Source organism: Amphibalanus amphitrite, unplaced genomic scaffold (genome assembly GCF_019059575.1).
Source record: "Amphibalanus amphitrite isolate SeventyFive unplaced genomic scaffold, NRLGWU_Aamphi_draft 000239F_arrow, whole genome shotgun sequence".
NCBI lineage: Eukaryota > Metazoa > Arthropoda > Thecostraca > Balanomorpha > Balanidae > Amphibalanus > Amphibalanus amphitrite.
The window spans coordinates 440,390-660,830 of NW_024881734.1; the positions used below are offsets into that span (position 1 = coordinate 440,390).

A 220,441-nucleotide genomic window follows, 5' to 3' on the forward strand; every position below is an offset into this window, starting at 1 on the left:
CACCCCCGGCGAGCCTGAGTCAGCCAGTCGGTCGGGCCAAACCCCACAGAAACATCGGCTACGCTACATGCCGCTACATGACTGCCTAACTTCTCCCGCTCGGCGCTCGCCCCGTGCGCTCCGTGCCGAGCTGCCGCAGCGGCCCCGTGCGCCGGCCGTTGGAGCCGCAACAGGTAGCGGCAGCGTGCGCCGCGCGAGCGCCGCGTCGTCGTCGGCGCGGCGGCGCTCCTATTTCGGGCGGGGGCGGGGGCGGCGCGGCGAGGCGCCGGCCGGCCGAGGCGCCAGATGTGGCCAAGATCGACGCACATGGTGGGCACCCGCCGCTCCCCTGCGAACGGACGCCGCTTCCAGCGGGCCCGCCGCCAGTGCGTGCTGCGAGGGGGTCGCGTGAGGGGTGGCTGCCGCTCCAGTGGCCCAGAGGGACGGCGGACCGTGAGGCGCCCACCGGTGAACTGTGCTAGTTTGGTGGCACGCTATACCCGCCAGTCGGTGCACCTGTGAGTCGCTGACGCGCTGCCGCACCCCGTGCAGTCGGGTCTCGTGGGACAGTGCGGTCGGAGGGTCCTGTGGTGTCTGACGATCGCCAGTGTGACGTGTTGGCGATGGCGGTTTCCGGCGGGCCGGGGCCCCGGTGGTCGGCTGTGTCTCCACGACTTCACTGGCTCTGCTGGCTGGCCGTGAGTCTGCTCGGAGTCACCTCACAGCGCATCTACAGAGAGGACCAGCTGGGTGAGTGATGGGCTTAATTGCTTCCGGAAGCTACTTTGCAGTCGAGAAGCAGCTACGCTTCTTTTCTGCTGTCGGATAGAGTTACTTTCGACATGACGATTGACGGGATCTGATATCCGTATTTTATCTCGTCCCGGGCAGGCCCTCTTTGCGTATGAACTATGACTTTAGCGTAACCCAGCTAAGAAAATCTTAAAGAGCTAGTTATTGTGACACATTTAGTGAATCTTACTTGCTGTGCCATTTCCGGAATCGCTTCATCCGGGAGAAGGTTTCACCAACTGATACTTCATGTTCGTGTAACTAATTTGCCCTTCATAAACTGAATGGTTAATGGTTTGAATATTTCCGGATGTAAATTCTCCCTGTGTGGTGTCATGTTTGCAGGGGTTGTGACTCATATTCAAAAGAAATGACTGGTCAGATTTACGCTGCAAAAGCCGTGTAGCATCATCTCGCTCAGTCCCTTCTGTGAAGTTCAGCTGAGGGGGTGAAATGCCTCAGGAAGCTTTTAGTGCACAACGACATAATACCTAACGAACAAGCGATTATCACAGTTTGTTTTACGCTGAATGATTTCGCTTTAAACGTTTAAGGACTTGGTGATCTCAGTGTTCCTAAAAGCTTTCACTCAAGCTGTCTTTCACTATTTGCGTGTCCTTAAATCCCATCACACGCATCCGTGAGAAGGCACTTGTCCATCTATCAGCACCGGTGGGATGTTTACACCGTCCTGTAGAGCCGATGGAGCGGCTCGCGCGCGCAGCTGCGTTTTTGGCGCCGGGGTCGGTTTGGGATGGATCACCGGCCGGTGGCGGTGTGGGGGTTCAAGGGCGCCCGGAGCGGGTCGGATGTTTGCTCAAACACCGCGGTGCCACTCTGCACACCGCTCCCCGATGGGAGGCCCAGTCGAGGAGCCGTCGATCATGTGCTTAGGGAAACAGAGCAGCCATGCTGAGGTTCACAAATAGCTGCACCATAATTAAATGAGCTAATTGATGCCAGTTATGACGTCTTACCGCCGCAGCACCCAGAAATGGGCAATTCAAAAATGAAGCTTTCTTTGATATCTGAAAGCTAGAACGCTAAGCCATGCTGACGCGGTTGACGTTCAATTATGGAATGGGATTATGTCTTTGTTCTGCTCCGAATGTTTGATATGTGAGCGGTGGAATGGAAAGACCCTACGACCCAGACGAGACGAAAAGTCTTCCGAGGTGAATTTTAAGGGGCAGGTATTTCCCGACGCTGTTTAATGTAAAATCCTGGTTGATATTTAAAGATAACTCTTCTGAGATACGAAATAAACACGGTAAAATATCATTACTGAGACTCGAGTACACTGCAGGCATTGATATAGCAAAGCCAAGACCTCTTTTATATCAGGGTATGTTCCTGGAGTTCAATTAAGGCCGATGGATTGCACTGCACGTGCCTGTCTCGAAACTGGTACACCATTTCCGACACGCGCCCCAAGGAGCCAGGTATATTTCGGGCGTCCGTCGTTATGTTCCAAGCAGCACATTTCAGCACTGATTTCTTTGATGTTTTCCCAGAACCGACAAACTACGTAATCCTCCGTTTTTCGCGCCGGGCTTCGGTGTGCGTTACCAAGAATTCCCTCGGAGGAGGTGAGCTCTGCACTCTGCTCATTCCCCAGAGAGCTGGAAACTGTGGCGTGCAGAAGTGTGTGGGAGTCCGGAGTGAGCAGAACGGGACTCGGGAGTGTGTGGGAGGAGTTAGCAGACTGGGACGGGATGAGAGCACAGGTGAATGTCTGAGGCAGTTCAGTGGGTCCTCATTACACCCAATATGCCAGCTCGATGCGTGCCGTGAGCCGTAACAAAGGACCGATCGCCGACCAAAGCTGCAGTCCCGACCTCTCCGTTCCGCCGTCGGGGTCAGGTCACCTCGGGCACCTCTAAGAAAACCAAATACCTTTCGGTCTGCATACCGCGGGATTATAGCGGGAAATCACCCAGAACTTAACTACCGACTCGGGCCAGGGTGCCAGCTGGCCGAACTCCGCGGCGCCCCGGCGCAGCGGGGGCAGCGGGGCTGCGGGGCAGCGGGGGCGGCGGGGGCGGCTCTCCCTCCAGCCTCCTTGGTCCTATTAGTCATCACCCTCGGCGGCCTGCCCTCGGTGCACGACTGCACGCTGTCTGGTGATGCGGCATTCGGTGACGCACAGCCATTGTGTGTGCGCCGCTGGAGCTCATCAGATGGGGCCGCTGCCATCGGGCGCTTATCTACGCCCGAGGGAGAGATTCCGTGACAGAGGCTGGCCGCACTCCAAACCGCAGAGCCCCTGTGATGCGCGCTGCACGTATACCCCCGTTCCCCACCCTCAGCTTTGTACGCAAACTCACGCGTCAGGTTCGTTGTGTAACATACATACTCACGCTTCGTTGTATGCTTGTTTGTGGAGTCTGTTTGATGCAGCGCGCGGGTGCCGGGCCGCCGGACAGTGCGGCGTTCTGCCGATCAGCTGTTGGTGCTCCTGGCAGACAGGTGTTCGGCCTCCTCCGTGTGAAAGGGGCAGTGTCAGTACCGGCCGCCACTCACGGCTCGTGTTCAGCTGCACCTGTGGCACTGCACCCGTTCACAGACGGCGCACCTGTTAGCAAACAGTGCGTCGTCAGCGAGCAGCAGACCACTGAAAAGGGCTTCGGTTATAAAAATAACATTATTTTTTTTTAGGTTCCTATATGGTTCGAGCTTTTATTTTTTCATGCATAATTTAATTGTTATAAGCTTGTATAAACAAAGATTATAAAACATTATTACTGCATATGGATAAGATGAACTACGGCGGAAATGCACCAACGAATTCTTTTGTTACCTCTTTGAAAGCATTGACGCAGAGTAGGCATTCTTTATTGTTGATTCTAGTCGTAAAATTTAAGGCGTTTATAGGTAGGATGCATTTTATACCTACTTAATATAAGGAGCATAAATTAAAATGCGAAAATCTTAAATAGAAAGGAGCAATAGATATGCCTTTCGCCAACATTGGTAATGCAGTATTGCACCTGCACCGAGTGCTGCACTCGTATACAAAATACCTAAGCACGTTCATTATTTGGCCTCTACCGCGCAGGTAACCACAGGTGGTTTATTTTGGGCGTTGATTCCGAGTCAGTTTCAATGCTGCTGTATGGACTTTGATGGGCACAATTTGAAGCAATTGCACTCCGTCATTTACACTTTTTTATTTTGCGAACTGCGTATGTATTCATCTAAGCATACCTATGGGTATCTAGGTATCATAGGCTAGGCATATGTAACTACGTAGTACGTCTCATCCTCGGATTTCACGTCCAACTTACGTCAAAGAATATAGAATGAGAAGCAAACAGCCAGGAACTGTTGCCCTCTACCTTGACCTCATGACATTCTCGCATCGTCGCTCGTCTTCAGTCCGTGAATCGATGTGCATGGGCGAAAAATCGGTTGTTATCATTTCAAATATGGGTCCTATCTATCCCGTTTGTTATACTGATGGCTTCATTTGCTGGAAATACGATCGACGGTTCAAAAACGCAGCCTTACGGAAGAGCTTCAAAGTTCCCACGGCTATTTTCACAGCCAATACTGTAAGTGAACTCTGGATCTGGTGTCTGCGACGTCGAGGGTGTTTCGATGAAGCTCGTCGCTTGGCCTAGTTCGGGCGACATCGACCAGTAGCTGAACCAGGGAGACGTTTTAACTGAGCGAGCTAGCCCGGCGGGGAGCGGCATCAGCCGAGAGCTCTGTTCCAAACGACCCAGAATGCCTACAGATACCGGGATATTTCGCTCACTTCACTTATCATAAGTTCTCCACTTTCCAAAGCCTTCTGTCCATGCAGTACCCATTCTGTAGCCGATATCTGCCTGTGGCCCTAGATTTAAACATGTTTTCTTTTTTCGTTTTCCTTCTTCCGCTCTCTCCCCCCAACTCTTTCCTTCCCTCCCTCTCCCCCTCTCTCTCTCTCTCTCACTCTCTCTCCTATGTATCCACACGCACTCACGTTTACATTCTTTTATCCACAGTCCTATTTAATAAAACATTTTTGCCATCATTTTCTCTGCCTTCTGAATTGTGTCCAGTATTCTTTTTTTTCTGTTCGCTCCGCCGCTGGTCCACCGTCGTCCTTCACTCGCCTGTGAGCGAGAGTGGGTGCCACTTCAGGTGGTCCGTCGGGCCCTCTCCCATGGTGCTGCACTGCTGGCCCCTGCCCTGCTGTGGGGACGCTGCTGGTCGCTGCTGGTGTTGCTGCCTACCTCACAGTCACCTGAAGGCCGCTCGTCAGCTGGCCTGCGTTACCTGACAGGAGCAGCCTGAGAGAGAGGGACGGAGGGAGAGAGGAGCTCTGGCGCACTTGGCACCGCTCGCCGCGCCTCAGTTTGGCCTGTTGCGAAGCCGTCAGGGGACGGAGCTTCCAAATGGCTCGGAGAAAACGGTGTCACCGCGCCAAAGGTCCCAGAACAAACGTGATTCACGTACTACTGGAAATGTTAATGCGCGAGACTGAAATTCCCTGGAACCGTCCGCGACAGTGTAGCATTCTTGTCACTAGATGGCACTGGCGTCTGACGCCTGAAGTTATGCTGTGCCGTATAGCTCAGGAAGGTGGCTCTCGCGCTTCCACCGTGTGACGAGAGGGACTTGGACATTCCATCTTTACTTATGTCACTCTGTACTGTATCCTGAATCTTTTTGCAACGATCTTCATGCTCATCGCTCAGTCACCATCATACTCGTACATGCTCGTACATATTCGTTTTGAAGTGCTCTTGTCGGTATTGTGATTCAGCCAATCGACCTCTGTGTCGTGTTCCTAGCGCTGCTGCCGGTAATATGGTCTTATAGTCATTCCTCATCTCTATCCTCCATGTTCTGTGTTTCAGTGCTGCTGCCGGTATTGTTGAGCTTATTTCCCCATCTCTAACCCACATGTTCCCCCTGTTCCAGTGCTGCTGTCGATATTGTGACCTTAGTTCCCCATCTCTAACCCCATGTTTCCCCTGGCTCAGCTGACGGCTCTACTGTCGATGTTGTGACCTTAGTTCCCCATCTCTAACCCCCTGTTTCCCCTGTTCCAGCGCTGCTGTCGGGTACGCTGCGCACGTTCCAGGTGGCTTCCTGTGACGGCGAGCTGCTGCGACTCGAGTGTCCGGCCGGCACCACCGTCTCCATCCAGCTGGTGCAGTACGGCCGACTGGCCACCAACCCGACACTGTGCGGATCGGCGGCCGACATGCGCCGCTTCAACTACACCGATTGCATGGACAGGAGCGCGCTCAAGGTGAGCCAGGGGATGGCGACGCCGGTTTACGGGGTTTAACGGGGGTGTAGTGGTAAACGGGGGGGGGGGGGGGCGAGCTATCAGTAGGTATAGGTCAAATGTAAGATTGATGTAGGATCATATGTGTATAGTTGTGTGCGAAAACTCTTAAGTTTATATATCGTGTCAAATTTATGACCCGTGAGCTGCCATAAAGGGAGTTTTTCGGCGAACCTTTTCGTTGCTGATTAAACAAATAACTTTAAGTAAATGTTTATATAACCGCCTAACCTTTATTTACGGCATCGCGCTGGTCGTGTGTCAGAGCTGCGATGTCTCCGGTGTGACAGTCGCTGCGAGACTCCGTTATGACAGCTGCCGATTGTCATATGACAGTCAATTTTGAGACTGCGACAGCTACCATGTGATAGCCGCTGCGAGGCTGTGTTAACTGCTGTGTGACAGTGGCTGTGAGACTGTCAGTTGTGACAGCCGTCATATGACAGTCTCTGCCAGAGTGTGACAGTCCCCATGTGACAGGTGGTGATTGACGCCTGCGTCGGGAAGCGCCAGTGTCAGCTGCGTACCTCTGCTGCCCTGTTCGGGGTCGACCCGTGCCCGGGTATCAGCAAATTCGTCGAAGTTGCCTACAAATGCCGACCGAGTGAGTACTGCCGCTGTGCTACCTCAACAGTTCCTCTCACATCCCATCGACACGAGTTTTCTGTGTTTTCAGTTACGGTCATTTATCGTGCTCTAACACTCGCCTGTGTTGATATGTCGTGTCTCGCACATCCGGCCACCGGCAGTAGAACATGTTTTTGTAAAGTCCGTCGGCTCGTGGGAACTAGCAGTGCCGATCCACAGGAAGCTGCTGTTTGCATTTTACACATTCACTCCGTCGGGAACCATCTGAAGTTACAAAAGAAAAATAAACGGTGAATAAATAGGAGATGCATCATATCCACTTTAACCCAACGAGCGTGCTTCTGCTTTGGAGTTGAAAGGGTAGCGAAATCCATATCCACTGATATTCTTGTTGATTTGGCGCATTAGGAAGTTGAATTTTCTATATCGTTACAATGCCCACCAGGGCATATACCTGCACATTGAGATCGTACTATTGGTGTTGACAGTTATTATCTTATATGCTATTGGTCTCATGATGAGGATTCTATGGACTATGGTGACTAGTAGTTTGGATCAGACATGTGCATGGATCCGGGAAAATCGATCTGGGATCTGATCCCACGGATCCTGATCTCGGATCCGACGGGATCATAGATCCAGCTCTGTAATTTATCGAGAGATCCGTAGGGATTACAGATCCGAGTCTCATTTTTTGCCTGAGATCCAGTGAGATCATAGATCCTCACTTATTTTTGTCAACACATATATCCCAAAAAAGCACTTGTTTCAACTCACAAACGTTCTGTTTTAGTGATTTTATGTGATCGCACGTCATAATCCATAGTTTTGTGTCACTTATTGGCATAGAAACCCTTTAAAGCATGGTATCAAATGAATGTGGTGCATGGTGGGATCCACTCAGAACATAGATCCATGTTCTTAATTTATCGTCAGATCATATGATATCATAAATCCAAGATATATTTTTCACGCCGGATCCGGTGGGATCATATATCCCAATCTGTACTTTGCTTCGAGATCCACTGAGATCATAGATTCATCACTCGGACCCATGCCCATGTCTGGTTTGGATGTGCTTACTTTTGATTGGATGTGTCAAAAATAAGTGAACGTGTTAAAATGCGAGAATTTCCTTCCATTGCCCGTTTCAACTCGTTCTTCGCTTCGTAAGAATAGTCCTGCAATTAAGCTGGACTCATTTTCTGGCGAAGTTCTTCGATTTCCAGGACCAAAAGAGACGAAAGTTAAAGCTCTTCAGATGCCGTTAGATGACGTATTTCCGATGTTGCGGGTAGTTAACGACAGCTTAAGCCTTGTAATCCCTTTGATTCCGCTGTCGATCTTGGACACCGACATTCCATTTGGTCTCGAGGAGCGGCCATTTTAGTGAGAGCCGGCACATGCTCTAGCCATCTAGGACGTCCGATCTTGGCTAATATCGCAATCCTAGCAATGGACACAGCCCACTAGCTCCGCAGCGAAAGATCGAGCGCCACCAGACAACGCGATGGGGATCGGTTTCAGCCTAGTCGGTATTTGATCTACGTGATAAGGTACGAAATCCGAGCTTGATAAGACTTGAATGAATTTGATACGTGATAAATTCCATGCAGGGATATACATTATACCATATAAATGCTAGGCGTGCATGTATGTAGGCAATTAGGCGTAGGTGTGCAGTTAATGGTGAATATTTACGGAATTTTGGTATTCCAACCAAACCATCATCGCGTGGGTTCGTCTCAGTCGAGCGGAAAAAGCTGGGCACCCCGTCCGGGCCGCCTAATGAGCTGTTATTTTTAGCGCTTCCGGATGGCGGCATCTGCCCGCACTCACACGCGCCTAAACGGTGACGGGTGCGCAGCGCAAAACACGCCGTTAGGTGACACGGGGACTGCGGAGTGCGCCGGGCAGCGGCGGCATCGACGCTCCAAATGGCCTCGGCTTTGACGGCTTAATTCGCGGGATTCAAACGGGATGTGTGCCCATATCCTGTGCTTAGTATTGTTGGTGCTTTTATGGTGCTGGCGCAATATTCGAGCACACTTGTTTTGAATCTGATATTGTGTTACGTAATTTTCTCCCGGTGACAAATCCATTATTTTATAAGACAAAAGGTTTATTACTCTTGCCATTTCAGGAGTTTGTTATGATTATTGCTGAAATGTGAGTTTTTTTGTTGAACCCGATTACTTATAGACTTCCGTTTATCAATGAAAGAAATACTTTGATGACGAAATCGCATTTTGAATAGCTTTGCAATGTGCCACGAGACACGATTCTGAGCCTATGTGTGACGCCACACGCCATGTTTCTCCGCAGCCGAGTTCCGGACAAAGGTGGTGTGTCAGGGCCAGCGGCGACCCATCTACTGCGACCAGCACCGAGTGGCCATCTACTCGGCCTCGTTCGGCACCGAACGGCGGGGATCTGTCCACTGCCCCCAGCCGCCGGGCGTGAGGCTTACTGGTGAGAACAAATGAAACACTACACACACCCACACACAGAGACACACTATAGACACTACAGAGACACTACAGCACTACACATAATAGCATTGTCCACTGCCCCCAGCCGCCTGGCGTGAGGCTTACTGGTGAGAACAAGTGAAACACTACACACACACTCACACACAGGGACGCACTATAGTTACCAGCACTATACATAATAGCACTGTCCACTGCCCCCAGCCGGCTGGCGTGAGGCTTACTGGTGAGAACAAATGAAACACCACACACACACTCACACACAGAGACACACTATAGACACTACAGAGACACTACAGCACTACACATAACAGCATTGTCCACTGCCCCCAGCCGCCTGGCGTGAGGCTTACGGGTGAGAACAAATGAAACACTACACACACACTCACACACAGAGACACACTATAGTTACCGCACTACACATCATTGTCCACTGCCCCCAGCCGCCGGGCGTGAGGCTTACTGGTGAGAACAAATGAAACACTACACACACACTCACACACAGGGACGCACTATAGACACTACACAGACACTACAGCACTACACATAACAGCATTGTCCACTGCCCCCAGCCGCCGGGCGTGAGGCTTACGGGTGAGAACAAATGAAATACTACTCGTACACACACACACACACACAGACACACTATAGACGCTACAGAGACACTACAGCACTACACATAACAGCACTGTCCACTGCCCCCAGCCGCCGGGCGTGAGGCTTACGGGTGAGAACAAATGAAATACTACTCGTACACACACACACACACAGACACACTATAGACACTACAGAGACACTACAGCACTACACATAACAGCACTGTCCACTGCCCCCAGCCGCCGGGCGTGAGGCTTACTGGTGAGAAGAAATGAAACACTACACACACTCACACACAGAGACACACTATAGTTACACAGCACTACACATAACAGCACCGTCCACTGCCCCCAGCCGCCGGGCGTGAGGCTTACTGGTGAGAACAAATGAAACACTACACACACACACACTCACACACAGAGACACACTATAGACACATCACTACACATAACAGCACTGTCCACTGCCCCCAGCCGCCGGGCGTGAGGCTTACTGGTGAGAACAAATGAAACACTACACACACACTCACACACAGAGACACACTATAGTTACAGCACTACACATAATAACATTGTCCACTGCCCCCAGCCGCCGGGCGTGAGGCTTACTGGTGAGAACAAATGAAACACTACACACACTCACACACAGAGACACACTATAGTTACAGCACTACACATAATAACATTGTCCACTGCCCCCAGCCGCCTGGCGTGAGGCTTACGGGTGAGAACAAATGAAACACTACACACACACTCACACACAGAGACACACTATAGTTACAGCACTACACATAATAACATTGTCCACTGCCCCCAGCCGCCTGGCGTGAGGCTTACTGGTGAGAACAAATGAAACACTACACACACACTCACACACAGAGACACACTATAGACACTACAGAGACACTACAGCACTACACATAACAGCATTGTCCACTGCCCCCAGCCGCCTGGCGTGAGGCTTACGGGTGAGAACAAATGAAACACTACACACACACTCACACACAGAGACACACTATAGTTACCGCACTACACATCATTGTCCACTGCCCCCAGCCGCCGGGCGTGAGGCTTACTGGTGAGAACAAATGAAACACTACACACACACTCACACACAGGGACGCACTATAGACACTACACAGACACTACAGCACTACACATAACAGCATTGTCCACTGCCCCCAGCCGCCGGGCGTGAGGCTTACGGGTGAGAACAAATGAAATACTACTCGTACACACACACACACACAGACACACTATAGACACTACAGAGACACTACAGCACTACACATAACAGCACTGTCCACTACCCCCAGCCGCCGGGCGTGAGGCTTACGGGTGAGAACAAATGAAATACAACTCGTACACACACACACACACAGACACACTATAGACACTACAGAGACACTACAGCACTACACATAACAGCACTGTCCACTGCCCCCAGCCGCCGGGCGTGAGGCTTACTGGTGAGAACAAATGAAACACTACACACACTCACACACAGAGACACACTATAGTTACAGCACTACACATAACAGCACCGTCCACTGCCCCCAGCCGCCGGGCGTGAGGCTTACTGGTGAGAACAAATGAAACACTACACACACACACTCACACACAGAGACACACTATAGACACAGCACTACACATAACAGCACTGTCCACTGCCCCCAGCCGCCGGGCGTGAGGCTTACTGGTGAGAACAAATGAAACACTACACACACACACTCACACACAGAGACACACTACAGTTACAGCACTACACATAACAGCACCGTCCACTGCCCCCAGCCGCCGGGCGTGAGGCTTACTGGTGAGAACAAATGAAACACTACACACACACACTCACACACAGAGACACACTATAGACACAGCACTACACATAACAGCACTGTCCACTGCCCCCAGCCGCCGGGCGTGAGGCTTACTGGTGAGAACAAATGAAACACTACACACACACACACACACACAGAGAGAGACACACTATAGTTACAGCACTACACATAACAGCACTGTCCACTGTCTGCAGCCGCCTGGCGTGTGGCTTACTGGTGAGAACCGGGTAGAATAGAACTACGGCAATGTAACTCAGCACAGCACAGTCCAAGGCAACGATTCGACAGGGGATGACACGGCACATAACACAACACAGAACACAGCACAGTACGCACGGTACAGGACAATTCATTACGTCGACAGTTTCCAGCAAGAACAGAACATCCTAAGTGTCTAATTTTTTGAAATTGATATTTTTATTCCATTCGACTCAGCTCGTCGAGCTCTGAGTCGAATGGTATAATAATCTCAATTAAAAAAAATGACACTTAGGATGTTCTTGCTGGGAACTGTCGACGCATACGGTACACTGCGCAATCATGCATAGCCGATAAAGCATTACATGACCTTGCATTTAACTACTGAAACTTGTGTGAACACTGAACAGCCATCAATTGACTTGCGAACATGTGGCTACGTTGGAAAGCGAAGTGTGCACTGTGCACCTGCCTATCGATCTCAAGTCTCAGAACGTTTGGCTTATTGCTGGGAACTGGTGTGTCACTGCGATCATAAGCGTCTGAAGAAACTTCTATATAACTCTCGAGGAGTACCTTTAGCATATTTTTATAGTTCAATGTGTCGCTTGCAGCTCTTGTGGTTGAGTCCGATGCTTATCACAAAATGAGTTAATCGGAACTTATCTGTCCGGTAACCCCGCACTCTTGCGGTTAACCGCACAATCTGGTTAACCTCACATGAATGCGATGAATCTGATTGTTTCTCATTTTCAGATTGTCACTCGAGTCTGACCTCTGAGAAGATGATCAGCTGGTGCCAGGGGAAGCCGAGCTGTGAGCTGTCGGCTGACCCGGAGCTGTTCACACGCTCCTGTCCGCCCGACCATAACATGTACCTCACCACAAAATATACCTGCGGTAAGTACCCGAGTCCCGACCACAACATGTACCTCACCACGAAATACACCTGCGGTAAGTATCCGAGTCCCGACCACAACATGTACCTCACCACAAAATACACCTGCGGTAAGTCCCGATTCGATCCCGATCGGGTTAGATCGCCCAGCGGGTTAGCGGACGGAAGTAGAGTGTGAGAAACCGAGGACGAATGCGGCACGCAATGTGTCTTTGAGTTTGTATGCCCACAAGGCGCAACGGACGTACCGTTTGTTAGTTCGATGCTCCGGCTACTTTGATTTTATTATTTTAGACGAACGAATAAGCACGACTCTGAACATCGCATTTATGTAACGTTCATATCGGTTTCTGTTTGACTTTACAGTTCCTAAGGAGATATTGAAGGAGCGATACGCCTCACAAGTGGATGAAGATTACCAACAAAATATGACCGAGGCGCCCTCTGCTGAGCTGGAGGATCCCGTCGAACCGTCCGAGATGGAGGCGCGCGACGTGCCATCTGTCGACGAAAGTAAGTACTAGTGGTGTGTGATCCTGCCACCGTGCACCGACGAACCGTGCCCGGTGTCACGAACTTCCTGCACATGGCCCTTGAGACCAGGTGACCAGACCACTTCGATATTTGAACTTGTTTTTTTACAAACATCACGCGCTTTCTAGATAGCGTTCTCCGTCGCGCGCGACGAGGAATGCTTTCGAATTTCGGCGATAAATTGTATGTAAAGATAAGACAAAAAATGAATCCATTTATATTTTATTTTAACTATAGGTACACATCGTATGCATTTTATATTTATATTGATTTTCCATTTACCTGAGTAACTAGTCCAACACTGAATGTGCGCGTGTCCTGCCCTGTGTGAACTCTGTCCTTCCGACGCTGGACATACAATTATCATGGAAGGATGGATGATGCGAGCACATCAGGCAGTCGGTGTAATGGCCCGCCAGCGGGCGCCTCGCTCGTTGGGTGGGTGGCGCTACACACTGGCAATATTGCTCCTTGGCATGTGTTGGTACGATTGCCAGACCCGTTTCGCAGGACGAAAGTTGTCGCTGTGCACATAAACATGAGCGGTCAACTGTGATCAACGACACGCACTTGAAACATTTATTTATTTATTTTAATATTAAAAACTGTATACCTTTATTGACCAAAGACCTTATTACACTTCTGAGACACACAGCTCATCGCTTTACTTAGCACCAACCTACTTTGTTGGCAGTTCGAGATTGCTCATTGCGTCATAGTTCATTACAATTAGAAAAGACAACTGGATAATGGCCACAACTTAAAGGTTTCAGCTTAAGTATGCAACTATTTTCTTCATGTCGGTCCCCAGTGTTGCTTAGTTGCGAAGGAGCTGTTCCCACTCTCCACTAACCCGAAAGCCACGGAAGACTCGTCCGCAGAAATATCAACTTATAATCTTTCAACATTTATGTGACGGTTACGCCCTTGCTCGTCTTGTTTCGATTCCTCCGTCACCAAACAAATGATGTTGGGTTCACGGTGCTTTGTTGGTTGAAACTTAAGTTTGCATGTATCTGGTGATCCCGGCAATATCTGCGTGCACTGTAAAGTGCAACATGAAATAACCAATTAAATTAAACTATCGCAATCCATTCAATTCAATCGCAAGACTACTGTGCTTCCCATGCTTGGAGTGCCTGTAGCGTAAATGAATGGGCCGACGTTAAAGGGACCCTCCCACCTTAACATTAGTTTTGAGTTGAGATAGCCAAATTGGTGGCCATGGCCTGCAAATACCGGTTTGGGCACTCACAACATCGAGAAATGCTTTAATTCGAAGATATGGAATTTCAAACTTGCAGTTTTCGGATTCTAAGGGGCTAATGCATTGGTATGCCCCCTTAGAATTTGTGACGTCAGCGGAGATCTAACGGTTTTTAAATCTTAGACTAAAACCATCGTTAACACGTGGTGGTATACGCTGCTTTGCGCGCAACGTCTGCCGCACTTTAAGGCTGCCAAATTATTGCTTCCAAATAAAGTCGCTAGTAACAGGGAGATCCCAAAAAGTAAACAAAAGTAAAAGCCTAATATCTTGAAAACCAGTGAATATTTTTCGGTGAAATTTGGTAGAAATTCGTTTTCGCTCTTTCTGAACCAAGGGACATCACTTTCATGCCAATTCATTAACTTTTTTGAAGGTGGGAGGGTCCCTTTAAAATCATATTTAGATATTCATCAAGCAAACTATCAAACTTTAACGACTGTTTGCTAACGAACTTTTTCAAACGACCTCCCCTTACATCGCTTACCGAGGCCGCTCGAACGTACTGTACACAGTGGCACAGACAGTTGGATGGTCGGGGCAGCTGCAACATTGAACCGCTGATTGGTGGCCTGTGTTTGCCGGCCTGCCGCTCACCAATAATGGTCGCGTAATTGGCCTCATTGTCGACCAGGGCCGCCGGGTGCGCGTCAGTCCAGGGAGGCCGCCCACGACAGGTGAACGACCATTCAGCCGGCCACTGTGATTGGTGGCGGACTGTGACAAAACCGGCGCGACCGGCAGGCGAGCGCCAGACAAAGGCGGCGTACTAGGCGCTGACTCCTGGAACAGCCCGTGTTGCGCTATAGTTCACGGTTGTTTAGACGAACAATACTCAATAGTGAGTAAAGGTAAAAAAGATTAATGATCTGAGCTGCTATTGATTGGTGGATACTGCGGCGCTGTTTTCTGACCGCCCCACCGCGGCTCTGCTTCTCTGTAGTGTTCTCTACTGTTCATAGATGGCGTTGCTAGTTGACGCCTGAATCTATGCTGTGCCGCAATACGCAAATATGCGAATGACATCACCAGTCACCACGCAGTGATGAATGGCAAAGAGTGGTGATCTGATGTCAATATTTCATTTAGATAATTGTCCAGCGTCTGAATGCGGTGCGTTAAAATTTATCGCTAATGCCAATCGAGCCTTGTTCCGATGGTTTATTTGTTCATAGCGACGCTAAAGTGATGTCGGTGCAGACGGTGTTGTCGATACAATTTGGTCTCGGGAGATGGCACGGAGCTCTCTTCTCTGAGGCAGATGTATTTCATAGCGTGTTAATCAGCTCGCCTGCCTCTGTCCTCAACCGCACATTACGCTACAGGCTTCACCATCCAACAGCGGTCGTATTCTCGGATGACACGAATGACCTCCCAAACGACTTACATAACTTTTTTAACATTCCACCATCCTCCGAACGACGTGCGTCTCTATCATGCCACAGTCCTCCAAACAATGTGCGTCGCCATATGAACATGTCACTGTCCTCCAAACAGCGTGCGTTGCTATATGAACATAACGGGCCAATCGAGTGGCGGCCGGCGGCCGCGCCTTCTGATCGCAGCCCAGTAATGGATTGTCGCCGCTCCAATGCACGCGTAGTCATATTTTATGACTGGGCGTCATTGTGAATGTGCTGGGACTGGTGGGGACTGGGCAGGGGTGACAGAGAGGTGGGCCAATCTGTGGCATGGTGGTGGTGGTGGTGGGGGCAAAGTAATGGCGTGATCGGTGACGTTGGGCTGGGGTCATCTATACCGAACTGCGACCCATACGTCTCTGCATATGTAAACCCGTGTTTACTGAAGGTGAATCGACATACTCAAAAGTGAAGAAAATTACATTGTATTTAGCTTTAGATTACATTTTAACAGAGCCAGGAGCGCAACCTCACTCCTAGAGCTCTCGATACCAGACTCCCCGCCCAAGTCAGCCGAACACCTGCCGTGATCAGCTGATGGGCGAAAACATAGTGCACCATGAGATGCTCCGATCGCGGCATCCGCTATATAAAACATTATACTAATTGGTCAGTAAAGCCGAGAGCATGAGTAAGAGTGTTTACCATTCTAATAATATGCCGTACATAATAAACACATTTTAATTGCAGTATCTAGGACAGCTTCGAGTTCATACCTGTAGCAACAATTGAATAGCAGACGATCACGCGCAAAACCGTTGAATTAAATTCCTGTCCAGACATCATATGGTCACCGGGCTCCTCTCGCCGGTGAAACAGATAAACTTTAATCGGCGCAAAGCTTGCCGATTACACTTCTCCCTCCTTTGAATGAAAGGCGTGCACTTACATCTAGAAACACTCATTGACACATGCGATAACATCAGCAGTTGCAGCACGCGCCACACGACACCATAACACCGTGGTCGCTAAATGATGCCTGGCAGCATCCGGCTGACGTGGACTGGCAGTCAGCAACAACGAAAAACACAAACACGTCATCGCGCAGCATCGCTCACTTATCAACTAGCTAGCTGAACAGGTATGGCTAACCGTCAATGATGGCAATGGGTACCCTGGGTCCCATCCCAAACACAGGCTAACCAGACCATGCTATTTACATCCCATGCCATGATGCTCTGAACAGGCTGCTAGAGGGCTCCTACTCAAACTGAGTTTAATGACATTGACATGTCAATCAGAAACGTCCCCAGGGATTGACCGAATCTAGCTCGAAGCGCACACTCTCTTTCCATAAAGAGTTAAACAAATCTGTCGCACTCCGGCGCCAGGAGCCAACCGATTGCCTGCTGAGCTAGTTAAAAGGAAAATCAGGGCGACTGATTTTACGTTAATTTGAGCGCACCTCTTACCTCTTGCCTTTTGAAGCATTCATGTTAATCAGGCTACCTACAAGCCTGGAACAAAGCGATCAGGCGGTCGAGTCCGTCGCTCGGACCGTCTGGCTGGCACCGGCGGCGGTACCTCAGACCTCGGGGGTACCGGTCGACACTCGGGTGTCGGCACCGCCATCTGGTCTGTGCCGGACGATTGCTCCTCAATCGCCGGCTCCTTACCTTGCACAGCTGTGCCGGTGATGGGCAATCGTGCCCAGGCTGTGACACCAGCCGGGTCATCCGCTGACCCACTGTCCACGGAGACCGACTCTATCTCTGCTGGCGGCGTGGTCTGAGCGCGTGTCACCGGTGACGCAGCATCAGCACCAGCCCCATCCTGACTCTCAGTGACCTCTGGCTCAGGTGGGGTAACTATCGGCTCAGTTCGCGGCTTCAAACGATTATGGTGAACCAGTAATGTTTTCCTGGAGCCCGTGACCCTGATACGATAGTTCAAGTCCCCTACCTTTGCTACAATCACCGCAGCCTTCCACGGTCTCACAAACTTGTAATATTGTCCCTTAGGAACCACAGCTTTGTGCAAAAATACCAAATCTCCCTCTTTGTAGTCAAGCTCATTCATTCGTTTTTCGTAGAAACGTTTGTTTTTCCCATGTGAAGCGTCAGATACCTGTAGCGCATGCTTGTGTGCAATTCTCAAAGACTCGCGTAGCTTATCTACATATTCAGTGACGGTCTGAGATTTGCTCGCGACTGGAACCTGGAGCTCAGCCTCCACAGGCAGGCGCGGCTCTTTACCGAACATGAGAAAATACGGACTGTAGCCCAGCGCACTGTGCTCGAGCGATCTGTACCCCAGCATCAACAATGGGAGGTGCTCGTCCCACTGATCGTGATTGGCGTCGAGATACTTCGAAAGCATGTCGAGCAGAGTCCTCATCATCCTCTCGACCTTACCGTCACCCTCTGGATGATAGGCACTTATCTTTGTTTTCTCGATGCCGAAAAGACGACACATCTCGGCAATCACCTGACCCGTGAAATTGGCGGCACAATCTGAATGGAGCTTCCTCGGGCACCCGTACCTGGAAAAGAATTCGCTTACCAGAGTGGACGCTACTGTGGTGGCCGTCATATCCTTCAGCGGGAACACCTCACACCAGCGAGTGAAGTGATCGATCACCACCAACAAATGCTTATGACCACTCGGCGTCACTGGTAGGTTAGTCAGAAAATCGATCGCTACCGTCTCGAACGGCTCGGAAGCATGCAGTTCACCCAGCGCGGCTCTCGGTCTCGGCACCGGCTGACTTCTGGATGAACACCGCTCACAGCGCTTGCAGAACTCCTTGACGTCTGACAACATCCCTACCCAGAAGAAGCGTCGGGTCACTGCTGCGTGTAGCCTGTCCGGTCCGGGGTGACCGGCGGTCGGGCCGCTGTGCAGTGACGTCAGCACACCGGTCACGAGAGATCGCGGAATCACCAGCTGCAGCTGAAACTCATCTCTCGCCCTCCTGCGGTACTTTCGGTACAGGACACCGTCAAGAAGGGTCAGTCGGGACCACTGTCTCAGCAGGGGACGCAAGGACCTGTCGACACTGCGGCGATGTGGACGCTGTCCCGAAGAAAGATGCTTCACGATCTCTGAAATTGTTGCGTCCTTACCTTGCTCGTCTTTCATGAAACTGGTGGACCACAGATTCGCATTGATCTGATGGCACCGCGCTTCCTCAGTCTGCACGCCTGCGTCAGCTGTGCTCTCGGGGCGCCGGCTCAGACCATCAGCTGCTGTATTAGTGGCCCCCGGGCGATAAGAAATATCAAATTGATAATTCCCCAAAACTTCAAACCACCTGGCTAGCATGCCGGTTGGGTTCTTAAAGTTCAATAACCACTGCAGACTACTATGATCAGTACGTAGTTGAAATCTCGCTCCCTGAAGGTAGTGGTTAAAATGTTGCACAAAATGAACACACGCTAATAACTCACGCTTCGTGGTAGAGTAATTTCTCTGTGACTTTGACAGCGTCTGGCTGCCGTAAGCGACTGGACGCTCGACACCATTCTGCACCTGCAGCAAAACGGCTCCCATACACTCTCCACTGGCGTCCGTCTCCAAAATGAATGGACCTGCCTCTGAATCAAAACGCGGAAACGCAAGCACTGGTGACTCGCATAAGGCCTTCTTCAATGAATCAAAAGCAATTTGAGCGCTGTCTGACCATTCAAACTTTTGATCCTTAATCGTGAGGCGGAACAGCGGCGCTGCAATATCCGCAAAGTTCTTAATGTACCGTCTAAAGTACGAAGCTAGCCCAAGAAAACTGGACATCCCCTTGGCTGATCTGGGCACAGGCCAGTCACGCACCTTCTCCACCTTGACAGGATCGGCCTTGATACCCTCCCCTGACACTTCATGTCCCAGATAGGTGACCTTTTTCCGGAAAAACTGACACTTTTTCAAGTTCAAAGTCAGCCCTGCATCCATGAGACGACTCAAAACACAATCCAGTGACTCCAGAACACTCTGAAAGGTTGACCCGTGCACAATGATGTCGTCAAAGTAACTCACACATTTTTCCGGTGCAATATCCCCTAACACTATGTTCAGCAGACGAGCACAGCTCGCTGGCGCTCCTGCGAGACCAAAACAAACCCGTGTGTACTGCAGACACGAGAAAGGTGTCACGATCGTTGCCTTTTCTCTGTCCTCCGGTGCAATTGACATCTGATGGTAAGCCGAGTTCATATCAAGGGTACAAAATAGCGACGATCCCGACAGCGCATCTAACGTGTCATCAATTCTGGCTATCGGATAGGCGGGGACTCGCGACACAGAATTCAATCGACGCAAATCGGCTACTATTCTCGCCGACCCGTCCTTCTTACGAACCACGCAAATTGGTGACGCCCACGTGCCCTCTGACTCCTCTAAGATCCCCTGTCTGACTAACTCGTCTAGCTGAGCCTTCACCTCCTCTTTGAGGTGCGGCGGAATTCTGCGTGGGGCCTGTCTGATCGGAGGGCTGTCACCCGTATCGATACGGTGCTCCACCAGAGTGGTGTGGCCCACGTGACCATCGAACATTGACTCGTACTTTTTAAGGACGCGAAAAAGGGCAGCTCTCTGTGATGACGTTATATCTACTCCCTCTAAGTTCACTAATTCTTCCAAGTTCACAGACTCTTTAAGCTCAGACTCTTTTACTTTAGGCTCCTCTGAAAACCCTACCTCTAACTGAGCCAGCTCAGCGTGCTTGGGTACAGTAACAAAACGATCAGAGTTGTTTCGCAATACTAATGGAACGCTCGTGCCAGACACTTCCACTATGCTCCTCACAACCTCTAATCCCGGTTTATCCCAAGAAGGTTCAATCAGAGCAGAACCCCTGTAGTCACAATTGTGAGAAAATCCACGAACCACCGTCTCACTACCGGGTGGAACGGTAATATCTTTGCCCAGAACCACGGTTCCTACAGTCACTGCCTCCGCTGAAACAGATCGAACTGCCTCCGACGGCACAAAGCTCAGGCATTTCCGCTGCAGATCTATTACACACGGTTGCACGTGCTGAAGGAAATCAATGCCAAACAGGCAGGGCACATCAATCACATCTGACACATAAAAGGGAACAGTCTTTTGTACGCGACCTATCTGAACGGAAAGGACAGTTCTCCCTAGGAGAGGCAACTGTTCCTGCGCGGCCGTCCGCGCCCGTGTCGCTGTCATACTCAAAGTGGCGTTCGGTAAAGCATCAAACACTGCCTTATTAATGATACTTATCGTTGAACCCGTATCCAACAAACAGTTACACTCAACCCCACAGATCCTAGCCGGGAAGGTCATATCTGGGTTGAGCTGTACGCTGTCACCAGCATCACTTACTGTTCGGGTGTTGCCGCGGGACCCGGCCTCGGGCTTTGACCTGGGCCCCGGTCGGCGTTTCCCGGCGGATCTTGGCACACGGCTGCCAGGTGTCCCTTCTTACCACACGAGTGGCAGGTGCTATCACGAAAACGGCATCGGGACCGCACGTGATCAGCACCACCACAGGCCCAGCAGGCGCGCGCCGGCGCCTCGTTTGCCCGGGACGGCTGCGACCCGCGGCGCCGTCCGGTCCGCTCGGGGCGTCCGGGGCCGTCCAGACGCCGCTCGAGCTGCTCGATGCGATCGAGTATCAGGCGCAACATCGGCGCCTGCACCTCTACCTGACGCACTGACGCGCTTCGCAGCACCTCAGCGCTGCGGATATTGCTCACCTTTTGCACGGCGGCTGGGAAATCAGTAATTCCCGCCATCACAATCTCTGAGCGATATTTCTCGGGGACGGCTGACAGAAAGTAGTTAAAAAGTAGACCATCGGTCGGCTGATCTGGGAAGGAGCGCCTTACCAGAGACTTAAACCGCACAAGGAACTCGTCCAGAGACTCGGCGGGGTCATACTTTAACTCGGTCAGACGAATGTGCGCGTCGATTGTGGTCCCCACTGTGAACGTTTCCCGCAAACCATTGAAAACGCTGTCCAGGGATCCCTTCTGACTCGAGCTCAGAGCATCATAAGCATCCCGTGCAATGCCTTCTAGGGTCAGTGGCAGAAAAGAAAGCTGCTGTCCCTCATCCCAGCCCTGAAGCCGACCAAACGTTTGAAAATCCTCACGGAAACGGGACAATGAGCCCTTCCCACCGAAACGGGGTGCCGGTACAATAAAAGAACTCATTTTAAATTCCTGTTTAGGTACCACATTAACTGGTTAGCCAAACCTGACCTAGCTTTACAGTGAACTCCAACACCATTTCCACTGCGTATTCACTTTGATTTTTTCGCACATTGCTCTGACACCACTACTGAATTGTTCATTGTCAAACACTCAAAACACAGTTCACCGACCCCGAAATCCCAGTTCCCCAGGCACAGTACCGTGAGTGCAGTGAAGGCCAGTCCTCTCCATCCGGTGCCTTGCCTGCTGCTCCTCGAATCAGCTGACGCGGTCCCGTGCAGCGCCAACGGGCCGCAGTGCTGGGCAGAGCTCCGAGCCGAGTCGCGGTGGGCGATACGGCCGGCTGGTGCCGATCACCAGCAGCGAGGAGGTCGGACGCCAATCGCTATGGCGGTGCCGACTCGTCACTCGCTCACCACTCGCGCACCAAATCACTGAACACTGCACACGGAACTCGCAGGCCGCAGCAGCGCGACGGCTGGGCCGAGATCACCGCAGGCCACTGCGCACTGATCGCTGTCTCTCAGCCTCCTCACGGACGTCACCTCCATCACAGCTGAGACTGCAGGTAACCGGTACCACGAAGATTGAAGAAGCAGGGAAACAGCGCAGCTTGAGACTAGGCTCCTCTTGCTTCGATAGCCCTTGGCTGATCGATCTCCATGACGGCTCGTAACTGGTCCATCTTGCGATAAACTTGATGAAATGTGTTGCAGCAACGGCGCTCAGTAGTCAGTCGACACTTGCAAAGCCAAGTGGACCGAGGATCAGTCGACCGTAGCACAGCTCAAGAAGCGGAGCTCGGTGCTAGCGGGAACAGACGGCACTGCTGGACAGTCGCCGTGCAGCGGCCAACATGTCGCAGTCTTCAGTCGGGACAAAAGGCGACGTCGACCGACCTTACCGGCTAACTGACAACTCGTCAGAGTGTTGCAGAGCCGGAAAACCAACAGCAGACATCTTGTACTGGCGATAGCTGCTCCGAAGATTTCAAACAGTCAGTTGAAAACTTGATTTCTTGAGGCCGCGAAAACCGAGGACGTCGGTTCGGGCTCCAATCTTCATTTCGACTAAGTCGATCCCACCGCTGCCACCAAATGTAAACCCGTGTTTACTGAAGGTGAATCGACATACTCAAAAGTGAAGAAAATTACATTGTATTTAGCTTTAGATTACATTTTAACAGAGCCAGGAGCGCAACCTCACTCCTAGAGCTCTCGATACCAGACTCCCCGCCCAAGTCAGCCGAACACCTGCCGTGATCAGCTGATGGGCGAAAACATAGTGCACCATGAGATGCTCCGATCGCGGCATCCGCTATATAAAACATTATACTAATTGGTCAGTAAAGCCGAGAGCATGAGTAAGAGTGTTTACCATTCTAATAATATGCCGTACATAATAAACACATTTTAATTGCAGTATCTAGGACAGCTTCGAGTTCATACCTGTAGCAACAATTGAATAGCAGACGATCACGCGCAAAACCGTTGAATTAAATTCCTGTCCAGACATCATATGGTCACCGGGCTCCTCTCGCCGGTGAAACAGATAAACTTTAATCGGCGCAAAGCTTGCCGATTACACATATGTGTGCACGGGTAGGCAGCGAATGCGTGCGCGAGTGGAAATTGTGAATGTGTTTTTGTTTTGTATGTAGACTTTGTTTGTGTTTGTAGGACTATATCTGTGTTGTATGTATTAATGCGTGTTAGTATTGTATGCCGATTTTTTGTCGATGTTTTTGTTGTTGTGTTGCATGAGTGCTCACTGCATGGCTTGCATCGCTTCTGTGCGTCTCTAATAAGGTTTTGTGTATGCTTCATCATCTGAAAACATTTCAATTTATTGTGTGCTATAATGAGGTGCCACTGGGTGTTGAGTTACTGCTCAGATATCGATTGACCCCCGCCAGCAGCCTAGCTGGCCTTAATGAGACCACTTATAAGTTTTCGTGGCGACCAACCAGGTGTGAATAGAGCCCCAAACTGGCCAATTATTCTCCGTTGTCAAGAAACGGGGTCGCCACATTGTAGCATATTAAAGGGACCCTCCCACCTTCAAAAAAGTTAATGAATTGGCATGAAAGTGATGTCGCCCGGTTCAGAAAGAGCAAAAACGAATATCTACCAAATTTCATCGAAAAATATTCACCGGTTTTCAAGATATTAGACTTTTACTTTTGTTTACTTTTTGGGATCTCCGCTGTTCCTAGCGACTTTATTTGAAAGTGCGGCATTTGTTGCGCGCAAAGCAGCATATACCACCGCGTGCTACAAAACGTTTTAGTCAAACATTTAACGGACGTTCGAAAGCCTGATGACGTCATCAGACTCCCGTAATGGTTAAGAGATAGGGACCACGCTGGTCCCACCCTGCAAGTAAAGGGAAGAAATTTCTTGAACACCATAAAGCTGCGGGGGTTGCGACCAGGATAAATGGTGGTTTCTGAGCCTGGCCGCAAACTTGGCTATCTCAACTCAAAACTAATGTTAAGGTGGGAGGGTCCCTTTAATGGGACAGCTATCGGATCTCTTCTGCTGAGCCGAGATTTATGAACTTGTGTCATGGTATGGTGTCCATTAATTAGGCTATCACGAAATCGAGACAGCTCTAACCTACTTCGTTATGAGGGCGCCACCGGTGTGTCAGGACAGGTGTTCAGCTAGACCATCTTCTAGCCACGCTTGGTATGGTGCTGATCACTGACCATGCTGTATGTATATTATATAGCCGCCTCCTGAGCATGTTGCGGTCCGTTTCTCCACTCAAGCCTATCTGCTCTGATACCGGCCGCTGTGTGTTTAAGACGGCCAATAGCGGCTGATCCTGCACCTAACGTCTCCGCTATGTGTTTCAGACGGTCAGGAGCGGCTGATTCTGTACCTGACGCTCCTCGTCTCCCTGCTCTAATGACTCCCCCTTTGACACCTGCCGCTGTGTGTTTCAGACGGCCAGGAGCGGCTGATCCTGTACCTCACGCTCGGGGTCACCGTCTGCCTGCTGCTCGGCCTAGGGTTCCTGGTCGGCCGGCTCTGTATGCGGCGAAAGGCCAAGGACGCTGGCTCGGAGCCTGCCCCGCCCGGGTTCACCGGCTTCCAGCGGCCGGACAGTGAGCTGGACCTGTCCATGGGTCGCAGCACGGTCGGCTCGGGACACATCACACCACCGCCGCACGCCACCGTCAGCTTCCAGCCTACTCTGCCGTCCGACCCTTCCCGGTACCATGTACCGTGCCGGGAGAGGGAGAGGCACTCCCCTGTCACCTACCGAACAGCGCCGAGCGACAACTACAGCACGGCCTACTTCGGCGCCGGCACAGGGGGCTATCGAGAGAACCTTATCGGAGAGCACTCTTCGGCGGGAAGTCTGCACAGAGGCGCCGGCGACAGTGTGCGCGGTCGCGACCCGGTCTACGGCAGGTTCAACCGACCGCTGGTGCCGGGACCCGGCGACGAGCTGCGCAGTGCAGCGAGCAGCGACAGCGGAGACAGGCAGGCTGCGAGCCCATTTGAAACCCTAAAACGGTTGGATGCGTTGGAGCGGCGGAGGCCGTGCCAGGCGGGCTCAGACTCGTCATACGGGTACAGTTAGCTGCGCCGCGGGGCTCAGTCCTAGCCTCACCGCGCAAATAGACGGTCAGAGTGGGGCGGTCAGAGCGTGACCTGAGACGGCCAGGGCGGCTAGAGACGGTCATAGTGAGATTCTGTGACTGAAGCCGCGTGGCGCAGTCACTGGAACACCAGTGAGAGATAGTTGAACTGGCACCAATGGACGCACTTAGTATTGGGTCATGGGTGTCATTTTTGTGCTTTTGAATCGGTCATGCTGGTGACAAAGTGACAGATTCACGACGTCGTTTAGTACATGGCGTTATTGTGAAGGTGTGCGAAGCTGTGCCATCTCGTGAAACTAGTGACGTGTTGAGGTAGTTCACTGAACTAGTATGTAGATCGTCACAGAGCCAAGTTAGGTCGAGCTGACAGTGACCAGAACTACTTATAACTCGAAAGATGGGTTCGCTATTCAAGAAAATAACGACCATGTCTTTTGACGAAGAGTGTCTGAGGCTTTGTGGCTTGAGCCAGCCCGGCCTTAACTGTGTTGTACATGTCATGTCGGTATTGTATGACTCGTGCGTGTATATGTGAAATGAACTGTATGCATCATTGCATCCTCAGTTCGACCCACCTACCTGCAGAGCTATATATTGTGGCGTGATGCGTGTGGTGTATATCCGAGACTTGCTCTGGTGTGTTTGAGACAGGGAGGTGTCTTTAGCTCAAACGTATAAACGTTTAGACATGAGCGGCGTGACGCCTCCGTCCACTGGTTTCAATCAGGGTCCTCTACATAAATGAATTAGGTTGCAAATTATTCATCCGTTACTAATGAAAATTTTAGAGCATTTCTGTCTTCATCTAAAAATACGATATGAACGATGCATATGTAACTTATCGTGCTTGTATGTGTTTGAATCACAAAGTGAACACTGTTTTAATCGTATCTGTAGTCTGGTTTGCGTTGGTAGCCAACCGGCTCGCCGAATTCCTCGACGCTGGCGTTTAATTCACTCTTCGCAGAAGAGCGCTGTTAAATGACACAGGCCACCAGGTGAGTCGAGCACTGTCCTGATGAATTGGCAGCCCTGTGACGTCGTAATGGCGCCGCTGGCTGTGTGACGTCACGGCCAGGTGACTGCACCGTCTCACTGGCCAACGCAGGGCCCATGGCGAGGGCCGCGGTGTGTCGCATTAGGCACTTGTGTTCTGAGAGCGTCTCAGATTCGGCAGATTACCTTGACATACGTCACACAACTGTGTAAAAGGTTATACGAGTTTGGGTAAAATTGTATAAAAAAGTGTTGGTGCCATCAAAACGAAAATATGAAACCGTGTGAATGCTCGTTCTACCTGTTTGTTGAAATTGGCTTTGTTGAATGATTCGATGATGTTCGGTAGAGCGTTAGCGATGCCTGCTACGTTTAAGGGGATGAACGCAAACGCAACATTTTCGGTGGACTCCGGACAAAATATCAGTGACTGTACAAATGGGTCGAGTATGAATCGGCACCAGGTGAATGGCGTTGCTTGTGTGAACTGTTGACTGATGTAAGTACATGGCGCGTTTCATTGTTAACTGCTGAGTGAAATTGTACGGAATATGAACGTGTCCAATGGAATGCATTTTACAACTAAAGGGTTTATAAGGTGATGAAATGATGACGCATTTATTCTTCCAATCAACTGAGCTTTTAACATGTCGTTGCACTAGCCTATTGCTTGCTTAAGTGACCCTACCAATACCTACACATCTATCTCCATTTGATTCATATTTTAAATTTCATCGCTCGATATCCCATTCGATTTGCTTCCTGCAATTTCACTGTTTGTCCTCGCCGAACGACGTTTCGGCGCGGCTGTGGGCCATATTGAAGGTAAACATTGATGAGGGCACCGGCCGCGTGTCGTCCTCCAAAGTGCCGTGTCGCCGCCGACGTGAGGTGTCGACCATTGATCGCTGGCGGTCGATCTGCGCCCGTCTCTACGGCAGTCACTCTGGGCTGCCGCCGTCGTTCGGCTGATGGCGTTATCTATTAAAACGAACAACCGCCGGCCCGACACTTACATGTACGTGCATTCAGGTACCTCTTCCAGGATTCATATGTTTGGCCGAGCTGATGGATAAAATGTTATTAGAAGATAACTGCTGGAGGTCACCACTGAAATAGGATATCTGTTATGCATTTTCCAAATGATATTTCAAAGTAATGCGTGCGTTCAGGGATCATAGAATTAACGTCTCTATAATAAGCGCATATGTAAGTTTTACCGCTCCATTAATTGCTTTGGAAATGATTGATCCTTTGCAGCCTAAGGACAGTCTATGTTCCTGTTTGCAACGATTCCTTCGTACGAGATGGAAGAGCAATGTCTCTCTGCCAGCCACCACCATATAACCAACTGCCGTTTATTTCTGAATAAACCATAAGCGATCACGGATCTCCGAGAAGTCATAGGATACAATGAAGTTATTGTCATTGTCCCACGGCTCACGCAGCATACCGCATAATATTGGAACACAATATTTTTATACAAAACCAATAGTGTGAGCAACGCACCAGACACTAATTGAGGCTGCTGATTCATAGGAACTCTAACAAGCAAAAGCTGGGGAATCATTAGTATTTTTCCACAAATTAGCCATCATATATCGTCATTAGCCTCTGACGGAGGAACATATTTAGCCAACTAACAACACCGCAAAACCTACGGTCTACTCAACAACGCTTGCAGTACACCGGTCGACACTACACATTATCAATGTCAAGCTTCAGAAGGCATAAATATATTGCACGATGCACATCCTACACACTACCCATGTGTGCCGCTAAATAATCACACTTTATATATTCGGACATACAGTTGTTAGTAGCTGATCGTTAGTGAGCTACCACTCATAAAGTATTATATTATTGCTGATAATACGGAGACTTCCCTGAGTCAACAAAATGTGTGCATTGCATCGATCTATCTGGCATGTGTCCTCAATCATGTTTTCCATTTACTCACGTCAGCCCTCCTCACTTCCTCAGCCCTTCTCGCCCTTTACATGTAAGCCCACCGAGCTGTCATTGCTCTGCGGTGCAAAATCTGCTGGACGGTGGTTGTGCGGACATACGAACGTAACAACGTCGCTCACGCCACTATATTATATCACAGACACCCATAACTGGTCCTTGGCTTTGCTGTTCTCCGTGCTCATTCTCCCTGTTTCTTTCTCTCTCGGCTCTCTCTCTCTCTATCTTTCTCTCTCTCTTTCTCTCTCTCTCTCTCTCTCTCTTTCTCTCTCTCTCTTTCTCTCTCTCTCTCCCTCCCTCTCTCTCTCTCTCTCTCTCTCTCTCTCTCTCCTTCTTTGCTCTGAGTCTGCTCCCAGACCGGACCAGGCTTCAGACCTGGAAACGTTGCGCACACTGGCTCTTACCGCTATAGCTGGCACAACTCCAGACAAGAGGTATTCGATTGTTTTTGCTCCTGCCCCTAAGGAATGGGCTACACTTCCAGTGCGCTGGAGCCGTGGAGCGCAAGAACGTAAGAGCATATCTATCACTGCAGCGGGGGCTCGCTTTTTACTGAGGTTGAAAGTAAAACACCGCTCACTCCCACTGCTGGGGACGCGGCACTCTGTCATGTCACCATACGTTCACCCTGAGCACCTCGGCATCTGAGCGCCCTCTTTGTGACGCCCCTCCATTCGCTTGGCGCTCCGGTCCGTGCTGCTCTCCGTGTCGCTCTGGTTTCTCCCCGTGTCGCTCTGGTTTCTCTCCGTGCCGCTCTGTTTTCGCTCCGTGCCGTTCCTGCTCGTCGCGGCGCGTCTCCTCCACCTCGTCCAGCACTGTGCGGATGCGGCTCTCGATGCTCCGTGCGTCTCGGGAGGGCGCCGAGCCGGCGCTGGCGGTGCGTCTCCGACTCCTCCAGCTGCTCCAGCTACCGTCCAGACGGATGGTCTCCACGGAGGAGCGGCGCCTGCCGGGCGGCGGCGGCAGCAGCGGCGGCCCCCAGCCGCCCCCGCCGCCGCCGCCGCCGCCCGGCGCCTCATGTCATGGAGGCGGGCGCGGCGGCGGCGGCGGGGGCGGCGGAGGCAGCGGTTTGCCGGAGTCTCCCCGGGACTCGGGCACCGGGCTGAGTGGATGTGTGGACGTGAGGGACACCGGCCCGCTGCCCGCCGATGCCGCCGTACTCCATACTCTGAAACAACAGACACGGATGTTAGGACGGTGCGGCTCGGGCGCCGCGGGGCGCGGATATTCGGGTCAGTCACGACGGACAGTCGTCACGGACAGTCTGATCAGTCATCGCAGATAGTCAGGTCAGTTGCCAGTTGCCACGAACAACCGCCAACAGTCGCCGTTTGGTTACATACGGCGTTATGTAGCAAGCCAAAGTAAATTGAAACCATAATAACGCATACAAAACACAACAATCGCGATACAAATTTTATTCCTTCGCGAGGATGATAGTCAATAGTCATTAGTCATGTCATCATGTCGTTACACCGAGCGCGAGCCAGCTCGACGCTGCGCAACCGTATGTCTGCTGTCAGATCCTCCGTTGGCTGTGTTAGCGGACTGTTCCGCAGCGCACACCTGCCTTGCGGCACAGTCTATCTACCTCATAGTTTTGCGCCGCTCAGCCAATACAGAGACAGATGGCCCGGGCCGGTTTGTAGTGGATGTGACAAGTTTTTTGCAAGTAAAGGACTCAAAACGTGGAGATAACTTTTCAATACTCATTGTATGCAACGTTTGTAAGTTCTTTTTCACTCAAACACTGTCCACTGCAAGGAAAGTCCCTTCAATCTATCCTGTCCACGAATCATCCACTGTTTGCTTTGAGATCGTCTATGCTTCAACTAATTGATTTTTAGTCGTATTGACGTCAGAAGCCATTCAAGACGCATTAACCCGCGCACTAGATCGTTCGCCCAGCCCACTGCATGACTATCGACCTGGGGCATTGATTGAACGGCTATGCCGCATACACGATCTGAGTCAGCGTAAGTCTACTGCAGCTTATGCGGGCATTATTCAGAAGGCTCGGGACGGGGTGGCGCAGTCTGGGAACAGTCTGGTGAAGTCTGCGCAGTCTGGAGACCCGGGCAGGGCAGTCTAGGACTGAAACAGACATCAGGGAGCTGACACCATGTCCGGCTGAGCTGATACGGTGGATGCAATTCAATATGGATGGCGGACGGGCGCTGTAACGATTCTGACGTCCTTTAGTCAGAAGGCTGGTTCAATAGGTCGCTAGGATACATTCATGAATTAATTATGAGCTTAGTATGTTTTAAAACGAGGCATTGCTTCGTACTGACATTGTCTTGGAAGAGAGAGAGAGAGAGAGAGAGAGAGAGAGAGAGAGAGAGAGAGAGAGAGAGAGAGAGAGAGAGAGAGAGTGAGAGAGAGTGCGAGAGAGAGAGAGAGAGAGAGAGAGAGAGAGAGAGAGAGAGAGAGAGAGAGAGAGAGAGAGAGAGAGAGAGAGAGAGAGAGAGAGAGAGAGAGAGAGAGAGAGAGAGAGAGAGAGAGAGAGAGAGAGAGAATGAGTTACAAACTCCTAGTCCAGCTAAACTAGGTAGGTAAATCACAATCCACCAAGGTAAAAGTAGGGCATTGTTTGCCAACCATTTGTTCAAAACGAAACTGTAAAGGCAATTTTGCTTAGGTAGTGTTCGACGTTCGTGTTAGTTAGGTAATATAATATTGATGTAATCAGTTCCGCGTTGTCGATTATGTTTGTCCATTGTCTCTATTTAGGTCAGCGCCAAACACACACGTTACGCACTGACCCACATCGTAACTACATATTGATCGTCTCAGCATTTACGCTTTACACTGTCTCTCCTACCTTGATGTACAGTGGATCTAGTAAGGATCTCCAGACGAAACTAGATGGCGTTGAGCCTCAGTCGAGTCCATGTGAGATTCAAGGAGAGGTCACTACCGAGCTGAGCCCGATGGGGAGGGGGGGGGAGGGTGGCGAGGTCACGGTGCGGGTGACCTGTCAAACAGCCCCGGCGCGGTGGGGCACTGCCGCAGGCAAATGGCGCACTCCAGCGTTGTTCCATATCGCGGTGGTGGGCCGGGCGGCCGGTTAGCTTGGCAGTTGGCTGCTTGGAAGGAAAGGATAATGAGGCATGGGTTTGCTGTGGCCGGTTTATCTACTGTCAACTATGATGAACCCAAAGTAATGCAAATGTGATTTTGGTAATGCAGCTGGCAATGCAATGCTAGCGAATGCTCCGGGCGACCAGTATACTGGTATAGCTATATAGCTATAGCTACATATAAGGATTAATATTATTTATGTCTCCTGAAATTTTCATTGAATATAATTCAAGCGATCGTATCGTTCGCCAGTTTTTTGACCGGCTGGCGTTTCTTGCGTAGAGCGCCCTTTGGCAAATAATTATCACGCAGGTGATTTTTTTTACTGGTAAGAAGGCCTTTAAGGTCAAATCAAGTCGCTAAGAGAAGATGAGGAAAAGTTGACGAATGTCACATTTTTGTGCATGAAGTCTCGTGTTAAAAAAGCTTTAAGTTAATAGGTACACGTGTAAGCTAAAAACAATCAGATCAGTTAAAAAAAAAATATTTGACCCGAAATTAGCCTCTGTTTTGTATGACCATGATTGCGTGTAAGACACCGGTCCAACAGGGTTCAACCCGGCCCAACCTGGTTCGGCAATCGGCTCCCCTTTTTTTAATATTAAATTTGGCCCGAACCTTTTGAATGAAAGGAATCACAAGGACAGAGTTCCCGCTAAGCTGAGCTTGTTGCGTTGTCCCTGCTCTCTACCCTCCGATCAAACAATTCCTGGTCTATGGCAGAATTAGAGTCCAAATTTTAACGTGCGCACCTAGCCGCGCACGGCCGGTCCCCTTACTGACTTCGCCTGGCAGCGGCCTGCCACCAACCACAACCATACCCGTCAGGAGGCTCGAAAATGTCAAACACACGTCGCGTTTCGAACCCGGACTTTTGCAACCGGGACGTGCGCTCTCACCACATGACACATGGAGTCCAGCGCTCTACCAACCGAGCTACCGGGACGGACATTTACCTTGTGGTTTCGCCTCGTGACATTGACAGACGTCAGACACTTTGGCCGAACTCTAGACGAAACACTGAGCAAGCTGCGCGGGACGATAGGTGGGGCATTCCACGTCAAATCAAACACTGAAATCCGTCATCCCCTTCGATTTTTCTGAAAATTTGTAGGCAGACTGGGCATGGTTCAAAACTGAGTTACGTATAATATTTTCAAAATTTGATAACGTATCGCTGAGATATAGGTCATCGAATATAGCGAAAAATGCCACACATCGATTTTTTAAATGGCTATAACTCTGGTTCCTTTTCTGGTATCAAAATGATATTAACAGGGTCTTATAGGCAATTGATAAGGCTTTGATTTTTAATTATAAAATTAAATTGAAGTGACCTTGAAATGCATTTGACCTTGAATTAAAACAGAAAAATTTAAATAGCAAAAAACACGTCACCTTCGATTTGGGTAATTTTTACATATTATGTCCGTCACAATGTTCCTAACCATCTGTGAAAAAATTGGAGTGGGCCATTCATAACTTTCGCGGCAAACGCCGTTTTCATGCATCAACATCACGCAACCGCGCGTGACCTTGAAAGACAGAGTCAAGACATGCTTACTTGTGTACACTTTCTGACATGAATGATTGCTGATTAGTGATATCCCAAACTCTGCGAGAATGGAAATGCATAGTCATCGTAGTCAAGCATTCACGTTCCATAGTAAAAGTGTCTTAGGCAAACGGTATTTTGCGGTGAATTTTGAGCCGTGTGGAAATGCATCATGAAGTAAATTCAACGAAAACATTATCGCGCAACGATATCTTCACGTCTTTTGATCTCCACTTAACGAAAGAACATACATTTTTTAGTATGTATGGGGAATTTCTAGTTAATCCAATGATAAATATGGCAGTTAGAGGCCTGCTAAGAGTAACATGTCGCCGGCTGAGGCGGGCTCGGCCGATGCGGGTAACGCAGCAATCACAATTTTGTGTTTACACGTTCATATTTCAATTGTTTACCAACCGATTTTCAAAAAAATTTCACCATAAGATTGCCTGTATATTTCTTAGTCTTCTCACAAAGTTTGACGCGAATCGAACGTAATCAGCGGTAGGGAGCGCGATGTAAAGACGGAACCGTTCCGTTCCGTCCCGGCACAGTCTACAATTCAGGCGGCGCGTAGCGGTCGTCGCCGGCTGCCGAGCCGCCGCGTTGCTGCGGCGACAGGATGTTCACTTTACACCGCTATAACTAGAACAGTTGTGAACCGATTTTCTTATTGCTTGCACGATGAGATGTCCAATTCAATTCTTGACAGGTAGCCATAATTAATTTCACATTAATCTTATGAGATATTGGCGAAAAACAGGAGGGGTGGGCGAAATTCGTTCTTCCCCCTCCACTGCGCGTGCTAACATACGTTTGCATATGTGCAATTTTCTTCAAAACTTATGAATGGCCCACTCTAGTTTTTTCACAGGTTGTTAAGAATATGGTAGGCAATAAAATATATGAAAATGAGCCAAATCGAAGGTGACGTGTTTTTTGCTATTTCAATATTTGTGCTTAAGAACAGAGTTAAGCAAATTTCAAGGTCATATGTTTAAGTAGGTGCAATTCTAAACAAATGCTTAAGAAATTACCTAAACAGTAAGGTTTATTTCATTCAAATCAAACAAGTACAACCAAAGTTATGGTCGTTCAAAAATATAAAGATGCAACATTTTGTAAAAATTTGATGCCCTATATTTAGAAGACCTGTGGTCAGAATGTGCAAAAAACATCAATGTAATGTCCGGGGCCACACAGGAACTCGCTCACAAATTTATAATGAAATCGGTGATGGTAAGGTGCAAAACAGCCGATTTTTGTTCGATTTGACGTGGAATGCCCCAGGTGCTCGTAGGCCGTAGCGTTGAGGTTGGGTAACCTGTGAGGCGTGAGCTGAATGCGATGTCGTGAGTTCGAGCCCCACTCCCGGGTCTGGTTTTATCTCGACACGAACCAAACCTTTCCTTCTACTGCAACACAGATAAGCACGATAACATCTTTCCCGAATATCTTTCCCCAATATCCTCTCAAAAAGTCAAAATTATCGCTTATAAATGTTAAGCAAAGTTTCATTTTTAAGAAAATAGTTTTAGACATTTTTCTGGAGCCATTTCAAATCTTTTTTTCTTTTCTGATTCTTTTCGACCAGATAAAACCCGCCAAACTGATCGTGCCAAATGAAAAATATCTAACTCAAATAACAGTTTAGAACAGCCTCATCATGCATCATGAAAAGCATCATGCAACTATCGACTGAATAGTTGCATGCTATGAATGCGTCCTAGATTTCAATTACCTATCATTGTTCAACATTTTGGCTGGAACTGACGCTGCCTCTGGCTTGCCCGTTTGTTTGAGATAATGATTCCCTTCAGTCGCATTCTTGCTGGTTCCACATGAACAGGATACCACCATACCGGAGTGAACGCACCCGCAACCATCATCCCCTCCCCTCAGCCTCGGCGCAGTGGCGGGCGGCCCACCCCCGGCGCTACGCACGCCCCATGCGCCGTGATACTGCGTCACTCCCCCTCCCTCCTTCCCCCACAATGACCGGTGACCTCACTTCCCTCGGGATTTGGACTCGCCCTACCTCGACCGTAGCGCCACGTGGTGGCTCTGGAGATGTTAAATAGACCCACTGTACAATGTGCATGTCTACCTGATGGCGTACGCGTAGTGCAATAAATAATGTCATTTAGACTGAGGGTCTCACGCAGCACATAAACATCTATAGTCTGACAAACAGAGCGCCTGAATCACTCTGAACGTGATTTGATCACTGCAAATGTTCGGAGAAAACTTGTGTGAAAAGCCGCAAGAAAAAGTTCTCGGATAATACAACTGATAAAAGTTCCCGGATACACTGAAGTGTATAAATGCAATAAGATATTTGAATATAAATGTAATATAAATGCACGTGCATCAACGGCGCGGTGGTTGGGCTCAGGTTGGGCTTAAAATCCGTTCTTTCCTAAGTTTGTCAGACTACATGTAATACTAATGTTTTAAAGAACCTATCACCGTTTTAAGACTTGTCGATATCTTCATTTCCTTGAATTGGCAGTGAATGACGCTGGACACATGATCGTCATGCATACCACTCCTTTGACTGCCTAAATCATTCACCCCCCTGTGTGTAAGATAGCGAGCGCTGGAATTAAAAGACACTTGAAGGACGCATGTACTCGGCCCGTTAGTCCGACGCATGTTTGGACATTGGACAGGGTAGTGCGGAAAAGCTAACAGCCGACTTGCTACAAGGGTTCATATTTACTGCAGTGGTATGGTCGAGCTCTGCTCTGGAGCACCTTTCAACTGCCTGGCTTCCTAGCACACGCATAATTTACTTTACAGAAAGGACTTACAAGCGTATGAGCATAGATCAGTCAATCAGTATACAATCTAGTCTGGTCTGAATTTATTGATATTACCTAATAGGATTTATAATCTGGCAGGACAATCTGAAAGGCACGAGTTGATAGCGCGAAGCGATGACTGTTCGCCTGTTCTTGGAGATATGATGAAAATGACCAAGGGGATTAGGTATTGAGGTCCTTATGTGCTAGAGAGTCCGAACTGCAGTTCTTGTGATATGGTTAAGGCATATGCTGCCGTTCGGATTTCCGACCCGGGTCGGCAACGTACCCAGAACCATTGGATTTCTTACATAAGTCGTGCAGGCCTGGTTCCACGTTACGTGGTTATATTCAACTTCAATGCTTTCCAACTTCAAGATCTCGTCTATGGATATATCGAGCAAGTTTTCCCTTCTGTCTTGGCCTTCCAGAGCTGCTGGTGTTGCTGGATGGAGATGGCCAAGTGGCTGTACCATCACGACGTATAGTTTAGCAAGATCGTGTTTCAAGGTTTACCTAGACAGTTCAGCTGTGCAATTTGTAATTGCATCCGGATGTAATTTATGTGCAGTTGTACCGAGCCATAACTGTCTTTGCTAATTAGCATTTGACTGGACTATTCCTCATGCATTATGAGTGTTGAACCACCAAGGTCGCCTGAACCCGATGACCCGAAGACCTTGTCGGGGTGCCGTGAGAAGAGAGCTATAACGACACCATTGCTCATCTGATCCTGAGCACTAGGTGTTTCGCTGACACCTTACTTATACACCTGATGGTCAGGTGGATGGCTGACCTGATTACTGCTGTAAACTCGTGTATTTCTGAGCTCCCAGTGCGTGTGTACCGAGCAATCGAGCTCCCTTTTCCTTAATCGAATGAATAATGACGGCTTACACTTCGAGCCATTGTAGGTATGACCTAACTTGCATAAGCAATCCCTTGAGATGTGCTTAAAATCAACCAAGAGGTCATTAGCGTTACCTCAGCGCCCCGTTCGTTTTGTTTGACGACCGGTCTGTTCCGTTTCCGTTGGCCATTCCCCAGTAACAGGGAGCCATTCGAGGCCAGCACCGCCGCGCCGTGCAGGGGGGCACTCCACGGAAACGCTCAAACAAATCACGCCCGTGACCCGGTGCCACGTGCACGGAGGTCGGTCGACACCGCAGGGGTTCACCCACACCTGTGATCGTCGGCCGAGCCGCCAACAGTCGGGCCCCGGCCCACCGGCCACTCAGTAATCTGAATGTTCAATGAGGACAGGCGATGGCCGCCGGCCATGCGATGGCGTGGCAGGGAGTCATACACGCATGACGACCAGCCAAGCAGTTTGCAAGGTCAGCTGTAAGCAGTGGGGCGCGGAGCGCAACGGTTGGGTATACAATGGGTGGAGGGGGAGACACGCGCAGGCCGCAGGGAGAGACAGGGGACAGGGAGCAGGGAGGGAAGAGGCAAGGAGAGAGAGAGAGAGAGAGAGAGAGAGAGAGAGAGAGAGAGAGAGAGAGAGAGAGAGAGAGAGAGAGAGAGAGAGAGAGAGAGAGAGAGAGAGAGAGAGAGAGAGAGAGAGAGAGAGAGAGGAGAGAGAGAGAGAGAGAGAGAGAGAGAGAGAGAGAGAGAGAGAGAGAGAGACAACGGATTTTGAACGTGTGCCTGTGTGTGCCTTTGAAGTTTTGGAAACAAAGTTACTGTTGTTTTCGAAATGACGCTTTAATGAATGACGCTTTCTTTTATTGGATTTATAAAACTGGATGCTTACATGGATCCAACAAAAAATAAATAAATAACAAGCTAACTGGACAAAGTTACCTATTGCTTTAACGTCACTACTCATTTCAAAAGCTTTTGTCAGCCATGAAAATGTCTGCAGTTCAAAATTTTGATCGGTTGAGTCACCCAAAACAGAATACAGATTGCATGTACATATTTACCCGTCTTTTGTACTGAAAGACTCCAACGGAATTAAATTAATTCACCTGTTCCCCTTTCCTGCGCGACCCCAATGTGGGGTTCTTTGTTGTCCTCCACTGACCAGTGACCGTGTCTGTGTAAATAGCTGTAATACGCAGGGGTCGATTGGTCGCGTGTCGCCCTGTGTGGGTGCTGAAGGCCGGCATTCGATCTTTGTGTGTGTGTGTCTCTGTGTGTGTGCCGCCTGCCGAGGGCCGGCGCTCGGTCCTTGTGTGTATGTTGCCTGCTCGAGGGCCTGCCCCCGGTCCTTGTGTGGGTGCTGACTGGTGCGGCGCCCCGTTCGTGTGGGTGCGCGTGTTGCCCGGAGTGACGCGCGCGCCGCGTGCTGGGAGTGCGGTCCACACTCCCGGCGCCGTTCTGTAGTGTGTCATTAGCGACCGTAATGGTGATGACCGGGAGTCGGGTGGTGTCAAACGCAGCTGACACAGTGACAAGGTCACGGCGCTCTGTTTGTCACCTGAGACAGCGCAATGGAGACATGGCGTGTCGAGTGTCTGCGGACTCACGGAAGCCTGCACTCTGCATTGTCACAAAGTCAGCTTTCTTGACGAGCTCCATGCACTGAATAAGTACAGGGTGACACAAAAAAAACGGTCATCACCAAATTTCGAATAACTTCGGAAGTTTTATTCAGATCATCACCAAACTTCGGCCACTTAAGGTCACACCTATGTAGCATACATCCACCAAGTTTCAAGTCTTCACTACGAATACTTTTAGTACAGTGTGTGTTTTACTGATGCCCCACAATGTGCTCCAGGTGAGCGCCACGGCGCTGCGGGGCGTAGGCACACTTGCATCCGGCGGGCAAAGTTGTCGATAACCCGATGGCTGTGCACTTTACAGAGTGCAATGGCCTCCGGAGACAGTGCTCAGGGGGTGTGCTACCCCTGAAATGTTATTCTTATCGGGTTATCGGCAACTTTGCCCGCCGGATGCAGGTGTGCCTACGCCCTGCAGCGCCGGGGCGCTCACCTGGAGCACATTGTGGAGCGTCCGTAAAACACACACTGTACTAAAAGTATTCGTAGTGAAGACTTGAAACTTGGTGGATGTCTGCTACATAGGTGTGACCTAAAGTGGCCGAAGTTTGGTGATGATCTGAATAAAACTTCCGAAGTTATTCGAATTTTGGTGATGACCGCTTTTTTTGTGTCACCCTGTATGACGGAAATGAATGCGTGAATGTGTGTTCCTTGTTTGGTACATCTCATCAGATATAGGGCCTAGGGGAACATTAATTAAAGTTGACACTTGTTGACCACTAGACCACTTGAAGCTAATTAAGCCTGTCTATCTATCGCTCGAGTTTCAGCTGAGTTGCTATCCTAGAAGTTAGGTACCAGCAACTCCTTGAAGACCAGGCGGGTTTTGCAGACGTGTTCATACTCACAAATTTAAGGGAAATGTGTTTCGCCCTTTCAACCTGACTGCACTGTTGTGTTTGGACTGTATGACCAGAGAAGTTTCGTCTCACTCTTGATGCCAAAATGCTTATGGTGCGATACATTGCGGGTCTCGAAACTTCTGCAACCCTACAGTTTAACGTTTAGTTTTGACCCCGCCCTGGATTGCATACGAGCAAGTAACTCCTGTCACCTGACACCTCCACACTTAACCTATATTTCACAGGAATGGCCCCTGCTTCAGCATCCACCGTTTTGAGCGGTTTGCTTTGTTTACCGAAGTTTACGAAATGTGTCGTCCCCTTGAACCCCGAAGGCTGTAAAAACTTGTAAACGGTCTTTATCATTTAGATACTCGTAGTTCCAAAACTAGAGCGAAGAAGTAGCTCATCATAGCAGGTCTTTGTATGTATGTATGTACACCAGTAAATGCTGGGAATATTTTCCTCGGTAGCTGTATCAAAGGTGACCTTGCATAAAGTTGACCACGGTCTTCAAACGAACCAATAAATTTTAATGAAATTTTCAGGGCAGCTGCCCCCGCAGATTATCTACTACGAAACACCCTCAGCTAAGAATATAATTATTTTTCTTGCACGTGGCACGTGCACGTGTTTTAGGCCCATAGGCTTCAACATTAGGTGGATTTTCGGCATCGCATTTCTCGCAGACGGGTGCTTGCAATGCGATGGGCTTCTGTGCTGGGTGGCCGCCCCGGCATCTACCATGAGCCCGGAGCCGGTGGCGCCGTTCCCTCATTCGTCGCCCAAAGTTTTGTGGTTCGGTCAGAACGGACGATGAGGGTACCCATAGTAACGCATCAGCTGCATACAACTTTTCACCCCTTGCACTGAGTCAATGATAAACGTTGTTCGGTGAGGAATAATTGTTGGTATTTTAACAGTCAACAGGAAGTAGCGCGATATTTAGGTAAACGTTGGATAATGATTCATTAAAAATGAATGCGTCTATTGTCGTTGAATTTCAGTGCAGAATAAATAGTCGTAAATAACAACATATCATAAAATGAAAAAAACTCCTTTGGGTGCGTCTTTTTCTCTATCCTAGTCACAATTTGCTGTCGCAACTTCCATGCAGCATGCAAATATAATACGCAAAACAACGGAGCAGTATGATTTGTTTAGAAATCACTAATTAAATATAAACATCACTGCCCTTAGATGATAAACTGCTGACAATTTGCGATTTTTTCAATGCGAATAATTCTTGCTTCGTTCCTTTGCAGATTCATGGTGAATTGCCACAAGCTAGGTCGTCAGTTGATTGTTTACATAGTTAAACATCTATCAATTTACGAGCGTAGAGGAATGACCATTTATAAAACGCTCGATTTCAGTTGTTTATACTCGTAAACAAATATTTTCCTGTGATGAGAAACCTATGACCTGTCAACTTTGTCTTGAATGTAGGGTTGTGGTTCTATACCTATAGGTGCTGACACCTTACAGTTATCTATAGAATAACACACAAAGCTTTGCATGCATGGCGGCATTGCTAATTGCTATTCATCAAAATCGAATTTTTCTGTGCGTGGAAGGTGCAGTCAACCGGTTAGGAAGGCTAAAGCCTAAAAGGGATCTAATAGCAATTGATGACGCTACTCAACGCAAATAAATCAATAGCTTGGGCCCTAATAATTCGGCATCAGTTATAGGGGAGAGCGGGGCCAGTTGAAACACGGGGTCAGATGAAACATGGCTTTATTTTCAACAATATGCAACATATGGCGTTGCCGACACCACTGCGCATCTGCGCTCGACCACTTCCTTTGTCAACGGCGTTTGGTCGGCAAACGGACTGTAATTTTGATTTGACATTTGTTTTTGTGTTTTTGAGGGGCGTTTGGGAGAAATCGTTTTTATGAATATTTTGTGATATCTCATATACCTTTGTTTGCTGAAAGAAGAACTCCTGGCTCCGGAATAACACCTTATCTGGCCCTTCATTCAGCATGATGCCGTCCCTCCAGCTCGTTTGACATGTGCTTTACGGCGCGTGCGAGATGGCGGGAGCGGATGGGGTCAATTGAAACGCTTCTCTGAGGGTCAGTTGAAACAGGGCCACAGGCCGTTTCAATGGACCCCGGTGACCTTTGCAATGGTTATTGTTCAGGGTCTGTAAACATCAAAGGAAATAGTCCACCTTTGAAATGAGCTTTTAAACTGAAATAGTAGTTAAATAGAGCTCAATTTTTGACCACTTTTTCTCCAGCTTTTTGCTTAAAGGCACACTATAGCCTGAGATATTTCTCATTTTTCTCATCCGCCCATTTTACCATAGTCTATGTACTTTATGTCACCTATTATGAGGAACTTTGCACTTTTAGCTTTCCAACGACGTATTGAATGTAGCATTTGGAAAAGTAAACCGGACAAAATATCTCCTTAAGAAAGTGGCCTTAAAGAGGAAAACATCCCATTGTTAAGGATAGGTGCAATTGACCCCATGGGCTGGTTCAATTGACCCTCGCATCGGGGTCATTTGAAACGGGCGTAGAGCTGTTTTATAAGCATGCGTTTGGCAGCAATATATGTTTGAAACATAATTTTACATATCTTAAAATAAAGCCAAAAGAGCATATTTTTTCATGGCATTGTGCATTTTTCGATATGACAACTAGATCTCGCTGTGCATGTCAATATATAAAGAGTGGTTCAACTGGCCCCGCTCTCCCCTACTGCCGAATTTGGGCGGGTGTAGAACTGAAGCGGACCCATCCAATGAGCAGACGCGGTCGATTGCTGCAGCGTTTTAGTTTTATTAGGTGGATCCGTTTCGAGGCTTGTGCAGGTTCAGCTCGATTAAATGCATTACTATTTTTATCGCCTGGCGAACCGTGCGGATCACTAAAAAGTAAAACGCAACGCAATGTGGCTACATAAGTTTTTGAATAATAGGATCTATGGCTGTCGGGGCGAATCCTCGGTGTTCATTGAAATTATTTTAGTCTTCCTCCCCCGTTCCCATGTTCTCATCTCTTTCTTTATCTTTTAATCTACCTCGACTATCTGTCAGTCAGCTGTCTGTCCATTTGCCTGTCTGTCTGTCTGTCTGTCTCCTCCGACTCTCCCGTCGACCTCACCTCTGCGTTGTAGGTTTGATCGCCTGTACGAGGCCGACTTTCCGCCGTTTCCAGACCGCCGGCCTCATCTGCAGCAGGCAGACGGTGAGTGCGCCGAGCAGGATCGCTCCTGCCGGCGTGCCCAGACCGCCGAGCAGCAGCCGACCCGCCTCTCCGGCGCGGAAATCGGTCACCGCCAGACTGGTGTTGGTGCGGCTCACGTAGCAGGGGAACGTGCTGCCCGGCCGGGCGTAGCGCAGCTCGAACGCCGAACAGTTGACCCGCGGAGGGTAGCCGCACGTCTTTACATTCACCTGGAGCACGGCCCAGTGCGGCCCAGGCCGCCTCGGCCAACTCGTAAGTCACATACACGTGCACACACTGGTACAGCTCACTGGTGCAGCCCTCGCGACACGAGCTCCACGAGCAGTTGGAGAGCGTACTGTAGCGTTCGACGCGCTCGGTGCGGCACGCGGCCGCCACCGGCGCGAAGTCGGCGCGCAGCGTGGCCACGGCCGGGTCCACCACGAGCGGCACCAGAAACAAGCAGCGTCATGGCGCCGCCCATGACGAAGCAGGGCGGCCAGCCAGAGCACGGCGCCGCGCAGCCGCTGGCTGAGCGGCGTACGGGGCCGCGTGGCCTGCTGCCGCTGCTGGCGCAGAAGGTGCGACACGTTCACGGTCGGGGAGACGGCGCCGGCCGGCGGCGGCGGCTGCGGCGGCGGGCTGGCCGGCGACACCCCGCGCGCGCCGTCCGGTAACACCACAGCCGCCCTGGCGGCCGCCATCGCGCGGCGGCGGCGGAGGCGTCCGCTGCCGGCGGCCACCGAGCGCCGAGTGGTGACGCCAGCGGCGGCGGCGGCGGCGGTGGCGGCCACAGCGCGACACCTGCCGGGCCAACCTGATCAAATATGCACAGGAGCGGCGGCCGGTCGCCATCCAACACATCGATTGTCGTGCTGCGCCGCAGCGGGGCCAGCTGCGTGTGTCCGACCGGCGACGGAGGGCAACGGGTCGCAGCACATCTATCAGCGGGGCTAGCAGGACGGAAAGCCGCCGCGCGGGCTTAGCAGGGCAGGTCACAGCGGCACACTTTAGTATCAGCGGGGCTGACAGAAAGGAAAGTCGCCGTATACGGGATTAGCGGAGAACGTTAAGCTCACGGGTCCCAGCGGCAGTCATCAGCGGGACTACCAGAACGGAAAGCGTGTGCGCTGAGTGGCCATATCGATTTAGCGGGACAGGCGAGTCAGGTCGTAAGGCTGGGAGTGATTAGTCTCTCAGGACTTTAAGCCGGATTGACCCAGTGTGTATTAGGCCATGGCCTAATACCGTCAGACGGACAGAATGCAAAAGACGAGCTCTATTTTGGACTTTTTTTGCGACGACGTGTTAACATTTATGATACTTGCCTGTTTCGCGGATATCATATGTGTCGATCATGTCATTCAACGTTTTTGCACGGTGCAGTATTTATTAAAAGCGTATAAAATATAACTGTCGGTATGAAAGAAACAATGCCACATGATTGTAACACTATAATAGCACCGATGAAGGTGACACTGACGACTAGCCGACATATTGGTATACATGTCATGTATACCACGTACGTAGAACGCCTTACTAAAGTAAACAATACATATTAGCATTCTCCAGTAGCCATGGGTAGCTACCTGGAGTTCATTCCAAAATCCAAAATGTCTAAAATCGAACAGTAGCTCGTAACGAAGTTATTAAAGTTAACTGCTATGATCAACTTATTCTTAAATTTCTGCCAGTGGGATCGTACCAAGGCCGGCCTGACGTCGCATATATAACACTCGGAACGATCTCCCATACCCTGCATTTTGCACCGTGCCAGAGAACCCGGGCGTCATCCCGGACCGACCAGGTCAGGTCAGGTCAAGCTGGGTCAGCTCAATAAAGCCAGACGCAGCAGACGTGGCCGGCGGTCGGACAGAAGGCGTTCGGATGGCGCGGAGCCCCGCCGCAGCTTGCCGCAGTGGTGCACTCGCCGCCGAAGGTGCCGCACTCCAGCGCGTGGCTGGTGTATTCTGCCGGAGCGACATTTGATCGGTCAGAGGAAATTGATGGCTGATACGTGTTTACAACTTATGACGGCTACTGAGGTCAAACTGCTACTGGGATGACAGCAGACCTGTCACCGAGTGACTGACAGCAGTTGCAGTTAGTTACAGAGACATTTACCTACTGTTTTACTTTTAACTGGCAGTGACACTTAAACTGTGACAATATAATGTAATTTTAACATACCACTTGAGCTTTAAGTGCAGTGCTCTGAATTCTTTGACGAGCGACAAGGGTAGACTCAGAAGATTGGAGATAAGGAAAAGAGAGACTCAATACTGGAGGAATGAAGACATATTATAAGGAGACTGTGACCGGGGAAGGTCACGGGAGAGGGAGGACCGGGTGCACCTGTGCGATGGTAAGCCCGCTCACCCAGGAAGCAGCAGTCTCGGCCGGTTCCACAGAGGCCCGGCACGGGCCGCTGCCAGTCGGGACAGCCCCCAGTGGGCAGGCACTGGCCGCCGGCGCCGACACACCCCTCCTGGCCGAGAGGCGCTGTGGACACGGGACAGTTCAGCTGTAGAGGGCGTGCAATGTTGCACCGGGGCTGGACCCTGCACACTGCACAGGACATAGTAATGGACTTTGTAGCTACCTGCAGCATTTAAAAATCGCTATGAATATGAAATGAACGGTAAATCAGGGGTCAAATTAGATATTGGCAACTACAGTGCGTAAACAGACACGACAAAAACAAATAACAACTTTGCAATTGGAATGCTTAAATCCAAATGCAGTAGCGTTTACTTACGTGCAGCAGCGGCCAGCGCGCCCGGAGCTCCCACCACCAACAGAGTGAGCGCGGCAGCAGCCACCGTGGAGAGCATGGCGTCTTCTCGTGGATGCTAATGTAAGTACCGGTCAGCGGTATAGTCCGACACTCGGCTGTCTCCGAACACAACTGTGTGTGTCGCCGGCACCTTTATACAGTCACTACCTGCGTGACAGCTGTGCCAAGTTGTGACGTCATCGATCGTGAGGGATGCGGGTCTGCGAGGGATAACGATATGATAAAAAGGTAGCTCGCTGACGGGCCAACCTCACCGGTTGAATGGCCTCCACCAATGGAGCTCGTCGGCAGAGGGTGTGAACGGCGCGGGCGGTGTCAAACAGCCCCTGCAGTTCAGATCAATGACCTCAACCGAGCCCGCATCGATACACACAGAGACACATGCGTGTTAATGACATGCAGTAGGGTAGGACGCTATATTTTAACGGCGTAATGTATACATAATCGGTTACAATGGCGAACTAAGTAGCTTAGCTCGACACATAACAGAGGTGCACCAATGCAAAGGTAACGAATACCTAATGCTAACATAATGTAACGAACCATAGACCCGGGAACAGGGGGGGGGGGCAGCGGGGGCGCTTGCCCCCCCCCCCAACTTGAGAGCCGAGGGGGCGGCGCCCCCTCAACATTGTGGCAGCGAGAAAAGATCTTTCCTCCCTTTTCCGGACTTTTTTCCTTCTTGTTTCCTTCATACATCTACGCATCGACACATGGCATTTTCCTTGCCATCTGAATGGTTTCTGCTGATACAGTAGGTATCGATTTGACAACATCTGCTATTGACTATTGTCATCCCGCTTTGATTTGGGCTTGATCGTGGCCATAAGTTTGGCAGGCCAGATTTTATACTGCACCAGCTTGAATCAACTTTGAGAAATACATAACGTACAACGGTGGTAAAATCGTTGCTATTATAGGTATAACACAGTTTACCCGCTCCGGATGTGATGGAGGGGTGTGGGGCAATGAGTGCAATGACGTGGCGCTCTCGGAGGGCCGGTATGGGATTAAAGCTCAGCGACACTAAGGGCTTGTGTGGTGCCTTCGGTTATCGGTAGCACCCCCAGAATCACCGGCGTAGGGCCCCCAGAGCCGCCGGTAAGGGGCCTTTAGAGGCACTGGTGTGGGGCCGCCATGCAGGTGCCGGTGTGGGCGCTCAGAGGCGCTAGTGTGATTCTCTCAGAGGCGCCGATGAGGGTCCTTACAAGTTACAGGCGTTGCTGTGGATCCTCATAGACGCTGGTGTGGGGCCGTTACAGACGGGTGTGGGGCCTTTAGTGGTGGATCCTCATAGACGCTGGTGTGGGGCCGTTACAGACGGGTGTGGGGCCTTTAGTGCTGCTGACGCGAACTCTCTACAAGCCGGCAGGGAGTCTCAGTGACTGGCAAGGGGACCTTACGCCGGCAGAAGAAGTCCTGTGGGGTCCTTAGAGACAGGCCCTCATAGGCGCCGACGAGGGCCCCACAGATGCCGTTATGGGGCCCTCAGAAAATTAAGTGTGGGACCATCACAGGCGGGAAATGCCCCTAGAACTGGCACCTCATAGGCCGGTAAGACCTCTCAGAGGCCAGTAATGGGCCTTTGGAGATCACTGAGGTGTCCTTAAAAGCCGCAAGAGGCCCTCAGACGCCGGCGTCGGACCCTTATGGAGATCTTAGTGTGGCTATTTAGGGTCCATGAGGTGCTCTGACGAGCCCCATGGGGCCCTTCTGAGTAGAAATATGGCCATCGTTAACCTTCAGCGGTCAAATGGCGCCGCAGGGCCCCTCAGACCCGAGGGTCCCCTTTATCCCGATGGGGGGGGGGGGGTAAGTGTCCCCTTAGACCCCTAGCTTCGCCACTGTTTCAATATGCATCATGTAAGGTATTTTAGGCTCGCCCCCCCAACTTGAAAATCGTTCCCGGGTCCCTGTAACGAACTGCGCATAAGCAAGGCAACAGCAATAAAACGCATAGCAAATGACTCCGTTTCCGTAGCTTGTGTTCATCATGCAGGCTGAATGTAACTGAGAACTGATCAGTAGACATAATCGAAGAAATGAAACAACAAAAACTTTTACTTCGTCATAATAGTACACAACAGGCCAGATACGAGTATAATCTTAGTACAATTACAAATACCATGTTCTATGATCTCTGTGTTGTCTATAGTTACTTGCCAGATTTCTCTTCTCAGCTGCAGCGAAAGACCTCAGCGCCTTTGGCAACGAGCGAAACAGTAAAATGGAAACGCAATGATGGTCTGGACGTATATAGTCCAACTCCTTGGTCCAACCTCCAGATTTACGAAGTTCACCCTGGCCACTGCCTTGGACTTCCTCCTCCAGCATGTAAGGCACCCCGCTCCGTTTTCAAAGGCAATGGCGAGAAGACGTGAGCTCACCAGCAGTCGCTGAACGTCCCCTGTCTTCTCTACAGCGGTATATCCGCCAGAGAGACGAGTATCTTGTCGAGAACTGAGCAGCGCGTCGTGGCATACACCGGCTGGAAGCAGAGCGGACAGGCCTCTGACTGTCGTCGCCGACTCTCCACACTGACACACGCCTCACAAAACGTGTGAGAGCAGCTCAGAGTGACGGGACGTTTGAACACGCCTTTGCAGACGACACACTTCATGCACTCCAGCTGTGTGCTGAAGAGCTTCTTGAATCGAGCCAGATCTCGGACATGTTGTTCTTGCTCTTCGAGCAACTGCTTGACTTGAAGTTTGAGCTTCTCCTTGCATGTTCTGGGCTCCTGTTGCAGAGAGCTAGCACTCGTATAATAGTGCCCTGGGTCGGTGTCCCCCTCTCCCTGGCGCTCGATCTGCCTCTCTATGTGCTGAAGCCGCTCTCGGCGTTTTTGGCGCTCCTGTTCACGCTGGACCTTCCGAAGCCGAAACTGCTGCAGATATTCGATCAGTTTCTGCTCATCTGAGAGCCCATCGGACTGCTCCTTCCGGACTCTGGCGTCCACTGCCGCTCCCAGCTCTCCACAGTGTTCTGCTTCAGCAGTACTGCCGCCTCCCGCATACTCAGCGGCAGCCATGTTCCGGGCGGCAAACTGGGCCAGCGCCTCGGCCTCCGTGCAGCCAAAAAACGCCAGCACACGCTGGTTGTGCGGATCGCACAAGTTGTGCCTTTTGTAGCAACGTTCCCCGTACCAGCAATTCCCTTTAATGTACGAAGGACACGCATGCAGTCGACGGCAGCGCCCTTCACATCCACCTGGATTGCGCCAAAAGTCGCGACAAATAGTAAGCCGAAGAGGCCACTCGGTCAGAACCTCGGCCAGTGTCTGCACCACCAAGGAGGCGGGCTCGTTGGCCATGTCGGCCTCTCGGAGCACCTTGAGGTTGTGCTCTCCATCGGTGACGCTGTGGCTCAGCTCACACTCGTCCTCCGTGCACCTACCGAGCACATATGGGTAGCACAGGTGTAACCGGCGGCATCCGCTGGACGCACACTCGTTCGCGTTGTATGTGTAGCACAAGTTGATACGCACCCCGCGCATTTTGCGCTGCATGCTGGTTAACACCAGATCGAGATCATCCTTGCCCTTAAAACCCAAGTTCTCAAGGGTCATGATATTTCTGGGTGTTTCCAAAGTGTGCGACCGGGAGCACTCCTTGTTTAAGCATTCCCTGATGAGAAAGTAATAGCACAAGTGCAAATCTTCACAACTTTCTCGGGAACATCCACATTTTTTGTTGTAATTTCTGCAGAGCAATGGGAGAGGCCTTCGGTGATTTTTCCCAGTGTCGGTTGACATCTTCGATGATCTGGAACACAAAGAGAATTATTAAATGACCTTAAGGTTCTGCTACTGTACGTAAATGTCATGGATCCTGCCTCTGTAGGTATACACTGCGCGCTTCGATTTCCTGTGCTTCACGCGTAAGGGTGTGAAAATGTTATCTTCGAAATGAAAAAGTGTCGAACACGAAATATCTCACATATATTCTTTTCCATTTCTTTCGTCAATTATACAATGAGCCAAAGGCTATTACTTGCTTATCTTTTATCGTTTAGTTCGTTTTATTAATTATTTGCTATGGATGACAGGCCCATTTCGGGGGTAGGTATGTGTAACCAGTAAAGGTAGATTTGTAGTTATTATATTAGGGGAGACCGGGAGAAGTGGAAAATTATTTTGACGTCAACTTTGAAAAATCGTAAAAGATAGAATATTTAAGATTTAAGTAAATTGATTGCATTTACTGGTGAACGGTTTATTTCTACTTCATGTTTTACTGTTTTTATGCGTGTTTGTTCACGTGTTACTTCTCAAAGTTAAATTTTAGGGAAGGTTGACAATGGGGTGAACTGGGACACGTCCAGGAAAAGTGGGACAAATGATGGGGAGAACTGGGACTGGTCAAGAAATGTGATTTAAATGGAATACAATTAAAATTTGATCACCCATCACACAGAAGAAGGTGTTTTAAAAATTGACACTTAAAGAAATCACCTCGATTATCATTTTTGAACTACACTGACGGCACTGAGTATCTTGGACAATTTTCCCATGCATTTGCATACAGGAGAACTGGGACAAGGTTTAGGCACGTTGTCCCAGTTCTCCCCAAGTCGTCATTCTTGTTTCAACTGCTCTCCCACACAAAAAGTATAGGTACATAAAAATGTTTCTGCATAATTAAGATGACTTCACTGACATCCAAAGGTGAACGGCCTGAACATTTCACATCGGTGAATAAACGGCAAATTGAATTAGAGTATGTACAATGCCAAAAAACACATTTTAGACCCCAACTCAATATCTCAGAGACAGGCAACCGGAAAAGGAAACCGCTTGGTTGTGACGCGCCCCGACTAAATTCATGAGAAAATATGCAAAGACAAAATTGTTTGTCCAATCGGTCACCCAGATATTGAAGGTGTCCCACTTCTCCCCCGCCCCAATTATCCCCACTCTCCCCTATATCTATATCTATCTATATTATATATATATATATATATATATATATATATATATATATATATATATATATATATATATATATATATATATATATATATATATATATATATATATATATATATATATATATATATATATATATATATATATATATAAAATTATATATATATATCAGGGCTGGAAAAAGTGTTTCGGTGGTTGTCGTCCAGAGGAAAACGGGCTTATTTGGTTGTCAACTCAAGATGTCTAACCTGCGCCCGCTGAGGGTCCTTGATTTCCACGCCCTGCTCGGGAGGGGGGGGGAGGGTCAAACACCCCGCCCTTTTAACTCGGATCCTGGGTCACGTAGTGACAAGCAGTACCTAAACGGCATTCGAAAGAACGTCCAAAATAAGGGCGAAAATATGACATTCGTTTTATAGGCTAAGTCAAAGGTCAGGTCACCGGAGGTCATGAAAGATATTGCCTTTCAATTTTTTTTTTTTTTAACACCGGCGCACAACTCGGGAACCAACTATATAGAGCTGTACAGCGCCGCGGTAAAGATTAGACAGCCCTTTTGACCCTTTCGGTGACCCTTCGACGGTGCCACTGGTCGACTTCCACTCACCTTTGAACAAAACGTGCTCAAGTTGGTACACTTCAGTCGTGCAGACGCCACGTACCCTGCGTGCGAATATATTATAATTCCGCTCCTTTTTGATAGCGCAGGGCGATCAGCCGTCAGGCTCAATTGTCCGACGATCCGTGTTCCTCGACCTCTGAAGTCCTGAGCCTCCATATCCTCGTGGGCATGACATGGCGTGCCCTCCCCTCGGCCTCACCAAAACATTACCGGCACTGACACGGTCCCACTCAAGATGTCCCGCCGCGGACCTACCCCCAGGCGCCACCGGGGTGGGTTTTGACGTCACAAAAGGAGCCCCGGCGGATTAGAGGGGACGCTAACTGGCCGCCGGCCGGGGGCGGCGCTGAAGGGTGCGGGCAGGGGCCGGCCGAGTCCTGGAATGTACTAGATTTGCCAGACACGTGTTGCCAGCGGACAACCACGGCGACCACTTGGCATGCCATTGGTCGTCTTTATGAGGGTCGCCGATCGGCCGTCTGAACGATGGTCGAACGACGCAGTATATACTAAATAGCTACGGGGAGTTGGAATATGTCTGTAGCTACCAGGAAATTTTCCACTGGGATGCCGCCGCGTACGGGAGGTAACGGACTCGAGAACTGCGAGTCAATGTGATGGGGAGGGACAGAGAATAGTTTGCGTGGGCAGAGGCGATTGGGTTGGGTGGGCAGAGGCGGATGGATTGCGCGCTTCTAACCGCACTAAGCGGGAGGTCTTAATCAGTTCAGGCGCGGCGCATGGTCGCCATAAGATCGTCTTCTCGGTTGTCGTCGACAACGACAAAACGATACAATTTTTCACCCCTGATATATATATATATATATATAATTATATATATATATATATATATATATATATATATATATATATATATATATATATATATATATATATATATATATATCCCACGCATTTAGGTATGTAGGTACAGTTGACTACAGAATGATGTTCCACTCCTTAGAGGCTATCAGTTGGCTGGACCGCTAAGCTTGCGAAGGTGCTGAGCCTTGGGCCCACTTTGAACTCAGCCCGTGTGATGCGGCACAGCCTACCACTCCAGGCAACTGTTCGCTCGTGAAAAGTGGAACGTCTTACGTCGTCGTCGTGTACGTCTACGATCGCTGCCTTAGGACGTGCAATCCGCCCAGCGCACTGACAGTTACCTTCAGGTGCAGGTTGATCAATGATCATCATAAATAATTTTTCGCGAAAAGTTAAGATAAAACAAATTGGCAATTGACTCTCAATATTTAACTTTTTTCTCGTGTCAGGTCAGGGGTATAAAAGGTGGAAAACACACCTTATAAGAGCATGCCGACTGCATGTCCTATACACTCTAAACTGAAACGGTTTTCTGCAGCAGTTAGCTGGTCTATCTTGATCTAGTATCTATAATATTCGCGAGTCGCGACTGACCTGAGGCGCTGACCTGCTGACACGCTGATCGATCTGACCCCTGATGGCTTGCTAAGGCGACACACTGCACAGAAGACCAAGAAACGTCGCGGTCACGAAGTCGGCTGCTGCTCTGTTGAGTCTGACGACTGACGCTCAGCGTCCCTGGACCCGGAATCAGACACGGCCGGCGCTGGCACCGGGACGGGATTTCCCCACCTTCCGGGCCCCGCGGCCGGCGCTCACCCCACTGCGACCATAGGCTGACCGGGCGTAACGCTACTGCGCAGTTCACTAGACTGTGAGCACGTCCGAGCACGTCCGAGAGCATTCTCAATTCTGTGACCGTCAGAATGTAGTGAGGGCATTGGAATGGGCATTTAAAACTGATGTGATGTCAGCTGGATTTGATATGATCATCCAGTCATTCACATAAAGTTTTTTTCCAGCTCTCAAAGCGCACGACTATTCATTACCACGAGGATCATAGGATCTCGTATTTACCAACCGTCATTGCTAGACATTTTATTTCGGAACTTATTAACACTCGTGATGTACGTAAAATGCCTAGTAATTTCAATAACCTACAACATAGGTATGAGCCACGCCCCTGGCTTGGAAATTGGAATCATAGCTGTACATACAATAGGTACACATTGTACATATGTCTGCTGTCTGTATATTTTAACCACACTCCCTATCTCTCTCTCTCTCTCTCTCTCTCTCTCTCTCTCTCTCTCTCTCTCTCTCTCTCTCTCTCTCTCTCTCTCTCTCTCTCTCTCTCTCTCTCTCTCTCTCTCTCTCTCTCTCTCTCTCTCTCTCTCCCTCTCTCTCTCTCCCTCTCTCTCTCTCTCTTCTCTCTCTCTCTTTCTCTCTTTCCCTCTTTCTCTCTTTCTCCTCTCTCTCTCTCTCTCTCTCTCTCTCTCTCTCTCTCTCTCTCTCTCTCTCCCTTTGTCAGCCTCAGCTCTCACCTTCCCTAGCTCCGGTCCGTCTGCCGGGGGGCCTCTGAATCTGACTTCAGCAGGGACAGTGGCTCCTCTGCGGTGTGTGTTTGGGCGCCAGCGGCAGCGACCCCTCCGCGGTGCCCCGGACGTCTGCAGGGGGCCTGACGGGGTGACCCAAGGTGACCGTTCCCGTACCCGTTCCACCCGGCCTGCTCAGCTGACGGACGCGATACCACACTTCCTTCGCCGGGCGCCTGACGAGTCAGCAGTTTTGGAACCGTCCATGCAGCGCCCCCGCGCGGGGGAGGGGGGGGGGCTGCACTTCCGCACCGCTCGCATCTCGTTCCTTCTCAGTTCTTGTCCCATCCCGTCTGGTCTCGTTTCGTTCCGTCCCGTCTCGTTTAGCGTCACGTTCCACTGTGTTCATATCCATCCTGTTTCATGTCCCATCCTCTTACGGATCGTCTCGTTCGGTTCCTTTACGTTCCATTCCCTCGTTGCGGTATCGCTCTTTGTCGCTATTCCGACTCGCCTCGTTTCGTCCCATTTCGTCCAGTCTGTTTTCCCTTCCCTTAACCGCCCCAGTCCATACCATTCAATTTCGTCTTGTCTCGGTTCAACCCGTTCTTCCCTGCTCCAATTATGCTACCGCGTTCAATCAGCGCTCAGTCCGTGGCATGTGGGCGTGTCGTTGAATTTACGGTCTCAGCTGGGAGGCTCGACTATGGGGCTTCCAACAGACCTCGTGACACCCGGTAGCCGGGTCATGAGGCTCGTTTTAGTGCTCGCGATGTATTGCAGCTTTGGTCTGCATAAATGCGGACGTAAAGTTATCAGCAATGGTTGCTTTCAGTGCTTCTAAGCGGTTATCTTTTTTTTTTTTTTTGCTCACACAGCTCGACAACGTACCGTGGCTGGATGGATGGAGCACGTGTTGCTCGGCTCGCATGACATCCAAAAAGATAATTTTTCGACTGACCGATCTTTAAACCCTCAACTCAGTTTGTGGTTCTTTTGACTATTGTGCTGACACATGTTTAAAGTGACCAGCCCACCTTAACATTAGTTTTGAGTTGAGATAGCCAAAATGGGGTCCCTGGCCTGGCTAGCAATTACCGGTTTCTCACAACATCGAAAAATGCCTCAAATCGAAAATATCTAATTTCAAAGTTGCAGCACTTTGATTCAAATATCTTGTAAACCGGTGAATATTTGTCGGTGAAATTTGGTAGATATTCGTTTTCGCTCTTTCTGAACCGAGCAACATCACTTTCATGCCGATTCATTAACTTTTTTAAAGGTGGGAGGGCCCCTTTAAGCTCATACAAAACGTGTATTTTGCATATAGCCGCGTTCTTCCAAACGTATATTTTCCAACATCTTACACACACACAACGATCGGCCGCGAGAAGCGATGTGTTACACAACAATGTGCAGGTGCATATTATACGTACAGCTAGGGCCAGCCTGGCCTTTTGACACCTGATTAAACAGCCCTTGGGTGCACGATTCCGCCAATTAGGCTACACTGTTCGAGTATGTATAATTATATGCAATTAAACGTTCGCTGCAGCACATGCAAGCACTGTGCTTACTGCTTGGACACAGCACATGCCTAATAGGCTCACTGCTTAGTCACGTTCTGTCTCCACCAGTCCCTCTACATATGTAGTTTGAGTCTCCCATTCTTTCAGTCTGCAGTCAGTCTCCGCAATCAGCTTTGACCCACATATGCTACAGTTGAGACAACTTTGTCGATAGACGAGAGAAACAGTGAGTAAACACGTCGAAAGACCACAGCATCACAAATTTCAGACTCTTTAGCGCTCCATCAACACCATCGAAGGTCAGCATGGAGGTCAGGCTAGAAATATAATGCATGAATAGAACAGGCAACGAACGTATCCTTTCCTTCAACAACGAACAAACCAAACCGACAGAGACTGACTAGCCACAAGACGCATAACATGCTGTTTGGTATATAATTTCTCCAGTTTTGTTTCCAAACATTTTCAATACTGATAACATGGATCCACAAATAGCTACCGGTATTGTGGATTTACACCAAAGTCCGAAGATACGACTTTGGTATCTTATGTGCGTCACATCACAGCTCACGAGTGGCTCGGTGCAGCGACAATGAAAGCCATGTTACGAGATTCCCAAGTTGCCGGCAGTTGGCAGGACCGGCAGACTCGAGAGGGCGCCACCCTTCGTGGGCCGTATGAGGGACCAAGCTGTAGATTATAGGTGTATAAACAACATTTCAGCATCGCTCAGAGGAACGGCACACTCCTGCACTCCAGCACAATTGCAATGCTGCCCACAAAAGATATAGGTAATCAACAATGAGAAGTAGAACAGCAATGAGACTACTTCCTTTCAAAATACGCGTAGGTACGGTCATAGCAGTACGACCATTTGAATAATACATCTACCGTACACACAACAGAAATCCATCAGAATTCTAAAAATGTTCTTAATTCTCGAACATCTACCAGCTAAAATATGTCGCAGAGAGACTACAGCACGCAACAAGCACATTCCTACCTCTAATTGGGAGCTATGGACCGCCGAGGGGCTGGGGTACGTATGTACCACTCTGGTGTGGAAGAGGAAGAGAGAGAGAGAAAAAGAGAGAGGGGGAAAGGAGGGGGAGAGAGAGAGAGAGAGAGAGAGAGAGAGAGAGAGAGAGAGAGAGAGAGAGAGAGAGAGAGAGAGAGAGAGAGAGAGAGAGAGGAACAGAGAGGAACAGACAGACACAGCACAGCTGAAAGCCAGTCACCGTCTCCTTTCCGGCACTACTTTTTCCACTCCATTGAGTCCATACCCTAAGGGCTGGAGTGCCGTCCGGCCGTCCGACAGCTCAGCAGATCCTCAGACACCCAGCGCCCCTTCCTGCCGAGGCCCTGGGGCCGGTCAGTGCCGGGACGAGTCCGGCTCCTCCTGGGGTACTGCGCGCCGACGGGCGTCCTTCGCCCACTGCTGCTCCTCGCCCGACGCGAACAGCAGGTACTGCACGCCGTGGAACACGAACAGGCCCGAGGTGACGAAAAAGATGATCCTCCATTGCGACACCGTGTTCTGGAGGCCGAAAGAGTATCCGGGGAGAGTTAGATTGTGATGCCAACGTTCCTTGTGATAAATATCCCAATTCCCACATGGTCCAGTATGAATCGTAATGAGGCAGTTACCGACGCACAGTTGATGAACAAATTATTGTACTTGAAACGTGCTATGATCCACCCATAAATCAGTTCACTAATCGCACGATAGATGGCGCCAGTAGTGTGCGCCTGCAGTTATGCTGCACCGCAGTGCTCGAAAAGGACGACCGATTATACAACGGCCTTACCAGTGCGCGGAAACGCTCCCAGAAACTGAGTGCACAGCCCAATGAGCTAGACTAATCCACGACTCATGGAAGAAAAAGAGTACTTAGGTCAAAATGCTGCATGGGAAAGATCGATTGCCCTAATTGCATGCAAGTGGTATAGGTGTGCAAGCAAACGGATGAGTGGCGTTTGATGAATCAGCGGCTCCCGCGCCTGTCACACTATTTGTTTGTTCTGCAATTACCGGTGCACCTGACTCACCTCCTCGTGAATGAGAGCGCCGACGAAGCTGGGCACCAGCATCCCCGGCACGGTGGCAGCAGTGTTGGTGATGGCCATCAGAGTACCTGCGAGCCAGTTAGAGAGAAATGAGAATAATCCTCAGATAAAACGACGCCAACTTATCTATGATGTAACAGGCGCCTCCCCAGGTGATGTTTCAAAGTCATACACTCGCTGCCAAAGCCTTAGTGCGATATTTGTCACTTTTGACGCGGCTGTTGATGTTTATCAGATATGTCTAGGCAGTTGGTATAAATACTGCCCATGTAAAGCAATGTTTTTTGGCCGGCAGTAATAGCACACACTAAATTATCGCCACTAAGCACTCAGGCTCCGTATAAAAATCTCACCATTCGGCTTATCCCGGAAATTCATTAGACTGTCTTTTCAGGGATGCTTGCATCATTCGCCGTTTAGGTATATTTCTTAATTCCTAGATAATCAGCCACCCTGGCAGCTGACACCGATCCGCAACGCAATCAACTCAAGATGACCTCATCCGCACTGACGGAGCCGGATATGAAATTTCAGCGCGGCACTCCGTCTGTGCATCGCCTGCCCATTTCTCGGTGCGTCGCACGCCAGTCGAGGCCGGTGTTTACCGAGCGGCGCCAACCACCGGCTGCCAGAACACCGATCAATGGCACCGTTCTCTCTCTGCAGGTCTCAGGGTCGATAGGTGCAGGTGGGTGGTGACTACAGCACTCTGGAACGCTGCGCCAGCCCTACAGCTTTTTATGTAGTCGCGCGGCAGCCAGTGGCGTCGTGCCCGGGTGATGAAAATAGACGATCCGCAAAGACGCCGTGATCCGAGATTGGGCGGCGTATTTTTTTGTCGACAATAGAATGCATCAATAGAATTTTAGAAGTTTGGGTATCGGTATCAGTATTGGCCCCTTGAGCCATTTCTACGTGTCTGAGACAGCTGGTGCCCGACGGCCTGTCCCCTCGGTCACAGCGATCTCCCGAAGTTGTAATGTCTCTTCATGGCATTGGTCTTGGCATGGCCTGATGACCTACGAAGGCTCCCATATCTCCTTCTCCCGGTGCTAAAAGTAACCTGTTAACTTGCGAACTCTCCCGATGCTGTAAGGTCCCACCGTAACTTAGCCCTCCCCCCGGCCCCCCAATATTTCACTCATTCAAATATTTCCCTACCGATGCTGTATACGTAAAGGCCGCCCCACACTGGAACTCGCATGCGGGTTGCGAGTTCGCGGGTTTTGAGTTTGCGGGCATAATACTGATTCATAGAGTGATAGACCGCTCCCTTACGGTAACTTCATGAATGCAGTGAAGCCGGTACACCTTCAGAAACTTACATATAGTCGCAATACCAGCACAACGAACCAAAATTCGACTCCAACGAAAAACCCGCAAACCTCGCAGAACTCGCAGACCTCGCAGCGAGGAAAATCGAAAGTTGACTCAAAATCAACTCTTGGAATGCGATGCAAGGTCGCTCGCAAGCTAAAAATATGCAGACTCGCTTGTTAGACGGTAGTGTGGGTCACTCAGCTCAGATTGTATCATTTGATTTTAAAGAAACCCGAAAATCCAAAAACTCGCAACCCGCATGCGAGGTCCAGTGTGGGGCGGCCTTAAGGCCCCCAGCGCCCCAGCACCACCCAGCCCGCTGACCTGCAAAGGCTCTCATACATCTCTATCCTGAGTTGTAATGTCCCACTGCCCACTTAGGCTGCCGACCTGCGATGGCTCTCATATCCCTCGCTCCCGATTCTGAACAGTCCCACCGTCCTCCTAGCCCCCATATTTCCCTACCGATGCTGTAGTGTAAGGTCCCACTAAGGTGTAAGGTCCCTATGCCTGCTGGCCTGCGAAGGCTCTCATATCTTTCTCTCTCCCGAACCCCGATTCTACAAGGCGCCCCCAGTCCGCTGACCTGCGAAGGCGGGCGCTATGGAGATGTGGTTGGAGAGGAAGCCGCTGTACATGGAGCCGATGGCGCCAGTGGCGATGGTCAGAAGGAACACGGCCAGCGCCGTCTGACAGCCCACGTACGTCACCACGGCCAGACACAGCGCCGGCACAAACGCCGCTGAAATCAGAGACGTCATTACACAGTGCCGGTACGAACGCCGTTGAAATCAGAGACTTCATTTCACAGCGCCAACCCAATCGTTAAAACCAGGCCGAAGTGATCGTCAATTTTGGCCATCGACCATGGCTTGCGATTCATCAAGCATTTAAAACGATGCACCAGTCAAAATAAATATTTCATTAGACATTTGAAATTGACTTCTCAAGTACTATTCAGGAGGCATTTCGTCTGAGCTCTAAGCTCGTTTGGCTCTATGAAAGCCCTGACGCTGTTTATCCTGTAGGTAAGCCTGGCTGGCGGCCTAAGAGGTGACAAGCGATTAGACACTTTATATTTATAGACGGTATTTCGTCACTGCAGCGTGATCGTTGGCAAGCCCTAAACATAGCATTGGCGTTTCTTGATTCGCAGTCGTTGGTTACGGTTTACCTCATGCTTGAATCAAAAACAAAGACGAGCTTTAAGTCCTTGCAATTGGTTTATTGCTAAACAAGTGAAACGTTGATTTTTTCAAAGCAAAATATTTAATAGCGAGACTCGTTCAAAAGCTGTGCATCTGCAGATCCGCACATGGTGATCTTTTTATTTGGGTACGAATTTCTTTGCATCGCCATATGATATCGACTCAGTGCGTCTCGCGCCGCCCTTGCTCCTCACACCTCTGCCACTCACCGATGCTGGTAGCGATCTTGGTGCTGGTGGTCCTCGTGATGATGCCCTTGGAGCCGAGGTGGTCGAGCACGTTACCCAGGATGATGGAGTAGATCCACATAACCAGGAAGGGCACCGACGACAGCACGGCGTTCGAGGCGATGTCGAAGCCCAGGATGGTCGACATGTATGTCGGCAGCTCCGTCAGGATCATATACCTGTCGAACAGTAATCGATGCCTTACCATGCCTTACTTTTTGCCAACCCCGACTTATTTAGTCATTGCAAAAGGAACCCATTTGTGCGTAGGGATAACTCAGTCTCAGACAGATATCGTTATATGAGTATCTTTGGATTACAAATAACATAGCAAAATGAATCGTGACATGGCTTCAAAAACATGCGCACTTACCAGCCGAAGTTGCTTCCGGTGTGTGAGATCATGATTGCCCAGAAGGGCAGCGATTTAATTATCTCCCTCCATGGCAGCGGAGGACTCTGTCACAGCGGAGGACAAAAACAGCGGGTCAGCGCGACGGTCAGCCCGTTGACATTTTCCCCCTATGATCGATTGTTATTTGTGGTAGAGCCAAGGTGATGTATTGTTAATTGTTATGTCTTATCTGTACTTCATAGGCGACGGAACGGGGGGGGGGGCACCGGGCACCGTGCCCCCCTTTGATTTGGGCATTTTAACATTAGACCTATGGGCGTTGCATGGAAAGAAGGGGACCAAAAGTCGGCAGTGCCCCCTCCTCTTTAATTAAAGGTGTTCCCTTCCGCCGCCACTGCTGTACTTAGCATACAAAGTGCTTTTAATGTAACTGCTATCAATTTATAAATATCGCACAACTGGCAGTCAATAATTCGTTATATCAATCGGTATTTAAAAATTTAAAACTAAACAAGTTCCGTTGCTCGAGGAATCATCAGGCTGAATTGTCCTCATTCGCTCGTGCTCGCAAACCTTCAAACCCCGTACTCACAGGTCCGTGCGAGTCTCCTCTGTCCTGGTTGATGAGCGCCGTTTCCGTGTCTGATATCCAGGGGTGTTTCTCGGGCGAGTCGTACACGAAGACGAACCACAGCACGACAAAGATGAGCGACAGTCCTCCCTGGACGTAGAACACCTCCTCCCAGCCGAGCACGGCAGCGAGCAGACCGGTGAACGACACGGAGATGACCGTGCCCAGAGACATACCTGTCGGAGGGAGGGGGGTGGTACAGCAAGTCAGCGCGGAACGGGAGGGGGAGCGTGTCACGTAATGATATAAACTCACTGCACTGTCACTGCGCAGCATTCGATCCCTACATTGATGAGGTTGTTTAGTATGAGGAGGGTACTGTTTTCACGACTATACAATATACATGATCTAGATAACGAGGTCTTGGGCAAAAGATGCAGGCGTAGAGATCCGTACAGCGCTGAACCACCGATAAAATGCATGACATTTTCAGAGCGAAGAGTTTGCAACTTGTGACCCGTAGAGTGCTGAACAGGTGCTCTTGTTTTCAGTGTAATCAATTTGGCACTGGTTTTCCAGCAATAACAGAAACCGCCGCGATCCAATGGAAAAAAATTAATTGAAGAGTCATGACTGATGTATGTAAATCGCCGTCTCGGCGATGCCCTCCGTTCGGCATGGAGGAATAGGTAGACTTTCCACAGGTGGTAGCATTAAGACTTTGAGACAAATTTTACCGAGTGAAATAATAAACAACACTCAGCTTTTATCTTGCAAGGTACGTCGGGCCAGACTGTTAAGTGTTACATGCCCACTGTTTGCTTGAGTAAATATACAGCCATGTATCACATGCTTAACATCAAACAGCCCTCTTAAGCGCGTAATTGTTGGCTCTTTGTGAGTAGTCCTGGTTAGTGGTAGCTCGTGTTGCTATGGCGGATCGAGCCAGTTGTCAGCTGACTGCAAGAGATGACAGTCAATGGATGGCTAACGTCGGCCAACAGCTGATAAATAGGAAAACGGTGAAAACAGATAGACTGATAAGACCAGGGATCTTGCAGGGGCGAAGAAGAGCGGTGAGAACTAAGTACGGAGGTGGGGAAGTAAGTGGAAATTAAGGAGGGCGCTGGCTGGTAAGACCGTCACTCCGGCGGAGTATATTACGATTTAGTTCGGCGTTGTCAATAAATCAAACTCTACCAGCTATTCTCTACCAGTTATTCTGGCGAGGGGAGCCTAAATATATAGTGCTGGGGTTCAGACAGGTGTGAGGGAGTCCGGCCCACGGCTGTTCCGCCAGCAGTGATGGACCTGGGAGCCGGGCGACCGCAGCCGATCGGAGCCAATCCAAACACCATCGGGCCGGCCGGCAGACAGCCGTCGACAGCGTCTGATGGGGTCGCTGACACGGGTCAGCCAGGCAGTCAGGTGGCAAGGGTCAGCTGCGGCACTCAGGTGTCACGAGGTGATGACATGGGTCTCGGGTCAGCCAGGCAGTCAGGTGGCACGAGGTGATGACACGGGCCAGCTGCAGGCATTCGGGTCACATGGGGTCAGCTTGGCAGTCGGGTGACACGGGGTGATGACAAGGGTTAGCTGGACAGTCAGGTGGCAAGGGTCAGCTGGGTAGTCGGGTGGAGTTGATGACACGGGTCAGCTGGTAGTCAGGAGGTCACGACACCGACACGCATCAGTTGGCCAGTCACGGGTTCACGACACGTGTCAGCTGGCAGTCACGGGGTGAGACATGGGGTGGCAGCTCGGTGTCACGGGTAGCAATGTGGCATCCTGAACACTTGAACAGGCTTTCTCAGGTGTCAGTCGATGGTTGTGGAATGAAAGGGGTCGGGGACGATTTCATGCTGTCGGAAAATAGCGTCGCCTACCTGCGTAAACGAGCGACGAGATCCGACTCCGCTCATTGACTGGGGACCATTTGGAGAGCAGGACGTGAGTCGCCGGCAGAGTCACTCCCTGTGAACAGTGGCAGACGATAAGTAGGAACGTGATATAAAACAATGCCAATTTGAAGAAAAAATGCCGTCTCACATGTGGTAAGTCCAACAATTTTTACTAAACATAACGTCTTAAGAAAAAAAAATGTTAAAAGGTCAACTTGATAGTGCACTTGTCAAAACAGTCAAATGCGCCTGTATCGAGTCATGGTCACTCATATTGCCATCTACAATACAAGTCACAGACCACCCCAAACCGCCATCCACCGCTCTACTCACTCCGACCATGCCCTGGAGGATGCGGATGGCGAGCAGGTATCCCCAGCCGAGCCAGGCGGCCGGCGGGGTCAGCAGCGCCAGCAACACGTTCAGGAACACCGAGACGCCGAACGTCCACTTGGCGGAGAGCAGCTCGGCCAGCCGGCCACCCAGCACCTGGGTCACCAGGTAGCCGTAAAAGTAGGAGCCCAGTAGCACACCCTGGATGATGGCGTCCCACGTGAACGGGCCCTGGCGGGAGAGAAAAACGGGTCAGGTGGAGCGAGAGATCGAGGTAGGAGAGAGTGAGGTCGGCTTCGTGAATCATGGTGAGAAAATGCTGATGCAGTCTGACAAATTTTGTGTTATAATCATAAATCAGTCAACAGATTGAATCCAAAATAAAGCTTATCGATAATAAGGCACGACTAAAAACTTAGCGTGCCTGATACCATAGACAGAAAAAGTAAATAAAACGCTATCGGTATTGTTATACAGCGCACATAATCGTAACGTCGCATAATTCTCAAGGCACCGCTCTCAGCGCGCACTCACGTCCACCAGGTTGGAGCCGGCCTCTGTGTCGTTGTGGCCTGGCTCGGCGCATTCGCTGGCGGCCGAGTGGGCCGAACTGGCGTGTCCCGAGGCGTTGCCGGCAGCGCGCACCGCCGTGTGGTTGATCATGGTGACGATACAGACGTGGAAGTTGACCTTGAGGCCGTAGGTGATGGACATGCCGATACAGCCGAGCACGGCAAACACGTACCGCTGCGCCACATGACCTGCAGAGGAGAGGTCAGGGTAATGACTAATGTCACTTTCAGGGAAATAGCTGGGCTCATAGCTTGCCTCTCTGATGTGGCACATGACCTGGGGACAAGAAGTCAGGGTAGCGTCAATGGGCTGGAAAGCGGCGGGGTACATGATCTGGGAGAGGAGAGGAGGTCAAGGTAAGGACGATGAACTGCAGATCTGCCGGGTATATGACCTGCCGTTTTGCTGCGCCACACATGAGCTATAGGGGAGGAGAGGTCAGGCAAGGTCACTGGGAGTAGCTGCGGCACATGGCGTTCTGCTGTGGCACATGCTCTAGGAGAGGAGAGGTCACGGAGAGGTCAGTGGGCTAGGGATCTTTACTTATCGAGGCGGGATCTTATGTCAGCGCTGATCTACAAAACGGCTATAGGAATAGTAACTAGACTCTGCAACGTGGCACATGAAGATCGAAGTTTATACCAAAATGACCCGAACGAATATTGACCGAAGGAATTCCATCCTCCCGGAAGGCGATTTCAGCACGTGTGCCGATCGCACCTTTCAGCTCATGAATCACAATGTCCGGGTGCACGTCTCACGGGACAGGCAGCTGAATGTAACACTAGCCGCAGCCATCCGGCATGTTCCATTGATTTCCGCTGGTACGATTCCACGGGTGATCCACGGACGATCCACGGACGGCCCACGGACGACAGCCTACCGCACGATCCGCGGGGCACGGACAGACGACTGTACCGTGGCTGTGTAACCAACCGCTTTGCGTGACCATCGCACTATTTCTCACTGTATTTACGGGGCAGCAAAGGTATGCGTCCGTTGACTCCTGGCTGCCAGCGGAGCTGACAGCCAGGTGGCAGCTGTCAGGTGACTGGGTGAAGGTCGCCAATAACTGTCACTAAGTGACAGACAGTAGATTGAATCGTCAGCCGACAACTAATGAGATGTTTTAGCGTCTTGTGTATGGCGGCGAGGCGTACCGATATGGCCTGCTTTACCAACATGCGCAGACGATGCTATACCTACACCATGCACTGTGCGCGCAAGCATCAATATACCTAAATAAATTTACTGATTTTAGGGTTTGTCTCAAGGGGACAACAAAATAGATAAATGTTTCTTTTCCACTTAACCCTCGCCGTCACAGGGGGGGGGGGGGTGATGCAACCTCCCCCCAAAGGTTTTTCGCGAATAACTCGCGTAAAAAGCGGCCGATCGCGACGAAACTTTCAGTATCCTCGCACTGATCAATTTTACACCTACCCTGAAAATTTCATGATCCTGACCCAAAAGACCTTTGACCTGTGACCTCTTTTCCGAGACCATGTTTGGCCGGAATCACGATTCGGCGTATGTCGGCTCGCATTAGCCGCGCGTTTGCAGTCTTCGTGGTTTCAAGCATTCAAGCATTCAAACATGTTGGTCCCATGCATTAGGGTGGGTGCAAAAGGTCACTTGAAGCTCAGGTCAGGTCACTGACCTTTGATGACCTCGGTTAAATTTTTCGAGTTTTACATGCTTCTAGGCTAGTTTTTGGAGCTTAATTCGAATTTAGCAACTATTTGAACATTTACAAAATATTTTTGGTGCCTTCGTAACATGTTACGAAGCGGTCAGAGGCGAATGGCAGCTGACACGTAGGTACTACGAATACCCGACAGGACTCCTGTTGGTTGACCTGACCTGAGCTGACGCAACCTGGCCTAAATGCATGAAGACATCATCTGTGATCAAAACTAGCATGATATTCGTCATCAGCACCCCGAAAAAAAACCTATAACAGCCGCACTTTTTGACAGACCAACAGGTCCCGATTTCCCCGACTTTTGGGTCATTGACCTGACCTGGAAGGTCAACCAATGACCTAGGACCTTGAAGCTGGGTATCATCGGTTTCCTCTCGTCACGGGCAACACACTTGCTTTTCCGTGAAGCTCTACATAGCTCGATCAGGGGCCAAACGGCAAGTGGGGAGGGGTCCAACGGAGGGGGTTAACCCTCGCATGTGTGCGGCGTTTGCCAGCTTCTAATGTGTAGGGGGGGGGTTCGGTTGGACCCCCCTTGCCGTTTGGCCCCTGATCGAGCTAGAGCTTCGCGGAAAAAACGAGCGTGTTGCCCGTGACGAGAGGAAGCCGATGATCCCCAATTTTAAGGTCCTAGGTCATTGGTTGACCTTCCAGGTCAGGTCAATGACCCAAAGTCGGGAAAATCGGGACCTGTTAGAAAGTCGTACCCAGCCAGCCTTCCCAAATGGGGCCCATATGGGCTGAAAGTGGGGCATCTGGGCTTAAGTGGGCATGGGCTACATGTGGGCTATTATCTGGGCTAAATCTGGGTCCCATATGGGCTGAGCCCCAGCAAACATGCCCACATGGGTCCCATATGGGGTGAACATGGGCCAGATGGGCCCACGTGGGACATGGGCTACAGATGGGCTACCCACATGGGCCCCATATGGGATAAAAATGGGCCAGGTGGGCAAAACGCATGTGGGCTGGAGATGGGCATCCCATGTGGGTCCCATATGGGGTGAACATGGGCCAGATGGGCCCACGTGGGACATGGGCTACAGATGGGCTACCCATATGGGCCCCATAGGGGATAAAAATGCCAAACGCATGTGGGCTGGAGATGGGCATCCCATGTGGGTCCCATATGGGGTGAACATGGGCCAGATGGGCTCACGTGGGACATGGGCTACAGATGGGCAACCCATATGGGCCCCATATGGGATAAAAATGGGCCAGGTGGGCCAAACGCATGTGGGCTGGAGATGGGCATTGGGCATCCCATGTGGGTCCCATATGGATCACCCATGTAGGCCCCATTTAAGTTACTCCAAGAGCATAAAAGCAAAAAAGGTGACTGTTGTTCATGTGAATTTTGGACTCCAAGTACATCAAGTTCATACATGATGCCATATGGGGTCAATGTAGGCTGGCCCATATGGGTCCCTGATGTGGGGGCCGCGTGGGTCTCATATGGGGCCTACGTGGGCTTGCCCATATGGGTCCCATGTGTCACCCACTGCTATTCCCATGTGGGGCCCATATGGAAGAGGTGGGGGGCCATGTGGGCCCCATATGGGAACCATGTGGGCATGTTTGCTGGGATATGGACATTTCCTTTACTACAAAATGTTGGTATCTGACCCGGCACCTATCTGGGCTGGATGCGGGCAGCATGTGGGCAAACTGGGCACCAACAAGCTGGGCACACCCATCCGGGGCCCACATGGGGCCCTGTCACCGTTAGCCGTTAAAAAATATGAAACTTAATGCCGCAAATGCACTTTCGAAATCAATGTTTATTTTGGTACAGGCTTGATCCACTTCGCTTCTTGATCGAAATGAAAAACACCGTTCCAAAAGTCGCACATTGCGGCTAACGAGAGAAAATAAACTAAGAAATAAGTTGAAACATAAAGATAAACCTTTCTTGAATGTCACTTTGACACTTGTTAATCAGTGAATGCATCGTCCTTGGCTTTGCATATTTACTTTCACTGTTTCAGAATGAGCTATAATAATGACCCCGTTTCAATCAGTTTCTCATCCAAAAGCCCCCTTTTCCTTAATTTTCTAAGCACAAAAATATGACAACAATTTCGTTGCTAGGCAACAAACGCACAGTACCCCCCGGTCGCGACATCCTCCCCCACCAGTGTTCACAAGGGGGAACACGAAACATGTCACTCGCGATACAGGCCACACGTTCCTGACACCCCTCGGTGTCTTTCACTCTGCACTTAACGACCACACCGTGTCAGCTCTGAGCACTAACGGCCCATGCCGATTCTGTCACGGCTCGCGTTGACCTTACGCAGGTCACAAATGTGGGTGCTAGCCACGCGGATCATTATCAATGTCTTCGAACACAGAACGTACCCCCTCCATCAAGATCAACATTACTTTCACGGTTCGTCTCACATGAGCATCACATATTGGGCCAGTTGGCCGTGCACCCCGTCGCACGGATTCTCCGATGATTCCGATTTAGAGGCTTAGTTGAGACTCTCCAAGAGACACAACTTCGTTGTCGGGCGAACATACGTCCCACTCTTTGTCTTCACTTCCGCTGATCTGACTCCTCCGTCAGAGCCTGGGTAGACTCTTGTGATGCGTCCCAATTCCCAGTATCCTCTAGGACTCTGACTGTTGACGACCAAAACTACGTCGTCTATCTGCAGATTCTTCTTCTCTGTCTTCCATTTCTGTCTGTTTATCAGCGTAGGAAGGTACTCCTTGAGCCACCTTTTCCACAGATGTTCAGCGAGGATCTGTACTTGTTGCCATCTCCTCCGTCCAACAACATCAGCATCAGCATCATTGAATACCCCTGGCGGTAGTCCTTCTCTTCCATCAGATGAGCCCAACAAGAAGTGGTTGGGCGTAAGAGGTTCGGGGTCTTGAGGATCACTGCTAATGTAGGTCAGAGGACGGCCGTTGATCATGAATTCGACCTCCGCTAGGGTCGTCTGAAGAACGTCCTCCGAGACGCATTTGTTTCCTAGAACCACTTTGAGGGAGCGCTTCACCGAGGCGATCAGACGCTCCCATGCACCGCCCATATGCGGGGCGGCTGGCGGGATGAACACCCACTGGATGTTTCTCTGACTCAAAGCATCGGATATCTGTGCCTGATTCCAATGTTCGATGGCTTCTCGCAGTTCTCTTTCGCCTCCGACTAGATTAGTGCCATTGTCCGAGTAGATAGTTCGAGGTCTACCTCTTCGTGCGATAAAGCGGCGCAGTGCCATGATGAAGCTACTGGTGTCCATCAAAGCAGCTAGCTCCAAATGGATGGCCCGAGTGGCGAGACATGTGATCAGCAGCACATATCTCTTTTCTGTCTTTCGAAACTTCTTCACCGTCAGAGGTCCGAAAAAGTCGAGTCCGACTGTGCTGAACGGACGTCTCATGTCTAGACGGGCCTCTGGCAAGTCTGCCATCCTGGGTGGCTGAGGCGAGGCGCGGCGGTTACGGCAGAATGCACACTTCCACAGGTGCTTCTTCACAGCTGACCGCATCCGTTGCACCCAGTACTTCGATCTCAGCTCACAAAGTGTTCTTTCCAATCCCCAATGCATGACTCGCTGATGTGCATCGACAATGACCAGTCTGGTGATCTCACTCTTGGCGTCAAGAATGACGGGGTGTTTCGTGTACTCGTCTAACGAAGTCTTGCTCAGGCGCCCACCAACTCTCATGAGGCCGTGTTGATCTCGGAATGGAGACAGGTGGTCGAGACTAGCTTGTTTCATGCAGGTTTCTTGATCGTCCTTTATTATGCTGATTTCAGCCGCATCAATTTCTGCGCTGCGTAGTGGACCATCAATGACTTCTGTGCCAGCAACCTTGCTCTTCACGTTGCTGATGAATCGCCTTATCCATGCGACAATGCGTCTGTAACGAGTCCATGAAGAGAACTGTGGTGTCGCGAGCTGCTCCCCCCCTGCCCCGGGGCCTGGCGACGCCAGTTGCTCCCCCCCTGCCCGGGGGCCTGGCGACGCCATTGGCGGCGCCGGCGCGCAGACGCGGGGTTCGAGAGCAGTCGGCCGCCGGCCCGCGCGGAGCGCGGTTGTGGTAGTAGCGATCGGTGTTTGACGCTCTAGGAAGTCTAACGCAATGCGGCTTTGGTTGTGAATAAAGAGCTCACGTTATAACATCCTGGCGACGAGGATCAGATCAAGGTGAAGCCTTGGAGCTGTGATTGCGAGTGATGGCGAAACGGGCCAGTGATCAGTGCGCGGTGGTCAGCGAGGGCGGACAGGCCACGGACGGTGAGGGCGCAAACGTTGCTTAGTACGAATGCTTAGTGCTTAGTATTGCTTAGTATTTTTATTTTCGCGCTGCTGCTGGTAGTGTGCCTGTCGCGCGGCGGCCGTTGTCCTGGCAGGGTTTCCCATGTGATCGCCGAAATTCGTGGCGGCCATGATGCCTCGGCAGTGTGGTGTGCGTGGCGCATGCGTCGGCGTCCTGCACGCTGATTGGTCGGCCGGGGGTGACGCGCAGCTGTGGTAGCGCGTGTGATTGGCCGATCGGTGCGGCGGAGAGGGCCTCAATGCGGTTTGAGGCGCCCGGTCCCCGAAGCGGGCAATTTCGGCGGGAAGCTGGCGCGCGGCCGGGCGGTGTGGGGCGAGTGCGCATGCGCGCGCGGTGACGTGCGTGTGACGTCACTACCACGTGACGCCCCCGTCGAGAAAAGCGCGGGAAACCGCAGCTGCAGCGCCAAGTACAGGCGCAGGGCGGCGCGGTGAGCGGTGACCGGTCGGCGTGAGCGGTGGCCGACCGGCGTGTGCGGTGACCGACCGGCGTGTGCGGTGACCGGCCGGTGTGAGCGGTGACCGGCCGGTGTGAGCGGTGACGCCCGGCTGCGGGCCGACCGGTGGAGCGGCTGCGGGCCGCCGGTGGAGCGGCTGCGGGCCGACGGTGGAGCGGCCGCGGGCCGACGGTGGAGCGGCTGCGGGCCGACGGTGGAGCGGCGGCGAGCCGACCGGAGAAACGACGTGCTGGTGAGAGGGCGGCGGCACGATGGATCCAACGGGGATGCAGATAGTGTCTGCGGTGCCGTACCGTCCAGGCACGGACTTTGAAAAGTGGCTCCGGGCATTGGAGCGGTATATGATCGCTGTTGACATTCAAGGGCCTGCGAGACGGTGTGCAGTCCTGTTGCACCTGGTGGGCCCGGACCTCGCCGATGTCAGCGATTCACTGCCTGAGGAGGACGCCGAGAGACAGGGAGAAGACGAGTTTGCTCGCCTGAAAAGGAAGCTAACACGGTATCTGGTGCCGAAGAATAATGTGGTGGCGGAAAGAGGAAAGTTTCAAGGGATGAAAATGGAGCAGGAAGAGAGTCTGGAGGAGTTCCTGGGCAGACTACGGACGCAAATCCTGCGCTGCGGCTACGAGCCGGCGCAGGTGGACCGTGAGTTGAGAGACCGATGCGTCCTGGGCAGCCGAGGTGAGCTACAGAGGAAGCTGGTCCGGGAGGCGGCGCTAAAGGGTGACGACCTCTCTCTGGAGGACGTCCGGCGGACGGCACGGGCGCACAGGGACGTGATGGATCTGACGACGCGGCTGTCAGGGGCGCCGGCGCCGGCCGAGACGGACGGGGAGGCAGTTCACCTGGTGCGACGCCCGCAGCGGACGGAGAGGGTCAGGCCGACCGAGCCCCCGGGGCCAGGCACGTGCTTCCGCTGTGGCGGCCGGGGCCACTGGCGGCGCCACTGTCCCAGCGCGCAGTCGCGGCAGGCCGGCGCGCGGCCCCGGCAGGACGGTGCGCAGCCGCGGCAGGACAGCGGGCAGCCACGGCAGGACAGCGGGCAGCCGCGGCAGGCCGGCGCGCGGCCATGGCGGGCCGGCGCGCCGCGCTGCTATCGGTGCGGAGAGCGTGGGCATCTGCAGCGTGACTGCGGCAAACAGCGAACTGGCGTGAAGCTGGTTCAGGACGGCGACCAGGCTGACTGGCGAGTCAGCGCCGTGCAGCCTGCCGCAGCTGAGTGGGCGACGGTCAGGGTGAACGGCCAGGAGTTCACCATGCTGATCGACACTGGCTCACCGGTGACTATAATCAGCGCGGAGACTCACATCCCCGGTCTGACGCTGCGGCCGAGTGAGCTGCACCTCACGTCATTCACCGGCCAGCAAATCCGTCTGCGAGGCGAGGCCGACGTCAACGTGGAGACGGACGGCCGAGCGACACGGCTGCGACTCGTCGTGTCCGACATGGGCTCTCACCGACCTCTCATGGGACGAGAGTGGATCAAGGCGCTGAGGACGGCGTCGGGTCTGGAGACGCTGAACGTGTGCCCGGTGGCGACTCAGCCGACGCTGAAGGAGGTGATGGACAAACACCGTGAGGTGTTCAAAGAAGAACTGGGCAGAATCCCGGTGAAGGTGGCGCTCAGACTGAAGGAAGGCGCCAAACCGGTCTATCGACGCGCCAGACCGGTGCCGTTTGCGCTACAGCAAGATATCGAGCGGGAGCTCGACAAGTGGCTGGATCAAGGGATCGCCGAGAAGGTGCCTCCTGGACACTTCTCCGGATGGGGTACGCCGCTCGTACCCATCCCCAAGAAGGACGGCGTGCGGCTGTGCGCGGACTATCGGATCACGGTGAACCCGCAGCTGCAGCCTCTGAAGTATCCGATGCGCACGCCGGAGGAGCTATTCGCCAGCATACGAGGGAAAAAGTTCTGCAAGCTGGACTGCAGGAACGCCTATCTCCAGTGTGAGCTGGACGAAGAGAGCCGAGAGATGACCACCGTGACCACACACCGTGGTGCGATGCGGATGAACCGTCTCCCGTACGGGATCAGCACCTGTGGAGCGCAGTTCCAGGCGATCATGGACCAGGTGCTGGATGGTCTTCCAGGAGTCGTCTGTTACCTGGACGACGTGCTGATCGGCGCCGACAGTGACCGTGAGCTGATGGACAGGCTGGACCGGGTGCTGGAGCGGCTGAAGGACAACGGCGTCCGCCTCAAGAAAGAGAAGTGCCAGTTCGGAGTCCGAGAAGTGGTGTATCTCGGTTGGCGACTGTCTGAGGCGGGTCTGCGCCCGGTGCAAGAGAAGACGGCGGCCGTCACAGCAGCACCCGACCCTCGGAACGTGCAGGAGCTGCGATCTCTGATCGGGTCAGTCAGCTATTATCAGCGGCTGCTGCCCAACCTGTCTACCGTGCTAGCGCCGCTCTACGCGCTACTGAAGACGGGCGTCAAATGGGCATGGACGGCGGAGTGCGCCGCGGCAGTGCGCCGTGTGAAGGACATGCTGTCCACGGCGCCGGTCCTGATGCGGTACGACCCCGTGCTGCCGCTGCGGCTCGTCACGGACGCCAGTGCGACAGGAGTCGGAGCGGCTCTGATGCAAGTGACGCCCGAGGGGCTCGAGAGGCCGGTACAGTACGCCTCCCGAACGCTCACTCCGACGGAGAGGAAGTACGCCCAAGTGGAGAGGGAAGCCGCAGCCGTCTCGTTCGGAGTGCGGCGGTTCCACCAGTTCCTGTTTGGTCGGCCGTTCACCCTGGTGGTCGACAACAGGACGCTCTCCAGGATCCTAAACCCGGACCGTGAGCTGCCATCTCTGGCGGCGGCTCGCATGCAAAGGTATGCGCTGCAGCTCGCGGCGTATCAGTACAAGATCGAGCTGCGCCGGACGGAGGACATGAGGCTGGCGGACACGATGTCCCGTCTGTCGGTGCCGGACGAGGCGGAGAACCGGCTGTCGGCAGAAGAGGAGGCGGCGTACGGCGGAGGCGGCGTAATGTTCATCGCCGAGCAGGGGCCGTGTCTGACCGCGCAGCAGATAGCAGTGGCCACGCGCCGAGACCCGGCGCTCGCCCGCGCTCTGGCGGCGGTGCGATCGGGCTGGCCGGCGGTGGTGGACCCGGACCTGGCTCCCTTCAAGAATCGCCGAGAGGAGCTGACGACTGAGGCCGACTGTCTGCTCTGGGGCGGCCGAGTCGTCATCCCGAGCAGCCTGCGCGACACCGTCAAGCGGGAGCTGCATGAGGGTCACTTCGGCTGCACTCGCATGAAGCAGCTGGCGAGGCGCTTTGTGTGGTGGCCGGGACTCGATGCTGAGCTGGAGGCGCTGGCTCGCGGGTGTCAGGCGTGCGTCTCAAAGCGAGCTGAGCCGCCGCAGGCGACACGGCACCCGTGGGAGCCGACGGACGGCCCGTGGCAGCGGGTGCATGCCGATTTTGCCGGACCTCTGAAGGGCACCTGGTTCCTGGTGATGGTGGATAGTTTCTCCAAGTGGGCTGAAATGATCCCAATGAAGACGACCACGTCCGAGCGGACCGTAGCGGTGATGAGGACGGTTTTTGCTCGTCTCGGACTACCACTGGTGCTGGTAACGGACAATGGCCCACAGTTCACGAGCCAGGAATTCGCCCAGTTCGCCAGCTCTAACGGGATCCGACATGTCAGAGTGGCGCCCCATCACCCATCGTCTAATGGGATGGCGGAGCGAGCGGTCGGCTCGCTAAAAAACTCACTGAAGGCGACTCTGGCAGCAGACGACAGCGGAGGCATGGAACTGGCGCTCGCCCGAGTTCTGATGGCGTACAGAGTGACGCCCCACGCCGCGACCGCACGGACTCCCGCTGAGATGCTGTTCGGGCGGAACCTCCGCACTCGTATGAACCTCATGGTTCCGAGCGCCGAGACAGCTCTGCAGGCGGCTCGGGACCGGCAGCGTGAGACGGCCGGCGGACGGAGCAGGGAATTCGCCGTGGGAGCTACAGTGTGGGCCCGCTCGTACGACGGTCGTCAGAAGTGGGTCCGCGGCACGGTGGTCGCCCGCCCCGGTCCCGTGTCGTATGAAGTGGACGTGGGACACGTGATCTGGTCGCGCCACGTTGACCAGCTGTTGGCGGCGGCGGCGGACCCAGGGAACAGCGCCGGCGGTGACGTCAGAGCGGCCACCGGCGGTAGTGTCCGAGCGGCGACCAGTGGTGACGTCAGAGCGACGACCGGCGGTGACGTCAGAGCGACGACCGGTGGTGACGTCAGAGCGACGACCGGCGGTGACGTCAGAGCGACGACCGGCGGTGACGTCAGAGCGACGACCGGCGGTGACGTCAGAGCGACGACCGGCGGTGACGTCAGAGCGACGACCGGCGGTGACCGGGCTGGTGGCGCCGGCGGCAGCGCCGGGCGCCCTGTCGGAGACGATCGCGCCAATGGCCTCGGTGACGGCAGCCGCGCCGGCGTCGCCGGTCAGGCCTGTGACCGGGGAGCAGTCGGCCTCGGCCGTGCCGGTGATCTCGGCGGCGGCGGGGATGCCGGTGACCCCGGTGGCTACGGCCGTGCTGGTGACCCCGGCGGCGGCGGTAGTGCCGGTGACCTCAGCGGCGGCGGTGATGCCGTCAGCAGCGGCGGTAGTGCCGGTGACCTCGGCGGCGGCGGTGATACCGGTGACCTCAGCGGCTACAGTCACACCGGCGGTGGCGGTGACGGCGGCGGCAGGGGCGGCGGGGACACTGAGGGCCCCTCGCAACGCCGTTCCGCTCGGCGCCGGAGGTGCCCGAGGCGACTGATCGCCGAGGTTTAAAATGTGTTTGTTTCCACGTTCCGACGCGTAATGTGTTTGTTTCCACGTTCCGACGCGTAATGTGTTTGTTTCCACGTTCCGGTTTAAAATGTGTTCCGTTTTAAGGGCGGCAGGTTAAAGTGAATGTGTTCCGTTTTAAGGGCGGCAGGGTGTGGTGTCGCGAGCTGCTCCCCCCCTGCCCCGGGGCCTGGCGACGCCAGTTGCTCCCCCCCTGCCCGGGGGCCTGGCGACGCCATTGGCGGCGCCGGCGCGCAGACGCGGGGTTCGAGAGCAGTCGGCCGCCGGCCCGCGCGGAGCGCGGTTGTGGTAGTAGCGATCGGTGTTTGACGCTCTAGGAAGTCTAACGCAATGCGGCTTTGGTTGTGAATAAAGAGCTCACGTTATAACAAGAACCGCGCCGGGTCTATGAGCTGGGACAGTAGAGAAGTGATCTCTTCTTTTGGTGAACTAGCATGACTTGTCGCACAGATGGCTGCTGACCTCTTGACTTCTACACAGTCTGGACTGATGTCTCCTACGTCTTCTTGTGGTGGCCAGTGCTCTTCTTTGCTTTCTAGAAACGCTGGGCCTAGCCACCACTCTTGCTGGTTTTTCAACTCTGACAGAGACTTTCCTCTTGAGCAGAGATCTGCCGGATTTTCTGAGCCTGGCACGAAGCGCCACTGATCTGGGCTTGTCGTGTCGTGAATCTCAGATACACGATTCGCCACAAATGTGTGGTATCGCCGACTTTCGTTCTTCAAAAACTGCAGCACCACTTGACTGTCTGTCCAGAAGACGATTCGCTTGAAGTTGTAGTTCATTTCCCTTTTGATAAGACTGGCTACTCTTGTTGACATGACGGCACCTTGCAGCTCAAGTCGGACTATCGACAGCTGTCGCAGAGGTGCGAGCCTAGTGCGAGCCATCACAAAGCGACTGTGATAGTAGCCGCTGGACAATACTCTGATGTATGCTACGGTACCGAACGCTAATTCGGAGGCGTCGCTGAACATGTGCAGCTCGTACTGAGCGTCAACTTCTTGTTCCGGCGCGCCATACCACCGTGGAACACATGCGTCCTCAACATGCTGAAGCTCTTCTTGCCAGCGTCTCCAGATATGTAGGGTTTCTCCTGTGATTCCTTCATCCCAGCCTAGCTTTCTTTCCCAGAGACTCTGGATCAGTTTCTTCGCCACTAGTGTGTAGGGCGCCACGATCCCTAAAGGATCAAACATAGACGCGACTTGCTTCAGGATTCCTCTCTTCGTCGGCGGCACCGCGACTACGCTACACTTGACGGCCAGGTAGTCGTCCTGCGGGGTCCATTTGCATCCTAAAACGCTGCAGTACGACTTGCCCGACGAGTCTATCTTCAAGACAGCTCTTTCATCAACCGGGACTTCAGCCAGCACCCTCTCCTCATTGCTCATCCACTTCGTGAGGCAAAACCCTCCTTTGGCGAGGATGCTGGAGACTTCTCTTTTCATATTGAGTGCAGCTTCACTGGAACATTCTGACTTGACGAAGTCATCCATGTAAAAGCTGGTCTGAACCGCTTTCTTGGCTGCTGTGGACTCTTCTGTGCCAGTGCAGCCGTCTTCTGCCGCTCTCTGTAGTACAAAATTTGCGATCGCTGGGCTGCACTTCGCGCCAAATATTGCTACTTGCATTTGGTACATATCAGGCTGTCGTGTGGTGTCAAGGTTTCGCCACCAGAAACTTAATGCTGGCTGGTCTTCCTGGCGAATCCTGATCTGGTGGAACATCTTCTTGATGTCTGCTACCATGGCAGTCTGTTCCTCTCTGAAGCGGAGCAAAATTCCAACCAGATTCTGCAGCATGTCCGGTCCCTTCATCAGCTCACTGTTCAGGGACACTCCCAGGTGTGTCGCTGCAGCATCAAAGACTACCCTCAGCTTGGGTTTATTGGGGTTTACTACCGCGTGATGTGGTAGAAGCCAGCGCTTTTTCAAACGCTGATCGGCTTCTTCTTGAGACAGCTTGCGTGCGTGCCCCGCTTCAACATAAGCTTGGAGCTCGGCTTCATACGCCTTAGCCTTTTCCGGGTTACGTAACAAGCCTTTCTCAAGGCTCTGAAGTCTTCTCATGGCTGATGCTCTGTTGTCAGGCATTCTCTGATCTTTGCCTTTCCAAAGAAGTCCTGCTTCGTATCGGTCTCCGCATTTCTTCACTGATGTATCTAGGAGACGCAATGCCCGCAGGTCTTCTGCTGAAGCTTCCCCTTTGAGCTCAACTTTCGTGCCAAATGAATCAGTCTTCCACCACTCTTCGACACACTCTCCGAGATGCCTGTCTTCTGTGTCCGCACGGTGGATGAACATCACCTCTCTGGTTTGAGGTGGGACGAAACCAGCGATCGTGCCGGTCAACGTCCAGCCAAATGCCGTGCGCACCGCCACCGGTTCTCCTGCTCGTCCAACTTTGGCTTCGCGTTGAAGAACGGCTTCAAGGACATTAGCGCCTAGAAGCACCTCCACTGTTCCCTGTGAGCAGTCAGGTATGTTTATGCCTTGTAGATGCTTCCAGTCATCTTTCAATCGTTTAGGAATGTGCTGTGCTCGGACGTTTACTCGCGGCACAGAGAACGCTTCAGGAACAAGGATCTTGCGGTCAACATCTTGACCTTCGCACAAAGGACTCAGAGTCAGCTGGACCCTTTCAGACCTCTTGGTACTTCCTCGTCCTTCAACATTTTCGATGCATAGCGACTGCGCTTCGCCTGAAATCTTCACATCTCTGATGATTGCTTCCGAGCATAAGCTGGTCTGAGATCCTGGATCTAGCAGGGCCAGCGTGTCTCTAAATCTTCCATCTTGGCCGTGCACTCGAACGGGAACTATCTGGAGAAGCGTCATTCCCTCTGCTGGTCGGTTTCCCGTTACTGCGGCTATGACTCTCTGGTCACCACCGTGAGGCCTTACACGGTGACTGCCGTGCAGCATCTTGTGGTGTTTCATCCTGCACCCGTCTATTCCACACTTCTTAGAAAAGACACAATTTCTGCTCATGTGGCCTTTCTTTAAGCAGATGAAGCACATTCCTGAGCTGAACACTAGCTCAGCTCGGCCATTGGCGTCTCGCGCTCTGAATGCTTCGCAGTCCTTCAAATGATGCTTCCCGCTGCAACACACACAAGTGTCAGAATCGAGTGAGGCTGTAGTGTTTGTAGCCAGTGTCGCCAGTGTCTTTTCTTTTGTCTTTTGATGTTGTGCTCCAGTTGCTGGTCTGGACTGCCAGGCGCGTTTTTTGACTTGATCAGTGTCTTGAATTGTCACGGCAGTGAGCTTCTGAGAGATCCTCACTTGTTTTGTGAGCCACTGGTCGAAGTTGATCAATGTAGCTCGGGCCGGCTCCATTCCAACGACGTGTGCGCTCCAAACGCGCTTCATTTCTTGCGGCAACTTCTCCACTATTCTACGCAGGTTTTCTGTGCTTTGAAGGTCTCCTTCGTACTTCAGGTTCTGAAGAACTGTTACGGCAGAGTGAACAGCTGAGTGAAACCGTTCCAATCCTTGCAGATCTAGATCTGCTGGCGACGGGCATGCAAAGATAGCCTTCATTTTCGCCTGCACAATGTCCTCTTGTCTGCCAAAGCGGTTTTCTAGCGCGTGCAGCGCTTCTTCATAGAGAGTCCCTTCGTAGAGCATCCCACTGATCAGCTGCTGCGCCGGACCCGTTACTGCGTTTTGTAGATGCGCCATTTTTTCAGTGGAGTTTAAGGTTGCTTGATCGTGCACCAATGTTCGGAAGAGCGCGAACCATCTTGGCCACTCTCCCGGACTACCACTGAAGTTTGGCAGCGTGATTCTTGGGAGACTTCTTGCGAACAGAGATTCAGATTGCGTTGGGCTTGGCACAGGACGGGCGCTGGACGGCAGAATAGGCACATGCACTTCAGGGCTGTCATCTTCAGACTCCTTTTCAGCTGGGGAATCGCCTTCGGTTTGAGCTCCTTGCTCTTCAACTGCGGATGCCTCACCATCAAAATCCTTTCTGCGGTCCCAGCTGAGCTCACTCTCAGCAGCTGCGGTAAGGCGCGCTTCTAGCCTGGCTAACTCTTCGGCATCTTTAGCGGCTTGAAGCTCATTTTTTCTTCGCAACTCTTGTTCTTCCCTTTCTCTCAGGTGTCGCCGCTCCAGAAGCTTACGTTCCTTTTCTTTCACTTGAAAAGCAATGTCAGCGCTTCGAGCAGCTAACGAGCTGCTGGACTGGTGAGACTGAATTGAGCCCGACACTATAGATGGTGTTTCACCTTGTCTGGATTTCAAATATTCTCGTATGCATTGATATGCTTCGTCGTGTTGCTGCTCTGCAACCTTCATGTAATCGACCGCTTCTTGAACAAGTGCTTCATCTTCTGCTATTGCTTCTTTGAGCTCTTCGTTCACTTCTTCTAAAGACTCAAGTGCAGCGTCCAGCTCCTTAAGCATGTCGACCAGCTGCGTCCTAGAGCCTCTATTTTCAATCATTACTAGGGCTCGTCTTCTTACTCTGGTGAGATTTGACAGCATCCTCCCACGCTTCCTTTTGAAATCAGATGCTGACATGATTGGTGCAAATAAATCAGTGTATCTTAATCAAAGTTGATAACTTGAATTCAGACGCTACATTGGTTTGCATCATGCTACTTTATATCTGAGCAGCTTCTCTTAAACTTATGCTGTGCAGTTCATCTTAGAGTTTTGCAAACATTTTGGAACTGTCACCGTTAGCCGTTAAAAAATATGAAACTTAATGCCGCAAATGCACTTTCGAAATCAATGTTTATTTTGGTACAGGCTTGATCCACTTCGCTCCTTGATCGAAATGAAAAACACCGTTCCAAAAGTCGCACATTGCGGCTAACGAGAGAAAATAAACTAAGAAATAAGTTGAAACATAAAGATAAACCTTTCTTGAATGTCACTTTGACACTTGTTAATCAGTGAATGCATCGTCCTTGGCTTTGCATATTTACTTTCACTGTTTCAGAATGAGCTATAATAATGACCCCGTTTCAATCAGTTTCTCATCCAAAAGCCCCCTTTTCCTTAATTTTCTAAGCACAAAAATATGACAACAATTTCGTTGCTAGGCAACAAACGCACAGTACCCCCCGGTCGCGACAGGCCCAAATGGGCAAACTTTACTACACTTTGTTAACTGACCCGACACCTATCTGGGCTGGATGCGGGCAGCATGTGGGCAGACTGGGCACCAACAAGCTGGGCACACCCATCCGGGGCCCACATGGGGCCCAAATGGGCAAACCTTACTACAAAACTTTGTTAACTGACCCGACACCTATCTGGGCTGGATGCGGGCAGCATGTGGGCAGACTGGGCACCAACAAACTGGGCAGTCACCCATCCGGGGCCCACGTGGGGCCCAAATGGGCAAACCCCAGCCAGCATGCCCATGTGGGCCCCACATGGGCAGTTGATGGGCATGGTGGGCTAGGTGGGCCATGGGCTAGAGATGGGCAAATATGTGGGCTGCATGTGGGCCCCACATGGGCTGCCCACATATTTTTTGGCAGGCATAATGCTTGATAATGAGATTGCTTGCACACGTACGAGGGCATATCCAGGAATTTTGGGGAACACAGGCATTCACGCGGTGTTCCTGTATGGTGGGCTTAACATGGGCACTGCGTGGGCAGCCCATGTAGTGGGGTGTAGGTGACTGGATGTGGGCAGCCCATTATTTATTTTTTCACTGTCCAATGTGTATGATATTACAAGAAAAAAGAACTCGCTGTTTAGTCTCATGCCTCCAAAATACACTTCGACGTCGTGAGGAAGTCGCATAGTTGATGTTTGTGAGACCAGCTACGGCTGATATTGGACAGTCAATGTTGTGATTGTGTCGTATGGTTGTGTCGCCTGAGCCCGCCCCTGCGCGGGCGACCCGCCGGCGGAGCTCGGCCCACCGGACGGGGCCTGGGGCCGCCTCTGCACCGCCCGGGGCGGTGACCGGCCGACCGGCTGGCGGGGCTGCGGCGTCTGGGCGGGCCAGTTGGCGTTGAGACTCTGAGTGGTGTGCGTGTCCAATAAAGCCTTAATTCGGGCGGAACCGACACATGGCGCGGTCGGTATTAGCTCGAACCCGCCCATAGTGAGTACAAAGTGCGATTAACGAAAGTGAAAGGAAGCAGGAATGCGTAGCCGTGGCGGCCGCGCCGCAACCACGACCGCGTTCGAGTCTCTTCGGAGAGGCGCGCCCGCAGCGACGCCAGCTTGAGCTGTATCGCTAGTTGGTCGAGTCGCAGCTGTGACATCAGGACGTAGTCGTCCCATCTCTCCTTCCAGAGGTAGAAGGCGTCACTGCGGTCGGTGGAGATGTCCAGTCGGTCAGGCCGGATCGGCTGCAGGCTCGTCATACCACAGCGATTACGAAGGACTGTTCTAGAAGCCCTCCACGCCAGCCACCTGGGGAAGGAGAAAACGAAGGCCCGCGCAAGACAGATCGTCTACTGGCCCGGGATCTACCGGGATGTGGAAAATGTCACCCGCTGCTGTACCAGCTGCCAGGGAGATCTACCCGCTCAGCAGCAAGAGACCATGATGAGGAGACCGCCAGCGGAAAGGCCGTTCGAACTACACATCGACTTTGCCGATCACGCCGGCAGGAAGTACCTCGTGGCAGTGGACAGATACTCCGGGTGGCTGTTTGTCGCCGACCTCGGTGTAAGCGCCCCCGCTTACACCGGTCCGAAGGACGATAGCAGGCGTCATGACGAGCGCACTCGCTACGCGACTTAGCGTAAATGGACGGCACGGGAAAAGGGCTTTCGGCGGTACCCGGCTTTTTGATGTCGTGTTCAGTAAGTAATGGTTTTATCTCTTTATTTAATTGCCCAACTCCCTTGGACACCTGGTAGCGGATGTCAGAATAACAGCAGCACTCCCATTCATATGTTATTTCATGTGTCGTCAATTACTGTCCGATTAGCGAATTCCAAGCAGCCGACTTATAAAGCACTAATGTCCTTTGTGTCCATCATAATCGGTCTAAATCGGACCTTGTATGTTTATTCTGCATCAGATTATTTCCTGCAAAAAAAATATCTTAAGTTCATTTCTCAATTAATTCAAGTCAAATCAGATGATGTTACTTTTAATGCAGGTAATACAGAATCATGGTAGAACACAGCACGGGCAATACACAATTCGCTTATGTGTCTGCACCTTTTACATTGCTGGTGCTTATTTTACAGGAGCCGTGCGGCGGAACGGGCTTACCCAGGACACCAACAACGGCCAGCTGGAGGTGGCGCCACGAAAGTGGTTTACGGGTGCCAGGAACCGCGACGGAGGCCGCCAGGAGAGGACACTAGCTGGAGTTTAAAGGGACCCTCCCACCTTCAAAAAAGTTAATGAATTGGCATGAAAGTGATGTCGCTCGGTTCAGAAAGAGCAAAAATGAATACCGTAAACCGGGGTGAGTTGATATGGGGTGGTGAGTTGATATAAATTGCTCGAAAAATGTTAAAATGTGTGCTGCTCATCCATTTGTAAACCAATTTTTAGTTTTATTTTTCTGTGAAGTGAAGCAACCAATAAGTGATGCATATAGCTGAGAAAGGCATGCATGTGGTGCAGTGCCTTCTTAACACATTACTTTTTCCAAAGTCCTTTTTTTCTTCTGATTTTGAAACTAAGGAAAAGTCCCCACCCTACAGCAAAGACGGTGGATATTCATGAAACAACATGCACTGGGAAAGAAACTACCATCAATTTACTGTTGATCCCAGGTAGTTTTGGGTTTCACCTATAACAACGCTTTTTTATAATTTTAAGAAAAGTGACAGGTGGTGAGTTGATATGCCACCAGGTGGTGAGTTGATATGCATGATAAAAGCTGATACCAGGCTGGTAGGCATGCAAATTAGCATGAAATATGGGTCTGCAGGTAAGACAAAGTCAATTAGACCAACTCTTCTCCTTTTCTTTCCCCACATCATTCCATCAACCCCAAAAGCTTTAGTTTTTTTTCTGAATGCTTGAGACGAGGCCTGTTAGTATCACTGATGTTAGTTGTCGGACTTTCGTCCCCGTCTTGAGTTGAGATGTTAGTTTCACAACGTTTCAGCCAGTAGCTTCTCCGGCCGTAGTCAAGCCTGCCTCGATAGTGGAGTGGTTACAACCGTGGACCATCACCGGGGAAACCCGAGTTCGATTCCCGCTGACTACAGGAGCTTTCGAACTGTTTGACGCGTACGGCGCAACGCCACCAACATCCAGGTCCTTGAGGGTCAAAGAACACCTGACGAGTGACGACGGCCGGAGAGTAACTGGCCGAAACGTTATGAAACTGAATCTCAACTCAAGACGGGGACGAAGGTCCGACAACTAACATCAGTAACCCCAAAGTTTTTTTTTCTGTGGACATACCTAACATGCAAAAGGCACAGCACAGCTCCCTGTCAAGTCTCAAGATGGCTCCCTACAAGCTACAAAGGAACACTATGGAACACCTATATTAAATACAGATTAAAAAAACTGTTATATTTATTCGTAGTTTCGAAAATGACAGAACTGTCATTTCTGTATGGCTAACAGCGCGGGAATTCTGATCTCGTGAAACTGATTAGTTTTCCTGCTTGGCAGTTGCCAACCGAGAATGAGAGGCAAAATGAAATGGAACAAACAATATAAAGAAATTGACTGGTGTTTAGCCCTCGCCCGTATTCGTGTTTTGCCAGCGTTTAACGTATGGGGGGGGGGGGGGGTCCGTTGGAATCCCATCGTCGTTTGGCCCCTGGTGGAGCTAGAGCTTCGCGGAAAAAATGAGCGTGTTGCCCGAGACGCGAGGAAGCCGATGATAACCAACTTGGTCATTGGTTAACCTTCCAGGCCAGGTCAATTACCCAGAAGTCGGGAAAATAGGGGGTTATTTGAAGTTCGTAAAGCGAGTTTATTATTTTTTGGCTGTTGCTGATCGCGAATGTCATGTTAGTTTTGCTCACAGATGTCTTCGTACATTTAGGCCAGGTCAGGTCAGGTCAGGTCAACCAGTAGGTGTCCTGCCGGCTATCCATAGGGAGTGTCAAGTGTCAGCTACCACTGACGGTGTCGTAACATGTTACGAAGGCACTAAAACTACTTCATAAATGATCAAATGCATGTTAAATTCGAAATCGGCCCGAAAAAAACTACCCTAGAAACATGTAAAACTCCAAAAAGTGAACTGAGGTCACCAAAGGTCAATGACCTGACCTGACCTTCAGGTGACCTTGACAGTTGACACCCAAAATACTGCGTGGGACCAACATCATTTACATGTTTGGACGTTACAATCACAAAAAGACTGGAAATGCGCGGATAATGTGAGCCGACTACGCCAAATCGCGATTCCGGCCAAGCATGGTCTCGAGAATCAGGTCACAAGTCAAAAACCATTTGAGTCAGAGTCATGAAATCTTTAGAACATGTGTAAAATTGATAAACTCGAGAGGTACTGAAAGTTTCGTCGTGATCGGCCGCTTTTTGCGCGAGTTATGTGCGAAAAGCCGAGGTGGTCCGTTCGCCCGCCTATAAGTGCGAGGGTTAATTTTGGCTTTTGATGCCGAATTCTGTTTTATGTCGCTTAGAATACAGTCCGAATTAGATTCGCTTCACTTCACTTCATTAATATTTTGTTGACTACCAGTCAACAAAAGCTCAGAAGTATATGTATTCTTTCATTTCAATCCATTATTTCTGTCAGAGGCATATCAACCTTGACCCGCAACTGACAATGTGTTTTAATTACAAGAAAATACACTTGTAATTCCAAAATATATTGCCAGTTTTGATACCGTTGGCTTCAGGACACGTGACTAGCCAAGTTCAGAATGTTCTAAGTAAAACTAAGTATCATAAAGCGAAAAAATGATGCTGCTAAAATCAAGCCATTTTGATCGCGCTGTGTTGGACATGATTGCGTTTTCATGAATGTGAGGTCTGCTGCCAAACTACTAGCATTTTTCTAATGGTTTCTTTCAGGATGTGTTCTCTCATCCTTTTTTTAAACACTGGCATTTTATCAACTCACCTCTGAGCTTCTTTAGCCGAGAAATTTTGAAAAATCCAAAATCATATCAACTCACCCCCTGTGGGGTGGTGAGTTGATATGAACTTTGGCGTTTTAAAAAAGGGGCTTAATATATACATTTTTTATTCATTTTTGCTGATTGCCTCCCCAAGGCATGTGCCATGAAACTGGCACAAAAAGAATTCCGTAAATGAATGTGGCTTTTAACGAAATCTAGAATAACCTCAAAATCCATATCAACTCACCCCGGTTTACGGTATCTACCAAATTTCATCGAAAAATATTCACCGGTTTTCAAGATATTAGACTTTTACTTTTGTTTACTTTTTGGGATCTCCGCTGTTCCTAGCGACTTTATTTGAAAGTGCGGCATTTGTTGCGCGCAAAGCAGCATATATGTACTATTGGTCTCAAGATAAGGGTCCAGGCAGCCTGTAGGTTTGATGCGGTGAATACCCTCACCCTCGCCACAGCTGGAGTGGGGGTTGGGGAGGGGGTGCGTTCGGCCCGAGTCTGACAGCGGGGTCGCTCGCCGCAGTGTGGTGTTCAGCGGTGCAGTCGGAATCAGGCGTAATTATGCCGGCGGCGGTAACCGGTCGAAGGGCGGAGGGCCTTGCTCAGTCGCGTCTCGAGACGATTTACCGAGCAGGGTGTCAGCGATAGATGGGAGGGGGTGTGGTCAGGGCGCTGTTTGATCACCAAATCAGCATGCTGTCAGTTTGCTGGCGTTTCTCATCTTCTCATTGGTCATTGATGAACCACACGTGGTGTGTGCGATTGACCAATGAGAGACTGAGACGCCTGTAACTGGCTTCCATATATTGGAAAACCGACAGCAAGCGGAAAAAACGACAGTGCATGGGGCGCACTAGTTTTAAAGCTCACTCCGCAAAAGCATACATAACTTCCCATGGTTGAGGTTGACGGGTGTTACCTACCCCAGACTTCTTGCGATTGCTCTCAACAAGGCAACCATAGAAAGCTGAAAATAGCACACCTGACTTGATTCAAGCCGATTCTCTGGTGACACCAACGACCAATTACATTTTCAATTCTCGTCGAGTCACTGACCTTTGACGTCATAAAAGACTTCACTCGGTCCTAAAATATTGCGGCTTGGCAACTCCGTCATTGCTAGGTCAACTTCTGCAGATAAATAAAATTCACAGGACTTCATATTCTTCCGAGACCTTGCAACTTTTCTGACTCGTTATTTTCTATAAAGTTCACGTTAATCTAGGTCAATGACGTGACCTCACCATCGTAATTCAACAAGGAACGGGACATATTAAAAGTTATTTTGATGATAGAAAATGATTTAAGACTGTCGTTTGCACATGGAGTCGTGCTCGTATCGCTTCACTCCGTGCAAGATAGATGCTCAACTTTTGCGTTTTGAACCATGTGCAACGTCATAAACGACATTACATAGATATTGGAGCTTTTTTGTCATTAACTACCGTTCCAACTGAAATACGGGGTGATTATATATTAAACCGCGAATAGGTAGAACAAATCTTTTAAACGTCAAGCCGTTAGGCGAGACGTTTAAAATATTTTTTCCACCTACGAGCGGTTTAATAATTTCATCCCGTACCGCCGATATCTTTCGGGTGCTTAATGGTAAATAATTCATTTTATATAACAATACGACATATTTCAGATCAGACGAAATGTCTACTAGACGTTTAACAGTTTGTTAATCGTCTAGACGTTTAACAAATCAGTTACACGACACTTTCTCTCTTTACACGTAAAGCAAGTGTAAACGCTGTCTACGGTGTGGGATAACCGCATTTAAACATCCACGCGCTATCCCCTAAATTACAGGGTAATCAATAAAAGATGACATAAAGTCAGTCCTGCCAGAGGCATAAGACATAATGCATAAGCAGCTCACCGTTGGAATGATAAATCTTAGACATTTTACATCGCACAAACAGAAATCAGTTGTGTCGCTCGATGAAAGCTTGCTTCTCCGTGCAGCAGACCTCGGCCAAGACCTTCGCTCCGTGCACATCCTTGTATGGAATCAACTTTTGTGTATTCTTCGGCGAAGGAGCCTGTATTATTCTTGCGGGTGCTTGCTGTAGCGCGAGCCACTTCTCGTCACTCAATATCACCCTTTCGAACCATTCGTCCGCTTCACTGAGCCGTGAGCCAAAAGGTGCACGCTTCCAGCCTCGACACCATGCTGTCAGGGTAGATGACGGTCATTAGGATCGGGCGATAATGTTTCCAGTTTAGTTTCATATTGTGGAGGATTGTCCATCTTAGAGATGTCAATCGAATACCAACTTTTTTGGCATACCGATACCAAACCGATACCAACTTGGTATTTGGCGTTTCGAGGCTAACACATTTGGTATTTTGTTGGTAGGTATTGTGAGTCCTCGCTAATGTAAAAGAGACTGTGACTTTGGTAAAAAGTTGGTATTTCCCTGATATTCCCAAGTCGGTTCGGTTTCGGTATTTTCCCACGGTTCCTGTTGGTATTTGGTTTGGAATCGGTATCACAACTTTCTGTAACTGACATCATTAGTCCATATATTTAAAAATGCCTTCCCAGGGTTTCTTAATCCATTGCGAACGTGAATACTGGACAGATTATTAAAGAATCGCTAGACTCTCATCACCTTCGAGCAACTGAACAAGATCCCAGCACCCCTGGTCACTCTGCAGTCTGGATTTTTCCTGCTTGGACTTCACCGTTTAACCTCAAGCAACTCAAGTTGCGGAGCGAACTCAAGAGTCCAAGACCCTTGATGAACTGAACGCTGCCGTGTGTCGTCGAAGGCCTCGTCTGCACGATGGCCGGCGATCATTTGGGGCTCCAGCGGGGGCTTACTATTCGCTAATGAACACCCTGCACCTGTGCACGTGACCTGACCTCAGAGGTCACATGTTGCTCTGACGCTTCTTTAACTTGATTGTGAATCGCTGGGTGTTGTTTTTGTTTGCAAGGCGTTTAGCTTAATTATGGGTGAAACGGCGGCGGGGTCCAGCACCCCCCCCCCCACTCTAGACCCCTCTCGGTATTCAGAAAGCCGATAGGTCCGACGACTGACGAGGAATAACGGATACAACGACAACGAGACACGTGCACTCTTGAAATATGTCTGTTCCGTGTGGATTTGATTTTTGAGAACGTTAGCCTTGTCTTGTCTATAAGCTGAAATCGCCAATCAGTCTTATGCATTACCTAGCTGCGTCGCTTCGAGTCCCATCGGTGGGAATGGCTTCTATACTCTACACTATTCGTGCTTTCTTGGAATGATATCACGTTCTATAGAAGTATGAAGCGAACACATAGCGAACGGGGCGAGAGTAACACTTTACATATTGTTTACTGGTTAACCCTACCGAAGCTTTAACAATGCAGTTTTTGAAATGAACTGTTCAAAAGTTGTTCAGCGCAATAAATTAAATCATATGAAACAACTTAGGAAATTAAAAGTTATGAAGGTTGAAATATGCAATCGTTAAGATAATGGTATAAATAGTGATAAATGACGTTGTCGGCGGTATGCCGATCATGACAACATTAATTGCTACGTCCTAAACAAACTGCCACGTCTTGCAGTCATAAGGTGAAACTGCAATGCAGAATGATGTGAGCTACATGGTCCGGCATAAGTTTTATCCTCTAAAAAAATGTTCTCTCTAAGTTGCTACATTGGGGACAGCGATTCTCTTTAGAGTTCAGTTTATTTCCCACGAACAGGAACTTACATACGAACGCAAATTTGCATGCTGGTAACTAGGTTGTGCAGTAAATACGGCTGGATTTTTTTATCATGCCCGTTTGAGCTGTAACGACAAGGCGCCGAGGCTGGCCGCCGGCTTCTGTTTGTCCAGGTCCTGCTGGACGATAGCCTGAAGTTCGTCGATCAGGATGAGGTCCGAATGGCAGCCGGCTAGCATCTCTTTCCTTCAGAAGTCTGACACGTTCAATTCGCACCAGTGTTTGCCACGGGCCGCAAAATCCCAGCCCAGCCCAGCCCAGGCCCATGGGTTCACAGCCCGGCCCAGCCCGAGCCCATTCATGGTAAAAGTGTCAAAGCCCAGCCCGGCCCAGCCCGTCAAAAATGAACGGATTTAAAAGCTATTGAAGACACATAGGTATCCAAATGTAGCAAAAAACAATCATTTGCGAGCAGCATGCACAATGGACATTGCATGCGTGCTTTATTAACTCGTTTTTGAGTATTACACACTGCACAGTAATAAGCTATGTATAACCTGACTATGTAACCCCTGACTCCACTTAACATTTTTTGGCCCAGCCCATCCACAGCCCATCGATCCTTCATATTTTAGGGCCCAGCCCAGCCCGTAGCCCAGCCCAGCCCATGGCCCATTGGGCTGGCCCGGCCCATGGCGAACACTGATTCGCACCACCGATAGGCCTTGGCAGAGCGATGAGCTGGCGCGCCGTCCTGATTGAAAATGCATGCCAACATGTCATTGACCATGCGTTGGCTTAGTATTGGGCCGAAGGTAGGTAATGAGCCTCGGAGAGCTCTTCCAATAGCGTCTCACGGTCCTGTTTGGAGATGTGATAGCGCTTCAGCGCGAGCCGCTTGGCCAATTTTGTCGCTAACTACTGGCCCCTCTTCCCGGCCGCCTTTTTCAATGCGATTTTTGTAACGTTTGAAATGGTAGGCGCACGCCGGCAAACTGGAACGATCAGCAACTCTGCCAGCAGCCGTATGCGTATACCAACAACACCGGACTGTGCAGACAGTTCGCCCATAATTAAGACTTGCAAACAAAAACAACAGGCAGATGTCCCAACCAATCAGCTATGACACGCTGTGCCATTTCGGCCTGGAGCATGCCGACTGTCTGGTTCAGCTCCCTTGATAAAAATTTCAGACCTTCATGTAGCGACGCAGCCGTTCAGGTGGACAATCTCTGTGAAACTGGCCGTAGCTCGGTGATCCGTGACCCGAGGTTCGTTCGTCACCTCATGTTCTGCGGCCAAGGACCGTGCAATGCAGGAGTGCAGCCTAAATCGTCATCCCTCAGGTGTAGACACGATTAGGAACCGGAAAGTGTTGTCATAGGTAGTGGACATAATAACTTTTGTGGAACCCTGTAGTGTCGTCCTCATGTAGTGTCTTTCATTGTCACCGGGGCGCTGCATGGAGTTAAAATGGCGAGCGGCCCTCCCGCCGGAATGGTGAGCGTCCTTCTCTGTCAAACGCGGCGCTAGTTTCCGCCTAAGCTCCGCTGGCCCGCCCAACTGCTATGCCATGCGGCACAGTCTACAAGTACAGGTGACCGGTCGCGAGATCGGAGCTCCGTAGCACCGAGCGAGTGTGGCGGAGGTGGGGGTATTCACCGCATCAAACCTACAGGTCGCCTGGACCCTTATCTTGAGACCAATAGTACCACCGCGTGCTGCCAAACGTTTTAGTAAAAGATTTAAAAATCGTTAGATCTCCGCTGACGTCACAAATTCTAAGGGGGCATACTAATGCATTAGCCCCTTAGAATCCGAAAACTGCAAGTTTGAAATTCCATATCTCCGAATTAAAGCATTTTTCGATGTTGTGAATGCCCAAACCGGTATTTTCAGGCCATGGCCACCAATTTGGCTATCTCAACTCAAAACTAATGTTAAGTGGGATGGTCCCTTTAAGCGGAGGAGCAGATGAGAGAAGAAGTCTAGAGATGAACAGAAGAGAGGAGAGAGTTTAAACAGCATTTTTGTGTTTATCGATAATATAAATATTGATCACTGACAGTTTGTTTTGTTGCGGTGGCGAACGTTCAGCAATGATCAGGGGGAGTGATTGAAATAGCAGACATCGATTATATTATAATCATATTGAAATTAATTGTAGGTTCTGGTGGGAACTAAGATGGGCTTTGGTGAATATTTATTGATTAATACAAACGATGCTAGGGAGGTGAGCCAGCATGGGGCCCACCTAGGGCCCACATCTGCTGGCCCACGTGGACCCCATATGATACCCACCTTGAGCCCATGTGGGCCAGCCCAGGTGGGCCACATATGGTGCCCATCTTGAGCCCAGGTGGGCCCCATATGGTACCCACCTTGAGCCCACGTGGGCCAGCCCAGGTGGGCCCTACCATTTACCCAGGGACAAATTTATGTGGGCCCCACATGGGCTGCCCACATGGGTTCCACCAAGTGGCCCACGTGGGCCCCATGTGGGGCCAAGGTAATAATGTTGGCTGGGTATGGGTCCCAGCTGGGTCCCATTTCGAACTCACATGGGCTCCAGGTGGGATTTTTCGCTTATACCCATTTGGGTCCCGGCTGGGAAAGCCCATATGGGACCCGGCTGGGCCCCATATGGGTCCCATTTCGAACCCACATGAGCCCCATGTGGGATTTTTCGCTTATACCCATGTGGGTCCCGGCTGGGAAAGCCCATGTGGGACCCATATGTGCCCCGGCTGGGCCCCATATGGGGCCATCTGGGCTGCCCATATGAGACCCAGTTGGACGCCCATGACAAACACATCTGGGCCCCAAGTGGGCAGCCCAGATGGGCCCCAGTTTGCTGCCCACTTGGGGCCCATATGGGCCCCATTTGGGAAGGCTGGCTGGGGTAAAGTGTGGCTGCTAAGGGGTTTTTCGGGGTGCTGATCACGAATATCGTGTTAGTTTTGATCACAGATGATGTCTTGAAGCATTTAGACCAGGTCGGGTCAGGTCAGGTCAGGTCAACCAGTAGGCGTCGTGACGGGTATTCGTGTCAACCGCCTCTGACAGCTTCGTAACATGTTACGAAGTCACCAAAACTACTTCGTAAATGTTCAAATGGTTGCTAAATTCGAGCTCAGCTCCAAAAACTAGCCTAGAAACATGTCAAACTCGAAAAAGTGACCCGAGGTCACCCGAGGTCACCAAAGGTCAATGACCTGACCTGACCTTCAGGTGACCTTGACACACACGGGAGTAACATCAAATCACATGTTTGAACGTTTCAAACCACGAAAAGCTTGCAAACACGCGGCTAGTGCGAGCCGACATACGCGAAATCGCGATTCCGGGCAAACATGGTCTCGGAAAAGAGGTCACAGGTCAAAGGTCATTTGGGTCAGGGTCATGAAATTTTCAGGGTGGGTGTAAAATTGATCAATGCGAGGGTACTGAGAGTTTCGTCGCGATCGGCCGCTTTTTACGCGAGTTATTCGCGAAAAACCATGGGGGGGTCCATCCGACCCCCCCCCCCCTACACATGCGAGGGTTAATACGGGCGTCGGGCGACGATGGTTAACATCACAATCACACTCTGTAAGTGGCGATGTGATATCATGGCATATCCCTAAGTCCAAACACGTCCAGCTATCACGGTGATGTCGTGGATTTGAAAGTCAAGGATATAAATCACGCTACATTAACGTCTGTCGTTGGATTATTTCCGGATTGCGACATTCAGTTGTGTTCGGAAAAAGAACGTCGCTGTCTGTCGATGGATTCAACAGCGACGTCATTTGTCGTCGTCGGTGATGACCGCTGGCTGAAGGCTGCTGTCGTGCCCCACCGACACGCTGACCCCTGACCCACCGACCCCCCCCCCCCCCGATATCACGAGCCAGTGTCGTGACTCTGGCGCCTGTTCGTCCGTCGCTCGCCATCCATTCTGTATTGGAAGGGAGCCCAGTTGCATATAGCCGGGGAAAGCGGTCGTCGCTGTTTTTTTTTCTCAGCGTACACAATGACAATGTATCGTACTGGCCCCCATGGGAGGATGGGTGACTGACGAAGAATCCTTCCAGTGACGCCGTTATGTGCTTAGTGAAACGTATACCTCACGGATTCTGTCGCAATGGTTTATGAAAAAAGTCATTTGTTATCTCTGACGAAACCGTCTAAGTGACGTCCTTTCCATTAAAACCAAAGAAGCTATATGCACTTTTAAAAGTGAACTGGTAGGTATAAGTGTTATTTCTAGCGAAGACAAGACCGCTTGGGTCGCAAAGCCCTTATCGAGCAAATCACTGCAAGTGAAGAATGCTCTGCATAGACGGATAACATTCAGTTTCATCGCCATAACCAATGAAGACGCGGACAAACACTCCAGAACAAACTAACGATGCATGGCGCAAGACCGAATAAGCTGGCGCGTGGGGAAGGCATTCTCACACACTAAAAAACTGTTACACAAAAAGTATGCTTATTGCTTTTAAAATGATCATCCCACCTTAACATAAGTTTTAACCCTATTCCTGGCGGGGGGGGGGGGGGCCTCAGGAGCCCCCCCCCCCTGAGGTTTTTTGGTTATTTCTCCCAAACGCGTTGAGCTAGGAAGCTCAAATTTTCTGACTTTTCCTAAAAGGCTTCTACGCAACATGTCTGAAAATTTTTAGTTGATCTGACCTCAGGTCAGGTCACCAGAGGCGGTTTGGTGACCCTACCTCAGAAAAGTTTGCAATCACGCCAGAGCTAGAGTTTTTGACCGAACAATTTCTTCTCTTCAGGCTTTAGTTAGGGTACCAGTATGTGCAATTTGTATATCTCAGAATTTTGATATCGGTGACCTAAGGTCAGGTCAGTTTCGCGACCTCCCCATTATAAGTCAATGGGGGAAAAATCAACTCCCTGTTTTTACCACTAAAACGGGTCAGAATGGCCCCATATACCATACATGACTTTATATACGATCAACCTTGACTACCTTGAGGTCTGTTTTGCTGTTGGGAAGCTGTGAGGTCATGTGACGTCATCAAAGGTCACCAAAGGTTTTTGGCCAATAACTCCGTACAGGAACAAGATACAGACGCGTGGATGGTCTCATTGTGTTCAGCTCGTCAAGACGCATCGAATGATATACATGATGACCTCGAGGTCACGTGACCTGAGGTCAACCTTTGACCTTGACCTTTCGAGGTCAACATATATATATCATTCGATGCGGATTGACGAGAGGATCACGATGATGCCCTTAGTTTGTTCCTATCTTGACTAATTCGAAAGTTATTCGAGAAAAACTCTCTCCATATCTAGCGCCGCCATTTTGACTTTTTCGACCCCTGTGACGTCATCTTTGACCTGACCTGAAAATGACCTTAGTAAAAATTGTAGATCTTGACCGTGCGTATCCGATGCCGTTTACCGTTTGTCGCTGCGATGTGTAGTTTTTGAGATCTGAGGGGGGGGGCCGAATCGGCCCCCCCGCCAGTTTCTTGTCCCGGCGGAGCCCGCCAGGTGAGATATCCAAATTGGGGTTCCTGGTTTGTAATTACTGGTTTGGGCACTTAAACATCGAGAAATGCTTTGATTCGGAGATATTCAATTTCAAACTCTGCATTTTTTTATTCTGAGGGGCTAATGCATTTGAATATCTCTTAGACTTTGTGACGTTAGCGAGTATCCGTAGTCCTTTTCATAGTAGGTGTCAACCACCACTGACAGCTTCTTGACATATTAAGAAGGCACCAAAAAATTACTTCGTAAATGCTGAAATGGTTGCCAAATTCAAAATCAGCTAAAAAAATACCCTATGTCGAACTCCAAAAAGTTGATCAAGGTCATCAAAGCTCAATGACCTGACCTGACCTTCACGTGACCTAAGCACCAACCATAATGCATGAGACCAACATCAATTCACGTGTCTGAACGTTTAAAACAACAACAAGACTGCAAATGCGCCGATAATGCGAGCCGACATACGCCGAATCCCGATTCCGGCAAAACACGGTCTCGAGAAATAGGTCACAGCTAGGTCAAAGGTCATTTGGGTCAGGTAGGGTCATGATATTTTAAGAGAAAATTTAATTTAGGTAAGAGAAAAAATAAGAAAATTTTAAGTTGTTTATCTCGAGGTCGAGGGCACTGGAATTTTCGTTGCGCTCGGCCGCTTTTTGCGCGAGCTATTCCCCAGAAACCGAGGGGGTTCGTTCAACCCTTCCCCAATAAATGCGAGGGATAACAATGCTAATTCTTTTGAAGATCCAAGCAACCACAAATGGCTTGCAAAACAATTCATCTCCTTTCGACTAAACCTAGACTATCGACACGGACACCTAATGACACCCGTCATGCACCGCAGCGTGTGACCGTAATACGGTACCTATAATTTATGCTGCAATCGTCATGTCATTTTAGTTTGAATGAGATTTAGGCTACGTTAGTGAATTAGTGAATTGAACCAAATGAGCAGCTTACATGTGACTTGCGGTTCATTGGCATAAAAGAACAATTAAATTTATAGAACACCGATAATAATAGCTGATATAATGAATATTATTGAATGCGTCTGAGGTAAAATATCCTGAAACCGTTTGCATACAATGCCTACCAATCAAGGTCCCTCACGCACCGAATATCGATCACCGTGTATCGACTGATCACAGAGTCCGGTCCGGTCGGGCGCCGGGTCACTCACGTTTGGTCGGCGCGGCGTCGGCACCACTCGCTACAGTCGGCGAGTACTTGCCCTTCTTGCCCATGAGGCCGTCGGCCTCGGCGGGCACCTCTCCGTTCTCCATGTGTGTCTCGGCACGGACCGCGGTTCACTGTGTGACCGTCTCCGTCTCCGGCAGCGGCGGCGGCGCCGGCGGCGGAGTCCGTGTCAGAGGACGGCACAAGGTGACCGGCGTGCCGCGCGGACGGTCGCCGAGCGCGCAGCCCCCGGCCGCCCTCGCCATCGCCCCGGGGCACGGCCGACATCGATCGACCGGCGGCGGCGCCGTGCCGACGGCCGACCCTCTGCCAGCTCGACCTGCATCCTCCGGCCAAGACGACACGTCAGTCTCGGCCGAACCACGGTTGAAGCGAGACGAGATTTGAACACCGGCGCCGCTGCCCAGGCCCGCCGCGTGATTCGCACGTGCGCCGCGCCGGCCGTCGGACTCGATGCGTCGGCGCCGACGGCTCGACGCGTCGCTGATGCAACACGTGTCGATCCGACGCAGGCGCACGGCTCATGGCCGGCCGACGGTCGTGATCCGGCTGCAGACCGGATGTGTTGGAGGAGGGGGGGGGGGGGGGGCGGGCCGGACCGACGGACGTGAAAAATGGACGCAACAGAAATCAAAGGCATCGGAAAAAGCTAGATAAAAGATAGGAGCTTATGGGATCTGGATATCACTTATTTGTACCACCTTAACTTCACTTATAAAAGTGTAGGCAAACGGAATCTCTTGTGTAATCCACACAGTACATACATGAGGCCACATATTGACTGAGCTTTTGAGTTTGAACTCCAGAGCTCGGGTACAATGCCCCAAGCCCGCGGTATCCGTATCCGTATGTTCGGTGCACGGTGATGGCAATGAGCATTGCAGTAGTGCCGAGTCCGTCCGCCGTCTCACTGGAAGTTAGACTGTACCGCAGCGCACCGGCCACAGCCGCGCAACACATTACAGACGGTACTGGTAGGTATGCTGCGCCGCAATACACATCGAGTCGATGTGCTTGGCGGCGAGTCCGCACTTAAACCCGCGACGCTGGGGGGGGGGGGGGGTCCCTGTGTTTTTCGCAGATAACTCAGAAACGGCTGCGAATATCGACTCGCCGTTTTCAGTACCTCTCCGGGCATCAATTTCACACAACTCCTGAAAAAAGAAAACGATGTCTGCGCATGTGTTCGAAAAGAAGGATTAGATGTCTGCGCTTCAGCATGGAATTGCCACTGATCGAAATAAAGTTTCCACATGTAGCACGCAGGTGACGGGCTGAAAATAATCAAAATTGATCTTGGTTCGGCACGGCGACCAAAATGCATTTCTTGTTACAAGAGATTGCGAAAAACGACCATCATTCCGTCTCGAATCCCGTTTTAAAATCGATCATCTCTTTTCCAGATGCTCATCCAGCTACATACATTGTCTTCAGAGAATCGCATCTGGTTCGATCCGATTGCCTTCTCTTGAAGCGATTGCAGCCCATGTTGCCATGACGACATAATCATGTTCATGACGGAGTTTCGTGGCGACTGGAACGACGGCACTTCTCGAAGCTGCGACGTCACTTCTCACTTTTATAGGGACGGTGGCGGCGGCCAGCGGCTGGTGAGGTGAGAACACGCAATAATGACTTGATAATGACGAAATAACGGACCAGTCCGCGGAGAGGTATTACGTGGCGCAGTCAGAACAGTATCAACAACTGGTTAGCCAGGATGGGCGTCTCTTTTCACAGGAACATGGGATGGTGCATACAACATTAAATGCAATTTTTCTGTCGCTGCGACGAAGTAACTAATAACTTCTGGGGTTAGGTTCTCTTTCATTTTTAGCGATCCATTTTATAAAAGCGTACCATTCACTTAAAGGGACACTCCCACCTTAACATTAGTTTTGAGTTGAGATAGCCAAATTGGTGGCCATGGCCTGCAAATACCGGTTTGGGCACTCACAACATCGACAAATGCTTTAATTCGGAGATATGGAATTTCAAACTTGCAGTTTTCGGATTCTAAGGGGCTAGTGCATTGGTATGCCCCCTTAGAATTTGTGACGTCAGCGGAGATCTAACGATTTTTAAATCTTTTACTAAAACGTTTTGTAGCACGCGGTGGTATATGCTGCTTTGCGCGCAACAAATGCCGCACTTTCAAATAAAGTCGCTAGGAACAGCGGAGATCCCAAAAAGTAAACAAAAGTAAAAGTCTAATATCTTGAAAACCGGTGAATATTTTTCGATGAAATTTGGTAGATATTCGTTTTCGCTCTTTCTGAACCGAGCGACATCACTTTCGTGCCAATTCATTAACTTTTTTGAAGGTGGGAGGGTCCCTTAAATGATAAACGGTTATACATTTAAAGATAAACTGTCACAACAAAACCATACATTTTATGAATTATAACACCTTCTTACCTACTTTTCAATCTCAAATGTTGCACGCATATTGCCGTGCAGCTCAATGTTCCAGTGCTGTCTGTCAGTCCCTCCCCGTGCCATGCCTACTAGTGACTAATCAATAAACCTCCAAATCCAGCGCCGAAACTACAGCGCACAGGTTATATAAGAGCGGACTCGCCGCCAAGCACACAGACTCGGTGTGTATTGCGGCGCAGCATACCCACCGCCGCGCCGGTGTAATGTGTAACGCGGCTGTGGAGTGCGGACGGTGCGCTGCGGTACAGTCTACCTTCCAGTCAGTCGGCGGTCGGTCGGCACTTCCGCGGTACTTACTTCTGCTGATTACAATTTTAACTCATTATAACGGATTACCTATACAATACCTGATTACCTGTACATACATCGCTGATCGCGATCATAGAAGGAAACGTACTGTAGAAGTAAGGGAGTTCACGTTATTTTTTTTTTTCTCAATAAGATTGTTTACAGTGGTTGGTAGTTTTTCAATGTTAACTCGGCGATATAAACATCTCGACGATATAAACCCGGTTCAACTCAAATCGATCTCACAATAACTTGATAAAAGCCGTTTTCACGACGGGCTATCCGGCGAATGCACCCGATTTGACCTAATCTGCACCTAATTTCTTTTACAGCAAATATCTTCATTAGTATGAATTTTTTTCAGTGTTTTAATCGATGATGCTCTCTGATAATATGACAATGAGGCCACTAGCGTTGGCCTCATTGGGTCGGAAGAGCATTTGTGCTCTTTTATTGACACAATTTACAATAATCTTGTACCAAATTACGTCTCACCAATCGCATTCACGGTTATCCGTTTACGTCACGCAATTTAACACCAATGGAGATCCCATTATAATCGTCGAGGGCTAGATAAAGATTTGCAACCTAAGCATGCCCGTTCTCTACGTGGGGGAAATACTTCGCTAGCAATGAACCGATAATGAAGATATTGAAGTGGATGTTCACATCGTCATCTTATTAAAAGTCACCACAAAATTCAAATGATCCCACGTAAAAATCAACCGTACCTTTTTGCACCATGCCACCACTCGGAAAATTGTCATAACAGATGTCCTTTGAACATCTCATTCCAACTGCGTTCTTCTTACATTGACATGGGCCTATACACCGTTACGATACATAGTACCGTGATCTTACTGATTTAGTATTTTGCTTCCGTACTCCGATACCTCATCATTCCGATTCCGATTGCACATGACGTCTTCTCGCGCCTCCTTTTCCCCACAGACGGTATGGACTAGATAAATTTATTCGGCATCTGCTCACAAGTGCCAACTGGGCTCGGTGCAGTGCAACACAATACAACAGCAATCAGCAACAATTGGTCCACGATTCCCTTCCGTTTCTCTCTGTGTTAGCGATGTGGCCGACCGTCCCCGGTCCGCCGCTTCGCGGACATCGGAGCTCCGACACGGTTATAATCTCTCTCGCTCCCAGTTCTGGGGGCAAAAGTCCAGCTCTGGGCTCACTCTTTGCTCGGCACGATATCGGGCTATGCCCGCAGTGTTCACACATTCATCCAATAATCATATAATCATGCTCTGGAGTACCGTTTAAACTGGGCGTAGGTCACCGTTCCCACCCACCGAGTCCACTCTGTTCAGTTCACTCCACACTCACAGATACACAGACGCCGCCACCGGTATACGCTGAGTGGACCACTGACCGGCCTCACTCCATATCACTATTCAGCGCTGTGAGCGAGCCACTTGAGCGCCGACACTTGTGAGCACAGAATCTCTGCCATAGAGGGGTATCTGAGCGGGACGGTTGGGCACGGAGTGGCCGCCCGGGAGGGCACTGGAGGGCGCAGCTGGGAGAAAGGAGCGGCCGCGCCGAGCGCTACCAGCGGCCGAGGGCGCCGCTAGAACAGCTTCAGACGGTGGACGGCGATGGCAGCCAGCGCACACGCCACGCCGGCCACGAGCAGCTTCACCGGGAACGACTGGCGACGACGGGAGAGGGAGTCAGAACGACTGTGTACAGCCAGCATACCGCACTGGGTGGGGAGACAAGGACTGTAGAACATGAAACACAGGACACCAGCAGCTTCACCGGGAACGACTGGCGACGACGAGGGAGAGAAAAGAGGGTCAGAACGGTTGTACACAGACCATCTGCACATTGTTGGGGAGATACAGGCGGTAAACATCTAACAGATTTACCGGGAACGATTGGCGAAGACGGGAGAGAGACAGAGGGTCAGAACGACTGTAGACTGTCACAACATCTGCGTATTGGTGGGGAGACGAGACACACAGTTAAACATCCAGCAGCTCCACCGGGGACGATAGGTGACGGCGGGGAGAGTCAGAAGGGCTGTAGGTACACATAACATCTGCGCATTGGTGGGGAAACACAGACGGTAGAACATACGGCAGCTCCACCGGGAGTGATTGGTGACGACAGGCAGAGACAGAGGGTCAGAACGTATAACTAGTGGTAGGGAGAAACAGGAGACACATGGGACACAGAGAGACAAGAAAGACAAAAAATGATTCGATGCATACCATCAAGTGTCAGAATACCGTCACACTCTGTATACAGTCAGAACATTCACGTAAGGTGGGGTACGACAAGCCGTAAAACAAAATACAGGTAAACAGCAGCACTAGGTATGGGGAGAACCTGATGGAAGGGGGAGGACATTAAAAGGGAGTCGTACATCATCGGTACCAACTAGATTAGCCGCGTTGTCGCCATCATGTTCCGACCAATTAACTCGGTTCAGACTCACGCGGAAAGATGAGTTATAAGGTTGATCGAATGCAGCCGCACATGGCTTTCTACAAATATAATGAAGGTCAAACTTGATGTGACGGTGCGGGTTAATTCAGATATTAAACTATCTGTGACCTGATACAATCGAACTGGACTATTTCAGTGATGGGTAAGAACACTCTGATGGACTAATTGTGTTTAAAGGCTGAGCCAAAGGCTTTGCGACATTTATTTTCTCGGAGATAAATGAAACATGATACTAATGAGACTAATGAGAACAAAATTTCAGTAAACAAATTTTCGATACGTATCATCAGCACATGGCAAACTCAAATGTTTATCGCATTGAAATTTTGAGGCACCAAGAGTCTGTGAGGACTCTGTAACTGTATGTATTTTTAGGCTTGCATCTATTTTTGGACGAGATCACTGATAAAATATTCGAGCTTACGCAGAACCGTACAGGGTGTCTCAAAAGTTCGTTGACAGGTACCAGTCATGCTTTTTTTTGTCAATAATTCTAAATCAACAATTAATTAACGGTCGAAATTTTGCATGGGCATTCGTAACAACCTTCCTCAAGCAGCCTCATTGTTTTCAAGCGCATTCGACCCTTCATGCGCTTACAAAAAGGGTTCATCTCTGACCATGGGTCAGGCATGAAAATGGAGGTCGCAAAATCGGGTCGACTGAGAAACTCTCTATTTCAGAAGTAATGGGAATGGTTAAGTAGGAAATGACCCATGGCAAACTGTCGGCGAGGATGAGTACAACATGATGATCATCTAATAAAAACGGCGGCTAAAATTTTTGAAGGACAAAACCATGCGAGACTAACAGCGTTTTGAACGACCCTCGCACGGCAGCAGACTCGTGCTCCGGAAAGCAGCTGAAAATGAAGTCATAACTATTGAAAACTGACAAGAAGCTCACAGACAGAGGTTAACCAGTTTCAAAAATTGCAGGTCACCGTAAAATAAAGACAAAGTATCATTTGAAATTGTTTATAATATCTATAACGCTAAATTTTGGGGAAAAATAACACGAAAATCATCAATGCCAAGGACAACTGACGAACTGACCCTCCAAAAGTGTCAATTAATGTAAATTTTTATCCTACGAAGTTTCAAGAGGCAGATCTGGAGCGAATAGCTTCCTTTTAGACACAAAATCCCGACAAAACCGCACGATGGACAGGTTTTGGCCGTTTACAAAGCAGAACCTCTTCTGAAGAAAACACTCCGCAACTCAACGAAGGTATTGTCATGGGGAATGATGAGCGTTTGGGAATTGCAAAATTTGCACAACGTGTCTAAGAATCAGATGGCCGACACATTCTTCTATGATATGCTGCGAAAAATTCGCCCATGGCGCTTCCCATTTGTTCAGGAAGGGGGTTGTTTTGAAAAGGAAAATGGTGCTTGTGAGGTCGGCGCCAGTCATTCATGAAGGAGTTTGCGCCAGAGAAGACCTACAAAATGCTCACGGATGGTGTCGATGCAAGCTGTCGGCTTTCAGGGAGAAGCGGATGTTGCCGGGGAGCTCGTCAAACCTAAATCTGACGCAGAAACTGGAGGGGATTCCCCTACAAGAGCTTGAAAGCTGGTTACCTTTTATCAGCCTCCGGCAGCTGACGGAGCGACGAAAATCGGTATGGACATATATTTTTGGAGATACAGCAAATAGTTTGATTTCCAACCTTCCGAATCAGTTGTCAAAGCATGCATATTTGTCTAGTGTGCACACAGACACCAAAACCTGAGATTTTTGGCCGGTTTTTATATGCTTTATGGGCGTGGGAAATGTGTCAACGAACTTTTGAGACACCCTGTACATCACCATAAGCTCCAATGTCATGGAGTGTCATGGTGCAGATCTCTTCAAAAGTGCTGATACCATGAAGTCAGAGGTGAAGTTAAAAAAAAACTTTTTGTCAACTTCTTAATTTCAAGCTTGACATAAGGGGCCACAAGTATATATGCAGCAAAATATGCCAGCAGAGGAATGACATCAGGAGACAGGAGTGCGAATCATAACGTCTGAAATTAGGCCTAGCCGACGATTTAATCATTTGTTAGCGTTTAGGCTACATTAATTTGGCTACGTTTTTATGCTTTTGTCCACAGCCAACAAAACACTGTATCCAACAGCAGAATGGTATTCACGAATCTGCTGCTGGTAGACGGATATCCGCCGTTCCCAAATAGCGGCAAATGACGTGAACTAAAAGTTAGCCCTCACTGTGCCCGAGCTCATTTCAGCCCTTTCTTGCGCTATACAGAAGCGAAATAAAGCCTTTTATCGTGTTTTTGTTCACGTCTAAGGACGAAAGGTAAATTCAGTCTTTTTTGCGATGTAAATCAAATTATGGACTAAATTCGGATAGAAAAAGGCTTAACCCGCGCCCTGATGGGGGGGGGGGCCATTTTGGCCCCCCCTGTGGTTTTTCTTAAATAGCTAGAAAACGGCGGCGCGCAGCGCCGCCAAATTTTGGGTACCTTACCGGACATCAATTTGACACCTTCACACAAAATTTCAAGTCACAGGTCACCTCAGGTCAGGAGTTATTGAGGTCAAACTGAGGTCATGTTCGAGTAAAAATGAGCAAAAAACATGACATCTTGAAACGCTCACCAATTCTACAGTTCACAAGCAATTTTAAAGTTCTTTATGTGGTTGTGTAGAGAAAAGACGGCGCTACAAAACTGCTATCTCGGATTTTTGAAATTTTTGGATTTTGACCCCCAAAAATGAAAAAAATGATTTTTTTAGGCTCTCAAAAAATTTCCAAAATTTTTTCGAATTTCGAAAAAACCGGAATATATGTGATAGTCCCTGCGCTCTTCGATATACATACCCAATTTTAGATCGATACCTCTTTTTTTGGCCAAGTTATAGCGAAAAAACTGTTAAAAATTGATGACGTCAAATTTTTGAACTCAATTTTTAGCAATTCTAGACCTCGTAGCGCAAAACGGAGACCACCATTGAACTCCCCGTGACGAGCTGCATCGAATCGATACCCATTTTATGCAAAAATATCAACTTTGAAATTTGACCTAATTTGACCTGACCTTGACCTGACCTTGACCTGACCTTGACCAAAACGTGACCTAAGCTGGCCCTAAAGTCTGTCTGACCCACATAATCGCATTTGTCATGTAAAATGGACCACAAAACATGTATCACACGACACTTTCATATTGTGACCCCCCAGTGACCTGACCTCTGTGACCTGACCTGGTATCAGTGACCTCAAATAGCAAAATATGTGTTTGAAGAACATTTCCCCATCGATGATTTTCAATGAAATGCATTTTACACGATTTTACAACGCATTTCTTGAAATGCCTGTAAACGGTGAAAATTCGACCTTTGACCTGACCTGTGACGTCATCGGTTTGACCGAGGTCAATGAAATTGGGTCACAAGGTAGTTCCCTGTTGGGGCTATCCAACACCGTTTACCGCTTGTCGCTATGTTGCGTGGTTCTCGAGATCTGAGGGGGGGCCAAAATGCCCCCCCCCCCCCATCAGACCGCGTTGCTCGGCAGACCCCATCTGGGCGCGGGTTAAATAAGTATGCGCATAAGTATGGGCTTAAAGTGGGCTTTTGTTTCATACCAGTAGCAGCAAAAAAAAACGTTTTTTTACACCAGCTTCATGGTTTGAATTGAAGCTTTCTCATCTCGTGAAAAAAAAAACATGCTAGACTTTACCGACAATCATATTGCTTCTGACAATATGAAGTTTCCTTTCCAGCAAAGGGTAGAAGGACCGAAGCATGCAGACTGCAGAACCTGACACCACGATTGCACCTAGCGTTGCAAAACTCATGTGAGATCATGAGAGTCATTAAAATGCCTCGGGCGCCTGGCCACGAGGGCGTTGCAACATGGATGGAAAGCGGACCAACACATGACATGAAGTCAGTCACCCTTTGAACGTCGTCCAACCGATTGTTTTTACAGACTAAAGGCGGCGTGGCTGAACTTTCGCAACCCGAAGAATGTGTCGAGATTAAGTAGGGGTGTTTTGGCAGATAAACAAAATAAATGGATCGTCCGACTTAATAAATCGACAAGTAAGTATTCATTTTTAAAGCCACGCGCGTAACCAACGGGCTGCAAAATTCGAAAAAAATCACTTGCGAATGCGGAAGCAAAAAAAAAAATGTATCCATTTTCCCAACCAAGTCAACTGTAAAATTTCTTGTGTAATTTGAAGCGGAACGATTGTTGAGTCTGATGACCCCCAGCGGCTACGACTTATGAAAGGCGAGTGGGGGACCATTGGCAAGTCTCCCGAATAAAACCGGAAACCCTAGCCTATTTCCAGCAATATTTACCCATCCTCATACAAGAGACGTCCAGACCCCCAAATACCGAGCGGAGCGTTCAACCCGTTGGTTTTAGTTACCTAATTTCTGCCGGGTGGTGAGACCAGCACTGTCAATAAACAACCCAATGGTGCAGCCCATGCACTCTGCAAGATGCGACACGGTCTCATCATCCTACCAGCCACGTGTCTCCATGACACGGAAACTGGGACGGGCGTGATGCAACCGGTACGACTCCGGCCCATTTAAACACAGCAGACACCGCGTCAAATGACGTCATTGAGTAAACAGCTCGAAAGGGGCAGTATACAAATGACGTCACGGCTCGGCCGGGCAGTCCGCCAGGTGCTCCACACGTGGATTGGGAGCAGGTGGGGCGGGGTCCTGTCACCCAGGGGGTGGGGGGGGGGGGGCTTATCTCTCAGCCCGTCGGCCGGTGGGGAGGGCCCGCCCGGGCTGCTATCGCCCCATATCTAGCCGCCGTGGCATAAATCCTATCAGCTAAAATCGATAACTGATCGACCGATAACGACATCTCGCCAGCTCCGTCGGAGACCGCTCCGCGCCGGGAGAGGGAACGTCCGGGACCGTACCTTGGACGGAAGCCAGGATAAGGAGGCTACCTTTGTGGCCTGCGCCGACGCCGGACGTTCCTCGGCCGGAGGCAGGCCCAGCATCTTGCGGTACATGCTCTTCTGCTCCTCGGCCTGTTTTCGCTGAACGCCCTGTGAGAGCGGAGGGAGCGGGGCTCAGTCGACAGCGGCGGAACGGGAGGAAAGGCAGAAAGGCAGTGGCGTAAAATATTAAGCTTCGAGATCAAATGCGTCCGCAGCACAGCTGGATGCGGCAGGAGCAATCCACTGAACCTTTTACGGTATGTGCATCGTACAGAAGTTCGCGTACAATCCAAAAATTATATCATGAAAATGTTGTTTTTTCCACCCTTCTCAAGAACCACACCATCTAAACAACCGAACGTGCGCACATCCTATTCCGTAACTGATGTTCCTCGGCCTCCCAGCAAACATCAACCTTCTCACCCATCGCCCTACCCCGTCCGCAGTACGCACCAGCACGCGGTTGAGCTCAGCCTGCACGGTGCGGTTGTCGGGGCTGTGTTTGAGCGCCTCTCGCAGCGTCTCGGCCGCGTCCGCCACCTGGTTCTGTGCCATCAGCACCTTGCCCTTCCTGAACAGCGCCTTAACGTTGTTGGGCTGGCAGGTCAGCACCAGCTGGAGGGAGCGCAGAGCCGCGTCGTACGCCTCGAGCTTCATCTGGGCGGCTGCCATGTTGTTGTGCACCTTGAGCCGCTCCTCGAAGAGCAGGTGCACGTCGTCCGGTAGACCCTGCGGAGGGTCAGGTCAGGTCAGGTCAGGTCAGGTCAGGTCAGGCCAGGGAGGTTAGGTCACGGCCGCTGGGACTACGCCTCTGAGTCATATCGATTCATATCAGTGTGAATAGGAGTCTAAATTCCAACGGCCGACGACGGGCAGTCGGCAATGAATTATCCTAATAAAAAGTGGCGCCATGTGGCCAAAAATGAAACGGCGCGGTCGGGCCACATTGAGTTCGTCGGTCGGGCAGCGGACGGTCATTTGCTGGATCGAGTCCGACTGGAAACCGACTAAAACCGGCGCAATCCGGTTAAGTGCTTAGTATAACACTTCGCTTGTCGGTCCGAAATGGGTAACGGAAAACACAAACGGCCCAAGTGAAATACGACGGCAATATTGCTGGTGAATAACCATGTCACCATACTATCTTGTTAGATACCCCGTCGTCTCACTATCAGTAATGGGCTGTTTGTTCGCCGATAGCCGTCGATAACGACGTAGCGTCAGCTGACACACAGTGAGAAGAGCTAATGGCTGATGCTGCGACTACACATTATAAATTACACAACAGAAATTACACTGCACCCAGCCAGAGTAACTATCACCAAAACTATTGAAATGCGATTACCCAGAGGCAATTCACGGTGGAGCCGGTGGGTAGCATTAAACAAAACCAACCGCTCCTTGTTCCGGAGTTCCTTGTAAAATTCGGGTTCATTTGGATCACTTCAGTACGGCAATGAATACCCCACTTAAATAGTACCGTCAGACTATTTATACCTTACGAACCAAAGTTTCTTTTTACATCGCAGCCAAACATAAGAAATATCAAGTACTTTTAAAACCTATTCAATCAAGCTGGATCATCCCCTGGCACCTTCCGCTTAGCCATACACATTACAGCCAACCCAGCACTAGATCGATAAGCGCCGGAAACCGGCGGCAGTATGGCTTATCGACGTATCGACGCGGCGGAACGCTCCAGAACAGACTCCGAGCCGGCTCGCCCAGTCGATGGCGGCGCCGTACCGCCCGCACACACCCGGGGAACGTACCGTGAATTCATCAGACTCGTTGTCGAAAAAGTCCAGCGCCCGTCGGTAGCACTGGATGGCGTGGTTGAAGTCCTCACGCTTGAACCACCAGTTGCCGCGGTCTCGCTTCTGACTCCTGAGAAGAGAGGGGTTGTTGGATTATAAAGCAACAGTGACAGTGAGGAAATTGTAACATGGTGGCAGGGGGCATGCACCATCAGACCATGGAGAGTAATTCCACAAGCCCGCAGTGTAATACATACACCAAAGCTTGCAAATTTGTGTCTGCAACTCTGCGAGATGGCGCTTCTATTCGTTCCCAATGCGTGGTGCCTGGGATGGTCGGGAGCCACTGACCCGATCATCCCACCCGAGCCCGCCACTGACCCGACCTTTCCCCTCCCCCGAGTCCCTTACTGACCCGATCTCGAGGCGCTGCTCGGCGCTCATCTCCTCATACTTGGGCTCCGGCTGGACGCTCTCCAGCTGTACAGTGAAGATCAGGTTCGTGTTGGGCGGCACAGAGTCGTCCAGACCCTTCTCGCCGTACGCGAACCTGAGAGAAGAACGTCCCTGGTTAGAGGACAGCAGGGGCAACGAGACGTTAGGGTGGGGGAGGGGAATGAAATATGATTCGGGATCAGCTATTAGCTTGAGCGTCCGTTGACCTTTTGGGCTCAAAAAACGAATATGCATGTGAAACTGGTTGGGTGTACAAAATATCCTGGATCTACAAAAGAGTGATGCAGATTCATCACAAACGGTATCGCGTAGATAAACAAGCGGCGATCTGTCCTCTGTCTAGCCTTTTGGGCTGGGATCCTGCCAGTGCGGACTATCCCATTCTTATCAGACGTCAGGCGTCTAACCAGGCGTTTATCAAGAGGATAGCAAACAATGGTGCCAGTCAACAAGATATCCTCCACCAACCCCTTGTCAAGCGCACCAGACCCTGCCAGCTGATAATTATCAGACCAGTAGAACTGAAACAATTACTAAACTTCTTAAAACATTACTCAGTTACTCTAGTCAGTACATTCTTACTTCCTGGTCATGATCTTCCACTAACTCTCGACGACGAGCGCCCCTGCCCTCTTCACCATCTCGCCTCCTCCGTTGCCGCTGTCCCGTCCCTTTCCAGACACTGACCCACCTGGCGTCCATGTAGACCTCGGCCGTCTCCGCCGCCCCCTCCCCTCAATGACACCCACCTGGCGTCCATGTAGACCTCGGCCGTCTCTCCGGGTTGCATCAGGCCCACGGCCATGTCCAGACCGGTGATCACCTCTCCGTCTCCCAGGCCGAACGTCAGACGCTCGGGCAGACCGCTCACCGGCCGCCCGTCCTCAAAGTGGGCAGAGAGGTGCACGGAGGCCAGCTGACTGCGCTGCGGCCGGTCGGAGCGGTCACCGCGGCCAGCGGTCAGCACCTGTGGAGGAGAGGAGTCAGTCAGCGCGGTCAACTCACAGAGAGGTCGGTCAGAGGTGTCACCCCTGCCGGGGTACAGCACCTGCCAAGGATAAGTCGGTCGGACCCACGGCTCCGAGTGGCAAGCAAGGAGGGGGTCCGGGAATGTATATACATACACAAAATACACAACATTATAACCACCTGCGATAACCGCGACGATTCACCGATACATTGTAGATCCAAGAGCATCCCTATTCCCTACTGCTTTTATGTTAACCAAACCCCGATACGCACCTTCTTTTTCAGCTGTCCGTTGCCGACGATGTCGAGCCAGCCGTCGTCGTCGGTGTCCGGGTCCTGGCGCCGGTTATCCAGCGAGCGCTGCAGGCTGGCCTCCTGCTTGGCCTTCTCCAGCGTGTCGGAGACCACCGAGCGCGCCAGCTTCTCGACGTCGGCCATCTCGGGGCCGCGCCGCTCGGCCATCGACGCCGGCGCCGACGACTGCCGCTCCGGCTCCGGCTCCGTGTCACAGCCGGAGTCGTCCTGGCCGGAATCGGCCGGAGGTGCCGCGGGGGGTTCAGCAGGGGGCGCGGCCGGAGGTTCGGCAGGAGCTTCACCAGGAGCTTCAGCAGGAGCTTTAGCGGGCGGGGCTACGGCAGCTGGAGGAGACGCAGCATCGGCAGATTGCGAGGAATCAGACTTCTCTGAAGGCACAGATGAAAGCTTGGCAGGGGTTGGGGAATCTGTGGGCTCAGAAGATGGCTTATCTTGAGCGGCCTTGCAGGGAGAATCAACTGAACCATTGGCTGCTGAGGTGTCTGAATTCGGCTGGGGCTCAAAAGAACCACCAGAAGGCAGATCAGGCTTTTCTTGCAGCTGAGCATGCTCTGCCTTATCTCCTGCCATGTGACTAGCCAGTGACACAGGCACTGGCTCCACTTCAGATGCCACAGGCTTTGTGTCTTTTTCAGCGGACTGTGTGGGTGCATCTCCAGAAGACTGCACTGCTGACTCAGGCGTGGATGCAGTGCTCAGGCCATCCTGGAGTGGTGAAGGTGAACTGTTGGCCTGCACAGCATCCCCTGCAGTTTGTGCCTCAGACATGACTGTAAAAGCTGTCCTTTCCTGAAAAAGTGTAATCAATTATAATCGGCTTATATTGTTTGTTTATTGGGGTTCAGAGCATGCCAACTACTAAGGTCATTTTGTGCCCATCAGCTTGTAATCAGCTCGTAAAAATATGTATACTCTGGAGATAAGTACATGGGAGAGAAAAGCGAAATGCTGAGCATGAGCCACTACAGATAGGTCCATATCAATAAAGGAAGTCAAATCACCAGGTCCCAGATCCTATCCAAGTCAGTGCCCAGTTCAAGTAGCATAAAATAGATACCCAACCCCTATCCAAGCCACTGGCAGATTCAGAAGAAATCTTTGGATGTTGGTGTTGGGAAAGCATACCCACTACAGGCTAACCAAAATAAATATTCAGAGCACCCCTTAGCTCTTGCTTCTTGGGACTTCAACCAGTCTTGAATTGGAGCAAAAGCCTAAAATATGAATGCACATAACTCATGGCATAAACACAAGAGAGAGAGCCCCAGAAACTGACTTTATCTAAGCCCTAGCCATTAAAAGACTGAAATAGTAAGACAAATTGAGTCTGACAAAACTAGGAACTGGGAAAGAACAAAGAGTTAAAATGCCTAGATCACTCTGCTCTTTGATCACATGAAATGCAGGTAGGTACAGGTCTCATGGGTTTTAGCAGTTGGTTTTGCCCCTAAGTATGAAAGTTAGCAAATTTCTGGCTATATATTTCAAAGCTTGCGATTCATTTGTTTTGTGCACATGCCTGCTATACTCCCCTACAATGGCCTCATTGTATACCTATCAACTAGTTTCTGAGATGTAGCAAAAAATGTAAAAAGGCAAAACCTACTGCTTAAACCGGTACCTACCTATCACTATGGATTGGGGGAAACTGAGAAAAGTAGCAAGAGCAAAAGCTCTTGGTCAGAAATTTCTCAGATATTTATGCGGCAATATAAAATGTGCATGATTCAACAGCTGCTTACACTCTGTTCTTAGGCTCATCAGACTTAAATGAACCTGAGGCTATGGTTACACCAACAGTAAAATAGCGGCCTGCCACAATTTTTTGCCGAGAGACAGCTTCACATTCAGAGCGTTAACAGTAAAGCCCTATCTACTTAGCTGCCCATCACATTTATGCTCTGTGTGTGAAGCAGGGCTGTCTCATCCCTATCTCCATAACGTGTCGTGTGCGACCAATGACGTCACGGCATTGCGGCGTTCTGATTGGGCGGCAGCTCCGAATCGCCCGACTGGTGGTCCCCGCTCGACAAGAGCACGTGCGCCGACTATAGGCATTTGTAGTGGCATTGACGGCAGAAAAAGTGAGCTAATGCAGAGCTCTGAATATACTTGAATAGTGTCTAAGCCGTTAGTAATACGTAAAAACGTCAGATAGGTTTCTTGTTCGTCTTGATTTGAGCTTTTATATGATATGATTTTTACCTTAGTGGTGAGTCTGGCAGCTATGTGGGAGAGCCCTAAAGTTGGGTCATTTTCCATAGGATTGCATTACAGCCGTCCGACGCTTCGTACCTGTGACGTCACGGAAATCGCTGCTTTGGCCTAATGAGCATACCTTCTATATAGGGCCTTGTGTGTGAAGCAGTCTTTGGACAAAAATTCCGGCAGGTGGCTATTTTACAGTTAGTAAAAGTGGCCTCTCCATCAAAGGGATCTCAGCGAGAGGCGACCTAAGACGGCGTCACGGCGTTTTCGCTATCAAGAATGGTATCAATTGTTCCAGATAAGCAAAGAAATGTTGAGATGAGGACAGCAGTAGCACAGGAGCTGATATAACCCTATTTGTAAATGTATTGTGTAATTTTCTTAGAATTTGTTACCTTTTTACTCGGACAATTCACTGCACCGTCGCGGCTAATTTTAGGCAATAGTTGTCGATAGTGCGTCATATTTGTGAAGCTTCAACAAAACACCGTCGGAAGATGTTTTTACAAATGTACTGCAATGTTCTTGTACTAGGGATTTTTTACTAAGACTTTTGAAAATATCTCAATAAGATAAGGAAATACCACCAGACGTAAAGCCCCGTAAAGAAACAGACAACCGAATTCCGAGCAAATAAAAAATTGATGAAAAGGACGTTTATCTTGTTCCATGCTGGGGATATTTGGGAAGTGGGAACCTGCAATAACAAAACATCAGTCCGTCAAAAACAGCTTCTTTGGAGATATTTTCCGTAGGTTTGGGTGAAAGTCTGTATATCTATGGGTGAAAGTAAAAAACTGGCATTAAAAGTCTCTAGTATCTCCCAAGCTCGTTGACGTTTGAAAAAGAAGCTGAAGTGTTGACAACCCCTCTACACCACAGATGTGCGTTGTGTCTCGTGTGTTGGTGGGTGGTCGTGGTGAATGGACGCATGTTTGCTGGCTTTTTAGAAGGGGGCGATCATTTTAACATTTTTGATCTATTTTGAGATTCTCTGTTTCATTTTGCTGAATTCAGTTTCCATTTAACCCTCACAAACTACACACAAAGCACAGCAATTGAATTGATATTGCCAACCACCATGTCCATTACAAATGCCTTTTTTCACCATTGCTTGTGATCAAGTATTATTTACTTTATTGGGCTTATATTGCCTCAAAGGAAGGTACCAACTACAGTCATATACCTACGGACATAACCACAGAGGTATGCTAATTGCTATGTTAAGATGTATGTATAAGCCTTTGTGTTGAAATGAAATAGGTACCAATGAAGTAAAGTAATTCATATGCAATTCATATGCATTCATATTAAATCATATACAATGCATTATGCAATATGCATTCTATCATTTTCTCCCAGCTGCCAGAAATTAAATAACAATTTACATTATTTCCTCATTGAAGTTTCCAGAGTGCTGTTCGTGGGCCCTGTATGAGATGTGGCTGCAGTTGGTGCAGTTGGAGGTGCGGCTTTCCACTGCCTCCCTCCATCATCATTCAGCCATTCAATGAATACCACACAGTGACTGTTTTCCTCAGCCAGGACCAGCCACGCAGGGACTGTCAATTACACATGCCCACCCATCCCTTACCCCCACTCCTGCTGCGCATACCGCACTCAGCAGTTTCTGGTGCCTGAGGCATGAACAGCCCTCAGAAATCAAAATAAAACAAGGCAGTGGCATGACTAAGCCTAGCCTTAGCAATTTATTGCTGAGTGTTGATGATCTTTTGGCTTTATCAATTTGTTGTTAGTAATTTGAGCACACCCAGGTTTTGTTGTGGCATTGGGGTGAAAATTGTTGTAGTGCCATCTGTTGAATGCCATACTGCAGGGTGGCCAGCAATTCTCGGTCAGTCACAATGCATCTGGCCCCAGTGATTGGTGGTCTAGCTGGGCATGGTCCTGTTTGTATTCCCTGGCCCAGTCCAGAACTCCAGATTTGTCCCAGTCCCCATCCCAGCCCACTGACTGCTGGTCACCTATCCTAGCTAGCTGGTCTGGTTGGTCCCAGCATGCCGAGTGCCTGGTTTTTAGTTGGTGGCTCACTGTTTACTCTGGAGAGCCAGTTTAGTTGGTAATTGTGGCTAGCTGTTTGGTATGTTCATTTGGGAGACTCTGTCTCAGTCTCAGTATCATTTATTGTATGCATCAGTGTTAGAAATGTGTAAAATACACACTGTTTGGGTGAAGAGTTACTCTTTAACAGAACAAGTAGCAAGCAAATACCTATAGGCCAGAAGATGTGTGCTGTGTGGTTTTGTTTCCAATGCTCATTTATCAATTCTTTTCTTTGCTCTTTCAGATACCCACATCATTAATTGCAATCTGCCAGGAGATATCACCCCCGTCGAGAGTGCCTCGTGCGAAAGTGACTGTGGTGCGCGCTCAGGCAGACAGTGGCCGCAGCGGTGATGCAGTGATCCTCCCCTCGCCTCCGTCGTGCCTCCGCCATGCCCGGTGTGGTCAGTGTGGAGGAGTTTGCGCACGAGACGCGCGAGGATGTCACCTCGCCGACGACGTCCACGTTTGTCACCAAGATCCCCCAGTTCCGGCAGAGCATCGCCTGTCTGGAGGAGGTATGTATGATAAACAGGATGGACCGTACCACGAGCGGAGTGATTCGTAACGAACGGGATGGACCGTATGACCGAAGGGCTAGCCGAGGAAAAGGAGATTCAAAACTGCTCCCGAAGTCGGCCGCTGATGATGTTTTTAGGTGCAAACGTCTCTAAAATTGTATTTGTCTCGATTGTTTCCTTTCTTACGTCTTGTATTGACGTGATTTTGATATCATGTTTCATATGATATATATTCTATTAGAAATTATAAAAAGAAAAAGCCGTAAGACACACTTGTTACGGACGTTGAAAGCGATGCCTGTTATCGTAATGCCATGTATTTATCTTCCATCTGACGCAGTGACTGAAATTAGCGCAATATCCTGTAAACCACAGGTTTAAGTCGGTGTCCGCTCTGCCGGTGACTTCATTTCATGTACTTGGTATCCGAGATAATGTTATCTGCCTTGTCATCTGACGCCATTGCAGTTTGCACCATGTCGCTTTGAGCAGAGCTCTGATGAGTGACACATTTTTCAGATGCTTGATCACGACAGAGACAGTTTGAACAAGATGCGCAAAGCTGTCAAGGCCATCTCGAATAGCGGAAATGGTGAGTGCCGAGCGGGGATCGGGGTATCGGCCGAGAGCGGGATAGGGGCACAACGGGGTCACGCTTGTGCATGTGTCGTGAGGACGTCTGTGTGTTTTGCTATCGGCACTGCTGATGAATGCGCGTTTATGTGTGCGATCCACTTGCCAAGATTACACTTGCTACATCCGGAACAAGATTGTGCTCGTCGAACACTCGAAAAGCGGTCCCGATCTTATCCTAATCGCCAAAATAATGAGAACACTTTTATCCATATCATTTTCCTCCGGACGCTGTAACTATATTTTTAATGTGTTCGTTTCGCCCAAAGCAGAATAATTCAGCGGCTGCATGTAAGATGATGATTAGTGTGATCAGGACAAGCATAGCTGCTCTGTGATGGTACCTTATGGTGGCACTCTTGTTGCTATGGTGGCTCTCATATAACCTTAGGCATCCTTACGGATGCAGAATGCGATATTGCCTCCCGCCTGCCCGTCCTTCCCGAGCAGTAGCTAGGCTGGCTGAGTCCCAGTACGCAGACTATCGGACCGTGGTCACCGGCACGGCACTGCCTGCGGTCTCCTCAGCTGTCCTATCTGACGACTTCCGGACCGCGCCGGTCGGTTCCGTACCCACCGAGCTCACTTTCTTATCGGGGAGACTGCGGGAAGTCTGACGGATGGGAGAGCCAGACGGGGGTATCGCCGGTAGGGGGGGGGGAGGGACTCCGGTATCTGTGTCACGCGAGGACTGTCCGGCCGACCACTGACCAGTGTCAGACCCTCAGGATAGGCCATTGTCTTATTTCGCCACATATGGAGATGACCTCAGGATAGGTCCTCATATTCCCCCCCCCCCCCCCCGATAGAGCTGCGGGAAGTGCTGCTCAGTCTAGTCTATGGTATCTAAAATACTGGCTAGGTGACTGAACTGAGGGTGAGGTGCCTTCATAATCCAGGGTTTTCCTAGCGCGGAAACACCTTACCACAAGTGTGTCATGTTGTTAAGCAGCGCACAAGACTGGTGACAATATTTCGTTTGTTCTGTTCCACATGACGTCAGCGGGCGGTGTAACTTCCAAAGGGCATTGCTATGTCTATTGAGAGCGAAATGACACATCGACATCCTATACGCGATACGTTGGCACGATACCGAGGACACATTCGTGAATTGCCTTCAGAGATCGACACTTGTGAGCGGCTTGTTTATTGGAGTGTGACTGTACCTACTTCAGGTGTTTGCGTTGTATGAGCCCCTTCGTTTTTTCTTTGTCGGTTTTACGCTGTCTTCCTGTTGACCGATCCATCTGTTTGCTTAATTATTGCATTAGGAATTACACCTGATAGGAAAGGGATACGCCTGAACCGAATAAGTATGGCACCTTCTCTTTGAATCGCCTTTCGACCAAAATTAATGTTTCCTAGACCGATCAGTGGATACTATCGATTTAATTAAGCATAATCGGAAATGCATAATCGTTAGTGCCTCAAAATTTTTACCTGTTTAGATTTGGCTAGAAAGTGACTTCCAGTATACAACAAAAGTCCCGCTTTCATCCTTACTTTTGGGGACAATTATACACTTCTAATTGCTTCCAGACTGGGCAGCTTGAGTGCTCACAAAGATAACCGCATTTGAAGTTGTGTATTATTATCGGAGTTTTTTCCAATTACCTCGGCCATCTTGGCGGTATTGTCAAAGGGATAAGGAGCCCGCCACACTAGAGTCCCTAACAATCCAGCAATCCATCTCATACGCTCTCATTCCACAAGGGTCCATCCGCGTGCCGTAGGTCGACGGCGCCTGACTCCGCACGCAGTCTCAGCCTCTGTACGCACTACGCAGTCTCAGTTCGTGGCTGGTGTCTCTAATGCCGGCCGGGTGGGCGGTGGAGCGTGACCATCAACCGGGCCGTGACGGGACGCGCGCACACCGCGCACTGCGACCGCGCCCGGGCGGGCCATGTGTGCCGTGTACGGTCCCGGAGTCCTCGCGCATAGCGCTCGGGCCGTGGTGTGTCGTCCGTCCGTTATTTTCCGTCCATCCGTGTTTCCTATTTTTTTTTGTCCGTGTATATGTTGTATATGTTGTTGCCCGATATGTCGCGAGCTTCGTTTCCCTTGCCAGCGTGCTGGTGCAGTTTCCCGTGATGGTTCTCCACGTTCCTGTTGCATGTTTTCACCTATTCCATTTTCGCTCCCTTGTTGCGGCCCTTGTATTATTCCACACCCGTGCCGTGGCTGCGTATAATTCGTGATGTCAATCCGCTTTATGTCTCCATGCATATCTCGTCGCTGTTCATTCTGTGTAGTGCATCCGTGAAGCCCGTGTCGCTAATCCAAGCTAATCTCCGTGTTTCATTTTCTGTCAATCCGTGCCGTGTTTCCGTGTAGCCCATGCCTTGCTGCTTATCCATGCAGCGTCCCCGTGTGTAGGCCCTCGGTCCCGTGCCGCGGCTGGTCGCCCAGGAAGCCCTGTCCGGCCGTGACGTGGCATTGCCGGCCGACTTGAAGCGGACCGCGAGAGAGGAAGTGGGGGAGGGGATTTCTTCACGTGCGCTGAGGAGGGTCTGTGGCAGGGATAGGACGACGGACGTCCATCTTGTCCGCTGCGAACCGGAGATCAAATCGCCGGAATGACTTTTGAGCCAGCCGGCTTCTGACATGTACCGAGATATTTAGTCTTTTCTTGACCAGTTTGAGTATAGAAACGTCATAATGTGAAGAAATATAATCCAAACGGACGTTAACATGCATTTCTGGTTGGTGTGACACCGAACTGTAGCACGAATTAGTTCTATCTTTGTGTGCGCATATATACAGTATACACCTCTCACGCTTTTTTTGCGGCGCGTGGTGAGCTGGTAACGACCGAGTTTCCCAAGAACTTAAACACAGTTTTCCAGTTGCGCCCGCTTAAGTCACCTTACATCCAACACACCTGGGTCCGCCAGATCTGACCGGAACCATCACAGACTCGCACGATGCTTACAATTCTGCATCGAGGCGCAGTGGCTCAGTTCCAGCGGGATTGCAATTTCCTGAAAATCACCCCGCTCCCAAAGTGATATTTGCAGAGAGAAAACACTGTGACGTGTGCTGTGTGTACCCTGGGCTGATCTACGATTCACCGTACCGCCCAGCTCTTCTATTAGCCCCAGGGTCGTTGTTAGGATTTATACGGGCGCGCCATGCGGCACCTCTCTGTTGTGTGACACGACTCGGCGAGCGCGTCCTTGCGGCGCTCTGACCGTGACCTGACACCGGCGGCCGTGTCCGTGTGTGTGTGGTTCCGGCTTTATGCGGGCCGTCGGGCTCTAGTGCGGAGTCAGGGATTGGTGCTGGTGGTGTTCTAGGCTAAGCGTTGGTGCAGGGGATGGGGAATGGGGATTCGTGCTGGTAGCGCCATGGGCTCGTTGTTGATACTGTTAGGGGATCGGCAATCATCGGTCCGCTGTTTCCTGCACATAGCACCAATTCATATCCCTCGGCAATCGTAACCAAGCCCTTGGGTTTCGGTTCTGGATAATACCAGATACTCCCGTGCTTTTTTCTTCCGTCCTGTGGTTTTCGATCTCATGGCTCAAATATCTCATCTGACACTCGTCGTTTGGCGTCTCGGCCTCGAGGCTCGACGAGTCGGCTGGAGGACCGGGGGCGGGGATAGGTGAGCGGGCCCGTCGCCGTGAGCGTGCCTTCCGGTCATTATAAAGTCCCGCCGAGCGTCAGCGAGTGGGCGTGGTCGCTGATGACGAGGGGCGTGGTCAGTGATGACAGGTCGGCCGAGACACCGGAGGAGTCGAGGGGAGAGGCGGGGATCCACGAGACGCGGTGTCACTGTGCCACCGGGTGAATCGCGTGCTAAAGCACTTGTAAACCCAAAAATCGGCGTCAATATGGCGGTTTCTAATTTCGGCGAACAAGTGGAGTGCTACTGGAAATTTAAAGATAGCTAGGACGAAGACGCAACTAACGTCCTACCTTAACACTTTGGCTGCTTCTTACAAAGTCGCTTCAATGTTTACAATGAAACATTAGTTACTCAGGAGGTGGACAGAGGCAGAGCTTACTTTCCCTGATGTGTCATGTAATCCATTTCCGTTTCATTTCTCTTGTTATCATCCATGCACCGCACTTCCATTCGTCCTTCACGGCCACTCACGGCTCGTGGGGAGCCTGTCGGTCTGCTCCGCCACCGATCGTGCGATCGATCCGCCCGGCCGGCCACCGCGGCCGGTCCGTGAGCCGCCCGGCCGGCCGCCTTCGTGGCCGGCCTCCGTGACGGACGGCCGTGACGCGCCCCGGAGCGTGACGGCACACGCCCGCCGTCACGCGCGCGGCGCCGCCCCTCAGCGCTCATCGCTGACAGGGTGGTTATGGCGGCGGTCTTCAGACTGTTTGATGAAAGCTTTGTTGGACGATGTTTAGCGAGTTAAATTGAAAAAATGAGCACAATTTAAGCGCGCTTAGCTGAGTGGACAATGGACATCGTGATCAACTGTATAGATGCTCTTTTGTTACGATCTACATGTAATGGCCAGTACCAAAGAAATCTGGCCATGTTTCAATGATGCACTACTACTGATGGCAGCCCTAACCATCATCTGCCTAAAGTCAAGTGTGGGTACGGTCGCCAGACTTAGGTCACGCCCCGAAATGTGACTGCGTGTGACGGATGCCGATCTCCTCCGTCCTGTCCACTTCACCCTGAAACTTCCAGTTCATATATCGAGTTACAGCGTATACCTATATGGCTTCTGTAATTGACACCCTGTTACAAAGCCTTGACACAAGCCCTTGACACCCGGTGACACCATGTTCCCGCCGGCAGCGCACCACGACAACGAGATGTTTCTGGCCAAGCAGCTGGAGCGTCTGGCCTCCAACCGGGACGAGTGTCCCGAGTTGAGTGCCGCCTTCCAGCGGTTCTCGGCCGTCACTCAGGAGCTCTGCGCCCTCATGCGTACTCTGGTGCGTTTAGCACCCTTTTCCCAGGAGGGGAGCGCCGGGGAGGGGGACTCACCAGCTGGCGACAGAATTCGGAGAGTAGGAGGGTTAGATGGGGTCGTAGCCGTTTACAGTGTCGTTGTCAAGAGCAGACGTTTTATGAGATAGATGTGATGAGATTTGTCGCAGTTGGATGAGTAATGCGGGTGGCGGAATATGTAATTTTGCTGGGGATGGCCGGCGGATGTCGGCTCTTCTCGTTTTGTTTGTTAAAGTTGATAAGCAAGAGACGCTACTCTGCCGCTACTGACGCAGTGGATGACGCGGTTTCAGACTCAGAACCTCAACAATACGGTACTGTTTCCGCTGGACAATCTCATGAAGGGAGACCTGAAAGGAGGAAAAGGTGATCTCAAGAGGCCGTTCGACAAAGCCTGGAAGGATTACGAAAACAAGTTTCTGAAGATTGAGAAGGAAAAACACCGACAGGTAGGTGCGGCCATATGTTGTGACGATAACGCCCAGACGGCGAGGCGTGCTGCGGACGTTGACCTTTTGTGCGGGTAATTTCAATCGACTGATATCTTCATTAGGTTTTTGACTTTGTTAACGCCCGACGTTTGACCAATAATCGTTCACTGTTTGTCGCACATCGCTGGTACCGTCCCTGGTTTCCGTTTAAAATCCACTTCTATCATCTTCGCAATAATAACTAGGTGACAAGAACCATTACCCATATTCAGCGACAAACAGATCCCCTGTCCGAGCCCATCTGACCCAGCCCGCTCGCTCTAGCGTGGGGCTCCACCGTCCTTAACCGTCCTACCCTCGCCCCACCCCCAGGCGAAGGAGGCGGGTCTGATCCGCAGCGGCGAGCTCTCGGCCGCCGAGCTGGCAGACGTTATGGAGGCCGAACGGAAAATGTTCCAGCTGCAGATGTGTGAGGTCAGTGGGCAGTGGCGCCACCGAGTCAGGGTCTGGAAGCCCCAACGAGGCAGGGTATCCCATCTCAACAGACAGATCGCCTTCCGTGTCCCTTCAGAGCGTTTCCTTGTCACTGTCAGCTGAACAGACGGAAGAATCGGTGTCACTTTGGAGAGTGTTCCCCGTCTACCCAGCTGACCTAGCCCATGTGGCCCTTCTTTGCCCACATCGTCAGCCTGGTAGCGAGCTCTGAGCGGACAGGGAAGTTTGTAAGGTGTTTTACGTTTCGTACTGAGCAATGCGCAGTATGCGCTGAAAGATGAAGCGGCCGGCAGCTGGTGGCGCCGGATCGAATGTCACTGGATTGGGCTGAGCGTGGCTGAGCGTAATGACGACTAGATGATGAGTACGAGGTATCAATTAGGGTGGCGCTTAATGAGGGGATATACTTGTCTTACTGGGAGTTTTCGCTTGGGCTTAGCCGATGGCTCGGCATGCGGAATACGTGTGACATGTAGTTGTATTATTTGAACTAAAAGCGCTGATTCAGCTTGGCTTCAACCTGTAGACATCGGATGAGTTTAATGCTAACAAACTTTGTACCGTTGCTCAGTTCTAATGTTAGTCGGTTTGGATCTTCCCTGTAGATACACTGTTGCACTGTCCGTGTTTGCTGTGTTGACAGTACCTGATCAAAGTGAACGAGATTAAAACGAAGAAGGGCGTGGACCTGCTGCAGCACCTGGTGGATTTCCACCATGCCCAGGATAAGTGAGTTACTGGTCGAACCTGCGTGGTGCGTCTTGCTTCGTATTGTGGCGTACTACGTCCCACGAGGGTCACATGGGTGTGGGGATCACCGTGAAGTGATATTCATTATTCGCATTTTCGCTTCAGGTAACTTTAATTTTAATATGACACAATAGACACACTTTTACTAGTTGTCACATATCCGAAAATATGAAGCCACATGATGTTTCATCGATAATCACTTACACACCCTTAACACACGTTCTCTGCGAGTGTGTAGCAGTTTCACTGCTAGTGGGGTGTGTCTTATTACAGATAATCACATCCACTTCTGTCGTGTATGCTATGACCTCACTCCCCACCTCCCCCACAGTTATTTCCGTGACGGCCTGAAGCGCGTGGAGCAGTTCGGTCTGTACGTCCAGGAGCTGCAGACGCAGCTACAGGCGGTGCGGTCCGAACAGGAGGCCGACCGGCGTCAGCTGCTCGAGGTGCGCACCCTGCTGCAGCAGTCGCACCACCACCTCGACGCCAAGGAGGTACGCAGCGACACCGAGTTGTTGACAGTGGGGTGACGATGGGATGGACGGAGCAGTGGGGATGTATCGTCACACACCGAGGCTGTGAGACGAATAATTGTAATTGTATCCTCCCGTCAGAACGTCGGGAGGGGTGTATATGGATTGCGAAGCGATGGTCACTTGTGATTGTGTTTAGGTTCAGGTGTTAGTGTTGGCTGACTGAAGTGAAGTAACTGCCATAGACAGACTGTGTGATTGAAAGAATAATAAGCTGCATCGTGGAGTAATGCATAAACCCGGCTGTGCCACGGTCTTGTGATCGGTGAACCGTTATTACTTTCTATCCAGCCCCAGCTAATTCAGTGCATGTCATCTGTTGCAGCCGGTCAGCACGTCACCCGGGTACTCTCTACACAGGCCGCAGGGCGACAAGGCTCACGGCTTCACCCGCCGCGGCTGGCTCAAAAAGAAATCGGACGGTGAGACAATCATCCAGACCGCCGTGCAGTGAATCGGCGGCTGTAATCAGTTGTGTGTGAATGATTTCTCTAGGGAATGAGAATGTGACTTAAATTTTACATGTTACCGATGGAAATCTTGCATTTTTTCTAACTTCATCTCGTTTTGTACCAAACGAGGCGCCTAAGATTAACGACTGACTTTATTCGCTTGTTGAACGGGTCGACAGGGCGGCAAGTCACGAACAGGGTCATTCAGGAATCGATGAGAGCGAGACAGCCTGTGCACCAGCACCCGTTGACCACCCTCCTCCTCTGCGGCAGGTGTGCGCAAGGTGTGGCAGAAGCGGCGCAGCGAGGTGCGTGATGGCTACCTGTACATCTGCCACTCCGACGAGACCAAGCCGCCGACTACCTTCAACCTGCTCACCTGCCACGTCAAGCCAGTGACCGACGACCCGCGCGCCTTCGACCTGATCTCGTGTGAGTGGCCAGAGTGGGGCGGGGCGTGGAAACGTTCGCTGGTTTGGTGGTTGTAACGGGTATAAGAGGAAATGGGAGGGATGGTTGAGACTTGAGACTCTCCGGATGCTGATTCTGATTTCCTGTATGGGATATGTAGATGAACTATAGACGGAGTGATTTGTTATTATTTTTCAACGATTAAGACCTTTGGTTTTGCTTTTTGATTGATGGTCATATTTATTATTTTGATTATGCTTATGATGCCATTACCTGTGAAAAGCATGTTTTTGCTGGCACTTCAAGCGCAATATTACTGCTCTACCAGTGCGACATTTGACTGACCGTGTCCCTCCGTTCGCCGCCAGTTAACCGTACGTACCACCTGCAAGCCGAGGACGAGGCGGACCGGGTGGCCTGGATGTCGGTGCTGATGAACTGCAAGGAGGGGGCGCTGCAGAAGGTGTTTGACGACACCGGACGGCCTACCGACGAGGTAAGGAACACGGCGCAACGTGGACGTGCGTGTTAGGATCAGGGATGCGGAGCCGGAGCCGGAGTCGGAGCCGGAGCCGCCGGAGCCGGCATATTTTGCCCGGAGCCGGAGCCGGAGCCGGAGCCGTGAAACAATATAGCCCGGAGCCGGAGCCGGAGCCGGAGCCGCCAAAAAAGGGGGCGACTCCGGCTCCTTTTTATTTTTTGAAGAGGAAAAAAATAATTGACCTAGTTCGGTTTGACAGTACAAGGCAGTAAAACATATGGTACTTTACTTACGTCATGGGACATCAAGTGAATGAAAAAAGCCGAATATCCCCAGTATCCCACTGTACGCAATCAACTTCTTGTCTGCTCCTCCCCCCCCCCCCACGTCTACTGCATCCCCGGAACATGAGGACCGGTCATCAGGTGACGGCCATTGTTTTCAAGCCAGTGCAGTGGACTGCGACTCCCAGCACCGTCTCTTCCCCTCCCCCCACCCCAACCCCCCCCCACTCCCACCCCCCGCGTCGACTGCGTTTCCAATGCCATCGCTTCCTAGTCCTTTGTTCTGCCAGTTCTCTCCGAGGTGCGTTTGCGCGGGGACGCGGTGAGCCGGTCATGGCAAAGTGTAACGCGTATAACCAATCCAATTTTTCTTCCACCCGTATTTAATTGATTGCATAGAGGATGTACTGAGTCGGAGCCGGAGCCGCCGGAGCCGGAGCCGCCGGAGCCGGACCATTTTACTCGGAGCCGGAGCCGGAGCCGGAGCCGCCACAACATTTCACCCGGAGCCGGAGCCGGAGCCGGAGCCGATTTTTTTCTCCGGAGCCGGAGCCGGAGCCGGAGCCGTCTGAAATTTCCACGGCTCCGCATCCCTGGTTAGGATACATGGCACGACCGACAGGTTTCACAATTGGGACGAGAATCGGCGCCTAGGCGCTGGATGGTAGACTTATTGTCAGAGTGTCAGGGATAGGTTGGACAAGGGCCAAGGCGCATACGTTTTGGTTTATTTGATGAAATCTGAACTTCCTTGATTAATACAAATGACTTTGTGAAAAGAGCTAGGACCGACGGATATGTAAATATCGCTGTGACCGTCTGATGTTTGTGAGCTGCGACGGTGCTACGACGTATAACTGAGTGACCAATGTGTACTGTGGCCGTCTGATGTGTATGTGCCTGTAACCGTCACCAGGTGAGCCAAGGCCTGCGGGAGCTGCAGCAATCCATAATCAGCGCCGTGCTCCGACTGCCGGGAAACGACTGCTGCTGCGACTGCGGCTCGCAGAACGGTGAGTCGGGAGGGCCGGAACTGGGACGTGGGGGGTGGGGGTGGGGTGGGAGTGGTTAAGACAGAAGATTGGGGCTGGGGGATCAACAGGGGCCTCTGTTGGAGGGATTGGGTGGAGCTGGTCGACGGATAGACAAAAATAAGACTGAGGGTTTTTGGATCAATGGGTTGAGTGCACGCATGGGGTGGGTCTGGGTAGGCTGGGTTGATTCTGGGGCTGTTGGACGTAGCCTGGTGTGGGTGTACAGCTCCATTGGCGTTGACCGCGGTTCGCTGTGCAGTACGATTGCACTGATACGTGTCGCTGATTGGCACTGAATCACCTCAGTTTATGGTTTGGCAATCAGTCTCAAAGTCTGATTGTACGGAGAGGAAGAAACAGACGTCCTCGCCGCGAGGTCATGTTCTGCAGCTGTGTCACCGACTCTCACAGTCACCGACTGTGATGATATGCACAGTGTATATCATCATAACGATGGGGAACGCCATAACCTGCCGTTTCATGACCTGTGATCAGTGTTGACTCCCTATGACATCCCGTACCGTGTCGTGCTTTTCGTAACGTCATCCCTCTCCGGCAGACGTGACGTGGCTGTCGACCAATTTTGGCATCCTGGTTTGTATCGAGTGTTCGGGGATTCACCGTGACCTGGGCGTGCACATCTCCCGTATCCAGTCGCTGACGCTCGACCACGTCGGTACTAGCCAGGTGAGTGTGCGCGGTTAGATACCGTGTCCGGTGGCTATGCTGGAGAGGCAATATCATAGTATTGCTCGTAATGAGGGTACGGGATGACAATATCCGTGTACTTGGCAATATAGTGGCACAATTATGATGGTACGGTACCATCAGACCTGAGTGGACGACCGTATGACGTGAGCTGAATTGGTGTTAGGTTTCTTTGGAGTGGACGCAATTACCCGTAAATATGCAAACAATATTGCTATAATATCGGTTCGCTAGTACACTAGTATGCCCAGGTAGAGTTGCTCTCTAGCTTGTACTTCATATACGCAACAACAAAAACCATCGTATTACTTTTCTAAACTTGCAATCCTTACAGTAATCGTATTGCCTGTTTCCGTGCAATATCGTTCCCCTCACACACTAGCTGGCATTTCTCAGTTGGCTAGCTGTTTGTCGGCTGGAATCGATTTGTCTAGACTGCGCCAGCCCTCCGTCCCGACCTCACCGACCTCGCCCGCTGTGTTTCAGCTGCTGCTGGCGCGGGTCATGTCCAACAACGGCTTCAACGACGTCATGGAGGCGCGCCTGGACCCGGCCAAGAAACTCAAACAGACGGCCACCATGTGAGTGGCCGCTGACCTGGGTCATGATATGATGTGGGGAAGGACAAGAACGGCTGCGTTTAATGATCGCCGAGCCTCGTATCGAAGTATCGCGGTGTTTAGACAGAACCGTCATGACACAGTGTCAAGCACTTGTCCTATTTACGGGTGGAATCATGAGTTTCTCATTACGGAGCGAGCGAAGCGAGTCCGTAGTCTTTCCTTAGATTAACGGAAATTTATTACGGAGCGAGCGAAGCGAGCGGAGTCTTACGTAGAATAACGGAAATTTCTGAGTATGAGCGGCCGGCCGGCCGGCCGGCCGTGCGGACGCTTTTGCGAGGCTTATATCTCAGCAACCACTTGACCGATTTACACGCGGTAATTTTTGTAGGGTAGCTTCATTCCTTCTACCAAGTATTGGACTATTCCCGATGCATGTGGGTGACCCCTTATGCACGTGCCACGTGCAAAACGAAGAGGTGTCACTTTTGTAATTGTTGCAATATCTCGGTAACTACTTGGCCGATTGCGCTGAAACTTGGCATGTAGGTAGGCACCCACTAGGCACTGCATATCCATGTGCCAGAGTTGGGGTGCTGCTGCACGTGCGCACGTGCAGGGGTCGTTTCCAGATCTCGAGAACGGCTGGACCGATGGCGCTCAAATTTGGTACACGGTTAGGGACCAGTTAGTAGGGTGCCGTGCACAAGTCAGCTGGGACCGTCAGTTGGGACCCATTTAGCACGTGCGCACGTGCAGGGTGCCGCTTCCAGATCTCGAGAACGGCTGGGCCGATTGTGCTCAAATTTGGCACATCGCTAGAAACCGGTCAGTAGGGTGCCGTGCACAAGTCAGTTGGAGGTACCCCCTCGAAATTTCGCACGTGCAAGACTCACCCCCTCGCTCGCTCCGTTAGTCGCCCCAAAAGGCGCTATACTGGTGAGTATGAGCGGCCGGCCGGCCGGCCGTGCGGACGCTTTTGCGAGGCTTATATCTCAGCAACCACTTGACCATGCAGTAATTGTAATTGACCATGCATTACATGCAGTAATTTTTGTAGGGTAGCTTCATTCCTTCTACCAAGTATTGGACTATTCCCGATGCATGTGGGTGACCCCTTATGCACGTGCCACGTGCAAAACGAAGAGGTGTCACTTTTGTAATTGTTGCAATATCTGGGTAACTACTTGGCTGATTGTGCTGAAAGTTGGCATGTAGGAAGGCATCTACTAGGCACTGCATATCCATGTGCCAGAGTTGGGGTGCTGCTGCACGTGCGCACGTGCAGGGGTCGTTTCCAGATCTCGAGAACGGCTCGACTGATTGCGCTCAAATTTGGTACACAGTTAGGGACCGGTTAGTAGGGTGCCATGCACAAGTCAGTTGGGACCCATTTTGCACGTGCGCACGTGCAGGGTGCCGCTTCCAGATCTCGAGAACGGCTGGGCCGATTGTGCCCAAATTTGGCCCATCGCTAGTGACCGGTTAGTAGGGTGCCGTGCACAAGTCAGTTGGAGGTACCCCATCGAAATTTCGCACGTGCAAGGCCCACCCTCTCGCTCGCTCCGTTACTCGCCCCAAATTAAGGCGTTATACTGGTTTATTCCGACTCTAAATAGTTTTGATAAACTCGTAAGTTCGCCCGTCTGCCAGGACGTCTCCACCGTAACTTAACAGTGCCAACAAACAGCACACGCACGACTCGCCTCCCATTTGCCACCTCACAAGCTTAAGCGCCATCGACTCACCACCTCCCTCTCCGTTCCGCTGCAGGGAGGATCGTTACTCTTTCATCCGAGCCAAGTACGTGGAGCGCCGGTTCGCGTTGCACTCGACCAACGACCCTTACGAGCTGCTGCAGGACGTCGAGCTGGCCGTCAGCACGCGGCACCTGTACCAGCTGCTGGCGGCCTTCGCCGAGGGCGCTGACCTGACCGCTCCCATCACCGGCAGTCAGCTGCGCGAGACGGCGCTCCACCTGGCCGTCAGACAGGTACGACAGGGAACTAAAAAAGGTACGGTAGCCAGCACTCCAGGGAGAGAAAACGCTTTGCGTAGCAGACGGTTCCGTCAATGATCAATGTGTGTCAGGGTGTTTTTCAGGTTAGGATACCGTGCCCGTACCGGACACTCTCGCTTGTGTGCGTAGGCCCGTCCGTAAGGTGTACACTGTCAAGCATAGTATAGCTGGCCCCGTCTGCAGCTCCCTCACCACCCCTGTGTGATTTGTCTGACATGTTCCTCGCCGTCTGTCCGGCAGGAGGTGGACGGCAGCTCTCTACACATGGTCGACTTCCTCGTACAAAACTCGGACTCGGTCAACACACAGACTGCGGAGGGCAACACGGCGCTACACTACTGCGCCATCTACAACCGGCCAGAGTGTATGAAACTGCTGCTGAGGGCCGGCGCCGACCCGCGCCAGGTCAACAACAACGGCAAAACGCCGCGGGATATCGCCGGCGAGCGCGGCTACGCACTCTGCAAGGAACTGGTGAGCGTGCCGGGAGGCAGGGAGGGGCCAGGTAGAGCGATGGGCTCAGTTAGGGAAGGGATGCGTCCTCTGCAGAGAGCTTGTGAGAATGGCGGGAGTCTGATCAGGGCCAGGGAGAATTGAGTGTTCTAGTTTGCCGGGAGGTGATAAGCTTGGATTGATGGCGGGGAGAAGACGTGTGTCTTTTGCTTAGGGATGATGAGCGTGGCGGGAGGCAAGGCGTGGCGGGCGAAGGCGAGGACGCCGTGCTGCCACCGTGGCCCTGACTAATGTGTGGATCTCCGACGCTGATCTGGCCTTTGCACTGAACTGAGAGTTCTATCCTGACCCCTTCCCTGCGTTTTTGTCAAACTCTATGGCATATTCTGACCTCGTTACTGTGTTCGTCCCCAGCTGGAGCACGCGCTGGCCGGCAAGAAGTCTGTGTTTGAGAACGTTAGTGTCGACAGTTGGAACCTGAGCAACTACGACGACGGCAGCACCGACTTCTCCGACGACGAGACCACCGTCGTGGAGGACAGGGACAGGCACCAGGTAGGGTGACAGGGACAGGCACCAGGTAGGGTGATGGGGGCAGATACCAGATAGGGAGACAGGGTAAGGCACCAGGTAGAGTAGCAGGGACAGATACCAGATAGGGAGGCAGGGACAGACACCAGGTGGGTGACTGCCGACTGGGACAGGCTTCAGGTAGGGTAACGGGGACAGGGATCAGGTAGGGTGACTGAGACAGGCACCAGGTAGGGAGACAGGGACAGGCACCAGGTAGGGTGACGGGAACAGGCACCAGGTAGGGTAACAGGGTCAGGCACCAGGTAGGGAGACGGGGACAGATGCCAGGTAGGGTAACAGGGACGGGCACTAGGTAGGGAGTCCAGCCGCAGAATTGGCTCTTGGCTGGTGGCCTGCTTGCACTTTTTTGGAATGGTTACGTCATGCTTGTCAGTTATTGACTAACCACTACGGCTCGTCCATTACCACTGTTAGTAGGTCTGTCTGTCATCTCACCTGTGTCTGTTCGGTCTGTCCGCCAGATTCGTTCGTCGACAGACAGTCTGCGCTCCAGTCCCAGCACGTCCCGGCGGACGGACGCTGCCCGCCGGCCGGCGCACTCCAAACGGCCGAGGCCCGGTGAGTGAAGTGGATATTCTGAGAGAGTGGACGCCCTTGTCTGGCCAGTCTAATATGCGTTAACCGCCGTCAACAGCTGCGATTGCAGATCATGGACATTCGGAATGCGGATATGGATTCCCGGCTTAACAGTGATTGCGGTGCACACAAACATATGGTATGCGAATGCCAGACGTCTGTCCCTATACTCCACATACCAGCTTACCCCTCTTCTGACGTGCCCTGTTACCCCCAGTGGGTGGTGTGCGGCCGATCGGCGGCCTGCAGCGGCCGCGCGCGCCACCTCCGCCGGCCCCTGCGGGTGCGCCAGCCGCCGGCGGCCCGCTGCGGCTCGCCAACGGCCGCTCCACGGAGAGCCTGTGCAGCGTGGTGTCCGAGACAGGCGAGGTGGGCCGGCCGCGCCGGCAGCGGGCCGAGTCGTACCGGCCCGTGCGCCGCTGCTGCGCCATGTATGACTGCGACGCCGATAATGACGACGAGCTCACCTTCTCCGAAGGCGAGGTGAGTACTGGAGGGAAGGGAGGGGAGCTGAGACCAAGGTGATAGTAGAGTGACGGAATGGACGCAACGAAAAGCAATGGAAGATCCGTCGGACAGAGGGTAGCTGTAGCAGCCTGACAAGGGTATCCTCATTTTCTAACCTTTTTTTTAGCTGTGCATTCAGCTGTGATCAGTGTCTTGTTACTTCCTCCCCCTTCCCTGCTGACAATCGTTGCCAGTACGCCCTCAACTAATCGTCAATTTTCGGATGTTTTCAGTTACAATTTGTCGTCTTACGCGCTTCCGCGTCCCCGCTGACGGTCTATCCCGGTCCTCCCCTCAGATAATCGTCATTCTGGCTGAGAGCACCAGTGACGAGGACTGGATGGAGGGCTGTATCGAGTCGGAGCCGCACCGGCGCGGCATGTTCCCCATGTCGTTCGTCTACATGCTCAATGACTGACCCAGGGAGATCCCGGCCGGCGCCGGCACGCACGGCCGCCGGCGCGTGGCGCTGGCCGCCGCCCGCGAGCGGCTCCGGCGCGCCAGTCTGCGAGACGCGCCGTATTTGTAGTGGCGCGGTGAGCGGTCGGCGGGTCCGGCTGTCTGCGGGCGGTGACGCTTGTCTGACCAGCGGCTGATCTACGTGTCTGTCCTGTGTGACCTACCCGGCCGTGGATCACCGCTGCCGCGCGCCGGCCGAGCCGCCCGAGTTGTTACGATACGATGATGATATTTCCACAGTCTCGGCCGCGCGCCCGGTGTGACTGGGACCTGTTTGTACCTTTGGCTGGCCGTGCGTGGGCGAGCGCTGATGTCTGTATCCCTCCAGTTCCTGCTGTATTTCTGTGTACGTGTGGGCCGGCCGCGTATCGGCGGTGAGTGGCGGGACCCTACGCCTCCCTCCTCTGCCCGTTTTTCATCGTGTTGTGTCTGCATGTTCTGTGTCGGCGAGCCACGCCTGACTGTCTGCCCACCCTGCCTCAGCCGTGCGCCGACCGCTCGCCCGCATCGCCAGCCCAGTGTTTCATGTGCATGCTTATTTATTCTTACACGGCCGTCGGGCGGGTGATCACACCGCCCGCCGACGGCTGATTTACGCGTCCATCGGCTTTACGCTGCCGATTACGGCACCGATTGTTGCGTCGGTCCGCTGCGGCGGGCCGCACTGATCTGAATGTAGAAATATAGATAAGATGGCTGACGGGCCCACGTCCCGCTGCCAGCCGCGCGAAGCGTCCATATTACAAACTTACCCTCCGATGGACAAATAGGTCGTTGGGCACGAGCGGCCCGCATGCAAGCGGGCATAGACCCAATCGTACGGCTAATTGTGGCTCGATGTATGCGATTTATTGTGTGCGATCGCGAGTGTCGACGACGCCAGTCTTGTCTTTGTTACTTTTGCTGCTGCGAGCCTGTGTGGTGCGGCGCATGAAATTCCAGATACTGTGCGAGTCGGCGTGTTTAAGTCAAGACATAATATAGTATCGAGGTCCGACGTCTTTTATTTTGTGTGATCTCTCGTTCATACGCCCGGGCGGAGTGGGTGTGCTGTCACCGACACCGTACGTCCTACACGTCACCCAGGTGTCAGATGGTAGGCCCGGTTCGCCGAGCATGAATGAATGGCTGAATGCACTTTAAATTCAATATAACAGCATAAGTCTAGTCAACTCCAACCCGTGATAACTGATAACATGTGTAGGCTGAGCTAACGCATATACATAACCCCAAATTATAAATTGGTAGTGCTGAGCAAAAGGCAAGTGGCGCTTTTGCTACATTTAAAGTGCATCATTCTATTCTATTTTATCAAAGTATGCCAGTTGCATAGCAACCACATGCTGAGAGCGCAATTGAATCGGCTGTTGCTAGGTGACGCGCTTTGTACATGCTCTTCTTGAACAGATGTGAGCTGTTTTCTGCAAGGATCTCGAGCCATGTGGCTGATGGGGCTGATGATAGCCTTGGGCTGATGTAAACTTGGATGTAAATTTGTAATCATATCAATATCCTGTCGCATGTAAATTGCGGAGTTTGGAGTTATGTTATTGGGCTTTTTGAGGACATTGATATCTTTAGTATATATTATAGTTATTTTAATGATTTTGATTGTATTTTTTTTGGATTGACAGAGTTATAGAGCCAGAACTCGGCGCTGGCTTTGTGCGTGGCTTGTTGAGCTGTGCCTGTGTGACTGTTATTCCAAGTGTGAATAACATGTTTTGAGGCTAGTGGTGCGTTCGGAGAGCATGGAATATTCTGATTCACCGTTCCCGGGAATATTTCCCGTGCCATGTTCGTAGGCTTATCCCAGTCTGCAAAACATGGCAGGGAGCTTGACAAGATTTTCGGGGCAGACAAAATCCTGCCCCGAATCAGAATGCTGAGTCCAGGGGCAGCCCAATTCCTGCCCCTAATGATGCAAATGATGTAACGATATAATGATGTAGGAAGCAGTGAGAAGCTGAGAAAATCACTTCTGTGTCAATTTTTTAACTTCTGCACCAGATTTTCCTGTTTCTGCCCCAATCTTCCTGAAACCTGCCCCTATTTCTGCCCCAACCTGTGGTGTCTGCCCCGACGAGATCTCGTCGAAGCCTGCCACGTTTTGCAGACTGGGGCTTATCTCTGAATGGCCAATCTCCGGCAAATGGGAATATTCCGTGCGTATGGAATATTCCACGGATTCCATGTGGAATGTGCCACTCCAAATGTACCATAGCTTTACCAGCATAAAAGTGACCCATTGTGAATATGCATTGGCTTCTAGCCCTGACTTTTGCCAGCAATGTGAAACAAATAACAGTTGCTCTGAAAAATGAAGTCATCCGGACTGACCAACGCCTGATGGCTGCAAAAGTTTTCACATTGCTGGTCATTTTTTCCACATGGCTGGTTAAACTTGTGACTTGTGAGAGGCCATAGACATAAGAATACGAGCAGTTAACTGTTTTGGCTGGTGAAAAATGTGCACATTCATTTTTGTTATAGGTGCACACTAAATCATCCTATTTCTGAGCAAAGTTGCACAATGCACATGGTAGTGTTCCTACAGCTAACAGCAGTGCTGGAAATGAGGCCGCTTTCTGGTCCCGGCGTTTTATTCTCCTCGCGGGTTAATCCCGTCCAGCGTTTAGCCTTTCGGGACCCACTCAGGGTCGTGGTTGTTTTCGCCGCTCGCCCTAGTCGAGATGCAAAGTTAATAGTCACACGAAGCTTATTTAGGGCCAGCCAAACCAGTCTAGTCTGGAGTTACTGTTAAATGTATGCATATAGATGAAAGTAAAAGGTTTTGTAGAATCGATTAATTTCGAAGTCGTACAGGGTGATTCAGAAAAGTGTCCCACATTTGTTTTCTGAATTACTTAAAAACTTGGTAACGCAGACACATGTTTATTGCATCAAAAGAAGCAGCATTTCATGGAGATTTGTTTGGAAGCAGCCAGCATGGCATAACGTGACAGGTGCAGTCAGTGGAGCACGTGCTCCAGATGGCGTCCATTTCGCGACAGGCACAGATCAGCCCTGTGCTTGACTTCTGCTACCACTCGGGCGCAGGTGGCAAGAGGAATCCCGCGGACTTCACGCCCGATGGCAGCCTTTAGATCTGAGAGGTTTTGGGGGCTGCCTTGGTAGACGCGGCTCTTCAGATACCCCCAGAGGTAGAAGTCGAGCGGCGTTAGATCCGGGGAGTGCGCCGGCCAGGGGTGCGCCGTTTTCCGGCTGATCACGCGGGCACAGAAGTGCGTCTCCAGCCACTCGAGGGCGATGTTGGAGGTGTGAGGCGTCGCACCGTCCTGCTGGAACCAGAAGAAGTTTAGCTGTGTCTGGTGTTGAGCTTGTAAGCGTTTCCAGAAGCGATTGAGCGTTGTTGTGTAGGTACCGCTCTTTGGTGATGGTGGCTGTCGATCCGTCTTGGTTCTGGAACCAAATGGGTCCGATGATGCCTTTGGCGCTGAAAGCGCACCACGCCGTGACCTTTTGGCTGTGGAGTGGCTTTTCCATCACGATATCAGGTCGCTCAGCGGCCCAAATCCTGCAGTTCTGGGTGTTCACGTAGCCATCAAGGTGAAAGTGCGCTTCATCACTGAACCAAATGTTCTCCAGAAAGGCTGGATCGGATGTGCACTTTTCAGAAAACCATCTGGCAAAGCTAGACCGCTGCTCTTGATCGCTTGATGTCAACTTGTGATGAATAGTAACTTTATAGGGCGTAAGTCCAAGGTCCTTTCTAGCGATTCGCCACACAGAGCTGTAGCTACCGTTGACCTCTTGTGCGAGCTTTCGCAGTGATTTTGAGGGGTCGTCGTTGATAGCCGCCTTGACTTTTGCGATGAATTCTGAAGTTCTAGCAGAAGACTTTCTTCCACTCCGACCCTTGTTTAGGTTTCCGACCGATCCCTCTCTCAGGAGCTGTTCACAGAGTCGAAGTATTGTCTTTCTATCTGGAGTTTTCCTTGTTTGAAAATGGGCCCGAAATTTCCGTTGCGTTAAGACGATTGATTTGGTCTCCCAGTAAAACTGCACGACCTTTGCTTTTTGTTCCTTACTCAAAGGTGACATGATTAACAGTGTTCTCACCTACTTCAAATAAATTTGTACTTGATGTACTTGATGTACTTGATGTACTTGATGTTCAGGTAAAGAGGACTAATAAGCCCTGTTGGTCCTGCTCTTGACTTTATAAGTGAACCCAACTGGTCCACTCTCGTGCCATAACTTTACTGGCTTGTAGTTGAGTACAGTGAGCTGTTTGTTTGAATTTCGTCAAACCTATTCTTAAATTGGTGTACATTTTGAGAGTCTACCAAGGATTGTGACAGGGCATTCCAACTGTTGACCGTCCTGCTTGAGAAAAAGTGCTGTCTGGTTGCTAGTCTTGCCCTTGGTTTCTTCACTTTATGACTATGGCCGCGGGTTCGTGTATCTGTAGTCATCTGGAAGAAGTGTTCGACTCTCACCCGTTCCATTCCTTTCATAATTTTGAACACCTGTATCATATCCCCCCGGTACCGCCGATGACTCAATGACGGAATATTTAGCGCACGCAGTCTTTCTTCATACGACAGATGTTTCACCTCAGTAACCAGGCGGGTTGCCCTTCTTTGCACTTTCTCTATTTTTGCTTTGTCGGTTTCATATATAGGGCCCCAGATCACATTTCCGTATTCTAGGAGCGGCCGCACCAATGTTTTATATAGTGGCAAAATCATTGTTTTATTTCTGGCTGAAAATGCCTTTTTTATCAACCCCAGAACTTGATTGGCCTTCTTCGCCACTTTTGCGGTGTGAGAGTGAAATTTCAATTCTTTGTCCATTATAACACCCAGATCCTTTTCTTCTTCCGTAACAGCCATGGCTGATTGTCCTAGCGTATAAGGTTGCAACTCCTTTTGCTTACCAAGATGCATGATTTTACATTTTTTCTCATTGAAATGAAGTTGCCACTTCTCGGACCATTCTTTGACCTTGTTTAAGTCAGCCTGCATTGCATCATGATCGGTGTCAGAGTTAACACGTCGGTATATCTTTGTGTCATCTGCGTAGATCTTCACATTTGAATCTAGTTCTTCTGGTAAGTCATTTATAAACAACACAAAAAGTACCGGACCCAGTACCGAGCCTTGGGGAATCCCACTTAAGATAGTACACCAAGATGATTTCTTATCATTCACCACAACTCGTTGCCTTCTATCAGTCAAAAAATTCTCAATCCACTTCAGTAAATCTCCCTTGATGCCATAAGCTTTGAGTTTGTTGAGCAGTCTCTTATGAGGGACACAATCAAATGCTTTACGAAAATCCATGTAGGCTACGTCGACTGCTACTCCTTCATCCAACAATAGTGTCCATTCTTCCAAAGTTTCCATAAGCTGTGTTGTACATGACCTCCCTGGGACAAAGCCATGTTGGTTGTCACAAAACAAATTATTAATCATCATGTGGTCTATGATATTACTTTTCACGAATCCCTCTAGGATCTTGCAGGGGACCGATGTCAGACTAATCGGTCGATAATTACTTGGAGCACTTTTGTCTCCACCTTTATGAATGGCTGTAACATGTCCAATTTTCCAGGCCTTTGGCACTCTACCCGATGCTAGCGACTTGTTATAGATAATGGTAAGGGGTACAGCGATTTCATCAGCAGTTTCTTTTAAGAACCTTGGGTGAAGTCCGTCAGGTCCCGAGGACTTTGTTATATCAAGTTGCTGAAGTTTGATTTTTACTTGTTCCTGAGTCACATTGAAAGAGCATAGCTCCTCTTGGGTTCTTGTTTCCAGTTCTGGAACAAAAGTACAGTCTTCTGCTGTAAACACAGTTCCAAAATAGTTATTGAGTACTTCTGCCTTGTCCTCATCTTCTACTGCTCTTTTGCCATCTGGGGTGAGTATATCTCCAATGGGTATTCTCGCCTTTACCCTCGACTTCACGTATTTCCAGAAAGTTTTCACATCACTCTTTATATTCTTGGCTATACCCTCTTCAAAGCGCCTGCGTAGTTTCCTGGTTTCCTTTCTTAATTTGTTACTGATTCTAGAATATCTAGCACCATCAATGTCATTATTACTTGCCTTCCACTTCAGCCACAAACGAAACTTTTGAGACCTGAGCCTCAGTACTTCATTATTCATGTACAGTTGATTGGGCTTTTCTTTTGTCCTCTGCCTTGGAATGGTGTCTTGGATGATAGCAGTCATCGTGTTGTTGAAGAAGTCACAAGCATGATCTGCTGACATTTCTTCCATCTGCTCTTCCCAAGCAATATTCATGATTTTTCCCTAGCCATGTCATAACGTCCTTTGTGGAAATTGAGTCTGCATTCTTTGGTTCTCTTTGTAAACAAGTGATTCACTTTAAACTTGATGCAACAATGATCACTTTTCCCCAAACCAGGACAATAATCCAAGCAGCTTACTGTGTCCTCCTCTGTTGTTATTATCAGATCTAATATGCTTGGGTCATTTCCGACTCTATATCGTGTTGGTTCCTTCACATGTTGTATCATGAAATTGTCTTCCATGCAATCAAGAAGGTCTTGTGAAAGACTTGTAGCACCAGGTAAAACTGCAGATGCTTCCCAATCTATTTTTCCGATATTTATATCGCCCATGATCACAACCTGACTGAACGTCGTTGCTGATGCAGCCTCCTTCAGCAACTCAAACAATGCCTGTGAATTTTGGTAGGATGAGTTGGGGCTACGATATACACAGCCCAATAACACATTGCGTTGCTTAGCAGTGCTAACACTGATCCAAAGCTGCTCAGCAAAAGCTGTCTTCATTTTCATCTCTGTTATGTGAAGACTTTTAGCAATATACATTAGAATTCCTCTCTTCCCACTGCTGCCAAGATTATCTGCTTCAAATTCGAAGTTAGAAATCATGAAGTATCCGCTGATATTCAACAAACTTTCAAACATTGGTTGAAATTGAGCCTTCGGGATGGCTTCAGTAATAACAACTATATCAACACTTTCCTGATTGAGCAGTGAACATAACTCGTCTTTTTTTGTTAGGGAATTGATCAGCATTTGTATACAATACTTGCAATGCCCTACTCAGCATCTTAGAACTGCTAGCATCTTGACAGTCAGCCCCATTGTACTCTCTGGTTGCTAGTCAATTTCTGTTTGTTCGCTGTCTGGGGACGACCTTCCCTCTGTGTCCTGTGAATCACCACATCATCACCCTTCTGCCTTCTCTCCTTGAGCTCTTCCCTCAGCTTGCATTGATTTACATTGCACGTGCTTACTTTCACAGCAAACAAAACTTGTTTTTGTCGTACCATGCGCTTTGAATTTGAAAAGGAAATTTGGGACACTTTTTTGAATCATCCATATTCAGAGGCCCCAAATAAACTTCGTGCGACTATCAACTTTGCATCTCGAATGGGCCGAGCGGCGAAAACAACCGCGGCTCTGAGAGGGTCCCGAAAGGCTAAGCGCTAGACGGGGCGAACTCACCCGGAGAATAAAACGCCGGGACCAAGGCGCCGGGACCAGAAAGCGGCCTCATTTCCAGCACTGTCCTACAGCCCAACCATTACTGTTATTTCTGGATGCCATGAACATAGTTAGGTCAGGCTGGGCTCTGGCTAACTCTGTTGTGTCTCTCATTACTGTCTTGGCTGGATAGAGCCATATATTTATATGCTATGCTAATAATACAAAACCTGCTATAGTTCGTTTTTTTCAAAAGGACTCTGGCTCCAAGTATGTTTTTCGAAAAAGCACGCGTTTTAGCGAGCAAAACGAGCAAAAACTGAACTTGAGAAACTCGAACGTCGCCTTATTTTAACATGTGAATTATTCCCGATAATTTCCATCCGTGCGTTTTGGAGCCAGATATGAATTGAGAACAGTGGTGACGTCATGCTGTTGAACTTTTTTTGCAATGAAGCGTATAACTATCATGGACGAAACCGCTTACTCGATGATAACCTCGGCAACAGTGAAAAACGAAGTTTTTCCCAAATTCGTCGAAACCCTGTCCCATCGTACGGACATTGATTGCCCGCTGCCACCAGTGACGTCATCATAGTATACTAATTTTTCAAGACACAATTTCCAGGTACTTACCGTGCACAATTTGAAATCGAATATTTTTTCGGTAAGAAATTCTTGGCCAGACGCTGAAGCTGCTAAAACTCACGTGAGAGCTTCGATAAGGAACTTGGAGCCAGCGTCCTTAAAAAAAAAAACGAACTATAGCACCCTAGGGCTTGGGCAAGGCTATATAACCCGGCTTGGGCCCTGGGGCCAGCTCCCTACACACAAAATCACACTTGCTGAGATCCTGCTTGCAGTCTGCTCTAAAAAATGGATCGATATTGCCATGCTTGGCTATCTTTCCTTACAAAAGTTAGGCCCAGGGACTCAGGGTCCACTCGGTCCAGTGTCTTTTTTGATGACTGATTAGATAGTGTACCTATATTGTGCCTTTTTTACAGATCTATGTGACTATTCAGACAATACAATACAATACAATACACTATTCAGACTTGGTAAAGGCCAAAATAATTGTTTGCTAATGATCTGACCAGAATGATGGAGTTCACAAGAAAAGTGTCTGATGTTCTGGCATGCTCCTTCAGCAGCTGGTACCCGCTTTTTGAAAAAGTCACCACCAAAAGGTAAGAGATCAGACAGTGTCCTCACATATTATTGCCTGTGTGTGTTTTTTGCAGCATCAAGCATGTGTTGAAAAATGTCAGTAGAGGTGGCCATGGGGTTACCCAACTGAGGAGATTTCATGCTCCTTTGCTGTGTTCCCCCTTCACTCAGTGTGCAGGCTCCATTGCCAGCTGAGTTGGCTGTTGGCTAGTGGAGCTGAGGCAATGTCACACAGTCCATCTGCTCTCAGTGTGTGCATATCGTTGCATTCCACATTGTCAAGGTGGAGGTGGCTGAGTTGATGTCACATTCCTTTGCTGTTCTCCTCCACTCAGTGTGTGGGTCCCGGTGCCGGCCGAAGTGGCCGCCTATATCCGGAGCGGCGGTACGGTGGTCTCCAGCGAGGCGACGACGGCCGACACCAACACGGATGACGAGGAGGACTCGGTCGACTGGGAGGCCGCCGAGGAGGGCGCCGACGAACTGCAGGTGGGCACGGGATGGAAAGGTGGTCCCAGGAAGGGCGCCGACGAACTGTAATTTATACCTAGGTGGGCACAAGGCTGGGAGGAGGTGGGCTCGGGAGGGGAGGAGATTGGCACAGGAGGGAATCTGCCCCGGCGGGAGGGGGATGATGGATTGAGTCATGGGGACTTAAAAGATGAACGGTCTACACAAATTGATGCTGGTCTGTCAGGTAGCCCTTTATTGTTTTGATGTGCTTGCTGCAATTATACAAAACTTATCATTTGTGACCAACGCAATCGCTAGTCAGCGTTAAGCTTACATTTGATCATGTTTCCCTGTGTTGTTTCAATACCCCTATATGAAAATCACAATTCTAATTACCCACCGCCACTCCTCCGACCGTCAGCGCCCTGAGTTCGCGCCGTTCGACGCCGAGCTGCGCGCGGCCGTGGCGGCCGTGGGCGGCGCGGCGTTCGTCAAGCTCAACTGGTCGGCGCCGGCCGACGTACGCTGGCTGTCGGTGGGCCGTGCGCTGCGCTGTCAGAGTCCAGAGGACGTGCACCTGCTGCTGCGCAGCTCTGGCCGACTGCAGCGCGACCTGTGCACGCCGTTTGAGGTGAGGGGATTGCTTCCAAGTCCAGAGTGCATGCTGTGTTGTGTATTTCTGGAATGTAAATCGGTTGGGATGGGGCAGTCATGGTTAGACCTGGGAATGCGACATTCGACAGGTGATGACAGCGGAGAAGTGAAAGGTGATTTAATGGGCAGCGACGACTAACCATTGTGTGATCGTGCTGCTGGTTCGAGATAATCTCAGTGGCATGCTAATTCCACGCACGAGCTGCTCAGTGACGTTTCCTGCCCTCGCTCCCTACTGACCGTCTCTCTCTATCTCTCTCTCTCTCTCGTCATGTTACCCCTGTGCAGGGCTGTGCGGACGCCGGCGCCGCCTCTGCCGACCTGCACCTGGTGGTGCGCCGCTGGGAGGACATCAACCCCGCCGCAGAGTTCCGCTGCTTCGTCGTCGAGGGACACCTCATCGGTATGTACTGAACCCGACAGACGGTAGCCTGAACTGTGATACCTTATTGGCGTCAGTGATTAACGTCTGACAGCTAAGCGGTTTGAGCATATGAATTTATTGTTTCTTAATACGTATCGGCATTTTAAGGGCGAAATTTTCAGACTTAAGGCCCGGCTACACTATGCGTTTTCTGCGTGCGTTTTTTTTGCGAGTTTGCGTGTTTTGCGTAATATCGTTCTAAAAAAAAGTGATTATTAATAAAACTTCTTAAATAGTTATATAAAACTTAATAGAACGTTTACATTAATTACAAGTTTATATGAAAAACATATAACAAAAACGTAATGTCGTTTTTTTCTAGAACGATATTCCGCAAATCACGCAAACTCGCAAAAAACGCACGCGGAAAGCGCATAGTCTAGCCAGGCCTTTACCCTTATGTTGCTGCATTACTTTTGCGAACATAAAACGTTATATGTTTGTTGTCGTTGTTTCAGCGATATCACAGCGTGAAATCAGTCAGTATTTCCCGCACTTGGAGCGGGACTCGTCCAGCATCATCACAGACATCACCAGCTTTTTCAAAGAGAAAATCCAGGCCAAGTTCCCCCTGCAGAACTGTGAGTACCTTCGTGTGACATAATATGTATTTTTATTTGGCTATTTTTCACCTTAGTATTAACAAATTTTGAGAGTCCCTGGCCCCTGAAGAACTAATGATTTACCTATCACTGTTGATACCAACTTTATGCATTATCTTGTTGTTTACCCAGCTGCTGCATGCCTTATATATCCACGTACTAATTTAGCGGACGTTGTCGCGCCACTCCCTCCGTTTCTCCGTTCCAGACGTGTTTGATGTGTACCGGTCGACGAAGGACCACGTGCGACTGGTGGACTTTAGCCCTCTGGCGCCGCCCACCGACCCGGCCCTCTTCACGTGGGGCCAGCTCACCGGAAAACACTGCCTCAGGTATGGTCTGACACCAATCGGAACGAGAAAGACACACACAATTAGTGTATTTGTGTTCGTGAATAGTTCCTGCTGCCCGGTGCGGAGTGTTACGTCACGAAGCGCAGAGTTCGAGCGGTTGTTTGCTGCTACGTTCTCCTATAGTCCAGCAGCCCCAGAGACTGGCCGATCCCGGCGAACACTCACGACAGCTTATTTGTTAGTCTTCCACCCTAACCTAGATGTAACCTTATGTTGCTCGATATGTCCTCTCGAGACGGTGCCAAGAGCAGCTGTGCCTTATCGTGACCTCGCCCTGACCTGGCTGTGATCCTGCCTTTTCACGCGCCCAGGTGCGAGTCCGCCCCGTCGCCGGGCAGTCCGCTGTGCGTGGGCTGTGCGTCGGCCGGTGGCGCGCTGCCCGTGTTCCAGTACATCGCCGGGGCGGACAGCATCCAGCGGGCGCCGTACGCCGACGCCGAGCTGCCCTACGACGTGCACCACCTGGCGGAGAGCGGCGGAACGGCGGCCATTCTGCAACTCCTGCAGAAGGTACGGATCTTCATAACTGCGGGGGGTAGGGGTGAGGGTATTTTACAGCTCCTACGGAAGGTACGGGCATCTGGTGGGGGTCGGATTTACTGTGGCATCACACAGCTCCTACAAGATGTGCGGACATCTGGTCACTGGTGTGTTTGGGGGGGGGGAGGGGAGGAGAGAAGGTACTGCAGCCATCATGCAGCTCGTGCAAAAGGTATGGTGGAGGCTTGTATACAGCCTTAGTGGAGGCCAACCTGCTACAGCCACACAGCATCTGCAGAATTAACCTCGCTCTCGGATTTTGCAACATTTGGTATTTTGCCGCGTTATCTTGCCCTAAGCACTAAGCAGTTTACCTAGAGGGAACATTTGACGGGGCTCTCACGGGGCTTATTTGATACGAAATAAGTTAATTACTGGGTTTTGAAGACTGACGATGACGATTTTTCCATTCTTCTTGTTATTTAGAGTGGGTACTTGATCAGACGCATAGCTCTTGAGTCTTGGCTCGGTTGGTGAGTTCAGTAGTTATGTGCATTGTTTGTTGTGCTAGTCTGCTGGCTGTCATGTGCACTACTGTGGTTCCGGATGACCCACCCACTAACCGCTGCCTGCTCTGCTGTTCGGCAGAGTCAGAACCTGGGCAAGTCCGACCAGAGCACTGATGACGAGGACGGCTGACGGCGCCACCGCGGCTGTACTGTGACAGCTGCTACCGGCTGACGGACCGCGACTGGCGGGGTGAGGCTGACGCCCCCCCCCCCCCCCAACTCTCCGGGGTTGTTGCAGCTGTGACTGAGAATTCTGGCAACAACAGCTCTACGCTTTGGGCGATTGTGGTGCAGGTGATCGGTGCAGTCATGTGACGGTCAATGTGGGATAACACGGGTACTTTAGATTTACTGAAGAATCGTTTTGGTTTGTTGATGTGCTTCATCAGGAGCTTGTTGATTAACCGCAGGTTGTTTGAAAAGACAAACACTATTCGTTAGAATTGTGTTTTTCTATTGAAAAACAACCGGAGCGGTCCTTCTCCGGGCTATGTTTTGCAAGTCTGGCAGCGAATTGGGGCAACTTGGTAACCGCAGGTTGTTTGAAAAGACAAACACTATTCGTTAGAATTGTGTTTTTCTATTGAAAAACAACCGGAGCGGTCCGTCTCCGGGCTATGTTTTGCAAGTAACCGCAGGTTGTTTGAAAAGACAAACACTATTCGTTACAAAATTATATGATACGATTTTGTTTAAACTTTCAGGACTTGTTGAGAAACGACCATAGAACATGTTGTTATGCTTCTTTAAGCTGTGCAAATTCGTTTCTTCTTTTTAACCTCGTTTAAAAAAGAAAAATTTTAACATGGAAAGTCAATGGGAGCGTCTTTGTTGCTTAATAACTTTTTACAGTTGAGATATATTTAAGTGAAAAGTTTATAGGTTATACAACTTTTGATGCTCTTTCCAGTGATATATAGAACGTCATTGCACGTTGTGCCGTTTTCGAGAAATTTAGTAAAAAAGCACGACATTACCGAGATTTGAGCTCACACCTATTATGGCCTTGGCTCAGACAGCATACGAACAGGTGACAGGGATACCTCCCATAGAAGGATGCGACACGAATTTAATGCTAAATATTAGCGGCCGGCCGCCGTGGGGACGTTTTGTACGACTTATATCTCCGCAGTTGCTGGACCGATACACTTGCGGTTTTTTGTATGGGGTAGCGTATACCCTTCTTACAAGTATCTTACTATGGACGATGCATGCGGGTGACCCCCACTGCACGTGACACGTGTAAAACAGAGAGGTGTCACTTTTGTTGTAATGACAATACCACGGTAATTCCTGAGGAGATTCTGCTGAAACTACACAAGGATGTAGGCACACACTGGGCCATGCCTTTCCATGTGCTACGGCTGGGGTGCAACTGCACGTGCGCGCGTGCAGGGTGACGCTTCCAGATCTCCAGAACGGCCGGGCCGATTGAGTTCAAATTTGGTACACCGCTAGAGACCGGTTAGTAGGGTGCCGTGCACAAGTTAGATGGGATCCATTTTGCACGTGCGCACGTGCAGGCTGACGCTTCCATAGCTAAAGACTGGCTGGACCGACTGTGCTCAAATTTGGCATACCACTAGAGACTGGGTAGTAGGGTGCTGTGAACAAGTCAGTTAGTATGTATTTTCATGTGCCACGGATGGGGTGCAGCTGCACGTGCGCACGTGTAGGGGTCGCTTCCAGATCTTGAAAACGGCAGGGCCGATTTAGCTCAAATTTGGTACACCGCGAGAAACCGGCAACTAGGGTGCCGTGCACAACACAATAGGGACCCAGCTTGCACGTGCGCATGTGAAGGGTGCCGCTTCAAGATCTCGAAAACGGCCGGGCCGATTGCACTCAAATTTTGCACACCGCTAGAGTGGTTAGTAGAGTGTCATGTTCGTCAGTTCGTAGCACACCCACTCCGGTCTGCACGTGTGAGGCTCATCCTCTCGTTTGGCGGTAGGTAACCGCAAGCTGTTTCTTCATTAGACAAACACTATTCGTTAGAATTGTGTTTTCTATTGAAAAAACAGCCGGAGCAGTCCTTCACCGGGCTATGTTTTGCATGCTTGGCCGCGAATCGAAATAGAAGACTAGACCAGGAAACAATCAATGAGTTTGCTGCCAAAACACATTAACCTCCGCCCGAGTGGGGCGGGGGCGTTTTTAGCCACACCTATTAGTTTTTTTTTGCGTTTGTTAAGAAAATTACTACGCGCATTGTTATGAAGCTTTGTATGATAGATCAATTTCAGCGGCATGGTTGGACCTCTATGTAGGTACACATTGGCGACAACGGCTGAGCCAATTGCGCTTAAATCTTCATTCATGCGGCTACATACGGAAGAGGTGGCACTGCGGCGCAACATGCTTTCAGGCGTTTGACACTTCTGCGTCATCTAGCGAGTAAATGTTTGGCTAAAATGCCAGACGCATTTACCACACTCGGTAATCGTCTTCAAAAGCTTCAGTTTCGTGCGAGTCATCACTCATCAGTTCGAAAGAGATAGTGGTTTTCCCGGATCCCTCATTACTCCGCCATTCATTTAGGCGGTTTTATACAATAGAGCCGGCATTGCGGCACAGCATACATTCAGGCGTTTGACGCTTCTGCCATCTAGCGAGTAAAAAGGAATGTAATGTGTTTTCGGCTGATAAGATCAGATCCGTTGAAGCATCAATATTAAACTTGATAGTCGGCACAAGTCAATGACTCTGATTTGAATGGTGACGTCGACGGCGACCGTGACGTCACCATTGCGTCAATATTGATTTACCCTCGCCGGCAGAGGGGGCAGCACCCGCCTCCTCCCATATGGTTTTTTCGTGATAGCTCGAATCACGCCGGCGACAAAGTGCTGAAACTTGATATGCGATATGACCTCATTCCACCAACCTCATGACATGAGGGGCTCTGACCTGCCCTTGACCCGAGGTCAAGGGCAGGTCAGGTCAACCTTAGGTTGACCTCAACCAAACAAAAAGTATATCATTCGACGCGCCTTAGCAAGGTAAGCACGATGATGCAGAAATCGCGGCTCTGTGGCCATTTTTGCGAAGTCATTTAGCGAAAACCAAACCCGTATCTTGGGTCAATTGACGTGACCTCAGAGGTCACTAGTTGACATGAGACCTTAACCCTCGCCGGCACAGGGGAGGGGGTTGATGCACCCCCCCCCCAGGGTTTTTCGCGAATAACTCGCGTAAAAAGCGGCCGATCGCGACGAAACTTTCGGTACCCTCGCATTGGTCAATTTTACACCTACCCTTAGAATTTCATGACCCTGACCCAAATGACCTTTGACCTGTGACCTCTTTTCCGAGACCATATTTGGCCGGAATCGCGATTCTGCGTCCTATGTCGGCTCGCATTAGCCGCGCGTTTGCAAGATTTTCGTGGTTTCAAACGTCCAAACATGTGATATGATGTTGCTTCCTAGGGGGTGTCTATTAGGGTGGGTGTCAAGGTCATCTGAAGGTCAGGTCAGGTCACTGACCTTTGGTGACCTCGGTTCACTTTTTCGAGTTTTACATGTTTCTAGACTAGTTTTTGGAGCGGAATTCGAATTTAGCAACCATTTGAAAGTTTACGAAGTAGTTTTGGTGCCTTCGTAACATGTTACGAAGCTGTCAGAGGCGGATGTCAGGTACTACGAATACCCGTCACGACCCCTACCGGTTGACCTGACCTGACCTGACTCAAATTTGGCACACCGCTATAGACCGGCGAATAGGGTGCCGTGCACGTCAGTTTGTAGCACACCAACCCCGGTCTGCACGTGCAATGCTCGTCCTCTCGTTTGGCGGCGGGTAACTCTGTAGTTAGTTTGCCGATTGCGCTGATCCTTGGCATGGATGTAGGCACCCGCCCCGCAATGCCTTTCCATGTGTCACGGTTGGGGTGCCGCTGCACGTGCGCACGGGCAGGGTGACGCTTCCAGATCTCGAGAATGGCTGGGCCGATTGTGATCAAAGTTGGCACACCGTTAGGGCTCGGCGAGTAGGGTGCCGTGCACAAGTCAGATGGGACCCAGTTTGCACGTGCGCACGTGCAGGCTGACGCTTCCATATCTCGAGAACGGGTGGGCCGACTGTGCTCAAATTTCGCATACCGCTAGAGACCGGTTAGTAGGGTGCCGTGCACAAGTCAGTTAGTATATATGTATTTTCATGTGCCACGGTTGGATTGCAACTGCACGTGCGCACGTGCAGGGGTCACTCCCAGATCTTGGAAACGGCTGGTCCGATTCCGATTAAATTTGGTACATCGCTAGAAACCGGCGAATAGAGTGCCGTGCAAAAGTCAATTGGGGCCCAGGCTGCACGTGCGCACGTGCAGGGTGTCGCTTCCAGATCTCGAAAACGGCCGGGTCGATTGCACTCAAATTTGGCACACCGCTATAGACCGGCGAATAGGGTGCCGTGCACGTCAGTCCGTAGCACACCGACTCCGGTCTGCACGTGCAAGGCTCATCCTCTCGTTTGGCGGCGGGCGTTTTTGCTGCGTTTACAAAGGTGCTTGCTCAAACAACCTGCGGTCCCGCGATGCGGAGCCCAGCATCGCAGATGCTGGTAACCGCAGGTTGTTTGAAAAGACAAACACTATTCGTTAGAATTGTGTTTTTCTATTGAAAAACAACCGGAGCGGTCCTTCTCCGGGCTATGTTTTGCAAGTCTGGCCGCGAATTGGGGCAACTTGGGTCAGGCCTAAACTTGTGGCTCGATTTTCGTAAAAATTTCAGTGTATGGGCTCCCGAAGGCGATCTACCTGATGGCACCGGTCGCTACTCGCTTAAAACCTCGTGGCACGTGGCACGTGCGATTCCATTTTCTCCATGTTAAGTCAACGGGGTTTTAGACACTTTTTGCGCGATCGCCAATGGTGGGAAAACGGGCCAAGGAAGAGGTGGTTTTCTTCCCAGCATTTTATGGCAAACACGTTCCGGTACACGCCAGTGTGCGCGGTATACACGTCAGAACTTCGTAACGTGTCTTTGCACGAGGTCAAAGTTGAACTTTTTTCGCTCCCCATGTTAAGTCAATGGGCGTTATTGCAGAGACATTTTCATTTGTTCATTGTACAAAATTATATGATACGATTTTGTTTAAACTTTCAGGACTTGTTGAGAAACGACCATAGAACATGTTGTTATGCTTCTTTAAGCTGTGCAAATTCGTTTCTTCTTTTTAACCTCGTTTAAAAAAGAAAAATTTTAACATGGAAAGTCAATGGGAGCGTCTTTGTTGCTTAATAACTTTTTACAGTTGAGATATATTTAAGTGAAAAGTTTATAGGTTATACAACTTTTGATGCTCTTTCCAGTGATATATAGAACGTCATTGCACGTTGTGCCGTTTTCGAGAAATTTAGTAAAAAAGCACGACATTACCGAGATTTGAGCTCACACCTATTATGGCCTTGGCTCAGACAGCATACGAACAGGTGACAGGGATACCTCCCATAGAAGGATGCGACACGAATTTAATGCTAAATATTAGCGGCCGGCCGCCGTGGGGACGTTTTGTACGACTTATATCTCCGCAGTTGCTGGACCGATACACTTGCGGTTTTTTGTATGGGGTAGCGTATACCCTTCTTACAAGTATCTTACTATGGACGATGCATGCGGGTGACCCCCACTGCACGTGACACGTGTAAAACAGAGAGGTGTCACTTTTGTTGTAATGACAATACCACGGTAATTCCTGAGGAGATTCTGCTGAAACTACACAAGGATGTAGGCACACACTGGGCCATGCCTTTCCATGTGCTACGGCTGGGGTGCAACTGCACGTGCGCGCGTGCAGGGTGACGCTTCCAGATCTCCAGAACGGCCGGGCCGATTGAGTTCAAATTTGGTACACCGCTAGAGACCGGTTAGTAGGGTGCCGTGCACAAGTTAGATGGGATCCATTTTGCACGTGCGCACGTGCAGGCTGACGCTTCCATAGCTAAAGACTGGCTGGACCGACTGTGCTCAAATTTGGCATACCACTAGAGACTGGGTAGTAGGGTGCTGTGAACAAGTCAGTTAGTATGTATTTTCATGTGCCACGGATGGGGTGCAGCTGCACGTGCGCACGTGTAGGGGTCGCTTCCAGATCTTGAAAACGGCAGGGCCGATTTAGCTCAAATTTGGTACACCGCGAGAAACCGGCAACTAGGGTGCCGTGCACAACACAATAGGGACCCAGCTTGCACGTGCGCATGTGAAGGGTGCCGCTTCAAGATCTCGAAAACGGCCGGGCCGATTGCACTCAAATTTTGCACACCGCTAGAGTGGTTAGTAGAGTGTCATGTTCGTCAGTTCGTAGCACACCCACTCCGGTCTGCACGTGTGAGGCTCATCCTCTCGTTTGGCGGTAGGTAACCGCAAGCTGTTTCTTCATTAGACAAACACTATTCGTTAGAATTGTGTTTTCTATTGAAAAAACAGCCGGAGCAGTCCTTCACCGGGCTATGTTTTGCATGCTTGGCCGCGAATCGAAATAGAAGACTAGACCAGGAAACAATCAATGAGTTTGCTGCCAAAACACATTAACCTCCGCCCGAGTGGGGCGGGGGCGTTTTTAGCCACACCTATTAGTTTTTTTTTGCGTTTGTTAAGAAAATTACTACGCGCATTGTTATGAAGCTTTGTATGATAGATCAATTTCAGCGGCATGGTTGGACCTCTATGTAGGTACACATTGGCGACAACGGCTGAGCCAATTGCGCTTAAATCTTCATTCATGCGGCTACATACGGAAGAGGTGGCACTGCGGCGCAACATGCTTTCAGGCGTTTGACACTTCTGCGTCATCTAGCGAGTAAATGTTTGGCTAAAATGCCAGACGCATTTACCACACTCGGTAATCGTCTTCAAAAGCTTCAGTTTCGTGCGAGTCATCACTCATCAGTTCGAAAGAGATAGTGGTTTTCCCGGATCCCTCATTACTCCGCCATTCATTTAGGCGGTTTTATACAATAGAGCCGGCATTGCGGCACAGCATACATTCAGGCGTTTGACGCTTCTGCCATCTAGCGAGTAAAAAGGAATGTAATGTGTTTTCGGCTGATAAGATCAGATCCGTTGAAGCATCAATATTAAACTTGATAGTCGGCACAAGTCAATGACTCTGATTTGAATGGTGACGTCGACGGCGACCGTGACGTCACCATTGCGTCAATATTGATTTACCCTCGCCGGCAGAGGGGGCAGCACCCGCCTCCTCCCATATGGTTTTTTCGTGATAGCTCGAATCACGCCGGCGACAAAGTGCTGAAACTTGATATGCGATATGACCTCATTCCACCAACCTCATGACATGAGGGGCTCTGACCTGCCCTTGACCCGAGGTCAAGGGCAGGTCAGGTCAACCTTAGGTTGACCTCAACCAAACAAAAAGTATATCATTCGACGCGCCTTAGCAAGGTAAGCACGATGATGCAGAAATCGCGGCTCTGTGGCCATTTTTGCGAAGTCATTTAGCGAAAACCAAACCCGTATCTTGGGTCAATTGACGTGACCTCAGAGGTCACTAGTTGACATGAGACCTTAACCCTCGCCGGCACAGGGGAGGGGGTTGATGCACCCCCCCCCCAGGGTTTTTCGCGAATAACTCGCGTAAAAAGCGGCCGATCGCGACGAAACTTTCGGTACCCTCGCATTGGTCAATTTTACACCTACCCTTAGAATTTCATGACCCTGACCCAAATGACCTTTGACCTGTGACCTCTTTTCCGAGACCATATTTGGCCGGAATCGCGATTCTGCGTCCTATGTCGGCTCGCATTAGCCGCGCGTTTGCAAGATTTTCGTGGTTTCAAACGTCCAAACATGTGATATGATGTTGCTTCCTAGGGGGTGTCTATTAGGGTGGGTGTCAAGGTCATCTGAAGGTCAGGTCAGGTCACTGACCTTTGGTGACCTCGGTTCACTTTTTCGAGTTTTACATGTTTCTAGACTAGTTTTTGGAGCGGAATTCGAATTTAGCAACCATTTGAAAGTTTACGAAGTAGTTTTGGTGCCTTCGTAACATGTTACGAAGCTGTCAGAGGCGGATGTCAGGTACTACGAATACCCGTCACGACCCCTACCGGTTGACCTGACCTGACCTGACTCAAATTTGGCACACCGCTATAGACCGGCGAATAGGGTGCCGTGCACGTCAGTTTGTAGCACACCAACCCCGGTCTGCACGTGCAATGCTCGTCCTCTCGTTTGGCGGCGGGTAACTCTGTAGTTAGTTTGCCGATTGCGCTGATCCTTGGCATGGATGTAGGCACCCGCCCCGCAATGCCTTTCCATGTGTCACGGTTGGGGTGCCGCTGCACGTGCGCACGGGCAGGGTGACGCTTCCAGATCTCGAGAATGGCTGGGCCGATTGTGATCAAAGTTGGCACACCGTTAGGGCTCGGCGAGTAGGGTGCCGTGCACAAGTCAGATGGGACCCAGTTTGCACGTGCGCACGTGCAGGCTGACGCTTCCATATCTCGAGAACGGGTGGGCCGACTGTGCTCAAATTTCGCATACCGCTAGAGACCGGTTAGTAGGGTGCCGTGCACAAGTCAGTTAGTATATATGTATTTTCATGTGCCACGGTTGGATTGCAACTGCACGTGCGCACGTGCAGGGGTCACTCCCAGATCTTGGAAACGGCTGGTCCGATTCCGATTAAATTTGGTACATCGCTAGAAACCGGCGAATAGAGTGCCGTGCAAAAGTCAATTGGGGCCCAGGCTGCACGTGCGCACGTGCAGGGTGTCGCTTCCAGATCTCGAAAACGGCCGGGTCGATTGCACTCAAATTTGGCACACCGCTATAGACCGGCGAATAGGGTGCCGTGCACGTCAGTCCGTAGCACACCGACTCCGGTCTGCACGTGCAAGGCTCATCCTCTCGTTTGGCGGCGGGCGTTTTTGCTGCGTTTACAAAGGTGCTTGCTCAAACAACCTGCGGTCCCGCGATGCGGAGCCCAGCATCGCAGATGCTGGTAACCGCAGGTTGTTTGAAAAGACAAACACTATTCGTTAGAATTGTGTTTTTCTATTGAAAAACAACCGGAGCGGTCCTTCTCCGGGCTATGTTTTGCAAGTCTGGCAGCGAATTGGGGCAACTTGAGCGGGGCCTAGACGAATCGCTCAATCTTCGTAAAAATTTCAGGGTATGGGCTCCCGCAGGCGATCTACCTGATGGCACCGGTCGCTACTCGCTTAAAACCTCGTGGCACGTGGCACGTGCGATTCCATTTTCCCCATGTTAAGTCAACGGGGTTTTGGACACTTTTTGCGCGATCGCCAATGGCGGGAAAACGAGCCAAGGAAGAGGTGGTTTTCTTCCCAGCATTTTATGGCAAACACGATTGGGTACACGCTAGTGTGCGCCGTATACCCCTCAGAACTTCGTAACGTGTCTTTGCACGAGGTCAAAGTTGAACTTTTTTTCGCTCCCCATGTTAAGTCAATGGGCGTTTTTGCAGAGACTTTTTCATTCGCTCATTGTACAAAATTATATGATACGATTTTGTTTAAACTTTCAGGACTTGTTGAGAAAAGACCATAGAACATGTTGTTATGCTTCTTTAAGCTGTGCAAATTCGTTTGTTCTTTTTAGGCTCGTTTAAAAATGAAAAATTTTAACATGGAAAGTGAATGGGAGCGTCTTTGCTGCTTAATAACTTTTTACAGTTGAGATATATTTAAGTGAAAAGTTAATAGGTTATACAACTTTTGATGCTCTTTCCAATGATATACAACTTTATTGCACGTGGTGCCGTTTTTGAGAAATATAGTAAAAAAGCACGACATTACCGAGATTTGAGCTCAGACCTATATCGTTACGGTGTCAGGCGGACACGAGGACAGGTGGCGCCGCCGCCGCCCGCATAGCGGCGGGAATGTGAACTAACCTGTTTACCAGAGGGGTGTTCACGGGCACCGCACACTGCTGCGTGCGCTGTGTGCGGTGCGTCCAGCAGGCGTGGGGGTAGGGGATGGGTAGGCGGTTCTGACGTCACGGCTGCGTGCGGTGGACGGTCCGCTGTGGCCAGTCCCGACCGGCCACAGCGATCGCTGTGTGCGGTGACGGAAGGCTGACGTAGGGACGCAGTGGGCGGAGCTTGGAGGCTGTGTGCGGTCCGACCGCACACAGGGCCCGTGAACAGCCCTCTGATCTATGGTATGGTACCATCGGGGGACCGGCCGCCGTCGGCACCATTTCGGGACTTTGCATCGCAATAAAAGGCTTATTTACAATTGAAAATGGACTAGCGAGAGTCGTTATGGAATCAGAATTTGATGCTCTACAAAACTAGGCTATTTTCATTGTGATGGCATCACAGACTACACCGCTAAACCCAATAAAGCAGATTTATGTCGCGTCATCGATGATTACATATAATGTTTCTTTGATATATATGTAGTCGGGTCTTTCAGCTGCGTCCCTCCCCTCCCTCGCCGCGCCGGCGGGTCGGCCATCCGCGGCTTGCCGCCCGCCGGCTGCTGGCCGGTCAGCTGGCCGGTCAGCTGGTCGCCCGCGGCTGTCGGTGCAGTGCGGGATGCCTACTTGCGGGGGGCCGTCGTGGCGGCGGCCCGGGTGGACTGGGCGAGCAGTGAGTTGGGGAGCGCTGCGCTGTCGGTGCTCTAGTTTGTATTGCGTTCGCATGATACGGCTTGAGCCAATACAGAGTGAACTGATTGAGCTGAGCAAGTCTTTATATACATTGAAAAGTAAAGCACTTTTTACTGCATCTACGGTGAGATGCTAGATAAAATTTATGGTCTAATGGTACCCATTACTTAACAATTAAGTGAATCATTTCGTCGCTAAACTCTCGTAAATTCGTATGTCCGCCTCACTATGGAGTTTGGACCGTAACGTATGGCCTTTGCTCAGACAGTATACGAACAGGTGACGGGGATACCTCCCATAGAAGGATGCGACACGATTTTACTGCTAAATAGCGGCCGGCCGCCGTGGGGACGTTTTTGTACGACTTATATCTCGGCAACCACTGGGCTGATACACGTGTGGTTTTTTGTGTGGGGTAGCTTTTTCCCTTCTTTCACATAGTGTGCTACTCTCGATGCATATGGGTGACCCCTAACGCACGTTCCACATGCAAAGCCAAGAGGTGCCTGTTTTGTAATAAGCGCAATAGCTCGCGATAATTACTGGGCCGATTGCGCTAAAACTTGGCATGGAGGTAGACACTTTCCAGGCGATGCATTTCCATGTGTCTTGGTAGGGGTGCAACTGCACGTGCGCACGTGCAGGGTGACGCTTCCAGATCTCGAGAACGGCTGGACCGATTGTGTTCAAATTTGGCATAACGCTTGATACCGATCAGTAGGTTGCAGTCATTTAGTATGTATTTCCATGTGCCACGATTGGGGTGCAACTGCACGTGCGCACGTGCAGGGTGACGCTTCCAGATCTCGAGAACGGCCGGGCCGATTGAGTTCAAATTTGGTACACCGCTAGAGACCGATTAGTAGGGTGCCGACTGCCGTGCGCAAGTCAGTTTGGACCCATCTTGCACGTGCGCACGTGCAGGGTGACGCTTCCAGATCTCAAGAACGGCTGGACGGATTGCACTCAAATTCGGCAAACATCTAGAGATCGATCAGTAGGGTGCCGTGCACAAGTCAGTTAGTATGTATTTCCATGTGTCACGGTTGAGATGCAACTGCACGTGCGCACGAGGAGGGGTCGTTTCAAGATCTTGAAAACGGCTGGGCCGATTGAGCTCGAATTTGGTACACCGCTAGAGACCGGCGAATAGGGTCCCATGCACAATGCAATTGGACACAGCTTGCACGTGCGCACGTGCAGGGTGACGCTTCCAGATCTCGAAAATGGCCGAGCCGATTACACTCAAATTTGGCACACCGCTATAGATCAGCGAGTAGGGTGCCGTGCACGTCAGTTTGTAGCACACCGACTCCGGTCTGCACGTGCAAGGCTCATCCTCTTGTTTGGCGGCGGGCGTTTTGGCTGCGTTTACAAAGGTGCTTGCTCAAACTAACCGCAGGTTGTTTGAAAAGACAAACACTATTCGTTAGAATTGTGTTTTTCTATTGAAAAACAACCGGAGCAGTCGTTCTCCGGGCTATGTTTTCCATACTTGGCAGCGAATCAGTACAACTTGATTCCAGCCAAAACTTCTGCAACGATTTTCGTAAAAATCTCAGGGTATAGACTTTCGCAGGCGATCTAGCTGATGGCACCGGTCGCTACTCGCTCAGAATTCTTTTGCGCGTGGCGCGTGCGTTTGAATTTTCGCCCATGTTAAGTCAATGGCGGTTTGGGGCACTTTTTGCGCCATCGGGAATGGCGGACAAACGAGCCAAGAAAGGGGTGGTTTTCATCCCAGCATTTTATGGCAAACACGTTCCGGTACACGCCAGTGTGCGCCGTATACCCGTCAGAATCTCGGAACGTTTCTTTGCACGAGGTCAAAGTTGGAATTTTGCTGTGTCCCATGTTAAGTGAATGGACAATTTTGCAGAGATATTTTCATTCGCACATTGTAAAAAATTATGTGTCACGATTTCGTCCAAACATTCAAGAGTTGTTGAAGAAGGAGCATAGTATATGCTGTTGTGTTTCGTTAAGCTGTGCAAAATCGTTTTTTCTTTAAAAGCCTGTTTAAAAATGACAATTTTTAACATGGAAGGTCAATGGGAGCGTCTTTGTTGCTTAATAAGTTTTTACGTTGCACGTATATAAAAGTGAAAAGTTAATAGAATATACAACTTTCGATGCTCTTTCCCACGATGTATAGAAAGTCACTGCACGGTGTGCCGTTTTCAAGAAAAGTTGTAAAAAAGCAGGGCTCGACTGTGACTTGAACCCAACCACATTAGAGTATACGAACAGGTGACGGGGATACCTCCCGTGTGCGGACGCGACACTGATTATTGCTGAATATTAGTAGTCGGCCGCCGTGGGGGCGCCTTTGCAAAGCTTATATCTCCACAACTGCTTGACCGATTCACTCGCTGTCTTTTGTGTGGGATAGATTCTTCCTTTCTCGCACGTAGTGTGCTACTCTCGATGCGTATGGGTGACCCCTAATGCACGTGCCATGTGCAAAACGAAGAGGTGTCAGTTCGGTAGTAAGTCTAATAACTCTGCAGTTAGTTTGATGATTGCGCTGATACTTGGCATGGATGTAGGCAACCGCCGGGCAATACATTTCCATGTGTCACGGTTGGGGTGCAGCTGCACGTGCGCACGGGCAGGGTGACGATTCCAGATCTCGAGAACGGCTGGGCCGATTGTGATCAAAGTTGGCACACCGTTAGGGATCGGCGAGTAGGGTGCCGTGCACAAGTCAGATGGGACCCATTTTGCACGCGCGCACGTGCAGGCTGACGCTTCCAGATCTCAAGAACGGCTGGGCCGGCTGTGCCTCAAATTTGGCATACCGCTTGATACCGATCAGTAGGGCGCCGTGCACCAGTCATTTAGTATGTATTTCCATGCGCCACGATTGGGGTGCAACTGCACGTGCGCACGTGCAGGGTGACGCTTCCAGATCTCGAGAACGGGTGGGCCTATTGTGCTCAGATTTGGCACACCGCTAGAGACCGGCGAATAGAGTGCCGTGCACAAGTCAATTGGGACCCAGGTTGCACGTGCGCACGTGCAGGGTGTCGCTTCCAGATCTCGAAAACGGCTGAGTCGATTGCACTCAAATTTGGCACACCGCTAGAGACCGGTTAGTAGAGTGCAGTGCACGTCAGTTTGTAGCACACCCACTCCGGTTTGCACGTGCAAGGCTCATCCTCTCGTTTGGCGGCGGGCGTTTTTGCGGCGTTACAGAGGTGCTTGCTCAAACAACCTGCGGTCCCGCGATGCGGAGCCCAGCATCGCAGATGCTGGTAATTACTGGTTTGTCAATGTGTTGTGACTGATCGCTGACCCGATGCGGTGTGTAACAGTGTCTAACGTGTTTCTGCGTTTGTTCCGGCTGTAGGTGGAGGCAGTCTTGCGGTTGTAGCGATCATCCACAGCTACTGCGTCCGGATCTCAAGGTGACTTATTTTGCCATCACACGTGCGATCTCCTCACCCCAGCCGCAAGCGAGATATTGGTGCTGCCCATCGGCCAAACCCGACACCTGCTGGCTTGATAGTATCGTTAATATTGGAACGTTCAGACGTGTTGCACGTTTTGTTGACTATGTAACCTGGGATCAGGAACATCAATAACAGCGTAACGCATTTCATGGCCGGAGACTGAGTCAATACAACGTTGGTGCTATCATTTTCGCTTTACCAAGGAGTGTTGTCTCGCACCACACACTTTTTGCAAAATAAATAACAGACAATTTTAGATTGAGACATTCGTCACGACAGAGTGCTAAAAACGAGCAAAACAAGCAGATGAATGCTCAGCTGAAGCGCTACGCATTGCATTTGTCGTACCACACATTGTGTCCCAAGGAGACGGTCATGCTCAGCCCTTTTAAATGTTGTGTGAAAGTTAAAACACCTTCTACATGTCGGCGGAGACGCATAGACCGAGCATGCCTATAGAGTCCGGGTGTGCTTTTTGGCGTCGCACAACAGCACCAAACACTGTCTTTTTCAACCGAGAAACCGCACTGACTCTTGCCGATAGCATATTCAATTTAAATATGTAATCGCCACGCCATGTGTGGATCGCCCACGATCGTAAATACATACATACAATTCATACATACATACATACATACATACATACATACATACATACATACATACATACATACAATGAATAGCAGGTTCTCATCAGTTGTTTACATATGACGCTATGTCAATATCCGACGGATGATTATTGTAATTATAGCAGGCGATAGTTTTGGCTTTACCCTGATCCCCTCATTCATGAGCACGCGAATTGCATCTCCTAGATGGGACTTGGCTTCCGCCAGTCTTATCGCTCGTGTTGTTGTTTTGCCAGCCGCGAACGTGTAAGGGGGGGAGGGGTCCGTTGGATCCCCCCCTTGCCGTTTAGCCCCTGATCGAGCTAGAGCTTCGTGGAAAGAATGAGCGTGTTGCCCGTGACGAGAGGATGCCGATGATACCTAACTTTAGGGACCTAGGTCATTGACCTGACCTTCCAGGTCAGGTCAATGACCCGAAAGTCGAGAAAATCGGCACATGTAGGACGTTGTTAAGTGCTGTCGGGTTTTCGGGGTGCTGATCACGAATATCATGTTAGTTTTGATCACAGATGATGTCTTCATGCATTTAGGCCAGGCTGGGTCAGGTCAGGTCAACCAGTAGGGGTTCTCCCGGGTATTCGTAGTACGAGTCAGCTGCCTCTGACCAGGGTTGTGCTTGACTCATAAGTCGAGTCAGAAATTTGACTCAACTCTGACTCAAATGAGTCATATTTGAGTCGAGTCCCCCCCCAACCCCACTCAACAACTTTTTTATCTGAGTCAATTTTGAGTCAACTCACTTGACTCAACAAAAAAAAATCGAGTTAAGTTTGAACTTTGAGTCGACTCATATTTTCATTGAGCCGCTTGAGTCATGAGTCGAGTTGAGGGAAAAAATCAGCTCCTTGTTGAGTCAGAGTTGAGTCAGGGCTTTCTGAAGTTCAATGATAAGTCGAATCGGCATTTTTTTTTTAGTCGAGCACAGCCCTGCCTCTGACAGCTTCGTTACATATTACGAAGGCACGAAAACTACTTCGGAAATGTTCAAATGGTTGCCAAATTCGAAATCAGCTCCAAAAACTAGCATAGATACATGTAAAACTCGAAAAAGTGAACCGAGGTCATCAAAGGTCAATGACCTGATCAGACCTTCAGGTGACCTTGACGTCCACCTTAATACATGGGATTTCCACCTTAACCCTCGCCCGTATTGGGGGGTCGAACGGACCCCCTCGGTTTTTCGCGAATAACTCGCGTAAAAAAACGGCCGATCGCGACGAAACTTTCAGTACCCTCGCGTTAATCAATTTTACACCTAGGTACCCTGAAAATTTCATGACCCTGACCCTAATGACCTTTGACCTGTGACCTACTTTTCGAGACCATGTTTGTCCGGAATCGCGATTCGGCGTATGTGGGCTCGCATTAGCCGCGCGTTTGCAGACTTTTCGTGGTTTTAAGCGTTCGCACATGAAATATGATGTTGCTCCCATGCATTAGGGTCAAGGTCACGGGAAGGACAGGTCAGGTCATTGACCTTTGATGACCTCGGTTCACTTTTTCGAGTTTTACATGTTTCTAGGCTGGTTTTCGGAGCTCAATTGAATTTAGCAACCATTTGAACATTTACGATGTAGTTTTGGTGCCTTCGTAACATGTTACGAAGCTGTCAGAGGCGGTTGCCACCTACTATGAATACCCTTACTGGTTGACCTGACCTGACCTGACCTGACCCGACCTGGCCTGGCCTAAATGCATGACGACATCATCTGTGATCAAAACTAACATGATAATCGTGATCAGCACCCCGAAAAACCCCATAGCAGCCACGCTTTACGACTTTCTAACAGGTCCCGATTTTCCCGACTTTTGGGTCATTGACCTGACCTAGAAGGTCAACCGATGACCTAGGACCTTAAAATTGGGTATCATTGGCTTCCTCGCGTCACGGGCAACACGCTCGTTTTTTTTTCTGCGAAGCTCTAGCTCGATCAGGGGCGAAACGGCAAGGGGGTCCAACGGACCGGGGGTCCAACGGCAAGGGGGTCCAACGGACGGCGAATGTTAAAACAGTATGGGCCTGTCACGCTGCGAAACATGCCGGTTGGCATGCCGCAGCATGTATTCTTGTGTTTGTCCATGAAATGAGGAGCACATTGACGTGTCATAAGTATATCATAACGCAATGTACTCGGTTTTACATGCAAATTTAAAGTGAGAACGAACTTATGGGACACCCTGTACACCGAATCTCTATTCCGACCAAGCATGGTCTCGAGAATTATGTCGTAGGTAGGTCAAAGGTCATTTTGGTCAGGGTCATGAAATTTTCAGGGTAGGTGTAAAATTGATCGATCCGAGGGTACTGAAACTTTCGCCGCGATCAGCCGCTTTTTACGCGACTTGTTCGCGAAAAACTGAGGGGGGGGGGGTACGTACGACCCCGCTATATATGTATTTACATTTCGCCCTTATTATCTGTTATCATTTCATTTTGCTTGACGTGATTTGATTGCTTTCATCATTTTTTTTTTCGTTGCAGCTCGGTTATGGTCAAGGTCGTTGGAAGGCGATGAAATGTTGAATATCTATAGCTGAAGTAAAAATCGTATTTTTTCCCCTTGAGATGATTATTGCTTTAATGTTATTGATCTGTTATTGCTCATTTTGCATTTCATGTAAAAAAATTGTTCCTTTTTTGTGCACGACATGACCAAAAAGACTAGGCGAAGCGAAGTAGCTAAGATGCCGTGAATAGGTACCTTTCGAAATTTTGACCTAAATTTGATCACGACGCCTCTAGATCGTTTATAATATAATTGCAGGAGCCTGTACAGCAGATGCGCATGGCCGAAGAAGAAGAGTGTTGCATTAAAAACGAGACTGTGGGCAATGTCCTATTCAAGGTCAATTTACTGTACTTTCGGGCCTTGGGTTTACTATCCTGCTTAATTTTGTTAAATTTTTATCATTCATTTTTTGCTATTTTTTTCATTGTCGCTTTTTCACAGTCCATTGCGTTGCTAGGACTCATTGAACTGGCTTGTTCTGTTCATTTCTACTCTTTAATTTTGCATCCGGGTATGAGCGTGTTCAAAGTGCTTTAAAATGTTTGGTCTCGGAAATTCGTATGCTAATTCAGTTATATGCATTGCATGCGTGCTGATATCGATCGTTCCAACAAAAACGTCAAATCGAACTGATATAATTGCCAATGAATCAACAACTCACGGAGGGGAAGAACCAGAATCCGGACCGGAGGAAACTGAGGATGACGAGAATGTGGCTCCTTTCACAAATTCTAAACGCAACGCTGGAGGGATGAGAATGTCAGCTCTGTGGCCGGCGGGAATTGATGGATATCCCGTTATCCCAGTATATCCAGCAGCCAGTTCTTGGTTTGACCAGCCACATAGCACTCTCCTCAGTCGCATCTTTTTCTATATCTCTCATAAAACATGCATTAAGTTTGAAAAGAAGGGAGTGAAGGATGACTGTTTTTTCTCCGTTGATGACCCTAGCATCTGCGTATATGCTGATGGGAAGGGGCACACCTGCTACACCGACGAGGTTGGGTACGACAAAAACATCGAGCAGACTGGTCAGCCACGGATCCTGCGCATGCCCACTACCGGTTGTCCATTCCACGAGGGACTGCAGAGTTTCGCGCACCTGCTGGGCTTGCTGCCCGAACACCGGCGCAATGACCGCGACCGCACGTTCAAGGTGATGGTGACTGCTCTGGGCTCCGACCAACTGCTGTTCGCGCAGGGACGAACGGCCAAGTGCGAGGACTACGTGGACGATGAGTCGCCACTCGACCTGTTCTCCGTGTCCGGCTTCGACACGTCGGCGAGCACGCTGCGCCACGGCGCCATCGAAGACATGCAGGCCATCGAGCACGGCATGGTGATGGCAGTTCGAAACATTCGGTACGGATATTGCGAATGACGCATGCTTTCAGCGTGGCTATGTTCATCGCGTTTGCTATTGACTATTGTAATTTTACAAATACGAAACTCGTTCAAACTTTATAGGTAGTCCCGCAGAGGCATTGTCCAAATCGGTTGTTGGGTATATGACTGGTGTTGGATGAATGTCTTGTTGTTTGCTGTCAATAGGTTCACCCGGCCATGGGTCACTTCCGTTCCCCACCGATATTAAATCACATCCCTTTACCCGTCAGCCACCAGTGGATTATCGACTACAAACGTCAGCGCGACATGGGCTTCTCGTTTTACGATCACCGCGACCTGGTGCGCGCCTACGACTGCGAACGGGTGTGGAATTGTACCGACAAGGAGCCGTGTGCAAACGGCGGCTTCCACGACCGGCTCTGTAAGTGCGTGTGTCCGCCGGGGTACGGCGGCGACACGTGCACGAGGCGCACCTGGCCGGCCGAGGGCGACCCGCTGCGCTCCAACTGCTCGGTGAAGCTGCGCAGCCAGTCGACGTTCACACTGGCCGAAATCGGCCTGCAGTACGACGGCAGCTCGTTCTACGCCTGCGACCTGACACTGATGCCGCCCGGCTGTATGAGGCCGCTGATCCTGGTCAACACCAGCTCACTGCGCCCGCTGCGCAGTAGGAAAAACAGTGACCTGTGGGGCATTGCCCCCTGGGGCCCGGTGAGTGCTGGTGCCGGTAGGTTGCCGTTTTACCGAGTTGGGGAGTCGAGAGGTCACGACCTTGACGAGGTCGCACGCAATTTATCTCCTCGCTTATCGAGTTTGTCTGTTCCATCGAAGTTGCTTTTTTTGGCACGTTAACATGCATCTTTAAATTTTCGAAGTAACATTTACATTCTCCAATCTCCAGTAGGAGCTGCAAAAGTTATGAATCATTGCGCACATTTCATTCGTTCATTGGTGCCGCTTCAACTATGCCATTTCATTTACAGGTTCCGGATACGATTTATCACAATTGGTGTGAACTTTACTTCACATTGTTGCTGAAGCACTCGGCACTGGGTTGGCGCACCTACTGCTTAGATTACTTCTTCAACGAAGAAACTCTGTTGTTCATGTCTCACGCCAGCACCAGCCACACGCTGGGCTACATGAAAATGCACGCTCCGGACCAAAAGAAGTTTGAGATGATTGCCAACATCTTTTTCAACGTTACATTCCAGGAGGTGCCCGATTGTGGCAAAACAGGCGCGCGCGACAGAGGCGGCGCCAGCATCCATTACATCGGCTACACGGTGATGACGGCTGTGTTCTGTTTCGTGAACGGCATGATGTTGAGTATCGCTGTTTGGGTGGTGTCCCGGGCGCTGTGCGCCGGCCGACACTGCGGACACCACGACGGCTACTCGTCACACGAGCTCAGCCTGGCCTCGTCCAGCTCGTACGAATCGATGGAGACCCCGCCGCCGTCTCCGCTGCCGCTGCCGGCGCCGCAGAGTCCCGTGCCGAGTCAGCCGCCGCGCCAGCCCTCGCCGGCGCGGGCACCGCCGCCGCCCGCCATCCGCCTGCCGACGCCCGAGATCCAGGTCTCGAACTCGGCGGCCCCGCAGAGCGGCTCGGCCTCGCGCTGGTCTCCCGCTCCAGGGGATACCCGCCGTCCTCCGTCGGCAGAGCGGCCGATGCGACCGACGCCCCCGCGCGAGCCGCACCAGCAGCAGCAGTATTATCAGCAGCGGCAGCAGCAGCCGCCGCAGCAACAGCAGCTGCGTCTGCCGCCCATCGACGAGCAGCAGCAGAGGCTGTCGCCGCGCCAGGGCGGCCTGCGCGCCTCGTTCATGCAGTGGGGCGGCGCGGCGCTCAGCAGTCTGAGGGCCTCGTTTGTCGGCGGGATGCGGGAAGAGCCACCGCCGGCCCGCGGAGGAGCACGGCCTCCGCCGCCACAGAGGAGGCCCCAACCGCCTCAGGGAAGGCCTCCACCGCCGAACGGAAGACCTGCGCCGCCCCAGGGGAGGTCCCAACCGCCCCAGGGCAGGCCACGGCCGCCGCCGCCGGGTGGAGCGCGGCCGCCGCCTCAGCGCGGGCGTCCCCCCGGACCAGGCAGGGCGGCACCGCGGTACAAGACGGCTCCCTCGCGGCCCGGGCCCAGGCGGGCTCCGCCGTGAGCTGGACGGTGTCGCCCGTCTGGTAAAACTAGAGGCAGGGCGGCGCTCTGCGGCCTGCGCTGATAGGAGCGCTCGGCCCGGGGCCAGCCAGCAGGCCGAGGGAGGAGAGTATGTGAGAACACATACGGGTGACGAGTTTTACACTGCGCGGCTGTGGGACATCGACAGAACATCAGTGGATGAAGACATGACGCTTTAACAGGCGTGGGATAATTAGTGGTTGAATTTGACAGATTTTAATTGGTGATGGGGAAAACTGTTGCGATCCCTCACCATGTACAGACTGGGTTTGGTGTTTGTGCCGTTCCAGTTGAGACCAATGGCTCAATCCAGGTACTTGGCGCACGTTTTGCACTGGGATGGATATGAGCTCAATTTTTATACTTGAATAAGTTTGTATAGACCACCTGTAAAAGAATGCTTGTTTCATGCGATATTCGATGCAGAGCGCTTTCGCGCGTTACCGGCTGAAGGTGACTGGAAGTGGAATCATACTAGGGTTACCCGCGTGCTCCGCAACGCGAAGGGGGGATTTTTTGACCCGTGGGTATTGGGTTGGTCTGTGTCGATTTGGTTGGTGGATATCCATTTCGTTCGATTGCTTTTTGACGGCCAAGCATTTTGTAAGAAAACATAAAGATACATCGCATCGAGGTGCCCGTGTCGTATTATCATGCGTTCTACTTTAGAATGATTCGAAAACTGGCGTGAAGTCTTTTGAGGGCCATCGATGAATTTCGCTAAAAATGACAATGTAATGGTTTGGAACATTTACATTTTTAAGGATACTGTTGCTAATCATGCAAAAATGAAGAGTGAATATTGGACAGAATTGAATGCTCTATCCAACGGTACCATATTCAATTGCCAAAGGTATCAGGTTATGCAGCAAACCCCGTGTGATTAATAAAGTGGCACAAAATTGACAAACACCATTTTCTCCTGTGATTTGCACCACCTTGATTTGGATCCATCAGCTTTTCACAATTGTTATATGAGAGGCGGTACCTTTCTCTTGCAAATAGGCGTTGATTCAACTCACTCCATTTAACGGTCACCTAAAAATAAAATTAATTCCAAAATCCCTCAAAAACCGCAATTTTTCAAATAAAAGTGCCCTCTCCGGTGCACGTGGCGCGTGCTATCCTCTGCATTGCACACCATTCAATAGCCCGTTCAATTCTGTACACGATGCTGTTTTCCCCGTGCCGGTCGGACCCCTGGTCACCAAGATATTGCACGGGAACTGGACCCGTGTCGGCCAAAATTAGCCGTTTTCGCCCGATTTCGCACGCCGATTTATACATGTAAAGTCTATGACGCGAATTTGCACTTTTTGAGCACGCGCCACGCGCTCCCTATCAATCCGATCGAGCTGAGACCCCTCAAAGGCACGTCGCGCATCCTTGATCTATAAGTTGTGCAAATTTCAGGGCGCTAGGTGCAACGGCCTGGCCTGTAGTCCACGCAAAGCACGACCAAGTCGGGACCTCGGTAACGGACAGACGCACCCTCCTCAAATAGGGGAGAGTGGGGCAAAGCGGCCACCCTAACGTTTTATACGATGCCGACGCTTGATTTCTAAACTTGGAAAGATTCTTTCTATACCAATGTGCTCCCTATTAAATTGCCTTTTATTCCAACTGCGTTTCATTTCCAAAGGCGTTCACATATGGGAGATATTGACAAAACTTTAAACCTATAGCATATTGGCCACTTTGCCCCATCCCTGAGGCAAAGCGGCCACCGGCGACTTCTGAAGTCCCGATATGAGAAAATGAATAGTTGCCTCATATACGACTAGGCTATTTGATGGTGACAAAGTTTAAGCGAGGATGGATGTTTACTTAGTTATCTTCCCACCTGTAGATAAACAAATAAAGGATTTTCATGGAAAAACATTTAACTGCATTATTTGGTAACTCTTGTAACCGAAAAATGGTCAAACTGAATGCCTGACGACACATTTGAATATAAATAATGTTTTTATCCAAATGGAAACAAGTTATGGCCAATTGGGGGCTGGCCACTTTGCCCCGGCCACTTTGCCCCGCGCATACCGTCCGAGGCAAAAATATTCCAGCTCAGCTATAAGTGGAGTAAAAAGCATTAAAATTGGTAGGAGTCATGTACGATAACCACACAATGCATGGACAAGAACGCTTATAAAAATTCCAAATGGTTATGGAATAAAATAACATTTAAAAACTGTAAACGTAGTTGGTTACTTGGCAAGAAATGCTTTTCCGTGTTTCACAGAACAATGGCGATGGGCGTGAAACCACGGTCTGGCTCATTCGAACGGCCGCGAAGAGAAGTATAATTAGAAACCATAAATTGGAACTGACGCCAGATGTGGAGGGCTAAAACGATGGGTGGCCGCTTTGCCCCGGGTGGCCGCTTTGCCCCACTCTCCCCTAGTAATATAGATACCGGGCTCAGGTTGTGTTCATTTGTTCTGGACTATTTTTAGATGACTAAAATCAAAATCACATTAGCTCATACCCACTTTGCCGGATCCAGCTGAACGTCTCCTTTTTATGGGCAAGGGGTCGTTGGAATTGATAGTGGAAATTTATTGAGCTATGAAGTTGGTTTGAACATTCACGGAAGAATGAGTGTGCAATGTGCATTATGTATTACGCTCTTTGGGAGAAGATCTAGTTCTGCGGCATGTGGGATTGCTAGGGCATTGGGCCTGACTTACTGAGCTGATGCCGTTTCTGAGGACATCCAGCGAGCGCACAGTCCCCTTCCAACAACAGACGGCATTAAGTTTCACACGAGATATATTTCGACATAGTGTCGTCTTTCCTCACACGGCTGGGTTCCACCGATCGAGCTGGCCAGTGACAGCCCCCTTAGTTTCGAGTTTCGACGCTCATTAACCCCACCGATCCCCCATCCAGTTCAGCTAACCAAACAGACAACAGCCAACACAACAGTCACCGGCTCTGTAAATAAACGACACCGACTCGCGAGTTTATCACAGTGACAAAGGAAAGCAGGATACGGTGCGTCGCACGCAACAAAAGTCGTTCTCGCGCCGGCCGGTCATATCACAAACGCAGCTCGTGTGGGTGCTAGGCTAAACCAAGGCGACACACTGTCGGGTGGGACGGTCTGTCCTGAAGCGAGATGGATGTGCGAGAAACACACGAGACGCCTCCAGTGTCAGGCATGGGGCTGCTAACAGAGGACTTCCCTGGTGCCCGGGCCCCTGGTGCTCCCGATATTGGCACAGAACACACACTGGGAGATGGATGGTGGTCTAGGAGGACCACAAGCCAGCACGCCACATCGGTTAGGATAAATACTCTGAATACCGCCTCTGGTGATCGACTTAGTCCAACGGCCAGCTCCCGGTCTCCAGATAATATACATATACGGATATACCGACTACTGTTGATTCAACAGCTCACTCACTACACTACCTTCGAACTACCAGCATCTAACGCCCAGAGGGGCGCAGATCAACTCAGGTCCCTTCGAAAATACAGCGCCCGCCTCCCTCCGAGCAGGGTCAAAATATTGGCACCGGAACTCTGGATCTCTAACCTACGCCGAGCCTCACAGTATACCCTGTATCCCCAGAGCTCAGCTGCACAGTGCCGTCTACACTACCGTCTTTACCTCCCTCAGAGGGACGCCACCTCCCCCGCCCGGTCAGCCGCTGGTGGCCGGCACGGTGCTGCCATCTGTCAGCGTCAACAGCAGCTGTTTGTACGTGGGGTCGCCGCCAGATGCCGGTGTCTCGATAGCTGCGATGAACTGGCGCCGCTGAGACTCCGACAGCTGAAACAAACAAACACGGGGATGAGCGATGCAATGCGGCACTAATGCAGGAGGGCACGGGACGAGAGAAACGGTGCATATGAAAATTACAGACTAATGGAAAGCCGAAAGCGTATGGTCGCTTCCGTGTTCACACGGCTGCGGCACCGTTGCCAAACATTTCTGGTAATAACGATCCACATCAGCCACAAACATGCGACGTTTTTGTCCTGTTGACCGTTCCACCGCAGACCGCGCCATCGCCACAGCACCAGCCCTGTCGCCGATACACCGCCACAGCTGTGTCAGGGCGATTTATTGCTCGGTGCCGGTGCCACAATGCCAGTACAACGCCAGCTGTGAGTGGTACAGAACAGATCCGGAATGGCCCGGGGGGTGACGGATGGGAGGTGACACATAGTCGTGTGGCGCTACAGAAACGGACACCTGTGGCGGACTACCCGACAGACCCTCTCCCTTCCTCAGGTGTGAGCTGTCTGGGGGCTGACTGGTGGATGGTGACAATGGAAATAAAAATGGATTGTACGTACGGCAGTGCCACATGGGACGTGATTCATAACAAATGCACATGATGCACTTTGTCACAAACAGCAGCGTGTCACATAACTATTTGCGAAATTCACATCACATCACCTCTCCGTGCTACTGAAATTTGATCGGCACCATCCCAATCCAAGCAGTCCACAGCTCAGGCGCAACATGTGATTAGTTCACGTGAAAGATATTTCTGACAATGGCGATGACCCTCCACGATGAAACACCTCGACTGAACAGTCTTTCATCGTGATGACCGCTAAAAGGTCGACTCAGCGGCTCGCAACAAGCTGTCTGCCGCATCGACCAACAGAAACATACGGGGCCGCTCGGCGCGTGTCGACCGCCGACAGCAGCGGGCGCCCGCAGCGTCGATCCTCTCCCCCTCCCCTCTACCTCTCCCCAGTCGACCGACGGAAGGGTGTGGCCTTGAGGCACCCAGTCGGCGATATGACGTCATACAGGACCAGCGCCGCCGGGCGCCGCGCAGTTTGGCAAAAACGGTGACTCAGGGGGCGGGACCGGCGTAGCGTGGATGACGTCACACGCCTGATGATAAGTCTGCGCGGACGGACTACGGGGCGGCGGAGGCGGCGTCGATGCCAGTTGGGCCTTGGCCAGTTGTGGTAGAGAGGTCGTAGCGGAGGGGTGTGGCACGCGCAGAGGCCCGTGATCGACGCTGAGGGAAGACTTCTCGATCAGAGACAAGGTGAGGCGGCAGAAGGGCTGTTAGGGGGTAGGGTGGACGGTGGGATTTGCCAGTTCCATCATATTTTGTAAAGTTTGAAGGTGAAGTGCGCGAACTTCTTTTTCTCAAATAGCTTAGAGTGTCAACCATTTTATTCAAGAAGCTATTCACAATTTACCTTTTTAGACTTACTATAATCTCGGGCAGGTGATTTTATTCACGCTGCAAAAAGGGGTACTCGGTAATTTCATGTGATCTTTCCAGTGAAGTGTCTCCGTGGACGTCGCCTGGCCGCTGTGTCCACGTCCCGCCCCCATATACCGCCGACCCGACCCGCTAACAGCGCCCCGGCCCCCCTGCAGATGTCCTCCGGAAGCGGCGTACCGGCCGTCCCCGGCGTGCTCAGCTCGGCTCAGCAGGTGGACGAGTTCCTGGCGCTGTGGCGGCGCGTGCTCGCCTGGGACGCCGCCGACGGGCTGAGCCCTCTGAGCGGTCCGCACACCGTGCTGGTCGTCACTGACGGCGGTCTGTGCCGGATCCGACCCTGCGACGTCTCCGACCCGTTCATGGTAGACCAGCAGCTGCAGCGAACTCTGCTCCGTCGGCACGTGATCACCGAGTCGGTACCGCCCGCCGACAGCAGGTTCGCCGCCGACGGCCGGGCGGCCACCCTGGCCGGAGAGCAGGTGAAGCTGACAAAGCTCGGCGACGACCCGGCGTTCTGTCTCGGCGACTCGCCGCCGGCCGTCGCCAGCCGGCCACCGCTGCAGGAGGGAGACGTCACGGTCTACATCGTCGAGACGCCGTTCGTCAGCTGCAGCGAGGTGTCGGACGCCATCGGTCGGCACCCGCAGTCCAACCCGTTCTGTCCGCCCGGGCCTCCCGAGCCGCCGGTGCCGGAGCCGAAACAGTAGGGGCAGTGGTCCGTAACAGCCAGGAGCGACCCGTCGCAGTCAGGAGCGGGAGGGTGGGGCGGGGGGGGGGGGAGGATTTGGCAGGGAGCGAGGATTTCCAGTCACAGAGCGGTGAGGGACGGGCTGCGATTTGCGGAAACCTTCACCCACTTTGTTGTGGGCCTGTGAAGTCCTATAGCCATTATCAATTATCAACACAGGGACGAGCTTAGATGTAACACGAATGAACTGCTGTCACCTTTGCAACAGGGTTTTGGGGCTCGGATGAAAAACAATGGAGGCCTGTTTGGTGGATGTTATGTTGCATGCTGTTCCATTATGCTGTGTAAAAACCAGTGCGGTTAGCTATTCCTAGTCAAGTGCGCGTGATGCATCATAATAACTGAAATGGCAAAAAGTGGCCTTTTATTGTCACGCGAATTTCATTGTCGTGCTCTACCAGCGTATATACTTTCGCCATTGAAGACAAATACATAATAAATTCGGTATGTCAGACTTTTGGCTCTTCGAAGCGCGCACAGACCTCCGGCACACCAAGCAGCCGCCCCGGCCCCCACGCCTAGTCGGCCAACGGGCGACATTTATGCCGTCCGTTGGACCGTCCGGCGGTCCAACGGAATCTGTTTGCAACCCACTCAGACGGCTCTGTTTGGAGCGCCGGCTGCGACCTTGAAATGACCTCCGACAACAATCCCTGTTGCCAGCCGCCCGCTGCCGAATACCGTCCTCTCACTGCTTTCGGAGTGCATTCACTGAGCTGTTGCCTTTTGTACTGTGTTACTCAGTTTTGCTTTGGACACCGCATTTTTGTTACGCGGAGGTTTGGAAGTAACGGAAGGACCACCAGCCGGTACCGATGTGACGTCACCTTGCCCCGACGGTGGCGTCGTACATCCAGCACTGGGGCGGTGGCCGGCCGGCCGGCCGGCCGGCGGGCTGGCCTTGGCTGCAGCCGACGACTTGCATGGCGGGGACGGGGGCCCACTGAGTTAGGCGGACTACAGCGGGTGGAGACAGTCTCCAATGGATGGACGGAGGGCTGAGTACTGTTCGAACTGCGGGTCTGATATTCGCGTCGAGACTCCCTGAAGAGCGGAGACTGGCAGTGCGGCTAACGCAGGCGGCGTAGCGCAGCGTTCACCGGGCAGAACTGATCGAGGTAGGTGGACGAATGGCATCGCAATACTTTCTGTGACTTACTGTGGAGGCTTGATTCAGTGTTGACTTCCACGGAGAAAGTTTTTAATCAAAATCTTAATTACAATCGAGGAAAGATCTCAGCTTGAACCTTGTGATTACGGAGCGAGCGAAGCGAGCGAAGTCTTACGTAGAATAACGGAAATTTCCGAGTATGAGCGGCCGGCCGTGGTCACGATTCTGCGACGCTTATATCTCAGCAACCACTTGACCGATTTACATGCGGTAATTTTTTTTGGGTAGTTTCATTCCTTCTGCCATACTTCTGCCTACTGCAAGTATTGGACTATTCCCGATGGATGTGGGTGACCCCTTATGCACGTGCCACGTGCAAAACGAAGAGGTGTCACTTTTGTAATTGTTGCAATATCTCGGTAACTACTTGGCCGATTGCGCTGAAAGTTGACATGTAGGTAGGCACCCACTAGGCAATGCATATCCATGTGCCAGAGTTGGGGTGCTGCTGCACATGCGCACGTGCAGGGGTCGATTCCAGATCTCGAGAACGGCTGGACCGATGGCGCTCAAATTTGGCACATGGTTAGGGACCGGTTAGTAGGGTGCCGTGCAAAAGTCAGTTGGGACCCATTTTGCACAAGCACACGTGCAGGATGCCGCTTCCAGATCTCGAGAACGGCTGGGCCGATTGTGCTCAAATTTGGCACATCGCTAGAGACCGGTTAGTAGGGTGCCGTGCACAAGTCAGCTGGAGGTACCCCCTCGAAATTTCGCACTGCAAGGCTCACCCTCTCGCTCGCTCCGTTAGTCGCCCCAAAAGGCGTTATAGATAGTTATTAAATTATTAACAAGCTGGCACTCATGTATAGTCTCTCTTGAAAGTATCGCGTCCTGGGCTGCGTCGGCTCAGCGAATTATTCCATTCAGTTTGAGGACCCCAGTAGTGAGTCATGGCCTGTATCATAGATAATACGCTGTAACACGATTTTACGCCTGCGGTAGAAGGAAAACTGCTATATGACGCAGGCCCCAGCGGCTGACAGCTGGGTCAAAACAAGCGGAGGTCGGCCAAAGGTCATGCTCGTATCGCTCTCCCTTGACCCCGCCCCCCGCCTCAGGCGGATACCGGTGCCTCTTGGGCTCACCAGCCGGGCGCTCATTGGTCTGCCTTAGTGAGCGCCAATGGCTAGAGAGCGAATTGGCGAATTGGCCAGAGAGAGAATTATTGTTTTTAAATCCGCTCGCGGGTGCATGTGCAAGCACGGATGCATTCTGTTAGCGGGTGCAACTGATTATTTTTTAGGTATTTGGGCACGGGTTTCCGGATATTACCAAAAAAAGGGCAGTCGTGCCGATGACTGGTCAAGTTGCTAACTTTGCAATGAAACAAATCTCAACAAATCCTCTGCGAGTAGGGTGGCTTCCGTTGACCACATGCTTACTGCCATCACAAGTTACCGGATGGCGACTGCCACCTCCCCCTATCCCTCCGCAGTCCGCAACCACTCCCCTCGGCCCGGCCCGCTGCGCTGGCTGCCTCCGCGTGTCAGGCTTCGGTCAGTTCTACCAGTGGCTCTCAAACTTTTCCGCTCAACCGCGGCTGGGACAGGTGGCGCCTTCCCTCAGAGTCGCGATACTTTCAAGAGAGACTATACTTCACTAACGTAAATAATGCGACTGAAATGAAGGTCCTAATGTTCGATAAAGTCCTGCATTTGTTCACAAAGCTAAGTATCATTTCTTTCTCACTAATGGCACAGTAAAAAATCACGAAATTCGTTTGGATTTGCTCGTATGAATAGGTAATTCACCCTACAGTTTATACTCATCACGCTAAAAAGAATATCACATCTTTCCAGGAAGTTAAACAGATAGCTGAGACCCCACCATTCCATTTCAGATGTCGGAGAGTCACGGAGTGCCCGAGATCCCGTCCGGCCTCCTGTCGGGACTGGTCGAGGTGTCCTTTGAAGACAGGATGCTGGGCCGCTCGCCCGACGACGGCTCGGAGACGAGCGCGTTCGTCCGCATCTGGCGCTCGGTGCTGGAGGAGGACAAGTCCGCCGGTCTGGTGCCGTTCCCTGGGCCGTTCACCGTGCTAGCCGCGTCAGAGGACGGTATGCGACTGGTCGTTCCCTGTGACCTGCCCAACCCGTTTCGCGGCGACCCGGAGTTCCAGCGGGCCTTCGTACGGCGTCACGTGCTGACAGAGACGGTGGAACTGACCGATGGACGGTTCTCATCGGGCGGACAGGCGCGCCGGCTGGACGGTGGATATATCAACCTCTCCATGGACGAGGGGAGGCCAGCGTTCGTCCTGGATGACAGGCCACCGCAGGTCGCCAGTCCAGTGCCGGAACAGGACCCCAAGGCCACGGTGTACACCATCGATATACCGCTGATGACGTTTGACGAGATCATGGAGGGGATACGCCGCCTGAAACCGCGCCCCTGGTTCTGCGGGCGACGGCCAGGATTGGACGAGGGCGACGAGCCGTCGGCGCCGGACCCAGAGGAGAATCAGTAACGAGCCCAGAGAGGATCAGTAACGAACCCAGGACAAGATCAGTGATGGACCCGAGAATCAGTGATAGATCTGGGACAGATCAGTGATAGATCTGACCCTGGGACAGGATCAGAGAATATGGACTCGGAAAAGCATCATTGATGGTCCCAGGAGAGGTTCAATGATAAGCACAGAGTCGCTCCAGCGGGCAGCACCTGAGCAAGGGCAGGGCTGCTATCTTTCGATGAAGGCTGCACGCGCTAACTGCTTGGGAAAACTCCCACAATTCCAGCTCTTAATTAATCAATAACAAAGAAGGATTAGAAAGTCGATCAGTTGTAGACTGAACATACCCGACTAGCGCTGCATGCCTCATACGCCGACCGAATATTAATACATGTCTCCGCGACCTCACCAGACTGTCTGCTGGCACCAGAAACATCGCGCTACCGATGGATGTCGGCTCGACACTCGACAGTCGGTAGCAGTGGGCAATTGAGCGGAACGTAGACTGGCAGAGACCCCAGAGTAATGCACGTCAACGCATGTGAGCCTGACGGCCATGGTGGGAGAGTGACTAGACTTTCATAGACATGCCACATAGACGGACTTAAGGACCCGGAGCAACGCATGGTCACCAGACACCAGCCACTGTATTTAAATGGCGACCGGTCGCAGTGGGGTGTGGGTGGCAGGCAGACACTCTGAGTACTGCATGCTATCGGTAAGTAAATGTGAGCGGCGACCAGCCACGTTAGGGTTCTCGTTAACAGACCGGCACTAACCTGAGAGTGCTTCTACTTCTATATCAGGCCTCTACTTCTATATCAGGCCAATGTTTGAGCGGCGACTATAGCCACGTTGGGGTGTGTGGGTGACAGACCGCTGTAACTCACCTGGGAGTAGAAGTCGGTGGCGGCCGCCAGGAAGAGCTGCGCCAGCTGCGGACACCGGCCGCCGGCCAGGTCCACCTCGTCGCCACACCGCTGCGCAGGAGAAAGGGAAGGGGATTGTCACAGGCAGTCAGATGAGCCAGGAGTTCCCCTGCACAATTACCGCAAACCATCGTCGTTAGATATAGAATCAGGGACCAGAAAAGCCGTGGGTTACGTGATCTTAGCATACGTATACCTTTACCGTCAACATGTAACTTTTCAACCTACTGACTGTAGAAAAAAGTGCGCTCCATTTAAATTATCCCTGACGCCTTAGCAACACACAAAACATCTCTACCCGACCACCTCCCGCAGCCCATCATCGCTCTCTAGTCTCCATCTCCGGTCCGTGCTGCAGTGCGTCCTCCTTCTCTGTCCCTCCTCTCCGCCGGCTTACCTGCAGCAGAGGGAAGGCGGCCCGCAGCCACGGCCGCCGGCTGGCTCCGGCCAGGAAGCAGGACAGTAGCCACGTGGAGCGAGCAGAGGGACGCGCCGTGGCGAAATTGGGCAGACTAAAGAGCACCCAGTCCTGGAGCAGCGCCTCCTGCTGCTGGCTCACGCACGCCTCAAACACCTGGCGAAAGACGGAGAGGGAGTGTCAGGAAATAAACGTAAAGCTGAGATTGGGTCATGTGGCATAATACGGAGGAGACGACAGCGCTACTCAAAGGATACAAGCGGCTAGTTAGAGCGTAGGCTTTTTTATGAACCGATGTTATATAAAGTCATTGATTTGATCAATTTTCGACCTCACGGAAAATTAATAACCACTGGACATTGTTTCGACACGGCCAGTGCCACACGCCCTGTCCCAACCCCTCAGTAATCCCGGCACACCACGGTCCCGTCACCCGTGTCACCTTACCTGGAAAACTGTGTCGGCCAGTGCCAGCACGTGGCTCTGGTGGGGCGATATGAACTCTCCAATGACTCGGTTCATGACCTCGGAGGGCGGACAGAGCTGCAGCAGGCCCGAGGTGACCGAGCTGCACAACACCGTCGACAGGAAGCCCGGCGTGGCCTTCATCCTGGCGGGTGAGGAGAGAGGCGGTCGGTCAGAGCAGAGGAGGGCGAAGGTTCCCAATAGTAGGGACTTCAGGCATCAATGAACTGCAGGTGGTACACCTGACACAACGGACTAGGAGGAACCACGCGCACGAATAAGCTCAACTTCCACTCACAATATTTCTGCAATAAGGTTTGTTTCTTTTCGAAATCATTTCTTATTGTGAAAATAAATCAACGAAACATGATGGCACATTTTCTACACTTTCAAACCTTCCCAATCTCACACACCATGTTCGGCCACTCACTTAGTGAACACGTTGGAGTACTTTTCGAGCACGTGTATGAACGTCTCTGGTGTGGTGTGCGCGCCGGCGGCGGCCGGTCCGGAGAACAGACACGCCGTCAGCAGGGAGAGGGCGTGCAGCTGCCCGGGGCCGGAGCGGGACCTGAGCTGCTCCACCGCCAACTCCAGGGGTCCGGCAGCGGCGCTCACCGTGCCGCACACCACCAGACGCTCAATGCCCTGCGGCCAGGAATATACAAAACGTGTCACGAACTATTACAGGCACATGACGCCCGTAAGCAACACAATGCGCCCAACGCTTATTTGACATTACACATGATCACGACGTCGCAATGCCTTGCAAGAGCGTTTCTGACAGGACCGATTAGCAGACATCGAGTATCTCACAGGTCAGTCCTGCCTTAGGGCCTTGGTCCTGCCTAATACCTGCCCTATACAGCACCGAAGAGATGGTGACCTGTGACCTGACCCCTGGCCTGTCATTAAGCTTCAAGAGGGTTCGCCGACGATCGGGTAACCTATGACCCATTACTGACCTTCGTGAGAGCCTCATATAACGCCGAGGAGCGAGTTACTAACCTTCATGAGTGCCTCATAGAGCGCCGAGGAGCGAGTCACTGACCTTCATGAGTGCCTCATACAGCGCCGAGGATCGGGTGCTGCCGGCCAGTCCGAGCGCCAGCTGCAGTACAGCCGGCGAGAACTCGGACTCGGCCAGGCCGTCGTCGTAGTGCTGCAGCACGTACACGGCCGCCGCCCACACCGACAGGTCGTGGTCGTCGTTGTAGCCGGGCACGCTGACGGGACGAGGGGGGTCAAATGGCATGTTAGCTACTAATGTGGAAATTTAGGGAACCCAACTGCGGGCCATCAGATAGTAGCCCACAAACTCATGCTTGATAAAAGCACAGCCTATAAATGGCGCATGGCACGCCAGCGCCTAAAACACGACAGCTCAGCACCACGCACCGCCCGCTCCAGCCAACAACATGGCAATAGGTACTGTGGCTATATCGGACTCAAAGCTCAGTACTATTCATTTATTCATTCATTCATTCACCTTAATCCGCTCCTCACTCCTCACGGGATTGTAAATCAATCAACCGAAGCCACTTCAATGCAGAGTTCCAACTTACACCTCCCTCCTCCAGCCCCCACTCACGTGGCGATATGGTGCAGGCTGCGCTGTACGAATTCTCCTAGCGGCGGCAGTACTGCGCTGCTCAGCTCGCCCTGTCCCAGCTGCAGCAGGTACAGACAGCCGTGTACGGTGGCGCTGCGTACTGGCGGCAGTGGACAGCGGAGGCCGTGCTCCACGGCGCGGCGGACCGTCTCCACCACTGTAGATTCCTCCTGTTGGCGGGACAAAGATGTTAGAGGGCGGAGATAGATTGTCAGATGTGAAGCACCTCACCAATGACCGTGACCTCTCATTTCAGGAAAACGAAAGGTCTGTAGCGGCGACATTGTGAGGCTAGAGGGTAATAATTGCGCCAAGGACTGTAATAGCAGGGACGAGCAACAGAGAGGCCAGATTGCATAAGGTTCTCTAAGATGAACATACGGATGACAGCTCTGTTCCACACATGCAGCCCAGCAGGTTTGCGTGTTTTGCGTAATATCGTTCTAGGAAAAAAGTTATAGGCGGCAGCCTACCGTCCCCAACGCCCCTCACTCACGGCATTCAGGACAGCGGCCGCCTTGCAGAGTCCGAGCACCAGGTACTGAAGCATAATCTCGTCATCGACCGGGTGGAGCTGGTAGAGCGAGACGCAGGTGGCCAGCAGCCACTCGAACTGGCCGCGCTCGGTCAGTAGGTCTGAGAGCAGCACTGCCGAGCGGAGCGTCTCAGTGAGCAGCGGCAGCGGCACGCCCATCTGAGAACGGAGGAGGGGGACTGTCAGTAGTGGCAAAGATAGTCAATCTGAGCCGGTAGCGGCAGACATGCCCAACTGAGGACGGGGGAGGAGGAGTAAGTAATGCGGTAGGAACATCTGAGTACAGGGGAAGGGAAAATCAGCGGCGACACATCCATCTGAGTGGGACGAAGGGGGACAGTGATTGCCACGGTAAAGGAGGGCCGAAAGCGGACCCCAGTCAGTCATTACATCCCAGAGTCGCCGGGCTCACCTCCGGCGCCGTCCACTGGGCGTACAGCTGCAGCAGGAACACCAGACACGAGTTGATGTCCAGACCGGCGGCCGCCAGCGCCACCTCGCGGCCAGAGTGGGCGCCGTCTGCGATAGACGGAGAGGAAAGAGTGGTCAATAAGCAGGCAGGAATGATAAACAACCAATCTACCAGTATGAACCAAGCAGCCATGAGTGGCGGGCGGAGAGAGAGAGAGCTGATGATTAGCCAAGATCCCGATGGCCTGCGATTCATCATCGCGAGCCACTTTTAACAAATGCTAGACAGAAAAAAAGGTCAAAGCGGAACACATTTTGGCAGTAGCATTTCACAATCTAAGGCTGACGCATTGCTAAAAACTAAGCAACAGACCCACCAAGCTCCCCAGCTCCGTTTCCTATTCAATACGGTCTCGTTTCATTCCCCGCTCACCTCGCCCCCGCTTCCTCACTCACTGTTGCCACTGATGACTCCCTGGAGATAGCGCAGCGACAGCTGTCCGTGGCCATAGCTCCCCGCGTCGTGGCGACGCTCCAGGTTGAGCTGCCGCGCGAACACCATGGGCGGCAGCAGTGGCGAGGCTGCCACTGCCGCCTCCAGCTGCTGCAGTGTCCGGTGCAGGTGCATGATGGAGCTGGGAGGGGGACTAATGTCAGACATATCAGCAGCCTGGGCAGTAAATATAATGAAGGCGACCAGCAAACGATGCCTGCACGCAACCCAGGCAACGAAGAACAGCGAGTGAAGGTCTCGGATCATTTGCGTGCTCCAAGTCCCACCTTTAGAGCTACAACGCCCTCCCCACCCTCACAAGAGGCACCCATCGCGACCCTTCGCACATTCCCCCCTGTCACAGCCCTCCCGCTCCATCCTAACAAGAGACGTCCACCATTCACACACGGCTGCCACCACGTCATCTCACCTTCCTGGCACGAAGACGGGCTGGTGGTCTCGGGGGTAGTGCAGCGTGGCGCTGACCTCCGGATAGCCGGGCGTCATGGCGGTGAGCGTCTGCAGTAGCAGCGAGGTGATGCCGCGCACCGCCAGGCAGTTGGTCTGTGACGGAGTACAGGGTAACGTCAATGGCTTCAGAGCAAGCAGTGAAGTTCCGCAAAGGCTTAGGAGCAAACAATGGTAAAGATAACCACTACTGCTTCAGCCAGTCATGGTGCCAATGTCTGAGAATACTCCACCATCCAGCCCTTTGCAACTGATGACTCCGTAACCCTGACCCTGACCCCGTTCCCCCTACCTGTAGCAGGACGGCCAGCTCCTCCCGGTTGGAGGTGTCATCCTCAGTGGCCCCTGGTCCATAACCAGACCCTGTGACCTTGACCTGACCCTGTGACCCTGACCCCGTGCCCCCTGACCTCTAACAGAACAGCCAGTTCCTCCCAGTTGGAGGTGTCGTCCCCAGTGACCCCTTGTCCCTAACCAGACCCTGTGACCTTGACCTGACCCTGTGACCCTGACCCGGTGACCCTGACCTGTAGGAGGACGGCCAGTTCCTCCCGGTTGGAGGTGTCATCCTCAGTAGCCGCGTTCAGCACAGATAGGTACGTCATCCACGTCTCCTCGAACTCACGGCGGCCCGTCCACCCCAGAGTGTTCACTCTGTTGGGGAAACAAGCATACTACGGGTCAGCATCACAGAGACAGATAGAACAAGACAGTTCGTGTAACTAAGGGACAGGCCTCCCAAGAAACTTTCGGATTTGAAGCATATTCTAAGCATGCCTGAATGCAAGGCACAATTTCTGTTACAATACGCATGCAAATTATATTCGTGAAGCCCGACACAGCCATTATATTTCAGTCGTATCTAGAACTTAGCGGCTTGGAAAGCATACCCACCTAAGGATGTACTGTTTGAGCACATCGGCCTCCTGTAGGTACTGGACGGCCACCGGACTGAAGCGGCCCTGTCTCTGGCGCTCCTGTTCGTCCCAGCCCAGACGGTACACGTCCGGAGGCACGCGCAGGAAACTGGAGAGCAGGGGCAGGCGGCCCACCGCCAGCACCACGGACCTACCGGGGTGTGGTGTCGGGTTTTACACACACTTAGCGGACAATGTCGCTGTTTAAAAAAGAACAAGAAAGAGATGAAGAAAGAAGCTGAACTGTCATACATATTCTATCAAGGTAACAAAATTTAGCATGGTAACTGCAACTACATGTAACAGGAGTTACAAGTAGAGCCGAACGATATTCCTCGCACCACATCCGATTTCTGACCTGATCCTGGTGGCTGTCTCGTGTCTGTCCTGGAGAGCCTCTGCCCACAGCATCAGCGAGGCCATCCGCTGGTATACGCGCGACTCGACGCCGGTCGACACTGCCGACACCGCTGCAGGCACACACAGACAAACGGGCTTAGTGAGAGACACCAAGAGACACTATCTTCAAGGTCTGGAAGAGAGCTGAGATCTCCGGAACTTGCACAACAGAGTAAATAACTTTTTGTTTGAAAACAAAGAACATTGGTGTATGAATATGAATATGAATAGCTGTGACTATGCACATTGTAGATAGAAAAAAGTAAAAGGCGAACAACTGAATCTAACCGTAACCACGTGAGCTCAGAGTGGCTGCGGCACACAAGCAAAACCAGTGATCTATCCCAGCTAAAATAACTTTTTTACGAACATTTCATATAAAACATCCAGACCACATTAAACACGCCCTCCCTCAAGCCCTTTGCCCTCCTCTCCCCTCCCTGCTCACAAGTCTCTGGCAGAGCACCGCGCAGCACGCGCGTCACCCGGTAGATGGCGTTCACTGCCAGCACCGTCCACTGGGTGTCCCTGGCGGCCAGCTCGGCCAGCACAGAGGAGAGTCGCAGGCAGCCGGCGGCAGTGCCCAGCAGGACGCGCACGTGTCGCGGCAGCTCCGGGAGACGGCAGGTCACGCTGTAGCGCAGAGCCTGGCGGGTGAGGGGGGGGGGACAAGGGTCAGCACACGGAGAGCTCCACTCACGTTCAGCCAACATCAATTTACCGTCAAACATTTTTTTTCGGCCAGCCAACGTAATTATGTACCACCTCTGGTCACTAAAATCAATAGACCTTCATTTAAGAGATTCGTCGAATACACCATATGAGTACAAGTCACCCTCAAGCTGTTCGCGATTTAACCTAGTAACACCAGCTTCGGTATTTTGAAACCTACGACAAAACATGACACGTTTGCCACATGACACCAAATATTACCCCGTGCGCGTGGCCTGCAACTCTATGCCTCCTCCTCCCACTCTCCCTCGCGGGCTCACCTCCAGACAGAGCAGCGCCAGCCTGGCCAGCAGCACCGCCACCTCCCTCCCTCCCCTCACCCTCTGCCCCAATCTTACCTCCAGACAGAGCAGCGCCAGCCTGGCCAGCAGCACCGCCACCTCCCTCCCTCCCCCCGCCCTCTGCCCCAATCTCACCTCCAGACAGAGCAGCGCCAGCCTGGCGAGTGGCGCGGCGGCCGTCTCCGGCGGCTCCAGGTGAACGGTGGCAGTGTGTCGGGAGGCACAGTAGGCCTGGACGCCGGCCGCCAGTCGCAGCAGGCGCCGCCATACAGTCGGCTCACAGAGCTGCTCCTCGAGGCGGCGGGTGTATTTACGATACCGGTCACTGGCGAACGCCTGTTCGATGGAGACATGAGGGGTTAGAGCGCGCAATGATGTCGGTCACTGGCGAAAAATTGTTAGAAACGGAGGAGGGTCACACAGTGATTAGTGAAAGCTGCTGAAGGGTGATGAATGATAAAGGCGCGGGATATTAACATCCTGAGCTGCCACCTCGGGTGAAATGATTACAAAATAACAAGTTTCGTGGACCTCATTCGTTGACAATAGTTATCGCAGACATTAAATTTGCTACCTGAGTGTTCTAACTGGCTGGTAGTAGTCCACTGAATCGAGGCACATTTACCTGATCGGGCGAAGGCAGCTGGCTACAGATCAGCTCCAGATGTTGACACAGAGCAGTCTCAGCCGCGGCGTACAGCGCCGAGCCGCCAGCCTGTGCACACAGAAACACAGTCGTAATAATGCATGTCACAGAAACGAAGAAGCGTCATGCGTATTTTCAAAAAAAAAAAACTGGCAGATTCAGCCTTTGTCTATTGTATACGATGCAGAACGATGAAATACGATCGACATACCCCGAAACGTGACCGAGTAAATAGTGACACACACAACAGTAAAAAAAGAGTTTTAACGTAGTCTTAATGACTTCAAAAAAGCCTCTACGTTATTAGCATGCAGTGAGCAGTGACTCTGACCTCCGTGCCTATGTCCGGTTGTCGGAAGCAGTGCTCCAGGATGGCCAGGTCAGTTCCCTCAGCCATGAGGATGTCCAGGATCTCCTGGTGCTCCAGCCGTGCCAGGAGACGGGCGCACTCTCGACCGGGAGCCTCAGACCAGCCGCTCCTAAAAAGTACATTTACAATTAAGAAATATACCGACCTAAGCCATCAATTTTTACACGAGACCGGAACTCCAGATCGAGGCCCTAACATAAGCAATAAAAGTGTAAGAAAATGCAAGACGGCATCTGCGCCACGCAAAACAGAAACGTCTCAAAAGATTAATCCGCGCTAAAAAATTAATTCGAACTCTCATGTTACCACGATCAGATCAATTGTATTCTGCCTCATCTAAGTGCACACACCCCACCACAAGCCACATTTATTAAGTGGTCTCACGTCCGATCCACATTGCACAACGTGCAGTCCACATCACCTGATTACTACGATCACTCAGATCAGTATTACCAGTGCACCGCCCATAACGTTGCCCGATGGATGAACTACCCTACCCGGTCACACTCACGTGTCCCTGACCAGCTGCCGGTACCAGTCTCGGTCGGGCACTGCCGGCGGCGCAACGGCCGGCCTCTCAGCCTCCTCCTCACCCAGAGCCAGGGGCACACCGAAGAACGTCTGACCCAGCCGGGTCACCAGCGAGGTCAGCTCGCGCTCCCTGCAGCAGAAAAGGAGCGCAGTCAGTACCGGTAAGGTCGAATATAGCTCCGTGATCGAATGAATACATCTAAAATTATTGTGCTTAGTGGTTGCTAACACCCCTAATGACCCTTATCCCTCCCCCTGCCATCAGAAATATTCAATAGAAAAACACAATTCTAACGAATAGTGTTTGTCTTTTCAAACAACCTCCGTTTACCTCATTAGAGATGGTTCTTTCGATATATTTTCCACCAGTTCATTGAAGTTGTCTTCTGAAAGTATTCGCTCTTCAGCCGCCAGCATTATCTCCAACTTCCTGCGGAACAAACGAATAAGCAAAAATGAGTGGGTGTGGCTAACTTGCTAAGTATTCACAACATTCGAAACAATTTTAAAATATTAAAGGCACCATCAAGAGGTCTATGTAGCATGTGTCAAAGTAAGCTGCGGCTATATGTCTCCCCCGGTCACAAACTGGCCAAAATTGACCTCAGTGACCTCCCAGAGAGTCCCAGTGACCCTCAGAGGCTGACTGACCTACAGGCTAGCCGGATGACCTCGTCGGCCACGACCAGGTGGTGTGAGGTCATCAGCCGGCGAGACAGGAGCAGCAACAGCGGCCCGTACTGAGCGGCCGGCGCTCCCTCCAGACAGCGCAGCACGCGCTGGGCCATCAGCGGCTGTAACAGCAGACAGCATATCAGACTGAGGGCCGAGGGGCTTACGGGTGCAGAGGGGCACATGACAGGACTAGACATGGGACAACTGTGCTATAACATTCGTGCCAAGGCCAGGGCACTGCCGTATGGGCGTGTAATTCTATTATGAGGCATAATTACACTAGTCATACAGCATCGTCAGCTCAGTCATAGGAGTGAACAAGAGTCCGTGCCTCGTCAAGCAAGAAGTCAACTCTCTTCATCCCGCTCTGCGCACCGCGCCCTTCCCTCTACTCCTCGCCACCTACCTGATCCAGATGCCGACAGCGCGCGGCGATGGCCTGGATCAGCAGGCCGGACGCCGAGGGGTTCCGGTGGAGCGCGGCCAGCATATCGGAGACGGGAGGCTCGGCACTGAGCGCCACCAGCTCCGTCATGTGAGAGGTGAGCAGCCAGGCGAGCAGCTCACCGTCCGACGTGTTCTCACACTGGGGGACATGTGAGTGAAAGGTAAGTACTGAACAGCCAGGCGAGCAGCTCACCGTCCGAGGTGTTCTCACGCTGGGGAGGACCAGGTAGTCAGAGAAAGGGTGAGCAACAGCAGCTCACCGTCGGACGTTTCTTACACGGATAACACGATAAGTGAGAGAGGGAAGATCGATAACAAGTGGCAAAGTAAGCATGTGCTCGTCCAAACTAAGTCACGAGGAATGCAAAGCGTTCGATTTAAATACCAAAGCACTTGGTTTTCAATATGGTCATGATCAGAGGAGTTCTCACCATGTAATCACAGAGAAGAATGAGAGCTCCCTTGCGGGCCAGGTCACGGGCCAGACACCCTGTCGATTCCCAGCTGAAACAGGAAAAGAATGCGTCAACACCGATAGCTGCCACCAAGGAAACGAGCGCATGAGTGACGTCACAGCATCCAGAAATTCTGCCAGTGTACCCTAGCAATTTTACCGTAAAACATTTGAGTTACATGCGGATCAGCCAGAGCTATAGGCAGATGGAATACGGCCCAGTCGGCTGAGGGCTGCAGTTGGGGCCAGACCAGACCTATATTGCAAAGGCCGGATATTCTGAGCTCTGACCTGAGGTCAGTTGTATGAAACTCAGGTATGACCTGGGGTCTGATATATTACAGGGCCCGGCCGGTGTGACCTGTATGAGGGACGCAGGTCTCACCTGGGGTCGGCGGGCGGCTGGGTGAGCGCGCGCCAAAAGTCCAGCTGCCGGTAGTTGAGCAGTGTGAGCAGGTTACACCAGGAGAGCAGCAGCACCGGCTGCACGCCGGCCAGGCTGAGGAAAGCGCTGCTGATGGGATCCAGGTCGTACAGGCCCTCTGAGACCAGCCACATAGCGCAGCGTGCGCACTCGCCAAACGCGCCTGGAAACGGACGGGCGATGTAAGCGTCAAGAACACGGAAATAGGAGCTACAAGACGCAAGGAGGAAAAGACTTCCCAGAAAGAAATACAGCAGGGCATTTGGATGGCTTGTTGTTACGTCTTCTAGCAAACACGTTATAAGAAAGCAGTTAATTTAAAGTAGTTTTGAATAGATAAAGCTTCCATTACATCTACTACTAAATACACCTCTACTAAAACTCCCTTTTCTCAGCTACCGTCCGGGCGGGACGGGCGAGTGCGCTCGTCTCACCGGACTGCAGTATGTAGATGATGATCTGCAGGAGCTGAGCCAGCAGCTGCGGCAGGCAGGTGGTGGTGCCCCACATCAGAGGGCTGGCTACCACGGAGGCCAGCTGGCCGACCAGCAGCTCCAGAGCAGACAGCAGGAACCTGGAGGTAACAGGGGGACGAAAGTGAGAAATTCAACGACGCTTTATGTTTTTTAACTATTAATTCAACGAGTTAACTATATTATTATTATAATTCAATTGTATTAATTATATAATATACTATAATTCAGCGTCTGAGGACTTCTTGAGCAAGAATGTTGATCGAATCACTTCTTATAAAATAAATATAAGCACATCAGCTGAAGACAAAGATCAAACAGTACGAATCTGATAATAGGAAACATATTTACTTTCCCCTCCGGGGACCTACCTGGGGGACCAATCAGCACCGGCCAATCAGCAAAAAACCTACAGATCGACTCCCGTCGCAGTTCGCACCCAACAACGTTCCACACTGCCCACCTAACGACGATCTCCTGTGCGCTGACGGCTCGCTCCCGGTCCCGGTGCAGCTCCGTGGTGGCCAGTCCGAGGTCATCCACCCTAGCGAGCAGCACGTCCTCCCGCACGTGTGTGACCAGCACGCGCAGCAGAGCCGATATCATGCCGCCCCAGCGCTGCATGTCCGAGACCGAGGACTGGCGGCACAGAGAGAGACGGGCGGTAAGATAGGGGGCGGGGGAGTGGTGGAGAGGGAGTCCTATGTCAGGAGGGGCAGTTATACAGGAGGCGGGGAGGGGACTGGCTGTGAGTACATCGCAATAGTTCGACAAAATGCCCATGAGGGAATCATAACAATAAAATAAACCAAGCTAGCATACAGCTCATAGGCACTGGGTCAAAGCAAGTCGAAGAAGTCATGAATTGAACCGACAGGACTCTCCGCTCCCCACTCACCACGCCGACCGGGTGCCGCAGCAGGCCCGACAGCAGGTCCTCGGCGGGCCGGAGGGCGCGCGGGCACAGCGCCGCCAGCAGCCGGTGGAGCGCCGCCAGCGCCTCGGGCGAGTCGAGCCTCACGTGCAGCTGCAACAGCGGCGGCAGCAGGGCGTCCAGGACGGCGCGCGAGGCGAGCCGCCAGCGCTCCTCACCGTCCCGGCGAGACTCACACACGGCTAGCGATACCAGCTCCAGAACCTGACGAGAGGAAAGGTGTAAGAAGGTCAGGTTCTACAGAGTGAAATAGAAGCTGAGATTGATTATCATCCTGAGTAAGATATGGAATGGGTAATAGACATCATACAGTCAAGTAGAAACAAAGAAACCTGACTAGACTTAAAGTTATCTGAACTCATATCGTCAAAAGTCATCATAGTACGTGCAAACTTCCATTGCGTCAGAAAAGAACTGAAAGAGCTGACAGATCAGTCCCCTCTCGCCGACTCTGCCGACCACCCTGCCGGCCCTGACTGACCTCCGGGTACTGGATCAGCCGCAGCAGCATGCTGAGCAGCACCTCCTTCTGCGCCTCCAGCTCCTTGGCGTCCTGGACAGACGGCCGAGCCGATACGAACAGGTCCTCGACGATGGGACGGAGCGCAGGCAGTGCTGCGGACCGGAAATACGGTAAACCAAGTCAGACTGATGCGGTATGATGGGGGCATAAAGATATAAAGCTCACACCAGTAAAACGCCTTTTGGGCGAAGAACGAGCGAGCGAGATAGTGAGCCCTGCACGTGCGGAAGGGCGAGAGGGTGCTTCCAACGGGCTTGCGCAAAGCACCCTTCTAACCGGCCGCTAACGGTGTGCCAAATTTGAACGCAATCGGCCCAGCCGTTCCTGAGATCTGGAAGCGGCATTCTGCACGTGCGCACGTGCAAACGGGGTCCAAAATGACTTTTGCACGGCACCCTACTAACTGGTCCCCAACCGTGTACCAAATTTGAGCGCAATCGGCCCAGCCGTTCTCGAGATCTGGAAACGCCCCCTGCACGTGCGCACGTGCAGTAGCACCCTAACCGCAACACATGGGAATGCATCGCCTGGTGGGTGCCTACCTGTATGCCAAGTTTCAGCGAAATCGCCCCAGTAATTACCGAGTTACTGAAATGGGAACAAATTTGGCACCTCTTATTGTTGTATTTTGCACGTGCACTGGGGGTGACCCACATGCATCGAGAGTATCCTATTTTGGGTAGAAGGGATGATGCTACCCTACAAAAATTACCGCAAGTCAATCGCCCAAGCGGCTGCTGAGATATGAGCCTCTCAAAATCACTACTTTTGCAAAACAGCTTGAACACCCTTGACTTTTCACGTGGCACGTGCCACGACGGTCGCTGAGATGTATCAAAAGTAGTCAATTACGGGGTAGAAGGGATGGGGCTACCCAACAAAAAAGACCGCAGGCCAATCGGTCCAGCGGTTGCTGAGATATAAGCCTCTCAAAAGCGTTACAGGCCGGGCCGGGCCGGGCCGGGCCGCTCATACTGAGATTTTTCCGTTATATTGAAAAGACTCACTTCGCTCGCTGCGCTCGCTCGCTCGTAATAAGATTGCAGGATGGGCACAGGATGCCATGCCGACCGTGATACCACTGGTGTAACAGACAGTAGCCGGGGATAAGTAACACAACTTCTTGAGCTCATTACAAGCCCTCTAATTCGAACCACAGAAGATGCTAAAAACTGCCTCGATCGAAAGGCCAAAACATTACCTTCAACGTTACATGTCATTCAAATATTCTATTTGAACATGGATGAAATGTACAACCACCTAAAACAATAAAGTCTGAGCAAATATTGGTCAATAGGCCACACCACTGAACTACTCAATCCCCCCCCCCCCCGTCCATATCCTTACCGTAAGTCTCCGGCGGCTGACCGCTGGCTATGAGGCCATCGCACAGCTGGATGACCTTGGGTATGGAGACGATCGTCTTGGAGTGGTAGCGCTCGTAGGACAATGCCACCAGAAACCGGAAGATGGCAGGGATCACCTGGTTACCTTCCCTGGTGAACGGTCACATGGGGTCAGGTTAGAATAGAATGCAGCCGGCGATTGGGTGTAAAATAGTGACAGGATTAAAGCCAAAATATCCCGTTCAGCTAGGACCTGACCGGAAACACGTGTCGAGTTCCAATAAGCATCGGAGTAGAGCTATGTAGCGCTGTAACAGCGCTACATAGGCACAGCATAGCCCGGTCCATGAAAAGGGAAAAGTATCACTGCTCTCTTTCGGCCATATTACGGTTATGACAAAATTCACATATAGCTGAAAATTAGTGCAGTGGCTCACTCTCAGACAACGCTCGCTATTGTAGCACAACTCACTTCATCTGTCCCTCCTCGACGTACTCCAGCTGTTTAATGACGTAGCCGATGAAGATCTGGTCCGAGTCGAGCAGACAGTAGTTGACTCTCAGCTGGACTAGCTGAATGAGCAGCCAGAGCACTTGACTCTGCACCTCCGGGTCGCTGGTCACAGTGTACAGCTGGGAAGGGAGATAGTTTGAACGTGTGTTCTTGAGGGCGATCTGTCCGATGGACGGTAGATCGGAGGGGTATCGGGTCTGGTCTAAGCATGTCTAGGGAGCAGGCGGTCCTATGGATGATCAGAGTGGTATGGGCGTCTAAGAGACCGTTGTCGGAAATGTTGTGAAACAAGGATGAGCACTGAGCAGTAAACATTTTTGTTTTAGCTTATCTGCTGATAGTGTAAGACATTTAGCTACAATTTACTGGCAATGACAATGAAGTTAACAATCGCCATGCAACACAACCATGAACCACGAGCGCCCACCCCGCCGTCATGCCTGCCCACCTTGAGCGCCTTGATGACAGACGGCTCGAAGACTCGGATGTAGGAGGCCAGCGCCTGTTTGTCGGTACTGCGGCCCGAGCTGAGTCCCGGCCGGCGACTGTCGTATTCCGGCCGAGGCGACGGAGAACTGGAAAGGTAGAACGGTGAGCTGAGGTCACAGTGACGGCCCGAGCTAGAGTGGTAGCATGGTTAACCTGCTGGGATCAAAACGAAGTGTCTGTTAACCAAACTAGCCGTGGAGGCCCGAACATATTTTACTTAACATTACCTTTTACTTAACTTTGGTACGCAGCTCGAACCAACACAATCTGTACAAACAAGATATATTAAGAGGTTGAGAGAAAGAAACGTATACCAATTTAATGAAAGAGCGTCGGAACACAGTAAAAGCAAGCCGTAAGACAAGAGATAACCATCAGAAACCCTACGCTGCATGCTACCAGCCCTTTCGCTGCTGTCATCCCCTCTTCACCCTCAATCTTCCCCGACTCCCCTCCACACCCACGTGCCATCCTCGTTGGTCGCCGTCAGTCGCCGGGAGGTGGCCACAAACGCGGCCAGCTCGGCATAAGGCCCGTTCACACACGCCTGGTACAGGCCCGGCTCGTCGTCCGCCGCGCACGACGTCGTGCTGGCGTCCCGCGACAGGTGGCCGGCCGAGCCCGACGGACGAGCCGCGTCCGCCGAGCCGAACATGGCGCGCAGCAGCTGAAAATGGCGCGACGGTGGAGCGATGTTAGCAGATACGGATGACAGTACGTTGTGAGCATGCTGATTACAACTGAATGACGGTAGGGGTTCGCAACAACACATCAACTGGGTAATGGATATGAACATCAAGCATTTAACTCATGCCGCTAGTTGCAAGCTATCAGGAGACAAATCAATCGACCAAACTTAGCAACTCCAGTCTGAATATTCATCATAAAATGAAATCACCGAAGAGGGACTAGCGAATTTTTCCGTCATCATCGCCCAGGTTCCTACCCATCTGGAGCAAATTAAGTACCGTTAACAAAATTAGCTTCCCTGACCATTCCCGGTATCACACGGTGAACCATCCCCAGACATGCATTCCCTACCTACCTGCAACACGCAGTGCAGCGCCAGCGCCGGTGTCAGTCGTATCAGCCCGGTGACGTATCCGAGCAGCTCCTCGGCCAGCGGTGCCACCTGGGCCGTGCCGACCAGCTCGAGCAGGATGCCCAGCGCCGTCAGACAGCCCGACAGCACGCCCAGTAGCTTCTCAGAGCTCTGGGCGTTCAGCGTGATCTGCAGATATAGGGGGGGGAGTCAGGAGAATGCAGCTGGAAATCAAGGCGTCGCAAAGTCAGTTATGGATCGACATTGTCGAAAATATAGGAAAAAGGCAATACACATTACACGGTGCATTACACGCTGATCCTAAATATCATGAAGACACACCTTGAATGTCTCGTAAATGGTTTTGAGCATCGAGTACAGCTTCTGGTACTCGGGTGATGACATAAAGAACCCGACGGCCTGTCGGACCTTCTTGTCTGCCTCCTTCTCCTCCCGCTCTTGTGAACCTGGCGAAGAACATTGACGAAGTCCGGCGTCAAGGCGTGCCCCACAGCGAGACACGGTAAATAAAAATCGCAAATCCGCTACAGCTCATGTTGCATGTTGCAAACAGCTCATGTTGCAACTTGGCACATGTTCCGATTTATAATGATGCAACAACAATGAGCAACATGAAACATCGCCTAGTTAGTCAGAATTATAAGTTTGGGTTCCAGGACATATTCAAAACTAAGCTCAGCAACTTCCCCGATTTCGGCACACCTTGCTCCGAAAGCAATTAAATATTCCTTGACAACAGCAGCAGCTGCTCTGACCTGCCGCATGCAAGACTTAGAGTCGTGCAACGTCACGACTCACGAGGACTACATTGACGTGCCAAATAAGCACGGTACATACCAGCCCGGTCGGAGGCGGCAGAGGCGGGCGCCGGGGCGGGCGTGGAAGACGCTGCCGTGGAGGTGGTAGTAGTGCTGGTGGCAGACTTTGACCGTTCCGGGGTGCTGCGCTTTTTGATCGGCGACAACGAGCTGGCAGTTGGAAAACTGGGCAGACTCGACCTATCAATGGTGAGGTCGGTGATCAGGGTCAAAGAGCAAGTACATTGCCGATGAGTGGTTACGTTTATACCTTTGCACAAGAAGAAATATAGTCTGGAACGAGTAGGGAAAGAAAATGCATCATACATCTTCTCACTAAATAACTGCAGTTGCAATACTTCCACGTTTAGCAGGACAGAGTCCGTTTGGAAGCTTGCTTCATCCGTCATCTACCAAAATGAGACAAACCTTCATTTGAAAATACTCCCCCAACCCCAGTATGATCTCCGAGCGCCACTGACTTGTTCTGCGGCGTGGTGGGCTGCGTGTCGCCGACCAGGTGGCTGTAGATGTTCATCACGCGCATCACGTGGGTGACCAGCGGCTCGAGCAGGTCCCAGTTGGCCCTCAGTCGCTCCTCCCGGCTCTGAGACGGTCGCGCCCGCTGCTGGCGCACGCAGATCCCTGCAGGGACAGCACGGTTTCAGTCGCTGCTGGGGCATATGTGAAGGAAACATGGGCTACGGGGGCAAAGAAATAACAACCGATAGAAGTACAGGGTGGGGCAGAAAGATTTACCTCTTGATTTTCTTAAATATTTCGGCACCGAACAAAGATATCAAATTGATTTCTTGCACATATATGCAGTAACATGTACACATCTCAGCGACGGCATTATGACTCAAAATGGTCACCTTTGTCCTCCACCACTGCCTCGAAACGTTCCTCTGAGGAGGGGCACTAGCGCCGCACGGTGTCCCCGCCCAGATTCGACGGTGCCGTCCCAAGGACCAGATCCCAAGGGCCTGATCCCTTGATGGATGGACCATCTGCCAAAATTCTGACGCTTTGGGAGTGTCTCTGGGGCTCAGGCATGAAAATGTTGTCATTGGACCAGCAGAATGCCTTGCTACCGGCGCTCCTGATCTCCTCCAATGTCTTTTGGGTCCTGTGTAGCCGCTTTTCCCTGGATGCCGCCGAATTTAGGTGTCGACGTTACATCCTGTATGACATGAACCCTAAGCCGTCGTTTTTTATTCTCCTGGCGGTTCTGGGCGAAACACCGAGGTCCCTTGGCAGTTTGCGCATGCTTCGCCAAGGACTTGAAACACCTTCTTGTGCACGATATTAACCAGTTTTTGGAAGCGGAAATCCCTTGTTTTACCTGGCATGGACTTCGTCGACACTAACACTGTCTTTTTAATTCATTTAATTACACTGCAAACAGTTTTTACGGCAACACCGAGCTGTTTGGCAACGCTTCGGAAGCTGTGGCCAGCCAGTACTTAAGCGCCGCAAGTTGGGCTCACTTAGTCATCTTCGCCATAGCTCACCAACAACTATTACAAAATGTAAAAACGATCTTAATGTTGATACATGAGTCAGTTGGGAAGCTGCATGCAAAATTTTATCAAAATCCGTTCATAACTTCTTAAGCTATGGTCTGAAAACAAACAGGTAAATCTTTCTGCCCCACCCTGTACAAACCAAATGCACAGCTCTGTGGTCAGGTTAGTACTTAATCAATAATCAGCCAAGGGGCTGGCGAACAGAGTGCACTAGCTTGGTATGTCTGATCAGGAGCACCAGGTTATTGTGTATGATCAGGTGCAGTTGGTTGGTGTAACTCACCGGCGGCGAGGCTGGCAGCCAGGTGCACCAGGTTGTTGTGTGTGGCCAGGTCGTGCATCAGTTGTGTGGACGTAACCATGGAAACGCACAGCTGGTACAGACCGCGGCGGTACCTGAAACAAAAACAGATATTTGTCACTTGTCAGCGAACCATCACTGCCGTCTGAAGCGGCATAGTGACATCAACAAAATAATTATTTTTCATTTACCATGCACGCAAAATGACACTTTCATATCACGCCGCTTGAAAGAACGTAGTGCCATAAAAACAGCAATATTCCGTTCTTTACTGGTTCCTCATTGGCATTGCTCACCGTTTGTGGTTGACCTGCCAGGCCTCCGGGTATACAGTGGCCGGCATCTTGTCCATGAGAGCCCTGAGCGCCAGAACCGTCCCCGACTGGTGTGGACCGGCGGGCAGAGGAGAGAGTCAGTCAGCCGGAGACGAAACAGATTCGATGGCAAGCCGACCATAGAAACCATTTACACTGCCGACGGGTCAGACAATACTTGTGTAGACGAGATTTACAAAAGTAGTACGGACTACGTGAGCGGTAAGAATAAAACACTGACACCTGATTAAGTTCCTGGCCCGTCCGGCCTGAATTCTCCCCCCCCCCCCCCCACACACACACACACACACTCAATGCAGCCTCCCAGTAACCATTCCACTCACCACCATATGTTTTGAGTCGGTCATCATCAGAGTGCTGATCAGTTTGCCGACCACCAGTGAGAGCGCCGCGCCCAGCTCGGGCCGGGCCGGTCCACCAGCCTCGCTAAAGGGCGGCACGGCTCCCCGGCCGGGACCGGTCACACGGAGACCGGTACCCCACGGCTGCGGCGGCGGCAGGAGGGCCGAGCGCTGCCGGCCGGCCGCCTCCGACACCCAGCCGTCCGGCTCGGCGGAGACCGGCACTCGCTGTACGTAACTGAAAGACACAGCAGCGAGGGCAGTCAGGGGGTGGGGGCAAAATTCAGGATTGTCGAAATTCCGCAGTGCAAAGTATAAGCTGATCAAAATATGTGATCAGATCAGATAGGTTTGCATCTCTACAGCCTGGTATTGTATCACAAATGAAGCAAAATCGCTTTCTTAGTGACGACACAACACGAAGAAGCTCAACGACTTTGCAGTAGGTACAACCGCCCATCTCGGAGTCTTCAGACGGACACCACCAATCAGTCCTGCTAAGATCAATGAGATATAGCCCTAGTCACTCATGGAATGTCACACAGGACTGCGGGCCAATCATGTTGGAATTGTGAATTTTGATCCTGGTCCCGGAGAATAAAATCTGTCCGGAGAACCGGCCACATTTTAGAACACTTAACAGGAAAATCATATGTTTGGCCTACTAAATGTGGCAGTTGATAAAATGTGTTCTCTCAATGCTATAACTGCATGTTTTAGGCGTAATAATAGCATTTTCTCATCACAGACTGGAAATTTAAAAGATTTCAGGTGCCAGAGTAAAAATTTGTAAAGGAGAACAAAATCGTTTGGAACCGACTGGGACCAGCAAAGGGCCTTATTTCCATCATTGCTGTGGGCCCCAGCCTGTAATGGAGTGGAAACAGTCCGGCTTCCTCCATCGACTGACCTGACGATCGCGGTGGCGGCCGCCTGCTGGACGCGCTGGTCGACGTCCTCCAGCAGCCGGAGCAGCAGGTCGTCCAACAGCAGCTGCTGGTAGCTGCTGTCGTCGGCAGCTCCCCAGCGCCAGAGCAGCTCCAGCTCCGGCAGCGGCAGCGCCGACACCAGCGAGCACAGGTCCACCTGGAGGAAACAGAGTCAGAAAAGTCAGCAAGAGTCGGCAAACGATCAGCCTGAGGACGGGGTTGTGAGCACACTGAGGCAGATGTGAGCGCCGTGGGGAGGACAGCTAGAGAAAGACACTATCTGCTGGATCGGGGAATCGATTGGGATGTCGGGGTGACAGGAAAATAGACCAAGGGAAGGCTCGACGGATGGAGTCACAGTTCGTTAAATGGAGAAAAATAACTAGCAATTACAGAGAAGTTAGTGATTCAAAGATCACGTGACCACGATTTGCACACACATCTGCATTTACATTCATTCAGCTGTCGCACACAAAACCCAGTTCTGGGACCGGCCGGAGCACTGCCAGACACGCAGTCCTCACCTTGACTAGCCAGTAGGAGTGATCGGCCAGCCGGAGCAACGCAGACAGCAGCGGCAGAAGCAGCTCACACTCGGGCGCCTTCAGCAGCGGCTCCAGACACTGGCCGAGCCCCTCCAGCGCCTGGCGACTCGACACGTGACTGCTGTCCAGCAGCACCTGTGAACAGTAGAGAGCCTTCAGTAGGGTTCAGCGGCTCCAGACACTGGCCGAGCCCCTCCAGCGCCTGGCGACTCGACACGTGACTGCTGTCTAATAGGACCTGTGAACGGGGAGACGGGATGCCGCGTCACATATTCGGTCCAGAGCCGCTACTGTGCAATCGGCCAAAGACCAAACATTTTGATAAGATGAGGGCCTATACTCTTAGAGCCAGCATCAATTAAAATATATCAAGCATCACGAAAGTTACCATCCAGAGTACGTTTAGATGAGTTCACCAAGCGTAGCCGGGCATCCTAACGATTCTTCTGCAGAAAGCACTGAACAGAGACATGAAAAGTGCTGTTTAACCCGGCGTGAATTGTTTAACCCGCCATTCCACCATGACTTCACACAGCCCGCGTCCCCCCTGACCTGCTGCAGGTGGTCGAGCAGCGTCCGCGCTCTCAGCGGCGCCGGTCGGTCGGTGCCATCCCCCTGGGTGGCTGGCTGAAGCGCCGTCGCGCGCAGGTAAGTGCCGATGAGCAGGGACACGGCGCCGCGCAGCTGCGGGTCGGCGTCATCCACAAACAGCAGCACGTCCCACAGGTACTGACACTCGGCTGGGGGGAGAAAGAGAGCGTTACTAAATGAGACACTGACAGTACGCTGAGCGAAGGAGGTTAACAAGTGACGAACTAAATACATTGCCGCATGCCAAATCAACCTTTCAGTTGAAGTTTTGAACAAGAAGTATCATTCCGCGGCAACTGCTTTGAAAATCAAGTGAACAATGTCATTTCCTTAAATTCATTGACCCAAGAGTAACAAATGATGGTTTTATTACCCCATCCCGGCGTTTTGTTCAAAGAATGTTGCTGCCACCCATGTTAAGCTGACCTGACTCAGGATCTTTGTCGATCAGCAGCGGCAGTGACAGTATGTCGGGCGCCAGTGACACGGCCGCGCTGATACAGGTGACACACAGCACCTTGATGCTGACACGCACCTCTCGGTCACCCCTGTCGACACACGACATAGCATACCAGACTGTTATCATAGTGCGCACACACGCAGAGATAAATGAAACGGTACAGCGAACCAACGTCATTATTCACAAAATATGATATTTCAATGTCGAAGTTCTGGGCATTATCATGAGTACATTTTTTGACATTTAAAAAAATAGCTACGTTGACAGATATGCATCATAACTGCATCATCATGCAGATGGATTGATAGTAAGTGCATCTACATGCCGGAAATTCGAGCTGGACGAGCATCCTCTTTACGTCGGTACTTGGCTCTGACGAGAGGCCCACACTGTATTCCTAATGTCTCCTGCATCTCCAAGTTCCTAACTGACTGACCTGATGCCCTTGGGTACGCCGGTGAGCAGGTACCGTGAGACGAGCAGCCGACAGCAGTAGATGAGAGGGATCCCTCCGTCCGTCAGCGATCCAATGTCGCCGGCAACCGAGCCCTGGACGATCACACACAAGTGTCATTCAGAGTGACCTAACCAATCGTGAATCCAGCAGTTACATCGACGACAAACCTTGCAAAATATTGCATCCCATCAAACTTATTTAACTAAAGCCTGCCTGTGAAGAGATATAAACGCAAGAAGAGATTGAAGCCTACGACGAAACCTACTTGACAATGCCCTTTTCAAACATAATCAGTGCCTACACGACTGACCGAGGCACCCACTCCTGCCAACCCAACGCAGTTACCCCGTCACAGACGGCCCCACCACCACCACCCCGTCGTTACAAACCTGAGTGTCCCCGGAGGCAGTGTCGGCAGTCTCGTCAGTACACGTGATGTCGTACCGCAGCGGATCGATGACGTCATCGGCAGGGGGCGTGGCCACGCGCAGCGGCGGCTCTGTCCACACGGAGCGCTCTGTCAGCGCGGGCAGCCGAGTGAGGGGAGGGCTAGGCGTGGGCCGTGGGGTGAAACAGGTGGTGATAGAGAGCAATAGAACAAACAATCACACATTTACCATGAGGCGTTGAGTGAAAAGTCAAGCAGCGCCAAAAGAAATCCAGCTAACCTCACTCGATCTCCAGATCCACAGTGAAGCGTCCGGGGCGGACCAAGTCCACAGGCCACCAACCCAGTCCAATTTCACGTCCAATCCGATAGTCACCACCGCAGCACACCTCACATACTCACCCTCTATCTCAGCCGGAGCCGCCGCCGGCGGAGGCGGGGGCGGGGGCGGCGTCTCCGCGCCCCGCTCGTCCTGACCGGGGTCCTCCGCCGGCCAGAGCAGCGAGTCGGTATCTGCCAGGTCCGCCTCCTCTCCGGCCAGAGACGGCGCCACGCTGAGCACACCTGAGACGGGTGGCCGGCCGCCCTCAGCGTCACAGCAAGATAGGGCACCGAATTACCGGGAGGCGGAGAGTCCGCGCACCGAGCCCAGCCCCACACACAGCACGCCCCCAATCACCCCACACATAGGCTTCGCTCGCACACGGAAAAGGTGGAGAATGTCGCGAGCTAAGAGATAAAGGGGAAGGAGAGAAGTGGATTGTCAAGGGAAATAATTGCGTCATGGGAAATAATTGGTGATTTGAGAAGTGGAAGGCCTTTTCAGTTAAGATGACTGTCGCCACGTGTCCTCTGGTATTTCACACGCCAACGACACTTATTTAGCCGGATGATAGACAAGGACTGTAGGAGAGCGATGGGTAGATCAGGATGGCGAGGAAGACGCCAGCCGCTGCCCGATTCCAGCCTCTCGATGGCGAGACCACTGTAATCGGACAGATCAACCGATACTCCGGCGCCTCGATGGCAAGGTTAGCCGGAGCCGACTGGTCGCACCCCTGTCTGAGCGGAGACCCCGCACCCGAGCCTCGATGGCAAGACCCGGGGAACGAGTTTAAGCTCAGTGACTCGATGGCGAGACACTGTGGCCGCCTCCCTCACACACCCCGGAAGAGGCCGTGTTATGAGTCCCGGATGAAAGGAAATGATCGGCTACTCGCACGCTGAGAAGACTCGCTGCTGTTCACTGTCCTCACCAACACTGTTTCTCGAGTGCACTTGATGTATTGTGTCCCATCACTTTGCAGCACAAATCTTGCGACCACAATCCCAGACAGACACACACCTGCTCCACTCCATCCCGTCTCGGACCCAACTGGCCCGCCAGTCCGGTGGCGGCCCGGCATAGCCTCGCTAGTGCCCGCGGCGCAGCCCACCAGCAGCCAATCGCCGGGCCGCCCGATCGCGCGGGTCACCGCCCGGGCCAGGTTAAACATGCCTCCCGGCGCCATGTGGCCTCAGCGGCCGGTCCGCACGCTGCGCGGCCCGGCCGGAGGATAAACTGATGCAGCCGTCGGCAACATCCTCCCCCACCGTGTTGCACAGCAGGGCAACACTTACAACAACGCAACCGACGCTGCATCAAACATCTGCTCCGAGGCAAACAACGCACAAAACAACATCAAACCACGCATTCTTGAGTCCCGCCTGCCGACCACCTACTCCTTACAAACATACATTGATACACGGCACATACATGTTATCGCAACTCCCACACAATGATCCTCACGCACAAACAGGCGAGACACGCCCATTGCAGTTGGAGGGGACAGCAGACTAGCACCGGAACCTTACCACGAGCAGATTCACCAGTCCTACGTGAGAGGGCCTCCGTATCGTATGGGACGGGCTGAAGACGTCTCCAGCTCGCCACCGTCCAGCGCACTGCTCTTGCCAAGACTGCCACAGCGCAGGCCATGGCATCTGATGTGGTGCAGCCACCACTGATGGGGTAGTCGTAGAGGTCGCCGCCTCCATCGCTGACATAGCCGCCCACGATACTGCCACCAGCGTCGAGGCAGCCCCCGCCACCGCTGTGGTGGCTGCAGAGGTGGCCGCCACCGGCGCTGAGACTGCCGGCGAGATCGCCGCCCCCGGCGCCGTGGCAGCCGCCGAGATCTTCGCCCTCCATTTTGAGATAGCCGCCTAGGGCGTCGCTGCTTACGACGAGGTAGCCGCCTGCGGCGAAGCAACCAAGCAGATCGCTGCTTCCCGCGCCGCCGGAGACGATGTCGTGGCGGCAGCTGTCGCCTCGCTCTTCCGAATATCTTCTTTCCTATCTTTTTCCTGTTTCTCTGGGACTGGTTCTGATACCCAGGAGTTGCCGGTTCCTCTTTTTCTATAAAGAGTCCTGCTCTCCTCTTCTCCCCCACCGTCCCGGCATGGTCCAAGATCTCCAGTTCTCCGACATCATTTTCGTAGACCGCCTCCGGTTCGTTGACCTTACAGTGGCTTCTCGCTGTCCATCCTTCATCGACAACAGTTTCTTCAACATCTTTTGACTGACAACGCACAAATGTGACCTGCCGCTTTGCGCACGGTATCATGGTGGATATTGAGCCAGTAAGAGTCCAGCCTAAATCCGTTCGGACTGCGACCGGCATTCCAGGACCTCCCACTCTGACTTCTCGTTGCAGTACGGCTCCCAGGACGTTAGCTCCAAGAAGCAGCTCAACCGGTGAGCCGTTGTACTGTCGCAGGTCTAGATCCTGCAGGTGCTTCCAACTCCTGAGCTGCTTGCTGTTCACACTGGGTGGGGTCACATTCAGTTTTGGTACTGACCATACTTCAGGCACCACAATGCGTTCTTTGCTAACAGCTGCGCTCACAGGACTGACCGCCAACTGAACCCGAAGGGATAATTGTGTAAGGCCACTCCCTTCCACGTTCTGGAGCTGCAAGTTTTCTCGTGTACCTCTGACGCCAATGTTCTTCAGAACCGCTTCGCTGCAGAAAGAAGTCTGCGATCCAGGGTCCAGCAGCGCTACTACGTCTTTGTCTCCGGTCGGACCGTGTATCCGCACCGGCACCAACTGCAGCAGCGTATCAGTCGTCTCCGTTAGAGTAGCACCGACGATGCGGCTTCCTTCTCGTGCCGAGGTCTTTGGTTCTGTTTGCTCCTCGTCATTCTCAGTAGCATCTCTGTCCACATGAATTAGTCGATGATGGATTGCGGTGCATCCATTCCAGTTGCAGCGCCTTGCAGATCGACAAACTCTCATCAAGTGTCCCTTGTTCAGGCAGCCCCAACACAGTCGCTCCTTGGTCACTACAGTCAGCCTCTCCTCCACAGTCTTCGACTGAAACTCAGAGCAGTCTTGGAGCTTGTGTTGTTCTTCACACAGAACACACCACCAGCATCTTCGGCTTTCTCCGTGAGAAGACACAGCCGATGTGTTCTGTGTTCTCTGGGCGTAAGCTTCTCGTGGAGATACAGAACACTTCCCGTCTTCTTCATCACGATTGTGGAAGGTTGAGTGCCTGAGAATGGCAACTTCCGTGTCCAGCCACTTGCTGAAGATATCCAGGGTGGGTCGACCTGGATACAGCTTGTGGACCTCACGTCCCCACTGATGCATCAGCTCCCACGGCAGTTTTGAGACGACTCGGCGCAGGTTCTCGCTCGCTCCCAGGTCATCGTAGTATCTAAGAGCTTGCAATGTCAAGACAGTGTTACTGATGGTAGAATTAAACCTCTCCATGGATGCCAGGTCACTGACTGATGGTGCTGGAACCGAGAACATTGAGCTGAGACACGCTTGGCTGATGACACCTTCCTGGCCGAATCGCTCGTGCAGTCTTGCCAGCGCTTGGTGGTACATCCTTCCATCGAATCGGAGGCCTTCGATAGCTTCCCGGGCAGCCCCATCCACAGTCTGTTGCAGATGTGCCATTCTTTCCGTATCCGACAGGGACGCCTGGCCATGTATCAGCACCTTGAAGAGGCTGATCCAGCTGGGCCACTCACTTGGATCTCCGCAGAACCGTGGCAGGCTGAGACGCGGAATGCTGTTGGCGAAAGCTGACATCTCCGGTGACTGTGGCACCTGTTTCTCATGTCGCTGACCTTGTACTGGCCAGGTGTTTGGATTTAGTACTGAGCCAAACACTTCCGGTGATATCATGGCACCGTCACCCGTTAATCTGGACTCATTTGCCGCTGCCTCCGTGTGTGGACCTCCTCTGCCGGGAACGTCCATACCACCAGGTAGTTCAGCTGATCGTTGCACATCCTCATCTTTGGCATATACTTTTCTCTCTTTGGCAGCCGCTTCATCAAAATCATGCCGACGATCCCAGTTCAGTTCGTCTTCCGCAGCCTGATACATGTGCACCTTCCGAGCAGCTCTGTCGCGGGCCTCTTCAGCTATTCTGAGCTGTAGCACCCTATCGCGTTCATCTAATTCCTGTCTTTCTTTCATGTTCCGACGACTCTCTTCCACTTGAGCTTGGAGGTCCCGCAGCTTGCGATCAGCGTCCTCCAGTTCCACAGCAGCCTCTCTGGATCGAACTGAAACAGCGGTGCCTGCTGAGGTGTGTGACTTGGCACGACTTCGAGTGTGACGGGAGGTGGCAGCTGATGACTTGGCTTCATCCAACTCTTGAAGGTACAGCTGGATCTTCCCCTGGATCAACAATTCCTCGTCTTCGAGGCGATCGGCATATTCTTGAGCTTCTTGGAGTTCGTCGTCTCCAAGTTTGCTTTCATAAGTCTGATGCACCTTTCTCAGGTCGGTGAAGGCTTCTTCCAGCCTCGTGCTGATGTGCTCGATACGATCGCGGGTCGCTTTTCTTGATAACTCGACCTCAACCGCTTTGCTGACCCTGGTCGCAGCAGCCCTCTTGCAACCACGCTGCCGGCGCAGATCAGCAAGCTCCTGCTCTCTGATATCATTAAAAGCTCCATCTGCAGTCGGATCGGGCCGTTTGACATCCTTTGCCTCTTCTTTTTCTATCCCCATCTTCTCCTGTTCAGCTCACTGATCGCAATCCGGCCCGCGGAGGACCAGAAATGTCGCCACGTGTCCTCTGGTATTTCACACGCCAACGACACTTATTTAGCCGGATGATAGACAAGGACTGTAGGAGAGCGATGGGTAGATCAGGATGGCGAGGAAGACGCCAGCCGCTGCCCGATTCCAGCCTCTCGATGGCGAGACCACTGTAATCGGACAGATCAACCGATACTCCGGCGCCTCGATGGCAAGGTTAGCCGGAGCCGACTGGTCGCACCCCTGTCTGAGCGGAGACCCCGCACCCGAGCCTCGATGGCAAGACCCGGGGAACGAGTTTAAGCTCAGTGACTCGATGGCGAGACACTGTGGCCGCCTCCCTCACACACCCCGGAAGAGGCCGTGTTATGAGTCCCGGATGAAAGGAAATGATCGGCTACTCGCACGCTGAGAAGACTCGCTGCTGTTCACTGTCCTCACCAACACTGTTTCTCGAGTGCACTTGATGTATTGTGTCCCATCACTTTGCAGCACAAATCTTGCGACCACAATCCCAGACAGACACACACCTGCTCCACTCCATCCCGTCTCGGACCCAACTGGCCCGCCAGTCCGGTGGCGGCCCGGCATAGCCTCGCTAGTGCCCGCGGCGCAGCCCACCAGCAGCCAATCGCCGGGCCGCCCGATCGCGCGGGTCACCGCCCGGGCCAGGTTAAACATGCCTCCCGGCGCCATGTGGCCTCAGCGGCCGGTCCGCACGCTGCGCGGCCCGGCCGGAGGATAAACTGATGCAGCCGTCGGCAACAATGACTTTGGTCGAAATCTCCAAAGCCAGGCTGGACTCACGATGAAAGCCTTTATAAGATCGTCATTCGTCATGGGATGGGTCTATGAAAAAAAAATCCGGACTTTTACATGGGATGATCTATGAAAAAAAAAATCCTGAATTTTCCGTACCAGCCCTATCTACAGAAAGTTTACAGGAAAAATCTCCGATACAGGCAGTTGCCAGCAGAAATAAGTGCAGGTAGGATGAAAGCATCAAAGCGTTCCTTAACCCTCGCATGTGTGCGGCGTTTGTCAGCTTCTAATGTGTAGGGGGGGGGGGTCGGTTGGACCCCCCCCCCTTGCCGTTTGGCCCCTGATCGAGCTAGAGCTTTGCGGAAAAAACGAGCGTGTTGCCCGTGACGAGAGGAAGCCGATGATACCCAATTTTAGGGTCCTAGGTCATTGGTTGACCTTCCAGGTCAGGTCAATGACCCAAAGTCGGGAAAATCGGGACCTATTAGAAAGTCGTAAAGTGTGGCTGCTAAGGGGTTTTTCGGGGTGCTGATCACGAATATCGTGTTAGTTTTGATCACAGATGATGTCTTTAAGCATTTTGGCCAGGTTGGGTCAGGTCAGGTCAGGTCAACCAGTAGGGGTTGTGACGGGTATTCGTAGTACGTGTCAACCGCCTCTGACAGCTTCGTAACATGTTACGAAGGCACCAAAACTACTTCGTAAATGTTCAAATGGTTGCTAAATTCGAATTCAGCTCCAAAAACTAGCCTAGAAACATGTAAAACTCGAAAAAGTGAACTGAGGTCACCCGAGGTCACCAAAGGTCAATGACCTGACCTGACCTTCAGGTGACCTTGACACCCATTCTTATGCATGGGAGCAACATCAAATCACATGTTTGAACGTTTGAAACCACGAAAAGCTTGCAAACGCGCGGCTAATGCGAACCGACATACGCGGAATCGCGATTCCGGCCAAACATGGTCTCGGAAAAGAGGTCACAGGTCAAAGGTCATTGGGGTCAGGGTCATGAAATTTTCAGGGTAGGTGTAAAATTGATCAATGAGAGGGTACTGAAAGTTTCGTCGCGATCAGCCGCTTTTTACGCGAGTTATTCGCGAAAAACCATGGGGGGGTCCATCCGACCCCCCTACACATGCGAGGGTTAAACACGCCCTCAAACAGCACCCCATCCCACTCTCCCCACACTTCACTGACTGTTGGCCTTTCCGACGGCCGGCGCCGCGTCCGGCTGGAGCCTGCTCCGCTCGAGAGCTCCCTCCGTGATCAGCGCCGCCAGCAGCTCGGCGGGCGGCGCGCGCAGCAGCTGACACAGCGCGTCCAGAGCTGACGTCACCACGTTGTGGTTGGCGTGCTGTGTCAGGTGCAGCAGCAGCTCGTATAGCTGCGGGGGAGGGGGGGGGGGGAGATGATGGTGAGGTGACACGATACAGTAGTTCGGTGGCGTGAGGTGGAATATCGGGTGAGCCTGTTTTGGCTGCGATGTGTTAAATCCCTCTATCTTGTGAACGGGAAGCAGCTTAATAACATCATCCAACGTATATCAAGCAAATTAGCACAGCTGATAGAAACGACCGCATCAAAATATCTTAGCCCGCAGAAATGTATTAAAAGCAGCCGTCCCAGCAGCTGGCCGGAAACAACAATTCCCTCGTTCGGTTTCCCCTACACGGTTCTCAGGTCTGCGTCTGTACCGACCTGCAGCAGCCGCTCCAGACTGACGCCGTCACAGAGCTCCTCGAGCAGCGGTGTGATGTCGCGGAGACAGAGGAGTACTCCGAGCACCCGGCCGGCCGACTCCGACTCCGGGGGACGCAGCGGCACCAGCCAGTCTGGAGATAGGGAGAGACAGGCCGTCACAGCTTACACAGCGGCACCAGCAACTCGTGACAATCATGGGGAGGGGACGATTATATGGCATAGCTCACACAACAGCGGCACCAGCCAGTCAGTGTCAATGGGGAGAGACAGGCCGTCACAGTTCACACAGCATGTCGGGGGAGACAGACATAACTAAAACACCGTCACTCAGCGGCACTAGCCAGTGTGCCGGGTAATGAGGATGCCGACATAGCTCACCAGCGGCAATGCAACGTTACGTTACGTCACAGTCCGTCACGCAACGTCGCATGATGTCAAAGTCCGTCACATGATCGCCAGCTGTCGCTAAAAGCCAGCATAGCCCTTCTAACTCTGTTCGGTCTGCTGCAACGTCCACTTCACTAACTGATACTTTCCACAAAACAACAGCTCACGACTCACACTCCTAATGTCCCACGCTTGTCTCTCACCTAGTAGCGTCGAGAGCAGCCAGGGTAGGAACGTCTCCGGTTTTCGGCACTGAGACACTAGTGCCACCATGGCGGCGCTGGCGGCCCGCCGCAGCGGGGCCTGGCTGTGCTCCAGGTTAGGCAGGAACGCCTGCAGCACCGCCTGGCGGCAGAACACGGAAACAATGAGCGGGCCGATTCACCCGGCTAGTAGAACGTAATACACGTAACACTTTCGAGAGCAGTCCAACATTAGAGTGAACGGTGAACGGCAAGGCTGTGTACGTCATCTGCAGAGCGTGCGACGCCTCAACACATGTGGTTAAGTTGTTCAAAGATATACGCTGTTACTTAATGCCGTCACTGGAAGCGACAGGCACTTAGGAAGTCCACAGAAATTTTAAAAGTCCGACCACCATCCTGAAAGTCACTCGCCCCGACCACTGGACCAAAGTTCCCGCCCTCCTTACCAGTCCCGGTCTCGCCGCCACCGCTCACCTTGGTCTCGCCGTCAGTGAAGAACACGCCGAGCACGGGCGCCATTTTGACGAGGGCTGCCGACAGACTCTCCTGCACGGCCAGCTCGGCCCGCTGCGTCAGGCGCAGGATACACGGGAACAGGTTGACCACGTACGCACGCCGCTTCTGCGGTCTGCTCGATCACAGGGGAACACGCAGGGGCAGCGGTTAGTTATGGGGTAGATCACGGGATAATACGGGCTATATGTTGCAAGGTACGAGTCGCACTAGGAACTACCCGGTCATAAGTCATAAGTCATGATATTAAGACATCAATAAACGAAAGAAATGGATACGGAGCACCCCTCTAGCAGTCGCCTAATCCGGATCTTTGTACATTGAACAACGCGAACTATTGCAGTTGACATCATGACTGTTGGTAAATGCAAGATTTCAAATATTAATTTGCACACGAGTGCGACCCTCAGCCGAACGTTGATCCGTACCGTATTCGGTTGGAGAGCTCTGCGAACCGCGTGAGCGCGGCGGCCACCGAGCGCGGACTGTGGCCCTGTTTGATGCCCTTGTACAGCTCCACCAGCAGCCGACCGATGTTGTTCTCCGAGAGGCCCTGCAAAACACACGAAACAAGACGTGATGATGTAAGAACCGGGCTCGGTTTGGTAGAGATCGATACATTATTATAAAGACTAAGATCAGGACGAAAGGATGAGCCGCGAGCCTCAGCATTCTGGAGGCAATTTTCAAAAAAAAAAAGTTTTATGATACGGTGCAAAACGCCAGCGTAAACCATCCATCCAGAGGTCGTGCTTTGTAACTGCGGACACCGCGCCCGTCACCACCCACCCTGACGATCCTGTTGAGGCTCTCGTCGGCAGCCGTGCGCACGTCGGCGTCCGCGTCGTCGGCCAGCTGGAGCAGCGTCTCGACGACTGCCGGCAGGTGGCGCTGCAGCTGGTCAGGGCTGGGCCGCTGGGCGGCGCTCACCACGCCCTCCGCCAGGTGGCAGCAGCACTGCTTCTTCTCGCGACTGCTCAGCGCCGCCTCCCGCTGCCTGTCGACGGAGGCGGGCCGTAGCAGACGAGCGTATACATACAGAAATGGAGTTGGGCTATGGTAGTAAAGGGTAGCCACCTGAGGCTTGTTCGCCACTTAGCAAAACATTATAAATAAACTTATTTTATTGATCATCAGCTTTCGTCACTTTAATTTCTGCTACCTATTTGTCGTTATCCATTCCAAAATACAACAAGATTATCACAGCATTCAACTTCATCACGTTCTCAGTTGCAGTTCAATCACTGGATTTTGTCCACAGCGCCCACTCCCCAACAGCGGCTGCGGCTCACCTGAAGAGCAGAGAGGTCGGCTTCAGGTCGGCCAGACTGGAGCGCAGGGAGGCCTCCACCGGCGAGCTGGGGGTGGTGGCGCCTCCCGCCGCCGAATCGGAGGTGCGCAGCAGCTCCAGCGCACGCACCAGCTTCTCCAGGGAAGACATGGCTGCCTGGCAGACGACAGCAGTCGCTCAAAACAACACTCCGAACATCGTAAAGTGCGCCGGTGAAATGGAAGTAGTACCCTCGAGTCAATCGATCTTATAAGTACCCTAAAAAAAATCACGACCCAGACCCAAATGACCTTTGACCAGTTTCTCGAGACCATGTCGAAGCAAAAACGGTGATTCGTTGTACAGTCTGTCTTAAAAGTACCGCGCAATGTGACGGTGGATCCAGCAAGCCTGACCGAGGAAGGGCCTGCTAAATTTGAGTCACCGAAGCAATTGAATTCTCGTCCATTCCCAAGATCAATTGGTTTGGTGACTTTCAAATTAAAGAAGGCCCTTCCTCGGTAAGGCTTGATGGATCCAGCGTCACTTTGTGCGGTACTTTTAAGACAGACTGTACATATGTTTTAGTGACCATCTTAACATTAGTTTTGAGTTGAGATAGCCAAATTGGTGGCCATGGCCTGCAAATACCGGTTTGAGCACTCACAACATCTAAAAATGCTTTAATTCTGAGATATGGAATTTCAAACTTGCAGTTTTCGGATTCTAAGGGGCTAATGCATTGGGATGCCCCCTTAGAATTTGTGAGGTCAGCGGTGATCTCAGTCCCACGCACAAGGGGGAAAAGCTCAAAAAATTGAGCGCTCAAAAAATTGAGCGGGCCCCATTATGAAGGAATAGGCGAAACGATGGTATTTTACAATGCCTTTAGCGTCACACTACGGCAAATATCGTATCCAAATAAGGTATCAATGGCAAGAGAAAGCAACAAGGTTTCTTCTCGAACACTCGCCGTGATAATTTATATCGGTGTTTTTGGAAAGAAAATGCCCTAAAGACGCTCAACTTTTTGAGCGCCACTTGTCGTTCGGGACCGCGATACTCAATAAATTGAGCGCCACGACAGACGACAGTCAGCTGGCGCTCAAAAAATTGAGTGCCGGCCAGCATCTACACTCAATTTTTTGAGCGTTCTCCGTGACAGGTGAAGCCGGTACTGGCTGCCATTTTTGATGTTATGTTCGTTGAAATACGTTAAACTGAGTTGAAACAGAAATGCAGGAAGTTGAATGCTACGTGGTACCTAAACTTTTCACACACCCATGGCATCATGTCACATTTTCCGCTAGTAGTTTTATCGGTCTTTCGGATTCGGCACACCTCAATTAATTATACAAGGCTTGAACAATCCGTATGAATACTGTAATTGATATTATCTTACTGTACTGGGAGAAGGGAATACGTGAATACAGAAAGATATCCACCCACGCTTGAATATTGGAGAATTATAGCAGGAAAAACTGTATTGCCACGGTTACAACTTACAAGGCCATCGGCCGCAACCAAACAAAAATACTATACAATGTGGGTTAGATTCACAAACATCAGCAAGTGTGGAACACAGAGACGAGCAAAACAACATCACATCGCATGCCAGCCCGACCACATTGGAACCGGGTCCGGGTGACCTGCGACCGGAACCTGCGTCTTGCCAGCATACATCACAAAAGCAGGAGGCAGTGTCGTACTGCTTTGATCCAAAATATGCCATATAACAAATGATATAAATGACCTAAGCTCGGACTAAGCTTATCATTATCAAATCCTTAACATGTAAAGGACGAATGGAAACATCGAGTCTCAGACCAGCAGTAGCAACCATCACAGTAGCAACATCACAAAGAACACGCGGCATTATCAGACAGCCGTTTTGTTATCGGGCTACAGGCGGCGACGGCGTGGTTGCAGACCAGCTGCGAGGTAGCGGCGTGCGGGCAAAAGGCGCGGGCACACCTTCATGTGGCCGTGCGGACAGTGCGCGGTCGGCGTCGCATAGTGGGCGGCATCGGGCTGTCCCGGGCCGTCGAAGCCGCACAGGTTGTCGGCGCATGTGGGCGCGCGCGGTCACCACGGCCAGCTGCTCACCGCCAGCACAGACTGCGCAGCGTCGCCGCTCCGCCGGCCAGAACACGCAGACAACCCTTCTTGCAGTCGCACAACACGTCGCCAAACTCATTCACCTGCTCCACCATGTTGTTGATGTCACCGAGTCGTTCAAGTTGTGGCTCGTGCCGTCGAGCATACCTGCCCGATCGGACACGGGTCAGCGGCTTCTGCTCCAGCGAAGTCTTCATCTTGGTGACGTCTTGCTGACCTCCACAAAGGCTGAGCAGATGACCTTACCCACAGGGACGGCCGACGTCCTCGCCAGCGACCGCTTGGTTGTGCAGACCTGCCAGAAAAGGAAAAGCTGTTTGGTGATCTCAAACGATTTTTTTCTTTATGCAGTGGAACAAAACGGAAAATATGTCATACAACAGGAACTAAAAAAAGATGCAGCCTAGGTCGTCTAAGAAATGGGTGCAACATTGATAAAATTCTTCATTGAATGAATTCTGCAAATGCTTATGATAAAATGTGTGGTGATTATAAGGAGACCACTTTACTATAAAATTGCTCAGGATTTCCTATCTTGACCTGTCAAAAAATCCTGACTGCACACCAACAATGAGCATTAAATCCAAAACCTCTACCAGGTACCTAAGGATAATTAAATTCTGATTCAGGAAAATATTTCACATCATACAAATAAAAACCTTTACTATATTGAAACTGAAAATGTGATGCCGATCCAGTGACCTAAGGGTCTCAAAGTATAATAATGAATTAATCTATTATAAATTTGGTGGTGACTGCTGACTGGTGTCTGGCGGCCTAGACCTTGAGGCTTGAAAGTGGCCTTCCTTTTCCGTTGACTCCGATCCTCCAGATGGAAATGATAAAAAGGATCATTTTTTATCTTATTTCATATGGGCGAGCCAGTCAGCAAAGTGGCTATCCTGTTTCAGCATTCACACACACAATAGTTGACTGTCAGTCTGTCATGCTGTCAGTGTTGTGAAGTAATGAAGGAGTTGAGTTTTGTTGATTATAAATTGTGATGTTATGTAAAGGACTGGAAAATGAATGTGAAAACTATGGAAACATATTGGCAGAGTATTGTCACTTACTATCAGGACATATGGATAGAGAATACATTCAAATTAATAAGAAATGCCAAATATCAAGGTACTCAATCACTGATAGCAGTGGACTATCATATGTTTTAATGTCAATTATATGAAAGTTAAGACTGAAACTACCTTTTACCTCATCATACCTAATGAAAAATTGTGTGAAGAAAACATTCACAGCCTCTTTGAAGCACTTAGACCACTAAAAAACAAAAATTTTCACGTAAATATGTTGTGTCTCCTTCCTTCAAAACATCATATCGGATGGCGCCACTTTCGTCGACAGTTACTTATCTGCACGCAAATCGAGGAAAACGTGAATTGATTGACGTTTACGTGTTTCCAAATTTAAAATCACAGCATATTCAAACTTTTCAGTGTACCTTTTAACATCTAAGTATAACTAAAACGATAAAAACTTACCTTCAACACAAGGACGACGACAACCACGCGGCCGGAGACGTCGCGACGAAATAAACAAACGGCGCCGCCAAATGAAAAATATTCTCCGATATGGGTAATGTGAAATTGAGTCGCAATCATTTTGGGTAGTATAAAAAATGCTCTTTCCAACAGAACCCTAGTAAAAAACGTGAAGCGACAAAAAATAACTTTTATTTCGACATAAATATTGGCCTGTTTTTAGGTCATCCTGGTATGCCGTAAGATTTCGACCTATAAATTGGTGTTCCCCCAATCATTGAAGCTTGAGCAGTGAAAAATATGAAAGCCTAATCTGTTTTCCATCATTAGTGATTCTCCTAGGGTGTTGCCATTTCTCCCTAGGTGTTGCGAGTTGCTTTTGCAAAACGTGTTCCTGAAACGGCTCAATTTTTTGAGCCCTCAGCATTACGCCTATGGGAGCCTCTGACGTCACACGCTCAATATTTTGAGCGCTCAATAATTTGAGCTTTTCCCCCTTGTGCGTGGGACTGATCTAATGATTTTAAAACCTTATACTAACATCTTTGTGAAGCAGTGGTGGTATAGGTCCTATGCTATTTGCGCGCAACATCTGCCGCAAACACCACACTTCCAAAATAAAGTCGCTAGGAACAGCGGAGATCCCAAAAAAGTAAACAAAATTAAAGTCTAATATCTTGAAAACCGGTGAATATTTTTCAGTGAAATTTGGTAGATATTCATTTTTGGTCTTTCTGAGCCGAGCGACATCACTTTCATGCCAATTCATTAACTTTTTTGAAGGGGAGGGTCCCTTTAACGCATTCCATGCATTTCAAGGCTTTTGTGATCAGAAAAATGCTATTACAATGAAATGATGTTTGTCCCCTGAATTATGGTGGGTGACAAGGTCTGATAAAGGTCAATGTGACACAAAATTCAAATTGAACTGATTAATGATGCCAATCTAAATCTCAAGGTGCCTGGCAGTTGAAATCCTGTTACTGAGCTGAACTGAGTGATGCGTACAAATCAAGGCTTTCCAGAAGACCCAATCCCATGGGCTGTAAGAACTTAAAGTTATCTCATAGGAAGTTATATGTATGAGTTACCTTCCCTCAATGAAAATCCAGGCGTTTAGTACCTAGTCACATAAAATACAAGTGTTGTTGTTGTTGTTGTTCTGGGTTAGGGCGCGTAGCAGCTTGGCTCTTGCGTCCAACATAAAATACAAGTGATATAATCCGATACAACCAATCATTCCATATGACTGCATAGTGGATTATAAAGCATATACAGGCTGGTTCACATGACACTCAAATGCAAGAGTGAAATGTTTCGCCACCTATCAATAATAGTTCAACTTGCACCAAACTGCGGTGATTACTTGGTGATTACCATGCCCAAACGTAGAGAAAAGAACGATTTGTCAAAAAATATATTTTTATAACAGGCATGGACAAAAGCTGTTACAAAATGCATCATCAATTCAATTTTGGTATACCTACTTTCCAAGAAACTTGAATACTGGATAGCCGATGTAAATCGCGCTAAATAAAATAACTTTTTTCAACAACGGCGCAGCAGTGACAATTGCTCTAAAAGATCACGGCCAGCAAATTAATGATTGTGCTGGCAAATGTAAAGGTTGCTATATCCCAAAGTTGTGCTAGATGTGGATGTAGATGTAGATGCGCGGTATTGCCTTTGCATCGGCACCCCTGTTGGTTGCTTTGTGGTCCAGGGGCGCTAAGAGGCCAGAAGGGCTCCAAACAGACGAGGGATGCACGGTGGACGACAGAGACATAAGGGCGCGAAACGGTGAAGAGGGCGCCGTTAAACCATGAGAATGGCGCAGTGCTGTGAAAAGGGCGCAATTTTCCCAGAAGGGCGCCGGCTCGGCGCTCTTCTGGGTGCCCTTTAATCACTTTAATCACTTTAATCACTTTAATAACGCTCATATTATCCAGAGGGGTGTTCACGGGCACCGCACACTGCTGCGTGCGGTGTGTGCGGTGCGTCCAGCAGGCGTGGGGGTAGGGGATGGGTAGGCGGTTCTGACGTCACGGCTGCGTGCGGTGGACGGTCCGCTGTGGCCAGCCCCGACCGGCCACAGCGATCGCTGTGTGCGGTGACGGAAGGCTGACGTAGGGACGAAGTGGGCGGAGCTTCGAGGCTGTGTGCGGTCCGACCGCACACAGGGTCCGTGAACAGCCCTCAGGAACGCGAGACGGTCAGGACGCCGGTAGAGCATGCGAAGAGCGCCGTGCTCTCGAAAGGACGCTTGTAAAAGACTTGTGGGTGCATTTTCATCATTGTGGGGGCATAATTTAGGATTGTGGGTGCATTTGCCATATCTGCCCCCACAAGGAGGTATAAAATTACACCCCTGCATTAGACAATTAGGCATCGTGTCCTCCTGTGCAAACTGGGGTGGTATGGAATCGACCCCTCGTGGTTCGCTAGCTACCTGGGAGGCCGCAGTCACGTGGTTCGCGGCGGTAGTGACTCTCCCACTGTTGTCACCCATGGCGTCCCACAGGGGTCGATTGTCGGGCCGATCCTGTTCAGTCTTTTCTGTAATGATCTCCCGTGCTATTTGGACGTAGACCCAATTATTTACGCCGATGACACCCATTTGCTGGACCGGGCGAAGCCCGAACCTCAAAGTCTAGTAGCTCTTAAAATGCGCATCGAAAAGACAATATCCACTTTGCAAAACTGGTATCGTTTTAACTCGCTAAAAATGAACCCCCAGAAAACCAAATTCATTTTGATTGGATCTCGTCAAAACATTAAAAAGACCGAGGGTTTTCATCTGGCCATCGACGAGGTCCGACTGACACCATCCCATGGGCGGCGCCACCGGGGGGGACGGGGGGGACAGGTCCCCCGCTATCGAAAGTTAGGGGGGTACAGTACCCCCCTATCGGCGAGGCCCGTTCAATAGTTGATAATAATGCATTATAGAGCTATCCGTCGCATTTAATGCATCGTTGGTTAATCAAGGCAGGTTCTGAATAAAGATTGCTGTTGGGATGCATCGCAGGGGGTCCTGGCCATCTGCAAAAGGTGTGGAGCTGTGATGCCTGTATAGTTATAAGGTGATCGGCAGGGCCTCGGGGATCGTGCCCCCTTTTTGAGGCGCCAGGCAGGGTTATTACTTATTACCTCCCCACCCCACTGCCAGACCCCATTGCCGATAAAACCAAGTTCACTGAAATTCCATAGATTTCCGTTACTATATGAAAATTTTCCATTCCTAATTAGTCAAATTCAAGCATGGCAGTTCTACCACAGGAACCATTTGAAATCTATGCCATTTAACCCCAGCACTTGTGGGGAAAAGTGTTCGGATAGATCACAGGCAGGACCAAGGTAAAAGGTAGGTAATTGCTTAGGTAAAAGCACGCAGTAGCCCAAGACCTTATAATTGGATATAGCATCGGCTCCCTCTCGTCAAGGGGTTCGATAGCACTCGTTTTTTTTTCTGCAAAACTAAGTTCTGTCGGCGGCCGAACGGCTGGGGGTCTAATCGAGCCCCCCATCCCTCCCCTTCTTACGTCAGCGGCTGTGAAAATGCCATTATCAGCTGTTGAAACATGGCAGTTGCTTTTGCATGAGTCCACGAAAGGGTTTTAGGTCCGTGATACGTGAAAGGTTCTACATGAAAATTGAGATACACCAGCTTATCAAATTGTGCTCACTGTGGTGCGCTCGGTTTACCTTGACTAGTCTTTGAATTCTGGGGTGAAACAGACCAGTCAAGAAACCTGTTCCATAAGGAGAGCCACTAATGCTAAAGAGATGTGGGATGAGGTTTCCAGAGACCTTCATTACCTCCCAAAGGGGGTGCCCCGGCATTTGCCAATCCCTGCTGTAGTTGTTACGATTGGAGGGTGAATATGAGAACGATGCAGGTCGTGCCAGCTCGATCATGACGAACACAATGGTGCCGACATCACAGCTCTACTGCCATTTTTGACGAAGTTAATCAACAAGCACCGGAATCCTACCCTGGGGCATTTCATCTGCAGAGTTCGCCGGACCTGAGACCCTTTCACTCAATTTTTTTCAACGGTGCATGCGCTCGTTTTTCCCGCGAAGCTCTTGGCAAGTAAAATCCATCAGAAAACGTGATCAAATAACGGCTGGTGACCTTCCATGACCTAGCATGGCCTTTTGAGTGACCACCGATGACATGACCACTGACGGCTAGCCATTAGCTGCACCCTGCCCGTTGCATATGGATCAGGCGGTGATGTCATGATTCTGAAATTATATTGCAGTTTTGGCGCACTTGTCAGAGCAGAAGACATTCCCACTTTTCCTCCATGACTATATGATGGTGAAGCCCTGAAGCTGACCAGACGTAAGATCGAAAATTTGAAAGTACGAAACGTAAGAATAGCTGGCACTGCTACTCATACCTAAGCAATTCGCAGCTTGTAGGAAACCAGCTTTGAGTTGGCAAGACTGCAAATTTTGATTTAGAGGCAAGGATGCTTGAAAAGGTGATCGATCTTAGGTGTCCTAGGATAAGTTTGGAAACGGGATGCACCATTCGATGTGTTTTGGGCCTTGCCAAGTTTCGCGGCGTTACGTGCCTCGTTTTTTTTTTTGCATACACGATCAGTATCTACTTTTGGGATTTTCGATTTTCGGTCCCCGTCCCCCCCTATCGAAAACCCGTGGCGCCGCCCCTGCACCATCCAGCTCCATTCGAGTATTGGGTGTCGTGCTCGACCCCACTCTGTCCTGGGAGGATCATATCAGTCACGTGGTTAAAAAATGTAACTCACTCCTCATCTCTCTTTACCGTTTTCGGCATCATTTTTCTCATGACATTTTACGAAGTCTGATTAACATTCATGTTTTTCCATTCATCTTTTACTGCATTTCGGTCTGGGGTGGAGCCAACAAAACTCAGCTTGCGCGAGTCCAAAAGGTCATCAACTTTGCGACCCGCATCGTGACAGGGGCACGGAAGATGGACGGGATCGGCCCGACACTCCAGGTTCTGGGGTGGGAGCAGGTGGAGCGGCTGGTCGAGATAAGGGACGCTATCAAAGTGCATAAGCTTTTGGTGCAAGAACTTGGACCTGCTACCATCCGTTCCATGTTTGTAGCGAGATCGGCGATCTCGAGCCGCTGCACCCGCTCCACAGTGGCCGGCCAGCTCGAGCTGCCGCCGTGCATGGACTGACATCTACCCAACGTATGTTCAGGTATCGAGCCGCTGTCACCTGGAACGATCTGCCAGTTGGAGTAACTGAAATGAGATCCATCCGAGAGTTTAAACGCGCTATGCGTCAGTCTCTGTTTTAAACGGTATACATTTTTAAGCTCTGTGTTTTAGAATCTTGTCGTTTTGTCTCCCTTATCTGCTATTGTATTGTATCACCTTTGCATTGTTTTGTCTCGTTTAATGTTGTACTGCTGTAAGGACGCAAATCCCGAAAAGCCACCCAGTGGACGGATTTTAGACCAATGCATACATACATACATACATACATACATACATACAAATATTTTCCGAAACGGGCACCACCACTTCTTTCCCTCTTTCTCAAATCGGGTGATGGAGTATTGATGCAGTGATACAGTATCGCAGTTTCACACTTCACAGTGATATCCCGGCAGCTGTCAGGGTATTTCGCCGGTGTGCGCGTGTTAAACACTAAACAGCTACTCAGAATATGCAGCCACAGCGTCTTAAAAACAGCGACAGAAAACAGTGACTCATGCTCAAAACAGCGATCGCATGTTGAACGACCTCTAAAACAAACAGCGACTCACGCTTGAGCGATTACCTATCATATAAAACGGCGATCCGTAATAGCGCGACTTGAGAAGAACATCGACTTTTCTGTAATGGGGGTTGGAAAAACGAAAATTGGCGATTCCTTGCGAAGTATATTTTTGTGTGATAAATGCGCTCGTTTCGCGGAACAAGACGTCGTATGACACTCTCCGATATCCCGGCGCGATCGGGGCAAACTTGACAATTAATTCGTCCTGAAAAATCAACGATATCAACGAAAAATTATCATCATCGAAACGAATGAGCGACTGAGTTGAAACAAACCTGTAAATACGAGTATGTTACGAAATAAAGGTCGATATCGACTCCTTGCTGTGATTTTTTAGCAAATAATAATGCAAAACGAGTGCATTTCACATAAAAATGTACCTACCTACCTAGTTCGCAAGAAATCGTCAACTTTTGCTTTTCCAATCACGATTAGCCTAGAATTGTCGCTGTTCCTCTGAAGGCGCTTTATTACGAATCGCCGTTTCAAACCAAGACCGTAGGACCTACCCATACCTAGTTTCAAACAATCGCTCAAACATGTGAGTCGCTGTTTTGAAGGTCGCTCGCGGCCGGTGGGATCAAGGTGGGATTGGGTGTGTGTCTCGTTTCATCGAAATTCCTCTCGTCAAGTCGCATCGAATGAACTAAAGTTAACCTTGAAAGGTCAACTTGCAAAGTTGACCTCAGGTCAAGGTCATGACTTGATCCGAAGGGTCATGCTGCATATCAGCCGATCCGTATAGTCGAGCGGAACACAACCAAGGCGTTTTCATCGCTCTAGCGTGCCTCTATCAAAAGTTATTCGCGAAAAACTGTTAGATACCATTCGTGACCTGAAATGACCTCAAGGGCATAAATAGGGGACACAGGTACCATTTTCATGTTCGGCTGTGTCAAAGTTACTTGTGCTTCAGTGTTTCAAAGTGTTTATAACAGCCTACGTCCAAAAGAGGCACCTTTCAATTTTATCCCGTTGACTTAGGTATAGGTATGGTCCTAATGGGGAGGTCGCAAAATTGACCTGACCTTAGGTTACCGATATCAAAATTGCGAGATAATATTTTGTGCATACTATTGCTCTCATCAATCTCTGAAAGCTTCAAAGCAATCGGTCACTCGGTGTAGCTATGGCAGACATAGGCCGTTTTTACGATGGGCTAGGTATCCGGCGCGTGCACTGCACCTAATTTGACCAAATCTGCACCTAATCTCTTTTACAGCAAATATTTTTTTGATGAATTTATTTCATTGTTTTAATTGATAATGATGATGCTATCTGATAATATGACAAAGCAGGCAGATAAGCAATTAGTACAACCCTAGCTGATAGTTACTAAGAGATAGTAGCCGTTTTCACGACGGCCGTCTGGTACACATTTGGTGCATTTGGTCAAATTAGGCTCAGTGTGTCTCTTAGTAGCTGTCAGCTAGGGTTGCACTAATTGCTTAACTATAAGCCTGCTTTGTCATATTATCAGAGAGCATCATCGATTAATAAATTCATAAAATGAAGATATTTGCTATAAAAGAGATTAGGTGCAGATCTGGTCAAATAAGGTGCACTCGCCGGATAGCCCGTCGTGGAAACGGCTACACTGAACCTAATTTGACCAAATCTGCCACTTATCTGCACCAGATGTGAACTAAATGTGTACCAGATGGCCGTCGTGAAAACGGCTATTGAAACCTTTTATGAGGCGAGGTCACTTTAAAGTTTAAGTGACCTAGTCACCTGACCTTGAACGACCTTGATCTGAAATTTTTGAACATGTGTAGAATTGATGTGTGCCAAAAACGGCGGCGCCGGGGGGTGTTCACCCCCCAGCAGGGCGCGAGTTAATCTTCTCAAAAGGAAAAGCAACGGCTCTGGTGAGTGGTGTTAGCTACGCAACAAAATGTAATGATCTCGTGTGGTACGCCGCAGTTACTATATTCTGCCAGGCTTTGCAACTGTCAGAACAGGTGAAATTCATATGATCCGACGGGCCGTGCCCACCCTTATCGTCATCATGTTGCGACTGTCCGGATCGGGTATCAGCTTGCAGTGAGCGGCTAAAGCCCTCACCATTCACCGTCCATCAATGTCCCGGTGCGGCCCCCAATCCGCACTCAGAGTAGACTTTCACTGCAGCTCTGTGCTTTAAGTTTATACGGACTCACATGGCAGATGTGCCTATTTGGTGTTATTCTCGGCGGGCTGGATTACGTATATCATAATAGCCGTTTTCACGACGGACTATCCGGCGAGTGCACCTAATTTGACCAAATCTGCACTTAATCTCTTTTACGGCAAATTTCTTCATATCATGAATTGCTTTGTTTTGATCGATGATACTCTCTGATTATATGACAAAGCAGGCATTTAGCGCAACCCTAACTGATAGCTACTAAGAGATACACTGAACCTAATGTGACCAGATCTGCACCTAATCTGCACCAAATGTGCACCAAATGTGTACCAGATGGCCATCGTGAAAACGGCTAAAATGAATCGTCACTAAATCATGCCTGAGATTAGGAACATGTTCACGATAGAACATCTCAAAGTAGGGAAATTAGGTATAAATAAAAGTAGCTCTCATATATACTCCTTGCATTGTTCTGAAGTAGGTAGGTATATCTTTAATAACTTTTAATACATATTCCTCTTTACAGTCCCTTTACCTTTGCATCGATTTTACATGCCTACATTCCCTTTAGCTTGTGTCAGGAGTTTAATGTTAGTGTGAAGGTAAACGTTGTGTATGATTTGCGTACGAATGTTGCCGACGCCATGTGCGTTTATGTACTCATTTTAAATTATGACTTCGTCAATCTATGGACCATCCCGTCGGCGCTTCTGAGAAATAAATAAATAAATAAATACATAAACGTGCATAACCTATGACGGTTTTCTACCCGATGCCACCACCCATCAGCCATCACTAACCTGGCCGGGCCCGGGGGCAATCCCAACCACCGCAGCCCGGGGGGGGGGCGTTTTTCGCCCCCCCCCCCCTGTCTAACTCCGTAAATAAGGGAGCTACGGAAACAAAAGCGATACCAAACGAAAGGTCCTTACGAGACGATTCTAATGCATCTAAAATTTTTGACCTCATGTCAATTTTCAAGGTCAGAGGTCAAGGTCAAAGGCCAAAACCGGCACATGTGTAGTGATCTCAAAGTAAGCCTTCTAGAGGACGGCAGGCTGCATCAAACCGGCAAAATTGGGTGTCAAACGAAAGAAGAGAATTTGAGGATTCTGAAAACGTGCTCCAAATCAAAGGTCAAGGTCAAGGTCATGCTCAAAATTGACCTCAAACTTGGCACTTTTTCGCACATCTTGCGTGCTAACTTCCAAGATGTTTTGAAATGTTTTGAGGCTTATCAGTTCCCTATTTGTGGTTCATCTTACGATACAAGGCTGCTCAAAGGTCAAGGTCACAGAAGAGTATCCCTGCTAGAGGCTATTTCACTGATTCAAGTTAGTAATAATAAATAAGACAATTTTGCCATCCGGAAGCTCTAAATGAAGGCTTAGAGGAAAATAGATGCCAGATTCGTGATCAGCGGGTACAAGTCCATCATAAACGACCTTTCTTGTGTTAAGGTCAACCAGAGGTCATTCGAGGTCACATGAGGTCAACATGAAACTTGACCTTTTCCGAGCAAAATACATATCATTCGACGCGGCTTGACAAGGCGAATGCGATGGTACCACTGCCGTAGCTCTAGGACCATTTTTGCCGAAGTTATTTGCGAAAAACTAAAACCACATTTCGGGGCCGTTGACCTGACCTCTGACCTCAGGTCACCAAAACTATTTTTTATTTTTCTCTAGGTCAAACGCTACACAGCCGTGCTCGTAATTTGGCTTTATCTCTAAAACTCTATTTTTAGCAGCTATTTGAAGTTTGCGTCTGTGACGCCGAAGTTTGCCGTGCAGGGGTCTAGAAAAATGGACCTTGTGACGTCATCAAGGGGGCTAGGTCCAAATCTTTTCCTTCAGAAGATGTCATATTGATGGGAGAAAAGGTACTGAAAGTTTAGCCTTCCTATCCCTAAGCGTTTGGGAGTTATCGCAAATATTCGCCAGGGGGGGGGGCGAAAAACGCCCCCCCCCCGGGCCCGCGAGGGCTAAGCAACTACATATAGGTAAAGGTACATATAGGAAAGGAATTGATTAAGTATTAAATTGACCTACGTAGTAAGACCTACGCTGCGCAAATAAAAACGTTTTGAATAATGTGTACCGTGGTCCTACAAAAGGAAGGCCTAGGTAAGTTAAAGCTTTTTCTTAGTTCTAAGGCCAGTTTTACCGACAGAAAAATAGCCGCCTGCCGGAATTTTTTGCCTGAAGACCGCTTCACATATACGGACTACGGAGCGTAAGCGCGATGGGCACGTAAGCGGATAGGGCTTTACCGTTTACCGTACTGTATGTGAAGCGGTGTTTACTAGAAATAAAAAAAAATCCGGCAGGCGGCTATTTTTCTTTTGGTAAAACTGGCCTCTGAACATAAACGTATGGACCACTACTTGAACTTCATAAGCATTTGTCTATAAGCCGTTAGGTTTTTTGAGTGAAGAGAGGTCTCATATGTTCGGGTCACGGGTGTGCATTATTTTGCTGATACTGTTTCTTTTAATGTACTCGTCCACAAAAGGATGGACAGTAGGAACCGTAAAAGCACAGGCATATGCATACGTATAACAAAAGTATATTTACTGAGTACATGTTTCTGTGTAATGGATAGCAGGCAGATACACCCAGTCGTGCCAAAACTCCTCTGTCATGGGTATTACATCTTAGAGAACGAAGTTCATTGCAACATGGCGACAAGGTGCAAACTACAGATAACTAGGCTTACATATAGCTAGGCATAGGTACTCCCACATGATGTGTTTGGTATACAAATACACAAATACTAGTATCTCTTATGCTAAAATATCGTTAGCATGTCTTACCTACCGCAAAACGAGACATGTGCTATCCTTACCTATGCATAAAAAACTATAACTTTTTTATCATCTGAAGTAGTCGATCGTCATCAGAAACGCACAATTTAGTGTAGCATGCCCTTGATAAAATATTGTGTCATTTGTTTACCTCAAACCGTCGGATCAAAATGAGCGCTGAAAATCGCGTGAGCAGCACTAGTCCACTTTTAAGGAACACTATTTGCCTTCGACGCTTGAACGTAAAAGCATAGATAACCGTCTCGGAGAGTCTCATTTGTTCATGAACTTAAGCGGAAAATAAACAACTTACCAACCAACATAGAAATGTAGAAACACTTTGTCGCCCGATTTCTATACGTTATTTAAAAACAACACCTAAGAATATACGTTATTTAATGGAATGTTTTAGTCGGGCAACTAAACACGACAGGGGTTACTGATCTATCTGAAATACTATTTTTACGATGTCCCAATTTTGAAGTCGGTCGTAATCAGGAGTAAAAGGTTTCATGACGAAGGTGAGTTATTCTTTTTTTCAAAAAGCTACCGACATAGATTACATGAATCTATGCCACCGATTATTGAAGCCCGTTGTTTTGCCATTTTAAACTTAGAAGAAAAGGGCACGCATGTTCTTGAAGAAACGCCTTTGGAAGTTTTTGATTGATTTTTTACATCAAAGACATATGAGTAACGCTACTTGCAATGCATACATTACTGAATAGGTAGGTATTCATCTAACAATATTTCTGAATGTTTGTTAAATAATTGTTTTTGTAAATGTTTA

General features: G+C 50.9%; 12 protein-coding genes across 26 annotated transcripts; 6 read left to right on the forward strand and 6 right to left on the reverse strand.

The window, feature by feature from the left end:
• The first annotated feature begins 283 nt into the window (after positions 1-283).
• On the forward strand, positions 284-27,200 carry LOC122386072. Its single transcript, XM_043374863.1, has 7 exons — positions 284-729; positions 5,817-6,019; positions 6,539-6,662; positions 8,972-9,118; positions 12,524-12,667; positions 13,032-13,178; positions 24,957-27,200. Exons 1-7 carry the CDS (start codon positions 603-605, stop codon positions 25,598-25,600), a joined length of 1,536 nt encoding a protein of 511 aa, XP_043230798.1. The 5' UTR covers positions 284-602; the 3' UTR covers positions 25,601-27,200.
• A 2,401-nt stretch (positions 27,201-29,601) lies between these two features.
• LOC122386078 lies at positions 29,602-43,031 on the reverse strand (the record flags this gene model as incomplete). Its single annotated transcript, XM_043374878.1, has 2 exons — positions 29,602-29,754; positions 42,507-43,031. Coding segments are annotated over 2 exons (678 nt in total), but the record flags the coding sequence as incomplete, so codon positions are not given.
• A 908-nt stretch (positions 43,032-43,939) lies between these two features.
• On the reverse strand, positions 43,940-53,433 carry LOC122386081 (U-scoloptoxin(19)-Tl1a-like). Of its 10 annotated transcripts, none has more exons than XM_043374886.1 (4): positions 53,285-53,411; positions 45,328-45,524; positions 44,949-45,071; positions 43,940-44,539 (listed from the first exon to the last, which is right to left on the reverse strand). In XM_043374886.1, exons 2-4 carry the CDS (start codon positions 45,401-45,403, stop codon positions 44,403-44,405), a joined length of 336 nt encoding a protein of 111 aa, XP_043230821.1. In that variant the 5' UTR covers positions 45,404-45,524; positions 53,285-53,411; the 3' UTR covers positions 43,940-44,402. The 10 variants fall into 10 exon arrangements, 6 of the variants coding, with proteins under 6 accessions (XP_043230821.1, XP_043230822.1, XP_043230820.1 ...); XM_043374887.1 differs by having other exon boundaries at positions 45,328-45,566; XM_043374885.1 differs by lacking the exon at positions 53,285-53,411 and adding an exon at positions 52,335-52,626.
• Positions 53,434-54,610: 1,177 nt separating this feature from the next.
• On the reverse strand, positions 54,611-95,386 carry LOC122386062 (putative inorganic phosphate cotransporter). Its single transcript, XM_043374842.1, has 10 exons — positions 94,989-95,386; positions 63,321-63,547; positions 62,787-63,017; positions 62,439-62,526; positions 60,574-60,788; positions 60,000-60,085; positions 59,609-59,805; positions 58,778-58,933; positions 56,854-56,939; positions 54,611-56,341 (listed from the first exon to the last, which is right to left on the reverse strand). The coding sequence occupies exons 1-10, from the start codon at positions 95,089-95,091 to the stop codon at positions 56,177-56,179; spliced, it is 1,554 nt and encodes a 517-aa protein (XP_043230777.1). The 5' UTR covers positions 95,092-95,386; the 3' UTR covers positions 54,611-56,176.
• LOC122386061 lies at positions 66,872-77,936 on the reverse strand. The gene is made up of 2 exons (XM_043374841.1): positions 74,991-77,936; positions 66,872-68,966 (listed from the first exon to the last, which is right to left on the reverse strand). The coding sequence occupies exons 1-2, from the start codon at positions 77,637-77,639 to the stop codon at positions 67,542-67,544; spliced, it is 4,074 nt and encodes a 1,357-aa protein (XP_043230776.1). The 5' UTR covers positions 77,640-77,936; the 3' UTR covers positions 66,872-67,541.
• Positions 95,387-98,689: 3,303 nt separating the features above from the next.
• LOC122386069 (peptidyl-prolyl cis-trans isomerase FKBP8-like) lies at positions 98,690-111,355 on the reverse strand. Of its 2 annotated transcripts, none has more exons than XM_043374856.1 (8): positions 111,233-111,355; positions 108,588-109,418; positions 108,095-108,312; positions 107,305-107,439; positions 106,905-107,019; positions 105,586-105,861; positions 105,139-105,240; positions 98,690-99,401 (listed from the first exon to the last, which is right to left on the reverse strand). In XM_043374856.1, exons 1-8 carry the CDS (start codon positions 111,299-111,301, stop codon positions 99,321-99,323), a joined length of 1,827 nt encoding a protein of 608 aa, XP_043230791.1. In that variant the 5' UTR covers positions 111,302-111,355; the 3' UTR covers positions 98,690-99,320. The 2 variants fall into 2 exon arrangements, with proteins under 2 accessions (XP_043230791.1, XP_043230790.1); XM_043374855.1 differs by having other exon boundaries at positions 105,109-105,240.
• Positions 111,356-111,720: 365 nt separating this feature from the next.
• On the forward strand, positions 111,721-130,737 carry LOC122386075 (arfGAP with SH3 domain, ANK repeat and PH domain-containing protein-like). Of its 2 annotated transcripts, none has more exons than XM_043374870.1 (20): positions 111,721-112,043; positions 113,146-113,419; positions 113,942-114,014; positions 118,827-118,966; positions 119,276-119,431; positions 119,786-119,887; positions 120,552-120,637; positions 120,990-121,155; positions 121,520-121,616; positions 121,920-122,078; positions 122,426-122,553; positions 123,739-123,835; positions 124,416-124,543; positions 125,051-125,145; positions 126,901-127,120; positions 127,388-127,621; positions 128,015-128,155; positions 128,656-128,752; positions 128,988-129,253; positions 129,576-130,737. In XM_043374870.1, the coding sequence occupies exons 2-20, from the start codon at positions 113,294-113,296 to the stop codon at positions 129,693-129,695; spliced, it is 2,631 nt and encodes an 876-aa protein (XP_043230805.1). In that variant the 5' UTR covers positions 111,721-112,043; positions 113,146-113,293; the 3' UTR covers positions 129,696-130,737. The 2 variants fall into 2 exon arrangements, with proteins under 2 accessions (XP_043230805.1, XP_043230804.1); XM_043374869.1 differs by having other exon boundaries at positions 111,721-111,743.
• A 425-nt stretch (positions 130,738-131,162) lies between these two features.
• LOC122386076 (cell division cycle protein 123 homolog) lies at positions 131,163-156,137 on the forward strand. Of its 4 annotated transcripts, XM_043374873.1 has the most exons (11): positions 131,163-131,212; positions 138,194-138,202; positions 138,234-138,376; positions 138,692-138,845; positions 139,231-139,440; positions 139,752-139,866; positions 140,346-140,468; positions 140,698-140,821; positions 141,154-141,352; positions 141,971-142,081; positions 155,848-156,137. In XM_043374873.1, exons 3-10 carry the CDS (start codon positions 138,288-138,290, stop codon positions 142,019-142,021), a joined length of 1,065 nt encoding a protein of 354 aa, XP_043230808.1. In that variant the 5' UTR covers positions 131,163-131,212; positions 138,194-138,202; positions 138,234-138,287; the 3' UTR covers positions 142,022-142,081; positions 155,848-156,137. The 4 variants fall into 4 exon arrangements, with proteins under 4 accessions (XP_043230808.1, XP_043230807.1, XP_043230809.1 ...); XM_043374872.1 differs by having other exon boundaries at positions 131,185-131,232; positions 138,194-138,376; XM_043374874.1 differs by having other exon boundaries at positions 131,189-131,224; positions 138,194-138,376.
• Positions 156,138-159,407: 3,270 nt separating this feature from the next.
• Positions 159,408-163,007, forward strand: LOC122386063. The gene is made up of 3 exons (XM_043374843.1): positions 159,408-160,451; positions 160,706-161,147; positions 161,420-163,007. The coding sequence occupies exons 1-3, from the start codon at positions 159,628-159,630 to the stop codon at positions 162,587-162,589; spliced, it is 2,436 nt and encodes an 811-aa protein (XP_043230778.1). The 5' UTR covers positions 159,408-159,627; the 3' UTR covers positions 162,590-163,007.
• A 2,356-nt stretch (positions 163,008-165,363) lies between these two features.
• On the reverse strand, positions 165,364-210,372 carry LOC122386079 (huntingtin-like). The gene is made up of 54 exons (XM_043374879.1): positions 210,011-210,372; positions 205,325-205,479; positions 204,822-205,029; positions 204,461-204,585; positions 203,994-204,147; positions 203,517-203,658; positions 202,924-203,057; positions 202,423-202,609; positions 195,812-195,973; positions 195,411-195,538; positions 195,001-195,113; positions 194,531-194,652; positions 194,066-194,253; positions 193,493-193,648; positions 192,950-193,125; positions 192,022-192,277; positions 191,660-191,745; positions 191,346-191,458; positions 190,016-190,178; positions 189,574-189,734; positions 189,058-189,182; positions 188,719-188,904; positions 188,138-188,340; positions 187,633-187,759; positions 187,143-187,303; positions 186,672-186,820; positions 185,283-185,416; positions 184,766-185,005; positions 184,331-184,506; positions 183,829-183,968; positions 183,356-183,557; positions 182,948-183,020; positions 182,476-182,655; positions 182,046-182,188; positions 181,726-181,824; positions 181,375-181,524; positions 180,825-180,972; positions 180,473-180,562; positions 179,983-180,183; positions 179,283-179,481; positions 178,794-178,905; positions 178,413-178,586; positions 178,046-178,172; positions 177,481-177,614; positions 177,014-177,192; positions 176,559-176,665; positions 176,108-176,305; positions 175,591-175,781; positions 175,051-175,225; positions 174,430-174,647; positions 173,982-174,144; positions 173,514-173,690; positions 173,078-173,167; positions 165,364-166,384 (listed from the first exon to the last, which is right to left on the reverse strand). The coding sequence occupies exons 2-54, from the start codon at positions 205,471-205,473 to the stop codon at positions 166,256-166,258; spliced, it is 8,223 nt and encodes a 2,740-aa protein (XP_043230814.1). The 5' UTR covers positions 205,474-205,479; positions 210,011-210,372; the 3' UTR covers positions 165,364-166,255.
• On the forward strand, positions 167,462-169,008 carry LOC122386065. Its single transcript, XM_043374846.1, has 2 exons — positions 167,462-167,627; positions 167,969-169,008. The coding sequence occupies exon 2, from the start codon at positions 167,969-167,971 to the stop codon at positions 168,518-168,520; it is 552 nt and encodes a 183-aa protein (XP_043230781.1). The 5' UTR covers positions 167,462-167,627; the 3' UTR covers positions 168,521-169,008.
• Positions 169,252-172,595, forward strand: LOC122386064. Its single transcript, XM_043374845.1, has 2 exons — positions 169,252-169,679; positions 171,576-172,595. Exon 2 carries the CDS (start codon positions 171,576-171,578, stop codon positions 172,200-172,202), a length of 627 nt encoding a protein of 208 aa, XP_043230780.1. The 5' UTR covers positions 169,252-169,679; the 3' UTR covers positions 172,203-172,595.
• Positions 210,373-220,441: the final 10,069 nt, after the last annotated feature.

Excerpts from the sequence above, each read along its gene's own strand:
- LOC122386072 (XM_043374863.1), top strand. The coding sequence starts at position 603 with ATGGCGGTTTCCGGCGGGCCGGGGCCCCGGTGGTCGGCTGTGTCTCCA. Across the intron at positions 730-5,816 it reads CTACAGAGAGGACCAGCTGG|CGCTGCTGTCGGGTACGCTG; the intron begins GTGAGTGATGGG and ends CCCCTGTTCCAG. Across the intron at positions 12,668-13,031 it reads CACCACAAAATATACCTGCG|TTCCTAAGGAGATATTGAAG; the intron begins GTAAGTACCCGA and ends TTGACTTTACAG.
- LOC122386081 (XM_043374883.1), bottom strand. The coding sequence starts at position 49,120 with ATGTCAACCGACACTGGGAAAAATCACCGAAGGCCTCTCCCATTGCTC.
- LOC122386061 (XM_043374841.1), bottom strand. The coding sequence starts at position 77,639 with ATGTGCTTCATCTGCTTAAAGAAAGGCCACATGAGCAGAAATTGTGTC. Across the intron at positions 68,967-74,990 it reads AGCTCATAGACCCGGCGCGG|TTCTCTTCATGGACTCGTTA; the intron begins TTCTTGTTATAA and ends GCGACACCACAG.
- LOC122386062 (XM_043374842.1), bottom strand. The coding sequence starts at position 95,091 with ATGGAGAACGGAGAGGTGCCCGCCGAGGCCGACGGCCTCATGGGCAAG. Across the intron at positions 63,018-63,320 it reads CCGGCTCCAACCTGGTGGAC|GGCCCGTTCACGTGGGACGC; the intron begins GTGAGTGCGCGC and ends CTCTCCCGCCAG. Across the intron at positions 59,806-59,999 it reads ACCGGAAGCAACTTCGGCTG|GTATATGATCCTGACGGAGC; the intron begins GTAAGTGCGCAT and ends ACTGTTCGACAG.
- LOC122386069 (XM_043374855.1), bottom strand. The coding sequence starts at position 111,301 with ATGACGCACTATCGACAACTATTGCCTAAAATTAGCCGCGACGGTGCA. Across the intron at positions 109,419-111,232 it reads TGAATTGTCCGAGTAAAAAG|GAAAGGACAGCTTTTACAGT; the intron begins GTAACAAATTCT and ends ACACTTTTTCAG. Across the intron at positions 107,440-108,094 it reads GAGGTCTACATGGACGCCAG|GTTCGCGTACGGCGAGAAGG; the intron begins GTGGGTGTCATT and ends TTCTTCTCTCAG.
- LOC122386075 (XM_043374870.1), top strand. The coding sequence starts at position 113,294 with ATGCCCGGTGTGGTCAGTGTGGAGGAGTTTGCGCACGAGACGCGCGAG. Across the intron at positions 118,967-119,275 it reads GCGCCCTCATGCGTACTCTG|ACTCAGAACCTCAACAATAC; the intron begins GTGCGTTTAGCA and ends ACGCGGTTTCAG. Across the intron at positions 121,617-121,919 it reads GCTCAAAAAGAAATCGGACG|GTGTGCGCAAGGTGTGGCAG; the intron begins GTGAGACAATCA and ends CCTCTGCGGCAG.
- LOC122386076 (XM_043374873.1), top strand. The coding sequence starts at position 138,288 with ATGATGGAGTTCACAAGAAAAGTGTCTGATGTTCTGGCATGCTCCTTC. Across the intron at positions 140,822-141,153 it reads ACCGGAAAACACTGCCTCAG|GTGCGAGTCCGCCCCGTCGC; the intron begins GTATGGTCTGAC and ends TCACGCGCCCAG. Across the intron at positions 141,353-141,970 it reads TTCTGCAACTCCTGCAGAAG|AGTCAGAACCTGGGCAAGTC; the intron begins GTACGGATCTTC and ends GCTGTTCGGCAG.
- LOC122386063 (XM_043374843.1), top strand. The coding sequence starts at position 159,628 with ATGTTTGGTCTCGGAAATTCGTATGCTAATTCAGTTATATGCATTGCA. Across the intron at positions 160,452-160,705 it reads ATGGCAGTTCGAAACATTCG|CCACCAGTGGATTATCGACT; the intron begins GTACGGATATTG and ends TTTACCCGTCAG. Across the intron at positions 161,148-161,419 it reads GCATTGCCCCCTGGGGCCCG|GTTCCGGATACGATTTATCA; the intron begins GTGAGTGCTGGT and ends TTTCATTTACAG.
- LOC122386065 (XM_043374846.1), top strand. The coding sequence starts at position 167,969 with ATGTCCTCCGGAAGCGGCGTACCGGCCGTCCCCGGCGTGCTCAGCTCG.
- LOC122386064 (XM_043374845.1), top strand. The coding sequence starts at position 171,576 with ATGTCGGAGAGTCACGGAGTGCCCGAGATCCCGTCCGGCCTCCTGTCG.
- LOC122386079 (XM_043374879.1), bottom strand. The coding sequence starts at position 205,473 with ATGTCTTCCCTGGAGAAGCTGGTGCGTGCGCTGGAGCTGCTGCGCACC. Across the intron at positions 183,021-183,355 it reads CAGCCGCCCGCCGACCCCAG|CTGGGAATCGACAGGGTGTC; the intron begins GTGAGACCTGCG and ends TTCCTGTTTCAG. Across the intron at positions 177,193-177,480 it reads CCCGTCTTCGTGCCAGGAAG|CTCCATCATGCACCTGCACC; the intron begins GTGAGATGACGT and ends TCCCCCTCCCAG.